Below are 243,793 nucleotides of genomic sequence, written 5' to 3'. Positions count from 1 at the left end.
CATTAATGATGTTTTCTGTACAGTCAGTCCACCCTGGAAAAGAAACACGTCAAAGAAATCATTAAAACCCAGAAATCATTACCATGACATTCATCCCCAAGATGAGTGGACATAAACTTTTGACAGCTGTATATTACTCCGCATATGGCACCACCTTGTGGACAATTCCAACATTGCACCATCCTGCCGACAATAAAAAAAGGTCTAAGTTTGTCAACAGAAAACAAAAACTTGTTTTTCTGATAACTTTATTATTCAATGATTTTACACACGAGATAAAAAGGAGCAGCTGAAAACGTGCTAACAGGCATTTTTAGCAAACAGATTTTCACAGAGCATCAAAAAAGTGACAGGGTGAAATGAACAGATTCACATGGATACATCTTCAAACAGTAAAAATAACTTTACAGTAGGTGTGTTCACGTAGCCACGGGCCTTCTGGAGTTGAAAACCTTCATCCCATTTTGCATTGAAGACCGAGCGTATTTGGTCAGGAGGGCTCCGGTGGTCTGTTTCTCTCCACACAGATCTCTGGATGAGGAAATGGAGCGTTACACATTGTAATAAGCAAAAAAATGGGACTCGGGTTACTCACAAGCTCTTTGTGTTTCTTTAATTAAAGCCCTTAATAATTTGTATGGATAACACTAACTGTATGTATGGTGTTATATCCTCCTCTGTCCATTTCTCTCGGAGTGTAAAAAGGTGGTTAAAGCGTTCCACCGTGTCCTCTGGGAGGTCCTCCACACGCAGCAGGCAGATGGTCTCCGGGCGGGAGGTGCGGTCCAACAGGGCAATGCCCTGGAAGATATACAATACAGACAACACCAGTCAGGAAACTAAGCTAAACTCTGGAAAGTAGCTTCTCAAACACAACGGGATACACACTGGCTTAAGAGAGAAACAGAGAAAAACTCAATAAAAACTAAAGATATGTCTGGGGAATCATATGGATAAGTGAATGCCAAGCCTGTGAGGATTTCCTTAATTAAAAACAATGAAAATGCCCAAATACACAGCTTATATTCTAACTCCCAACACTTTTCTCAATCTGAATACATCATAAAGGATAAAAGGTGTACAGGTTCACCTTTAGCTGGTCCAGTCTTGTACTCATGCCCTCTGGGACGCTCTGCTGCCAAACCTCCTGAAACTCCTTCAGGTTGAACTTGACAGCATTGTGCAGCAGCATCAGTGCTATACCCCAACAGACTTTGTCCTCACTTAGTGCATAAAACACTTCATCTGTATAGATAAAGGACACAAAACACATTTCATTACCAAACAGCTGAGAATTGTGTGCAATCCTTCTAGTTTTGTGGTGCGAAGGTCAAATTTTCACCATTTTCAGTATAGCGTTTCCCATAGCAGTTCAAACAGTGCTCGATCATCTCTCTGTGAACAGAAAAGGAAACATCACTATGTAGCCATAAAGTACAAGCTCAGAAAGTCATTATAGCCTCTTAAACTGTGTCACTTGGGTATGTTAAAAACAATCACTGCAACTTTACTCCATCTGCATCTTTATGTTACTATTTGTTGATCTCTGGAGGTGAAGATAAGGATCACAGACCTGGGCTCTAGTGGGGCCAGCTCATCTAAACTGGTTTGAAGGGGAACCCTGTTGAAGGCCCAAGACTCAGAGTCCACCAGCTGAGTCACATGACCAAGCAGCTTCATCTCATAGTCAAAGTCCAGAACGCGCCAGTAGCCTGGAAGGAAAAAGGATGCTCTTGATGAAGAGCTGGTAGCTATCTGTTTTGTCATGATGTTAAATAAAAACGACGTCACTGTTTACCATCTATCTGACAGGCGTGGATGGTCTCTAAGTGTGTCCTCATCTCCTCTTCACTGGCCTGAATCCTCTCCAGTAGATCCTGCATTGTGTACTGGGAACAGGGCAAACTGGTTACTAACAGCTACAGCAACATCAGCATCGACATGAAAAGATCTAACGTGGTGTATTCACCCTGTTCTCTGTATTCTCCTGCTGCCCTCCTAACGCAGGTCCTTCGTAAGGATTTTCCATTAAAAGCCTCTTCAGCTTCTTCAGTCTTGGTCGCTGTTTCCTCAGTTCCCAGTAGCTGTTACAAAACCCCCATATCTGCAACAGGAATCTATTGTTATGCACCGACTATAAGTTTGTCCTTGTCAGTCAAAGAAAGACACCCGTGTAGGTCCTACCTGGGCGTGCACAACATGAGAGCTGTCCTCGGTGTCGGTCAGCTGGTCTGGTGTTCTGCATCCAGGAAGAAACAGCAGCAGGTTGGATGTGTCAGCTATTTTTAGACTGTAGGTCTTGTCGTCGCTACAAACCACTGCATGTTCGTCTTTATCGCCCCGAATCACTAGACTGGCAAAGAGGAAATATAAGTTAGTTATTAGTTATCACTAGGTAAACTTAACTTTTAAGTTTGCCTAGCTGGACCCTTTTGCCTTTATTTCTTTGAGATTTTAGTCCATGTTGGCATCATACAGCTGCTGCAGATTCGTCAGCTGCACATCCATAATAACAACCCCCCTGTTTCACCACATCTCAAAGGTGCTCTACTGGGTGGAGATGTGGTGACTGTGGATATAAGGAACCAGTTTGAGATGATTTGAGTTTTTGTATGTTATCCTGTTGGAAGCAGCCATCACGAGATGTGTACACTGATCACGAAAGGATCGATAGCCACAATATTCAGGTAGGCTGTGGCATTTAAACGATGGTCCTTTAGCACTAACATGTGTCCCTGTCTTACAAAATCCCCACAAGTCTGAACTGTTTTCATGACAAATACTGACCCTACCATCTGAATGTGACAGCAGAAATTGAGAGTATTCAGACCAGGCAATGTTTTTCAACTCTGTTGTCCAATTTTGACCAGTCTGTGCAAAGTGTAGCCTCAGTTTCCTGTTCTTAGCTGACAGGGGTGACACCTGGTGTGGTGTTCTGCTGCTGTACTCCATCTGCTTCGGTGTTTGACCTGTTGTGCATTCAGAGATGCTCTTTTTCAGACCGTGGCTGTAACAAGTGGATATTTGAGTTACTGTTGCCTTCCTCCTAGCTTTAAGTAGTCATTTTCCTTTGTTCCATGACATTAACCAGGGATTTTCTCCCAGAAAAACAGCCACTCATTGGATATTATCTCTCTTCAGGCCACTCTATTTAAATTCCAGTAGATCAGCAGTTTCTGAAATACTCAGACCAACCTGTCTGGCACCAACAACCAATGTTCAAAGTCACTTAAACCACACTTCTTCCCCATTCTAAAACTCAATTTGAACTTCAGGAGGTTATCTTGACCATGTCTACATCCCTAAATGCACTGAGCTACTGCTATGTGATTGGCTGAATAGATATTTGCATTATATGTGCAGTTGAACAGGTATACCTAAAAAAGTGGTCAATTAGTTTATATTTACATATAGCTACATGCACGTCCTCCCTGCACTTCAGCTCAGATTTTCTGAAACAGAAAATTGTAGTTCCTACACTTTCACTAATCAATCATTAAAACCTAAATCCACACTAACTTTGAAAGGTTGTTGACTTGTTCCCCAAACTAGCAGAGGAACATTTTCTTTGCTGTCAGTCTCTTCACGGGAATTTTCACTGCAATCAGCTTTACCTTTGGCCAGCCTCGATGTGTTTGCAGAGTGTGTCGTCGAGCTCCATCAGGCAGTAGTCCGCAGATGAAACGTTTGGCCCAAAGGACAGACAGTGGATAGTTTTCTGTAAGTCCTCCTCTTTGAGTTTGGCGATCTGCAGAGTGGCCCGCACCTCCTCTAAAGTCCTCATTGTCAGTCAGACGGCAGGTTATATCAACAATAAATGACCAACAATAACCAAAAGTTTTACAGAGGGAAACAAACCAAAGCAAATACTCCTTTTCTAATAACAAACAAGTCAAAGCAATTTGATCACTCTGCCAAAGAAGGGCCGTCAAATTTCCCCGCTCTCTTTCGCGAGAAGGAAGTGAGGTAACCACGTTAAGATGTCACGTAAAAATACCACCGGGTAGAAACTAAATACTACAGAATTATAATTGAAGCTAATTTTTAGCTAAATATTGAGATATACTGTCAGTTAAAATATGTATAATCGTGAATATACAATAGTGCCGGACACTACAAGTGCTCACGATAAATATAGATTAATTTGGAAACTAGGAACCCTTAAAAACATCTTATTTCAACCGAACATAATTTCGTAGCGGACCGAAGCTCACGTTGGGGTCAACTATTTAGAGGATGCGCTAGTAGTTTAATCTAAAATGTCCAGTTTCTCCAGATCTGCACAGGTAATCTGAGGCGCTGTACGCTGCATTAGTTCCACCTTATGTTTGTATTTTTTGTTATTTAATGGTTGCGGTTGCTGTTAGCTAGCGTCGCTAAACGGCACTGACACTGTTATATGAGGAAATTTTAACAGCTAGCTGTGAACGAGTGCACTGCCTCCAGTAGTTAGAGGCTTTCTAAAAAAAAATCGAAGGTCTTATGGTCCATTTATTATAACGCTAACCTTCAGTTAGTGAAATGTACCACTTAAAACGTCTAGTCTTTGACATAACGTCGTTTCTCATATGGAGAGTTGCTATACTGCTATTTTGATGCTAGCTGTTTGAAACAGTTCTTCTGCAGACTCTTAAGTTTTGGCTTAATATGAGATTTAATCCTCGCCACCATTTCTATCTTACTTCTTACTTGGCTCTGTAGTAAGAAGTAAGAAATACTTTAAATAATTTAAACACATGATCTAGTGATTAAAAAATGATCATGATCATGTGCCACCTGTATTTAGCAGAAAATGCATTTCACCTGTTCTAAATGATTTATTGATCTATATTTTATCTCATGAAAGATGTCTTGTCATTTTGAACCAGAAAGAGTATTTCTGTAACCAGGTAGAAGCTGCTCAGTGACAAATGTTACAGATGTCTTGTTGGGACACCAGTTCTATAAATATATTTTAACTGGGAGAAAGGATTGGGTTGATTATAATGTAGACATTAAAAAATATATACAAACACTGGCAATCACTTTTTACCCTGAGGTTTACAAGATGGTAGCAAGACTTGTTATGATGTATGGTTTTGATGCTCAAAGTTTGGTTTGGAGTGACCAGGATAGCTAAGATTAGAAATGAGGGACAGGTCAGGTTAAGTGTTTTGGAGAAAAAGATCAGAAGAAACCAGAAGACGTCCAGTACCTTTGTTTTCTCTCTTACCAGCTGACTAATTGGTTAGGATATTAAAATTGTCTACAAGGAAGAGTAAACATTTTGCCAACTATAGTTTGAAGGGACAGTTTGGCATGTCCATTATTTTAAGCTGCCCATCTTTACAATTTTGGAGCTTGGAAAATTAACAGGCCTTCTTTGGTTTCTGATGCTGTGATGGCTCGGCTTATTAGCATATGTAATTTAACTTTTTCTCCTTGACTTTGTTCAGCAATGGGCGACCTTTGCCCGTTCCTGGTTCCTGATTGATGCCAGGATGCAGCCGCCTGGGAAGATTGCAACTATGTGTTCTATTAGATTACAGGGGAAACACAAACCTATCTACCATGCTCTGAGTGAGTAGGAACTCCATCTCACACTCACCAGACAGTCATGAACAAATTCTCACTGTAACTCACTTTAACTGTTTCATTGTGTATATATGAAGTATTGTTTTTAAACCACAACAAACCCTTAGTTTAAGCATGTTGTGGTACAGCACTGCAGAGGTAAAAGCTGAAGCAGCACTTGAAGTAAAAAGGAGAACTTTATTTCTTACTGGCCTTCATCCCACCCATTGTTCTTCAGTGGTGTTAATTGCAGTCGTTGTGCAAATGTACCCTTTATAAGGTTGGGGAAACCTGCAGTCAGCTGAGACTGAAGAAGTCACCTGGATGAGTGATGAAACATTTCTACCACTGAAAACACTCCATCCAGTTAAACAGAATCAGGTTTTGGGATTTCCTCGTCTGGATTATGACATTATGACAGAAACATCTACTTTTATATAGAACCGCCACATGGTGGCAGCAGAGGACAAGCTTTAAAAATGTTTTTCCCTTACTTCTCAGTTATACTCTTTGGAATAACAATATGTTTTAGTAAAGCTAAGCCTTAGTCTCACAAGGTAGCTGCTGCTCTTAGTAGTGGCGCCATTGGTCGAGCAGCTATATGTGCTAGTCTTCCTCTCTTTAAAACAGAATAATGTGGCTTTTTAATCATGCATTGGGCCTGAAAACAAACCTTTTGAACATCTTCACAGGTGACTGTGGTGACCATGTGGTGGTAATAAACAGCAAACACATAGCTTTCTCTGGGAACAAATGGGAACAGAAAGTCTACTCATCACACACGGGGTAAGTGTATAGTGCCATCTGTCATGACCTTTTAATTTCATGTTTCCAGGACAAAGTGAGTCCTACATAAAGCTTTTTTTAGTCTGCTGCCAACAGTGATGTAAATGAGTTTTTTTTTGGGTCACTGAACAGCAGAAATACTCGTTTATGTCTGATTTGACTTTGTTGCTGTGTAAGCTCAGTCTGAAAAGTTAAATCAGAATTTTCGAGTTTCTTCCTGCAACATTTTTCTGGCAGTTGTATGAAAAGAAGCCATGAAATCCTCCGATTTAGAATAAAGTGTGTTTCATTGTTTCACGTCACAGTCCCTCCTCTTCTGACTTCGTCTGCATCCACACACGCCTCCTAATGAGAGCAGCAGCCACTGCTTCACAAACGTTATAATTAAAAATTACCTCTGGATTTTCAGTGAGCCTGCTGGCTTTCACATGAACATATAAATACTGCAGTAAATGTTGCCTTCAGCATGTGTATTTCTGTAAAATGGACAGCATGATGTTGGGCTAATTTGAAAAAATAATCCGAACTGGTAACTAAAAAAGCATCATCAGAGCAATAAATACCAATTTTAGTTCATGAAATGAAAATTGGACTGGCAGAGATTTGTCGTAATTTATTCATTTTCTTTTAAAGGTACCCTGGTGGATTCAAACAAGTCACAGCTGCTCAGCTCCATCATAAGGACCCAAAAGCTGTAAGTGCTGCTGGCTTCTGTTCTCCTCTTTGTGTTGTTTAGAGTGAATTTTAAACCTTAGCTCACACCAAGAATTTGATTATATTGTTGGTATGATTAATTAAACCACACAGAGATAAGTGTGCCACATGCTCTGCAGTGGAGGTGCTTCCTGGTTTGACACTCATCCCTTTCCTTGTATGTGCTGCTCATGCATATTAATATAAAATGCTGAGGAGTGGGATTAAGCAGCAGTGGATTTGTGCTGGTTGATGGAGGTGTTTTGATATTTTCTGAAAGTCAGACCAAGAATGTCAGTTTAAGGATAATTCTTGGGATTTTGGTTGTGATGCATATTTATGATTTCAAGGCAATGAACTCTTCTGTGTAGAAGGATCAGTAGAGCCCAGTTTGGCAGCTTTTTTACATAATATTTTACATGCATCCATGATTATTCCAGGCAAACTTACTGTGACCTGCATTCTGTATTTAACAAATGATGCAAACTCCTGTGTTACTTAGCAGCGAGTCAAAAAACAGGAAAAACAACAGAACAGGAGCTGAAGGATAACTCTAGTGAGGGTCATCACTTCTTTTTATTGAATCAGTCCTGACACAAATGTGTACTCTGGTGTCACGTCATTATAATCAAAATGGGCACTGTAGTTGGTTGGTGCTGCAGGCTCCGGCTCCTCCAGTCTGCAAGATACTGAACCCCAAGTTACCCCCAATGCATTCGCTGGAGAGTCCATGTGTGACAGATAAAAGCTCTAAAGTATAAAAAGTGCGTGTGTGTGAGGCTCGTAGGAGAAAGAGCTACGAGTGCACAAATAAAATAGAAAAGTGATATACAAGAATCAGCCCGTTTACCATTTACACACTGAAAATAAAAGATACATTCAGCTGCTCCCTTATTCATCTGGGACACTTACTAGAAAACCAGATGTGTATTATTCTGCACCTCTGCACAGTCCCTGAACACCTCAATACTTCTGGTTAGAGGTGATTAGAAAATAACAGCATCCAGCTGTTTTAGGTAGTTTTTTTAACCCTTGAAAAAAAGTTTGTGAGCTGTTTTTGAAAAGAAATGATGAGAAAATGATGAATGAACTCGAGGCACACAGATGGGGTGAAGATATAAATGAATAAATATGAAGATAAGGGAAAGAAAATCTCCACAGGTCCTCATTCAAATGTTACAAAAATGACAGAGACATCAGTGGGTGAAAAATAGTGCACATAATCGTAATTCAAGTACTTGCCTCACTATAGTTAGTCCCATATTTACAGCATTTTCTGTTTCGTTAAATATTAAATCCTATAATTTTATATATATATATAAAAGTGAGTTTTGCACGTTAAGGCCTTGCCTGAAGCTGTGTGAAGGATCCCCATGCCTCTGCAGTGGTGCACTCAGTAAGTCTGTTTTTTGCAGAAGTTGTGGGTTTGTAGACTTTTTTCCCATATGCAGCTAGTGTGCTAAAAGTACACCGTAAAATTGCTCCTGACATGCCGGAATGACTCGATGTACGTGCATGACCTGCACTGGTCTCCAGTCTGAAGTGCACTAAACCAGAAGAGACATGCACTAAGCTGCTGGTTTCAGGCCAGTCAGCGACCACAGACGTGCATCCTGAAGGTGATTTAGTTGATGTGACATTTGAAGGGTTGGCGTGCGAAGAGGAAGAAATAGATTTGGACACATAAATGATTTGTCAGCACAGCGTCTGTCCAACATCTCTCTCAATCCAGTAACTTCATCCAAGTTGTGTAACCTGCTTCGCATTGAGGAACATTTTAGAAGAAAATATAAGAAAAACAGAACATTTGTTGCTATAAACACAGACTTTTGAAAAATATTTTTATTTGTATGTCAATATTTTCATTGTCCTTCTTCTCTCCAGATCGTAAGGTTAGCAGTTTACGGCATGCTGCCTCGGAACCTGCACCGGCGCACCATGATGCAGCGATTACACATCTTTCCTGAAGATGTAAGCCCTGTTTCACATCATCTCACTAATGAAAGACAGTCAGGGTACATTAAGAGAATGAGTGCATGGCTGTGAGGTTAAGGTTTTTTTACTTGTCCTCTCAGAAGCGCCAGTCTTTCTCCCTTTTGTCTAAAGCTTTACTTATCAGCAGTTCTGGTCGGCAAGGTGGTGCAGTGGTTAGCACTCACAGCAAGAAGGTTCTAAGTTTGGCTCCACCATCTGGCTGGGGTCTTTCTGTGTGGCGTTTGCATGTTCTCCCCATGTCTACATGGGTTCTCTCCGGGTACTCCAGCTTCCTCCCACAGTCCAAACACATGCAGTTAGTGGGATTAGGCTAATTAGTGATTCGAAATTGCCCATAGATGTGGATGTGAGTGTGAATGGTTGTCTGTCTCAATTTGTTAGCCCTGTGACAGACTAGCAGCCTGTTCAGGGTGTACCCCGTCTCTTGCCCTATGACAAGGATAAGCGGTAGAGGATGGATGGATTATCAACAGCTCTATATTTACAATGGGTCACCAAGAATATTGAGGAAACAGAGTTGTCTCGTGACTCAGTTCATCTCATGGATCTTTAAGGCCATTGTTTCACTTTCTGCTGATGCCCTAAGAAGAACAAATCACAGAAAAGGATGAGGACTCATGAAGATGAGCTCTTTTTAGACATGACATTTGTAACATCACCGACTTCATCACTGTGTTAAAGTCATTCAGACTTATTTTAGTTTGACTTAAATAATCATCAACTCTGGGGAAGTGTTTATGCTTTTGTAACTGCAGTTTTGTGTGTCACTTGGTGCTAAACTGCCTCCACTCATGGGAGAGCTCTTTTGGCTTTATTTAGATTAGTTTGCTTTAATTTTATTATTTTATTATTCAATTTAACCACCTCAAGGTGCTTTATATCGTAAGAGAGACAATACGAGAGCAAATATCCCAACAATCTCCTACAAGCATGCGCTTGGTGACAGTGGGAAGGAAAAACTCCCTTCTAACAAGAAGAAACCTCTGGCAGAGCCAGGCTCAGGGAGGGGGCCGCGACTACATTAGTCTAAATTCTTGCGCCATGTTAAAGCTGATAGGTACATTTATTTGGGTCTGATGTGGTAACTTTACTGTTGCAGCTGTTACATAAAAGTAACTAGGGTACTTAAATGCCGTCAGATTAACCCAAAGTGTGTACCAGCATATGTAACTGGCCATTTGTTCAAGAGTGGTAGTGTACGCCAAAAACAGTATAAAATGAGGAAATATTAAAGTTTACAGGGCGGCCAGTAAACACACCTCCAATGAATGCTAATATTGGGATTATGTAAATAGGGACGTGTAAATAAACGAGTGACTGTCGATGTCAGTGAAGTATTGTTTTCTACCCACTGTGGAAAATGACATCTTATTGGCTGCCAAAAGTCATTAAATGCAGCTGAGGCTGAATTTAAATAATGCGTCCAATCGGTTATCAGAGTTGACAAACTGTCCCGTCTCAGTCGTTGATTTAAAGCGGAGCAGATGCATCGTATCATCACCGCAGTGAATTATGCCTCGCGTGCATTTTTGGCACTTGAGAGCATATTGATTGGTTTCAAATTACACTGGCTGGAGCCAGCGTCACACATCACAGCCTCTGAAATGAATTTAACATAAAAAGTGCTTGATGGGCTGTTAACTGACATGAAGGGTCCATCTAAATATCAGCAGATTGTAATTACTATCATGGTGGGAGTCCCATCACCAGGTATTTTGATTTGTAATCCTGTGAATGAATGTGTCCATATACAGAGGAACGACTGATTACCTGACTTTGGTCCTAACAGCAGAATCTAAGTAGTACTTAGAGATAGTGTTTCTAAGCCCGAGGCATTTCACAACAGTTTAGGCAGTGTTTCTTTTGAACATTTGGTGTTTTTTGATTAATTATTATTTTTTCCCCTGTGTTATTCCCAGCTTAAAACCTCCTCCAGGCCTTTGAATAAGGCGCCGTTTATAACGCACAGTCTCCTTATTTGTGTCACTCGCTTTAAATTCTTTCCTCTCTCCCATTTCCTCCCTTTTCTCTTTGAATTTTTGTGTCTTGGATCAAATGCCTTTAACGTTTCCTTCATCCACCTCTCTCCAGGAGCTGCCATATGACATTCAAGCCAACCTGACAGAGGAGCTGCCTCAGCCCAGAGAAATACCGAAGAAGCTCAGCGAGTACACTCAGGAGGAAATAGATGCCTACCCCAGGCTGTGGACACCGTATGTAGAAGCGTAACTCTCAATTAATATCCGAAAAGAAGCCCAAAAATCAACAAAATCAAATCAGTGTTGATTTTGACAGCAAATTCTGATTTAGTTTTAGTCATAATTTAGGTATTTAAATGCTTTTAGTCAACTAAATAACATAAGATTACATCAGAGTAAATCTAAAGTTAATTCAGACGATTAAAAGAAAGTGTTCGTCGTATTTTTACCGGTGAGAGTTTCTCAGTGTCTTCTTTTCCTTTTCTACTCTGATCTTTCTGCCAAGTGTTGAAATTTTCTCTCGTTTTCATGAGAAACAGGGAGGACGGGCGCTGGTTTTACCAGATCAAATGTGCCTGTCTAACCTTACCGCACAAGATTACTTCTGATTGGATCACCTCCAAACTCGTCCCGCCTTTCTACACAACTTTAATCAGTTCTTATCATGCCATCTCTCCAAAATATTTTCATCTCGTCTTTATTCGGGATTAAAGTATCAGTACATTCATCACATTTCATCATAGTGTTTGTTATCGTCACATTTTAGTTAGGGGGGGAAAAAAAGGTTGTTGATGAAAATTATTGACCAATGAAATGATCACCGTTTCCCATTTTGCTGCATTTATACTGAAGAAGTTGAAACATTCATGGTGACGCGTCACACTCAATCAGTCTTGTGTTGATGAGGATGGGCCAGAAGGGGGTGATGTTGAACTGTGTACCATCTCACAGTCCCTCTCTCTATGCCAGCCTACTCTGTAGTGCAAAGTTTTAAATTAAGCATTTAAAATGAGAAACAGACGACTTGTGAACTCGTGTGTGTGCCGGCACAATCTTCAGATATTTATAAGACGGGAAGGTTTCGACCCAGGTTTGCCTTCTTCTGCTTTGACGCAGTCCTGTAATGTTTTCATGGTCTTACTAAGCAACACGCACACAAATGGATCGAATTCAAATGTATGACAGCTCCTTTTTTTGTGGCCATTGTGACATGACAGTTTCTCCTCAAGCAGGAAAAAAAAAGTGCAACATTTTTCATCGTAACTACAAACACATGTCGCTGCGGTGCGAATGATTGTCAGCCAACTTAGAGCTGTCATTATGTGACGCGACGCACAAAGAACTGAAGTGCTGAACCACTAAGGAGCTGGCTCCTGTGTGCACTACTACATGAAAATAGGAGTAGTTGTCCCCAAGCTGACTTTCAATTGACTTCATTGCGAGCTCAATCAAAAAGCTGTAAAAAAGTAGGACACTGTACATCGTAACGAGGAGCCAAACCTCAAAAACAGAGCAGGACGGTTCTCTCAGATGCACACTGGGAAAATCAGCTGTATTCCCTCACTTCCTGAGCGCTTGGATACACAAGTTTTCTCTGAAGGATGTGTGAGAGAGCATCTGTTACTCGGCCTAATCATATTCATAGCTTTTCTGAGTCAAGTATTTTCTGGTTGGAGATTAGACTGGCATTGTGACCCGCGGTTTGCCAGCATGATAATATCGTGCCGTTCTCCCTGGCCTCAGCCGCAGTAAACATCGTTCTGACAGGTTAACGAAGAGCGTTCTCGCTTCACCTGCTCAGCAGTAGCCTTTGCATCCGTTCATCCATCAATCCATCCGTTCACCCACGGCCCAGCTGCTTCTGAGTCAGGGTCACTGCTCTTCATCCACCGGACATGCTCAGCACCCAGGACCTCTGATGGTCTTTCTTGTACCCACTCTTGAGATGCTTAATTCGAAAGCTTGGATTTTGTTTCTCCAGGTTGTTGTAAACATTTTAGACAGCAGCTAAATCAGGATTTAATAAATGCGTCGTTGTTATTGGCAAATCCAAACCCTGCTTTCCTGCCATCGTACTTTCTCTATGTAAAACCTCCATAAACACATGAATCTATTTCTGCAGCTACGTTTCCTTTGTGGTTTTCAGATGCTGGATGCCTCTGTGATGTCCCACTTCAATAAATGTTAATGGGATTTTGTTAACAGGATTCGGTGCATGTTAACAATTACACTGAACAAAATGGCAAAATTCGTCATGTTCTTCATATTGCTTTTTATGTGGTGTGAGCTTTTGGAGCAAAACTGTCATTGTTTTGTTGGAAATAATGCTGATGTTTTTTGTTTGCGGTGCTGCACACACCACTGATCTCCTCTGTGTCGACACAGAAATCTCAAACTCTCAGAATCAAAACCAAATCTGCTTCACAAGAGTCAAATGAACAATTTAGCTCGTATGATCCTAATGTTTTGCACATTGAACTAAACTAATATCAGTTTTTAGAATCAGTGTTTTCACCCCTCTGTGATATACAATTCACCCTTTTTCCTACTTGAGTAGGAAAATATTAGTAAAGGTGTTACATGCAGGTTAAAGATGATCGTTTGAGTGTGTTGGAGCAGGGAACCCCTGAAAAACCTCAAATGAGCATTCGAGTGATCAGAGTTTAGAAGCACTGCTTTAGTGTTATGTGGTTTAACTGTACTTTTCTGAGGCAGCAAACCAAAAATGCTAGTAAGTAAAAGAAACCAAGTAGATGTATTCAAACAATACAGTTATTTAGGGGTACATGAGAATAGTGTCAGCATTTGCTGGGACTGTCTCATGCAGATTTGGTTCCTAAAAGGATAGCTCCACCCCCAGGTCGAAGGTCAGGCCCTCTTCTGCTCCTCGTCCTATTGAACAGTGATGGACGTGTTGTTAAATAGAAAAATGCATACATGAAATTTTTAAGGGACAGTGGTGCCACACAGGGCCAATAGTTTTATTTGTGTTCTCTGACATTAGTTTTCACTCTGTGTATATGCCTTGTGCAGATATGTACAGCATATCGGTGCTGCGTTCACCACTGCTGTCAGAGTGTGTGCCTGTGCGAGGTGATAAATGAGCTACTTCTTATTGTTTACTGCTTCAATCTCCTCAGCCAATCAGTCTGTGTGCTGAGGCTGGTCGCTGTGTGGCCATCAAGGTCAAACTAATCCTGGTTTATTTAAGAGATAGGCCTCAGTCTAGTTAATATTCGCTGACACGCTGCCTCACTCATTTTACTGATCGTGTGTGTGTGTGTGTGTGTGTGTCAGGGGAGATGGGGTTAAGGTCATCCAGGGCGATTCGATCGTTACCCTTTATTAAACACACTGTTAATATTCTCTCAGAAAAACCTTGGAGCCCAGGCGAGAGATTATTATTGAATGTAAGCTCCCTGTCCACCCCTGTACAACACACACGCACACAGTCAACACACAAACAAGTGCTCAGACACAGAAAACCGACAGCATACGGGCGTAGCTGATAGCAGAGCTATTACATTTGATAACAACATTTTTTCTACTTTGTATCAAAACCAATACAGCACGCTCTGATAATATCTGTCTGCTGCAAACTCTGCTTGAAATTAAAGCGGAAAAACCGAAAACAACGACGCCGTCTCTGTAGTCATTTTGAAAAAAGGGGCGGGGGGAAAAAAGAGATACAATCTGCCCACTCTCTCATATGTCCCATTCTATCCCTGTTTTTCCTTGTAATCGGTCCTTTCCCACCCTTCATACTAATGCGTTGTGTTGTATTTTTTCCACAGACCTGAAGACTACAAGATGAAATGAAGGCTGCCCAATGAGACCGAGAAAGGGAGGGGGGGGAAAAAAAGTCTTATATCAACACAACACTGAAAGCAGCACCATCCTCTGCTATTGATTTGTGTAAATTTAGCCTGCAGTTTATGCCTGCAGAACTGCATCAAAGCTCGACAGCACTTAACATAACATAGATGCCAAGAACATCAACATTATCCTACCAGGGGAACCTCTCTGTCGCTCCTGTCGGCTCCAGCGCGACCGCGGTGGGCCTGAATTATCCAATGACAGCTTGAGATTTCACCATGTGGCTCAGCTGTGAGAAAAATCAGATTCTGTGGGGTTTTCCTCTGATTACACACCATGAAACGATCCGATCTGCTCCATTAAAAGTGGCATCTGTTAGAGCTGATCCTGTCTTTAAAGGCTTGTGGATGCACAGTGAAACCAGTTAATGTGTTACTATATGAGAATCCCAAAATGTTAACTTGATCACGGCTGCAAGTTTCCATCGATAAATCTGTTCCCCTTTTAAGTGAATTGTAAAAAGGCTAATAAACAGTTTAACGAACCTCTTCTTGTCGAATGTTGTTTTTACAAAAGTGTTGTAAACTCTGAGTTTTTGACCCTTTTGCGCTGTTAAACAAATGACCTAAGCCCATTCTTGTAGTCTCATTACAGATTTATTGGTTATAAAAGCAAACAAAATAGAAAATAAATAAGTCCATATTGTACCAAAGGGTGCGGTAGCGAGACACATTCCTTATTAAAGCTATTCACGGTCGACAGTTAAAATCCAGACCGGGACCAGCTCGTAGCAACACGTCTGCTGCTTGTTTTTCTGACTGCAGTGCAAGAGGGGTTCTTATTGATTTCACAGAGAGGCGAGAGGATTTTCTTTTTCTTCTTCTTCTTTTTTTTTTGTAATAATAACTGACTTCAGGTCTTATTCCAGAAAGAGGTCAGAGTTCAGCCAGTGAGCAAACAGCTTCCACAGTGAGCAGGCCGAAATTTGCATAAGAAAAAAAAAGGGAACATAATGAACATAACAATGTTCTTTAAATTCACAAAAGCCCCCCGAAATAAAATAAAATCCAGAACAGTAACGAGCGCCAATGTTCAAATTAAAAAGAAATTATCTTTTTTTTAAAAGTGTGCTTCTAAGTGTTCAGGGAAAGGAGTTTGATTGGTCTGGGTTTCATGTCCACTAAGAACACCACTTTTCAACAGTTGGTACAAAAACAAAGACAACCAGAGGAAACGTGTCTCATCATTATAAAAAAGCAGCCTGCGCAAATGTTACCAGCTGAACTAAAACAACCCAGTTAGTTACAACCAAAACAAGAGGCGCGGGTTCCACTTCCATGCAGCTCCACACAAAAGTTGCTAAATCGGCTGTGAGATGGGAAGGAACAAGTCTTACCTTGACATTATCAAATGGGCGTTGCTAAACATAGATCAGGCACTTTTCGGACCTCCCTTTTACAGAGATATGGTACAAGAGTCCACAGAGCTATTTACAATGTTTCACCTGATGGGGGTGGGGCTGGGGGATCCCACCGGGGACACGGGAGGGAAGGGACGGAAGTTCTCGCCACAGTTTCAGGTGTTGTATATGCATGTCTCAGCTCTTTGCGTTTTGTGGGAACATCTGTGTTGTGTCCTTATCTTGAGGACTTTAATTCGTCTTTCATCTAAAGTCCTCCATCCTCGCTCTCCTCCATTACGTCGACATCCCGCAAAAACCTCCCGGCGACGCCCGGTGACCTCAGCTCCACGTCTTCGGAGTAGGTGGGGCTTAAGTGGTAACCGTAGTTGATGTGTTCCAGCTGAGAAGGCTGTTGAGGGTAGTACTGAGGGGGATAACCACGATAATAGGGGTCCTGCTCCTCCTCCTCCTCACCCCCTCCTCGGTTGTCGTAAGCCTCTGCAGCAGGATGGTGTGGCTGATTGTAGGGAGGACTGTAGGGCTGGTAGGCGCCATGAGGCAAAGCTTGAACTGGGGTGGTGGGAATATTTAGGATCAGTTGGAGTGTTTCTGCATCAGCACAGCAGACACAAAGCCAGTACTACAGGAGAGCGTGGAGCGAGGTTAAGGCCAACACAAGAGTACGGTATAAAAGAAGCAGAGCGGGAAAGCGAGGCATGCACAGATTCAGAGATGGCTTCACAGCAGGTTAAAGTCATTTCAACCAGTTAACAATTCCTACTTCTTTGATGGTGAAATGACTTCTCTGCAGAAGCAGATTCAGGACCCGGGACAGAGTCCAAAAGATTGGGTTAATAAGGAAGCAGTTTAATGGAACTGAAAACGGATCTAATCTCTGCCCCAGTATTGCCCAGATGTGATTATTTTTCCAGGAATGAAAATGATCACATTATATCAGGCGTAAAAACTGAGATTTTCTGTCCATCTTGCAGAAACTGAGATGCACTAATAGCTGGGATGTTCAGTAATGAAAGCAGCCAGTCAGCATCAAAGCAATCCATCACTATTTAGCTGATTAGTCTGGCTTTTGAAAGATGAGATTAGCTTTTATGAGATCTGAGTTTAAAGCAGGGCGAAGCAAAGGCTGCGGCAGCAAAGCTTTGCATACACGAGTATCTGTCGACAGGTGGTCCTGTTGACGACGAGCGGTGGCTGTTTTTTGTGGAAAAGTGAGTCAAATTGCTCGTATTTTTCCTTCGACACGGGAAAATAACTAGTTTAATGAAGCAGTTCTTATCAAAATACTTTACTCACGGGTGCATGAAGTCTGAAAATCTGGTGTGTTTGTCTAAAAACTTGCACCGAACGACGGCGTAACGATTTCTAAAATGAGAAAACCACCTTGCTTTTAAATGGATGTGCCTTAAAAAAAACCCTAAAGAACAAAAATCTTAGAAATAGCTAAAAAAACAAAACAAAACAAAAGGTCTCCAGAGAAGAAAAATGTGATAATCGCTGCTGCAGGGACTACAGTTTCAAAAGTGTCAGGACTTATCCATCCCAGGAAATATGGCAGCCTTTAGGGAATAACAGGTGTTTCTTCAGTATCTAGTCTTTTCTTTTTAAAAGAGGACGCAGGAGGAGGTGAGCACAGGTGGAGGAGAGGAGCATGGTTCAAGAATGCTCCTCAGTAGTCATTCCTATAGTCCTGTTGAACTTCAGAACGAGAGAAGAGGGAGGAGAGGGAAGGGAAAAAAAGAACCAGAGAGAAGATGTTACTTCATATCAGAAAGAAAACCCAGTGAACCAAAAGAGTTAAACCTCATAAACGACACCGACTGTGCTTCCTCAGCCGCTTCGATGTGGCTTTTGAGGTGGAAAAAAATCTCAGTGTTGTAATCTATGTTTCTTCTTAGGAGAAACAAAAAGTACAAACTGAGAAATTAGTTCAAATAAACACTGTGACATTTTTATAAAGTGTTTGGAGAATGTTTAGAAAATGTGTCAGATCTTTATTTTACCTTTCTGGATGTTAGAAAGTGCAAATAAAGATTTCTAACACGGAAAGCAGACGACAAGGAAAACACGCCTTATGAGTCACCCTGACTGAGATCTTAGGAAGACATCTGTTGAAGTTAAATACAACAGCTGCAGTCACATTCAAAAATGTACATTCAGGCAAATTCAGAAAAAATAGCTCTAAAAGAAGGAGACCTATGAAGCTTGTGCCAGTTTTTCTGATGCATCACCATTTATATCTACATAAAACATATATTATTTTTCTTACAAGATCAATATAAACAAACAGTTTAAATTGATCTTGAGCATAACATATAGTGTGAAACACTTAACACTGCTCTGTCTAAAAGTAACAACATCCTGTCTTTCACCATCTCACAGGGCCCATAAACCAATGTGTATTTTCTAAAGGCCAGATTATTTTGGCAAACAGCAGCTCAGTGAAGTGTGTATGTTTGAAGACAGCTGGACTGCCTTTTATACCATCTAAATGTTTAGCTAAGCAGCTTTTGGTTTAGTTGTAGGCAAAAGAGTATTGGGCCACACCTCTTAATGACTTGCCAAGGGTGTAGGAAATCAAGCACCTAACCATGCAATCTTCCTTTACAAACATTTGTGAAAGCATGGGTCATTCTGAAGAGCTCACTGGATTTGAGCGTGGAACTGTGCTGCAGTAAGTTTCTTCCCATCAGCTTTAAGTGCGATTATTGCAAATTGCAAGGGTTTATCAATCATAGCAACTCAGCCACACAGCTCACACAGTGAGGTCATCAAATGCCAGTGTGTAAAAGTCTCAGACGCTCTGCTGACTCAATAACTTTGAAAAACCTCCCTTTGAATTAACATCAGCACAGAAAGTGTGCACTGTGAGTTTACATGGCCGTGCAGCTCCTGTAGGCGTAACGTGAAGGTGGCCCGGTACATTTATCCATATAGTGTATTTTACAAGATTTTAACAACTTAGGAATGTGGGAAAAGGACTTTAATCATCCTTGTTTGGGATAAGATCAATTAGGCCAAACTAAAGTTAATAATTTACATATATCCTTTGATGTAATATTTTATACTTTTTCCATATATTTAGATTGGTAATGGCTGACATTTGATGGTTAAAAACCTCATATATCATCTTGAAGCCGTGACACTGATCCTTGTGTAATGCAGTAACTGAGCCATGATATGTTAACTACACTATTCAGGTTGACAAATACAAATGTAGGAATAAATTCTACTTGTCACAAAGACATAGTTTGAGGCCGCATTTTATTTGCTTTAAAATTAAAAAAAACTTTTTTTAAGTGGTCAGGGAAGCTGTGTTTAATCTGTGCACATTTGGGACTAGCACTGAGGATTCATAAAGTCATAAAGTACAAAAAGACACCATTCAGACTGGAATCCATCACTATATAATAAATCTGGTTTGATGGATGAAGTAATGTCTCATCTATCAGCTACTTTTAGACGATGATACATCATCAGGGCAACTTGTCAGAGTCTGTTAGACGTGTAACGTCCAAGCTCAGATGGCCCAAGACCATGTAAAGCCCTGCAATGGCCTCATCGGTATGAATATTCAAAGACGTGTGTGCAACTGCATATTTTATTAGATCTAAATACAGATGAATAGCTTTGGCCTTCTAATGTCTTAATCCATCGGTGTGGACATGAATGTATAAACTTCACAGTGGAACAGCCATAAAAGTCGGGTAGCTCTCAAATTCTCCGAACACTTTTACAAGAACAATCACTGTGCCAGAAACAGCTGTCACTGTGAAAACAATATTTGAGTGTTTTACACATATAAAAGATGCTTTATAAGGGCGTATAAAGACCAAACAGGCCTGGCTTTGTTTAAGCTGCTTCGAGCAGCAAGTTAGAAAACATAAAAATAAACCAAATTGCTCAGAATAAAAGTAATATTGGTCGAATACAGAAGGACAAATCAGGGCAAGTCTGAATAAACAGCAGTGAAGAATGTTTTGGTAAGGTCTGGATATTTCATGTTTTGACTCTGGTCACAAAAATATTCCAGTCGAGATGTTATTTCGATTCCTGGTGGCAGCTCCTCACCTACTGTGCACACTTTTTATGAATGTGCTTTTGTATTCATTTGTCTGCAGCACACGTTCTGCTTGGTTATGCCCCCCATATGAAGCTATTAAAAACACATAACTAAACCTAAAGAGAAATCAGTTGATCCTTTTGTGTGGATAAGACAACATTGTAGTTGGATTCTTGCTGATAATTTGAACCTAAAATCTAATGTGGAATATTAGCTTTTCCATACTGGAGGAAAATTAGGGCAACTGCACCGATGCTTTTGTTTCCAGGCACCTCTCTTTCTTTTTCATTGCCTTGATTTGATAAAGAGTTATTACAGAAAAGCAAAGCACGCACAAATATGTGGATCACCTCGTTCTCTGTTTTTGCAATGCAGCTTTGTTCCAACCAGTCATTAAATATCTGAGAGTGCCATCTCAATGATGGGGATTGAATTTGCTGCTTTAAAGCAGCTGACAGGTTACGACAGCTAATGATTGCACTGAAAACAGGAATACTGAATGTAAATTGAGGTTCATCAAAGTGACATTTTTCATTTGTGCAATAACAATTATTTTGGGAATTATGAATTACTTTTTTACACCTCTTTAAATTAGCATTAAAAACAAGTACAGCATAGTAACACTCCCTGTAGAAACCTGTAAGTACTACTACTTCCATGTGGGAACCAGTATTGCCAATGTAACTGCGATCGTGAGTCATAATTTTAAGTTATACTTAGTTAATTGCATTCATCATATTTTCAAAGAAAATCAGTCTAACTGATAATTAATAAATATATCAGTTAAGCATTTTTGTATTTACGATTTTCACCAGAATTTAGCTGAAAAACAAATCACGAGTAACAAGATGTTGGATATTGGGATTACTTCCGCTCCTTTTGAAGTCTGCAGAAAAACATCTTTCTGACATGACTTCTGTAAACACTTTCCTGATGATTTTATAGGTTCAGTCAATCATCTTTGCTGATGTTGTAAATCTTGGTAATACTATGATTCAATATTGAGGATTATCTGTCAATCACAAGTCAGTAGCCAGTGAGTGTGCAGTCAGATCCATCCCTCCTCATCACGTCTGCTTTTTTGTAACTATGAAATAAATGTGTGACATCACGGTAGCAACATGCATCTTTCATTCTGTTTATAACTGTGATACAACTGCAATCTCATGTTACCTTAGTAAGAACTCAACTACTTATGTTTTGTGTGTCTGAAAAAACCAAAACATTTGGCCGATATATTGGCTTTTTAAATTGACAAATATTGGTATCAGTCCTAAAAATCCAATATCGGTCAGGTTTTATGTACCTCTGCCAAATCCTACACCCTTTATTTAAAATGGTACCAATGCATGAAGGTGAATGATATTTACCTCCCACGTTGTATCCCAAACAGGAGTTTGCATCACAGTATCCAGGCTGGCCAGCTGGTCCTGTGGTACCTGGATTCCCGGGCCTCCCCGGTGTCCCTGGGTTACCAGGTCGACCAGGTGGGCCCTGGCTACCTGTCCGTCCTTCACCTGGCAAACCTTAAGATTAAGGAAAGTTTTCTGGTTAAAAAAACAAACAAAAACTCCCAAAATCCAAGTGTATTTGTTTGACATTTAGTAAAACGATTCTCAGCAGGTGATGCTGGGTGTGAAGGAATAACGGGAAAACCACACAATTAACAATGGCAGCCTTTGTACAACCTGTCACTGTACCATCGCCTCTTCAATGGCTTTTAAATCCTGTTTTAAATCCTCTATTAGCTGGAAAAACATGATCTGAGGGCAGCAAGTATTTGTTTGTCACTTGTGGATAAGAAAGGTGATGGTGAATGTCACAAGGGCAGGAGCAGGAATAACACAGTTCGTCGCTCACGCTGAGCCAGAGGCATCTGTTTTCTGTTTTCACAGGAGAAACTGCCCCACCAGGACTCACTTCAGCAGTCACAGAAATATGAAATCAATATTTGGATGGATTCTTTTGCCAGGGGCTAAAATTATCACCCCACAAACATTTCAGAAAAGTACAATGGATGAGGACAGATCCCCCCCCCCCCCCCCCCCCCCCATCCCAACACCTCCCCTCGGCAGCCTCATCATAGAAGAGACTTCCTTTTTCAAAATCTGAAGTTTGGGCTTCCTTTTTTTTTTAAGTTATCTGATCACAGCAAAGTTTTGTCAGCTTGTTCTAGAAGTATTGATCGCAGTAAACAGAAAATCCCAGCACTGACATATTTTCATAACACGAGCCTCAAATTCCACAAAGCGTACCGGGAAATCAATACTGAGAATTATATTCATGGTCCAAAATGCCTGCTTGCTTTCCTCAGACAGCAATTCAACAGAGAGTAAAGTAAATCCAAAGCAGATTAAGTCTCTGTGCCATTTAATTCCATTGTTTCAATATGTGAAGCCGCTGTGGTTTATTCAGTGGAAACACAATGAATATCTCCCATACGGTAGCTCCAGCTGAAAACACCAATAAGAAATGTTCAGGAGCAGAAAGATGCCAAATAATCAGATTTAGAAGCAGCTACAGCGCCTTGATGTGTAGCTTGGAGAACACTGGAGAGAGAGTGTTGAGTATTCCCGGGCTCGTCTCTTACCAAGAGGTCCGGGTGGTCCTCGAGGCCCCTGAGTCCCAACCCCTGGAGTCCCCCTTTCTCCCTTCTCTCCTGGCAGACCTGAAAACCAACAAAGAGATGCACATTTAAACATAAATTCACATCTTACATCTGTCCTCTTGGGTGCCTGCACAGATTAAGGGTTTATAAGCTTTATATGCAGTAGGGAAGGCACAGGTGGAGTAAATGGTGAACCTGATGGTGAACCAACATGTTTCTCAAAGGGCAGGGAAACATCCTAATACCTTTTTACCGGTTTGCTGTAACATATTACAATTACAATTATATAATGGACGGGGACATAACCCATATGGAAAAGAAATAGTAAAAACATATATGATTTACTCATGAAAGTGGCCACTTTCTCATTACTTTCATATATTTTTTTAGTAAGTATACAAAACATACAAGTTTCATTATATAATTTTTCAAGGGATCTTATATTTGTTTTCACTCTTGTATGCTTTTCATACAAGTTTCATACAAGACAGATAACAACTTTATAAGATTTATATATATCTTTTCCATATGGGAATGTTTGGACTCTCAGCTTTTATTTGAGGGTATCCACGTTCAAATTGGATTAAGGGTTTAGGAATTTCAGCTCCTTAACAAGTTCCAACCTCTTTGTAAAGGGACTAAAAGTAATTGACTCAAAGTCTCTTTCATGGGCAGGTGTGGGCAATTCCTTTGTTATGTCATCAATTAAGCAGATGAAAGGCCTGGAGTTGATTGGAGGTGTGGTGCTTGCATTTGGAAGATTTAGCTGTGAACAGACAACATGTAGTCAAAGGAGCTCTCCATGCAGCTAAAAAATGAGCTGCGAAAATAGAAAAAAAAACATCTGAGAAATTGCCACAATGCAAAATTTACAGTTTGGTATATCCTGAGAAGGAAAGAAAGTTCTGGTGAACTGAGCAAACAAAGAGACCTAGACGTCCATGGAAGACAACAATGGTGGATGTTCGCAGAATCTTTTTCATGTTTAAGAGAAACCCCTTCACAACAGCCAACCAAGTGAACAACACTCTACAGGAGGTAGGAGTATCGATATCCAAGTCTACCATAAAGAGAAGACTGCATGAAAGTAAATACAGAGGGTTCACTGCAAGGTGCAAGTCACTCATAAATCTCAGCAAAATAAAAAAAGGGTAGATTGGACTTAAAAAGCTGGCAGAGTTGTGGAAAAACATTCTTGTACAGATGAAACCAAGATCAGCCTCCAACAGAATGATGGAAAGAAAAAAGTATGTTGAAGGTGTGGAACAGCTCATGATCCAAAGCATACCACATCATCTGTACAACATGGCAGAGGCAGCGTGATGGCTTGAACGTGCACGGCTGCCAGTGGTACTTGGAAGCCCGTGTTTACTGATAATGTGTCACAGGTGTTCAGATACATACTGTCTGCTCAAATCCAGCTAAATGCAGTCAAACTGATTGGACAGCGTTTCATAATACAGATGAACAACGACCCAAAACATACTGTCAAGTCAACGCAGGAGTTTATTAAAGCTAAAGTGGGATATTCTCGAATGGCCAAGTCAGTCACCTGATCTTAAGCCAGTTCAGTTTGCATTTCACTTGCTGAAGACTAAACTTCGGACAGAAAGGCCCACAAACAAACAGCAACTGAAAGCCACTGTAGTAAAGGCCTGGCAGAGCATCAAGGAGGAAAACCGGCATCTGGTGACGTCTCTGAGTTCAAGACTTCAGGCTGTTATTGCCAGCAAAGGGTTTTCACCCAAGTATTAGAAACGAACATTTTATTTACAGTTATTTAATTTGTCCAATTACTTCTGAGCCGCTGAAACGAAGGGATTGTGTTTAAAAAATGATTTAGCTCATCTCATTTTTATGCAATATTTTTGTTCAGCCTGCTGAATCAAAGCTGAAAATCTGAAAGACGTTATTTAATTTATTACTATTATTATTATTTATTTGTCTGTTATATTTAAGATCCATATTTTTATTTTTTCCTGATTAAAAATGCCAAATAAAAACATTTTTATGAGTTTTTAATGCACTTTATCTGCATTTTAATTGTCTTCGTGCCTTTTGGCAAATGAACCAGATTATTGAAGTTCTGACAGGTTCATTTGTTTTTTAAGTCTAACGATGGCCTATCTCTTTGAGCCTTACTTACAATATCAAATACAAATTCAACAGTGAATTAATGTCATATATGTCTGCTCAATTTTTCATGAAATAATAATTCCCATCTTGGTTGTTTGGCTTAAAATCCACCACGTTGGAGCCAAAAATACAAAAATGCTGTCTTTCTCCAACAAATTATTAGCCTAACTGTAGTTTCAAGCATTCATTTGTTGTAGTCGTCCTTCCAAAATGTCCCAAACCTAAAGGTGTCTACAGACTGTAACATGAGCTCATTGCACCTTCACAAGTGTTAAGTTTGAACACTATTACCAAACAATGTATAATATGGCCCAACCTCTTACTTTTGTTTGTTTGTTCGGATGAGTAGGTCTTACATTTACTGTCTCTATCAGTAGTTAAGCTTCTGAGTAATTGTCCAATACTTGCTCTTCCAACGTTGTATTGTATGAATATTTTCATAGAAAATTTGCTAAATGAATTATGCCTCTGTGATCAGCCCAATAAAATGTATGATAAACCCAACGTCTGCACTGCGCAGCTGTTCGAATGACCTAATGGAATATTTTTTGTACACTCTAATATTAAAGAACCACATAAAACTAATGTGCAGATTTTCTGCCGGGCTGCTTTTACGGCCGCCTTAATCAATCGCATCAATAAAAAGGAAGTAAGCACCATGAGGCTGGAAAACATTTTACATTACCTCAAATAAAAATGCGTTTTCTACTACGGTGGCTTCATTATGACTGTAACTTGATGATTGCAACTCCATTGTCTCACTGTCTGTCAATTTTACTGAAAAATATTCTAATGTCGAGCCCGATTCTGGTAGCCCTGCGCTCACCATCTGTTCATATGAAAGCCATACATCTTAGAATGGATGCTTACTCTGGTTTCAGTTCAGTCTAAAAACAGTAAATTAGTGTGTTTGTAGTGGACCGGTGGCTACAGATCATAAATGTCATTAGGGAGACTCAAAGACCTGAACCTTGACACTTCCTGACACAAGTTCACGTGCTCTGAGCTTTCCAAAGCCTTCTCCGGGTGAGTGTGTGGGGGTGTGTGTGTGTGCGCAGGCTCATTCAGCATGTGGTTCTTCAGTGTGGGTTGCGTGTTTTCGTGATGAGGGTGGAGCCTCATAAAGGCTGTTTCTCCTCTGAGTTCTCGTGGCAGGGGAATGACCTCATGGATATTAAAGTTACTGTCTTCTGGCCTGGACTGAACCTCACAGGAGCGCTGATGCTGACTGTGAGTTTGTCTGGAACCTACACAGACCACAAAATACAGCAAACAAGCAGGCGGGTTTGAGCATTTCTTGCTTTTTTTCCTCTCCCCGAATCCTTCCTTTTTCTCACTGATAATTAGTGACATGGAAACTCGACATGGAGCTTTTGGGGGGTTTACAGAAACTTTTCAAAATTCAGCATTTGTAATGTATAATTCACAGAGATGACGGGTTTCTGTCTGGACACTGACAATGTACAGCTGAAATAATGAGCACAGCAGAACCAGACAGGTTCATCTGATGACTCATAGTCAGAAAATTGGTACTTATTTTACCCAGAGTGAAACTCACACTAGGGGCTCTACTTTCTCACTCCATATATGCAATTTTTATTTCATGTGTATCTCCCAGCTAATATTCCTATTATTTGTCTTAAAGATGTTAAATTACTCCAAAGGCTTGTGACTGTATTTTTCTTTATGTCTTGCTACATATTACACACAAACACATGCCTAATAAATACTCAAGTTTCTGTCTTTTTGATGCTGTTAAATGTGGGATGTTGGCAAAACGGTTAGTGAAAGAGTGACAATGGACTCCTCAGTCATAGCAGTGATAAGGGAAAAAACATGACCGATGTGTGCCTATTGACATGAGTTGTCTAATGTCAACAAACTCGGATTTTAGCCATGAGCACAGCTTGTCTCACCCCTCTCGCCTGGTTGCCCGTTCTGGCCGTTAGTACCGGGAAAGCCTGGCCTCCCGGGTGGACCTTGCTCTCCCTGAGGACCAGGGGGGCCTCTCCTACCCGGCTCTCCCGGTGGTCCAGGCACTGTTCGGACTGACATCGCTGGCTGCATGGGGATCTGGTTCAGGAAGGAGTTGTAACGCGACAAGTGGCCTGAAATAGATGGTGGAGATTGAATGATTTGAAAATACCCAGATTTAACTTTTGACATTTATGAATCACTGAATCAGTAATTTCTGGTTGAGATAAAGTTTGAAACTCAAAGTTTAATAAAACGCCAGGAAGGGAAATGTTTTTCCATTCATTTAATAGATGCATGTTTGTACATTCATAAAGTGTTTGCTCCCCCCCCCCTTCTTCAGTGTCTCGTAGAATCGCCAGATGTGATCTCTCACTGTTTTTGGGTATATGTTAAGGAGAGAGGAAGTTTTGACATTTATGTATTTTTTCTAATTTAAAAAAAAAATCAGAAGTAATGAAGCATGCTCGTGTTAATCTGTAAAAAATCAAGATCACTCACTCTGGATGAGCTGTTCACACACTTGACGTGCAATAGCTCGCACAGCCGCCTGGGACTGCACATCACCCTGGAAGAACAAACACAGAGCTTGTAGGATCTGACTTTATACAACCACACGGACATAAACTTCCAGACCAGACGTTGATAAAGTGGTAGGCGGGTGTTTTTTATGGGTGTTTAATGAGTGTACTCCACCTTTACTCCACACTGACACAAAGCAGAAAGCCAGAACCATAGCAAGTACGTGAAAACTGGACGATTAAATATAAATCAAGATTTAATTACACTAATTATTTGGGCTAACTTTGTTGAGTGTGCTTCTATAGTTTATATTTTAAAAATTATTATTATTTTTTTTTTTTTTACCACAGCAGTTAACTTGTCATGAGGAGTACTACACAGGAGGTGTGAAAAACAACCCAGACTACATCTCAAAAAAGACGAAATTACAAAGCCAATAATAATAATATAATATATCATAAATATGATTTGTGGCGCTCATAACCCATATATTATTCCCAATAAAAAATAGAAAAAATATCAAATGTTAAAAAGTATTCACTATTTTATGAAAAATATTAGCAAGTTGATAGCAGCAACAGCATGTTTAGCACCGTGTAGCATCCCCATTTCTTTTAACAACAGCCTAAAAACATCTGGGAACTTAAAACTTGGTCTTTTGGGAGAGAAATGTTGTCCCATTGTTGATTGACACGGGACTTTACCTGCTCAGAAAGATTTTGGGTCTTCTTTGTCATAATTCTTTTTCATATTGTCATTTTGTTTAAAAAGTAGTTACTTCAGAGGCACTGTGTCAGTTTTGCCAAACAAAAATTTAGAGAGGAAAACATTTAAAAGGTCTGTAGCTTGTAATTTACCACAAATGTCATCAAATTTCACAGAGAATAGAAGCATGTCTCATTTATATGGACAAGCAGGATTCATGTGTAATTGCCACTGGTAGATGGCTCAGGGCTATGAGCATGGTCCCATATTTCTAGTCCTCAAAAAACAAGTATTTTAATGAAACAGATCAGAACTCAGGAAGGGAAATCTCATTACAAACACACACAGAGCGTAACTTTAACTGTTAAGCTAATATCAGAGCTTTTATGTACCAAATGCAGCATTCAACAGGGCTCATAAAGATCTGAAATGTGTAGATTGTCTTTATCTTAGAGTATGTAATATTACTTTAATTAATACCTGCATCAATCGCAGTACTTGCGAATGATGGAAATCTGTCACTACGATATTTCTTTGTCTTTTTTCACATATCGTGCTGGTCAGCTGTTATTCTGATGCTCCACCTGTGCTGTCGGATTTACCCAGAGAACAGCTGTGCAAACATACACCGCCGATGAGCAGGTCTGCTTGTTTTTGTACTGCTGAAGTGTGTGCTGCTTTCGATAAAATACGGATCATTATTGAAGTGGACTGGCTACCTTGCACTCGACTGAGTGCATCTTTGCTAATTTGTCCTGCTTACTAAATTTGCCCCCTAATGTCAGATGATCTGAACCTCTGTCTCTCTGACTATGAGCATCAGGTGTTTGTTTATATAAGAGCAAGAATACACATTAAAAATAACATTGCATTAAAAATGTATTGTTTAAGAGTTACACAATTCACTAGAGCTTTCCTACCATCACAACTGGGCCACCTCACCCAAGAAAAATAATCCTCTCGCACGTTTTCTCCCAGCCTTTCATGTCACGTTGTACTGAAATTAACTGCAGCAGGGTACAAATGTCCCCAACAGTTGCTTAAAATGAAGCAGAAACAGGAATTACAGGTTCGATTCAAGCTGGCAAGTTGCGTGTCTCTCAAGCCCTCGGCGGCGACGGCCTCTTTCCCGTGTCAGCAGAAATACAGACCCTGCACTGCTGCAAATTTGGACCATGAACACTGATTTGATTTGGTGCGCCTTAAACGAGGCTGAGGGAGAGCAAGAGGAATAGAGTGAATGTTTGTGCAAAAAGACGAACAGGAAATGGTAACTGCGTGCTGCGGCACGCTGCGGTTTCTCCACAACATGGGCGGGAGGTATTAGTGAGTAATTGTTAGAAGTTTTACTTCAGCAAAAATAACTGTATTTCCACAGCAAAATAAAACCAGTAAAACAGGATTTGCTCTAAAGAGCTGCAAAACAGTGGAAAGACTTACTCTTTCTCCTTTATCGCCTTTGGTACCAGCAGGACCCTGGAACATAAAAGCACATGAGGAGAATAAACAGTCAACAGGGCTGAATGCTCACACACAGCCATCACTTTTTCTATCCCCATCTTATCAAGCCCCATCTCTTCATCTCTTTTCATCTCTGACATAACAGCTAGTACAACTAAATACATCTAAAATATGACAAAATGAGCCCAGAGTCTTTGTTTTCTTTCCATAACACTCATGAGCTCCAAAGTTAGTGTGCTCACAAACAGAGGGCATCATCTGTGTCTTGGATGGGCTTGCTTTCCTCCAATGTCAACACTGTAAAGCACAGAGATGCATATCTGAACACAGTACGTGCATAATCTGAAATACCTGCCAAGCTTGCATATCAGAGGCAAATAAAAGACAAAGATTTCCTGGCCGCGTGAACCGTGAGCTGATACAATAAATATAAGTTTGATGCTGCTGCAGCTTTTGAATAGAGTTTTGTTTATCTTGGGAAAACGTGTCCTTGACCACCAACTGACAGGCTGCGTTTGTGTGTGTGAGGGAGGCTGAGCTGAGAGGGATAGAGAAAATGCGTGCATGCTGGCCCGGGATATTATATGCATATTATACCACAGATGATAAAAAGGCTTTGCCAACATTTGACACAGTGGCTGAATTGGAGTGCAGGTCTGAACAATAAAAGTCTCTTCCTGGACCTCCGCTGCGTGCCTGTTTGGAGGTTCTGAATCTTCCTGGGCACATAAATGTCGACTATCTCATCAGGTGCCAAAGAGCACAAGAAAGACAGAAGAACAGCTCTGGTATAAATCAAATTTCTTTTATGACTCAATCAAAAGTGTCTTTCCGTCATGTCTTGTATACAAAGAGTCTTTCCAAAGTGCAGAGTTGGTGTTTTTTCACTCAAAATATCTGAGAAGGAAAGTCCACTTACGAAGACTTCAAATGTGGACTCATAAAACAGCCACTAGGTTTGTTCCTTTTTTTCCTTTTCATAACTGGCAAACGCCAGCTAGTCAACCCCTCAGGTGGAAACCACATCCAGAAACTGTATCTGGACTCAGTCCCACAAACTCAGGACGTTGGCGAGAGCTACGACGCGTTTCAACATCTACTAACAACCAGAATGAGATTTGGCAAATATGCAAGTCAATCAAGAAGTAAAGCATATTTAGATTCTCACTCAGTCTTCTCCCTTCCAAAGACCTCCATGCATATGTTTTATTCTGGGTCTCTATTAAAAAGCTTAATAAATCCCTATATTTACAGATGGCGCATAGCATTTCCAGATGCACCATGTCTTCCCTAACAGAACAGTTTGGGTTTCACATTAGATGCTCGACGCAAGAAGTTGTAGAAAGTGCAGAATGACCTTCTTCTCTGCATTTTTAAGCTCTATGCTCACTCTGTGCTCAAGAAACTGTCTCTTATCTAATTTGTCAGAGTAGTGGGATAGATGTACCAGGTTCTACCTCAGACAAACAGGTAGAGTACTCTAGGACTCACTTCTGAAGCAAAGTGGTAAATTTCCCTCCAGAAGAACTTGTTTAAGAAGAAAAATATTCTCCTGCAGCACTGGTGAAAGGTTGCAGGGGGCAGAACAGACACTGAATCAGTAATTTCTGGTTGAGATAAAGTTTGAAACTCAAAGTTTAATAAAACGCCAGGAAGGGAAATGTTTTTCCATTCATTTAATAGATGCATGTTTGTACATTCATAAAGTGTTTGCTCCCCCCCCCTTCTTCAGTGTCTCGTAGAATCGCCAGATGTGATCTCTCACTGTTTTTGGGTATATGTTAAGGAGAGAGGAAGTGATTTATAGCCCTACTGTCTGAGCCAAACTTGCTGCTGGCCTGCAAAGCTGACCCAAGACTAGATTAACTGTCACAGGAATCCACAGTATCATCTGTTCCTGTTAGCATTACACAAAGCATGGATCCCCACACCATCTCCTCAGCATCCTCATCTAAAATTAAGTTTCCTGCACAAATTATTTTCTGTACTTCGGATATTAAAGCTAAAATGAAAGTTTTAAGGCTTTTTCTCAATTTGCAACCAGTAAATCATTAAGTTGACCTTAAGCACCTCGGTGGATGTAAGATGAATTCTTGTTAACATGTTAATATGACCCATATGCACACACTACCAAAAACATGACCTCCTTGGCAGAGGTTGTGATGTTAGCTGATTACTGCTCAAGGAGGAAAAGGGAAATATAAAGTGGAAGAGAACAAGACTTCCTCAAGGACTAATTACATCTGAATATGAGGAAAAAACAAAGTGTATTTACACTTCCTAAACTTTGTGTAGGGAGGTTTATGTGAGGGTTGGTTAATATGGTTCTGGTCAGACAATAAGGTGTTTTCTCAGCATACACAGCGCATCATGTCATAATATTTCATTGCAAAGTCCTCAGATAAATGCAGTATCGTACTAATCTTAACAACAACAAAAAAACAAAACCGAAAAACAAACAAACAAAAAAACATTTTCACTCACAGGAACTCCTTGATCCCCTTGTGGCCCTTTTGGCCCACCTGGTCCTGGAGCTCCTGGTGCTCCTGGTGCTCCCTGAGAAAGGTGCAGATGGAGAACAAAGATGGCTGAAAGCTGAGGGATCAAGTGGATTTTTCACACAAAATCACAGTGGAACTAATAAGAAAACAGACTTACAACTGGTCCTGGGGGTCCTTGTTGTCCCTGTGGTCCAGTATTACCTGGCAGACCCTGCATGAGTGAAATACAGTACATTTATTAAAGTCGGCTGCACTCTTTTAATTCCTGTGGGCTTCTCCGGGAACCCAAACACTGTTGCATCTGCAGCTTCTGCTGGTGTAACTGCACACACCAAATCAAATCTACTTTCATTTTATACAAAACACAGTTTTATTATTTTTCACTCTCTTTTACTTTTACACACTGCTCTGCATTTAATCATAAGTTATTATTCATCCCTGACTCACTTCAACACTGCGTCTTTTGTCTATCCTCACCCCTTACCGCCAACCGGTCCTGACAGATGGCCCCGCCCCTCCCTGAGCCTAGTTCTGCTGGTGGTTTCTTCCTATGAAAAGGGAGTTTTTTCTTCCCACTGTTACCAAGTGCTTGCTTATAGCTGCAGGATCTTTACCTTACAATATAAACCTTTAGGTGATTGTTATTGTGATTTTAAATGCACCTCTACCACTTCATGCATGATACATTTATGTACTATGCGGTGATTCTTTTTCAAAAGCACAGTTTTTACATCAGAAGCACACTGAAATTGTGTAGGCCAATTTTCTGAATGCCCGCATATAATAACATGATTTTAAATGACATGATGGTGGACTTGTTTTATGTCAAAATATAGTTGTAATTCGAATTGAACAAATTCCCTGTTATTAATACACAGTTTGGACACTGAACACGGCATCGGAGTGGTCTGGAAAACAGCTTAACCTGAGGTTAAGCTAATCCTTTCATTCCAGTTTGGATGTACTTTGTGGTTAAACACTGAGTCCCCTTCAGTCTTAACAGACTCAGATTAACCTTTGTGAGGGGAAGCCATCCATTAATAACAACAAAGCGACATAAACATGGAGAGTATGACACAAATGAAGACTCCCCAGTGGGGCTACATCCTACTGTCACCAAAGTTAAACTGTCATCCTTTCAAATAAATCTAAGCAGTTTGTGACAGCACAACAAAATCTGCACTTCTTGCACAAGATATGCCGGAGTTTCTCTGAAATAGCTGAGCTGGGATGAGACATCTGAAAACTCTTCAGCGAGAGTTACTCTGGTGTCACACAGTAAACACTCGTCAACCCACTAATGGGACTCTGGAGAGGGCCTCAGATCCTCCCAGTAGTCATGCCTGAAAATGTCGAATACATTTTACTTTGAAATCCTTTCAGTCTGAGCAGAAGCGAATGAGGAGCAACAAGAATTCAAATCTTTGTGAAGTAAATCTGCTGAGGTCCTGGGCAGTCCGCCAGCAGTCGCACTAAATACTCACCATTTAATCACACAAAATGTTTCATTAATGCAAGTATAGTAAGGATGTGTCCATCCAGCACTAATATAATGTCTAATGTACACACAAACATCATCAGTTACAGCTATAGTGCAATCCTGATTTTTCCTTTTCTGTCTCTGAATTTCTTATAAGAAATTCAGTCTCCGGCCTTTTCTCACAGAGGTCAGGCTCATGAAAATGTATCACTGCTGTTGCATTTCAGAATTAGAGCAGCTGCAGGTTTAAGGGTTATAGTCTGAGAAACTGTGGGGAGCCTAATCTAACTGCAGCATAATATCCATAAACAGTGCACAGGCTCTGTTTTTGTAACCTCTATTAAAAAGTCTTTGTATTAATTTTAAACTTTCTATGCAAAGTCCTGCGAGGACACAGACGGGTGTGCAGTGTTGGATAATTTATAAGTCACCGGTAGAGCCCAAATAATAAATGTGCGAGCCAAAGTGATGGCCCTCAAAAGAATTTCATCAGGTTTTCATGAGCCTGGATCTTGGGGAAAACTTGGATCAACTTAGTTTTCTCCTGAGTTTTCTTGGGAAACTTTGACAAAATAAAGATTTATAGCTTTGCTTGATCCATTTCTCTGCAATATTACGAACAAATAAAGTACCTCGGAGACAGTTGCTGTTGTTTCATCTGTTCTAACTGGCAGCAGTCCACTTTTAGGCAGACTTGTGTTTGTTTTTTCTCCAAGCCAGGCTATCTTTGGCTTATATACACCTCTTACAGACTTCTGTACTGTGTGTATGCCCATAGGAGGAGAGTGATACTGATACAGTTTTACTGTATCAGGAAAGGATCATCTGCTTTCCCTAGCTTGCATTGTACCCACTGGATGATACAGGCTGATGGCTGGTGTAAATCCCCATTTATTGCTAATCCCAAAAGTACCACACGCATTGTGAATGGCTATTAAGTTTTTCTAATTACTGCTCAATTGGTAAAAGCTTCCTTTCTACATTGCAGTTAAATGACTGTTGATATCAGAAATTGCTGTTGCATCGATAACATCTGATGAACTGATATTTATCGCTATTCCCTCCTTCTTTGGATGCATTCAGCCTGAGAGCACTGCTGGATTTAATTCCACAGCAATTAAAGCACTGATTAGAGATATTTTCTCTATTTGCACGGAAACTGAATTCTCATTAACAATTTGCGAGTTTACACACCAGTGCACCGTGGGTTATTTTTAAAAACATAAAATTCACGGCAGATCTGTAGCATGTTGATGAAATGTTAATGTGGGAGGTCAGTCATGCACAGTGGCGCAGAGGGGACGCCTCTCCAATCGAGAGCAACTAAAATTGCTTCCTGAAAAGTAATTGAACACGATTACACTCAATAATTAGGTTGGTAAACACGGTATTCCTTGAGTGTATGATACAGTGCAGGCTGGTGATTGCGATGTCCCACCAGGGCTCCAAAATTATGTTTTTAACTGTTGATTATATTTGTAATTTCCTGTTAGATTTCGTAGCTCCCCGAGTCTGTTGTTTCAGATACCTCCTGCTCTGGTGCATTTCCTACCTTTGTGATTGTGCGCTCCACCCTAATGAGCTGCACCTGTGTTTAATTGTCCCCCCTTAGTGTATTCAAGCTGTTTCCATCTTCCTCTGCCAGATAGCGTTAGAGCAATGTGTCAAGCGGCCTGTGTGTGTCTGGCCTTGTTTCTGACACTCATTCTCATTTTCTCTGTATCTATGAAGCGCCTTGAGGCGACATTTGTTGTGATTTGGCGCTATATAAATAAAATTGAATTGAATTGAATTTTGTTAGCTGTGTTGGACCAGTCGCTCGCAGACTAAACCCCTCAAGTAAAAGCTGCCCTTTTGAACTTACATCTAGCATCTGTAGGTAGTTGTAGAGGAAAAAAGCTGTAGATTATTCAATATATTGCTTCAGCTATAATCCTGAACTGTTTCATAATTTTTTTTAAGTGCAAATACGCTTAGTTAAGAAGCTACAGAAAACTTTATATACAGTATTATGTTATTTTAGAAACCTGTCAAAAACCTTTTAAAACAAAAAAGATCCTGAATTCATGTTGTTATAGCCAAATTTGAGCTGGCATACTGGAGTTCTCTGAGAAGTCAGAAATTAATCAAGCATAATATTCAGATGCAAGTAAAGATCTTCATTTGAAATCTTAATAAAAATAATAATAATGTGCTTTATTATTTAATCTATCTGCCATTTTGTAAAGCAGTCAATTTGAAAATCATGGATGACAACAATAATTATATTATAGCATTAAAATTATTATTTTGATTAAAGAGCTTGCACATATTGATCATTACAGAAACAGAAAAAAAACATTCTGGTAATTAATGATGCTGTTAATTTAGGGCAACTATGACATTAATTAGTTGAATACTGTACTTTACTAATTAGCAGGTTGAGGTGATGATGTAAAGACATTTTGAGTAAACATACGTTGGAAGCACAGCTGCTTTAGTTTCTGTTACTTTCTTTGCGTTGCTCTTGCTCGCTTGCTTACTCTTATGATTTATGTTAATAGTAATTTTTCAGTTTTTTCTTTTACTATGAGCCAAAATGTCAGCTGTGAAAAACCAAGCATATTCTGACTCAGTGTTTTGGATTGTAAATCTTTCCATTACAGTCAGAGTGTTGTTGGAATCAGTCTGTAGTGTAGCGTTTGAACACACAAGCCAACTCTCGATCCACATTTATAGCAGCTCTGCAGAGCCTTTAACGTTTAAAAATATTACAATATGGTGCACACTCTAATATAAATGATGTACATTAGTCTGTCAAGTGGTATCAAACTGAGCATTAATATTTTAAAAGTGTTAAAGAACTGAGTCCAGAAAAAAGAAATAGGAAAAAAAAGAACAAATCCCTGTCAGCATTAAGTTCACTGGCTTAAATGTACTAAGACAGCTGAGAAGTGCTGCTACTGATCATGCAACAGTTTCCTGGACTCTTTTACTAAATGACCGCATCATTATACTGTATTCGCTGCACAGTCTGACAGATACACTTGCTGTGTTTCTCAAATCACGTTCTTCCTTACACACAAGTTAAGTGCTTAAGAGCCTTCACACAATCCAGTACTGCTACTACCAGAAATCTCGAAGCACAGGTCGAGGGGGCGGTGTGGCAGCAATTTTTCACACCAGTCTATTAATTAATGAAAGACCAAGACAGACTTTTAATTCATTTGAAAGCCTGATGCTTAACATTGTCCACCCCAGCTGTGAAACTCAGAAACCAGTCTTACTTGTTATCATCTATCGTCCACCTGGGCCTTACACAGAGTTTCTGTCTGATTTCTCAGACTTTATATCTAATTTAGTTCTGAGCTCAGATAAAATAATTATTGTGGGTGATTTTAACATCCATGTAGATGCTAAAAATGACAGCCTCAACATGGCATTTAATCTGTTGTTAGACTCAATTGGTTTCTCTCAAAATGTAAAAGAACCCACCCACCACTTTAATCACACTCTAGATCTTGTTTTAACATATGGCATAGAAACTGAACATTTAACAGTGTTTCCTGAAAACCCTCTCCTGTCTGATCATTTCTTGATAACATTTACATTTACAATAATTGATTACGCAGCAGTGGAGAGTGGACTTTATCAAAGTAGATGTCTTTCTGAAAGCGCTGTAACTAAGTTTAAGAATATAATCCAGCCACTGTTATCATCGTCAATGCCCTGTACCAACACAGAGCAGAGCAGCTATCTGAACGCTACCCCAACAGAGGTCGATTATCTTGTTAATAATTTCACCTCCTCACTACGTACGACTCTGGATACTGTAGCTCCTGTGAAAACTAAGGTCTCTAATCAGAAGTACCTGACCCCGTGGTATAATTCTCAAACACGTACCCTAAAGCAGATGACTCGTAATCTGGAGAGGAAATGGCGTGTCACAAATTTAGAGGATCATCATTTAGCCTGGAGAAATAGTTTGTTGCTTTATAAGAAAGCCCTCCGCAAAGCCAGAACAGCTTACTACTCATAACTGATTGAAGAAAATAAGAACAACCCCAGGTTTCTCTTCAGCACTGTAGCCAGGCTGACAAAAAGTCAGAGCTCTTTTGAGCCAACCATCCCTTTAACGTTAACTAGTGATGACTTCATGAACTTCTTCACAAATAAAATTTTTATCATTAGAGAAAAAATTACCAATAATCATCCCACAGATGTAATATTATCTACAGCTACTCTTAGTTCCATTGATGTTAAGTTAGACTCTTTTTTTCCAATCGATCTTTCTGAGTTAACTTCAATAATTACTTCCTCCAAACCATCAACGTGTCTTTTAGACCCCATTCCTACAAAACTGCTCAAAGAAGTCCTGCCATTGATTAACTCTTCGATCTTATATATGATCAACCTATCTCTAATAATCGGCTATGTACCACAGGCCTTCAAGGTGGCTGCAGTTAAACCTTTACTCAAAAAGCCATCTCTAGACCCAGCAGTCTTAGCTAATTATAGGCCAATCTCCAACCTTCCTTTCATATCAAAAATCCTTGAAAGAGTAGTTGTCAAACAGCTAACAGATCATCTGCAGAGGAATGGTTTATTTGAAGAGTTTCAGTCAGGTTTCAGAGTTCATCACAGCACAGAAACAGCTTTATTGAAGGTTACAAATGATCTTCTTATGGCCTCTGACAGTGGACTCATCTCTGTGCTTGTCCTTCTTGACCTTAGTGCAGCATTCGATACTGTTGACCATAATATTCTATTAGAGCGATTAGAACATGCTGTAGGTATTACAGGTATTGCACTGCAGTGGTTTGTATCATATCTATCTAATAGACTCCAATTTGTGCATGTAAATGGAGAGTCCTCTTCACACACTGAGGTTAATTATGGAGTTCCACAGGGTTCGGTGCTAGGACCAATTCTGTTTACATTATACATGCTTCCCCTAGGCAGCATCATTAGAAGACATAGCATACATTTTCACTGCTATGCAGATGACACCCAGCTCTATCTGTCCATGAAGCCAGATAACACACAGCAATTAGTTAAACTGCAGGAATGTCTTAAAGACATAAAGACTTGGATGGCCACTAACTTTCTGCTTCTTAACTCAGATAAAACTGAGGTCATTGTACTCGGCGCTGAAAAGCTTAGAAATATGGTATCTAACCAGATTCTTACTCTGGATGGCATTACCTTGGCCTCCAGTAACACTGTGAGGAACCTTGGAGTCATTTTTGACCAGGATATGTCCTTCAACGCACATATTAAACAAATATGTAAGACTGCGTTCTTCCATTTGCGCAACATCTCTAAAATTAGAAATATCCTGTCTCAGAGTGACGCTGAAAAACTAGTTCATGCATTTATTACTTCCAGGCTAGACTACTGCAATTCATTATTATCAGGATGTCCAAAAAACTCACTGAAAAGCCTTCAGTTAATCCAAAATGCTGCAGCAAGAGTACTGACAGGGACTAGAAAGAGAGAGCATATTTCTCCTGTTTTGGCTTCCCTTCATTGGCTTCCTGTTAAATCCAGAATTGAATTCAAAATCCTGCTCCTCACATACAAGGTCTTAAATAATCAGGCCCCATCTTATCTTAATGACCTTGTAGTACCATATCACCCTATTAGAGCACTTCGCTCTCGCTCTGCAGGCCTACTTGTTGTTCCTAGAGTATTTAAAAGTAGAATGGGAGGGAGAGCCTTCAGTTTTCAGGCCCCTCTTCTGTGGAACCAGCTTCCAGTTTGGATTCAGGAGACAGACACTATCTCTACTTTTAAGATTAGGCTTAAAACCTTCCTTTTTGCTAAAGCATATAGTTAGGGCTGGACCAGGTGACCCTGAATCCTCCCTTAGTTATGCTGCAATAGATGTAGGCTGCCGGGGGATTCCCATGATGCATTGAGTTTTTCCTTTCCAGTCACCTTTCTCACTCACTATGTATTAACAGACCTCTCTGTATTGAATCGTATCTGTTATTAATCTCTGTCTCTCTTCCACAGCATGTCTTTATCCTGTCTTCCTTCTCTCACCCCAACCGGTCGCAGCAGATGGCCGCCCCTCCCTGAGCCTGGTTCTGCCGGAGGTTTCTTCCTGTTAAAAGGGAGTTTTTCCTTCCCACTGTCGCCAAAGTGCTTGCTCATAGGGGGTCATATGATTGTTGGGCTTTTCTCTGTATCTATGAAGCGCCTTGAGGCGACATTTGTTGTGATTTGGCGCTATATAAATAAAATGAATTGAATTGAATTGAATTGCTACGTGAGGTGCTCTACAAGTACCCATATGGTGCACTCATAGTGAACAAATACCACCAGAGTGGCTACGCAGTGGGAAGAGGAAAAGGGAACGGGCACATCATCAGCTGATGATGCAGATGCTAGGTGCTTTTACACTGTTTAGCTGCTTACAGTACTGTGCAAAAGTCTTGAGCTAGCCCTCTTTCTTTACAATTTTCTTCCAGAGAGCCAAACTTTCTTTTAATTTGAGCAAAAGTTCTTTAGGCTTTCTGAAAGTCTTTAACATTTTTTCGTCACACATCCTGCCATCCTGCAGCAGCCTGTGTCAAAACAGGCTTATTTTCAAATTTCTTTAGTGGAATCTACAAAAAACACAAATGAACAAGATGACACAATTCAGTGACCAATTTTATACCAAAGAGATAATTCCCATAGACCTATTACCTAAAAACTGACATATAATCAGGATGGTGTGCGGTGTGTCCTAAAAAAATTTGAGGGAGCTGGAGACGTGGTGGACAGAAGAACTGGCAAGCCTAAAAAACTATCTACAGCAGATGAACAGTATCTCAAAGTCCTTAAAAAAAATCTGAGGTCTGCATCTGGCCTTCAATTCATCCATCTACTGTTCATCAAATCCTCATCAAAATGGTCTTGATGGAAGGATGGCTGTCAAGCAGGAGAGGAAACAGGAAAAGGCCAAGGTATGCCAAATTACACAAGTATTGGACTGAAAATCGGTGGAAACAAGTTTTATGGACTGATGAATCTAAATTTACAATTTCTGTCTCAAGTAGTCATCATTACAGTGGGGAAATGAACAGGCTTCATGGCTTTATGGTAGTTTCATTGTTTAATGGGCAGAATATCAAACAAAAATCCAGAAAAAGCACAATAAAATTATGAACTGATTTGCATATCAGGTAATAAAACAAGTATTTGATACCAAAGTAGAAACCTTTGTTGGCAAACACAGTGGTAAGAGATTTCTTTTAGTTGGTTACCAGGTTTACACAGATCTCAGGAAGGATTTGGGCCTACTACTCCTCACAGAAACCCTCAAAGTCTTTTAAGTTTCTTGGCTGCTGCTTGGTAACTCAAAGCTTCAGCTCCCTCCACAGATTTTGTTTAATAGGATGTAAGTCTGGGGACTGGCTAGGCCAGTTGTTGCCTTGGTGGTATGTTTTGAGTTACTGTTATGGTGTAAGACCAATCCATGACTCATCTTCACTGTTCTAGCAAACAGAAAGAGGTTCCCATCTAAGATTTTTACAGTACATGGCCCCGTCCTTTGGCCCTTCAGTGCTGTGAGGTTGTCCTGTTCCCTTAACAGAAAAACAGCTTCAAAGCACAATCGCTTCTACAATTGTTTCCATGACAGCTCTTTGGTCTTGTCCATTCCACACGTGTGCTTTATATACAAAGAGTTGAGATCAGAAGTGTCTGTAATTGGCTGTGGCCACATTACAATCAATCTTGGAGAGCCATAATTAGGGCTGGATTGTAGGGGATCAAATACTTATTTCACTAAATGACATGTAGAAAGATAGCTTGCCTAAGAGAGTTCAGGCTTTATTGAAGAATAATAGTGATCATGCCAAATACTGACTATCAAGCTTGTTAGACTTATACAAACTCTTTTTTTGCCTTATATACTGTATATCCATGTACATTTGCACATTTCAATACATTTCTCATTTTCCTAGCAAAAAATAAAGAATGAGGGACGGCTCGAGATTTTTTCCACAGTATTTATTGTATTCATGTGAAAGTGTAGCAAAAACATAAGGCCAAAAGCACAAATGCTTGCAGATCTTAATAAAATGTTTTTTATTGAAAGTGGCATTTCTAGTAGTACACAGTGTGATGTTGCTTTGAGACAACATTACAAATCTTAAAAGTCATGTGCTACATAAGTAAGTACTGAGTGTAACACAACTTTAAGTCAGCATGAGTTGTACAATTTGTGGAAACTTCACTGTGAATTCAGTTTGACTCTGTAGAAAATTTCTGATAATCAAATCTGAACTTTCTCAATACTGTATTTAAATTCAGGTGGCAAAAAGATCAAGTAAAAAAAAAGTTTTAAGTTTACAAAGATGTCACTGACTGATTTAATTAAACCAAATTATAATGTAAGTTGGTTGTTTTCCTTCTAAAAGTTCATGAACTCCAAACCTCTCTGGCACTGTGAGAAGAAACTCTGGCCAACATGCAAGCATCCTCAAGAAAACCACATGACAAGCCTGAAAACTATGCAAGACATCTTCTGACAACTACCACTGAGGGGATGAGTGCTTGGACAAGTGTCGGCCAAAAAAGAGACAGCAGATGGATGAAGTGCAAGACTGTCACCCTTCCAGGAGCCAGACCAGGACAACAGGCTTCTATGACTCTGTTACATATTTGGAATAAACCCCCTTTTTTCTGCTTGCTGATACATTACCCTCTGGCTATGTTTCTGTTTTGGTATTTACAGTCCAGTTGAGCATTGTAAGGCCTGATCCTGCTGTCAACATTAACTACAGACCAGCTGGTATCACAGAGCCCTAAAAGTGCTGGATCTCATATACTGTGACTGCTCTACATGAAACCAGGGTGATGTAGCTCTGAACAACTGGGAGAAGACATGCATGGTTTTATGAAGACACATAAAACTAAACAGAGAAATGCAGCTGGACATTAAGGCGCTGTGCAAAGCTGGAAATGGACCATAAAAAATGTTCTCTTTCTTTTGTATGGTATTATTTATCTAACTCATTTAACTGAATGCAAACTTTGATTTTCATATTAAAGAAACTACAAAGAAATGCCATGAATATTAATGAATCTATGTATATTTCCTCAAAACTTATTTAGTGCATGTATTAGAGCATATTCTCGTGATGACAGCGGAGTGATTATGCAGCTGTTTTACTGTTTTATCTTTGCAGATCTCATCCATTGTGCCTTTTTTATTTAGATGATCACTTTCAGAATTGTATTTTACACCCCATTAAATTAAAACTTCCACCCCTATGCTATGTATTTCAGACTGTAGTTAACCAAATGCATGCATTAGACAGTACACTACACTCTACATTTCCAACAACCAACAAATCAGGCAGCGTAACACGAACCAGCAAAGCTGAACATCAGGTCAGTATCTTACCCTTGATCCTGGGGGACCATCTCTGCCAGGTGAGCCAGGACCTCCGGGAACTCCCTGAGAAAAACACAAACACAGGGGTTTGAATTACTGTGGCAATACAGACTGACTGAGGATTTATGCTTCGGTGGGAAATCTACGCCATAGCTACTTAGTAACCACTAACAAATGTGAAATCCTACGGTCCAAACTGATGCTAACCTGTCTAAAACTGTAACCACACGGCATGTCGCGCAGCTTTTCAGCACTGTCAATGTCCAGCTACTTTTTTACACCAGGTTTTGAATTTACCAGTGACAACTTATTTCAATATAAGAAATAATAACAGCATTAATGTAAGGACTCACGAATGTTGGCATAGTTATGGAGTGATTTTGTTAAAACTGTGGGAATGGATGTGAAGGAATGGACAAATAAATGGAAGAACATGAGGAACACGGATGTCTGTCACTGAAAAAAGCTAATCACAACAAAGAGCAAGGCTGAGGAGGGAAAGACGTTTCTATCGGCTGGATTAAAATTATTTAAGCTGTTTTTTATATGCACATTGTGATGGGATTATTAAAGAGTTGGAGCTTCATGTTTTGAAGGTCGGAAGCTTCATTCAGTGCTATGACTGAATTGAAATATTGTGATTGACGTAGAGTCCAGAGGGTTTTTTTGCAGCATCATAACTAGCTAACACTCAGTAAGAGATTTATAATCAAGGCTACGCAGGGAGGAGTTTTCTTTTTCTGTCTCTGTTATTCCAGGAAGGAGCAGATACGAGGTCGGAGAGAAAACTCGTAGGGAAACAGCCGGACCACCACATCGCTTCTGGAAGAATACTTGTTTTTGTTGGGGTATAAAACTGCACGGCTCCATCCGGGGTCATCCTTTCTGTGAAGACAGATGGCTGATTTCACAGAGGTCCAGTGCTGTAACTTTTAATTTCAACTGCCGAGGCATATTAAATCTTTTTAAACAATAGTCATTCTCCAGTACTTCCTGGAGACTGAACACGACACTTGCTCCATGCATAAATCAGCGGGACATGACCGAACGGTAATTAACACATAATGCACAACGCAGATTCAGAAATGCCAGTGACATCATTGGCAGCTTGTGTAGGGTGCATCGTTGTCCATCAGCAGGAATCTCATCATAATTAGGAAAATGTATTTTTAATATTTCCATGCAGTCATCTTGGTTGTTGCTGACCTGACATGAGCAGGAAACCAAAGGACTTAAATCAGCCTTCAAAAGCAGATTTTCTTAAAAACTGTGAATTCATTTAATTTCTTTCTTCTTCTTCTTTTTGCGCTATAATCCATCGCAGCCCAGTGAATTTTTAAAAAGTGTTTTAGCTGCCGAATCACGTACAGTATAGCAAGGAAAGTCTTTATCCATAAATGTCTCATAATAATTAAAATACGTACAGACGTGCTACTAAAGGTCAGAACAGCTGAGGATTTGCTATCTTGCTCAACAATGCTTTGATGGCAGTGGACATAAATCTGATTTATAAAAAGGACCAGCTTTTAACCCTCTGGACACAGACAGTCTTCATATCTGCAGTCGACCCCGCCGCTCCATCTCCTGCCCCATTTCCCCTTCATCCGCCTCTCCGCAGGTCAATGCACACACAGCCAATTCCAAAATGCAGCCACGGACTGCGTGCTGAGGTGATTTATCTCTGCACTTCAGTATTAGTGGAGGGCTCATAAAACAGGACAGTTAACACTGTTAAAGGTTCTACAAATTACAGGACAGGGTCGCGGAGGACAGGCCTCATATGATTAACGATGTGCCGCCGTTCAGATGTTGCCTGATGTGCACTCTCCCATGACATCTGCAATAATACCTGCCCTGCAACTTTCACTCAGATATCGACAAACTTCAAGAAACACGTGGAGCGGAGAGGCAAACCTCCACGTCTGCACAAAACACAAAGACTGATGAAACCATTGTTGACAACTGAGGCCTAAAGATGAAGTTCTTAAAGCAAACTGCAAAAGAAAAAATAATTATAGCAAAAAAATGTTACGAAAGCATCGTGACTCTATGTAAAATGTAAATAAAAACAATAATTCAATAATTTAAACACTACATCCACAAACACTACATATTAAATGTTAAATAAAAAGTGCACTGCATTAACTTTTCTTTCAAAAAAGCGATAAGACTAATTTCTCACAGCTTTATAGTAAAATGATTTCAGCTGCTCGCCACTTCTGAGTTTCTTTTATGGTAAATATGCCAAAATATGTGCGTGACACGTCCAGTTTAGCAGCTGTACTGTTTTACTATCAAGCCCGGCTGTCATAAGCTGTACATGTGTTCTGCGATCTCCTGCTTTCATAAGCCAAACCTTTCCTCAAAACTATATTATCTGGGTGGCAGCACAAGTTTAGCCTTTACAAAAGATAACTACACACATGTTACATGCATTGATGTAACCCACCACACACCATCAGAGAAATTTTCAGTCTAGATGGTCCACATCCTCTTTAGCTCGGAGGATGAGACATTTCCTTTAAAATTTTTAAACTTGAAACCACAGGACAGTTTTCCACTTTACATCAGTCTCTGAAATTAGCTCAGGCTAATGTTATTTCAATACATTTTTTGCTCTGCATGAGTTTCAGCTTGCATTTGTGGATGTTGATTAACTCTGTTCTCGGACAGGCTTTAGGATGTCCTCCTGACCACATGCAGTGATTTCCAGGACAGAACTGTGCTGTGTTTATAATACAACACTGTCCGAGGCCCTGAAGATCACAGCGATTTATTACTGGCTTTAATTTAATCTTTTAAAGATATCATATACTGTGCAAGATAAAATACTCGAACTGCAAATTTAGATTGCTCTGTTTTACTGATGGGGCACCGCCCTCCTCCACCCTTATAATAATGCCACTATTTAACCCAATTAGCTCTGAGATAACACACCATGTGGGTTTTTTTGTAGAGAACTAGAGAGGTTTTCAAGTCTTTATTTTTATTATTATTATTATTTTGCTTTTGTCTTGACTTTCCTTTGAAGGAGTTCCCTGTATAACATTCAAATTGAGCGTATGTGTTGAAAACACATAAAATGTCAGTTTCAACATTAAATAGGCTGTTTTTGTATCATTACATTTAATAGAGAGTTTAATTAATTTGGATATAATGGTATTGCATACTTATTCATATTTTCCATTGTCCCATTTAGTTTTTTTGGTTTCTTTGTTTTGGAGAGCAGTTGAAGAAATTTTTCAGTCAAGTCAAACTTTATTGGAACAGTTTTCTGAACTTCTCTACCTGTACCGATTTTTTTTAACCACTTTTAAGAAGAAAAGCTTTAAGTTTCAGTTATAGTCTAACTATAAAATATTCAGTGTTTAATCATAAAATATTAAAAGATTCTTTTGTTTCTTGATAAATGCTGCATAATTCACAACACCCTGAGAATAAAATGAACAGGCAGGCCAAAGAAATTAATAATTGGAGTGTGCGAGTGATTCTGATTCAATACATTAGCCTCGGGATTTACACACACACACGGGAATGCACAGTTGTAAATTTCCTTGGTGTCCGGCAGATAAAGGACTGCGATGAGGGGGTCATGTGGGGCAACCGTATATATCCGCACAAGATCAAGAATGAGACCAATTTGAAATGATTGCCTATACCAAAACAACCCGCATCCCTCTCTCAGACAAAACCAAAATTATTAGTCGATAACAAAACCTCACATGCGCGCCGATAAACAAAATGAAAGCGAGAGATGAGAGAGACGGCTACGCACACAAACACACAGTCGCCGCTCTTCAATGCAGCTGCATTTTTCATTGTCAAATTGAAACAGAGGTGGAGGGGACGCTGACGACAAGGTTACATTGTATTTACTGCAGGAAGAAACAGAGCGAGAGGGGGAGAGAGAGAGACTGAGGTAATTGATGCTTTAGAGTTGTGATACTCTCTGTGGTCCCTCGTATATTACAACAGGGCCCTGGAAGCTACATTATTCCCCCACTGAGCCACACACACACACCCATTCATATTCCTTGCTGTGACAAAACACATTATTACTCAGTAACATAGTGCAGCACAGGGCAGCACTGCCAGCTTTTATTAATAGGGCTATGCAGGCACAGAGAGCGCTAGATAGTGCCGCATCGAGGACTGCTGAAGCTCTCTGTGAGCTCATTGGGTGGCTAGTTGTTCTCGCCCCCTGAGAGTGGCTAACGTTTCGCTACGCTTCTGAAAATGAAACTAATAGAAACTAACATTTTTTGGGGGGGACAAATAGAAAACATTTTCAAATTCTTTCAGAAAATGAAAATTTGCAATTTGTTGAAATGCAGGTGAATTAAAATTGTCACAATCAGCAGGGCTGACTGCGTGTAGAGTGAAACGTGGACCCAAATGCAGACGAAACAAAACGTGCTTGAATAACCAAAAATGAGCCGTTTATTGAGCTGGCAAAATAATTGCAAGCAAAAGGCAAAAGGCAAGACAAGACATGAGCCTAATGACAGGACAGGGGAGGTGAAACTAAATGCAGTGAACCAAGAACACTCAACTCCTTCAAAATAAAACCAGAAACTCTGAAACTAGACATGACAACACAAGCTTAACAGGCCTAACACGTGATGAACGATATAAGAACCCAAACACAGAAACCACGGAAACAATAAATAATGACTGCCTTTAACCTCAACTAAAGGCTAAATAGGAATGACACATGAACTAATCACAAATCTAAAATGAGACAAATATAAAATGTACTCAGAGCGCTGGGTCGGAGACAATCCAGCACCCCCATCCAATCAAGCTTTAGTATAAGTGCAAAATTAAAAAGAGTTCTTATGTTAAATATCCTGTTGTGTGCAAAGATGTCGAGTGCCATTAGCTTGACTACCCAGGCTTTACTTGACCACTGAGAATTATTAATTATTATTGAAGGAAACCATTAGAAAACGACCATCCAAACATGGAGCCTGTGTGCTCTGCAGATCGATGTACGAGTGTGACACGATCAGGGGGAAGATGGCAACAGTGACTGTAACAAATTGCGCTCAGCGATGTAAAAAAAATAAAATAAAAATAAATAAAATATAAGACAGACTCCGAAATGTTCTTATCCCCGTAAACGTCTGGAGATATGGTTTGCAAAGACACAAGACAGAAGGCCTCTAGATGTTAGTTCATGTGCTAATAAATGACACTCATATATTATATCAATACTCCATCTCAAATGCATTGAAACACATTTTCTTTTCTTCACCAAAGCTGATGCATCCAGATAAATACTACACGCCTGAAAGGGTCCTTGGCCACTTCAAATGTCAATAGATTTTCTCAGTTTCTCAGTCAGAAGCCTAAAAGCGTTATCTGTGTTCTTGTTCCAGTTCATAAGTTTAATAACTAACCATTTCTACAACAGGCGGGCCTGCACAGAGCGGAGCGGATAGTGCTGCGTCAGGAGCTGCTTTAGCTCAGTACGAACAAGTGTGAGGAAGTGAGACAGAACTTTTACACCATCCGTTTTCTTCGCTTTCAAACAAAGAAAATTCAGCAAACCTTCGTTCACTGAAATGCATGCACATCACCAGGTATTATTTTTTTATTTATTAGCTAAAAACAGAAAAACTAACTTGAAAAAATTAGAAAAACGGTCTGTCAAGAAGCACTTCTACAATAGTGAAACTCTCTGCAGACTCCTACAGGTAAGTGATTCGTTTAATATTTAACCAGTCTAGCTGCAAAACAGCAGAGATTCAGACTCCAGCTCAGCTTACACACCCATTACTCACCCTCACAGTTGTTTTCACTTAATTAGACTGATTAGCTCTGTTTTCAGGAGTGGTGAGTGTATATTACCTTTGCTGGGGACATAGATCTGTTTACATAAGACTTATTTCCCTTTGGAGGCTAAATACCAAGTCTTTATACCATAGCATTAAATTTTATGGTGCAAACTTGATCCAGGGTTGTAGTAGTAGGTTTTTGGGGTGGGGGTGGGTAGGGGGGGGGGGGCAGTAAAAGTAATGTCCTCTGAAGTGATGGAGACATTGTATATTAGTGGTTTGGGCCTACGACCTTCCACAGTGACCTAACCTGAATCTGATTAAATACAGATTTATTATAATACAGATACATTAAAAGAAGCACAAAAGTGACATATTCTTCCTTGAAAAATAAGCGTCTCCTGGTACACAGCTACTGAAACAATGACTGTGTCTTTGCTGATGTCCAGAGCTCCCAGTAGAACACCATTAAATTAATTCAGTATTACTTTGGATTGGTTCAGTGCAGAATAATGGAGACGCCTGTGATGATTATTCACATCTCACTGATTCCATTAGACTGCATCATGACCATGTGCATGTGTAGACTGCTAAAACACACCCCCACACACTAAAACCCACCAACCACTAGCATTAAGACCAGATCCTTCCAGTCCTGCAATTTGGATCTGACATGTTATTCCAGCCCATCCCACAGATGCTCAGCCTGACTGAGATCAGGGAAATAAGGTGGCCAAGTCGACACCCTACAGCTGTCAGGGTGTACCTCTGTAATGAAACTGGGGGTTATGTGTTTAGGTACAAGCAAAGGTAACATCCAGATAAAGTTTCCCAGCAGAATATTGCCCAGAGCCTCAAGCCATGATGTCATCAGACCAGGCTAACCTTTTTTCCTTTGGACCACATTTGGCAGGTATTAAACCGGAAACACCCACAAGAGCAGCAAGTTCAGCCCTTGCTGTTACCCCGGACCATGCACTGACCTCCTTGAGTTGCTGCTGTTCCCTGCCACACACTGTCCCATATAGTAATTTATAAGATCTGTTATTTATATTTTAGTTATTTCAGTACTTAGGTTTACATTTATTTGAGTATTTATTCTATTTATTTCAGCTGTTTTACCTATTGTTCAGTAGAATGCTGCATATACTGAGGCTTACTGTAAAGCACTGTTTCATTTGTATCATGTCACATATTTCAATGACAATTAAAGCTGAGTCTGAGTAAACGTTGCTGAGATCTTCACACTTGGACATTTATCTTGGTTTCAAAACATCACCTTCAAGAGCTGCTATAATGTGTCCACCTCCCTGAAGAGGGCCACTGTAACAAGTTAATCAGAGTTAATCACACTTCTCCCCCCCCCCCCCCCCCCTTCTCTCCCGCTCATTTACATAGTGTAATTATGAAATGATCAGGAGCAACACAACAACTGTGTCTACAACTGATCAAATGAAGCCACAGTAGTTCTAAACAAACCAATAATTTGCCCTGTCAGCACTGGCCTGGCAAACATGTCACCAATATTGGCTACACAGGCAGTCATTTTTGATTTTTTTCAGTCCAGTGCATTTTATCTATCACATTAGATATGTACTGGTGATCTAATAATTTTAGTAAAACATTTTATTTATCCCTAACTAAGTTATCTGCTAAAGTTCATCAGAAATAACACACTGAGTCCATGTCAGCCTTAGTAAGAGTTAGGGGTGGGGGGGGAAATCAATACTGTGTAGTATCGTGATATTTTGTTTGCTAATAATGTATCGATACAGGGACAGCAGAAATCGATATTTTGTTACAAAAAAAGTTTTTGTGGACTGGAACATGCTCTGACTTCAGAGCATGTTGATCCTTTTTAAACATGACAGTTTACTTAATTAAAATAAAACATGTCTTAAATTAAAATAAGTTTAAAACTTTCTTTATTTAATGTAAAATTATATTTTGTTTTAATTTAGTTTCAAATTCTTCAGTTGCTGAAGGGGCTGCATAGTTTTCATAAATTGCATAGTTCAGAATAGCTATAATTGTACCAGATGGTTGCATTCGGTTAAGTTGGACTAGACTGTAATACAAACCGTTCAGTTTGTCAACAATACAACTGACTGAAATGAGAGAAAGACTGAGTGTGAGACTTTGATATTAGATAAAATGAATATTGATAAAGTTTACCTTTATGTACAGAATCTGAATATCGCAAAATATTTTAAAAAATTGCAATAATATCGTATCGTGGGATGTATGGTGATTCCCACCTCTAGTAAGAATGGCCAAAAGTATCGAGGAAACAAGAAAAATAATTTTAAAAAATCTAATGAAAACACAGAAATATGCTTTTATAGAGTAACACGTCTCATTTCTGTGAGCGTACAGGTCCAGGGCACCTTTTATTAGATGTAGGATTCATTTCAATTCTGCACACACACACACACACACACACACACACACACACACACACACACACACACACACACACACAGCTGGGTATACTTAATAGTACTTAGCTCCTATAAGTAAGACAGAAACACAGGAGGAGAACATTGTGTTTCAGGCAGGGTGGAAGGTAATTCCCTCTCCGTGTTGTACTTTGTAACGTAGGGAATCAGATCAGCGTGCCACAAAACACACTTTACTGCTATGTTTTACAACAGTGACCATTTTTGGGAAATGTTCTTACCATTGGTCCGGAAGGTCCGATCTCTCCTCTCTCTCCTTTCTCCCCAAGAGCTCCCTGTAAAACAAACAATGTCACTGCGGCTGGGCTGGACTCGTGGGCCTCGTGATAGCCACGGACTGGAAAAGCCGACATCAGTTATCTTAATAAGATGCCGGGCCATTTCTTTGGACAAGATCCAAGAAATGTCTGGAAGTCTATTTGAGGCATATGTCAACATTTGTCCGTTCACAACGGCAGGTGGTAGACAGCTTAATATCAAGTGCAGTCATAATTGCACACATTTCTGAACTTGCTGAAGAAAGATGGGAACAAACTGCAAAAAGCACACGTCCAGTGACCGGTTATCATAATTCAGTGAAAGTGCTGCTTGGGAATGACAAAACTTGATATGTTACTTGATCCCAAAGTTTTATTTTTGTTATTACAGGAAGTTGTGTGAGTTTCAACATTAAAGCAATTGTGGAAAAATCCACCTTTACGCCAGTAAAGTCTTACCGGAGGCCCCTGAATGGAGAGTCCGTTGGGTCCTTGAGGACCAGGTTGCCCTGGGGGTCCAGAAGGGCCAACTTCTCCTACGGGCCCTTGAGGTCCCTGTGAAAAACAACACCACGTGGAACCAAAGTAGCAACTTTAAGTTACATATAGTAACACAGATTGGTGAGAAAGATAAACCCTGTGGTTCTTTAGTCTGACCCCCTGAGGATAAAAATGTTTTTGTGACCTCCTCACTCGTCAGAATCTGGAATGGCAAAAGTTAAGAGTGCAGAACACGACTGCAAAGTCAGCAATAAAAAATGTCATTTAAAGGCATGACAGCCTTTTACATCAATTTAACCGTCTGTAGCATCTCCTGATGTGAGACTCTCTGTTGGAGAGATAAAGGAACTGGCGTGAGTCGGGCTCAGAGGCTCACTTTCATAAACAAGGCTAAAAAGAGCGTGAGAGCTTTATAGCTTTACTAAATATAAAAGCGGACACGATCGCTGCTTCTGTTCAGATCGTTCTACACGTTTTTGATCAATTTAATCTCCAAAGAATGTTCAGCATGATGTCCATCCAGTTTAGATGGTTGCCATCCATCTGAAGTCAAGTCTTTGCAGGTCATTTCATTGGTGTGTATGGATTACAAACCGAGTTCACAAACAGGAGACAGAAAAGAGAAATTCCTACAAACCACGACTGAGTCACAGTATCTGTGGCTTGTTGGCTGAGCGGCAGCAGTAGCCAAAGTAATCGTTGCTCCAGCTGTATTTATTATTTTAAAGTTCAGCCTTAGAGGTTGTTGGGTCATGGCTGCCTTATCCATGCACATGATCAAAATAAAGCATGGATCAGATATACATGAGTGGAAAGGAAATAAAAACAAACAGAGAGAAATGTTATTTTTTTATCTCATATTTAACTTAATATTATTCTCATAAAAATATTGCACCAGACTAAATCACTTTAAGGTTTATTTTGCAAAAAGAATTATTTATTTTGCGTTTTTTCCACCGTTATCCTGTAATATGTAATTTACTAAAATGAATTAGTAGCATTGAATAAAGATGAGTTCAGGGAGGAGCATACTGATGACACAGATGTACGAATGCTGTTAGACTGATCGGGCAGGAGTGAAAGTCTTGATCCACCAATCATTTCTTTATATTTTGCCAGAAAAACGGGGAAAAAGTGCAATAAGTTATTGAAACACATGCAAACATACATGTAAATACAGTATAGAAGGAAAAACTAGAGTTTGTAAAACTTCCTCTGAAAAAATAGCCCGCTCTCACTCCCGAGGCCTAATATAATTCTGATTTGTCAAGTCCCACGGCGTTCCAAAGGAACGCGAAAGCTGACCATCTGCGTATGCTACGTGCCGGGTTATGGATGAAATCCAGTAGAATGATGCTCCTGTTGTAATACATGTTCCAGCCATGTATTCCAGCCCTAACCTTATCCCTAACCTTAACCAGCACTTAACAGCTCTCTAAGTCTCTAAGTCTAAACTGTAATAGTGTTTTCCAAAGTGATTTAAGTAAAATGAATGTACATGTGTGGATTCATTCCAAATGGTTCTCATGTTTCCTCATTTTTTCCGATCTCGTAATCTAGGGATGTGTTGGGTTGGAAGTGTAACATATTGGCGATTTGTCACCTAGCGTAAAATGTTATGCTTTGGGAGTGAGAATGTGTTGTGAAAAAAGTAGCACTGCAGTCTGGCTGCTTGGAAACAAAATCTGTAGAATCTGAAGAAATAAGGGGTAAATCGAGACCTTTGCACAGCACTGTATATTAATATCCTCTACTGTGTGTGTGTGTCTGTGCCTGCAGTACAGAAAGCCACATCTCTCTTCATAGCTAACACAATGGACTACTTGCACTAGGTAGTCCATTGCACCCATGAAACACATCACATACAGTCATTACTGACTATATGTTGTTTGGGGTTTTTTTTGTGGGACACTTCATGTGTCGCACTTGACGTGCTGTCGCTGATGTAAAAAAGTGGGACATATGGTTGTGATATACAACCTTATTTCCCTGACTGACAGTAGTGTGGTTTTCAGCACAAGCTGCAACACCAATGTCGCCTCCTTCGAAGAAGAAAAAGCTTCAGAACTTGTTTTTCTAAGATTAAATTTGACTCATTGGAACTGAGTTTTGGTTCAGAGAAATTTCCACCGGGATCAGGATCTGTAGCGACTGCTGCAGCTGGATGTTTAGTAACAGTCTGGATCAGATCATACCAAAACCGGAGCAGATGCAAACATTACAGTCAGTCAGGATGGCTGCGAGTGGAGTTAAACTAGACAAGTGAGATATACCCTTGCAAATATCAGCTTCCTTTAAACTACAGGTATGTAACCTGAATGCTGTTGAAACTCTTTCAAAGTCAGATATTTTACACTTTCATCACTGAATGTGTCATTAAACAGAAGGCGATGGTTGCTTTGTTCTTGGACCCACTGGTGTGGACCACCACGTGCAGAATACCACACAAAAATAAACAAATGATCCGGGCATCCATTTAAATTTATTACACAGTGAGAGACAAACTCACTGGTTTTTGCAAACTGATCCACCTTCATTTCGTTCATGCAGACTTCAGTCTGGCTGAACTGTGACAGGTGAAATCATGAGGCTCTACTAAAGGGGTCAGATGCCATCCAAGAAACATATTTCGCAGTTCAAGGCTCAATTTATCCCACACATCAAAATTTTGTCTGGCAAAATCCAGTCTCAACATTATTTTTTAACTCATGTGGCAATTCTGCTTTGCCACTGTGGAACATTTTTCATGCCTTAACTGTGTGAAATACAGTAAATGTTCAAGACTGTAGCAGGACAATAGTGTCCCAGAATTTAAGAGCATTTTACAAACCGTCACTCCTGGCTCGCCTCTGTCTCCTCTGGCTCCTCGTATGCCTGGACCACCCTGAAACAAACACCAGAAACACACGGTAATAACAGAAATAAGAAAAAAACATGGGTTGTACGGATGTAAATGTATCAAGACTTCCACTAAAACATGGAAACTGGGGTTTATGTTTAAAAATATGCTAAACGCAGAACGCCACGTGTCTTTCATATGAATGGATTGTGAGGCTCATGGACAGAAGCCAGCGCTGATCATAATGCTGTAAACTGCTCCTGTGAGCTCTACACTTTATTACGCTGCATCTGTGACTAACAGCGAGAATCTAAAGCCATAAACCTCGGGCTGACCCTTCTCGAGGTTTATCCAGGGACAGGCAACACACATCTGCTAATCATTGGCCCATTTGGGATATATCCTCTTCCTGTGTTTGCTTAACTAGGTCTGCCTTGGGAAGCTGGGGGCAACTAGGTAGTTCCTGAAGTATTTAACCAGAGGAGACAAGGGTGGGAGGAATATGAGAAGAGACATGCAGATGTGGTAAAAGCAAGAGGTCATTTTCTTTTTGATAATTTCTATCAGTTGGAAGTCAACACCAATCAGTTTGCTTTAATTGGTAGATGTAGGATTGTCTCTTTTAGATGTAGTCAGTGCTCTCCGCAGGGATTCCTTATGTGTGTGCTGGTCTTGGATTATGTACTTAAACGTAAAGTGACAGAATTTACAGGCTTGATTAGTTAACAAAACCATAATCAAAGTTTAATAAAGGCGAATGTAACAGCAGACCAAGTTAACTAAATCAAAAGGGTTTTTTTCAGCGTGTTTTTAGTTTTCGATGTGGAGGAATACTCGTTGTTAGACAGCCAAAGGTTTCCTGGGCCACAACTCTATTAACAAACAAACCTACAGATGACAGCCAATATCCCAACATGAAGCTTTGAATTGGCATATTCATTTTGTCAGGTAGGACAGGAATGATGACAATGACCAATGACCCCTAGAATTATTTTGAAATACTTTGAATCAGTGGTGAAATGGGCCTATGACGACTGTCTCTTTGTAAAATTACATCAGGGGAAAAGTAATACTTAAAATGACTGGGCCTGTTCATCAGTTCAAAAATGTATTTCTGTTGTTTTAATGGATTCTTCTAAACAATCAGAGCACTTGCTGGAGGCACGGAAAAACCTGCAGAGAAACTGAAATGAGCTTCCAACAGTAACAGCACATGTAATTACATTTGGATTTTTCCACGAGACTTTAATGAAAGTGGAAAAAACGGAGCAATTATTGTTTAACTTAGCAATTTTATGCCGAAGGGAAATTTACATTTTTTAAATAACGCTTGGAGCTCAAACAGCATGGGCACTATTCATTTTGAACAAACAGACATGGCAGGTTGAGCATGTCTTGCTTTCCTTATTTTAGATTGATTGTTGACTGACGTTCAGCGTTGAGTTGAGTCTGTGCCAAATCAGACGGCACAGATTGCAGTTCAGCTCAGCCAATCAATAGTATTTGAAATGCTGAATTGTGAAGAGGTCTGCTGCTGCGTGAGGCAGGAAAAGACGTACATCTGGCAGTGAATGCAAACATAAAAATTACTCTGAGGAAGAAAGGCTCAGCATTGTTGTGAGTGATTACGTCCGTAGTCTGCACCCTGGAAAAATACAGCAGACAAAAGTGCATTTTCTGCTTATTACAAAAACTTTCTTTCTGCTATTACAGTTTCTTATTTGGCTCCTTGTTTTTGTTTTCATGACATTACTGAAATTACCCATTTAATGTTTTTCTACAATTATGCCAGTGTGCAAAATATTCAACTTCTAGGTGACCACTTTTACTCGCTAGCTGATTGCAATGGTTACTTGATGGGAGGCAACCTGTTTCTAACGACTGTGGTCCAACTTGGACTTATTACAGTCACTCTCAGACAGATTAGCAAAGTCTTGCAAATAATTAGCATCTAATTTATAAACACAGACTGATACAATCTACAGACTCACTTGAAATCAATCTAAGTAAGTCTGCCAGGATATGCAACATCTCTGCAAGATGTCTAATTGCAAGAGAAGATTCGACTGGACTGGTGACCGACTGCCTGTATTCTGGTTTATAGCCCCAGTGCAGTTGTGGTCAGAAGTTTACATTCACTCATCGTTGAGGATGAATGTCCCAGTAATTTTAGTTTTTTAAGGAACTGTTCTTTTTACAGGGTGGAATGCACAGCATACATCTTTGAAATGCAATGATATTTCCATCCTGCAGCAACTACGTCACTATTTGTTGAGGAATTTCAGAACTTCTATTTCAATTTCAAGTCTAAGAGGCTGTGGCTGGACTCTGAATGTAAGTAGTTACAGTGTTAATAATATGTTTAATGTAAATGTATGTAGATGGCAACAGATTTACGATGTTCACCAATTTAGACTAAATGTAACTGCCTACTTGATCCCATTTAATCGCAAACTGATGGCTGACAAACGCCGTCTCACCACCTTTTTATTGCCATCTTTGTACCAAAGTCGATTGGTGCTCGCTTGCTTTAGTAAGAAGCAACCGAGTGCGAGTGATTGCAGACCAATTCCCCATCTTTGAAGCAACCATTTCAAATGCAACTAGATTGCAAGTTCATTTCACACAGTTGCATTAATTAAGCCAACAAGCCACCTCCCGTGCCTGTCCCAGCACCCAGGCTGAGGGCAGCCTCAACCCAGCCTGACCTCCCTAGAGGCTTGGAAGAGCTAACCAGTCCACCTGCTACTTCACCACTTCCTCCACCTCCTGACCCAGCTGTATCAGGCATCCATCTACCTGATACACGTTTATTTTACAGCTTTATTTGATTGAGCTTAACCCCCCCCCCTTTTTTTTTTTGAGAGAACAAAGTGTTAGCAGTGCAACAACAGAAGAGTAAATCTGTTTTCACAGCACACGTGAACCGACCGTTATATCGTTTTTAACAAAGGGAGTTGTGATAAATTTTCATCCTTTCTCTAAATCCCAGTGACTACAGTGTGCAGTTTTAGCACAAAAGCAGCTATGATTTCGCCATCACACCATTCATCTATTCCCATATCCTGCAGTTAAAAGGTGATTTAAGAAGCCCATTCAATGTGGGCGAGAGTAACAGACACAGACAGAGCAACAGAAACAGTTACAGAGAGGCATAAAACGACAATAAAACGAGAGAAAGAGCCCCAAGCTGGAGGAGGAGGTAAAATAAATAAAACATAGAGAAACAATGAAAATGAGAAGCTAAGGTATTTTCTATGCTATATTAATCTCTGGAAAACAGAAGAAGCAACAGAGACTTTATATAGAAAACATGAAAGAAACACAGAACAATATGTAATCCTAAATATTACATGAGAAATTTCAATTCTTTGGTAGTTTCCCCATAAAATGTGAATATTTTATACAACATAGAGCTTTCCTCTGTTATAGAACTGGCGGTTTAACAAATCCAGAGGGAGAGAGCTGTGACCTGTGGATATAACCCTACCAATGAGAAAGCAGAACTGGCTCGTTGGACAAGGAAAAAAAACATAGGGGGGAATTTTACTTGGCTGTGATAAATGGAGTCGCCCAATAATTACTTTCTCAAACTATACCAGTGTGGATCTACACCCCTCTCCTCCTCCGCTACCCAAAGGTGCCGACAAAGACAAAGAGAGAGAACCTAGGGAGCGATAGCGCAAATGAAAGTGGTGAAGAGAGAAAAGAAGAATTTAGACAAAAAGTCTCGGGCTGCAAATGAGCTCATTTAGTTGCTCTCATCTCCCGACCTCTTTCTGGTACAACCTGCGATTGCGTGAGAGGAATACAACTGTTCGGCATGTACACCCCAACTCTTTCTAACATTCAGCCACCCCAGAGAAAATGCCTCTAAGAAATGGAAAAGTGTCTTCAGGCATTAATTGATGAAAAGAAAAAAGACTTGTTATTGTGTATATGTCACAAAACACAGGGTAGACTCTAAAAGCACTTTTATCTACCCTTTGATATTTTGTCCTTTTGTGTTGCTGGATATATTCACCCTGTTCCATCTAGAGTTTATTCACACTGTGATATATTACATACTTAGATGTCTTTTGCTCTGGTCTTTGTGATTTTGTCATAAACTATAGTTAGACTAAGCTACTGTATCTGAACTGTGAAGCAGGAGGTAACAAATTTGATTGGAAAAGTATGATTATGCAGAAATCAATTAACCTTTCCCTGGTAAATTTAAGGTCTCAGTCCCAAAATTAACATCTTGCTGAATAGAAGTCCTATGTGGAGTAAAATCGACATTAACTTTAAGACTTGAGAAAAGCACTGACCGTAACTTAAATTAATTCAGTCGAAGTATGTTCACATTGAAAATGTTGGATTGACTTTGACATTACGAGCAGTGTCCACTAATGACCATCCAAACACTTTTTCTTTACTTCTGTAGACTTTTCTAGTTGATGAGAGTCTTGGGAGACTAGATGAAGCGAATGAGTAACTGATCTAAAGAAAGAGTTCAATTGAGTTTCTAACAACACAAAGAAGGATAAAAAGCAGAGAGCAGAGGAAACATTTAAAGGATTTCCACATCAGAGTGATTTGTTCATAAAAGGCAGAGTATGAGTGTTTAAGTAACTACATTAAAGAATAAATGTGTATAAATATTTTCTTACAGGTGGCCCAGATGGTCCTGGAGGTCCTTTACTGTCCTGAGAGCAGGTACAGGCATGAGGCATGGGAGGGCACTGCTCTTCAACTCTCTGAAAAGACAGTTCACAGAATGTGTGTGCAGTCTCTTTGGTCAATATTCAGGTCAGGCTTGAGCTGCACTAAAAACACACATAAACAGGCTTAGACTTTGCCAGAAAAAAAAACAGATAACACTTGTAAAACATGCTATCGTTGGCCAGTTTGACTTAGGTGTTTGGATCAGTGTTAAATTTACAGCCCAGTAAAACTAATATTTATCATATTCAACAAATAATTTAATAACTCATATCATACTTTGGAGTTCTTTGGACAAACCAGCTAAAATTACATCTTTTTCTAACAGAAAAACATATCTTTCCTTTTAAGAAAGTCAAAAACAATGTATTTTCAGTTTAAATGCAGCATAAACTCTTTTCTTTATTATTGCTACACAACTGCATAATTATTTACAAACTGTAAATGCAAACAATGTCCTTACAAAGTGCATTTAAATAAAGTTATTTTCAAAAATATACTTCAATGCGACGGAGTAATCAGTACTTTTTGCATGCCTACTTTTTCATTGAGTAATCTGTACTTTTGAATGTAACAGAGTATGGAGCATATTTGAAAATGCAAACACTCAAAAAAATCAGTAAAAAAAAAAAATCATGAATTTAGTAGTCTTGGGATTTTCATTTCATTCTTCTTGTGTATAGAGGAGCCCGATTACATAAGGACATTAAGTTCACTAAACCATACCTGTCTTAACCATCTGTTAAAAATACAAAATAAGCTCAAAACGCTGGGTCCCAGCCCCAGCACACATTCTAATTGCCAGCTAACCACTAGCACTGAAGGCTACATGACCCACGTGAAGACCCGAATTCTGAACCCCTGCCGACAGACTCCGACTTACTCAAGGGCTCTGCTAAAAACAGCCCATTGTTGCAAGGTAGTTACTAGGCAACACGGTGATATCATAATTTCTACTTACCTGCATGCCAAGTTTGGCTGCTCAACTCCTCATCATGTAGGAGGAATTGGCAGCCAAAGAAACACATAGTTACACAGACAGTAACTGCCATGCATTTTATTACCCAGTGATGTGTTGATAACACTCAGGCCTCAGAGAAATTGGTTAGTACGTTGAGACATTGCATTTTGAACCCTATTGTACAGGTGTGCAATTAATTAGTATCTTAGTGTTTGCTCGATGGATTGCATTTTATGCCTGGGGCGTTAATTGATTGGTGCTACCATAAAGGCAGACAGACACTTTTTGTATATGCATAATACGCAACTGGTCTCATTAAGAGAATTTCTTTTACATTAAACTAAATTAATTGAATGAGCATTTTGGCTTTGATTGGAACCATGCTTATCACTTTAATTATATGGAGTTTTAATATTCTGTGAATAATGCACAGAACCAAATACCAATACCAAATTATCTCATAGAGTAGGTTTAAGTAGAGGGAGAAATGTTACTTACCAATGCTGGCAGCTCACAACACTTATCTCTGCTGGCCCAGGAAGTACTGCAGATAATGTCAAACATCTGGAGCTGGAACTGTAAACACATGTGCATGTATGAGTACATATGGATACACACATAACCTCTGCATTAATACTGCAGTTGCGATGTACATTAGGTAAATAAAATGCTGAATTAAAAGAAAAGTTGCATTAGAAACTGATTTTTTGTAATGCTGTGTTTCTGCGTTGATAAGAAGACAGACAGCTTGGCTGCTTATGAACTTTAATAACAAGCTGAAATGTGCTGGAGGACAGATATATGGAGTCTAGCTGATTGCTTTAATAAACAAACTGGATGTTCTCAATGCTCCGCTAGTCTTGGCCTGGCTATAAATTATGTCACTGGCTTATGTCTGATTCATTTCGAAATTTTAGCATCAAAACTTAAGAGGGGCTCTGCTCCCGTACACTGTTTATTTTATTAGAAAAGCAGTGTTGACATTCCCAATACCTCTAACTTCGTCAACATTGTTTCCAGTGTAATGCATATACAATCAGAGACAACCTATTTTCGGAAACCCCCTCTCAATATTAAAAATAAATAAATAAAGCAGTTTCATCTAGGAAACCGAGTTCATGCTGAATATAGTAGAAAACTGTATTTCTTTACACTGTTGCATTATTCCTATAATCATCAGGTTTACTTTGTCAATTATAATGATGGGATGCACATTTGTTTTCAGATCCGCTGATTAAAGTCTCAAGGTCATTAAACAAAAATCTGTTAAATTACATTTAATTTAAAAGATACCCTTTTAATTTAAAAGATACCCAACACCCTTATTTACATAATATCATCAGATGATAAATAATACCATATGCAGTTCAATTTATTGGGAAAATGTATGACAGTAAGTAAAAACTTGGCTCAGAGGTTTTTCATTCCTAAAGACTGGAGCGCTCCCCTGCTGCTGATGTGGCACAGCTTGTAATTATATATGTAGTGCTTCTATTGCAGCACCGCAGGGGGTCTTGGAATTTAAGAGCCTGTGTTCTTACAGTAAAGCTGGAACTAATGTTAAGACCAAAAGATACGGACTTGCTGTGAATCGTTTGGGGGTTTGACCCATTTTCATTTCAGAATTTGAGCTCACTGACAAATGTTATACGTCTCATTATACCCTCACCAGAGCCTTTATTAGGTCCACCTGTTCAAGTGCTCGTTAAAGCAAATATCTAATCAAATGCATGGCAGTAACTCCATGCATTTAGGGATGTAGATATGGTTAAGATGACCTGCTGAAGTTCAAGTGGTGCATTTGAATGGGGGAAAAAAAGGTGATTTAAGTGACTTTGAATGTGGCATGTGTCAGGTTTTGTATTGTTGATTGTCATTTATGCTTAGAAATATCTACTTATATATGCTTAGAGTTTTATAATTAGTTTTAGATTGGTAGAGGTTTGATCCTTAATAGTCTGCAAACTTTGTGTGCATTCCAGAGCACTCTGGGAGCATGGGAGAGGTCGTACCTTGTCTTATTGTTTTATGGTAGGATAAACGTATCTATATCTGTTTTAGTCTAAGTGCCTTTTGTTTAGATGAACTGCTGGACTTCCAGACCAGCAGGTTTAGGGAAGGCCTTATGGGGTCACACTCTGACCCCAACACACACACACACACACACATGCTTACACAACGCACAGGCAAGGTATTCTTTGTTTGTATGTATACGTCAAATGTTAATGAACCTATGTATATTCATGTAACCTCAATAAAAGAGCAGTGTTACGGGGGAGCGGACGAGAGCAACTGGGGTCAAGCGAAGGAGCGGCGCTTGTCCGGTTCTCTCCCGTGCACGAGAAACATGAAGAACTTTGCCTACTCGTGTCTTGCTTTGCTGTGTAATTACATTGTCTTCAACGTTCCAGCGAATAGGTTCAAGCTACAAACCTATCAGCATGGTTGTTGGTGCCAGACAGGCTGGTCTGATGTATTTTGCAAGCTCATGATTTAGTATGTTCCAGCATAACCATCCCTAAGGTTTACACAGAATGGTCCAAAATAGAAAAAACATCCAGTGAGTGTGTATCTGAGTAAAAAGTACCTCGTTGATGCCAGAGGTTAGAGGAGAACAGCTGGACTACTTTAAGCTGATGGGAAGGCAACAATAACTCGAATAACCCCTTGTTACAACCAGTTTAAGGAAGAGCTTAAATTGGTAAAGCTCTGAAGGTAAAGCGAGTCAAATCTGCATGTCAGATGGGGGACAGCAGCAGAAGACCGCACCACACGGCACTCTTGTCAGCTAAGAACAGGAAACTGAGGCTACAGTTATCACTAGTTCACTAAAATGGGAATATTGGAAAAACATTAGCTGGTCAGATGAGTCTCAATTTCTAAGGGATATTTTTTGACACACTTTGGGCCCTTTAGTACAAACAGGGCATCATTTACATGACCACAGTAATACTCGGCTGGCCTCCACAGTCACTACATCATTCACATCACGGATGTGCGGCTGACATATCTGAAATCACTTTGTGAAGCTGTCATGTAAACATGGACCAGTATTTGAGAGGAATATTTCCAGCGCCTTGTTGAATCTGTACCAAAAAGAATTAAGGCAACTCTGATGACAAATCGGGGTTGAAACGGTTGCTAACAAGGTGTAACTAATGAAGCACCCAGTGAGTGTACGATTTTATTCTGTTACACTTGTACTCCTTTAAATCAACTAAACACAAAGTTAATTACGAACACGAACATGTTTACGATTGTTTCCAGTTCAATTTGTTGCCACTTGGAAAACATAGAATTGTTTTTTGCAAATACTGTTGGCAACCCAGTAGACATTTTTTAAATAAATAGCCATTTTCTTCACTGGCAGTGGAAAACAATCTGTTAGGTAGAGAAAATATAATTAAAGAGCATTTATCAGCTAATATTTTTCTTTGGAAAAGCTCAGGAGTATACATTTACTACTGGTTATCTTACCTTCATCCCTCACTGTGTCTGCCAAAAGCTCTTTTTTTTTTGAGTGCCTGTGCTATTTAATGGGTAGAGAACAGCTAACGCAGAATATATAAAGCACTTTGTGCATTTCCACTTGCTATAAATAAAATGAACTCCTACTGAGTGACTTAATGAAATGGTTGTGAATATTTATGGCTGCCACTTAACAGGCCATAATTATGCACACACGCACACACACTCACTCAGGTGCCTGGTCATTTCTGGTAATTTGAAACAGATTGTAAAATAACTCTAGCAAGAAGCAACTCTACCTTTGCCTGTTCATTTTTCAAGTCATCCTATCGGCTGCTGTCTTGAAACAAAACCTACATCTGCATTTGTTAATACACGCTGTAGTCAATGCTTCCTTTTTACATTGATCCAAACAAGTATTCATACTAACCGGAGCAGAGCTGTCTTGTCTACCTCTGGATCGAACCGTCCTTCCGAGGACCTCCATTCCATCGGTGGTGATGTTACCAGCTGCATTAATGTATTTCTCCCCAACCACTGAGCAATCCAGCACCACCTTCACAGACGTCTTGCTGATGGTTACATGGAGCTGAATGGGCAAAAAGATAATTGGTTGCATTAGAAATGCTTAGGCGGTGTGTGCCTGAAATCACTCACACCACACTATATGGAGCACTACATAGAGTTTACCATTTTGCAGGGCTGCCCAAACACACAAATAGCTACACAGACGTCAAATGGAGCTGCTGATTTTAAGTGAAGTACTGTCACAGGTAGTGATCAGCCAGAGTATAAAACATCTGACTCCCCTGAGTGTGAATGTTCCAGAAGAGCGCGTCTTTTTACTTACTCATCAGTCACAATGAGTTCTTTTGTGTATGTATTTTCTAATAAAACAGGTCTAAAAGCATCCATGCACTTAAATTACCCTGTCTGAGCTGAGGGCCGGATGCCTGTGAGCTAAAACTGCCTCTTTAGAGGAAACCACTGCCAGAGCCATGAACCGTGAAATTCAACTGGTCACACAGTTAATGAGCAAAGAGGGCAGCATCATGCTGAAGGACAGGAATAAACTAGACTATTAGTGTCCGCATTATTCACAATTACGTGAACTACTTTGCTCTTTCACATCACTTAAGCCAGTTTTAAGCCACGGGATTACAAATGCATGTGTCCATGTGTCTAAATGCATGCACAAAGCCACACAAACAAGCTACAGCTAATGTGGAGTTTGACAAAGTTCATATTCAAGTGTCAGAGACCATTCATCAGCTGACGCGTACGCGCCCGCTTTACTGTAGAACGACTTTCTGTTCTCATCCCCTGTTCTGCACACTTCACTGGGCATGAAGGGTGTGTGAGTGTGTGAGTACTACACTTTTATGATATAAAAGATGATGAAATCCTCTAAGGTGCAGACATTTTGCCGACATTCTGTGGCATTTAGTGGTTTCAGTTCAAGTTAACATTGGTGTTTAGGGAATGAATGAAGGCCAGTGTGTGTTTGTGTGTGCAGAAAAGATGTCAGTCACTCACCTTCTGGGTGGCTGGATTTCCTAAAGCAATGACTGATTTTCAGGCTAAAGACCGATACACTCTTCCCTTCTTAACAGTGGATTCCGTGAAATCGGAATAATCGGGTTGACAGTTGCAGGAAGCAGATATTCGCTGTTTACTTGTCATTCACTGTATTTTGCACTCATGATAAACAGACAAATGTGTTTTTAACTATTTAAGAGTTTATTTTTATAGTTTGCTTGCAGCCTGAGCACTTTTGACCAAGCACATTTAAAAAGCCTTTGGTTAGGGATCACATTTGTGGAATAACAATCTTGAAACAATCAGCTACCTTGTAGTGCTGATTTAGCATTTTTAATATCTTTTTTGATTATATACGTTTTTGTACCCATGAATGGTGGATGCAACAAAAAGTCTTGCCCCTGCTATCCTCTGTCTATCCAGTATCCCCTGAGGCTTAAATCAGCAGACTAGCTGACAGGTTTTTAGATTGATATTAAATTTATTTTATTGCTTTCCTCATTGTTTGATGACTCATTAAAAAACAATCTCTGAACTAAAATAAAGCCCCTCTCCACGTATAATGCACCCATCACCAATTACTTAGCTGCTCTTGTCCTGTGACAGCTGGGATAGGCTCGAGCCCCCACAACCCTGAAATGGATAAGCAATTAAGCAAATGGATGAATCAGTGTCTAAAGCCACTGAATTCACTAACATTTCATCGTCCCAGGTTGCCAAATTGCTGCCAGTATCTTCCAGTATCTATACCCTAAGACTTGGACCGGACTTGTGAAACTCTATTTTCTGTCAGTGTAAAAATGTTTAACTACACATTTAACATATCTTATTGTAAGAAAAAGAAGTGCAATTTAAATAATACATCTCTGCTGTGGTAAATGAAAGAAATCTGTCAGTGCAGCTCTTTGGACTTAAATTTAAAGAAATAAAAGTGTAAAATTACAGAAAGTAGCTCAATGGTCAGACTGTCCTGTAATTATAATTGACAGAAAATATCATTTTATTAGAACATGCAGGAACTTTTCTGTCATGTCTTAGTTGATTACTTTGGTGCAGTATGAAGGGCCAATGCTGGAGGTCTTTATTTATTTTAAAGCCATAAAATGAAATCTTTATAATACTTTCTAATATGTTTTATATTGCTATAAAACGTAAAAATACAGTTAATATTTTCCAAAGCCATCCTATGGGGCCGATTGGTGAATTTGCAAGACCAATTCAGGACCCCAAAACTTATGCTTGACACCATTGTCCTACGACGTGCATATGAAAGTATCATGACTGGCTAGAAGTTAAACATGCACAGTTATTTGTGAACAATCAGCACATGCAGCGTTGCAAGCGTTGCCTTGCTTGTATTGTTTCCTCACTTGAACTAGAACGTACACAGAATTTCAATAACGCATAAAGCCTTATTAATAATTAATTTATTCTTTATATCTTTTTAAAAAGACCTTCAATAATGTATATAGCTTTAAGAATCGTTGTACCCTTCATACTCTTATCCGTAGCTCATTCTTATAGCTTATATCTTACTTTTACACTGAAGCTTACCAGTTGTTTTAATAGTTTTGTTCTCACCCTGTTGATTATGTGATGATTTTCCACAGAGATTCATCTCGAAGGGCTGCACTTGATCTCACATCATAGTTAGGTAAAATCAACTACATCCTCTAATACAGCGGTCTCCAACCTTTTTTGCGCCACGGACCAGTTTATGCCCGACAATATTTTTCACGGACCGGCCTTTAAGGTGTCGCGGATAAATACAACAAAATAAAACTAGTACCGAAAAAAAGAAGATTTATTCATAACACACGTGAAAAGACCCAGGAAAACCGAGTTAACGATAAAAACAATAACAAAATAACACTGAAAACCGATAAAAACCCTGAAAACCATACATTTCACACCTGAGCCTCAACTCTCGCGGCCCGGTACCAAACGACTCACGGACCGCTACCGGTCCGAGGCCCGGGGGTTGGGGACCGCTGCTCTAATATACCAGCAAAGACCACCCATTGTCACTGGCCATGTGGCATCCCATAGAGAAGGACCCAGTAAAGACTACACATAGAATTAAAAAGATGAGAAATGAGTGACTTTAAAACTACCTTCAACATTACGAGAGTCCTTTGTGTTTGTATTTGTCCACTCGAGACACACGCATACACCTAACAAGAGACCTAACAACAATTATAACTTATCAGTGCGGAATAAGAAAATAAAGTAAAACAAAAGCCATGGCAACAATAACCAAGTATGGAATTTAAGACATATAACTAGCATAATGCTTTTTGCATTGAGCTGTACCTTGCGGGTCAGATGGCTGGCTGGAGCCGTTCACAGCCAATACTGCTGCCATAACATGATAAATTACTCTGTTGGTGTCTCCCTCTCGTTCTCCTTCACACACACGCTGCTATTTTCTGCTGTCTTAAACATCAGCTGCATGTGTAATATAAAGTACCTCATTTGTTTGTATCTCCTGTCAACAGACAGTTTATTTCACTTTAACTTGTTTTGCTTTATTTTTCAGGTTAAATAAATAAATACATTTGTGACGGTGTGTCTGACAGTGCTACGCTATGACTTGGTTGATAAGGAGTCTCACAAATTGAACTCAAAAGTACTTTGATATCAAAAAACAAAAACAAAAACATAACACAGAGCTATCACTATTATAATGGCTCTATATGAATGTCAAAATAAAGTAAAATATGTAGACATTATTATCTTTGGGATTCAATTATTATTATAGGCTTGGGTACCTGCCCCTTTTATGTGTGTGTGCGTGTGGAGTCCTGCCTGCACCCCGCAACAGTAACATTTAACTACAAATCACAATATTGCTAAATAAAAGGATCTGGCTTGCACATGACTACCATTAACCAATGCTCGCCCTTGACGGCAGAGCGTGCAGGTTATGAGCTGGGAACGAGCTCGCAAAGAGCACCCGGATTTTTTGCCACCTGGGCGGTGCAGAGCTGTGGGGGAAACACAAATTCATTGGGAAACCAGTAAATAGGGTGTACAGCTCACACCATAGTCTATAGCACACAGGAGTATTAGGTTTTTACATACACGTTGTTAAGTTGTCTTGTGGCAACTGACGAATTGAAACAAATGAGCGTGCTGTGTGTGCAACAGCGCGATAAAACATTACCTGTCCTTTTATTAACTGCACAAGTAGTGGTGTCATTAGCTGCTAACTAACTGGGTAAGGGTGTCATGGTTCTGTAGCTCTGTCCACCTTTTTAGGGAACATATTTAGTTTTAAAGTAAGTTACCGGGCTTTTCTCCGCCTTTCTGGAGGGCTTATATTTCATTAAAACTATCTAATATGCATGTCCACATAATTATGGATGATTATAATTATGATATTTAAAAAACACACTGTTTTAAAGAAGTTACATTAAGAAACAGATATATTAGATTAATATTTCAAATATGACAAAATACTAATTTTACAGCAGCAGAATTATTGTATCTCTACAATTTAAACATTTAATAAGCTTTCTGCCTGCACAGAGTGGATAGTGAAACAAAATCCTCACAAATACATTATTTTATATTTATTCCTTTATTTTTTTTATTCTTATTATTTTATTATTATAGTACTAGGAATAAATAATAAGGGAAGGATTCTGGCTCAGCAACATGATGAAAACTTGTGGCCATAGTATACACAGTATTCTGGAGAAAGTCTAAAATGTCACTGTATGTGCGTGTGCGTGTGTGTTTTATGTGTATAGATTTTTTTTTAGATTATTCCTCATGATATAAGATTGTCCAGACATGCCCTGTAAGGACAGGAGCAGGAAACAGTGACAGAATGAGCTGTGTGAGGCTGATAAAGGCAGTGGATCCTTCAGCAGCTGGATTACAAAAAGCACCAGTAACATTGACACATGTACCAGTTGTTGCATTGCAGAGATCCTCAAGTATAAAGACAATAATAAACACAATTGTTTTGGTTCTATAACATTTTTCTATCATTACTTTATTATGGATTAGGTGTTGTTAAGTGTGGAAAATTAAATAATAGATTAATGTAACAGCAAATTGTGCCTTGTTCTCTGATGGACAGGAAGTGGAGAGATAGATGAGATGAGGAGATGGAAGGAGGAAGAGAGGCAAAGAGTGACTCACAGGCAGAGCATTTCCCACAGTTTTTTTTTAAAATTTGTTGCTTTATGTTTCCATGTGCTGTCACCAATCTTTGGATTTTATTATTGTCTCATAACACTTGTTTAATCAGAGACCATCTCTCCTGTGGACTTTAAATGTCTACTGTCTCAGATCAACACAGCCCTGCCCTCCAGCACTATCAGCAGCAGGAGCAGCAGTAACCCCTCAACAGCAACACTGTACCCATCAAGAAAAACATGCTACAGCTACGTTTGCGTTGCATTGTCAACACCTAATGACAGTGATATAGTATGATACGATTCCATATTCGATTCTTCATGAATGTGGGTTGTTGTTATTCAGCCTGGTTCTACGTGCCCCTTTTTAACTTCAAACATCTCTGCATGGCTCTGAGCTTTCACCTGGACTCATTTCATGCATTATTGATTTATTACAGACTGGACATAGAGGGTGTTGGCTAACTTATGTCTTATCGCCTTTATTGTTTAACCTCTGCACTGATGACTACAGCTCTACACAGCCTGGCTATGATCCGGATAAATTTGCGATTGGTCATTTTAGATAGCATTGACGTTTTTGCGTTGTTGATTTTCTGATGTTTTGTCTATGTCTCATCTGGTGCTCTCTGTGCCTGATAAATAAAGTCTTTTGTTTATTAAATTTGAATTATCGCTTTAACATGAATAAAGTTGGATTCTTAAGTTCAATTTGTATCTGGTTTTGTGGTTTTAACACAGAGATCTTCACACCCTAGAAGCAGATTTATTTTTGAAGAAGGGGGAGGGGAGGATGCCTGATTACACATGAAGAAACTGTTGCTCTTGCATGTGTTTTTTATGTAGTTGCAAGAGAAAAAAAAGTTGTCTAGCTTATACTGTATGCTGTAAGCTGACCATACACTGATTATCAAGCTAGACACAAGTAGAATTGACTAGAAGCCCAATCCTATAGTACAGTATTAAATGCTCAACTTGTTTTGTCGATGTAAACAATTATTTGGCCTGTAACTGGGTCTGGTTTGACAATTAGAGTCGCTGAAAAACAAACAAGTCTTATTATTCCTGTCTTTATGAAAAAGATCAGTGTACATAATGAGAGGCTAGAGCAGATTTGAGCATTTTTACTCTAGCTCTGGTAAAATAAACATTTTAAAAAACAAATTTAAAATGATGCCTTTATTTGAACAGTCACTGCAGAGAACAACAGGAAATGTAAGAGAACAGTATGACATGCATCAAAAGATTTACCAGCAGGAAGTGAAACCATGGATGTACATTATGAACCTTGTGTATTTTCTATAGTCTTCTATAGCAAGACTAACATCACTAGTATTGGATTGGGTTTATCTGTCAGATAAATATAGAAAAATCTAGGAAAGCAGAAACAAAATAAATATAAACAAACAAAACTGTCCCCTAAACCTCTCCCACAAGACAAGAATGGTCCCTGGATGTTGGACGTTACTTGTAAAGGGTTACTGCCCATCTCTGGTCATTACCCACATGTTGAGTCCATGCATGTATATGGGCTCCACAGATCATTTTCTCTTCCTGTTTTATTTTGATAATATTTTTGCGTCTGGTGTTTGTTTTTTTATTTGATTTTGTCCTCCTCGTCTCTTCGTCCTTGATTAGTTTCAGCTGTGTTCCCCACCTGTATGTATCCATTTCCTGAGTCTCCCCCTGTCCTGTGTTTTATTTTCCACATTGTTGTTCGTTTCCTTGCTCTGTTTCCCTGACTTTTCTGAGTATGTTTGTAGTCTTTGGAATGGTACCCTGTCACCATTCGGATTTTGGGCTTTCTTTTTGGTTTTCTGGAACCAGAAGTGTTAAAGCTTGTTTAAGGTTTATTCCTATCTCAAGAATCCTGCACTTCTGTCCATAAATGTGTCCTCCACACAACAGTTCATTAAACACTGATGCACTTATGGTTCAAACTCTCTCCAAGGTGAAAATCCTTTGCTTTTTACACTGGACAATAAAAACGTCTTACTTCCTACAGGGACTCTTTTTACTTCCTAGACCAAATAGTTTATGTTCTAAAGTGTTTTGTCAAAGGTGGGGACCTACCAACATTCATGAATATGGATTTAAAATAATAATAATAACAATCAATAAACAAATTAAAAGTGCTTCTTTAAACTTAGTGAGATACGGTGGATAGCTGTAGAAAGTAACAAACGTACAGGTGGAAATTTCCTTAGTGTCGTTTTTTTTACAGCGCACACAACCACAGCTTTATGTGCTGCTTGTAACTTTTTAATGCGGGGCATTCAATCATTTGGGTCACAGAAATAGCGTCCGCACAGTTTTGGAGCAAAATGAGTTGTGTATCGCGGATAACTTTCACCTCTACTTCTGTGTGTCTAAGTGTTAAAACTCCTGATCATATCCATTTCTTCCTCTGCTCTCCTTTCTCTTCCTCTACCTGTTTTTGTTCCCTCTGTGTACAGAGAGCGAACACACACACATGCTGAGTGTATGTTTGTGTGTGTGCTTCCATCAGTGCCAGATCCCGCTGAGTATTCCTGCTTTCACATGAGGCGTCTTCATATGGTAATCCCTTTATAAAGGACCCACAAACATGCACACACAGACACACACTCCTCTTATTCACTTGTCATCCTGTCTAAATGGAGAGGGAGACTTCCTCTGGTCAGGCAGTCCTCTGCATCTGTTCCCTCTCTGAAAATTGTCATGTTCTCTGGGAGGAAGGCGAGAAACAACAGAGAAGACAAAAGGCAGAGAGAATGATGGACAGCTACTCCATGACATTTGAGAACTGAGATAGAGACAGTTAGTGGGCTGCTGTTGGCTTGTTTTCAGCAGAAATCCACAGAAATTCCAGGCAAAATAATGTTTATAGAAACTTTTCTTGGAGTTCTATTCATTTGTCAAACAAACATCTAATAGTCTTTAAAAAATAAATAAATAAAGCAAAATCTAAATCCGACTGGTTGAATTAAAAGAGCTCCTGAAATGATCGGCACTCAAAGAAAAACGTGCATGTAACGACAAAAGGACTGATTATCATTATTTCGTTTATCTCGGCTAATGTTGTTTTGCAATGTGAATTAGTCATTTCCTGGGCCTGCTGAGGCTAAATCAATGTCATTATTTATTCAGCGGGGGCATTTGCATCAGTATTTTTTTTTTTTTTCAAAATGCTCTTTCCTCTCAAGTGAGCACAAAATTGTCTTCTGTTGGAGGAAAGCGATCAGAATCTGCTATTTTCACTCAGTCAGAGTAATTAGATACAACATAATTTACATAAAAATGCTCAGACGTAATCCCAGTCATCGAGGTAAATATGAAATGCCTTTGGAAGAAAATCATTTGGGTGGGATAAATAATACGGTTTCTCCAGGGAATAGGTATGACTGCATAAACAACTACATACCTTGTTCTAATGGTGTACTCATAAAATCTACTTTTTTAAAGGGATTACACTCTAAAAAAAAGTCACTTGTGTTGCACTGATTAAAGAGACTGTTTAAAATAAGATTATCCTTGTTTTTTTAAAATCACATCAAAAATATTGACAAAAGTCCACAATAACCTTATCACAGGAGACCATAGAAATTACTTAAAGGTTGTTAAAATCTGCAGTTTTACTCCCACTTTGCACTCTCCACTGTTTTTTTAAAAAAAACAATCGGTGCAAGAAAAGCAGTGGAGAGTGGGAGGGAGATAGGGAATAGGAAAGGGGGCTATCATCACATTTTTAAACACTCTCCGCAGCAGTGCTGACAGATTGAGAGAAAAATTTCAGCCCAGGAGCCTCTGGAAAACCACCCAACAGGAGCCACAGCTTCAAAAACACCAAAAATACAATACAGCTTTCATATGTTTTTGGCTCTCTACGGCAGCTTACCGCCACATTTCCTTCTCTCTCTGTCCCAATCTGCTCTCCAGAGTTTCAAGGCAGCAAACCTCAACATTTATGTGAAAAACTACCACCTAAAAGTTCTGAACAGAGTTTATGTATGGGTACAGCAAATATGTTAAGCCAAATATTGCGTTAGCATGGCATTAGCAGCTGCAATCCCAGCAGATCAGTTAATCTTATAGTCCGACCACATCGTTTGATGACTCAATTAATATTTTTCTGTTATACTGAAGCTGCTTTAGCATGCACACAGATGATATACGTGTGAAAGCCACTTTGCAACCCACACTCACCCTGAAGCAGATACTTACTGCTAAGTTTGTTATAAATGGGATCATAATTTAGAAAATGGGTAATGTTAAAATAAGACAAAGTCATTTATTTGGAAAAATAAACTCAACAGGAAATGGTTTACTGAGGTCATAAATCAAGCAGGAAGTAATCCTACTTTGACAGAATGTGATTAAGTATAGTAATTAGGACATTTTTATAGATAACCTTCAATGGTCACTCGCTGCTCTATTGTATGATTTACATTTTAGTCTTTTTTAATGTAATCATCAGGCAACATAATATCATCATGCTATAATCACATATCATAACACAGTGCTCCCTTGGTTCACCTTTCACGGCCTCGCTGTTTCGCGGATTTTTTAATGCAATTTTGCTCGTTTTATTTTTTACAGCGCACTGTGTTCTGCGTGCTGATTGGCTGTAAACCATTGTCAATCAATCTCGTGCCGCGTCTCCTGTACAGTCAGAATGTGTTCAGCTTGTCAAATCTACATAAATCTCCAATCACTAGCAGTGTGACTCTGAAGTGCTGCATGTTTGTAAGTTTTCTCCCCAACAAACACAACAATGTCGACGAAACTTTTGCACCGTCACAGGCAACCCGGGTGCCTTTGGTTTCATTCTATAATACTGGACTTATTTTTCTACAAAGGTTAGAACTTTCAGAGTGTTTAAACAAGATAGAAAAGTGTGAAAATGTTCATGCCTGTCTGAGAAAAGTGTATAAAGTGTGTAGTTAGCAGTTTTACAGCATTAAAACATCTATAATAATTGTAAATAATAAAGTTGGCTATTTCGCAGATTTCTCTTATCGCAGGTTATTTTTAGAATGTAATTACCGCAATAAATGTGGGACCACTGTATTGAATTTTTGTGGTGATAAATTAGTTATGTAGCAACACAATGCTAAGTGTTGGTCATTATATCTCATCGTTAGGCTATAATATGTTATCTAGATTAGAACCTTCAAGGCCCTAATGCTGGGCATACACTGTGCGATTTTTGGCCCATTTTGAGCCGATTCTTCAGTCGTGCGACTGTTTTGGAATGAAGTTTCACCTTCATCGTGTGTCGTGCATCGTGTAGTATACATGGGGTAACGAGAAGCGATTAACACCTCACGACCAGCTCCCGATCATCAATCGTTTGGTCGTAAGAAAATCAAACCTGTTTGAAATCTTGTTGGCCGTCGTGATGGTGTCACACCACGCACGCGCAAACACTTGACATCAGCATGTTAGCCACAATGCAAAAATACTTTGTCTGTTTTGACGCCTACGTTGTGAATCCAGCTACGTAAAGTTATTTTCAGCGTAGAGTTGCAAAAAACACTAACCTTGTGGAAGCTGCCATGGAAAATCTTTTTGATTGCTGCCTCTTCAAAGGTAGCGGTCTGGAAGTCTCCTTTGTAGTCATGGTTAAAAAACGTCAGTGTCTTTCCAGAGTCTGTGGGAGGAAAGTGGTGGTAGTGAGGTTGGGAGGATAGATAATTGTCCCATTCAGTGCAAATGTGAATTGAGCACATGACTAAGTATTACAAACATGCATTCCCTAAAAAAAGAAATTCAATCAGAAACAAACAAAATCAAACTGCATATTTCAAGTGTCTGGACTAACAGAAACAGCCTTTTGAATAACACATACACTGTTGCATTCACACTAAAGACTCAAGATGTAAGCAAATATATGTCACTCACTCAAAAGTAACTCAAGCCCAAACTAAAATGCAATTTTGTTGCCTTCTTGCTGTATCGGGCTCAATTGGGAAAGCAGAGGAAACTAAATGATTTTTTAACATCCTCCAGCTACACCTTGGATCTCACATGGGATCTCATACACTGATATGGAAATGGCAGCAGATCAAGTCTTATCCAAGTCAGTGATGTCCAAAACACTTCTAAAAGTTCACCCTAGGGGTGAGCTTACCGAGTGTGCACTGTTTTCTGTGATATGGCCTATCACAGTATGACACAAACACTTACTATACAGCCACTGCACCATGGTAAGTCTTCAGCCACCATTATCATCATCATCCCATCTGTTTTAACTAAAACTGACTTTATATCATACTCACGCTGTGGCTGATCCACAGCTGTAAATTTAAGGCCATGACCCCTTTTCATACATATAATCAGTACCATTCAGAAAGACTTAAATAATACAGGTATTTACCAAAAAAAGCAGGAACAGTCACTGTAAAAAGAAAGTATACAGTCTGTCAGGTTTTATGTATCAGGACAAAATGACAAATCTGGTCCTTATCAGCTCTTTAAATCGGATGACTGCAACCTCAGATAAACAGAAATATGACATTCTTGTATATGTCATTATTTATTTAGCAAAAAATAAGGCAAAAAAGCAGGAAGAGTGTGTGACAGACTAAGTACATCCAATGATTCAATAGCTTGTAGAGCAGTGGTTCTTAACCTGGGTTCGATCGAACCCTAGGTGCTCAGTGGGTCGGTCTCAGGGGTTTGGGCAGAGCCTCCGCCGTGACATGCACGGCTCATTTTGTGCACCAGTAAAAAACATATCTACGTCTTGAATTTGAAAAAAATATATTTTATTTTTCACTAAAGAGGGGTTTAGTGAATTCGCATATGAAACTGGTGGGGTTCGGTACCTCCAACAAGGTTAAGAACCACTGTTGTAAAGCCACTTTTAGCAGCAATAACTTGAATTAATAATTTTCTGTATGACTTTATTATCCCTCAAATCATTGTAGAAGAATTTGTCACACACTTCTTTATAACATTGGTTCAGTTCACTGGTTTTTGTGAGTAATTATTTATGCACAGCTCCCTTCAGGTTCAGGTTCTGCCGCAGCATTTCAATCTGGACTTGTGACCAGGCCATTGCAACACTTTGATTCTGTTCTTTTTCAGACATTCTGATGGAGATTTGCTGCTGTGCTTGAGATCAATGTCCTGTTGCATAACCCAGTTTTGGCCAACCTTTAGCTGGTAGGTGGTTTTTCCCAAATGTGGCATTGTGTATTAGGACCAAATATCTTCATTTTGGTCTCATCTGTCCGAAGGACATTGCTCCGGAAGCTTTGTGGTTTGTTCAGATGCAACTTTGCAAACCTAAGCCCTGTTGGCATGTTCCTTTTAGAGAGAACAGGCTTTGTCCTGGCAGCCATTTAACATTTACCATGCTGACTGAGGCTTATAGAGTCTAAGATGAAGCTCTTGGGTATTTTTACAGTTTGGGATCAATGCTAAACCTGACATTATGGTGAATTTGCAGGGCCACTGTCAGAAGGTCTTCCACACAATGATGGAAATTGACTCATAACCTTTCCCACATTGATCGGGAGCAATAATTGCTTCTCTGAGATCATTGCTGGCGTCTTTCCTCTTTGTCATTGTGTAAACACACACCTGAATGCTCCAAACCAAAACCTCTGCTTTTATAGAAGTGCTCACACTGGTTAATCAGGTGTACTTAGTTTTGCACACCTATACTCTTTGACCTAATTTTTGTTAAATAAATAGTCTTGTAGTTCACCTAAAGTTGTATTTACATAATTTTAAGACCTGCTAAGGAAAAGATCATTTTTATGTCCTGACACATAAAGCCTTAGATTTGAAAAAGGCCATGCTTTATTTTAACCATGTCTGTATCTTTGATTTTTATTAATCCTCGAGGTTAAATAGAAAATACTTTTTATTGTTTTTGTTGTTTCCACAAAGCAAAACAAGCTAAAATATGACATTTTGAAAGTGGAAAACTGCATTTTGTTCCTGAAATCATTGAGACCTTCCCAGAAACATGGATGTGTATGTTTCAGGGCATATATAGGCTTGTATACAGTGTGCAGCATCAATGGTGATGTGAAAGCTAACCTTGACAGAGGTGCACCAGTAGCCTTTCATTAATTTAAAATCAAATGTGGACTGGTCGGACCACAGAACAGACTTCCATCTCTAAAAAGTCTTTAATAAGTTTGGTTCATGGTGGTGTTTCTTGTTTAGATGATTGTTTCTTTACACGACAGATTTTTCTCCAGTTCTCCAGATTTCAGACGTATTAATATATTGTAATAACTACTGCAGTAGATAATACTCCAATCTCTGAATTCTAATGTTTACTTTTACAAGACATTCTTCAATTTGAGAAGTAATAAGCCAAATTATTCAAAACAGTAATGAATCCCCATCTTCACTTGTAAACCATCATTTTCTTTTTCTGTCAGTGACTTCTGAAATGCACCATTTTTCCCCACGTACACATCCTTTCCAGTCTTTTGATGCCTCTGACTCAAATATTTTGAAACACATTAATAGCATCCATTTGAAAATAGGCACATATAGCATGCATACAATTAACCATGGGTTTAAATGATCATTGCATTCCTCTTCTTTTCTTTTCTCTTTTTCTTCTCACAACGCGTCCCAACTTCTTAAAGCTGCATAAACCATAGTGGATTAAAACTGTAGTTAATGTAGCCTCCCAGCTGGAATCATTAATATCTTTGCAGCCCGACTTCTAAGTTTGGCTTCATTATGCACTTTCTCTGTTTACTTGGAGGTGCTGGGAAAGCTGTAGCAAACATCTGCTATTTAAGTCTATACTTGTCAAACTGTGATGTGCGAAAATCCAGCTGAGACAAAAAAGGTAAAGAAGAAAGAAAATAGGTGATTCAAACTCACTGTCAAGAATCAGTCCAACTAACGGGTCGTTGTCCTTGTTGAGGATTTCCCACAATGCAAAAGGTTCCTGTGGGGTCTCGGGAAGTAGGCGGAGCATCATAGAAATAGTATAGTCAGATGGTAAACCCTCAGGGTGAAGATACCTGTCACGCACATGAAAGGACAGGCAAACACACACATAGCGAGCTTAGCGGTGCCTGAAAGGCTTGTATGAACTAGGTGTCTTTAAAAAGTGTGCTGTCTGTTTTTAGCTGTTGTGATTGCTTTTAGAGTGTTTTCAGCTGCCTGAGACTCACTATGAGCACCAGCCTCTTTTTAATCACAGAGCCTAGTCTTTTTATAGGTAGCTGCCTCCGAGCACTTCAGGCTTAAATCTCCTAAGCTTCAGTTTTTCAAAGTGGTTGTCAGTTTTCAGAAAATGAGCAATCAAAGAACAGGAAGCTGAAATGGAAGTCTGTTGACAGCATCAAGTGGAAATAAGCTCCGAAAACATCAGAAAAGACCTTGGGGATCAAAACTGGAGCCACTGAATGCTGTGAGAGCTACTGAGTGTAAGCAAACATGTATGTTGTATTTAAACGTGTACCTGAAGTATAGTGCTACTGTAGATACATACCAAATCTTTTAACCTATATGAACAATCTCTTCGAATGCTTTCAAGTTCTTCCCAGCACCTTGCATGTGGGCCAGTGGCGCAATGTCTGACTATGGATCAGAAGATTGTAGGTTTGACTCCTGGCTGGCTCGTTGCAGTTTTAGCTTTAAAACAACATGTTTCACTGTAAGTTCTGTACCTGACTTTCTAGAGATGTGCAATTCCAAGAAATAATGAATGTATTGGTTAGCCGGGGATAGTGATAGCTCAGTAGGTAGAGTGTTTGCCCCATGATAGCAAGGTTGAGGGGTTTAAATCCACCAAACGGCTACCCTGAGATACCCATGAGCAAGGTGCTGCCTTTATACACTGCTTCACTGAGTGAATGGGTTAAATGCCGAGGACTAATTTCCTATGGGATTAATAAAGTGTACACAATGTCAAATTATCAAAACATTGATTAAATGTTATTTATTTAATTGTGTGTTTGTTTATTCAAAACCTTGTACATGTTTAAAACTGTAGATATAAAAACACAGACCAAACAAAATAGTTAATTTTGTTTAAGGTACGATGGACAATGACACAGTTCTGTACATCACCACAGTTTAAATCAAACAATCAATGTGTGATTGAAGTACAGACTTTCAGCTTTAATTTAAGGGTTGTAACAAAGGTGCTGTACTGCATTGTAACTGTTTCAGAATTAGAGCCATTTGTATAAACAGTCCTCCATTTCTAGAGGCTCAACAATAATTGGACAACTGGCTGACAGGCAGTTTAATAGCCAGGTGAAGCAGTTTCCCTCATTATACTATGACAAATAGGAGATAAACAACCTGCAGGTGATTCAAAGTGTTTAACTTGCATTTGGGAGCTTTTCGTGGAAACCATCAAAAATAGATCAAAAGAGATGCCGAACGAAGTAAAAAAGGTGATCATTAACCAAGAAAACCAAAATAAATCTATCAGAGAGAAAAGAAAAACTTTAGAAGTGACCATCTCAACAATCTAGTTCATTCTTAAAAAGAAAGAATACAGTGGCCAACAAGATCGAAAACCCAGAAAGACCACAAAAGACAACTAAAGTGCGTGATGACAGAATTATTTCCATGGATAAGAAAAACACCTTTACAACATCTAAGTCAAGAACACATTCAACGAAGTAGGTGCATCATTGCCAAGAACTAAAAAGACTCATTCATGAATGTAAATACAGAGGCATTTACTTTAACCATAAATCAGAAAAAAAGTCAAACATATTAAAAACACAAATGTAGCTTCCTGATTTGGCACACAGCTATCAGAAGTGTGTGAACCCAGACCTTAGGAAGGAGAAAGTAGTGCATTACAGATGTTTCTGATTCATTTATCATCGTGTCCCTGTGTCATGATCATTCTTATGGCCAAAATCATCTTTGCTTATTTGCTCTAAGATCTAATCTCATTCTTAATGACACTTGAATAAAGCTATGCCCAGCTGCCAACTCCAGATGTGCCAATTGTTCATCAAGCATTTGTGCTGTCAGGCGAGTTAGCAGTCATAAAGAAGAAATATGATCAGTTGTTTCTTGGCTTGGGTAGCGTGGTGCTGCAGTTGGTTAGGACAATAACCTCACAGTTAGAAGGTTACTGGCATGCTTTTGTGTTCTCCTTGTGCCTGTGTGGTTTCCTCCCACAGTCCAAAGTCATGCATGCTGGATGTTAGATGAGGGGCTATCTGTCTGTATGTGTTAATTCTGCAAAGAAAGTGCAGCCTGTCCAGGGTGTACCCAGCTTTTCACCATGTGGCAGCTGGGATGGGTTCCAATCCCATTTTAAAGTTGGATAAGTGGTTAAGAAAATGGATGGATGTTTTTTGGCCGTTTAAAAGTTACTGTTATATTAGATGCAGACTCCAGTTAAGAGTTTTCTGACAAGAGAATTAATTAGAAAAGCTAAACTGTGTGTTCAGCTAAAATGGGGCAAATCATTAATGAAAATAAAGAGAACAGTAATCTGAGCAAATCCACTTCCTTATCAGACGACATAATGATGCACAACTGAAATACAACTTCAGTGGCACAGTAACTCTTGTGATCCATCACAGTTCACAGGTTCTTGTAAAGTGTAATTTGTAGAAACTGATAAGTTATCTTGCCATTGGTTGGCTGTATTGCACAAACTAATGAGAATTAAAATCCAATGAGAAGTCAAAGAGTCTCTCAAGCAGTCATACTTAGGACAAATTTATTCAGTTCACTACCAAAAGAAAATGTTTGAGTTCAGGAGTATTTACAACCATAACTAAAAAGTATGGTAAAAATATGTAAACACATCAGCATGTTATACTTGGCAGTGGCCATAATACTGATTTTAGCATAATGGTGATAGAAAGTCCCAAACCACACCTTCCTTATGTGGGATTCACCCATTAGGACCACTCCATCCTTCACCATGACCAATAAGATCACTGTTATAGTTAGTTTTCTTTGTATCCTTGGGCAAGACACTTCACCTACCGCCTACTGGTGATGGCCAGAGGGGCCGATCGCTTCTGTCACTCTGCCCCAGGGCAGCTGTGGTTACAACTGTAGCTTGCCTCCACCAGTGTATGAATGTGAGAGTGAATGAATAGTGGAATTGTAAAGTGCTTTGAGGGCCCGGAAAAGCGCTATATAAATGCAATTCATTATTATTATTTTATTATCTAACCATCTAACAGGATACAAGTGGTATACAAAGCAATGTTTCAAGCTATCATATCAAATGGTATTCAGTGAACTTCTGTCTTTATCATTTTATTCATGCAAAATGTAGCAACATGCAACCTTAAAGAATTTGGAGCTGTGTTTGGAGTTTATAAAGCTCATTAACGTTGAGCACAGTTTGAGTGAAAGCCCATTAGGTGATCACTGTTTGTAAGTTTCAGTAAAATCTGACCAATACTCAAGGAGGACACAATTCTTGTGATGTGAACATCAATGTTCATTTACTCACTTGGTGGGCTGAGACACCAGGGCATCACGGTGTAACCTGTAGCAAGGGAAGCTGTTGAATGAACCCGGCTCCAGAGAAACTCCAGGTATGGTGCTATACTCCTTCTCTACCAGGCCAAACTTCTCCATCATACGGAAACCTGCAGCAGAATCATCACCATTAACACTTTGGTGTAATAATCAATAATCATTGCTAGCACCACTATGTGGGCCATCATGATGTAATTGCAGTCATTATTATTTACTTCCTCTCCAGGGATTTCAGCACAGTGCATGGCCCTGTGTGATTGGTATTTGAAACTCTTACCTGCCAACGTGTTACCGCTCATCAAAACAGACGGACAAGCTGAAAGAACAAAACTGAGTCTGTTAGTTCATTCAACATTAGAACAAGTTCTCCTCTCCTCCATTGTTTTCCCTCAGGATACATATCTCCTTTTCTCCCCGCTGAGTTTTATTCTGTCCCTCTTCCCTTCTGTCTACCTGTATCCCCATCTGACTTGAACTCATTTTCCTCCCGGCCTCTCTCTCTCTCTGTTTTAAACATGAGCTGGTGTTACTCACTGGCAGTGGCAGCCTCACAGACAAAGGTAATGAGCTGCTCTTCAATTTTCTTCACAGCGTCCAAATCGTCCACAAAAAAGACGTGTCTGTCACTGGGTTTGCTGGCGATATTCACCAGCTCGCCGTAGTCTGCGTCCGCAAAGCCAATTGCGAAGATGATGTAGCCTGAGAATGAAATTAAATAAGAAGACTCATTACAAGCTGGAATTAATTAAGTCCTTTAATCTAACACACTGTTAGTTTTCTTGCCGCAGCAGCGTGAGAGATACGGGACTAAAACAGAGAGGTCGAATGAGGATTTTCTCTGATCTTCTTCCTGGACTCTAACCACACACACTCATTATAACAACATTACATATCTCACCGACTGTCACAGACTCATAGTTTAGGGCCAGAGTAAGTCATCGTTCATTGCATTTCAGGATTAATGACGTAAATACCCACCCTCCACCTGCATCTCCTTGGACACTTTGTTGACATCGTCTTGTGAACGTCCATCGGTCAGAACGACCAGGACTTTGGGAACGCCCCTTCTGGCTCCCGCCTCTGAGGTGAAAATAGACTCCTTCACATGTTTGATGGCTCTACCTAACAAGAGACCAACCAGAAGCAGCATAAAGCAGAAAACTCACACACATGTTTTCGTTTTGTTACATTACACAAATGAAGAACGGCTCAGGCAAAGCAGTGAAGTCACACTTGTTCCCGGCCAGATGGCACCAGTAGCCTTCAGTAAACTTCCCAGTCATCAACTTAATCAAAATGTTTAAATGTTTTTTGAACATTTGTGTGTATAAGTTACAATTAAATACAAGTTTGAAATCATTTTCAAATCATTTCACTTTTTCGCCAAAATGTTTTCTTCCCCTCGGTTCCTGTAGATAGTGTTTAATACCTTTGCTGACCACTTTTAACACCTCTCTTTAGATTTGTAGCTTCATATTTTCACATTTTGGAGCAGTCATTTTATCATCAATCATGTTTCCCAAGCGATGCTCGATGCTGATAAATGTTTTGGCAAATGAAAGCTATTGGAACCACGGATGTCATCTCTAATCATCTCAAATTCTCTTCCCCACATCAATCAAAGAGGTGAAACCATGTGACCTTTGATGCAATTTTAATGGACCTCCTAATTTATTATTCCACTGACATTAATAAAATACATTACTGACTCCATAATTATCAGACAAGTGACCCAAAAGCCCCCGAAATTAGATTTAGGCTGACCGATTAGCATTTAGAAAAAAAAGAAAAGCCAGAAAACAACTTGTGACTTGTGTATCTCAATGACACCCAAAGACAGAAAGATAGACAATGTCACAATCTGGTTTACAGCATGCTATCAAAAAAATTAAAAGTCACTTGCTAATGGATGTAATCAGTCAATAAAATCTGTCTAGACAGTTTTAAAAGGTTTCAGGACCCACCCACAGCAAAGCAACTGAGGGGATTTCTGTGCACACCTGTCAGTGAATTTAATGATGATTTATGTGCATCACTGAGCTTTAAGCACCTCGAAAAGTTATGCAAAATAAAATTCAGAACAGCAGAAAAACTTTGTAGCACCTACAGCACTTTTTTCTTTATAATTTTTCCTTCGGGAAGCTCCTTCTGCTGCCATCAGGTAAAAGCATCGAAAAATTAACCGAGTAAGTGACGAATGGTCATCTAAATAAAAGAGAAACTTTTTTTTTCATTTATCACAAATGAATGCATACAGAGCACCAACAATAAGTCTAATCAGTCATACATTGGTAGGTAATTTCTATTTAATTCCATCATTTGCATTTTGTCCATTATAATTTGCTGGAAATGATTAGTTGAGCTTTGCTAAATGTTGCTCATATCCAGATGACCTTTTCATAATAAAAAAACCCATCAGTCCTTCTCTGTCCTCTTACACTCTCATCTCTCACTTCTCATGTGTTTCCAGGAGTTATAACAAGAGGTGCAGACTCAGGAAACTTTGCACTAAAACCAGCGCATACATGGCCCCCCCATTAACTGATACCGCTAAACACTGGTATTAATTCTTCTATGTGCGCATGATGTCTTTCAATTTTTAACCACACTCCACATCATATCTTCACTTTCTCCTCTTTGTTTTTTTGTTTTTTTTTTGAGAGTGAGCTGTCACTGATGAAAAATGATAGAGTGCTTGGCCTGTAAAGTGTTTTGATGTCAGATATCTGCCAGTGCTACATCTGTTTCTACACTGTCTTCTCTTCAAGATGGGTGAGACAGCAGCTAGCCAGGCATGAAGTGACACACTGGACAGAGTGGGAAAGAAAGAAAATGAGACAGGGGAGGGGCTAAGTGGATTGTTGAGGATAGGAAAGAAGACAGAAGAGTGGATCCAGATGGGCAGAGCAAGTTAAAAAAAAAGTGATAAAAAAAATTATTGCAAAACCAAATCATGTCAGGACAGCTTGAGCTCAGAAGCCCATCATCAATCAGCGATTCATTATTTTGAGTGTGTTTGTGTAATCTGTGTCATTTTACATTTGTTCTGGTGTCTGGCAGTTTACCAGCTTTGTTGCTGTCACTCAGGAGGAGAAACAATATGGGAAAACAAAAGATGCTTAAATGTTTTAAAATTCAAAGGCTTCATGCAAAAAAAAGAAGATAAAAACAGAAAAAAGTTATATTGCAGTAGGAAACGCTCCCTCCCTGTTCTTTTGTGGCTGTAGGTGGAGGCTGTAATGTTCCCTCTGGAGTATCATAAATGGACAGAGCCATTAAATCTTCTAATCTTTAAAAAGTTACAGTAAGCTCATGAGAGTACTTAAAATTTTAATCAGAGTCATGAAAAGCATTATTGAACATATACAAAGGCTTTAGAAAGGGTTTTATTGGTTTCACTGGTTTCACTAATGTACTGGTGGAATGAGTTTTATAGTCACCGAAACTCATTCATACACTAATTCTGAATTCATAAAGGAGTCATAAACCTAGATGAATTGAGCGAGGGTCCCAGAAGACTGCATTAATACAGATGAAGAAGGGTGCTTAGTAAGTCACACCCTTACTAATATAATGTATGACTGGCCATTTTATTAGGTATGCCTGATCAATTTAATAAAAATGTTTAATCAACCAATCACACTGCAGCAACCCAATGCATTTAGCCTTTTGTCAACAGATCTTAGAGAAGAGGTTCGCAAAGTGAGTGAAGCCATTGCAGGGGGGGACACTGTATGAATTTAAAAAAAAGAAAGAAAAGAAAAGAAATGCTTGGACACTGCTAGCATAATGGACAGGTTTTTTTAAGGGGCTCCCATGCAAACACAAAGCTTAAAGAGAAGCATTGCTAAATATGCTTCCAAACCAATTTCCTTCCAAGCCAGAGACTAGAACATATGATGAAGCATATCTTGCCTTGGGCTTCACCTCCACAACAGCTGTCGTTCCAAGGTAGGTTTCCCCTGTGTCGGGGGCACACACTGGGCTCTCCAAATCAAATTCTTGATTTTTAGTTCACAAACACTTCTTATAAGACTAACTACTCCTGCAATTGAAGATTTTCTTATAAAGGAAAGGGGGACCTAGCAAAACAAGTTTGGGAACCACTGGCTTAGACGACTTGCTAAAGTTTAAACTGAGCATCTGAATGGCAAACAAAAGTGATTTAAGTGACTATGAACATGGCATTGTTGTTGATGTCAGTACTTCAGTATGCAGTATGTTGCTGCATAACCAACCCCAAAGCTTACAGAGAACGGTCCAAAACAGCAAAAATATCCAGGGAGCAGTGCTCTGGGTGAAAATGCCATGTTGATGACAGAGGTCAGAGAAAAATGACTTCTTCTAGAGCAGCGGTCCCCAACCCCCGGGCCTCGGACCGGTACCAGTCCGTGAGTCATTTGGTACCGGGCCGCGAGAGTTGAGGCTCAGGTGTGAAATGTATGGTTTTCAGGGTTTTTATCGGTTTTCAGAGTTATTTTGTTATCGTTTTTATCGTTCACTCGGTTTTCCTTGGTCTTTTCATGTATGTTATGAATAAATTTTATTTTTTTCGGTACCGGTACTAGTTTTATTTTGTTGTATTTATCCGCGACACCTTAAAGGCCAGTCCATGAAAATATTGTCGGGCATAAACTGGTCCGTGGCGCAAAAAAGGTTGGTGAACGCTGTTCTAGATGATGACAGAGGTCCAAAGTAACTCAAACAACCAATCATTAGAATGCAAAGGTGCATCTCTGAATTAACAATACATTGAACCTTGAAACAGAAAATTGGAAAAAAACATTGCTAGGTCTGATAAGTCTCAATTTCCACTATGACATTAGGATGGTAGAGTCAGAATCTGGCATGAAAGGATGAATGCATCCTGCCTTGTATCAACAGTTCAGGCTGCTGGTGTAATGGTGTTAGAAAAAGTTTCTCGGCATATTTGTGGCCCCTTAGTACCAACTGAGCATCATTTAAACACCACACCTGTCTAGGACTGCTGCTGACTTTCTGACTACAGTGTACCTTCTTCTGATGTCCGCTTACAACACAATAATGCAACATGTCAGAAAGCTCAATCATCTGAAACTGGTTTCTTGAACATGATAATGAGTTCACTGTACTTAAATGGCCTGTACAGTCATCAGATCTCAATCCAATAGAGCACTTTTGTGTTGTGGTGCAATAGGAGATTCACATCACAGGTGTGCAGCTGACAAACCTGTAGTAACTGTATAATGTTATCATGTAAATATGAAGCAAAATCTCTTAGCAATGTTTCTAGCACCTTGTTGTATCTGTGCCATGAAGAATTAAGGCACTTCTGTAGTAAAGGGGTCCAACCTGGTACCATCAAGGTGTCCCTAATAAAGTGACCAGTGCGTGTATCGCTAAATAGCTGAAAATCAAAAGTAACACATGCCGTGTCTCCTTAATACATGCACATTCTCGTCCTTTTAGATCTGAGTTCAGCCTTCGACACCATTTCTCATTCTGTACTTCTAAGCAGACTTTCCTCTCTCGGCATCTCTGACACACCCCTCGCCTGGTTTCAATCATATCTCCTCGACCGTTCCCAGCTTATTCAACTAAGATCATTCCGCTCTCGTCTATTCCCCGTCACCTCTGGTGTACGTCAAGGCTCAGTTTTAGGCCCTCTTCTCTTCATAATATACATCCTCCCTCTAGGTACAATTTTCCGCAAATTTGATCTTCAGTTTCACTGTTTTGCTGATGACACCCAGTTATCTCTCTCTTGCAAACCTGATTCCTCCCTCCCACCTTCCTCCCTTTCAGAATGTCTATCCGAGTTAAAATCCTGGTTTACCTCTAATTTTCTAAAGCTCAGTGAGGATAAAACTGAGATCCTCCTTATTGGCACCAAATCCAACCTTTTGAAGGCGAACCATTTCTCACTCACCATCGATAACTCCACAGTTTTCCCTTCTCCTCAGGTTAAGAGCCTTGGTGTCATCCTAGACAGTTCACTTCCCTATAAATCTCACATCAATAATCTCACCCGTTCTGCCTACTTCCATCTACGTAACATTAACAGATTGCTTCCTTCTCTTTCCACCCAGTCTACGTCCATTCTTGTCCACAGTCTTGTTACCTCCCGTATTGACTACTGCAGTTCTCTTCTGCATGGTCTCCCCCAAAAATCCCTCCATAAGCTTCAACTGGTTCAGAACTCTGCTGCATTATCACCAGAACCCCCTCCTACCAGCACATCACCCCTGTTCTTCAAGAACTTCACTGGCTGCCTGTGAAATTCCCGATAATATTCAAACTTCTTCTGCTCACCTTCAAGGCCATTCATAACCTCGCTCCTCCTTACCTTTCTGACCTGTTAACCACTACCTGTTCTGCCCGTTCACTTCGATCTTCTTCTGATATCCAGCTTGCTGTACGTCTGTGAAGGTTCTCAGTCATCCAGGTCATCGTAGTCAAAGGAGCTTGCAAAGAAAAGCGTCTGGACTTCTTTAAGTTACTTGAAAGTAACTCTGGCTGATTGGGACCCGCACCCAGTTTAACACCTTGGCTCAGGCGATTAGAGGATCATCAGGGGGTCCTTTTGTCCCTCTGTGGGGGGACACTCCCACTAGGTTTAAATCTGGGACTCCCCACCATTTGACCTTAGAACTGAAGAAGCTTCTCGGATGAGAGGTGAAACGTCTTCAAGTAACTTAAAGAAGTCCAGATGCTTTTCTTTGCAAGCTCCTTTGACAGCTTGCTGTACCTTCCTTCCGCCTCACCACCATGGAGAGCAGAGCTTTCAGCTGCTCTGCTCGCAGGCTGTGGAACTCTCTGCCCCCAGAAATAAGACACACTGGTTTTCTCTCCCCCAGTTTAAATCCCAACTCAAAACTCATCTGTTCAAATCTGCATATTCACTGTGAATCCACTGTTTGTTAATTTTATCTTGTGCTTTTGTTTTATTGTTCTTATTCTGCCATTGTTTTACTAAGTGTTTTATCCTATTGTAAAGTGTCCTTGGGTGACTTGAAAGGCGCTCATAAATAAAATCTATTATTATTATTATTATTATTATTATTATAACTACGCACTTTTACATTTGCTCACAAGAAGATACCGAAACAAAATTCGCATGTGTATACTGTACTGCCAATCAGCTCCAGGGATTAACACAATTACTTGTATAGAGCAAAAAAAAAAAAAAATCTCAACACACACACAGTGTACTCATGTACACTGTGTATACAGGGATAAGGACTAATGCAGCTATATCTATGTTACATCAATCATTGACTAAGCCAGCCAGAGGCTCAACAACTTGTTAATGAAATGCGTAGTGACAAAGAAAATCCCAGAATATAAGCCTCAGCGTGCTCTCTCTCTAACTTGTATCAGAGCGTACTGATGCTGGAACAGAAACTGACTATACAGTCTAAAAGGATGCAGCATCATTTACATATTGTTTATGAAATGGGTATATAGAAAAGGCTTTACACTACAGGTTTGATCAGAATATGAATAAGTAGCTGTCGGATCTTCTTAAGCAAAAACCTTTGCAGGCCTTCAAACAAGAAACTCAATCCATGTTGCTACAGAAACAGCTCTGCACTCTCAACCAACTGTATGAGGTAAGGAGGCAGAACTATTTCTCAGAATTAATCAAGATGACGGACTGAACTTATACCTAAAAAAGAATCCATCTTTGGAAATCATAAATCGTAAACAAGTACACTTCAGAGCACATTTCTTCTACTCCAAAGGTCATAGGACGGCGATATAAAGTGAGCAAACCACTTACAGTAAACATAAAAGGCCATTAACACTGCAGGGGTTCTTGCTGGCTAGCTGCTGTATTCACACAGATAGCCAGAGGCTAAAGGTTTAAAAGGAATAAAAGTACATATTTTGGGGGGCTTTGGACACAACGAGGGTCCCTAATGGGGCCTTTGAGGAAAATCTGAGGTTTGGAAAAAAAATGAAAAGGGAATAGTTTGGGTTTGGAGAGTAAAAAGAAATTATGGGTTGTATTGCAAGCATCGGTTTTGAAAGCCAGAGGAACTGCTGACCCTTCCCTCAATGAACCAGAGGAGCAAAATGTACTGTAAGGAAGGGGAATTGGGTTTTGCACTTTGGGCAATTTAGGCCTTTTCATTGTGTAACATTCTCTGTCCAAAATTCATTCAGCAGCACATCAACCCTCAGAAACACAGTCAGTCCTAAAAGACTATCATCAGTGACAAGAGGAATAAGGATTTCTGTCATTTCTGCTGCAGACTGTCAGGCCCCCGCATAGTTCTGATCCCAACACACTGTAGCAATTCTAGGATTATATATGAAGTGAAAGAAGACACTGAGAAAGTGTAAATCTACAGATGATCTATGGCAAGGGTACCTAATGCACCAAATAAACAACCAAATAAAAAAAACTAAGAATAAGGGAAAAACACAGAGGGGAGTAAATAAACACTAAGACCAGAAAAAGTACAAAACTAAGCACATAAGAAATCCAGTGAACAAATACCAAATGATAACCAATGCTACAAAACTCAAGCAACAGACAAAACTTCATAAAAGAGCAACCGGGGAGAATAAAAAAACACAAGTACAAGTATTAGATATACTATGCATATTCTATTATTCTTTTTCTATATGAAATATGTAAAAAGTATAAAAATCAAGTTAAAAATTGGGTCTAAAATACATGCTGTGTTGGTGTCTTAGGCTACGTTCACACTGCAGGCGAAAGCGCATCAAATCCGATTTTTTTGACTCTATGCGACCCATATCCGATCATGGTATGACAGTGTGAACGGCACAAATCCAATATTTTCAAATCCGATCTGGGTCACTTTCGTATGTGGTACTGAATCCGATACATATCCGATGTTTCAGAAAGCGACTGCTGTTTGAATGGTCATGTCGCATTAAATCCGTCTTTTACGTCACTGACACAAGACAGACGCCAATTTTCAGCGCCCGAGAAGACATCGCGAACGCTTCCTGGCCATCCAGTGTAGATGTCAGTGAAACTGTTGGGAAGACAACGTTGGAGAAACGTGAACATTTTATTTGCACTGCATAATCTGCAGATTCTGACAGAAATCTGCAACTATCCTTTGAAGCGCCGCTCCTCTCTAAAACAGCAATAAGGATCATTATTAGGTTATCTACATTATTATGTAAATAACAAAATAACTTAAAGCAAAAACTGGGAAACGTAAAGTCAGAAGTCTTTATATTAACGGCCATCAGTCAAACAATATTGTTTGCTGTGGGTCTAAACAGAGCGCGTTGTGTGTGACGTCTTCTTTTGCGCATGCGGGCCGCTTTGAGTGTTCACACTAGAGAGCGTTTGCTGTCGCATTTTATTTGTAGTGTGAACAAGCAGACAAAAAAATCGGATTTGATCAAAAAATCGGAATTGAGCATTAAGACCTGCAGTGTGAACGTAGCCTTAGACAAGGTAAAAACAGCCTGAGTAACTTACAGTGTAGGTGAGCTGCTGACGAATAGTTTTACTGTGCTGGCTCCAGTTTATGTGTGCGTTTGTGTGTTTGTGTGTGAGACAAAGAGATCAGGGTTGGAGATAGACTAGTGAGTCTGTGAGCATAAGCTTAACCTCGTGTGAACCAACTGACTCCTACTTTTTATTGTGTGGTGAAGATTAAATTTCATGGTTTATTTTCCGCTCCGCAGTAGACCACATGCACTCATATACACATTGCCCTGTCAGCTAAAACACCACCTGTTTTCACCTGTTAAACTATAATTGGGAAGCTGGACCAAAGAGAACAAGAGAAGAGAACAATTAGGAAGAGGAGACAAATGAAAGAGGGATGGGATGAAACAAAGCGGCCAAAAAACAAGGAATGCCGAGAAGAACGCTTGAAAGGAAGAAGAAGAGAAAAGGAACAAAGATCAGCAACAAAGAAAGAGAGTAGAGGAAAACACATGTAGGAAGACTAGTGGAATCGGCTCTGTATCACACAGGTATAGCTCAAGGACACAATTACTGTGTGCAGACACTGAGCCCTGACCCAAACTTTAGCAGAGGGAAAGCGCTCTGAACGACCAGCATTACCTGCACAGTCACATAGCACATCGAGTTAATGGCTTTCACCTTGTGTAGACTAACGCAGCGGGACATTTCAACATGAGTTTTACAATAGATTCATCATCCGTAGTGTTTGTTATGCATACTGACAATGAAGCAGGAGTGGTACAATATACCAACATGGACAGAATACTGATTTGATGTTAATGACGCACATTTGATGCAAATGAAAATAGTCAAGTTATTTGTACACGCGTGTATTATAGTTATACGCACTGCTCAAAAAAAAAAATAAAGGACAACTTTATTTAAAAACACATCAGATATCAAGCGGTAAAAAAATCTTGCTGGATATCTGTTCTGATATCGACTGAGTAATGTGTTTGAAACAAAAGGAAGCTACATTATATGATGGGGATAATAATTAGCTACCTGCAGAGCGCTGAATTAGAAGGAAGCCAGAAAATCAAAGTGAAAAAAGAAGGAAACATAGACCCAAACATAGATTCACAGAGGTCTTCTGTTAGATTTAGGTCAGGTGAGCATGCAGGCCAGTGAGTGAGAAACCGCCTGCATACTCGCCACATAAGGCCGGGCATTACACCTGGGGGGAAACCAGTACCCACTGCACCACCATAGGGTGTGATAATCCAAGAATTTAAGCCCGATACCTAATAGCAGTCAGGGTGCTGTTGCCTAGCCTGTAGAGGTCTGTTGTATTCCTCCATGGATACACCTCCGCAAACCATCACCTACCCACCACCCAAACAGTCAGGCTGAAAGATGTTACAGAGCCTGTCACTTTTGGTATTCTATTGCAAATGCCACGAAGGGCTGGGCAGTGAGGTCAGGCAGTTCCTGGAGGATGAAGAAATTGATACCATTCACTTGCCCCCATGCTTGCCTGACCTAAATCCAATAGAACACCTCTGGGACATCATTTTTCAATCCATCCAAACCCCAAGGTTGCACCTAACAGTCCAGGAGTTCAGTGATGCCCTGGTCCAGACCTGGGAGAAGATACTCCGAGACACCATCCATCTTATTAGGAGCATGCCCAGACGTTGCCAGTCATGCTTAGAAGCACATACACACTACTGAGTACCATTTTGAGTTGCTGCAAGGAAATTCCCTCAGAATAGACTAGCATCACTTTTTCACTTTGATTTTCAGGTTGCCTTTGAATTAGGCCCTCTGTAGGTTCATCATTTAAATTTTTTATCAAAACAATTTGGCATCCTTTTATTCCTAAAACATTATCCAGGCCATAAAGCATGATTTTTCCCTTTTTATCTGTGTTAAATTTTTGAGCAGTGTACTAACATATATTATAATGAAATTGTCCTAAATTGCTAATAAATGGAGCTAAACAAAGGGAATTGCAGTAACTATCACCACTATTATCCTGCCATTGTGCTGTTCTAACCTGTCTTAGTGTTTCCTCCTTTATAGCTGATTCTCTGAATAGCCTCCAGCAGTGCTTCTTTGTTGCTATGAGAACTCAGCTGGAATTCGGTCCGAGCATCGTCGCTGAACTGAGCAACGGCCACCTGGAGAGAGACAGAGACACATGTCAAATAAAATTATGCAAATTTAAAGTGCCGTTTGCCTGAGCCAGTTTGGGTTTAAACTCCGTATAAAGGGAGAATTTAGAAAATAGTAAAATTCTGTCATCATCTGTTCACAGTCATGTCAGTCGCGATACTGCCACAAAGGGTTTTCAGGGTAGTTTCAGCCTCTCCCCATAGTACAAAAAACCTAAATTACACGTAAAAAAGCTTATCTGGCATTATTCAAGTGTTATGAAGCCAAATGATTGCGATCTTGGTCAAACAACCTAATATCCACGTCATTATCACCAACACTTTCTGAATTTTTTCTGGACATTAACAACAGTATCAAACAGATATTGCTATTGTTCACTGACGGTAATTGTGTAATTATATAAATTGGGGTGTGACTAAATAGCCCCACAAAGCCAATGTAGTGCAGATGGGTTTGTCTGTACATGATGCACAAGAGGCCTGAATATATAATTCACTGTTTAAGGTTATAACTTTATAGACGGGGCACAGTTATCACCTTTTTTTCATCTGGTCCTTCCTGGTGTATTTAATATTTTTCACGCTAAGAAATACTCATGATGCAAAAAGGAAATAATGCAACTTTTTCTACAAGCATAGGCCAGTGAGTGGGATAGGAAAACATACATCCACATTCCCAAACTGGTACTGTAATCAGTCTAATATCCATACTCTAAGAGTGTCGGACAACTGTCATTACCTCCAGACTGCTAATGGTGCTGTTGTTGGCTTTGGTCAGCCTACATTACCCAGCCAACTCCCTCTTTATCGTGCAGCCAACTTTCTCACATTACAGCCAGCGCTCTGATGCTGGTAGCCTACTGCCAGAAGGTTATGGGGCACAGCGAGGCTAGCGAACTCCTTAACAGCAGACATTACACAAATGAAACAAAAGGGTTTAGCAAGCACCTCTACAGCGTGATAAATGAACCAGCTGAGGTTTGCTGACATAGTGGGGGCCATGCAGGACAGAAGCGCAAATAAATGAGTTCACAGTGACAACAGGGAGCAACAGCCCAGAGTTAGAGCTTAGCATTACTATTGATGGACCTGATAAATGGGAGATAGTCTGAGGGAGTGAAGGTGGTAATATCCCCCGTGGTAACGTGAGTCAAACTTTTGCTCTGTTAGAATCACGTTGACAGAGAACCACTCACTGTTTATACCAGCTTTAATGCATCTGCACTCAACTTATTAAAATCACCATTTCTGCAGGAAAAGTATTGTTTTCTGGAACGGTGGCTGCAAATGAGTGGAGTTAACTCAATACCGCTCAGCAACAAGAGGTCATTCCAGAAAGTAAAGGTTGACTCATGGGGAGTTTAAAGTTTCTTCTCACTTTCCCAAACTTTTCAACAGATGTAAAGCTTTGGTCCTGCTGATTTATCAGGGGGCTCCAGAGCGTCCTTCTAATATCAATGAATGCCAGTGTCAGCACCTTTCTTTCCTAAACAATAAATTATCCGAAGGATGTGGACTAAACTGAAATGATCTAAGATACATTATATGGGTAAAATCTCTGTTCTAATCAAATTTCAGTGGCTAACTTTGAAACAAAGAAAACAGTAGGTTACAGAAACTAAGTGGCTTTTTGATAAGTCCCCTCCATCCTCTCATTATCAGCATCCAAGCTCCTTTATTTTACTCTCTGCTGACTGTTAGTCTAGCTTCAGCAGATCCTAAAGCAAAAATTAAAAAGAGCTTTTCTTTCTCTTTTTGGTGACTGGCTACTGGTGAAATTGGCTGCAGTTCATAACGGCTGGAGCAAAGAGGATGAGGTAATTTGCTAGAGCGGCAGGGAGTTGTAATCTATCTTTTTGCAGGGATTAACACCCGCATACACATAATTCTCTCGTCTGTGAACGAGTTCCTAACCCTCAGATTATACTCAGATATGCAATTAAGTTATTCCCTCATTATTATGGTTTTGAGTGCGGCTGCATTTGGCTGGAGCCCCACTGTCTGCTATACATCATATTTCCCATGAGGAAAAATTCTTAAACAAAGAAAATAAATTGCAAAGAGACTGAAAGGAAATGAAAAGCCTTAGGGACAATTAGGATTTCTGTTGGTTAAACTGTGTAAACTGGCCAAACAGTAATTTTCACTAGACACAGGAATTTAGACTAGACACAACAACCACTAACAGTCCTAAATGTGAATCCAAGCCCTGCAAAGAGTCTCACGTCACTGTTAGTCAGAGCGAGGCGGTCAAGACAGCACGACGTTTTAATCCATAAATCTTCCTTTCCCATGTGATGACAGATTTTTGGGGAAAACAAGTATGAATGAGTAAAATGAGAGAAGTTCACTAAGAATGCTGTCATGTGACTGACCTGGGTGCCATCTTGTCCAATCAGATCCAGCGATCCCATGGTGCTGTAGAGGAAACGTGTAATCTTCATGAAGTTGTCGTCTCCGATGGACCAGGAGCCGTCGACCAGGAACGCCAGGTCAGCCTTGGCCTCCTTACATACTTCAGACAGATAAGGGAGGGGTTTCGATTTAGTCAGCACAACGCTTTGTGTCTACACAAAAAAATAATTTCCCACAGAGTGAATGTCAGCAGAGGACAAAGCGTAAGTGGAATATTAACTGGCTGCCTAATATATTCAGACTCAGAGTAAATATGCAAAGTATGAAGCTCTGCAAATATACATCTGCTGGAAAAGGGTAAATATGCAAAGACTAGGTCTTTGGAGCAATCTGCCAACTGTGGAGTTCATGAGATTAAAGGTATGGTGCTCACACATTTTTAAACTTTTCTGAACACAAAATCATCTCTATCCTGTCTGGTTGTGCCGCTCTTATATATCCACGGCCCTGCAGCGACGTTTCGCTCTTTTATTTGTCTCAGGTTTCTTGATGACTCCCAGCAGCCTTTTCATCACTGCTGTAAAGTTGTTTTGTGTCTTTGCTAAATTTCTAACCTTGTTTATGACCATGTCAGTATCCATAAATTCAAATGCAACAAAGGAGAGGAGAAAACTTCAATGTTAGAGAGGATTGTTTGTGTTTCCTGTCTTTGACCATTTTCAGTAAATTTTCTTTCCATCTCTTCATGCTGCATAACTTTGTTTCTTTGTCTTCTCCTTCCTACGTAGAACAAAAACACAGTCCTTGTGTTCTGTTTCTCCCATCTTTGCAGTTCTGTCCCGAATAAAGGTTGCCTGTCATTACAGATGGAGGCACTGGTCTGACAAAGGTCAGAAACTTAGACAGAAGCGCTTCCAGGCGGGCTCAGCAGGTGTGTCTTTCACTTTTGTGGACCTCGTGTTGCGGTGCGACCTTTTACCTGAGCTCATCAGACAGGAACAGAGGAGGACGAAGCCTGTCTGGGTAGTAGGTGAAAGGGTGGTGGACTCAAACCCCTTCGTTACTTGAGCTTTCGATTTAAAAAAAACATTTGAAAAACATTTTTGCTTGTCCTAACTCATGAGTCATTCACAACCCTGTTTGGAAAAGAAAGAAATAAGCGGTGTGCTAATAAAGACTGAATTGCAAATCATGTTTATTAACTTGAAAACATCAAAAAGAGAAAACAAAAGTTGAACTTGATTAATTTCTTCAGATTAACACTGAAATTATAGTGACAACAGCATGGCTGTTTAATAAAACAGCCCAAAGCTAAATTGGCCAGCTGTAAAGACCTGTCACCTAATAAAAGAGCGTACAAAATCCTATATTAAGTATGGCTTTATAAGCATTTTGCATAAAAACAGAGAAATTAGACTCCTTGCTCTCCAAAGGCTCGAGTGTTATTAAAAAGTTAGTGACGTCATATTCATTATTGGCTCTTTTAAAATTGTTCAAATGCCTTAATTTGACATGCTCTCTTTTTTAATGTATTAAAATAGATACAGTGCTTGGATTGGATGTGTTTTATTACGTAGATTGTTGTTTGAATTTATCAAAAACAGCTGAGGCTCATTTTCTAAATTTTACTTGATCCAGTGAAGAAAAACTTCACAGGTATCATAACTTGCTGGTCAGCGGAGAGTCAGGTGTACCCTGCATGATTTGAGGAGAAATAAAGCTGAGTAAGAGTGATCAGATTAGCCTAGCTGAGCCTGTGGTAATATGATAAGAGGTTACTTTTCTTCACTTTGGTGTTAGCTGCAGCAGAATCAGTATATTTCACATAATTAAGTCACTGTGGAATAAAAATGTCTGAGATTTTCCTTTAGCACACCCTAAATTTACAAGCCGACTCTCCAATTTTCCTTATGATTTACTGTGTATGTTCAGTTTCAGTACCACAGCAAAGCGGTATAGCACGTTGGGGACTGTGCCGCCTTCTTTCGTGCCTCCGTCTCCCTAGCATCCTCCTCTGTCACACCATCTGCACGCCCTCAATCACTACTTTTTCTTTGGTATTTCCCTTTTCCTCTCCTCTGGCAGCTCAATCTTTGGCATCATTTCCCCAATATATCCACTAAACACACTCTTCTGTCTCACATTCATTTTCCCAAGTTGCTTCAGTCGCATTTTTCCTGCACACACAGGGAAAATAAGTTCAGATAAGAAGTTTGGCAATTACGTGCGTCAGTTTTACTGAATGCACATGTTTTTGTATGTAAACAAACTATTGAGAAGGAATGTATTGGCATTTTTTGTTTTTCAAAGTACACAATGAATACGCCAGGTGGGAATAAGGAACAGAAATAAGATGGATGTCATATTTCCTCTAAAAAGACATTAAAAAAATAATATGTCAACTGCAAGGATTATCCACCACATTGAACATAAGAGTATTAAAAGCTTCAGCTCACCCTCTTTGGCTGGTGGGATTGTGGGTGGGGGCTCCGTAGTGGGTGGTTCAGTCGGCGCCTGAGTGGGTGCTGGAACTGGAAGCACGCACAAACACACACAGAGACACGGAGACAGAAGGCAAGGTCATCAATCATGACGACAGTGACAAGTGGCACCATCAATGGGGTCTACATGCAGACCGCAAACACACACTTGTGCATGAGCACACAAACACAGCTGGCACACTGAGACATAGCAGTGGTCTGTTTCTATTAACCTTTCCTCCAGCGATTGAGCTCTGGACCTTTACAGAAAAAAGATTTCTAATGCAATCTGTAGATACTGTACATAAGCAATACAGCTTCTGTGTTTTATTGAGTTTGTCTTTTGCTTCATTTTGGAATTATTTCAGATTTGAACTTCCTAAATTGCTTCTATACATCCTAAATTGGGGACAGCACAAGTGATTTTTTTTTATCAGTCTAGCATCTATTGTCTGTAAGACTCAAAAACAGCCCCAAGTTAAAGTCTGTGTCTCGGTGTCAGATTAATTATATTGGAGAAAGTTCTTTCAAACCAGAGAGCAGTAAAGTGAATCATCTCGGAGAGATTTGCTACTGCGCATAGAAGCAATACACACTTTGTAAAACCGGATGAATCATTTGTTGATTATCTCAACAAATGTTTCTTCGGCTTCCACACCACACCGCTGCGGTGACAAAACAAAGATATGTAGCCTGCTTGAGAATATCTGCTTGATTGACGCAGCTGTCACTGAATGATAAACAGTGAGGAGTTCAGGTGAAATCGGTGCCTTCGTTACCTGACGCCGTTTCCTGCTTTTATTGTGTCTTTTCACCCTTTGAGCTTTATCGGTGGTTTACAGACTTACACAGATGATATGGAAAAGTGGCTGTTGGCTGTGTGTAAAAGCAACAAGTACAATTTCAAGTACTGAACTTAATATAATTATGACAATTTGTAGTCGATGCTTCTCTTTGCTGTGGCTGACAGCTAAAAGTTTTGATACACAGACACACTCGTATTAATTACATTTACAGTGAATACATCAGTGAAATTTCACTTGCCTATAGACCTTCAACTATTTCCAAAACCAAACAGATTAAGTGCTACATAGCAATGTGAATATGAGAACATATCTATCTATTCATTTTTTGGTATTCCTGGTTTTTACATGAGTCTTGTTGATCCCAGGAGCTGAACTGCACAAACACGATATCTTTTCCGAGAGTGCAACCGAGCAAATTAAAGAAAACCTAAGCTACGAGATGTGCAACGAGATGGCTATGGGGTGCAAAGACGGAAAAATATACATAAGATGGAGACGTAAAGGATTAACTGATTACATTAAATGAGAAATGAGTAAAAAAGAAATGAGAATAAAACTTGCAACCCCTTTAAAAATGTTCACGATAAATAGAAATGAATGAAATGATCGACAGCTTTGACATAAAACAAACATAAACCCAGCATACGTGTCATGTCAGTGATGGAGACAGAGGGTCCCTCCGTTTCTTGTGTTTGCGCGTGAACGCTGATCTGGTATTGGCTACTAGGAGTGAGGTCGTAAAAGCAGTGTCGGGAAGCTCCACCTCCCAGCCTCACTTCCTGTCTCTGACCATCTGCAAGGCAACAAGAAATAAAAGAGCTGATTTAGAGTGATTAAAATTCACAATAAAAGTCCTGAGATCCTTTTTAGATGAACTTTTACAAAAGACACACCTTCATTTTCCTCTGTGTTCTTAATGAAAATCAAAGATAATATTAATAATGCATTTTCTAGCAGATTAGGTTAAATATAATCAGGTTTGAGTCCGGGTTAAGGCTCTGATGAAGCTCAATGTTTTGTTGACTTTACAGAATTAACTGTGATGCATCAAAATGATTCATTCTCAGGCATCTTTTTCATGATGAAAGCACAACACACACACACACACACAGGTTGAGAATCCGCCACACGTGCCGCTTTCACTTCACCAAAAAGGTAAGCGAGAAAGTTTTCAAAAAGTGTGGGAAAACATCTTAAATCAACTGAAAATCAAAATAAATCACATTATTGAGCTCTTTTGCCTTCTCTTGACAATTTCCCCTGGATTGCAGACTGCAAACACGTACTTTGTAGTGTCTGTTTTGACGAGCTGCAGAGCGAGAGGATCACAGAGAAGAAAACACATGAGAATTTATGTTGGCCGCCTAAAAGGTACAAACTGGAAACTCGCGTATACAGTACACACTCTAATGGCTGCCATTTGTCAGTTTCATTTAGTCTAATTTTATTTCCTAATGTGTCTCTCATCTTGGAGGTTGACAAATTAGCTCCTCCTCCACGCAGGAAGCAGCCATAGATAATAAAGTTTAGGGAAACAGCTGTCACCGAGGCTCCACGCGTTTCCATCCGAGAAGGTGTCTAAGCAGCTGGCTGGCTCTGCGTGGATTAAAGCAAATCTCTAAACTTTCGACTTCCACATCCCACCGCTGCTCAGGCAGGAGAGGGAGAGAGGGACAAAGACAAATCGAAAAGTTCGCGAGGAAGACGGGAGAGAAATCTCCCTCCTTCCTACTGTCTTCTTCGCTCGAAAGGCAATTAAATGCGTGCACAAATCACACGGCGAATTTGTTCGTGTCTCTAATACATTTATCAGCCGACGCTAGCTTCCAATTTAGTTTAATCAACAGCAACCACGAACCTGAACGCTGTCGGAAAAATCTATTTTAAAGCAGAGCCGAGATCTGATATACATACACAGTGCATTCCTGTTATTCAGTTTCATTTTAATAAAGCTGCATTCAATTTTGTTGCTTTGATGTTGTGCACACTGCCTCGCTTGCACAGCAAAGCAAATCAGGATCATTGGTAATGGTATTAGTCACACCTGCAGTTTCTTTCCCATGGCAAATCAAATGGGTGGAACCCAGAGCTCATTTACCAACTACGAATCTCACTGAACGGCAATCAAGGAATAAATGACAGGATATTTTCAGGCTTAATGTAAATCCATGAAGCACATACTGTAGTCCAACCTCCCTGCTACAATATGTTTTGATTTTTATGCTCACTTTCACACTATTGCACTGCACTGATATTTCAAAAATAACTCAATAATTCAGGCATTACTTGCGTACACTAACAAATTATTTTGAGGATGACCACAAATCTATACAGCAATTTCTACATGATAGCCATCTCTGAAAAATATCAGGAGGGCTTTAGATTTGTGTTGTGCTGCCCAGCTGATAGCCCCCTGAGGACAAATAAAAATAAAGCTCCGACTTGAAATTGTTCACTGTGATAGGATGAGTTCCAAACCTCTCGGTCAACACAACGTGGGATTTATATTTTTGTCATCTGATTCAGTGGGAAAGAGCAAACTATCACAAAGCTGGGGTTAAACACAGCTTTTTTCCTTGGCTGATTCTATTAAACTAAAACATATTTTTCCACTTTCTCCTTTTTGTGCACCCTCCTCCCTTTGCTTCAACCCCTTTTCTTCCTCCAGCTCCCTTTTTCCATTGATTAATAAGGTTATCTGTGTATTAAACAGCGTCTAAAGGTCACATTCGGTGTCTTTCCTGGTCTCATTTCTGCTGCGATGACACGCGCGATTCTCAAAGCAGTTTCCTCCCATGTCATTTATCGAGCATATCATATCTCCCCTTCCCTTCTGCAAGATTTATGATGATCCCTCACAGCAGAAACCAGTGCCATGTGAGAATGAAACAAATATATATAACACTTATTTCCCCAGTTGCTCATAACAATATAAATCAACATGAATGTGAAAGGTACCCGTAACCAGTACACGTGTCCTGAGCTGACTGGTCTTTGTGTTAATAATAAACAGAGGAGACATTTTCACGAGGATACTGCAAACCTTTGAGGACACACATTCAAAAGGTCGGAGCCTGAATCCAGCTGCATCACCGCATAGCACAACTCTAGTAAAGAGTTTGATTTACTGACTGAACTGTATTCCAGATACTTAACTGGCAAAAATATTGTTTCTCACATGTTGGGACAACTGGGGGGTGCACAGTAAAAATGTACGTATTGACTGTGTGTCTCTGCAGAGAACTCCTGCTTGTTTCTGGAATGAAGTTTTACTACAGCAAAGGTGAGGTGGGGTTCAGACCATATTTCAGCAAGGTGGTGAATTTATAAGTTCACAGCTGGCAGGACAGAGTGAGCAGCTTGTAACAGGTCAAATTACCAATGGACTAAATTTTAAAAATTACACTTTTCACAGATACAAATATATGCCAGTATACAATATAATTAAGGTCTCAGTCACACAGGTCTGGAGACGAGTCGGCAACCATCCGATTGCACGATGTTGCTGGCTGCTGCTCTTAAGTCATCTGATTCCAACACGTTCTCATCCCAAAACGTAACGTACGACGCTATGTGACAAATCCTCGGTATGTTACGCTCTCGGAAACGTGAGAACAGTTTGGAATTAATCTACACATGTATATTTATTTTACTTCCTCATCATTAATCACTTTGGAAAACACTATCTAAGCCGATTAAGATTGTGGTTAAGGTTAGGATTAAGGGCTAACCTTAACCACAGGTTAGCCCTGTGGTTAAGGGCTGGAATACACGGCTGGAATGTGTGTTACTGCCGGGAGCGTCATTCTATTGGACTCCATCCGCAATTTGGCGCGTACCATAGGGATGCAGAAGGTTACCTTTCTCGTTCCTGCGGGACGCCTCAGGACGTAACTAATTGTCGGTATGTTACGTGTTGGGAATTAGAACAGTCTCCCCATTCATGTAATCTTAGAGCCTGGTTACCGACTTGTCAGCAAAGACTTGCAAACCACTTGCCAAGTGGTACTGAACTGGTCACCTTGAAATAAAAGTTGCACCTTTTGAAATCTGTTGATTGAAGCAGGAAGGCACCTTCCTAATTCAATCAACTTTAACATCGAAGGCAACCATTCTCTGTCTCCAGTTTGCAAGGCATTCAGAGAGTAAATGGCGAGTGTTTGTAGACATGTGCAAACACTTGGAAACCACACAGCAATCTGCTAACAAGCAAAGCAAACACAGGGAACGTTTTTGGTGCAGCACCCTCAGCTAGCAACCACTCGCTAACTGGGTGGAGAATACACATTCTTCCCTAGTGAATGGAGGTTGCCAGAGGGTTGTTGACAGGTCTTAAGAGTAAAAGTACTTACTGAGTGTGGACTGTATAGAGATTCTGTATATTGTAGCATGTAGAAGAGGCTGCCACTGAACACACATGCTGTTGGGTCGCACCTGGTAGGCTGACAAGCCAGACACACCAAGGAATACTAGAGAGAAACAAAGAGTTGTAGAGATGACAGAAAGGTCAGATTAACCTCTAGTTTTCAATTTCCAGTACACTCACTAATATGCATTTTGTAATGTCTCTTTCTCTCTCTCTCTCCAACACGCACGCACGCATGCACGCACGCACGCACACACACACACACACACACACACACACACTATTACTTCCTGCTGTCCCCAGCCCTTCCACGCACCAGACAATCAAGAGTTTAAGTAGGAGAAATTTTGAAATCCCCAAACAGAAAGCTCTTTTGCAAAGCACTTTAAGGGAAATGTAAACAGTTATTAGTGTTTCGGACAAAATGAATTGTCTGGATTATGTATGAAACAGAAAAGTGGTTAGAACATTAACAGTGCACCAAGTGTAAATAGTCTAAAACTTTCAGCTGGGTAGATGTTAAAATAAATCATTAAGTAACAAAATTAGTCAGCGTCGATGTGTCTTGTGGGGGAACAAGAGCCATTATGCAGTGAAATGCAAAACAGCTGAGCAGTTTTAATAGCTGAAACTTGTTTGGTAGTGATATTTGAGTGTACCACAGGCAAGCAAACCTCCCTGGAGTCACTCTCTCTTTTGTTTTCCTCTCTCTCCCTCTCCCGCTCACTCTTGTTCTTTCCTCCTTGTTAACAGAATTTGCTGATGATATAAAATAAACTCAGCTCTTGTGCCAGTAAATGGATATTTTATGCCGGGACCATATGGCAGGTGCCTTATTTTAAATACTTTTGAATAATGCATAGGGCAACCCATCATTTCTATTAATAATATGCAAAGATGCACATAAACTTACTCTCATACATACAAACATGCAACATTCACGGGCACTGGAAGACGGACACCTACAAGCTGGTGCTGGTGCACATGTGGGTGCAGCAGCATGCAGATAAACACTGTGTTAAAATAATGCCTGATTTTGGCTTCCTTTGCTACAACTGGATGAAAAATAGTCTTTGCACCCAAAGGAAAAGTATATATTTAGTTGATTCAGGATGTTTCCTATCATGCCTTTCTTTTCACACTGGAAAGTTTGAGTCAAACCTCTCTTTTTCTTCTGCAAAACATCACAAGACTCTTCTGCAGTCTTGTGCTAACCTATACGATAAAACCTCCAGCACCCAATTTCAAAATATATTAAGCTTTGTCTGAGGGAAACAAGTTAATTTCATTCACTGGTCCTACGGGTACTAAATTTGTTTTTTATGCTACATGTTAGTATGTGCAAATTACTTATGCAAACATGCCATATAACCTTCTGTTGATGAGGCTGCCATGAATGCAGTGTGCCCGGGGAAATATGACACTATAGCCACCTTATTAAAATGACAAATGATTCAATGCACTTCCCTTTATAAATCAGGGTTCCCCCAGAGAAGACCAAACTACTGGCAATGAATTTAACTAAGCACTGTGTAACATGGGGGAATGCGATACATCTGAAAATGTATCGGCACATTGAGAATTGATTGCATCTAATAGAGAATATGTGTTCTGTTTAATCTTTAGTGATGAGATATTTTCTTGATCCCTGGCCAGCAGTGTAGAAAAACTAATTACAGCATGAAAAACAGTACTAGAAGCATAATGCGGTAGATAGCATGGATCCCAAAAGAGTAACATGTGGATAAAGCTGAAAAACCAAATACATGCATTCTGTTAGTCCTGAAGTCACTGCTGAAAATTTGTCGCCACTGTATAAAGTTTATATATGGAAGGTGGTATAATTTACATCTCAGTGCCTCGTGTTTTATCTTTCTCTCTTTCATTATGAGTGCTTTATATAGACAGGAAGGCGTGAGGGAGTTGTAAGTCATCCTACTGGGGCACAGAGAAAAACAGATGAAGGATGGCACATCACTGCAGCACAAATTAATAAAAAGAAATCAAAAGCAGCCCATTTATTTGCAGGTGATGTGCAACTTGATTAATCACTCGGCTTTACGTGTCTCAGCACTTTGCTTCAGAGGGAAATAGTGTGGTGATGAGTTATTAAAACTACAGTATAAACTTATTTGTATTTATCCCACCACCAGAAATTAGACCTTAAACCTAGAAAACCGCAATAGATTTTGAGAGAGGGATGATAGGGCAGTTTTCTGAAAACTCACATGACTACACAGAAACATAAAGAAAAAAACCCTAAAAAGACAATATAAATGAAAGCATGCATGCAGTGCTTTTTAACTTTTCTCTCTGTCTCAGCCTCCCACTCTCTTCATCTATTTGTTTTAGATGAGAGAAGCACTAAAGCCTGCATTAGTTCTTACTGCACCTACTGATACCAAATCTATATGCAAAAGAGATTGTTCTCACCGCCTGCAAGGAAAATATTAATATCCATCTGTCTGTTTGCTAAAGTCTCAATGGAAATTAGAGAGTATGATATCAGCAGGTGTTTAATATGCATGTTGTACCTTCCCCACTTTCCTTAAACTACTTTGCTTTTCTGCTGCCGTCTAATTGCCACACAACGTTTTGTGGCAAATTTATAATTAAAAAATTTCCAGCTGGTGGTGACATCCCAATAAAGCTCCTTTATTCACAGGGGGTTGCTGTGGCAACCCCTTGTGCATGTTTGATTTGGTAGATTTTTACACCAGATGCCCTTTCTGACACAATCCCAAAGGGATTTGTGTTTCCTCCCGGGATCAAAACAGACATCTTTCACTTGGTAGGCGAATGAGTAAATCCCCGAAAAACTTCCCGAAAGTAAGTCAATGTTTTTTCAATGAAAGCGCAATTTAAAATTATGCTTGCATGTGTTCACAATCTTATGGTAATGAACTGTAACAGCCAAGATACTGTGAGGGATAACGAGTTCCTCAGCATTTACATTTCTGTGCTGCTACTTGCAGGTTTATGAGAAGGACACTTACATGTCTTGGCATTTATTAGCTGTGGCTCACTTTCTCCTGCAGGGTAGGAAGCCTTGACTCGGACACTGTACTCTGTCCCACTTTGTAGATTGACAATAAGCATGGAGTTCACATCTTCATCCACTGTTGTCTCCGATACTGGACCGTGAACTGAGAAGAAGACACAAACACACTGGTGTAAAAAGGAAACAAACAATGATAAATGTTTTTGATTTTTTTTAAGGCACACGCTACAAACAAGATAAACACAAAGATATGACTCAGCCGACTCAGGAGGGGAAAGCGGTACTCTACTTGGACTGTGTATAGTGTAAGCAGTGTCTGGAGACAAGGGGGACAACTGATATATCTCCGGGGGTGAGGTCACTGAGGCAGTTAAACAATTTCTTAGTGGCATGCACTCCTGGGGTGGACGAGGTTCGCCCTGAGTTCCTGAAGGCTCTGGATGTTGTAGGGCTGTCTTGGTTGACGTGCCTCTGCAATGTTGCTTGGAGATCAGAGGAAGTACTTTTGGATTGGCAGACTGGGCTGGTGGTTCTCATCTTCATGAAAGGCAACCGGAGGGTGTGTCCGACTAAAGGGGAATCACACTCCTCAGCCTGCCCGGGAAAGTCATGATGCTGAAAACGAGAGTCCGTCCGTCAGTCGAACCTCAGATACCGGAGGAACAAAGCGGTTTTCAGTCGCGAAACACTGGACCGGGTCTTTTAAAGGTTTGCCCAACCAGTCTACGTGCGTTTTGTGGAATTGGAGAAAGCATTCGACTGTGTCCCTCAGGGAGGTGCTTTGGGTGTATGGGGTGTCTGACTCATTGCTACTGGCAATTCAATCCTTAAACAACCGTTGCAGGAGCTTGGTCCTCCATTCCTTTTGGAGCCAGTTCGAGCGTTTGACTAGAATGCCTCCTTGGCATCTACTGGGTGAGGTATTCCACTGGGAGGAGGCCCTGGGGGCAGATCTAGGACACGCTGGACAGATTATATGTCTCAGCTGGCCTGGGAACACCTTAATATTCCCCCTGAAAAGCTGGCGGAGCTGGGCAGGGAGAGGGAGGTCTGGGCTTCTCTGCTTAGGCTGCTGCCCCTGCCTGGCCCCAGATAAGTGGAAAAAAAGTGATGGATGGAGGGATGGAAGTCAAAACCAACTATTCGAGTATCTTCGAGTAAACTAAGCCTCTAACAGTATAATATTAGAATGACAATAATTCCTTTCTACATTTTAATATAAAATAATGTTTCCCTATATTTCATGTGTCATGAAATATATAAAATGCTTTCAGCATGGATTGCATCAAGTCATATAAAACACATTTAAGCCCCTGAATGTTGTAGCTCTATATAAATAAACCTGAATTTAATTATATACACAAACACACGAAGAGATGCCCTCAACTTGACTACTAAAATAAAAACAAAGACATAATAGTAACATTCTGTATTAATGCAGCTTTCCCAGATAACTGCTGCAAAGTGTTTTACAAAATAATAACAACCTTGAACACAGAGATTAAATATTTAAATTAAAAATGAAACAAATATAATAGAATAAATATATAAAAACAGATAAATACAGACAGAGTAGCAATTATCTTTACAGCACACAGCCCACTGGAACAATGTGAAGGGAAATAAGCTGTGTGTTTGCATGTGTGCTGTGCATTTTAATCATTTGCTAAACTTAGTGTGTTTATACCTATATTAAGTATATGGTAGCTGTATAGCTGCGTGTGTGTAGGAAGGCACACACAGACACTTTTCTTCCCTCCGTGGCTCTTACCGTAAAAACAACAGCCTGCTGAAAATTATTTCTCTTCAATACAATTTCCTAAAATCAGCAGTCTCTCCTGCTTAAAGCTGGATCCTCAGAGACACAGTAATTGTGTTTAGATGACTAAAAACAGACATGGAAAAGAAAAATGAAAAAAAACCTGTGTTTTGTTTTGGAAAGATGAAACAATTAGAACCAGAGAAGCAGTATGACAGTGAAATGGGCTTTTGATGATGCCTCAAGACAATAAATAAATAAATGAGTTAGGGTAACGTCTTAATTTAGTGCCAAATGGTGACATTTTCTTTGAACTTCATTTTAAAAGAAAAACTAAGAAGCCACTATCAGGAAAACCAAAACACCTTGAGAGCCTTTTGTTTTGTCAGACATTATTATGTGTCTGTCACAGATTTTTCAGTGTTGGGTCCTTAACAATCAGCTATACACGATATAAACACACACACACACACACACAGGATACTTTCTTAGGTTCCCCTTGCTAGTACTATGTTTTACTCCCACTTGCCTGTAGAACTGTCTTAATTTCAACAAGATGCTGGAAACGTTCCTCATAGATTTTGGGCTATATTGACATATTGACATGATCAAAATGTTCTCCCACATTTGGTCTGTTTAATTGAGATGGCCATATTCAAGAAACCAGTGTGAGATAATTTGAGCTTTGTGACAGGGGGCGTTAACCTACTGGAAGCAGGAGTGGTCTTCTGCTGCTGTAGCCCATCCGCCTCAAGGTTTCATGTCTTATGTGTGTGCAGATCAGCAGTTCTGAAAGGCTTAGACCAGCCCATCGGGCACCAAGATTCATACCATGCCCAAAGTCACTTAAATCATGTTTCTTATGCATTCTGATGCTCAGCTCGAACTTCAGCAGGTCATCTTGATTTTGTCTACATGCCTAAATGCATTGAGTTGTTGCCATGTGATTAGCCATACCTAGCAGAGCCCTGAATAACTGTATATTCCTTTGCTAGACAAAGGAAGGTGAAAAAGAAGGAATATTTAGATAGAATAATAATAATAAACAGAATGTATGTATGTGTGTGCGTGTGTGTGTGTGTATGTGTGTGTGTACCATAGAGGGGCTGGTAGACGATCTTGTAACCCTCAACAGGAGACCGAGGAGGATCCCACGAGACCCTGAGGCGATTGAACCACTCCTCTGACACACGCAGATTTTCAGGAGGCAAGAGCGGCACTGCCAAAAACAAAGCAAAACCAGAACATAGAAGAGCTTCTAAGAACTGCAGCTGATATTACTAACACATGCTAAAACTTTAACATAAGAACTAATTCACCTAAGTCATCAGTTATAAAGACAATGAACCCAAGGACATAAAGCTGAATATCATTTCATGTTTATGATACTAGAGCAAAAAAACTGACTTCCTAAGAAGACAGAGATGTTCAACAGTCATGTGAAAAACTTATCTAAATAAAAATGATCAAATTAATGTTTAATTATATAAATCTGAAGCTCAGCGCTTGTATTCAGCTTGATAGAACACTTGCTGTCCACTGGGACAGTTTTTCATGCTTTCAGCACTTGAGAGTTTTTGACTTTACAAGAGACGCTTTTAGGTGTTACAGGTCTAATATCCAGCCTTGACAGGGCTGAGTGTGAGTTGTGCGCTTCCACAATTAGAGAAATAACACATTACTTCAGGAACTGATTTAGGGAATTATATTCATCACTGAAAAAAACCACAAAATCATCTCGTACTGTACACCAGGCTCTGATGCATAATTCTTCAAGCTAAGTAGATTTTTATTTGCATTACAATGACTTCTAGTGCTCTCATCTAAAAAGAAGACATGTTTTGTCTGACATTTCAATTCTCTGCGCGATGAGGAGACAGCCACTGATGGCTCATAAGAGGTAATCTAGAGAATAGTTGAGAAAATCAATTAGACCTGAGCAAAATAATTTAATCGTCTCATTAATGAAAGGCGCTGCAGCAATTATGAGTGGCCTTCATTAAGACAATTAGGAATGCATCAGTATTTGTCGTGGCTTTGATTTATAATCTCCTTCAAGAACGTAAATGAACATGAAATTAATGCAATGCAAATGAACGCTCTGCTCACAGCGATGAAATTCATTGTCATTAACTCGCAGTATTCTCCTAAACCGGGAGCTGCATCTTTGTGTCGTGAAAAGGGAGAAACATAGCATTGACCCCTGTGGTCAATAAGCCAGGGATGTGTGTGTGTGTGTGTGTGCTTTGCATTTTGTGTGTTTGTTAGCCTTACATGTGGAACCCATGGCAGATGCACCAAGGCCATCTTGTCCATCGCTGTACACCGGAGTGACTGTCACTTTGTAGCTGGTGTCTGATTGTAAAGGCTCGAGCACTGCTCTCCTCTCACCTCCAGAAACTGACATCTACGATTGCAAACACACACGTGAATGCACACATTCTGGGAACATTTGAATGGGCCAAAGGCATACATATATATATATATATATATATATATATATATATATATATATATATATATATATATATATAGAATAGAATACTATATATGTATAGAAACAGCCTCTTTGCTCTGCTGGGTTAAAGGGACATTTGGAGGAAGTTTAAGAAGTCTTTTCAATTCAGCTCAGTCAGTAAAGTCCATTGATGGCAAAAGTGGGGCAGGGAATAGCTGAGAAAAACCCCATTACTGCCCCGTCTTCATTTATAACTGTTGAAATATTTCCCTGGATGTTTGTTTGTGTCCTAAAAGTACCACTTGTTTTAAATGAGCTCCTTTTTTATCCAACAGCCCGCACCCCGACCCCCTGTACTCTGAGTATTTCTTCTGCAGCAACGAGCTAATCATGATGAGACTGATAATTTACAGTATACTTAAAACCTGATAGAGATACACTAAGAATGAGATTCACTGGCTGGCAAAACAATCTCGATAAGTTACACCAAGTGGATTTTATTAAAGGTGCTTTCAGCTATACTGTAGCACACATATTGTTCATCCGCAGCTGCCCTGAAACTGTAGGAGGTCAAAGTTTTCATTACGCAGAGCACTCGTGCTCTCAGTCACGTTGGCTTGAGCACTAAAAGTTGAGCATTACGAATTGCTCCTCTAAAAGTGCTTAGAATGATGGAAATTACAGTCATTTGCAGCTCCATAACAACCGTGACTACTGAGATTATGCAACGCCGTTTAAAAGCACACTTTGACTGCTCTGGCATCTAACTGAGGATATCTGTAACTAAACTGTAAGTCATTTGAGCTTGAAAAACTACGTGGCACTGACTCAACCAAGTTATTTCAATATTTCAATAATGAAACTTATGTGCGAGTTCAGTAAGGAAGATTATTCAGTATTCACTCTTCTGGCTGCATTCCTGGGTGTTTCGGCTGCTAGTCTAGTCTTCATATTACTTCATTATCGGGTCTCCACTGCTTCATCTCTGCCACCACCAGGATTTAGGCCCTGGGTAGGTCCTGCCCTACTTTGTATCACTTTTGGACTATGCTCTGCTAATGTAGTCTAATTGCTGAATAGTTTATTACTATGAATTAAGTTCAGTTTTCTCTCCTCATTAAAAACTGTCAGGAATAAAAACTGACTTACTCCTGTTAACTGATATTATAAATAGCAATAGGTGTGAATTGCATCATCCATGTACAGTTGTGAATGTCTTGTATTACCTGGTCTTCATCTTTTCTGGACCCTATTGGATTACAGTTATTCTTTATAATTTAGTGTTTGTGTTTATCTCATTTTTGCACGTCCTGCCTTCTTGGTCGTCAACTTCCACACCAAGACGTGACATGAGTGGTGAGACAAGGCTATTCAGAGCCAAAGGATGGGGAGGAGCTGTCCACTGTGACTTGGGTGCTGAAACACTGTGTCCAAGTGGAAGTGCAGACACACGCGTGCATTTTCAGGTACATAAACAAACAAACAGAGTTTTCTCTCTTTCTCCTTTCATCTGTCTTTCATACACGTCCACACCAAAACATGTCAGAACTTTGGAAAAGACGTGTGACCTGGAACGGCCCTCGGCCATCAGCCGGCAGACAGGTTTAAACTTCCTCGCATTTTGTGCAGCTTTTGTTTCTCTTCCCACCTCCCTTTGTTTCTTTTGCTCTTTTCTCTGCTGCCCTCCATCCCCACTCGCAGTGAGGTAAATGGCTGCTGAAAAGATAATGGAATGTCTGCCGGCCTGGCCTGGACTCTCCATCTTCTACGGCTCTGACAACACATTGGGAAATTAAAAGAGGGGAGGGGGAGTGAAGGGAGGCTGGAGGATAGAGAAGGGAAACAGAGAGATAGAGGGACAGAAGAAGAAGAAGGGAAAGGCTGACTACTCATGTGTGTGTGTGTGTGTGTGTGTGTGGGTGCATCAGCGATCAGGGTCAGTACATGGCACTGAGCTCAAGGGCTCTTAGAAGAGATAGAGGGATCAAGAACGAGGGGCTAAGTGGCCCAGGACTAAAAGTGTAATCAGTTTTCTGACTGTAGCAGACGACCCAATGCTGACCGCTGTAGGGCCATCCAGTTGGATAGCGGTGGGAAACAACAATAATCTTCCTCCAAAAACAACTTCAGTGTTGTCTATTCCACATAATCAGCATTCACAATTCACCAGGGAGGCAGTTTGTGATGGAGGGCAGCTTTAGAAGCTGCAAACATGTAACCCGGATCTAAAACACCTCTTGAGAGGGAAAAGAAATAATTAAAATCTGGGAACTAACATGAACCCTTAAACCTCCAACTCACAGAGTCCTTGTGATCTCCGCTGAGGCTTGTGTAGGCGACACTGTAGCTCTCCACGTTGGGGTCTTCCAGCTCCCACGAAGCCTCTAAGCTCTGGGTGGTCTCGTCACTCAGCTGAAGGTTTCTCACAGCCTGACGTGCCGCTGAGACACCACATCACAGATTCGCTGTTACTGTACCAAATTACTCTAGATATTATTTCTCAAAAAATGAGGCTTGGCTCAAACTTTATTTTCTTCGCGCTGTAAAAATATCAGCGTGAAAGTTTCAGTTTCAGCTCGGCACACTGTGATTTGGGGTGCTAAAGAAAAGTATCCTCACAAGCACTCACAAAATGCTTTTGTTTAGCTTTTATGATGCATCCTTAAAGCACTAACTGATTTTTTTTCTTCTTTCTTAAACAAAGGCAACCTGCTGGTGTTTAGTCGGCTGCTTTGAACTGTGCTTTTTAAACAAAGCAGATGTGCTGTGTGAAACTTTCTAGGACAGTGGGCAAAAACTTAAGTAAAGGAGACATGTTGCTTTTGTAAGCTTTTGAAGCCACAAGACTCAATTAGCTGCAGTCTGCTTCTAAAACAACAAAAACCCATTCCAGATGGCCTTTGGTCACCTTTGAGAAGCCAGAATCTGAACTCCAGTCTCTGGATGAAGCCAACTTGGTAAACACACTTATATAAATTCAAACTTCTAGGAGAGACTCTTATCAGCATTTCAACTTTCTCTTTAAAATAAAGTTTCAACATTTCTTTTTCTAATTACTCGGTAATTTTGCTTTTGCTTCTTGAAAGTAAAAAAGCAACAATGGCCAAAAATCTGCTACAAGGACTAAGAAGAACTACGTTTTCACTTTGGCAACATAGGCCTGCACTGGCAGCTAGTGGAGCCTTTCGCATTAAAATGGAAATTGCCTTCCTTGACAGATGCCTTGGCTTGAGCCATGATTAAAATTTGGCCAGTCTCTTTGCAGGGATAGTTTTTCAGAAAAAGTACCAAGTGAAATTAGCCTTCTGTCCACTGGACACATGCTAGCAAAGAAATTAAAGCAACTGCTTTTAAGGTTCAAAAACTAAGTTTCATGGCACAGTTTTACCTAAGACTAGCTGTCCTGGTTTTTGCTGACATTTTGAAGCTTTACAGAAAGCCAGCTCGGACGCTTCTTACCTGTGGTTTTGGTAGAAGTTGTTGTTGTCTGTGTGGGCACTGGGGAAATACAAAGAGGACAAATCAGATAATTGGATTCAAACTCTGCTCAACAACTCTTTGTGTCGATAAGTAAGCCAATTAGACAGGAATACGTAACAAATCACTGATGGTAAAATAGATTTTCTTCTCCTGAGATAAGCTGAGACAAACAAATCAATGCAAATGTGTTCATGCAGTGCTTTGCTTTGACTCAGAAATGCTCATTTTCTCATCCTAAATGCACATGTGATTGCACTGATCTGTTATAATAAGCAGACAGCAGTGCTCTATCAGGAGGAATTACATCTCAAGGAAAGCTGAGCCTCACTATTGTCAAGTTTAATATTGATTAGATAAAGCAAAAACTCACAGCTCTGTGAGTTAAACAACCTCGTCACACTTACATGTGGTTTGAGTGACAAAGACTGTGTCGCTCTCAGATTTGTCTTTGAATATGGCCGTCAGCATAACTTCATACTCAGTGGAGGGACTGAGGCCGGTCAGCGTGTATCTGTTATCACTTCCACTCAAGACTACCTACAGGAAAGAAACAAACCTCATATTAGATCTGATTTCCAACAGTGCGGTCTCTCCAAACTTTAGAGACGTGATGGCCGATAGTTTCCAAAAATGTCAGATTTGTTGTTATATAAGCTGTTTGTTCAGACAAAACAAAAAATATATACAGTACTTTCAGCAGTATTGTTACTGAAGCAATTACAGTTAAGTGATAAACTCACTTAAAAACTTAGCATCTTCTGATTTGTGCTTTTATTTGCTGCCATATTTGCCAGAACAAGTTGAATCTGAAGAATTTTGTAAGTTCAAATATTGCAAAACAGCAAGAATGTTATCAAACAGTCTGATGATGTTATTAATACTCTAATGAAAAACTCCAGGCTGTCAAATTCCAAGGTTGTGACTGAGTTTTAAGAGAGAGAAAGCTGCTGAAAACCTAAAATAATAAATCATCTCATAATTTCTGCAGGTAGAGGGAGAAACAGCAGGAAATGGTAGTGAAGCAGGTATGCATGGAGATTACATGTAGTATTTTCATTGTTATATTGAACAAAACAAAAATAATATGACCAGCATAAGTGTTACTGGATTAAGACGTTTCCTATGATATAACTATCACAGGCGTGTGTGGTTTCCTATGAACACAAAATGCTTCCAGTTGGACTCGCTGCATCCGCACTAGTCCAAAGAACCACTACAAATTGTTTTACGCAGAAATAATCAGGCCCCAAGGTACACACAAAGAGGTCAACAAGAGTACAGCACACTTCTACCGAGAGAAACCCTGAAATTAGTATTTGCTCCAGATGGCTCAATAACCAGATTATGTGGAGGTATTTGTTTCTTTGCGAAACCCTCCGAGGTACAGTTGCATGCAGATTTTACCAACGGGGGCAATTTGTGCTTTCCCTGAAGCAAGTGTATTGTTTATGAGTCATTGTCTCTCTTTCCTTTTTACATCTTCTTGCATTTAATGTAAAATTTTCTATTTTATTTTATTGTTTCCCGAGACTCATGCAGATACGTTTTTGAAAAAAGAAAAGACGACTTAAAAAGAAAGATATCAAATTATCATAAAGTTTTTGTATGGATAACATTTCGCTCTGTGCTGTATGCATTATGTCTAATCCCCTCTCAGATGTAACAATACCGAGAAAATCGATGAAGGATGCAAATGTGTGTGTGTGTGTGTGTGTGTGTGTGTGTGTGTGTGTGTGTGTGTGTGTGTGTGTGTGTGTGTGTGTGTGTGTGTGTGCCAGCACACGGAGCATGTGGGTGAGAAACAGAGAAAAGCTGCATGTATCCCTTTCTCTAGTCTGGCGGTATTACCAGCCCACCTCTCCAGCTCCCCAGAGTGTTATTTTCAGCTTCGATGACTCTCAGCAAAACACACAAACACACACACACACACAGACACAGACACACTCTCTAAGGGCTCTATCGCTGCCTTGCAGCTGTCTCTAAACCCCAGATCATAGTAATAAAACACCCTAGCCATTAATTTCTAGATTTATTCAGCCTTTATTTATACTCAACCAAGCCAGAGGTTTTACCAGCTACCGGTAGTGTAGTTAAGCTTCTGTGTAAGTCTATAGGAGACAGACTGCTCTTTATCTGTGCGCATGGAGTGGAGCTACTGCTTCCTCTTAAAAAAGAGATAATGACTGGACTCCAGACTAAATGAAATCCATGCAGATTATTTTCTTCAGATGCTTAATAATATGTTTTGTTTGCATAATAACACTGCAAGCTTAACCTTGTGATTCTATGCTGTTGGATGCTTGACTCTTACTGATCTAAAACACATGCAGTACTGTGCAAAAGTCTGAAGCCAGCCTTTATTTCTTTATATTTTGCTACCAAGAAGCCAAACTTTCTTATACATTTTTAAAGATTCCCAAAGAGCTATTAGTACAAAACCTGGGATAAAATATCTTGGGATGGCGTGCAGTCCCAAGATATTTAGGAAACTGAAAAAGTGGCAAAAGAAGAAGTGGTAGGCTGATGAAGAGTATCTGAAAGTCCTGCATTTAACAAATAGGAGAAAATTCATCTGACACAGGACCTGAGAGATGCCTCTGCCACTTCAGCTGACCTGAAGGGCCAGAACTGGGACAAAGAACTGGGATGAAAATGAGAAGCAACAGGTCTGAAATTTTTTGTTCATATTGTCATCAACATGTCAAGGACAGGAGAGAAGTACGTGTATCTGCAACTACAAACGAGTGGAGACTGTGTAATGCTTTGGGAGCTGAATTTTAGCCAGTGATGCAATTATGAGCGCAGAAAAGTACAGTCAGATTTTGATTCACCAGCCAAAGCCCTCTGGAAACACTGATTGGCAAAGGCTTCATTTTTCCACATGACAATGATCCCAAACGCACTTCCAGAGCAGTAAAAATATACTTGATAGCTCTTCATAATAATGTCATACTTTTAAGCATAGTAAGGTATTAGTAAAGTTTTAGCAAGTGTTTAATTCATATTTTATTTATCATCATTCCTCCTTAGTATACTGCTGTGCATGGTGTAGCATGCACCGCTAGTAACGCATAATAATCATAGTATTAATAATATATCTGTATTTAGAAATGGCAATGCGGCATAAATAATGAATTAAGCGCTTACTAATACCTTAATATTTCTTAATAGTGTGACATTATTGTAAAATGCTACTGTATACTTATACAGAAAAGCCGACAGTGGAGTACTATCTGTCATGGATTGGTCTCCCCAGAGCCTGGACGTCAACATTACTGAAGCAGTGTGGGATCATGTTGACAGAGAATGGCGCAAAAGGCAGCCAACATTCAAAGAAGAGCTCTGAATGAAATACCAGCGCACTAGAACTGTACAAGCAGTCTTTTTATACTGTAATTTTATGTATGTTTGCACTCTTCAATAAATTGCTGAACCTACTGATCATTTTTCTAGCAAAATATAGAAAAAGGAGGATGACTCAAGACTTTTGCACAGTGCTGTACCTTCTGTATTTTAGTGGAACTAACCTCTTTTGTGTTGCCACCATCGAATGGTGTCCAGGAGAGTCTGTAGAGATTAATGTCACTGGCTGAGTGATCCCAGCTGACCTTAAAGCTGTCCGTGCTGACCTCACTGGAGTGTAGATTCAGAGGACCAGGAACTGGAGCTGAAAGACAGAAAAGCTGAGACTTTTTTCCCCCTCCTTTTTTCTCATGTGTTAATATTCACATAAATTCAATAACATTTTCAATTCTGCCCCGATTATACTGTAAGTTTATGAAACTTTTTTTGCTGGGCCAATTTATAACATAACTGTCAGTTCAGCAAAATGTTCTCGGAAAAGCACCGTCGCACCGTTTTGGTGTGAACCTACCGCTTCCCACTCAAAGAGCTGAAAAGTGCCGTTGCATTTTCGTTAGTTCATAAAGCCCCCTTTCTGAAAACTGGTCCATTAAACAAACTTTGCCAGGAGATAAATAAAAAATGCAAACAGTCCTTTTAAAGTGGATAGTTTAATAGTTGCTTGCCAGACGCATTTCTGTGAGCTGACTCAGCGCTGGAGCCCAACTGCTTGTTGCAAAGGGATATTCCAACAAATCAATATCTGTTAGCGTGACGGAATAGTCTGGGACAGTGAAATGACCTTTTAATGTGACTGGGCTATTATGCTGAGGTGTAAATGTGATGGGCAGGCCGCCAAAATAGCAAAAGGACCACTGAGGGTAATAAAATTCACCACTGTTTGGCACTATAAGAGAAATGGTTTGCCTTTTAATGATATTGATAGAACTATTTTCTGGAGATTGAGGCTAAATTGTCCTCAACAGAGATGTTGGGAAACAAGAATACAGAAAACAAAAATTTGTTCTCCGCTGGTGACGGCGACTCGCAAAAGTCAAATGCCAGTTTCTTACTGGTGGTGAACGCATCGGTGAGCGGTTCTGATTCGCCCTCGTTGTACAGGGCAAAAATTGCCACTGAGTACTCTGTCAAAGACGTCAGCTCACCGAGGTCATAAGAACTCACTGAACCAACCTCCACCTGCAGGAAACACAGAGAAACATCATGTAGCCACAGACAAACCCACTGCTATGCCTCTTAAACAGAGAACAAGATAAACACTACTAAGACTCAGTGTAGGGATATTTTTCAAGTCTTCATCTATGATATTCATAACACAGTTTCCAGAAGACTAAGCTTTATCAGTATCGTAAACTGCAATATCTGTAAATTTTCCATTCATATGATTATTGTTAGGCTTTTAGCCCTTTATTATTCGACTGTTCATCCCTTTCTCATTTCTTTTTTTCTCATTTCTTATTTCATCTTGGCACTCAGAAACAAAATTCCCAGAAATAAAACGGTCACACGTCACCTCGTCTGTGACTAGTCCGTCTGTCTTGTCCCACATGATGCGATAACCATTAACTCCACTAGGCGCGGGGTCCCAGCTGATGTGGGCCGAGTTGTGGGTAATGTCAGAAAACTGGAGGTTGCTGGGAGGACTCAGTGGTACTGGAGGGGGAGAGACAGAGAAAGCTCAGGCTGATCAGGCGTTAAACTCTGGCTGTGAAAAAAGGAAGCCCATGCCAAAGACTGAGTCTAACTTTGGAGCAAAAATGAGCAATGAGTTTTCAGCCTTGTATAAAAGTAGTTTTGGTATCTTTTGGACATATGAACTGCTTGCGGTGTGATTTCTTTTTACCTCACCCATTTAAATTAATATTAAGTATAAAGCTGTTGGTGATGGGTGGGTGTTGCTAGCTGCTTGTTAGGCTTCATGTGAACTAATCAGGTTCCACCTTTAAGCAACCGGCATGAGTAACGGGCAGAACAATTACAGTCTCTTCCACTAGAGGACAATACAACGACCCTCTAGTAGTTGTACTGCCACTAGCAGTTGGGTTGCCAACTGCCAGTAAAAACAGAAGAAGGCAAAGACGAAATTACGTAATAGTCATGCCGTGAGTGAGACGACACAACCTGATAGCAGTAGATAAATATTTGAAAAGCAAAAGTAGTCAATCTGACCTGGGTCATGGAGAAGGTCCTAGCATGAGTAGTGGTCAGAAGAAAGTAAAAATGGTATACTGGGGACAAACCGAGCCAATACCTGGTGCGTGAGGAAAAATTATAAATATGCTTTTTGTGATTATTCTAATGTGAAATATGTGCCGTTGCTCCAAATGGTTGGAAAACAATGAAGTAGTCTGCGTACATGGAGTGGACATAGTATGGACGTCTGTTCACAATGATTAAGTGACTAAATTAGTCATCAGTCAAAGACACTTGGATTTAATTTCTTTATTACAATAAATAGGCTAATTTTTCTTATTTTGTAAGAGACAATCAGAGCAGACTATTATCATATATGGAAACAAGGTCAGCTGTCTACAGTTATTGCTGCATAACAACTATGAGTTTTGACCTTGGAGAAAACATCGCTGTTTCAGCCATTTTTGCCAGCTTCATGAGAACCAGTCTGAGTTTTTGAGATTAAGGACACTTTTTATGAAGAAGACATATGATCCAGTTTTCTCTTTTACAATGTTTGAATGTCTGACTATTGGGTTATTTGGATTTTTATTAATTTTAATTAAAAAAGGCTAAGAATTAAAAACTGTTTGGGTGTGCAGTACTCACATGTGGTTTCCTGGTTTGTAACAGGTTCACTGGCCTCCTCGCCGAACATGGCATAAACAGTGACGGTGTATTCGGTGTGAGGGATCAACCCATCCAGCTCCAGCTCCGTCACTGCATCTGACACCCTTATCTAGGGACAAAAAGAAACTTCGGATTTAAAACAAAACTTTGGATGGCATGTTAGCAAATTCCAGTTTTACAACTTTGAACTAAATAAACAATTCATCCTCCTCTTATTTTGTTATTTTTGTTGCTACCTCTTTCTCATCCAAGTCATCTGTCAGAGGTGCATAAAGCAGCATGTAGCCAGAGACTCCATCCACACTGTTCCATTTTATTTTCATGGTGTTGTGACTCACATCAAACAGCTGGAGGCCGGTGACTGTGGGAAGAGCCACTACATGCATACACACACAGCATACACACACATCACGACCGCATACAGCAAAAAACAAAATAACATGGCAATAAAGGAGGAATCACATGAATGGATTTTTGTAATAACTATAAACATCAGGGTATACTGCTTAAGGTGGATTTGACCTTTAAGCATAACATTCTTTATTGCTGTATTAGTTACTGCTGTGCAAAGTATTGAGCCAACCATATATTTTTAATATATATAAATATATTTATCCAAGCTTTCAAGCTTTCTTCTTTAAGACATCTTCAAGTTCTCTCCAGGCGTCTCGAAGGACATTCAAAGCTCTTCTTTCCATCTGTCAGAGGTATTTAAATGATGTTGTATGTCCCTCTGACAGATTATTATTATCTGACGAGATGTTCAAATACTGCTTCAACGATTTGACGTCTGGGCTCTGGGGAGGCCAATCCATGACAGATAGTACTCCACTGTGGAGTATATATAAGTATACAGTAGCATTTTACAATAATGTCACACTATTAAGCATTATTAATATTATTAGTAAGATATTAGCAAGTACTTAATTCATCATTCATATGGAATGATGACATGATATATAAATGATGAATTAAGAATTTGCTAAAGCTTTACTAATACCTTAATCATGTGATATTATTATGAAGTCCTTACAAGCATATTGTTTTACTGCGTTGGCAGTGTGTTTGGGATCATTGTCATGTGGGAAAATGTAGCCTTTGCCAATCAGTCTGTCCAGATTTCATGGTGAACAAAAATCTGACTGTGGATTTCTGCATTAATAATTGTATCAGTTTTGACAAGATCTCCAACATCGCTGTGAAAAAACAACCAATGGGCGAAATGCATCTCTAAGGTCCTGTGTCGGGTCTTTGCTGGACATTTTGCTTTTTCGTACTCACATGAACTTCAGATACTTTTCATCTGCTTTACTTTCTTTCTATAGTTTTAGATAGAAAAATAGAAAAACTTTGAAAGACCTACAGAGAGCCTGGAGAATTATTCTTCAAGACTGAACCCTTTTTAAAAAATGATAGGAAAACTCCTTGGAAGCAGAATATAAAGAAATAGCTCAAGACTTTTGCACAGCACTTTCAATAGGTCTGGCTTCTGCAGCTGTAACTTTCTAAGCCATTGCTATTAAATTGTGTTCTGAGTGTGGAGCCTTATAAGCACACTTATACATGTGTGTTTGCAAGAATAAACTTACGCGTTGTTTCTGATCCTCTCAGAGCTGCACTCGCCTTGTTTGCATACACAGCAAACACAGCCAGTTGGTACTCAGTGAGGGAGCTAAGATGCTGTAACACCACAGAAGACTCACTCCCGACCACTACAGCCTGCAGGGGTGCAGGAGGGTCAGTCGGGGAAGTAAGAGAATATGAAAGATGGAAAAGAAGGTGTGAAGAGTTGGAGGGGATAGAATGGCATGAAAAATGGTAATTGGGGCAATAAATAGGGAGACATAAAAATGAAAAACAGAAGTGAGGAAAGCGAGAGAAAACCAGGAAAGAAAGGAGAGATTGGAAGAGAATGGGAAAGGAAGAAGGAAACAATCGATTTATTGAATGGAATAAAGCACAAACATTTAAGACTTGAAGAATATTTTTCTTTTTCATTCTGAACTAAAAGGATGACAGTTGTGATAAAGATTAGGCCCACAGTGAGCCAGCTGGAAAGGTCTCTTTACATGAGGCTCCAGAACATCTGGTCTCTGTAAACCCAGCTAAGTGAAAGATTTAATGGCTTCTGTGGTCAAATGTTCTGGAAAAATCAAGCAGGTGCCTGGTTCAAGCAACAGTATCATTTCTAGTGAGCCGTCATAACCTGCAAAGATATTCTGGGGAGAAGTGAATAGAGAGATGAAAGTGAGAGGTATGGATGGGCGATAGCACTGACGTCTCGAGGAAAAACTGATCTCAAACTATAAACCTGCCCGATCCTTGATAACTCCCCCTGGTGTCATAAATATTATGGAAAAGTACATTTTGCACACCTCACACTCCTCCTACTGACTGTAGGATTTTTTAGCTGCTGCTTATCCTTTAGCACATCTGTATGCAAAGCTGAACAGAGTGAGAGAGTCATGTCCATGGAATAAAATGGATATTTCTTGATTTTATGTTGTGTTAAATATATCACGACATAAAATACGTTGACTTCCTCAGCTCTGGCTGGTTTGATGTGTTGTTTTCAGCAAATAATACACTATTTACCTCCTGTGGATCTCCTGGGTCTCTTCCCTGAGTGGGATAATAAACAACTCTGTATTTCTCTACATTTCCGGGGGCATGGCTCCATGAAACCCGAAAGCTTTGGGCCGTGATGTCTGATGTTACTAGGTCAAGCGGCATTCCCGTTGTCTCTGGTATATGTTCTGAAAGACAAAAATGTAAGGACAGGCCAACAGGCTGCCTCAGATTGGATATAACTTTCAAGTGCAAATCCCATTAAGTCAGATCAAATGAACATTCGATCTGACCTAATGGTGTCCTGTTAAACAGTTCCTATAGGCCATCTAACTTTTTTTTTTCACATACACAAGGTTTGATTCATAGTAAAGAAATTGACTTTGTAACTACCGCTAGACTTTAACTCTGACTTTTTATCATTTGGTCATTTATTGACACACAACTAGTCAAAGTGATCACTCAGGATACTATTTGTTTAACAACTCTTTTCCTTTATGCTTTACTCCTCATGACACAGAGTTCCTACTAGTATTCTTGTTTGCATCTTAGTAAGGTTTCTTCAGTTTTCCAATTTGCTCTTACTCTGCTTGATGTCTTTGTTCTGCTGCTCCACCTGTTTGCACACTGTTTTTGTTAGCCCCCCTACAATAGAGCTCATGATGTTAAAGTCAGCCACATTGTAGACGTGATTGCTCTCCGGTTGTGAGGCGATGGAGCGCAGCTCATTCTCGTCAGCATTCTTTACACCTGGAAAAATACATAGGAATGACTGGCACATACATGAAAGTTAACATCTAGGACACAACGTGATATATCGTTATTTATTATTACTCACATGAGTACTGTATCCACATGAATACACAAAAAAGAATGGCAAGTCCTGTCAAAGGCACGACAAACCAACTGATGCCAATTCAACGCTCAATCTATAAAAACTTTGCCCAATAATTAGAAGCCTTGATGGAAAATGTGCAAAAATATGAAAAAGTGAGTCTTGCATTCGGACAGATAATGAGGCTGAAGTATGCCTCAATGTTGCATTGGATTATAAAATTACAAAAAAACAAGGAAACATTTAACTGGGAGATTTGTCAGGGGAAACGCTCGAGTCTCTCTTGTCCTTTCTCTATAGTGATGATGAAATGAACCAAAAATTTCAGATTCAGCAACTTTTAGTTCAAATCTTGAGTAATTTGTCATAACTGTGCCTTTTCACCCTGTTTCCCTTCCTTAGTAATGACTTCTTGACAGCCACCCTTTCAAAGTGACCATTAATGATGAGGTTTCAGTGAACACTAGATGGATCTGGTTTTAGCCCTGCCACTTCTTTTTAAAATGCAAGTACAAGAACAGGATTGCAACTGAATGAAAAAGCACCCAATGTCCAAAGAAAAAAACTTTAATGGACCACAAAGCCTGGAGACCTACTGCTCATAAACACACACAAAAAAAAGCAAACCTGGCAACTTGGAATCAAAATATAACGATATATGGGGTGAATCAATACTTTTACTGCTCTAAGTACCAATTCTTTTGTTGCGTTTTTGAGTAGCCGCAGCATGCATTTTAATATTATGCTTTAATATAACAAATGCACCTTAGTAACCAAGCTAGCTAGCTAACTAGCTAGCTAACTAGCCTTAGCTAACAACGCCTTTCTGCCACATATTTTCATGTAAATCATGTCCAGAATGAAAAATAAAAATAAAGAACTAAAGAAATAAAAAAGATGACACTAGCTAGAATGTTAAGCTCCAGCCTTAAAAACAGTAGTCCAAAAACTAAGGTCTGCCACTGTGGAGATTAAGTTAAAAATATGATCTGTAGTTTATCTCACCGATAGCAAACAGTTCAACACCAGCATTTCTCAGTTCCTCTGCTGGTGGTATAACATCATCTTGGGACTTTCCATCGGTGATCAGGATCCCAATCTTGGGTATTCCAGGCCTTGCACCAGATTCAGGCTTGAAACAGTTCTCCAAGATAAAAGTCAGTGCAAGACCTGTGAAAAAAAGAGTAGAGAGTAAAAAGGATAGTAAGTGAAGAAGGATTAATCAGGTAGCTGTAAGGTGGCATAGTTGATGACACAGTAATATAAATTCATATATATATATATATATATATATATATATATATATATATATATATACATATATATGTGTGTGTGTGTGTATTCAAAAATATTCAGCAAAGATAAGTAAAAATAACAATAGAATAATAGTAGCGTGTGAAAGTAGCGACCATAACAGGACTTTTAAAAAGACAATTGGGAAGAGAATGGCAACCTTTTAATCTACTATTGTAAAACAAAAGGCAAAATCACAGAGGGTCAGTACCTGTGAGGGTGTTTCCTCCTTTGTAGGGCAGGTTCCTGACAGCATCAACAACTACATCTTTAGTTGAGAAAGCATTTAAATGCCACTCAATCCTGGGATCGCCACTGTACTGTGCGAGACCTGATAAATGAACAACATGACACAATTACACACAGCTTGTCATTTCCTAGTAATATTCACTCAAACTTGAACTAATTCGATAGATGAAAACAACTTAATTCATGGCTAAAACAGCCATATTGGTCCCATGGTGAACCCATCTGTTCAAGAAGGAAAGAAGCCAGAACTCACCTATCCTTGTTTTATCAATGCCAACATCAAAGGCATTGACCAGGTTTTCCAAGAACATACGGACCAGCCTGAAGTTTAGTCGGCCAATACTCCAGGAGCCGTCCACCAGGATCACAATATCCGCAATAGCCTCAGTGTGACACACAAACTGGTCAACTGAAAAAAAGGAGGAAGGGAGAAAGACTAGTAATTAAAGAAAAAGATAATACCACTAAATCCACATTATTTTTATTTTCAATGTGCAATGTGTGTCCAATGTTTTTTTTATGTTTTTTTATGTTGTATTCTGACCCTATCTGCATGTCACTTGAGGCTCATCAGACCAGGGAACATTTTTCAGTCTTCAATTGTCCAGATTTGGTTAACTTGTGTTAATCTTGGCCTCAGTTTCTTGTTCTTAGCTGACAGAACTGCTACGCAGAGTCTGAATGCCACTCTGCGTACCAGCCCATTTTCTTCAAGGTTCAACATGTTGTGCAGTTAGAGATGCTCTTCTGCATCTCTAAATGCACATCATGTTTGTTGTAATGAGAGGTTATTTGCTGTTGGCTTCCTATCAGCTCAAAGGAGTCTGTCCATCCTCATCTGACCTCTGACATCAGCAAGGCATTTTTGTTGAGAGAACTCCCACTCAGTGGATATTTTCTCTTATCAGACCATTCTCTGTAAAACCTAGAGGGGGTTTTGTGGGAAAATCCCAGCAGATCAGCAGTTTCTGAAATACTCAGACCAACATGTCTGCCACCAACAACCACGCAATGTTCAAAAGTCATTCATATCACCTTCATCCCCATTCTGATGCTCAATTTGAACATCAGACGATCATCTATACCATCTCAAACATACAGTTAAACAGGTGTACCTAACAAAGTATAAACTGAATGTAAATTGCTCCCTCGCACATCCATCAGTGTGGTAGGAAAAGCATTTAAGTGCAAATGAAGACTTGCAGAGTAAAAGCGCTTCCAGTGGTTTAAAAGACTGAAAAAGCAGCATTATAAAACTAGCAGCCCATTTCCATCACTTCAGACTTACATAAACTTATTGGAGACCTACCACAAGTGTTTCTTTCCAAACAAATCCTTACAATACAGGGACAGTATGACTGCAATATAAGCACAGCACATAAATCAGTTCATTCATTGTAATTTATAACTGCTCATCCACCTTTCTTTGGTATCCTGAAAAGAAATATATCTACTTAAATTTGTAACATAAACCACTTTCCTATCTACAGGAAAGTAATCGCTATTAATCTATGACATGCTCATAATGTCGGACCTTTATGTCTCATTGAAGAAAAAGCCATAAAGCAAAGAGCTGACAGTAGGAAATGTGGATTTATTTGTGTTTTGACTAAAAATTCAGCTCCTGCCAACTTTAACAAAGCCATTTGGAACTAAGCACAACAGGGTCTTTGTTTTAACATGCTAATTAGCACAGGCGTGTGCTAAATTGCTTGAAAATAAAGAACAAATATAAAACATGCTGGGACGTATTTATTCAAACAGTGGCAGTGATGCATAAATGCTATAAACACAGCAAAACATGCTTCGTAACATTTACACTTACCTCACCATCTGTGCTTTCCGTGTTATCGATTCAAGCCAACACTTTCTCAAGATAAAAATTAATAAATAAGCTACATCGTCTAATGATAAACCACACAGGTATTTATTTCAAGAAGCAATTTTCCAGACGGAGCCTTCTGTCTGCTGTCTGTGTGTGTCTGACTGTTTGAACCATCCATCTGCTACAGGCGGCCGACAAACGAGAGAAGGGAAAACAACAAGGTCGGGAGATAGCTGATGACAATCTGTGGCTTGCAAATGCATAACATAGAAAAAGGTGCCCGTGAAATGCACAAAGGTCATTGTTTTGACATGGGAAAAAGAGTGTGATTTTATATCAGAGTTGAATAATGCCCCTTGTTTTAAGGAGAGGAAAAGAAGAAGGCTTTGTTCGGGACTTTCGGCAAAATGGCAAAAGGTTGTAAGGCCAAAGGTCATATCGATGTCTTTGTGGAGGTTACTCTATTACAAAACAAGCAAACGTGGCCTTTAAAGAGATTCTAGCGTTAAAGATTTTATAGGAACAACCATAAAAAAGCACCAAAACAGGACATATAGATCAAATCAATCGAGCAGCTACTCTTTGACATAAAATTATAGATATTCATTTTTTATTATCTATAGTAACTAAATAGAATGGCAAGGAAAAGGTTAATGGTTAAGAAAGAAAGAAACCAAGGGTGGGGGGGTTGTTAAATCTGAAAAGGCAGCAGGAGGTGGTAAACAGAGGGTCAGTAATTACAGCTAAGTACAGCTCGCTGGTCATTCCTGAGTCTATTGTCAGGGTGGTGAGAGCGTTAATTAGGCATAATACTGGTGTTTTACATCGGACCCAGCAATCAAGGGTGCTGCTGTCCTTCACATTACTGTCAGCAGTCTGTTAAGTTGACCATAATGTTTATTTAATTGTTAGGGCAGGTTATTTTGTCACCATTTATGTTACTTAATATCATACATTTATTTAAAATTTCACTTAACCAATTTTTTATTTCGATTTTATTTGAACCACAGTCGGCCTACACTGAACTATAAGCTAGATGCCAAAGCTGCCTTTCGCTTCCTAGCGCAAGCAACAGTAATCAAATACTGACAGACACTAAGGGAAATTATGCATCTCACTTATTCACTGGTTAGGACTGCTACTAATTTCACATTAACCATGTAGGGTGGCACAGTGGTGTTAGCACTCACAGCAAGAAGGTCCTGAGTTCAATTCCACCATCAGGCCCAGGCTCTCACCGTGTTCGTGTGGGTTCTCTCTGGGTACTCCGGCTTACCCCCACATTTTAAAGACATGCAGTTAGTGGGGTTAGGTAACTGGTGACTCTAAATTGTGCATAGGTGCTCAAATGGCTTTTAATTGTTGTTTTTTTGGCAGAAATAGCCCTGTAGATAAATTTGATCCCATGTGTAGTCTTTCCCCACAAGCTGCAAAACTGTGACATCACAAAAATGTGACAGTCTCTGTGGCAACATTGATTATGATGTTGGAGGAATATCACCAACACAGCATTATCAGATTGAGAGGCTCATGGACATGATAACGTAGTTCTTCTAGCAAAAAAAGCACTCCTAGTATGTTTCTGCTGTAGCTGTATTATAATCCCAATATGCTCTCTGATAGTCACCAGTAGGCTAGTCAAAGGTTCTCCTCCTTATAAGCCCCATCTGTCTTTTGCCCTACGTCTTTCTTCCCTTTTTTCTTCCCATCTAACGCCTCTGCTGTGGGTCAAAGTGTATACAGGGGGAACAGAGTGAAAGCAAAGAAGAGAACCAAAGTTGGAATGAAGGTAAAAAGCCAAAGTGCTGTATTTGAGGGCAACGAAAGGTCACAGATGTATTGACACTTTCTGTGGTGCCAAGTCTTTCTTTTGTCCTATGTTTACTCACTTCACTGCCTCTCTCCACTTCACTGCTAAGCTCATTCCACCTGCCTGACTAATGGGCGACACTCCTGCCATGACATCCAAAGTGTTATGACAGAGTATAATTTTCATATACATAAGCATTTCTGTCTACATAAGTACTGCATTGTTACTGTGTTTTATAAAAGATAATTGATTTTCGATTTTTTTATTTCATGTGTACAGTACTGTGTAAGAACTATACAGCCTCCGCTGTTGCCTTACCTATTGTATTTCCATGTGTTTGGTCATTTTTCTGTAATTCACTCCGCCTATTTCCCATTTTCTCAACTAGAAATTAGTCCTGGATCGAGACTTTTACACAGCACTGTAAAGTAAAAATAATTTTCTCATAGGCTAAAAATAATGCAATTCTATCATGGGAACAAGCCACCCGATGTTCAAGGCTCAAATTTACATTTTAACATTTTAACGGTAAAATGCTTACCTTTTAGTGGTGGTACAATAGAGCTCAGAAAAAAAGAATAGTGTGATGGTGAACCAACATACATATAACTGGAACCCTGAAAATAAAGCAGCTGTTATGTTCAGTCATCATGTTTTATTAGACACCTACTGCTAATTTCAATTCTTCTGTGCTGTGGCCATTTTTTCTACATAAACACTGCTTTGAAGCTGGTGGTGATGATTTTAAATTTTTATAGGTTAGACTGAAAAAAAAAACCCCACAAGACCATTTTCCCCGTGTCACACCACTACTATGACACAAAAGTACTGCTCAAGCCAAATTTACAGTCTAAACCTTGTTTGCTTGGAAGCACATGGTTAGTAAAGGTGCTGAATGAAACTATTTACATACAGACTCACACGTGGACCTAATCCCAAGCATAACTGGCACGCATGAGCGTGATTAGACTGCCCACCTGTGTCTATGGGAAAGACGGAGGCTGACCACGTTTTACAATTCAAAGCCCACAGAGTCTGCAGAGCTGTGGGGAAAAGTATGTGGCTCCCAGACAATTGGATTAACTTGTGTGGGAGTAGAGTAATGGGTATTAGAAATGTGCACTGTAACAATGGAAGCCACTGTTGGCTATAAAGCCAGGGAGCAGCATCAGAGACTAAACAGGACTGAGGGTTGTGAGACAGGCAGTTAGTGGGAGCACTTGTTACACTACATAGCCACTCAAAAATGCTCATGGAGGCTTAAAAACACAGTCACTGTTGGATACATACTTTCTTCATAGAGAGATAAACTAAAGCAAAGCAGCTTTAGTTTACACTCAAACGTATGCATACAGATAGTAATAAATGTGCAGCAGAGTAACAGATAAATTGAGAGACTCCTATCAACACATCTAAATTCAATTCAATTCAATTCAATTTTATTTATATAGCGCCAAATCACAACAAATGTCGCCTCAAGGCGCATCTAAACACACACACACATGTAGTTTAGAAAACTTTTCCACCCTCGTCGTCTCTGTTCTCTTTGTCTGTCTCTGTTCTCATTAACAGTCATTCTTCCCAGCCGGCCTTGATTTATTGCTGACCTCTATTTAGCCAGGGATCAGACAGAGTGTGCTGTCATTTCAATCTCTCTCTAGTTAAGTTTTATTTCCCCCGTCACTGTGATTGTGTTTCAGTGTCTGGAATTAACATTGAGGACAGTGACAGGCATGCAGATGGATGGAGAGTAGCAGCAGAGAGAGTCCCCACATCAGTGAGAACCCTTCCTTTATTCTCCTAGACTGATTCCTTAGTGAACAGACTCTTACAAGTGCACTTCACCTCTAAGATGAGGCTAATTCACTGCACAAATAATTTGACACTTACTCCCGAACAGCTTAACTCAAGTTGATTTTTAATTTTTTTTGCTATAATACTCAAAGTATTAGCTTCACTGAAACAATCTTATCCATGGGGTGAATTACTTATTTTGTGTAAGGTGTTTTCTCAATATATAGTTTCAGGATGAATAGTAATAAGATCAATTTCTCCACCCAGCAGATTACCATAAAGAACCAAAATGTTTCATATAGGCAATTTCCTCTAAGTTGTAGCATAAAAGGCAACTTAATTTCACCATCATCTGGTCCTTTCCACCCCCTCAGATCATGTGTAGGTGTGTTTGTTGAGTGCTCTACCAAACGGGAGAGAAAGTGTGGCTCGCATTTAAAGAGACAACCACAGTGAAGCACCAGTTAGGTGAACTGGCCTTGCTAGCCAGTTTTATATATCATAATTTAGCACAGACCTCTTTAGCATATGTGCTACAAAGAGACATAGACAAATTTATTAAAGTGACTGAATGCTTACTTTCTAGAAAATAATAACTGGCTAAATTTAGAGGAAGTGTCCAACTAGCCATTGTTACGTGACTTTGTGGTGGTGTTTTTCCATTAAATTACAGTAAGAACAGTAACAGGCAAATTCCAAGATACATTACAATGTCGAAAGTATTCACTCACCCTTTCAAATCTTTGAATTCAGGAGTTCCAATCATTGTCACAGGTGCGTAAAATAAAGTACCTCGGCATGAAGACTACTACAAATATTTATGGAAAAATGGGTCACCCTCAGGAGCTCAGTTAAAACCAGCGTGGGGCCATGATAGGATGCCACCTGTTCAGATGCAACATGTCCAACTGTGAAATTTCCTCACTACTAAATATTTCCACAGTCAGCTGTTAGTGGTATTATAACAAATGGGAAGTAATTGGGAATGAGAGCAACACGGCCACAAAGTGGTAGGTTACGCAAAATCACAGAGGTCAGCAGATACTGAGGCGCATAGTGCACAGAGGTCGCCAGTTTTCTCTGGAGTCAGTCACTATACACCTCCAAACATCATGTGGCCCCAAGTACAGTGAGGAGAGAGCTTCATGGCATGGGTTTCCATGGCAGAGCAGCTGCATCCAAAACTAACCTTACCAAGTGCAATGCAAAGCGTCAGATGCAGAGGTGTAAAGTTCGCCACCACTGCTCTGGAGCCGTGCTCTCTGGAGTGATGAATCATGCTCCTGTGTCTGGAAATCTGACAGACAAGTCTGAGTTTGGCGGCTACCAGGACAACAGTATTTGTCTGACTGCGCTGTGCCAAGTGTAAAGTTTGGTGGAAGGGGAATTGTGGTGTGGGGTTGTTTTTCATGATTTGGACTCGGTCCCTTAGTTAAGCAACTCTTAATGTTTCAACTAGTGCTGTCAGCGTTAATCTCGTTAAAGTGATGTTAAAATGATAAACCGAATTAACGCGGCAAATCTCAGTTTGGGAGTTAATGTGGGGGTGGGGCTGCATGGCGTCAACGTGTTAGCACGGTTAGCTTGTTAACACGTTAGCGCTGTGTAGCCCCACGCACGGGGCGATCCGCATTAACTCGTTAACGGAGATTTGCTGCGTTAATGCGGTCATGGCGTTAACGTCATTTTAACGAGATTAACGCTGACAGCACTAGTTTCAACATACCAAGACATTTTAGAGAATTTCAGCTCCTAACTTTGTGGGAACAATTTCGGGATGAACAAAGCAAGGTCCATAAAGGTAAGGATGAGCAAGTCTGGTGTGGGAGAACTAGACTGGCTTACACAGAGTCCTCCTGACCTCAACCTGACAGAACAGCTTTGAGATGAATTAGAGCGGAGATGTGTGAGCTAGAATCTAAACCCAGATTTTAATTCAACTTATAATAATGAGTTCTTATCACTTAAATGTGTCTAATTTGTGAACATTACTTGTTACTTTTGATTAAACTGAGCTTTTTCATGTCCTTTTTTATTGTAATTGTGTTTTTAAGTCCAATCAATAATAGCTTCTACTGAAACAAGTGCATATTACTTAAATATCTGTAATTTCTTTATATTAATTATAAATTCTAAGTAAGTTCTACTTTTTATTAGCCTATTTTATTGTAATTATGTGTTTGAGCTCAAACAACTTAATATAATCAAAAATCTAGTTCATACCAGTTTTGACAGAGTGGCTTTGAGGAGCTCTGGACCACACATAAACAATTAGCTGCACTGAAGCGAGCAAGTTGTCCAGCCCACGTTTGAAGCCTTCGGTGAATGACCAGAGTTTAGTCACAAAACAAAAACAAACACAAAACCTACACTGGTTGCTTCTCCACTGATAGGTGAAGTAACAAACCTAATTACTGATAAGTTAGTGTATTTTATCGATAAGTTATAAGGTAGTTAACCAGCTAACATCGCCCAACACTTCCTTAGCTAATGTTAGCTTTAAATTCACTGAGAATGTTAGCTAGCTAATTTATAGCCACTTCTTTGTTTTTAAATTGATTTCACCAAAGGGGCTCTGTTGTACTCATCAAAATTATATTAAAGAGAAATATTGCAGTCTGGGTTGATGCATAAAAAGATAACACTATGGTTAACTCATCTGAACATGAACATGTTTTGTTTTTACATGTTTTAGGTGTTTCTGGAGTTCAGCACAGTGGTTGTTAAGAGCCTGAGACTGGAGTTCTACGAGGCCCTTGACCATCACAGTCCCAGACTAATGGAGATCTTTAAGTCAAAGAGGGGTCTCACAGACAGGTGTTACCTGAGCTGATGCAACAAACAAATGTTAGTTGATTTTCAAATCTATATTTACGTAATAGAAATCAGTTGGCTACTTGATTGAACTTGAACGATCACATCCTGTGTTATCCTGTCTTCCTTCTCTCACCCTAACTGGTCGCAGCAGATGGCAGAACCCCTCACTGAGCCTGGTTCTGCCAGAGGTTTCTTTTTGTTAAAAGGGAGTTTTTCCTTCCCACTGTTGCCAAAGTGCTTTTTCATAGGGAGTCATATGATTGTTGGGTTTTTCTCTGTATGTATTATTGTAGGGTCTAACTTTCAATATAAAGCGCCTTGAGGTGACTGTTGTTGTGACACTGGGTGTGTTAACAGGTTAACAGGGGTTCCAGTACTTAAATGGTTGTGCTTTTTATTATGTTTGCGACCGTGGCTCAGGGGGTTGAGCGCATCTGTAACCGGAAGAGCTCTCTGTCTTGGTCGTTGTGTCCTTGGGCAAGACACTTTACCCTACCGCCTACTGGTGTTGGCCAGAGGGGCCGATGGCGCGATATGGCAGCCTCGCTTCTGTCAGTCTGCCCCAGGGCAGCTGTGGCTACAACTGTAGCTGCCTCCACCATTGTGTGAATGTGAGAGTGAATGAATAGTGGCATTGTAAAGCGCTTTGGGTGCCTTGAAAAGCGCTACATAAATCCAATCCATTATTATTATATTGTTCATATTGACTCTATTCAAAATGTGTGATCTTCATTCCACCAGACTTCGGATGTGACGGAGGTCAGATGCCTTGTCCTCAAGGGGCTTCCTGTCATTTTTGGCAATGATCCATCTGCCTTCTTCAAGTTCTTGTAAGGAACTGATTTTTCTTTACTTCCTCTTATCCCCCATTCCCTAGTTCCACCTGTTTACTACCTCTCCACTTTTCCCTTGACCTCCCTTCCCCTCTCTCCACCTCCCCTCCTCTCTCTCTACCATACATATTATTTAAAGGTTTGCATATGTTAATAGTTACTTTTTTATTGTTATTATTGTCACTGACTATCCCAAGTGATTTTCTGTGGCAGTGGGTGGACACTGGACAGGGCAGGCACATCAGCTTTGTACATACAGAGCCTGTTTATAGCACTGTGTTGTCATGTTGACGTGATGATCCTGTGTTCCTTTTTTCATGACACTGATGATGAGGAACATTTGTACAATGATGTGCCAGTGGAGATCCTCTTCCATGAACAAGAAAACATTTCTCCACACATGCAGTCCCTTCATCGCAATGCATCCTCAGTGGGAATCGTCTTAGGGGGCAAGGTTGTGATGGATGTTGAGAACCTGCCCCAGGCCATGCACATTGTCTTCGGCCTTACCTATGCATTGCATCTCAACTACCCAAAGTACAGGAAGAAGACTTTTGATTTATTTATTTATTTATTTATTTATTTATTTATTACAACAAGTACTTCTGAACTTCTGAACTCAAACTTCAAACACTCAAGGATCAACAGAAAGGTGGAGGGGAAGTATGGGCTCTCCATGTAGTATTTTGTTTGGTTTTTTGTTCACCCTCCAGTTCTCTCCCTGTATTCTTTATTTTTTGCCGTTCCACAGACAAATTTGTTATTTGTAGATGTTAAGATACCAGTGTCCTGCAGGGCTGAGTTTCTCATGTTAGTTTATTCACCATATTTCAACAGACACAGTTCAGTATTGTAAAGAATACATTTTCTATTACTTTTGTTGCTGAAACAAAGACATCACCAATAGTAAATTGTTGTATGTATTTCTTTTACTGGCTCTATTGATTGAAAGATATATTTTGATTTTCAAGAACTGTAAAAGTTAAGTTTGATCAGTGAGAATATACAATTTAGTTCAGTTGGTAATGGAGTAATGTTTACTGAGTTAAACGTGGTAACTAAGTATCTTCAGTTACTGTATTAGTACATTCAAATCTTCCATTCCTTTAGGGGCTCAAGTACATTGAACGTAGTCCAGTGCATTTGTTCAACTAATGCTTCATTACTTAAAAAACATAAGGCAACAAGTTACCTTGATTTTTTAAAAGTAGATTCAACTTATCCAGGTTTACAGTGAATGTGCTTCTGGAAGAAGAAGAATCCCATAAACACTCCTAAACCTTGTGGAAAACCTTCCCAGAAGAGCTGAAGCTGTTATAACTGCAAAGGGTGGGCCGACATCGTATTAAACCCAATGGATTAAGAACAGGATGTCACTCAAATTCATATGTGTGTGAAGGCAGACGAGCAAATATTTCTGGCAATATAAAATAGTAACTTTGCATTTGTAGATATTTGTATTTTTGACCATCCTAACTTTGTAAATAATGTTTGAAATAACCGTGAACCCCAGTCACAACTCGCACTATTCAGCGTGTTTGTGATGTTTTTTTATTTGCAATAAGTTTCATTGAACAATAAGTTTCATTGAACAATAAGTTTCATTTTGGCACAGTTGTTTCGTCCACAACCAGAAAGCCTCCCAGGTGACTCCACTAAAAACAGGATGACAGGATGAGAAGCTGCTGCTCTGCCAGCCTCCCTGGCACTGCCCCTCGAGCCTGCTGCACCACCCCTCCCCTGCAGAGAAACTAGGCCACACCTCCACCACAATAACCTTGACAACAGGTGTTCGTAATAGACAGGAATTGTCTGACTTGTCTATACACATCCACAGTGAACACACAAAGAGTTAATATTAAGCTTTCTAAGTAACCGGTGGCAAGATGGCAAATACGCATTTTCCCCAATATGCCAGAGTCATCCTTAAAGCAAGCATTACCTCATGTGGTCAAGCTTGCATCAGTATAATGAGGGTGTTAGTCATCCTTGCTGATACAGGTCATGTGATATGACTAAAACGCCACATCAGCAACATAGTGATTCTTAGAGCTGTGGAAAAAGTACTAAAACAATTTAAACACTGAGCACAAAAACCATTTGAACATTTAAATGGAAATTTAATTGGTCTGAAAGTGAGTTTTATTTGTGAGTAACTTTGTGGTTGTTTACCATGCCTAATGCCAAAAATCCTGACACCAAAGAGCTACAACACCAGCTCGTAAAGCAACGATCTGACGACTGTATACAGCTTCAAAGCGACCATTGTCTACGGCTGAAAACAAAGTAGCTGGATTGAGTCAAACAAATAGCAAACACCTCCGTGGCACAACTTTATATTCAACACTTGGAAAGGCTTGAGCGCTGCACCATAGAGTGGTTTCCTGCCCAGAACAGGCTTTCTCTTTTTCTCTCTCACAAAAAAACGATGGTACCCAAGAGCTCAGAAAAAGATTATCTTTATTTGCCTGTTTATTCAGACGAGAGACACGCAACAGACTGATACACCTGTCGTTTGCTCAGTGGCCTTCAGTGTCACTCGGGAAGGCACACGCATTCACATTCATCTGTGAGACCCATGGGCCTGTGTGAGTGTAAGCACTGAGCTCCACTGGGTTTTAAGGTGTAAATCCAACAGCTGTTTTCAGAAAGGCTTGTGTCGTTCCACCAGAGACGCTGCTTGGCCTCTTGATCTTTAATCCACCTCTTCACTGAATACACAGACGCAATGACAGAACAGACACTGGATGTATGCGGAAAGCAGCACATGGCCTACAAACTTTCTCTCTATACCTTTCTCACTCATTCCTCTGCTTGTGTTCGTTTGTCTATCCTTGGTCTTTTCTTTCTACTTTATGTCTATATAAACATTTATTGAACTACATATGTGTGTCTCTGCATTGGGAGCACTCTCTTATCATATCTGGTTATATTTTAACTCCATGCACATTAAGATCTCTAGACATGGGTGTTGCACTGAAAGAAGGCATTTTTGTTGCCATTCAATAAAACACCAGCTTAAATATTAATCTGGTCAGAGGCATAACCTGCCATCCCACCCAGTCCCCACTCCTCTTATTCTATCTTTTAGTTCGTCTTAGTCAGGCATAAATTACAGTGTGATAAATGTATACATTCATCAACTTAAGGGAAGGGAAATGGGCCAGTAAACTCTGGAAGGACGCCTTACTGCAGCTTACCCATTTATGAGGCACTGGAAAATCGTGGAAATGTATTCAAAACATAGCTATAGCTCTGCCTGTATACCACAATAAAACAGTTTTCTAACTCTGTACTTGAATCAACAGGTCTCATGTGCTTTATCAGCTGCAAAGGACAAAGAGCGATATATTATAAGGAAAGGAGGGCATGTGAGAATAGCGGAAAGAGGGCAGGAGGTCTCAAAGTACAACAGTTGTAAAAGTAATGGCACTTGGAAGTAACTAAACACGGAGCATAAAAGTAAATACATAAAAGTGCAGATTTAACAGGAATATGAAAAAGAACCAATGTTAACTGTAACTGAAACCGAGGGTACAAAACAGTAAAAACATGTAAAAACAATACCAAGCATGCAATCCGAACTTGAAACAAGCCACCAAGGGCTGAACAGAAATGTAGTAATAATGACTCAAAACCATTTGCTCTAACACCAAGGACAATGACAATGACGGTACCATAAGTAGGTAATAACCTTGCCCCATTTCACTTATTGAATGCCATATAAAACTTAAGGTTTATGTAAAAATATGTGATGTTGCATCATTTTCACCCTAGTTAAAAACACTGTTAGCTCAGTTCTGCTTTAATTGCGCAGAAGTGAGCTAAGGAGGACGGAGTATTTCAGCAGAAACAGGCAAAGACAAAATGTCATAGCTCACCCCACATCCACAGAACACAATGAAGACAGAGTGAAGAGAAGTTCTAGCAGTGGAATCTGTGAGGAAGTGGGCTCTAATTATTCTAATTGACCTCTGCACTTAAGAAGTCCTTGCTACTAATGACTAAAGTGCCATTAGCACACACACACACACACACACACACACACACACACACACACACACACACACACACACACACACACACACACACACACACTTGTTAACCAAGTATCATACAAATAGCTCAATTCACCCATGAACGTCTGCTGTTAATGGAGGACAAAAATCTGTCTATGTCACAAGACCACACACACACACACACACACACACTGTGTGCAGGCCTGCTCACGCATCTCCGAGCACATCCAGCATATTTGAAGATGACATTTCTTTAGTCCTCTTTCAGCAGGAATAATCTAGTAGTTGGAAAACATCCAAAGTAAAGAGTAAAGCAGCTCCTGTAATGATGGAAGAAGTGAGAGCAGAAAGAGATGAAACATGGAGGACGTTTACCTGAGCTCCCTGTGTGGTTTACTCGTATATATTTTCCCCTAAATACTTCTCTTCAGTCCCATCCTTTCTTAGCCCTTCATGTGCCACACCAGTTTGCAATAAAACTGTTTCACATTCGACACATCATTACTTTCACATCACGTCTACAACATCCATTTTAAATTTCTTGGAGCCTTTCACGCTCTCAGCCATGACATACATATTTGGTTCATTTTGCTCTCAAATGGAAAGAAGTGATGTAATGTTAAGAGGCCTTCAAAGGAAATGATAGGATTCCCTATTAGTTATTTTGTGGCCTGCATGTGCTTGAACGGGCTGCATGCCTTCTGTGTATTTGCCTCCTTTAATCTGCGGTGTTGGTTTGGGCCTTATCCCTTAATCTCTCTGGGCGTGTGCCATTAGGGTGACACATCTCTCTGGCCACAAACAGTTGACATCTTGTGTGTCCAGTGAGCATTGCACAGACTGACTAAATGAAAGAAGAAGGCTAGGAATTTTTTTTTTTAAAAGAGAGAGAAATACAAACAGTCTGTGGAAGTCTATAAGTAGTAATTCAGGAAGCTAATAGGGCAATAAAAAAGCAGCGGACACAGACGCAGAGGCTAAATGAATCCTAAAGCTAGAAATTAGCAGAGCAAAAGATATAGGGATGTGCACACATGGAGCTAAATGTGGTGTCAGAGTTGAAATACATATTAATGTGACAAATTAAGGTTGGCTGCAAATATAGAAACCTCACTCCTCAGGTGTGTGTTTGTTACCCTCTGTAGAGATGATGGATACCAGAGGACTCTCTCTCTGTCTCACACTAGCAGTGTGGTGAATGTCAACAGAATCTCATTGGCCTCGAGTTCAACTTTAACTGCATCTGTCCCTTGGGTTGTGTGTGTGTGTGTGAGCACTGGATCCAGGCCTCAGTCAGGGAGGGAGGAAGGCAACACTCCACTCACATCCTGTCAGCTAATATCTATTGAAGAAGGCGCCGTTAGCGTGGAGGAACGAAGAGGCTTTTACCCATTACTGCTCAATGATTTTCACTCCGATTGCTTCATGTACGAAATCCAGTCAAGCGTTTAACGAGCAGACCGGTAATAATATGAGATCAGTTGAAAAGGTCTGAAAGGCATCAGTACCGTTAGTAACACTGACAACTCAGAACAGGAACAGTTACATCGATATGAAAACAGAAAGTGATCGCTATAATATGTAGAAATGAGTTAAACTGACTCTCACTCTGAGCAATCGTTGGTTGGATGATCCATAAAAACTCTGGTGGGTGGGATTAGAAATAAAGAGGGGAGAGCTGCAGGAGGGCTGTCTGTCTGTCTGCTGCAACATTATTGCCAAAAGAGATAAATTTGCTTTTCTCTACAAACTGTTTTTTCTCCTATTTATTTTTAAATCACTGTGGTTAATTTGACATTACAGCATTAAGATTTCAATAAAGATTAAAAGACACTCGTACTTACTCATAGTTACACTGTCTTCTGAATCTTTATGTTAAGTAGCAAACATCTGTTTTTACATCTTCTAACAGGCTACTGAGCTAAATCAGTAAAAAATATAGTCATGGACATACCTAGACACATGCACACACTCATACACAGACACACAGATGTCTATGGTCTAATATTCTCCAGCTGTCCAAAATATAGTTATTATTTTTAAAGAAACATTGTTTAGGGCAAATTTCCAAAGAAAATAAATTACTGTCTTGTAGGTAGTAGTTGTCAGGGGACAACTAATGGATTTGTTTGAGCTTTTTTTAAGCTAAAAAAAAAACACTCAAATATTTATTGTTGCTGGCTGCTGAATTCCATACGACTTTATTTTGGATGAAACCATCATCCACAGCAATCAGTTCATGTAAAAAATAACGGAGGCAGAATCTGTATAGCTTTTAACTCGTCCTCTCATTTGTGTTAGGAGCTCAAGTCTTCAGCCTCATTTCATAGGTGTTTGTATTACTGGTCCCTGTAGGGGTGGCCACAGAGGATCATGTACCTCCATCCTATGTGTAGCATCTGTATCCTTCTCTCATCTCCACATTGCTGCCTTTTCTTCTCTTTCACTGCCTCCTAACATGCCTTCCTCCTCTCCTCTTCCTTTGTCTTTGGCTAACAGTAGCACAGTTTCCAGCTCAGGTGCTGACCAACAGCAGGTTGTTGAGGTTGTTGTTAACCCAGGCACTGGATGGCCTTCCTGACACAACCCTCCACTATTTGTAGGAGAGTGTGCGGCCCCACAGTGACACTCTACATAATTAACACTCACCGGATGGCCTAAAAACACTAATTAGAGAAGAAATATTGCAAAGGATTTCCAAGTTAAATTGTCTGTATCATTTAGAGGGAAGAATGATAAAAGCTGTGCTTCTTCTGGGAGAGAAGCTGCTGAAATGAACTCTGAAACTTTTTTTCAGTGGCGGCATCGAATCAAGCACACAAATATGGCAACCTTTTGAACTGATGTCATTCGGTCTCCATGGATAATAGCATTACACACTATTTGCTCTGCCTCTTAGTCCAAGTTAAAAATGGAAAAAAAAGTATATGTTGGTGTTTTGACACTTTGTACTGTGGGAATAAAATATGAACAATCAAGTATGCAGACTTTTTTTCAGTGGTTTTTTCCTTTTTTTTTTGTTTTTGCTGGCAAAGATAAAACTGTCCGATACAAGTGGAAACTAAATGTCTGACAAACTCCGTTTGCAGCTCCTGCTGACAAGGAGCTGAATATGTTTTTTTCATTCAGTGTCATTAGCTTTGGAATAATTTATAGACTTTATGAGCTGCTGTTGTACCTCATCTGTCGTTTTTTCCCTCATCTCGTTTCAGGCGAATCCATCCTTATGTTAACACAAGGAGATTCACAACAAAGATTTCTTAGAGAACTGTATTCCAGAGACAAATGTGAATATAAAGTATTTTTCATTTTTAGCTGGTGGGAAGAGCAATCAGACCGCTACCTCATTTAAAGTAGTTTTGTCCTGAAAACAAACTTTTTTTTTCCCCAGACATACAGTAATTCACGAGAAGAGCAGAGTACTGTGACATCACTGCACCCATGCGTGTCTTTCACACAGTTAAGCACTTTTTCTGTCACTTAACCAAATGTCTGATTGACTTGTATCTATGTATATTTTCTGTTTCACTCATTTACTGCCTCTCTTCTTGCCTTCATAGTTATAGATAAAAAACAAACACTTTCTTTGGAGCAGTGTAATGATCAAAGCGTCACACGTGCTATAATTATCGCTTGTAAAAAGAAATGATCAAATGTCAGGTGCATCAAAAGTAATTATAGGAGTTTGGGAATGAGATTAATGCAGTTAGGCTTCACAGTTACAACCTCGCTGACATTACTCAACAGCTCCACTGATTTTTACCAAATAATATAACACCTGACTCAGCTGCCCTTGCTCCATCACAGTATTATGAAAATTAGGTTTTATTTTTGCTGCTTTTCTCTACAGATGATGCCACTGAAGAAAAAAACAGAAGGACTAAAAAGCAAAAGAGTCTTCAACTTAGAAACGGATATTCAAGGAGAAAACAAAATCTCTTCACATCTTCCAGCAGCGAGTAGCAGAATCCAGTGGGTTGATTTAGAGGCTGTAGGGGAAAAAAAGGCTTTAAGTCCCTGACCAATGATCTGAGTCATCAGCTTTTAAGGGGTGCAGGCCTACAAATGACTGACATGGACAGACTCCAAACTACAAACCGAGGTACAAACCAAGGTAAAATCTCCTTTAAAAGCCTCTGCTGTTGCTCAGAGCCAGAGACAGTCAATGACACCCCAAGAGCAGACAGAAAAATTGTTTCATTCAAAGCTCCTGGAAAGAACAAAGTCTGTATTTAGAGGAGCCTGTGCTTACAGTCTGCAAGATATGGTTAAGTCGTTTGTACATTTTTTGGTTGGCCGAAGTAGCTCTGCTGCCCAACTTCAATGCAACGTTGTAATAATGTTCACAAAAAGAGTTGTTGTGGCACTTGTCATACTGTCCAACTTGGTTTTCCAAGTAGAGATGCTTAACAGTGTCTGACGTATTTACTAAACATCAAGCTCAAATGCAACATACACTCATAAATTGTACACACAGCTGGCTCGAGTGCAAAGAAATAACCAACCTGTCTGATGTCTGGAACACATACATTCGGGATGTAGAGATGGGATTATGTGCGAGCTCTTAATAAAGGTTTTTGTAAACAACCCACCCTAACAGGAAGCAAACTGATTACTACTCTGGAACAAAGTGCTGCACACACACAGACACACACTTTCTAATGCGTCGTGCAGCGCCATCTCTTTGGAGCTTGATATTTCATTGTTATTATCACGATAGAGGACAGTAGAAGACGCACACACACTGAGCCTGATAGAGAGGAAAAGAAAGACACACCGTTACGTGTTACGGTACATGAAAGGGCCTCCTTTATTGATCCACAGTTACCCATTATCATCACTACAGTACACAAAGATGCAAACACCGACACACACTTTCACAAATACGACTGAAGCACAGCAGGATATTATTATAATCCCCAACAGGTAGGAGGCAGAACACCAATCAAGGTCACCTCTAGTGGAGCGAATGGCGAGTGGTTCTGATAACAGCAAACTGAAGTAAGATTTCTAATTTGCCTACCGATAGGAAGGAGAAGAGGAGCGGAGGGGGAGGACAGCACGAGAGAAACAAAGAGGAATAACATCAAAGATCTAAACCTGTGTGCGTGCATGTGTGGTTTGGGTTGACTGCAGGCAAATTCACCAAGCAAGCTCACATAGAGTATTTTTGGGAAACTCAGCCTGATACTAGTTACATATTGCTAGTATCAGTTACATATTGCTAGTATCAGTTACATATTGCTAGTATCAGTTGCGTATTGCTAGCATCAGTTACGTATTGCTAGTATCAGTTACGTGTTGCTAGTATCAGTTACGTATTGCTAGCATCAGTTACGTATTGCTAGTATCAGTTACGTATTGCTAGTATCAGTTGCGTATTGCTAGCATCAGTTACGTATTGCTAGCATCAGTTACGTATTGCTAGTATCAGTTACGTATTGCTAGCATCAGTTGCGTATTGCTAGCATCAGTTGCGTATTGCTAGTATCAGTTACATATTGCTAGTATCAGTTACATATTGCTAGTATCAGTTACGTGTTGCTAGTATCAGTTACGTATTGCTAGCATCAGTTATGTATTGCTAGTATCAGTTATGTATTGCTAGTATCAGTTACGTATTGCTAGTATCAGTTGCATATTGCTAGCATCAGTTGCGTATTGCTAGTATCAGTTACATATTGCTAGTATCAGTTGCATATTGCTAGCATCAGTTGCGTATTGCTAGTATCAGTTACATATTGCTAGTATCAGTTACATATTGCTAGTATCAGTTACATATTGCTAGTATCAGTTGCGTATTGCTAGCATCAGTCACGTATTGCTAGCATCAGTCACGTATTGCTAGTATCAGTTACGTATTGCTAGTATCAGTTACATATTGCTAGTATCAGGCTGTACTTATTTTCAGAAATTCACTAATTCTTCATGTTACAGATATAACAAGGTGCTGTAGATTAGTCAGCTGTTTGTGAATCTCCTATTCCAACACATTTTAGAGGTGCTATATTGGATAGAGATGGTGACCGTGGGGGCAATTTGAGTACACTGAAGTCAAAAAACTTTGAGATGATTCGAACTTTCTGACATTGTCCGCTATCTTGCCAGAAACAGCCACCAGAAGATGGGTACACTGTGGACAGGTAGGCTTTCTTATTCAAACGATTCTCAGCTAGTCTTCCACTAAGATATTCTCCACACCTGAACATTGATTATTCACTGGGAGAAACATTTCATCACTCATCCAAGTGACTTCTTTAGCTGCAGAGACTGACTGACTGAAGAAGTCACTTGATTGAACATGCGTCGAGATGTCCCACACTACTACAAGCCACAGGCAGCCTGTACCATCGACACAAAGCAGGATGGATCCATGCTTTCGTGTTATTCATGCCAAATTCTGACCATACGATCTGAATGTTGCAGCAGAAATCCAGACTCAACATTTTTCCAACCTTCTCTTGTACAATTTTGGTGAACCAGTGTGAACTGTAGCCTCGCTTTCTGTTCTTAGCTGACAGGAGTGGCCCCTAGTGTGGTCTTCTGCTGCTTTAACCCATCTCCTTCGTGTATTTGTGCTCTTCTGTACACCTTGGTTCTAATGAGTGGTTATATTTGAGTTACTGTTGCCTTCCTATTATCTCAAAGCAGCCTGACCTTTCTCTTCTGACCTCTGGCATCAACAACATATTTTCATCCAGAGAACTGCCGTTGCCTTCTCCCGTTTTGATCCTAGAGAAGGTTGTGTGGGCAAATCCCAGAAGATCAGCATTTTCTGAAGTATTCAGACCAGAAAACCGACAACAATGCCATTTTCAAAATCGCTTAAATCACCTCTCTTCCCCATTCTGATGCTCAGTTTCGATTAGATTTGTTTTCTATGGCAATCTCTGCTGCCATATACCTTTGCTGTCATTTTAGTTGTTTAAATTCTATTTGCCAGGTATAGCAGACAGCAAAGCAATTTCCCAAAAATGAAAATGTAACATGAGAAAAATGTAAATACATCTCATTTTCATATTACTATAGAAATATATAGATGTGACAATCAAACATTATTTATGGTGAATTCATCACTCTTCCACTGCTCGCTGTACAGGTTAATATACTATAATAAGACACTTTAAGTGCCACTAGAGATTGCATTCAATATGAAACCTGTGATTTACTATCAGTGTGTTTTCCACCCAAGAGCCAATTTATTAAGTATTCATGGATATGAATTGCTCAGTGTTTCTCTCCTGGAGAGTGCGTGTCGGTCTCTTGCTCCAACAGCAACGATGAAATGCACATACACAGTTACACATAATATATATGTACTATAGTCAATAAATATGATGACACACTGTACAGTTTAATGGAAACTGGATGCCTAAACTATACTATATAACCACACTTATATTTCTAAACAACCTCAATCTTTTAGGGCCCTGTGATTAATGATCACCAGCACAAAAACCGAATAATAAGCCAGCCTGAAGCAAGTATGCTTAAATAATAAGTACGGCTCCACTAAATAATGACTGTCTGTCTTTGTGTACACTTCAGGCTACAAAACTGTGATGAAAACATTAGAGAAAGTCAAAAAACTATTGCACCAGCAGCAGTTACAGTGTTTCATATCTGACACCGTTCATGTCTTCACATTACCGGGCTTGTCTTTCTTACACGAGCACACACGGAAAACTGAATTGCAACAATCAATTATTCTATAGCCAGAGATTTCCAGCTGAATTCACTCTTATGGGAAAGAAATCAGCAGACAGGGGACAGTTGCTATGCAAGTATACGCTCAATAAAGAAAACAAATGCATCCCTGTCTTCTTTTGCATTGCATAGGAAGAAGGTTGAACCATTACGCATTTTAATATGAGGACATCCATGCTGCCAGCTGAAAGAACATCTCGGTTTTAAGAATAAACACGCATGAATCCAGACATCTTGCATGGGAGCGGGAACTCAAGTTAGCAGGCAGCCACACAGACACAAGCGAACATTGTTGGTCACTTGCCTAACTTTAGGAGTTATGCTAAAATAATAATAATAAATAAATAAATTCCCCAAAAAAAATCACAGCCACAAATGATTTGCCAGTCAGGCAAAGATGATTTTGGCATCTCATCTCAAAAACTTTCACTGTTAACCTGTTGGATGAAAACTCTTCATGCAGGGAAACATGGACAGACACGCTGACTCATACTTTTTTGGCCTTCTGATCTATGTAACTGCCCCGGTGGCTGTTTATCCTTCATCCAAACATCGCTATGGAAACTGACTGGGAGACTCTTAAAGCAGAGTCCATTTCATCAGCGTGAGTCGTTTTATTTATATGTTTCATGTGAGGACAACTTTGCATATCGTCTCATCTCCTGGAAACAGTGCATTTGTCCTACCTCCAGAGATCTCGTTGGCGTTCCTCGGAGGAGCAGCTGAATCGGGGAACCTCTGGGACTCAGTCTTGTCACTCTCATTTCTTTCACCTGCAGAATATAACGAATTCATAGTTTTAAATTATTTTAAAAATAGTTATTTCAGAAAGTTTCTTTCTATCTGGGTCTCCTTCACTATAGTGTAATAAAATATCCCAAACCAAGTAGTACATTACTCGAGAATAGACACAGGCGAGGACACAGCAGAGGAAAAAACAGAGTGTAACGCAACAGATCAAAGCTGAGTAACAATAAGAGAAAGGGTTTACATGAGGAGGAGGAAGAGGATGAGGAAAGACGATGAGAGGTAATACGCAGAAAAGAGGAAATGAGAGGAGGGGAAAGAGAAGAAGTCGAGACAGGATAAAAGTAGAGAAAACTGAAATGATGGATAAGATGAAATAGGAGTGAGTTGCATAACAGAGTAAGGTTTAGCAGAGGGTAGGAAAAACACTAAGAGGAGACTAGTCATCAGGAGAAAGGCAGAAAAGATTTGGGAGAATATAAAGCAGGAGTACAAGATGAACCAACCTTTAAATCTGCCCTGAAGTGGTCTGCTCTGCTTGTTGCCGCTGACTGCGATAACACTGAAAGCGTAGACTTTAGAAGGACTGTAGTCTGTTATCAACACGCTGGTGTCTGATTTAGATACTATGATCTCCCTCTGCTGACCCCCTGACAGAGAAAGGGAAGAAGACAAAGAAGAAGAGTGGTGAGTGTTCGACTCAGGGACTTTAATTCATGTATTTGAGTCTCTGGTAGACAAACATCAGTACTCTAAGTGCCAGATTGGTAAATTTGGCGATCCCTGAATCCCACTCATGGGTGTGGTTATTTTTATGAGTGATTTGCAAGTTTTAAGTTGTATAGTTTTCTAAGCACAGATGTTGTTGGTTCATTTGAATATCAAGCGAAAAAAATAAAGAACATGTTTTTGATGCATTAAATATCAGGACAATAAGCAGTAAGTTGTGTATCACAAACATTAGTAAATTGGTTTGTGTGCTATTCTCCTCCCTCCACAATATTTTGCACCTTTAGAAAGGAACTCGCAGAAATCCATATGAAACCGAGTCAAGTCCCAGACATTTCCGAGTTCCCACCTCTTACACACATTCTTGTCGCTTTGCTCTCTTTGTAAATAGCAGCAGCAGTTTGTTTGCACTGGTGCAACACATTAGTGCATTTAGCCATAAGACACCAGCAGATGAAGCACAGTTACTGACTAATACTCCGCTCTAACACCGAAGGCAGGCTAAAATTATTTTTAAGCACTAAATCTTTATTGCCCAGTAAAAATAGAACAGCAACCTCTTTGTGACTAGTTGCCCAATTTTTGCATTTCCCGCCCCAATTTTTTCACATTCTGCTTTTAATTAGTTGGTCGTTGGTGAAGTTTTGCAGGTAACTGGCATTAAATTTATAAATCCACACTGATTGCCAGCATGCTGCAAAGTCTGGAGTAAGTCTGAACCTTGTGAATTTCTGTTTAATGTTTATTTCTGTGTATATAGACTGCAGATTTCCAACAGAAGAAAAATCCACTCCAATTTTCACCAGCTTGTCGCAGTTGAATTAACTTTATATCAAAATGATTACATGTAACTTCCAGCGTGAGCCCATTCGATCACAGACTGATAGCAGGGCGGCTCCACCTTCTTGCTATTTTATCACCATCTTGAATCATGTTGCTTTTAAGATGGCACCTGACTGCGAGTGGTCACAGACCTGGCCCCCATCTTCAGAGTAACCATTTAAAAAAAACAACAAGATCACATATTCATTGCACAAAGCTGTGCTGCGGTCTCCGACCACTGTTCTTCCCAGTGTGACTGTGGCATAAGTTCTGTTTTGTTTTTAATTTCGTCGCTACGGTTAGTGTTCTCGACACAGAATCAAGGTCTGAGTTAGTTTCAGATGCCCCAGAAATAAAGAGTTGATCCTCACAGTCCTCTGTGTGTGTGTGTGTGTGTGTGTGTGTGTGTGTGTGTGTGTGTGTGTGTGTGTGTGTGTGTGTGTGTGTGTGCATGTCCTCTCCTTAGCCGTTAATCCTCATCAGGCCAACAGGTCGTATTATCTCCCCACATTAATTTTGACCCAGCAATCAATCAGCCATCAGTAAGGTGTGTGTGTGTGTGTGTGTGTGTGTGTGTGTGTGTGTGTGTGTGTGTGTGTGTGTGTGTGTGAGAGAGAGAGAGAGAGGGAGTACGTGTCTGTGCATGCACTTCCTCAGCTCTTCTGTCGCCCATCCCTGTGGGGTGCTAACTAATGACACTTCTGGGGAAAAGGAGATAAATCCTTCGGAAGGCAACTGAAGATCAGGTGAGGCAACTGCATTGATCAACTCCACAAACTGGAGGCTCGGCCCGTGCAGGTGGAACTACTATTAATCAACCAAACAACAGGGCTCAAGTCTAAGGCTTTGACTTGGTCTATATATGAAAACTGACTGTTCATGTCTTATTTTTCTCAGAGCCTCCTCCTAAAGTTTCTTTTTAGTCCTTCGCCTTCACAGATCACATCAATTACTGACTTATTAGATGGGAACAGCGATGGATCAAAGATCCTCTTTAGTTTAGCATCTCAGTAACCCCAGCAAACAAAACATCTTCATTTTTATTTTTACAAAAAGACAAAAACCCTACTAACTGTCATCTTATTAGTTATTACAAGTTGCAGCTATTTCTGTCATTGATCCTGGGCTTCATACACATGCAGAATCTCTGTGGATTAGTTACAGCACAAACCCCCTCCATAAAACCATACATTCTCATTTTTAGATTTCTTGTTGTAACCCAGTGAGACAGATCATTCCACGTAGTGAGTTTTAGAGAAGAATGTTAGACTGAGCCAGGCTAACAGTTTGGACCTGCTTTCAGTTTTTATGTTCAGGCCTTGGATCAATTCTCAGTGCCCGAGTGATATTGATCCTTTAATTTAATGCTCTGATGCAAAGTAAAAAGGTGATTTTCTCCAAAAATGTTGAATTAATCTTTTAAAGTCATTGCAAGTCTCACAAATTCTCACAGCACAAAGTGATTTGCTTGAGCGAAGTACATCAGCCGTGGAAAACTCATTAAAATCATCATCTATCATTATCAAGTGTAATTAAGCAGATTTTTGAAGATTATGGCAAATAAATTGTGCTTTATGTTACTTTCTAAACATTCAGTCCCAACTACAATAAACGTTAGAAAGTTGGCTAGGAGCTCATGGTAATCTACTTCACATAAGTACTGGTACAACCATCAGGAAGCACACACACTGCTGCAGTCTTTCTTGGCCAACAAAATCCCTTTAAAGTGACACAAATGTGCAGAAAGAGTACATGCCAAATGAGACCATACTCTAAAACACAAAGTAAAACACAGTCGGATTAAATTAAAAAATCATAAACAAAGAGGTAATAAAATGGTTTCGATAGTTTAGGTTGCGCTCTTCTGTCCCTGCCTGTTATCTCCTTCTAAGTTAAACTGCACTTGAATGTTATTTAAGCTTTACTTGCATATACCTTTCTAGTTCATTCTGTGAAATTTATTTTTAGATAGATGTTTGCAGTGGCGGTCCTAGCCTGTTTGGTGCCCTGGGCGAACACTCCCTCTGCCCCCCCATCCCCCATAAAACTGTTGTCGGAACCATACTGAATTTCACCAGAGAAACACACACACACATATGAAGAGAGAGTATGCATTGTATGCAAACAGTTACCGGACAGCCATCATAATTCATCATACAATGAGGACAGGACAAATCAACAATTGACAATGACTAATTAATATTACAATCTGTAACATAAGGTATTGTTTGGAGTTTAGTCTGTTACTGTTGCTATTTTTACCATTTCTTCTTGGAGCAACTGTAACCCACATAATTTCCTTAGGGATTAATAAAGTATTCTGATTCTGATTGTTTCAGGATGACCTGCCATTATCCAATGACACATCTGCTTACCTGCATCTTTTGCTCATTTCTCCTCTTCTTTTCTCTTTTTTCTAAACTGAGGACCTGATGGCTTTGAACTTTTCTTGTCCATCTTGGTTTTAATTTTGCACTCCAGTATGAACACCCATCCCCCAACCCGAGAATCATAACCTAATAGACCTACACCTTATTTCACAGATTCGCTTTGTCTAGGGTTTATTTCTGGGATTTCGCACAACCCAGGATTCAAATCCTGAATACATAATGGGCTTGGATTTACAACATTATAAATGAAATGTGCTCTATTTGGCAGCAGCCGGCCCCCCTCCCCTTTCCACAGGCTGTGTGTGAGACTTTAAATGAGCAAACTGTAAATTATAAAATTTAAATTGTTATTGATCCCTTTACCCCTGGTCCTAAAGTGTAGATTTATTTTCTTACTCTTCTTGTATTTATTGTTTGTTTACTTGCACTGTTGTAACTGGAGCCTCGTTCTCTCGTCTCTCTATATACTGGACTGTATGTAGCGGAGATGACAATAAAGTTTACTTTGACTTCAGCAGCGAGCAGGCACACCAAGGGCTCTCGCGCTCACTTTTCACGTAAAGAATTTCAAAAAAACATTGGTGCAAATTATAAGTCTGTATCATAATGTCTGGTGTTTACGTGTTTGTTGTTTTGTTTTTATTTTATTTTATTTTGCGAGTTGGTTATTAGATGCCGCTCCAGCCGGCCAGTGAATCCCCCGCCGCCCCGCCCTCTCCTCCCTGTGCCGCAAGCAGCAGGCAAACGGAGGGCGCCCTTACTCCCAGCAAATGGGCGATAGAAAACCGATTGGTGCCTACGACATTCCCAAAATGCGCTGGCATGATGTCGGGGCAGCATGAGTACGAGCAATTTGGGGTTTTTTTTGCCGATGCCCGTGATGCCGCCCCCCACCACGATGCCACCCCGGGCAAGTGCCCATGTCGCCCGTATCAAAAACCACTACTGGATTTTTGTCTGGATATGATAAGCGAAGCCGACACTTAAACCTGCATTATTTTGGATGACCACCAGGGGGCGATACTGGTAGTTGTAAAGAAGGTCCTAATGCATGTGAAAAAAAACGCACTTTACTGAGGAGTTTATGGGCTCAGTTGTTCATTTTGGATCATGTTGAATAAAACATTAAGTCTATTTTATTAGCTTTGGTCGTTAGTGTGCTGCATTTTTGTTTTTGACCTGATACCAAGTAATCAATTACCAAATAATCAGTATTGAAATTGGTCGTCCCACCTCTACTAAACATCAGAAAGGGGGGATGTGAGAGTATGCTCACAGGCTAATAATTTCTGATTGATAGGTAATAGGTAACCACTAGGGGTGCAACAATACTCGTATTGATATTGAACCGTTCGATACAGTGCTTTCGGTTTGGTACGCATATGTATCGAACAATACAAAATTTTTAATTTATTTTATCAACTTTCCTTCTGACGGTGCTGTCTGTGTTGAGCGCTCAGTGGCTCTGCGCTCGACAGTGCAGCCTAGGCGGAGTAGTCGAACGCAGATTCACTGAGAGCAGGGCAAGCTAGCAAGACAGAAGTTAAGCTCTCCTTGCAACATGGCAAATTGAACCTCCCCCACCCTCATTCAGATCTGGCGTTTGGAGCTATTTTGGTTTTCATGTGACGTATGACCCTGAAGGTAAGCGCATCATGGACAAAAGTAAAACAGTATGTTGGATGTGCCATGCAATGCTATGGGTGGAAATGGGTGGACATGGGTGGAAACTAGTGTGTTAGCGCAGTTAGCTCGTTAACGTGTTTGCCATCCAGCCCCACGCACGGGGCGATCCGCGGTAGCTCGTTAACGGAGATTTGCCGTGTTGTGGCATTAACCTCATTTCAACAAGATTAACATTGACAGCACTAGTGGGAACACAATAGCTGTGTCCCATTTCAGGGTCTGCACGCTTGAAGTACGCGCACTACGCGTACTACGTACGGTGCGTACTATAAGTACGAGAAGTGCGGAAGTGAGAGGCTTGTGAAATGGGACGGTCTAGCCCTTCGTTGCGCTGTTCAGGTTGCCTAGCAACCATGATACTAACCGCGAGAAACGTTACATACAGCTTTGTTTGACAGAAATGAAGGAGAAAAATGTTTTGTTGTTGACATCACTTTGATTAGTTGAGTATCTGAGGCTGAAACCACAGGACTGTAAAACATGATTGTTGGGCTTCATTTCTGTACTGAACAGTCATTTAAGATTAGTTAGTAAATAACAATTAGCTCTTGTTGTTCATGAGACTAAAGTCATCTCACTGTGGTAATGTAAATATATTATGGCCAATATTATATTATTGTCAGATTATTATGATATATATATATATATATATATATATATATATATATGCTTTAAAATCAAGTTAACGCTGTAAGTACAAACATCACTAATGTCACACAACTTTGCCGACATGTGGCCAATAGTAATGTTTTAATGTTCTTCGTTATTAAACATTCGCACATAATTAAGTGACGTCATGTTCAGTACTTACTTTTGACAGTTCACTCTTCGGCCGCTCCCTTCTGCCGTATTTTGCGGCAAAATTATCCACACCCACCGTCGCGCTATGAATTGTGGGATATATGGGACCACGAAGCGTGCACCGGACCACGCTTGATATTTGGGGAAATTGACGGCGCATTTGGAGTATGCATTTGAAGTACACTTCGAATTGGGACAGTCGTCGTCGCGTGGCGGTGACGTAACCGCACTTAAAATGCGTACTTCAAGCGTGCATACCCTGAAATGGGACACAGCAAATGAATATGACTGCACATTTACTCCGACATCATCCTAGTGCAGGGGTCGGCAACCTGCGGCTCCAGAGCCACATTTGGCTCTTTAGTCCTTATACTGCGGCTCCGCGTGGTTTGGGAAAATAAATTAGTATTTAGCTGAAGTGTATTTTATTTGTGTTTAGTTCTTTTTTTTAACTTGTAGTTCTAAATTGGAAGATTATTGTGATATTGAAATATAAAAATAAAATTATATTCTATTATTTTTTCATCGCTCAAAATAAGAGTCACACTCGCGGAAGCCGGTGTACCCGCCTAAACGCCGTGCATTTATCGAGACTTTCAACCCCAGGTAGGCCAATTATGGATCTTCGGATCCACATTATGTCAGCAGCTATTCTCCACCGTGAACTATGTTAAAGACAAACACCGCTCACGCCTGACAGATGACAGCTTACAGTCCTGCGTAAACTGACTTCGTACAGCCCCGATTAGCAGACGCTGTGCGCAGAGGTTCGGGACCATAAGTCTTATTGTAAACATATCACGGCAGACCCGACGATGTTTGCATGAACACACTTTTCAGCATCTCTTTATTGACCACTTTTCACACACAGTTGCTGTACGCATACAGCCGGCTATAGCTTTTCACCTCACAGCCCGACATACACCACCAACAACACAACAGCACAGATAGCGCAGACGTAAAGGCAGCGAGGCATGATTGCGGATGTGGCTCAGGTGCGTCCGCCTCCCCTGCAGCGGCGCTGCAGACCACGCCCCGCCGCACGCATTAACCTGGTAAAATACATATTTAGGCAGAATTTTGCAAATATCTATTTTTAATTTTTCAGCAGCATAGTGCTTTTTTACCAATTATTTTTTTAAAGTCAGGTCAAGGCTCCAACAGCCCAAAGGGTGGTGGCTGACAACAGTTTTTGTTTGCTACATGGATCATTTTAGTTCAGGTTGGTGTCTTTCCTTTTGTTATATTTCTTTAAGAGTTCAAAATGTGTTGATTACATAAATAAAATGTAATTTTCTCTGTAGCACTTCATGGATTTCATAAGCAACACACCTTAGTTGTTCACACAAAGCATAAAGGTAAAAAAAACAATATATACAGTGTTATCTTCATTTTAGATGTCAAAAAGTATTTGCGGCTCCCAGTGTTTTCTTTTGCGTGGAAACCGAGTCCAAATGGCTCTTTGGGTGTAAAAGGTTGCAGACCCCTGTCCTAGTGCAAAGACACGTGGAAGCCATTGACTGTAGAAAACATGGACGACGCGACCCCGCCTCCTACCATTGTGCAAAAATGAAGCCAAAATACCCTGCTTGTGGAGGCTGCCATCTTGCAAATTTGGAGCCAGAGTCTGCGCAGTAGTGACCTGAGGTGGAGCGACTGTGTAACACTCCCGCCCACACGCCCGCTGGACGTGACCGCCCCCCTACACTTTTTACGTAGCCCGGTGGCTGGAGTTTTTTTTGCTGGTTTACCGCGACTGACGACTCGTTTAATTAAGGTAACTACAACCATGTCACTGTTATAAAAAAGACACACAGCTTATCATCTTATAGTTCTAAAATCATTCTGTTGTTAATTCGTTAGTTAGATTAGCCGCTAGCATACGCACTGTGTTGGAGGCTTGTTGCTAGCTAGTTAGCGATGCTACACACCTGCTACTCTTAATAGTCTTCAACACTTATGTTTTTTTTTTTTATTATCTATTTTTAGACAGCGATGAGATCAGCTGCAAATCTTCAGAGCCCTCTACAGCCTGGTAACATGGAGACTTTAAAAACAACAGCATGAGGTTTCAGTGGTGTAGTCTAATTTGTTCTTTTAATTTAATAATAGAGTCCATATTATATCAACAGCTACATTCATCCTGGAGAGAAACTAGTGAGGGAGACCATCAGGACCAAGCTGGGTTTCCTGGGTCCAGAGGTTTGGAGAAACTTCTTCCCTTTCTTTCATCACAGCTGTCCTGTGCCATAAGTTCTGTTGACCCGCTGTAAGAGGCATCATTTAAGAAACACCAGGAAGACTGAAGCTCATGGCATTGATCAAGCAGGACTCATGATCTTCACCAGCAGCTCCCTCACAGGGAAATCTTCAGCACTCCTCCGTAGGCCCGCCCCAGGAGATGGATAAACCCAGCATTTCATCAACACTGTGATGAGACCTTTGGTTTGTGTAATGTTATAAATTAAAATATTTAAGTGTAGAGTATCTGAGGGAGTATCTGGGGAGTATCTGAGTTTTTATTATAAATAAAAACTCAGATACTCCCCAGAGGCTCCGGACTTTTACATAAAGATATTATATTCAGTCCTGTAGAAAGTTATATATTTAAAAATATGTGATCCTGTCTGGTTACTCTGCAGGGCTCGCAAAATTTCAAAATCCCTGGTAGCCCTTCGGGCAGGGACTCTTCAGTTTTTGGTAGCCCAAAATAAATTTAAGTAGCCCGAATAAAAAAAGAGCAATTTTTTTATTGATGTTTTGTTTCCCGTTTTGTTTCCTTTACAATATTATACAGTATAATATTGTAAGTATAATATTGTAACGGAAACAAAACATTAATCAAAAAATTGTTGAAACACAAATTTCAACATTGAATAAAAATTACAATCATCAACTCAAATACTTGGTTCTAATTGAACAGAAATTTCTATGAACTTGTAAGAACTGTGTAGAACATGAATCAGTCTGTGTCAGATCCTGAATTTGAAATTTCCACTGAAGTCACGGGTAAGAGGCAAGTGGAACCAAGATCTAGGCCATTTGCTTTTTAAAGTTTGCAAAGACTGCTAAATTTTGCCAGTGGTAGTTCACTCTTTGCAACATAGTCTGTTCTAAACAGATTTTTCAGGTTTATTTTTAGTATGTTATTTGCAATTGGTGTTTGTTCTGGGAAAGATATTACAGACTGAGCAATAATGCATTTCTTGCATTTCTCATGGGTTCTAATGGGGGCCTTTCATAAAATTACTGGTCCCAGTAACAAAGGCGCTTGTCGACTCAGAAATCGAGGGAAAACCAACAACACACCCGGCAGAACATTATGTTATTTACATAATTTAAGTGGTCCGCAGGTGCGCATTCGCTGTCAAAATAAAAGACGCGCACCAGATAAGAAGTTGCAGCGCGCGTTTGCGTCCATATAAAAAGCACTGTTTTTGTCCGCTAGAGTGGGATTTTCACAGCGCATTCTGCACCACATCTCTGTGCGTTCATCATTTGTTTGAAGCCAGCTCACCTCCTGCAACCACTTTTCTGAGAATACGCGCTTCTTTTGTGGTTCGGACTCCTTCTGACATTTCTTTGGAGGTGGAGGAACACCAAAGTAATTGCTTAAAGGAGCTTGTTTCTTCGACATTTTTAAGAGTTCTAAACAAATGTCTGTCCTCCTCCAGAAAATCTTATGTACGCAAACACGCGTTGCAACTTCTTACCTGGTGCGTGTCTTTTATTTTGACAGCGAATGCGCACCTGCGGACCACTTATGTGCACCTCTGGTTATTTAGCTCGTCATATTGCAGCCACAGAAATTCTTTTGTCCATGAAACCAAAAAGCTGCTCTTTCTTTTTGCCTTATAGTCTGATTTGTCATAACTTTTCCGTTTTGTGGTAAGCTTTTCTTGGGCTGTCACTTCTTCACCCTGACCTGTCTTATTTGGCTCAGCAGAACTAAAATATATATCCTGCTGCTTTTACACACGCACTCACATAACGGTCAGCGATTCTCTGCGCGATCAACCTCTCACATGTTTAAGCTTGCTGCGGGAGATTTCACTTGTCATGTTTGCATAGTAAGCTAACGATTGATAAGACGATGTCAGAGGAATTGGTGCTCAAATTATCGTCACTCACCAATCAGTACTGTCGCTCTCTATACACAGTTCGCGCGATTGCAAAGTGAAAGCAAAAAACAAGCGCAAATTCTGGCTCACCGATGCTAATGACATAATTACCCAGCTACATTTCCGAAAGAATGCAAAAGCATTGACATATATTTTTCCTTCCTATGATAGCCCGACGGGCAGGGCAGAGATAGATTTTGGTAGCCCGACTGGAAAAATCGCTAGCCCCGGGACGTCGGGCTAGCGATTTTGCGAGCCCTGCTCTGGTATGAATAACTGAATCACTTTATGATAAATAACACACTATGTGTAAAAAAAACTGAAAAAATTCCAGATGACAAGTTTGTAGTTCAACATACAAGTGACAACCTTTGACCTTCATCAGGTTTTATTTAATTGTGTTAGAGGAAAATCTCATATGCTCTTCATGCAGCTGAGTACATCAAGTGTTTAAAACGGAAGCTGTGCAGGTCTGAGATCAGCAGCTTTGTGAAACACCAAACTGAGGTCCTGTTAATGCTGATATACAGTAACACAGTTACATGAGTGATTAATCCTTTTGTTTTTTTGTCTTTAACTTTATCAATAAAACAGCTTCAGCTTTCACTACAGCACGTACTGTTTTCATCAGTTCATTTTACAGTTAACATGTGAACATGTTGGATGATCTGTCTGCTGTCACTCGATGGTGCTGAGGTCTGAATCTGAGGGCAGCTCCTGTAATCACAAAGACAACAGAACCATCAAACTCAGATATAAATTTTATCCCTCAATATTGAAATAAAGCTGATTCTTCTGTCCTCACACACTCAGGATCTGAAGTTCTTCTCTTACGTTTTTTTCAGTATTACATTACACTACAGTACTTTAATCCATAGTTCCTGATTAATGAGGAGTTATTGAAGTACAAGCTTTTAAAAAAAATTGTTACTGTCTTTACAGATGTGGCAAGAGACTGAAAACATCCTGTTGTTTGCACACATTTAATATTGAGCTCTGCACAGGAGCTGAAGCAGGGTGCAGCCTGTTGCTTTTACAGTATAATACCTGTAATAAAAGTACAGTAACAGTAATTAGTGACTGAGCAGCCCGGGGCGTTTCTCTTGATTTCTTTAGTAAATTCATTCACCTGCACAGCTAAACGAACCCTGACAGCCAAGTGCTCATTTTAGCTAGCTAGGTCTCAGGAGCTAGCTAAGGACGGTAGTTACGGATTAGCTTACAAACAAGTTTAACTTACCGAAAAAGTGCAGCGGGGCCTCGGGTCCTTCTGTCGGGTAGTCCAGTTTACTGAAGAACACCTCAGGCTGTCAGGTTAAAACACTCGGTCGTGTTTTCGTAGCGTAAACGCTGGGCGTCCTCTCAGAGCCTACGCTCTATCTGCTATTCGCGAACAGAGATACGCAAGTTTCTCCGTGACTGCAGCTGTCAGTCCAAAGCCCTTATGATGACGTTTCACCCCAATTTAACATCACCGCGGTAGGAATTAGAATCAAACTTATGGGAAAGGAGACCCCTTGAACATCAATCAGCGTGATGAGAACTATTGAAATCAAAAGAAAGAATCTTTGGAAAAAAATTATCTAAGGAGAATTAATTTATTTTAGTCTGACCCCAGTCCCATCCGCTAACATGGAGGAGGCGGGGTTTATGACCTATACTGCAGCCAGACACCAGGGGGCGATAGAGACGTTTTGGCTTCATTTTTGGGGAGCTGTCGCGTCGTCCATGTTTTCTACAGTCAGTGGTGGAAGCAGACAAAAACAACAAGCACGCATGCTGCAAACTTTACCCGAGTCATTTAGACAGCCGTTAGCACATGATTCTCCTTATGGGGACCTGATATGTTTAATATGCTGCTGAGAATATAGCCCAGAAGAAGCGTACAGTATAGCTTTTATTTTGGAAAGAGCCATTTCTCTGTAATAAACTCTCTTTTCCAAAGATGAGTGATTTCTTGATCAGATAGATTTATTATTTTATCACTTTGTTGTTTCAGCAACATTACATTTAAAAACTGTACTTTTGAGTTAAAATATATATTTATAATTTTAATAAATGACAAATTAAAAAGGCATGAACATTTTTTTTGTATCGAAAAAATATCGAACCGTGACACCAAATTATCGAACCGACCCGTGAATTTTGTGTATCGTTACACCCCTAGTAATCACATGGTCAGAGAACATGTGCTTTCACCAACGGCTTGGGCTTTTGCTCATCACATCTGGTTTCAGAACAGTAAGGTGTTTGTTTCATGATGTGAAAATGCTCATACAGAGGTTTCAAAACGGGAGCTCACAATCCACTGTTTGACCAATGGGGTCATCAGCTTTTATACAGACCCAAACTTTTGTTTGGGTCTGTATAAAAGACCCAAACTTTTGTTTCTTGTTGCATGTTCCAACCATGTAAAATATGATTTCTTTTTGCCATTTTTCAAGTGGCCTTAAACTTTTGATCGGGACTGTACTATGACTACACTCCAGGACTACCTGCTTATCTACAGAAACTGCAAGCTGCCTCTTTTAGTTAATTCTTTCTGTCCTGAGCTGAGTCCTGCAGCTTATTATGACAATATCAAATGTCTAAACTCAGAAAAGGACTTTGTAAAATTTTAAAAAGCATAATTAGCTCATTTTGAATTTGGTGGCAGAAATACACCCCATGGCCCAATCCTAACACTAGAAAAGTTGGTACAGGGCCATGTTTACAACTGTATCGTATCCTGTCTTCCTTTAAGAAAAATCAGTGAAAACTTGGGAAGTGAAGAGCGCAGCTGCTACACTTTTGGGGGAGTAAAAATGCCCCATTCTTGTCTGATATAAGATTCCAGCTGCTCATCAGTCCTGGGTCTTCCTTGTTGTTGTTGCTTTTTCTTTTGGTTTCATGATGCACCAAATGTTTTTATTTAAAGGTCTTGACTACAGGTAGGCCAGTTCAGCACCCTGACTCTTCTACCATGAAGCCATGTTGTTGTAATAGATGTAGTTGGTGGTTTAGCATTGTCTTGCAGAAATATGCAAGGTGTTTCCTGAAAAAAGACATCAGCTGGACAGGAGTATATGCTGTTGTTTTACATTGAGGGACATTACTCTGAAATTGTTTAAGAATTTATAGAAGCACCTTTTGCAGCTAGGTAGGCTACCTGTATTTTTTTGTACCACTTCAAAGGGCTAATTTAAACTCGTTTACTCAAATAAGAATGTGATTAAAATATTAATGTGTACACATGTGAAGATGATTACACTTTTTTACCATTATGAGATCTGTAAGTGAATACCAGTGATTTCCACCACTACTTGTATTATTCGGTGCTCAAAAAGCAAACAAGCAAACCTTCCAGTAATCACATTATGTACCGATGCATGAATATTACAAAAACTCAGCTTTTTTTCATCTGGGTCTGGCTTCATGTCCGCTGAGATTTAAAAGATTAAATATGGACATCTGGGTCTAATAACTATCACACAAGTATGTGTATGAACAAATAGAAAAAAGCAGGCTATTCAACTATACCAGCTGACTGACAAAGAAGCACAGGGTAAAGGTAAAAGTAGAACATTTTAAACAATTTGTAGTGCCATAAAAATGGTTTAAATTACAGGAGAACATATGCATTAAGGAAAAAATAATAATTTTGTAGGTAAAAGTAAATCATCTGGTTTTATTCTTCACACAAACTGAGTTCAGCTCATTTGATTCAGAGAACAAAGAGCGTGGACATCAGGAACATGGCAGCTGCTGTGGATTTCATGGCTATTTTTCAACTGACAAAGGCTTTATCCATCATATAAATTTTTTTAAATTTCCTACTGAATTTGTTAAATGCCACTGAGCTACTATTGCACTCCTCCCTTCAAGAAAAGTGGCCATAAATTTGAGATTTTGTTCTATTGTTGGAAGCGGCAAAAAAAATTTCAGACGAGGCATTTTTCAAAAAGTATTGTTTGCAAGAAATAGGTTTAATGCTATAGAGTGCTTATTCAGTCCTTCTTATTCACTTTTACATCAGCTGCAGAAGAATTGCCTGCTGTATTCAGCACAATATCAATAAAGAGGGAAGTGATGTGAAGGAGGATTTATGGCTGTAAACGTAGGTGCACATCAGCGGTAATTCGGGGGATTTCTATTAGACTTCTGTTACACTGTGCATACTCAAAAAGAGACAAAATTAGAGCCGCTGTCTGTGACAGGCACCTCATGACAAGCATCAAATAAAAGTGAAAATTCCACGTGTCCATTATGGCTGTAACTGCTTTCAGTGAGTTTCAGTTTAACACTGAAAAATGACTCCTGTGCTGACATTTGGCTGTCCTGGGCTAAACCTCTCCATCATGTCCTGTGTACCTATCAGCCCCATTTTCAAAATGTGCTGACAGGCTGCACATACGCAGCAGAAACTCTCCCTTGTCTCAAACTTGGCCAAGGTACAAGACAAACTCTGAGTCCTCTATATCTCTCAAGAGTGTAATCCCTTCAAAGGAGCTTTGATAAGAAGTAAATTACATAATCCTTCCTGACAGACAGAAAATCCAAGTCATAATGGGATCCTTCCTCCAAAATTTCAAAGTTAAGCTCCGCTTCTTTTTGGCATAGAGGTGCGCGTGCATGTGCTTTTGTGCATGAGTGTAGTAAAAAAAAATAAAATAAAAAAATCCTACCTGGGGTACTTTTGTAGAAAAACAGATAGCTGTCAAAGTCTCCTTTGGGCTCCTTCCATGAAACCAGGAGTTTGCTTGAGCTCAGCACTTTGAAACGCAGCTTCCTCGGAGCTGGAACTGAAAAACAATTTTACAGTTAAATTGGCTCCAAAGAAGTTTGGGAATCATTAAAAAGAAAACAAACAAAAAAACATGTTAAATTCATCAAAAATGTCCTAAATATCAGTCAACATAAATAGAAAAAAATATGTGAGCAGTTAAATCCAGAATGGCCAACAAAAAGCTGCAAATCGATGCAACTTTGACAGGAAATAAATGAAGGAATGGTTGCATGGAAGGACACAGAGAGGGCTGAAGGTCCTGCATCCCACGAGAGCCACATAAGGCAGAGTATAAAGGAGGAAAAAATGGAGGAAAGTCTTCTTATGATCAATTTATGTTAAACACCACTCCAGAGACAAGAAAAAGGAAACAGCGCAAAAAAAAATTTTTTTCGCAAATATGTGTAGATGCATATGTGTCACTTTTCTAATCTATAGTGTACACATAAAGGAGAAGTGATTGGTGTACAGTGGCATTTTCATCGTATCCCTTGCAGCCCTCTGTCAATGAAAACAGATGCGCTGTGGCCTGTTAAAAATGGTGACAGCAGCCTTTCTGTCACGTGGAGTGTGAAGAGTGGACCCAGGTGCAGACATCTAAAACTCAAACTTAACTGATGATGAGCCGTTTATTAAGACAAACAGAACAGTACAAAATAAAAGGGCAAAAACAATGCAAACTAAGCAATAACCTAAACTGGGTAAACTAGAAAGGAAACACGAACTATGAAAAACCCTGGCAAACAGAAAAACAAACAAAACTCTAAACATGGCAATGACGATGAGGACATGAAAACCTGAACGCAGGACTTGGCATGGGAACAACGCAGACGATCCGACAAAGACTGAATGAGAAGGCACAGACTAAATACACACAGGAGGCTAATGAGAGAAGTGGGAACACAGTGGAAGAGTAAAACTAAACACGATGAACACACGAACACAAGACCTCTTCAAAATAAAACAGGAAACATAAGACGCAGACATGAAACACATGAAGGGCAAAGGAGACTTAACAGGGGTGGAAGACACAAGGGGAATCTAATAACAGAGAACTATAACAACCTAGGCATGATAAAAAATCAACTTAGAAAACCTGAAGGGCTTAAACATAAACCATAAACTAAAACTCAAAACGCTGGGTCAAAAACCCAGGATCGTGACACTTTCTCTGCAGGAGTCTGAGTTTGTGCAGACTGTGGTTTCTAACAAACAAAGAGAGCACATTTTTTTCAAATAAAAGTAGAAAGGCAGAGGACTTTTTCACATCTCCAGACAGAGCAATGTAATGTAGGAATGAGTAGGAATCCGACTAATTCACTTTAGTTGAAAATGGATGTCATTTTTATGCCTTTATGCCTCGTTTCACCCTTTTGGTATATTATTCTTTGCTAGTGTTAATACAAAAGGTGTAAGCCCAGCACACGCATTTTGGTCACACTTCCTTGAGAAGTGGATCCATTTTTCAGTCAATAAATTGTCTCTTTTAAGAAAGACAGTTTGTTGGGAAAAGGAAACAACTGAAACTTTAACAATGACAAATATATGAACAAAAAGGTGCTGAATAAAAACAGTATGAAATCATAAAGTTCCACCCATTAAAGTCAAATTGCGCTTGGCTGTGTCCCGTTATAGGTAGTCTTTAGATCACTCCGTGGAAGCTCTGATCTGCACTTGTGCAGTTCATTCTGGAGTCAAGAAGTGAGTAATGTTGCAGGGGGCCAGATCTACAATTTAGCAGAACTATGCATCAACAGTTTGACCCCAGGAAGGACAAATTTGTAATGCAAATCACAGGGAATGTCAAAAACATGACTATCATCCTCTTGGTCATACTCCCAACCTAATGCACGGCTTTTGGGCTTTGGAAACTCCTCGTCTAAAAACAGCTCTTTGGCAGAACCCGAGCTCCCATCCTCACTGAGAATTGGGCCTATTTAAAACATAAGTATTGTGTGAAGAGCAAACAATATCCAGGGGCATACATGGAAGACGAACTTAAACGGCAACACGTTGGAGTGGTCCAGAGGTGCAAAAGGGGGCATCCTATTTGCCTGAATTAAAAAACTGTTGAGAAAGCCTGAAAGTTTTTTACCACTGGAAGAAAAAGAGCTTTACATAAAATGTTACATGTCAAAGTATCCCTTCAAGCAGTAATAACGCTTGAATGGCTTCATATTTTAACTGCACACCCAAATAATCTTTCAGTCTACAGGGACTGTAGCCTATAATAAGTCACAATAGTGAGTGTGAACATGTGAAGAGCTTGCATTAGGCATGAAGGAGAAAGTCAAAAGCAGGGGATAATGCACTGACAAATCTGAGACATGCTGTTCAGGATTTCCACTCAGAGGTGAAGACAGACTTCCAACCCTCTAAATGGAAAATCCCATTAACGCCATAACAAAAAAGGCACTGTATCATATAAATTGATGTTATAATAAAGGTGACAACATCAGACCCGCGGTGCGCAGCTTGGTTAATGGCCTCATGTTGAAATGTCTTGACGTTCTGTGTAATCTTCAGTCGCGCACCGTGAAATTTCTATACACCCGTGCATCTTCTTGAAGTAAACACTTTCCTCTTAAAGCACAACTCATCAAAAGCAACATCAGCCTTCCCTTCCAAACAACTTTAAAATGTTAGTCATGGCATTACCTCACAAATGTAAAATCAAGCCTCGACTTTTAGAGAAGCAGAGAAACAGTCTCAAACAAGGACGACTTCTCGAACTTCTTCTGATGCAGCGCGATTGTTCTGCAACGCATCACAGTCTCACCTTTTTTGTGCTGCTTTTCTTACATCTCACCACCTATCCTCAGAATGCATGGGATGGAAGTGTATAATTACACAACACAATGAGAATCTATGAATAATTTAAGCGAGTGATAGAGCCGAGTAGGTTATGACTTTGGTATCGTTTAGTGCGCCTGATAGTAGGTGAAATGAGTTGGCAGACAGGGGTACTAATAATGTGGTGACAATTGCGTTGAATGTCTGGATTTTTGCTTGGCATGTCAATGAAAACGCATACACACAGTGAATAGTAAAAAATAAGACAATGTAAAATCTAAATGATCCAACTGTAACCCTTCAGAATGATTGTCAAGATCTTTAAGTAGGAGCCAATACCAGAGACAGCAACCATGATTAATGAATATGGACACAAATGCTGTGGATGCTGACAGGATACAGAGTTCTCTGATATAAATTACCCTTCAAAAAACCGACACGCCTGTTCTTGTTTATCCCCATACGGCCGTAAATATCATCCAAGAGCTCCACATTCTGCACTGCCTCTCTAAATCTAAGATGCTTTCGTGGAACACATTACACATCCACGCTCTGTATCTCACAATAAAATACTCTGCGGAAATACTAGACCTGCCCTGGACTTGCACAGTGCATACCCATCTATAACACACTGGTGTATTACGCAGCCCAGAGTAATTTATCTGAAAGAGTTACACCACTGGAATTAGTGAGCCCCCAACAGCTACTCGCAGGAGATTTTTGGCAGGTAGTAAATGCTCCTCCAAACCTTTGGCAAAAGCTTCACGACTTCTGCATAGCAACAAAATTTTTCTTCAGTAAATAGTCTGAATCACTGAGGCCTCAATGAAAAACCCCCCAGTGTGAAAATGATACGCGCTTTGAAAAAACAATATTTAACATGTTCTCCTCGTGCCGCTGAACCTTAATTCACAGGTTCCAATTTCAAGGTTGAACTTGAGTAATCTCCCGACTCGGTGGGGAGCCTGGACTAGAAAAATCTTTTAACTGGAGGCCCAGTATGAACTGGCATTATCTGGGTTCCAGCCAGTAGCGGTTTTAGATACGGGCGACACGGGCAGTTGCCCGGGGCGGCATCGTGGTGGGGGGCGGCATCACGGGCAAAATGCTCGTACTCATGCTTCCCCGACGTCAGCCAGCGCATATTGGGAATGGCATAGGCACCGATCGGTTTTCTATCGCCCATTTGCTGGGAGTAAGGGCGCCCTCCGTTTGCGAGGTGCGCCTGCTGCTTGCGACACAGGGAGGAGAGGGCGGGGCGGCGGGGGAGTCTCTGGCTGGCTGGAGCGGCATCTAATAACCAACTCGCAAAATAAAACAAAATTAAAACAAACCAACAAACATGAAAACACCAGACATCATGATACAGACTTATAATTTGCACCGATGTTTTTTCGTAATTCTGTACACGAAAAGTGAGCGCGAGAGCCCTCGGTGCGCCTGCTCGCTGCTGAAGTCAAAGTAAACTTTATTGTCATCTGCGCTACATACAGTCCAGTGTATAGAGAGACGAGACGACGAGGCTCCAGTTACAGCAGTGCAAGTAAACAGACAATAAATATAAGAAGAGTAAGAAAATAAATATACACTTTAGGACTCGGGTAAAGGGATCAATAACAATTTAAAATTTATAATTTACAGTTTGATTATTTAAAGTCTCACACACAACCCGTCGAAAGGGGAGGGGGCTGGCTGCTTCCAAATAGAGCACATTTCATTCATAATGTTGTAAATCCAAGCCCATCATGTATTCATGATTTGAGTCCTGGGTTGTGTGAAATCTCAGAAATAAACCAGAAATAAACAAAGTGAATCTGTGAACTAAGGTGTAGGTCTGTTAGGTTATGTTGTGGTGATCCAAGAGTTGGGGGATTTGTGTTCATACTGGAGTGCAAAATTAAAACCAATGGAAGATGGACAAGAAAAGTTCTAAGCCATCAGGTGCTCAGTTTAGAAAAAAGAGAAAAGAAGAGGAGGAGAAACGAGCAAAAGATGCAGGTAAGCAGATGTGTGATTGGATAATGGCAGGTCATCCTGAAACAATCAGAATCAGAATACTTTATTAATCCCTAAGGAAATGATGTGCGTTACAGTTGCTCCAAGAAGAAATGATAAAAATAGCAACAGTAACAGACTAAACTCCAAACAATACATTATGTTACAGATTTTAATATTAATTAGTCATTGTCAGTTGTTGATTTGTCCTGTTCTCATTGTATGATGAATTATGATGGCAGTTTGGTAGCCGTTTGCATACTATGCATACTCTCTCTCTTCATATGTGTGTGTGTGTACAACAGTTTTATGTTAATGTACAATCCTTAATATGTTTTGTGTGTGTGTGTGTGTGGTTGGGGGGGGGGGCGCCAGAGGGAGTGTTCGCCCAGGGCGCCAAACAGGCTAGGACCGCCACTGGTTCCAGCAATACAAGCACAGCTTGATGCCTCAGTTTCAGAAGAGATGACTCTTCCCAGGATTAGGAGCGCTGAAAGCTAGCAGGGATTCCTGGTAGATGAGTAAAAGCTTGCTGTCCAATCCTCTGCTTCACTTCATCTTCTCACTCAGCTCTTGTCTCCATTTCAAACTTCCTCTGCTTTTCTTCCCATCTTCTGATTTGGCTCACTGTCCACTCTGTGTTGGCTTAATTTCATCCAGCTTCTCTCCTGTGCTCTCTCTTCCCTTCTTTCTTACGTGCTCAACAATCTCTCTATCCGACTTCCACTCATCTCTCTTTTCTTTATGCTCTGTTTCATCTCATGTCTTTCCTTTGTCTTCTCTGAGATTTCTGCTTTTTGTCAATCTCTATTTTCATTGCCAACCATCCCCTTCCCCACCATCTCTGTCTCCTCTTTACCCCCTCTTAGCCTCTCATTTCTTTAATTTTCTCATTATTTTTGTCCCTATCCATTTCTTTCCCTTTCTTTGTCCCCTACTTTCCACTTTCACCCTCTTCTTAAGTTGACAGTACTTTGTTACTTCCTCTCTCTTTCTTTATTTCCCTTTTATCTTCATTCCTGGACTCTCTTTAATTTTAGTCTTCCTTCTTTTAAGTTGCTGCTAACCTACAGGCTCCACTTTGAGTGTTCAGGCCTTCACTAATACTCAGGATTTATGTACGACAACTGTTGGCTTGCGATGTCACCATAAGACAGCTACTGTGCTGTACATGAGAGAGATCAGGGGAAGTGTAGGAGTGTGTGTGTGCATTTAGTGTCTATTCAGCACCGCAGCATGCATCCTTCAATGTGGTCGGCGTCTCGTTTTGCACGTAAACTACTCTGTTCACTGATGTAACACTTAACCCAAATTCACTCTGGCTCCTTTTTTTAAAAAAAGAAGTTCTCTGCTGCTTTTCTCTTTCATCACACCTTCTCTTCTTATCCTCCAGTTTAACATCCTTGTGCCTCTCCTCTTCACTTATATTCTGCTCTTTTATCAAGTTATATAAGTATGTTTGCTCGTTTCCCCCTCCTTTATGAGCGGTTTAGCCACTCACGCCCCTTCTTTCTCTCTTTGCTTACCTGTGTAAGTGATGCCTTTTTACTTCATGCCTCATCTCTCTACTGCATTGCGTGTGTGTGTGTGTACATGAGAGAGAGACAGAGTGTAAAATCTCTCTTTAAGTCGGCTGAATATTAAGAGTCTGTTGAAAAATCTGTCCCCATGTGCAGTCTGGTGAAAGAAGCCATAATATTCCACATACTTGCCAACCATCTGTGAAAAAAATATCACCATGAAATACTCAGTTGGGTAAATTGTGCAGCAGATGACTGACATTAAACAGGAAGGAAATATTAAATTCTGGAGTTTATTACACTGACGCCGACATGTTCAAAACCCAGAGAAGTGTTAAGTGCAACGCAACATAAAATAAAATGTATTTTGCAGGAATAATTTGGTCTAATTCACCCACGAATCTATTACTAATATTGTATTTGTCACGTTAAACAAAGGAAATTAGGGATCAGTATATCTGCCTAACATCAGGAACAGTCAATATTATGATTGCAAAATGCTTTATTGAGTGGAATGAAGTGTAAGGTGCAGAAAAGCCAAAATGTAATGTTCACACGAGGACTTCAGGTCCTGAGGAGATTAAGGCAGGGGCAGCTTGTAATAAAAAATGCTTTGTCACATGAGTACAGATGGGCCAATAAATAACAATAAATGAATAAAGATGCAAACAAAACATTTTCATATCACTATCACTAAACCACACTGGTCAAGGATTTTTTTTTGTTGGTGTTTCTTCTTCTAGAGATCAAATGTGCTTTATGATGGACTGTGATGTGCGTAGGCCAGATATAAAAAGAGCTTGTCACTGTTACAAAGGTGCACGTGCTTTACATGTAATGTAATTACATTAAAATGACCACTCAAAGCACTTTAGACTGTGAGCCAGATATATTCATATATACGTGTGTGTGTGTACAAAAACAGTGGGATGCAAAAGTTTGGGCAACCTTGTTAATAGTCATTACTTTCCTGTATAAATCGTTGGTTGTTACAATAAAAAATGTCAGTTAAATATATCATACTGGAGACACACACAGTGGTATTTGAGAAGTGAAATGAAGTTTATTGGATTTACAGAAAGTGTGCAATAATTGTTTAAACAAAATCAGGCAGGTGCATAAATTTGGGAACCACAAAAAAAGAAATGAAATCAATATTTAGAAGATCTGCCTTTTGCGGACATTACAGCCTCTAAACACTTCCTGTAGGTTCCAATGAGAGTCTGGATTGTGGTTGAAGGTATTTTGGACCATTACTCTTTACAAAACATCTCTAGTTCAGAGATGTTTCTTCTTGACTCCAGAATGAACTCTAGTAGCCTTAACTTGAACTGAGCCTGTGGTCTTCCATTTTCTCAATATGTTCCTAACTGTGGAAGCAGAGAGCTTAAATCTCAGCTTTCTGTATCCTTCCCCTAAACCATGATGGCGGACAGTCTTTGTCTTCAGGTCATTTGAGAGTTGTTTTGAGACCCCCGCGTTGCTACTTTTCAGAGAAAATTAAAAGAGGAGGGAAACTTACAATTGACCCCCTTAAATACTCGTTCTTATTATTGGATTCACCTGAGTATGTAGGTCAGGGGTCACTGAGCTTACCAAGCCAATTTCAGTTCCAATAATTAGTTTTAAAGGTTTTGGAATCAATAAAATGACAACAGTGCCCAAATTTATGCACCTGCCTGATTTGTTTTAAACAATTATTGCACACTTTCTGTAAATCCAATGAACTTAATTTCACTTCTCAAATATCACTGTGTGTGTCTCCTCTATGATATATTTAACTGACATTTGTTTGTAACAACCAACGATTTATACAGGGAAATAATGACTATTAACAAGGTTGCCCAAACTTTTGCATCCCACTGTATGTTGCTTTGCAGTAATTTAAATCCAAGCTCAGAATTAGGGTCAAAAGGCCAAAAAAAGACAAGATACAAGATTTGACATTTGACAATTGCATTCATATGAGCCCAGTTTCAGCAATGTTGGTGAAAAGAGTGGCAGTCCAACAAATTAGCACCTGCCCTTGAAATCTGATGATTGTTCTAATCATGTCTGGTTTTAATTAAGAACTAGAACTAGTGTCAACCAGCAACAAGGAGAGGTGAGATGTGAATATGGAAGCATTTTTTTGTGTGCAAAATATCAGGTTATTATCTCAAAATCTCAACATTTGGGATTATCTAAAAATTTAGAGTTAGGTACCAACTGGAAGGTTGGCGGTTCGATCCCCAGCTCCTGCTGTTGAAGAATCCTTGCAAAGGAAACTGAACCCTGAGTTGCCTGCAATGCATCCAATGGTGAGTGTCAAATAAAAGTGCTTTGTGTGTGACTGGGTGAACCTGTGTTGTACATGAAAGAGTGTTCAAAACTGAACAGAAGGGTGCTGTGTAAGAACCAGTCCATTTAACTTCTGACAAAACAACTTTCAGGTTTGAGTTAAGTCAAAATTTTGAGGTAAAAACCTGGAATTGTTATTTTTGAATTATTCAGTGGTGTAAACGAGCTTCCAAGGTTAAAAACCGTAAACAAGTGTAAATGCATGAGACAGAAAGAGGCAAAGACAAGGAAAGAACGAATGCACCAGGACAGAAACCCCATGAATATATAACAAAAATCCAGGACCGTGGTGTCATTTCACACAGTCCCTAAATAAAACATGACTCTAGAGTTCAGCAGTAGCTTTGACTTGAATAAAAAAAAAACAAGCTTTGCACAGAAGATGTTCTTTTTTTTTTTTTTTTGGTAAATGAAGTTGAAATTATTACAATTACTCAAACTACTGCAATTATCTGCTGCAGTCCACAATAACTTGTGAAGGCAGTGGTTTTTAAACGCTACAACAAAAAAATGCTTACGCCCCACATAAATTTGATCAGCCATTAAAAATAAAAAAAAGTGAAATAACAGTAAATAATTTTCCCTCAGCTGAGTTCCTCCATTGTTTTTCTGCTTGTGTCCCGCTAACGGAGCCCAACTCACAGTATGAGCACACTGCAGTGTGCTTTATTAGAACTGTAAAATATAGCGTTTGTATTCACAAGATTTTGATTGAGTGGAGAAATAGAGGCGATTCAATGAAACTAAGTTGTTTGCTTGCTTTTTATCAAACTAGTGGTGTTTTTTAAACATTATAACAACATCATATTATTTCTGTCAAAGCAGGACCTCATTTACAGACCGCAGTATGTGAGTATCTTATCTTATGTAAGTAATTTAGCAGATGCAGGAAGTCACCTGAATTTTTTTATACACACAGACAACCAAAAGAAGAAAAATCCTCATTAACTCAAATTAAGATGCAATTACAATTTATTTATGTACAATCACGGAAAATGATCTACGTGCTCTGTCGGTAACGAGGGGGTAAAATTAGAAAAACTCCAGTGAGTCACATCTCCTACAATCCAATGCTCCATTTACTCTAAAGTGGCTGATGATTACGACAAGCTGGATTACCATCAGCAGCAGCCGCAGCCGCAGCAGAGTGACAGGGTGACAGCGGCCTTGGTTCAGATAATTTAACAGTTTTTTAAATTCAAAACAGGTTGTTCCATCTCATCTTCATTTTTTGTTTATGAATAAATGATTTCTCATCATTGGCTTCTCTCCCTGTTCATTATAACTGAAATTATTGGCCCGCACTTTCACTCATACTAATTCACCAGGCTGCCCTCTAACACACACACATGCAGAGAACCCCTACACACATTTAGCATCTTTACAATGACTGGCTCACCCATCCACGACTGAATATAATGAATAAATACTCGACTGGCAATTATTCCTATTTGTTCTAAAATGAGGTCAGAGTTCAGATTTAATCATGGCAGACATCCACCATCACCACCATCTTTCCTCCATCTGTTCTGCTATTGCTGTACTCGAAGCATCTTCCCAGTGTCAGGTCATGGCTGGCATTGTCTTAGTTGGAGCAGAAAATAAAATTTACATTTCCCTTTTTGTCACATCTCAAGGTCAAAGAGAAAAAAGAAGGCCAGAAAAATAAAACAACAACAACAACAACCGTAATGTGCTTTGTTGCACACTTCTGCCTTTCTTCATTAGAAACAGTATCAGATGCTTTTTGCAAGTCCGACAGATGAGCATAAATCTACTATGTGCAGTAAAGACTGCATGTCGTGTCCTAAAAACATACATTAACCACTAGGAAACAGTATGCCATCAAGAGGACATCTTTCAGCTCAACACCGGATGACAATGTCTGTGAGAGAGATTTATCTTGTCCTGAAGGATTAGTTCAGGTTAAATTTCTCTCCGATTTTCAGACTTACTTAGCATCACCAGCAGGGCCGGTGGTCATTTAGAGAAATGAAGTGGTCACCAAAACTGTTGGACAGGCTGCCACAAAACAGTGAGAACAATATTTATGGTCCTGTGAGGAGAAACTCAGATGTTTTGGATGATCTTGTTTGTTTTCCTTTAGTGCTACCACATAGTTAATATCTTGAGCTTATAATGAAACATCTTGACTATGACACAGTACTTTGTGAAACTCTTGAGCAACCTGTCCTGGGTATATCCCGCCTCTCACCCTGTGATAGCTGGGAGAGACCCCAGCCCCTCGTGACCCTGAACTGGTTAAGCAGAAGGGGATGGATGAATGGATGGATGTGTGAGATCGATGAACCAATGTTGTGTATTTTAAATTGTGTCTTTGGGTACTTTGTTACAAGCACTCTGTTACAAGAACACAATTTGTTTCCCATATTTTTACAAAAGATAACACAGTTTGACCGAATAAATGAGTGTTTTAGCACCAACAAGGTGATTTAAAGAGCTGAAAACTTGGCATATTGTGGCACAGTGTGCATTTCTCCTCGAAAAACCTGAGTACTTTGGACAAGAGGAGGACAAAAGAAAAAGCAGCTGGCCTAAAAAACTATTTACAGCAGATAAAAAGTATCTGAAAGTTCTGTCTTTCAAGAAATATCTGAAAGAGATGCACCTGGCCCTTGAGTAGATCCATCTACTGTTCACGAAAGCCGCATCAAAAATGGTCTCAGTGGATGAATGGCTGTCAAGAAGCCATTCATAATGAAGGCAGACGGGAAGAACAGGATGAGGTATGCCAAATTACACAACAACTGGACTGAAAATCAGTGGCAATGGGTCTGATGGAGTGATGAATCCAAATCTGAATTGTTTTATTCAAATTATCATAAATATGTTCGTCGGAGGTCAGGAGAGAGGTGCAACGCTGAGTGTCTACAGCCATCTGTGAACAATACTGTACTTAAAGAATCTACTAGAAAGTTTGCCTGAGAGAGGCTGTGTTGAGGACTAAAGGTGATCATAGCAAATGTTGATTTTCAAGCTGATTAGATTGCACATCTCTGTTTTATATACCTTATATAGTGTATTTCCTGGCTCAAGCACAGTGCCATACAAATTCTCTAACTGTCCTTCTAGTGCAAACAGTAGCACAAAGTTTCTATTTATCAAATCAACTGGTTAATTTACAAATACTTGCAAAACTAAAGACATCTCCCAGAACTTCAGCTGAAAATTAACTAAAAAAACAATATTGCTTTACAGACATCATCAATTTAATGTTAATGTTACCAGTAAGTACAGAGTGAGCCTACATCTGGACAACACATGTGACTCTTATTGGGTATTCACTGGATACAAATCTTACAATAAGCATATTTTTGGAGCAGACTTGTAGCAGACTAAAAAATCATGAGTACATCATTTACATCATATCAGTTTCGGCGGTAAGCTGTCATTTCATTGGTCTCAGAAACAGTCACTTCTGATGTAACTGACACTAACTTTTTAAAAATACAAAAACAAGCTATACAATCACTGATATTAGTTTTATTTTATTCCAAAAGAAGAAACTAATATTAAGCAACAATGAGATTAGAGTATTATTTTCTGATAATACTGTTGAATATTCAATAATTTTCTATAATTCTTGCAGAAAAAGAAAAAAAAAACTTGGTGGACCGGTGCCCTCGTTAAAGGGACTTCCTGACAATATCCAGACAGTTGCTCTGTACATACAGACATCCTGCATGGTAAGGGCACATGCTAATCCTCAAGCTTAAATCCCCTCTGACCAGATGTTGCAGCTTACAGGGACAGACTGGGCACAAAATTAATGGCTATCACATGCTCCCTAATGAAGGGATTGAACAGGGCACAGTCCTGTAGTGTCGGGGAGGTCGTCCATGTTCTGCTGTGGTTCACTGGCATCAAATTAATTGTGTCCCACGTCTGTCTCACCTCTTATTTCTGTCCGTCTGCAGTGAAAAATATGACCTATGGAACTATCGACAGTGCAGAGAAAGATCTTTGATAAAAAAGAGGCAGCGGTGGGGAATGGGTGAGGCTGACATAACCATAAACATATAGAGAAGGGTGACGGAGAAGGTGTGGGAGAAAGAGAGCATAAGAGAAACGAGTGACAACTTATCGGCAAAATTCCTGTTTTCATTTTAAAGTAGTTGCTATTTATTAGGGATTCCCAATGGTCAGACACAAATAGCAACGTGCTAATCAGATCCAGTTTTAAAAGATTAGCTTTAAGCAAAAGCTATGTAACCTCTGGAACACCACCCGGTGATTGACGCATGTTTAAGGTGGAATTCTTTTAACGTAGCTGTAAAAAACAGATCGATAAATGGATTTTGACAGATGTGACTAATGAATTTTGAACGTCACAACCTGGAAGGAATATGAGCGGCTCACCCATACACACACACACACGCGAGCACACACACAAACAAAGAACATCCAACTAAATATTTCATCTTCCCTCAGGGTCATTTGAATATGATCACTATCTTGATCATGAAAGGTCTGACCATCTGTACAAGCTTGCTAAAAACACATAAACAGAGCCAACTTATGCACAAAATCCACTTAAACACACACACAGACACACACACACACAGACACTCATTCACTGCATCCATAAGACTGAGTATAGAGCCTCTGGATCCATTAGTTATAATAAGCTGAAATTTACCAGTAATGCATCCTACAGCCGTAGGGGAGATATCAGATGGTTATATTTACCATCTGAATACCAATGAAGTACCACAACGAGAATAACCTAATTGAAAAGGACTGGTTTTCTTATACACATGAGAAAATGATTTCACAGGACCACACAGAGTCGTGTGAAAAACAAAGTACACCCAGTGATTCAGCAGATGTAGAACCACCGTTAGCAGCAAACTATTTTTTTCACTCATTCTGCTGCTTTGCTCGAGATCGTTGTCTTTTTCCATGACCCCTTTTTTATGCTTAAGCTGTCGGACAGACGGCCTCACATTTGACTCTAGAATACTTTGGTATACAGCTCAGTGACTGCAGGCTGCCCAGCTCCTAAAACAAACCAAAATCATCACCCCTCCACCACCGTGCTTCAGAGGTGGTATGAGGTGGTGTGCTGGTAAGGACGTTGTTACAGAAGTGTTGTGGTTCGTTCAGATGCAACTAAAACTGAAACTTTTTTGTTGTTGTTGTTCTGTTTGTTTTGTTTTTTGTTTTTTGTTTTTTGCAGTTTCTTTGAGAATTGCACAGTTGGACTTTGGGGTGAATTTACTTGGAAGATTGTGAGACTGATTGCTCCAGACCAGCCAACTGACAAAGCTTCTGCTTTTATAAAGGTGCTCAGACTTCCTGATAGTCACTTAATGAAATATATTTGGTTAGCAGGACCTTGACGATATTTACCATCTTAATTCCTGTTGTGTACTTAGTTTTCACATGACAGTGAAGAGTCCTGTGGAAACTTTCTTTCTGTGTGTTTCCCTGAAGCCAATAAAGTAAACGTATCAACAAATATTGGGGAGGACCAACAGGAAGAGTCTCAGTATCATTCCAAAACACACACTGTTTCATTTTAACACAAATATGCTGATATATCCTCATAATGATGATAATAACCCATGTTCAAGTGGATGCCATCCAGATACTTAATGTGATCAAAAATATGGCACAAATCAGACAACAATGCACATTTTGATGAAACTCAGGTTTGCTGAGGTGAAGATAATTGCAAAGCACACTGGAGTGTTATATACTGTGCAGCACATTGTGCAGCAAATCATCCCAGCGTGAAGCGCACTATTACGCTTTTATTAAAGCCTCTCTGAAGCGCGGCAGCATCAGCAACGGGGTGGCAAGTGTTGCCATGCTGCCAGGGTGAGTTGGCATGATGATATGAAGGTGATATGAACTAGAGCATGATGTGATTGGACTGAGCCCGCACGCCAAACAGCGAGATGATGAAGGGGGTGATGAGGGAAGAAAGGCGGAGGATGAGAAAGCAGAGGGGGGGGGGGAGGTGATGTGGATATAGTGGAGGTCAAACAGGTAAGAGTAAGGGGATTGGATGGGGTGACCTGATCGGGGGGATAAGAGAAATGAGACAGCAAGGGGAATTGGAGAAGAGAAAAACCACTTACCTTGACCCTGTGCCTTACTGGGGTAATAGGAAACAAGGGCCAGTAACACCAGTGGAGCCCACAAACACCAACTGATCTGCCCCATTGACAACATCCTCAAAACCAGCAGTCTAGACCTGCAAGGACAGAAAACAGGTCAGCAAGAAAGAAAGAAACAAGAGCGGAGATTTAACTCCGTGAATGTCACTCGGCCGCGGGGCGACTCAATGCTTCAGTTCACTGATCTAGAATCAGTTATTTTGTTTAATATCAACTTTTTTAACAGTTACAGAGCAGAAGCTTCACAGTCTACACTGACCACAGAGCTGCAGCTGAGCCTCCCGCCTACACAAAACGAGCCAGAAGCCAAACAGTGGAGCACTTTGTTGAAGAGAAGAGAAGAGAAGAGAAGAGAAGAGAAGAGAAGAGAAGAGAAGAGAAGAGAAGAGAAGAGGTCAGACAGAGTGACAGTCAGTTTGATTGACAGTCCAGAGAGGGAACATTTCACAAAGCCATTGTTCAACCAAAAGAGCAAACACTTCTTCCGTATCTCATCTCCTCCTTTCACCCCTCACTTTTTTGTTCTCTCTCCTCCACATTACCCCTAACCCCTCGCCTCCTCTCCCACCTCTCTGCCACTCTTTAGTATGAGCACTGATGGACACACACAGATACCTTCTGATTTTCTCTTTTAGACCCACCTCACTACAGTCACACGTGTGGCCGCATGGATTAAAGGACATGTGAAAGAAGAAAAAAGTCCTTTGATGATGATCGGATCGTTCTGTGGTGTTGAATGAGCAGCAGGTCTTTCATTCAGACGTTGTCAAAAAAGCAGAATTAATAAGAATACACAAGAATGGAGGATTATTTGTGCTAGTTTTTCATACTTATGGAGAGGGATGGAAAAGTGAAACTACTTCATTTGTATTAAATCTTTCACACACACTGACAATGCAACATTTTACACACACAAAAACTTCATCGGGGCTGCTAAAGTAAGATGATTAGACTCAGAGGGAGCGTAAACGGTCCTCCCGTGGTCCTAACAGCAAACCTTTAAATAGGGACCAAAGTTTCCCTTGTCTCCGGATTGCATCGATGATGACGATAATCCGTCTTTTAATTCGAGGGGAAAATTTGCAACCGGTTTACTGCTTTAATTGCTTAATGAAGACCAGAGAAAAGGCGTCAACTTCAATAAAATCTAGCCATTTGTTGCTTGATTTTTTTTATTTATTTATTTATTTTTAGAAAAATACTAAATATAATAAGAAAGACTGAGAAAGACACGCGGATCAGTTAAGAGTAAATAATTTTAACACATCAGGAGTAAAATACAAACTGATTGTTTCGCAGGTGAAATTTTCCTTAGCTTAAGAGATTTTCTTTAAACATACGCTAAATTACTCGTCTATTTTCCACCTGCTCTCATGCCTGCAAGTTTGATTTCATGACCGCAGCATGAATGCGTCCCCGGTGATCATGTTCAAGTGCTCCAGAGTGATTTAATTTAAGTTTCTCAGGCAGATTTCTCTCAAACTATCAGACCTATTCAAATTAACCGATTTGGCCGAAATACTCCAGCGCCAGCAGCACACCTGAGACCGACTCAGTTGCCCGCACAATGAATGAAATCGCCTTTCATACCTCTCCAGTCATCAATTCAAAGCGTCCTTTTATCCCCGAAAGGAAATCCCGTGAATACCAAAGACCGCTCCTGCTTCTGCCTCCCAAAGGGTTCCTCTTTCTTCTCACTCTTTCTTCCCCTCTTCCTTTCTCTCACTCCTTCTCTCCGGATACAGTTCGTTCAGTCCGGAGTGGGTGTTTCTCTCCTCGTTATTCAGCCATCCCTCCCTCCGGCTATTCCTCCCTGTCCCAACCCTTTCCTTCACCCGGATTCATCTCACAGAGAGAAAGAGAGAGAGAGGAGCGAACCAGTGGCGCTGCGCAAAATCCTCCGCTACCAACCTGCAGGTTTTAAATTGGCTTCAGCCCCTCAGGGTCCCTTATGTGCGCCTCCGCGATCACGACGGGACTTGTCGTGGAGGACGTATCTGTAATCTGCGGCTTTAAAGGACCCACACGGTTATTGTATGTGCGCGGTCTTTTTTTCTTCTTCTTTCTGGAAAAGGCTCTGTGCGCTCAGAGCAGGTGTCTGGCCATGCCCTGCTGCGCTGCCAGCTTTGATGTTGAAGGCGCAATGACACAGGTTTTCACCTCAGCTCAAAACTGGAGTTTAAAAGAAAGAATCTGACAGGAACCATATGGAACATTTTAGCTTCACAGTTTCACTTTATTGCATCCATAAGCCTAAATGTTCAGCTCTGGGTTCATGAACAAAGCTTGGAAATCACTTGAAATCTTTCATGACTGTTTTTCTGTTCCCCAGTAGAACAATCCTGTCTCCACAATTCAATTAAACTTCTGCCTGAAATAAAACTAAATATTTTGAAATTCTCAAATTCAAATATGAGCTCAAGTTCTTCTGTGTCAGAAATTTGTATCTACTACAAAACATTTTCAAACAAATAAGTGCACAATGTTGGCTTAATCTAATTATAAGATTCTTAATTGTTCCTAACCTAAGACAGCGTCTCTCAAACCTCTGGGTGTTGACTTAATTTCAAGTTTGTAATGTATTATTATTCAGTCAGCTAGCTATTGGGATTAGTTGTCCAAAATTGGATCCAACTTTAAAATGTCAAATCTTGTAGTTCCTCTGATGGCCACTTGAGGCCGACTACAAAAGTCATTCTCTATAGCAAGCCTATTCAAATGGCGGCCCGCGGGCCAAATGCGGCCCAGAAGCAACCTGCAAGTGGCCCTGCCTGTGGTCCTGGCAGAAACAGAGAAAACGCAAAAAATTAATTAATTTTAAAAAAAAATTAAAAAATTACCTCAGTGTTGCATTCACAGTCTACAGCGTAGTGTAGACTGTGAATGCAACACTCCTAGTAGCCTAGCAATATTTAACCCACAATGCACCGTGATGTAAACATATTAAACAATCATCGTAATATATGATGCGACAACAGCATGTCTTTCTCACTCCAGAAGCGCAAAATTGACAATGAAAACTGTCGGTTTAACCCTGCCTGGACTGACAAATACTTATTCATTTTACCGAGTTTAATAAGCTTACAACCGGAGTTGTACTGCCATGGTGAGGGTCCTGTACAGCCCAAGAGACAGCTGCAGCAGCTTCCCTTCGTGTTTGCTTCTTGGCGAAGAAGAAAAGGCCTTTCACAGATTCTGAAACAGTGAAATACTGCATGCTGGCCGTGGTGGATGTGGTGAAAAGTGATGAAAAAATTTAAGTAAGTGTGACATCTGCTATTAAAAACGTACCCCTGTAGGACAGTTCAAATATTCGTGGAGTTGAAGTTCCGGCGTCAGACGAGTTTGAAATGCTGTTAGATGACCTGAAGAAAACTGATTTAATGTCTATAGCAGGAGATCACAGACAGAACTGATAATGCACAGTTGTGCGTATATGTCCGTTTTTTGGATGGGAAATTGCTCGCTTACTACCGTTAGAGGGACACACAGCTGGCGAAATAATGTTTGAGAAGATTTCAGCTCTTTTTGAGGAAAATGGTCTGGATATGAAGCATGTCTGTATACTTGTGACAGATGGGGCTCCATTCATGGCAGGAAAAGTGAGTGGTCAGCAAAAGATTTATTTTAATTTGAAAGGGAATTATCAAAATGTTTTTTTGTTATTATTATTTCAAATGTGCAAAAAATAGTTTAGTTATAGCTCCCTTTTTTTAAAATGGACCTTTTGGTGTGCATTTGTGAGGTCACCAGATTTACAGGGGAAAAGGACTAAAAAAATTACTTGTTTTTCAATACAGTTGTGTGGGTTTGAAATTGATCATGATCTGCTGCTTACTGGCTTCAAAAAAAAAAATCTGGCCCAGATAAATTCCTCGGTTTGAAAATCTGGCCCAACTAACTTCGTAGTTGAATAGCCATGCTCTATAGACTTCCATGTTAAACCCCCTAGTTTTATCGAATTTCAAGCAAGTTTACAAGCATGATACAAAAATAGTTTTGGCCTCTATAAATTCAATTCAGTTCAATTTTATTTTATTTTATAGCACCGAGGTAAAGACCCTACAATCATACAAATAATCATACAGAGAAAGGTTCCAACAGTCAGATATCCCCCTTTGAGCAAGCTCTTGGTGACAACTGGAGGGAAAAACTCCCTTTTTACAAGAAGAAACCTCTGGCAGGACCAGGAGGGGCGGTGAGGGGAGGAAGACAGGACAATAGACAAGCTGTGGAAGAGAGTCAATGTCTAAACTCTCAACTGTTGGTGCCATTTGAAGCATTAGTTAAGCCATTATATGACTAATATTATGGCTTACTGTAAGGTACTGACCTTCCAAGAAGTTTGTGCTTCAGTTTTGTTGAGTGCAATTCAAGTATTTTAGCCTGTTACTTGGAACTAATTACTAATCACTAATTTGGAGTGATTCTGTGAATTCCAACTGCATGGTTTATGACTGGCCTTTCAGCTTAGCAGATAGCACAGCACTACACCCTCTTGTGTCATACGGTTGTTGTTGTTTTTTAAGTTTATTTAACAGCAGGGAAAGAGTGTGAAGCGGGGAAATCACTGGTGAGTAACAGTTCACTGAACGGGAGTAAAAAATTCTTGTTCCAGTGTTCAGGACAGAGTTGCAGGCTGGGGTTTTAGAAGGTAAGGCAGTGGAAGGCGGACAGGTGAGCTTTAACTAGATTAATCCTTTCACAGAAACTAACCAGCTGGGGATAGCAGACGATTTCTGGTGAGAGAGCTCCTTCAGCCGACTGAGAGAGTCATTAGGAAGCAGAAGGGAATGAGGCGTTTGTGAGGAGAATTCACAGGGAACTTCAACAAACATCAGAGAGCCTGATTACCAGAGTGGGCTCGAGCTGATCCTTAAGTATAGGAAGGTAATGAGCTGACAGCACACAGGTGCAGAGTGGAAAGGCAGCAGGCTTCACTTGCAGGGTGGGTCTTCCCAACTCCACCTGAGGGCTGGGGAAAGGAGAAGAGTGGATAGTTAAGAGAGAGAAAGAAAAGACGAGGGAAAAAGCCCTAACCAGCCCTGGACATGTAGTCCATCTATGGCAACATCTATGGTCCAGTGAACCAGCATCGCTGTGGTCAAAAACAGAGGCTTCAGAGTGCAGCATCTAAATCCAGTGGGTGATATCTTCACGCCTACATATACCTTTTATATACACCTATGGTGCTTGATGCAGACTCTCAGGCACTTGAAAAACCTGGTTTCAGATAGATGACTGCAAATGTTTTGCCAGTTTACACAATGCTGTCCAAAATGGGACACAGTTAGGTGACATTTTTAAATGAATCCTTTAGTTTTGACTTACTTGCTGAGAAATGTGAATATTGATGCACGACTAATGTTGCTGACTAATGTTGTTTTGTCAAAGTCTTTGTCACATTTATCCACATTTATGCATTCAAGGTGTCCTTTGAGCATGATGCACAGGATTATGGCAAAGGTAAGACGGAGTAGTCATCCCCACCTGTCATTTCGCAGGGTTCAGGATGTTTCCTGAAACCATGACCTTTACCAAAACCTAACCAAACAGTTTTCAGGGCCTAGACCTAATCAGTGAGTGAAAGTAATGGCACTCAGCTCAAAAGTGAGAATTAGCAGCACCTGGCAAAACAGCATTATATGATGAGAACATTTTGTGTTCTTCAACAAACTATTCTTTCAAACTAAATGAGCATTATAATGGATTAGCCAGCACCGCGGGTTCCTCCATCGGGCTGTGAAAAAGACTTGAGCGCACTTTGAAATCCTGTTTATGCACTCAGCTCTGCTGCTCTTGAAGAAACCGAGGAAATTTGCCCTGAGGGCGGAAGAATGGGAGTCATGGGAAACTGAGACAGGTGAAATGTGCCAGTGGCTGAGTTGAAACGCTGAACAGCTACACTCCAGGTGTGTCCCTGGGGCACATAAATACTCTTAGCACAGACATGCACGTTTTAGCGCCAAAGTACTGTCCAGATGTCATAAACACTATAATCAGGTGGATAAGGATTCTGCGTCCACGTCCCTCTCTCCCGTCCTCCCTTCCTGTCCTTCTGTTGCCCCCTCTCCCTTCATGTTTTCTGTTTGTAGAAGACCACACAGCAGATAAATGCAGCGCGTGTAGACACTGCGCCACAGTGTCTGCTATCATGTTCAGGGATTGAGGTTAAGACATAAGCATAATAAATCAGTGGTACTTCTATAACTAAAAAATCCACAATATATTCATATATTTATGCTTAAGGGGGAAAAGTGCTTGCATGAACCTGTATGAATGAGGATGAATGAGGAGTGTAGTATAAACCACTGTGGTTACTCAAGCTGAGTTAAAAAGCACTATACACCAACCAGTCCATTCACCATGTCTCTGTTACTCTTGTGAATAATTTAGTATGGAAAAGGAATTTGACAAACTGGTTTCTTTACCAGATAAAGAGGCACTAAAACCAGATAAATCCAGCTTGGCTGTGATGTGTAATCCTTATTGATGTCACTTTATATTCTGAGTCCTTAGTGGGATCTGACTGACAGCTCTGCTCTACTGACTTACACGCCAACGGACCTGAAGACCTGCCCGATGTATGAACCACAGCACTGTCCTCACCGCAGGTCCCTTTCCTCCTATTCATTCCTCTTGATGTCCTCTCTTTATTCACCTTTTTATCATCTCCTTTTTTTTTGCCTCCCTCATTGTCCTTTCCATTTTTTTCCTCCCTTTTCACCTCCCTTACTGATCTTTTCATCCTCCTTCTGTCTCCTCCGCCATCACTATCCATCCCGACTGGGGCTTTGTTGAATAAATAAATCACTCATGTGGTGAAGTTGATCTGCAGGTCATTTAGCTCAGTGCCATATGGTCCAACTGTGATGCTTCATAAAGTTTTTAAAGTCACAAAACAGCTACTGATATCTGTAAAAACTGCATGCACTCTACCTTGTGATAAGGACAGAGCCCGGGAGACTGCAGCACTGCAAGAAATGTTTCATTATATAAATATAATGAAACATTTTATACATGAAACATTATACACAAATAATAAGTGCATTCAGATGGTTTGTGACAGATGTCATATATGTCATAGTGTTATTCACACTTAAAACAGTTTCTTTTATCAAATAAAAGTGTTCATAAGGCACACTTAACCTCCAAGGTTTGTAATCCCCATAACAGCTGTTTTCTTTTGGTGATTCCTTTGGTCACTCGGCTGGTGTTTAAGACCTCCTGTTTACACCTGGTCAACATATTGTAATAAAAACTGATCAAAGTACACCACGGTCTTTCGCGGTTCCTTTATCTTACTGTAATTGTTAGGGGCACGCTGCCATTGTTGTTTAGACAAACAGAGAAAGCCTCACTTCCAGTGCTGTGGAGGATTTTCCCCAGGAAACACGAACCCCCTCATTTGCGTGAATCAGTACATGTTTAAAGCTCGACGTGTGTGAAAGACGAATGTTCATTGTGTGGCATCAATCAGCAGTGAGTATGAGAGCCACGAATTTACTCACGCCCTTCTTTCTGAAAAAAAAGAGAGAAAGAAAGATGAAAAAGCTGGTTTCTTGAAAACATCCCTAAATAAAAGCACAACCTTTTTGCTCACACAATGCATAATTTCAACAACGTTCATTCTCAAATTTAAACAACCACTTCCTCCACTTAGTGCTCTCTTTCCATTTCACACAAACACACACCTGAAGCCCGCTGGTTGACATGTTTAAGATGCAGAGATAACCTGAGGCATTGGGTCTTTGTTCTCTACCCCAGTGAGACAAAACAACTCATTGCATCTCACACACACACACACGCACACACACACACACACACACACACACATACACACAAAGCTGCATTTAAACCAGCAGAAGAGCCTAATTTGTTAGTCTTATAGGCTTAAACCAAACACCAGGACAAGTTCAAATAGAGCTGACACATTCAAGGCCAAGCTTGCGCACACGCAGACGTGTGAATGCCGGACACACACACACTGCTCTTGAGCGCTGTGTTAATGACAAGCAGCAGGTTAATATGAGGGCAGCAGGAGACAGAAGTGACCACAGCCTACTGATTAGTCCACTAGCCACAGTTGTTAGCAATCTTGTCATCTGCTACCAAGCCTGCCATTCTCAGTGCCGCTAACCCGACAGCTCTTAAGGTCACAAAGCAGCACTTCATGGTGCAGCTCAGAGATAGAGGTCATTAACTCGTAAAGTTATTTATTTGAAAACTCTGGGCAAAGGTGGCTGTTTGAGTGCTTATGAGCTGAGCTATCTCATGCATGCATATTCACCAGAGCTCCTCAGTTCAAAGCTTTAGCCATGGTAGCAATTAGCATAAAGTCAAGTCCTAGCGCATGCTAAGTGCTAGTTAATAATGATGATATTCACTATCCTCACTGTGCATCATCAAACAGCCCAAAATAATTTCTAGTGTGGCTGCAGATGCTTAGGCTCTTTGAATGTCCAATTCCAGACATGGAAAAACAACACAGACTGATATTAAAACACTGCATGTTGCAATTTCACAAAAAAAAATCTGCATTTATAGTCAATCGTAGCAATTAAAAACAGTGTCACATATATTGATCTCACTTCTCCACCATTAAGTTATTAAAATACGTTTGAAATAGGAAATTCTGTGTGAGCCAAAGGTGACTTCTTGCCAGAGTAGCTAGCCAAATTCACAGAGCTTGCAGCCACAGCCCAAGAAGCATTTGGCAGGCAGCTAACAGTTCTGCTTGCTGTGACTTGTCCTGAGCTCATCCTGTGAGAAGAGAAGTGGAGGACAGGAGACAATTCACTTGAAAACACTGCAGTCATGCCTGAAAGCCATTCTGCTCATTAACCGGAGCAACCACTGAAGCATTGGGGTTTTTTCTTCTCCTCTTTTCTTTCCTTTCTAAGTAATATTCAAAGGCTCCTTATTTCTTACACGATAACACAGATAACCTTTATTTAATTAAGGCAGTAGTCACACTCTTTGGCGCTCTGTGTCAAAAAGCTAATTAAACTGTTCCAATGAATTTTTCTGCTTCATTACTTCCACTCTCAGAAAGCAAAAAGCATACAGTAAAATACTAGAAAAACACGACACAGCAAATACTTATGGTTAATTTTGAGGAAATAAATTATTTACTAGATGTTTTTATATTCTTGGATATATTTTTAATTTCAAGGTATTTTGTCTGCATTAATGGATTGAAATCAGGGGTGATAAATGTGCAATGAATAACTTGATACACATAGGTACAATTAGTACAGTCATGGTAAAAGAAAAATTAGTACAACCTCTTTAAATTCTAACCTTATATGAATCAGGACACAATACAAATAATCTTAAAAGGAGTTTTTTAACCTGAAATTAACAACAACATGTTACGATATGCCATTAGTTAAGTCAAAATACAGACACAGTGTGTGAAAAACATCGTGAAGTACACCCGTACGGCTTCCATAGGAATTAGGAGGGTTAATAGCAGCCAATCCAGTGAACTTCATTAACTGTTTATCGAGTAGTTTGAACATCTCTAAGAAAAACAGAACAAAACAAAACCTGAAGTTTTGGCAGTTAGCTGTTGTGGAGCATTCATGTGTGCTAACACAGTGCCAAAGTGGAAATACATCAGCACTGAACTTAAGCCCTGAGAAACAGCAAAATACCCCAAAGCCACATCTCAGCCTCTACAGGCCACTTAACATGTAAAATATTAAAGTTCATGCCGGTACATTTTGACAATTTGAAAGAGATTGAACAAGCACGGCTTATTCGGAAGAGCTTCCAGGAAAAAGCCTCTTCACTCTGAAAACAACATGTCAGCAAAGCTTCGGTTTCCAAAGTTGCATCTAAACAAACTCCAAGACATCCGCAGCCATGTCCTGTGGAGGGATGACACCAAAGTGGAGATGTTTGGAATCACTGCACAGGGACATCTTTGGCAAAAACCAAACACCTCATACTAACAGTGGTGGAGGGGTGATGATTTGGGCTTTATTTTTTAAATCACAGGACCTGGGCACTTTGCACTCACCGAGTCAATCAAAACCTCCCCTATATACCAAAATATTCTAGGGCAGGGGTAGGCAACTCCAGGCCTCGAGTGCCGGTGTCCTGCAGGTTTTAGATCGCACCCTGGGTTAACACACCTGAATCAAATGATTAGTTCATTACCAGCCTCTGGAGAACTTCAAGAAATGCTGAGGAGTCAGTTATCCCTTTAAATTAGCTGTGATGGATCATGGACACATCTAAAACCTCCAGGACACCGGCACTCGAGGCCTGGAGTTGCCTACCCCTGTTCTAGGGTGAAATATGAGGTCATCTGTTCAACAATTAAAGCTTGGCTGAAACTGGTTAATGCAACAGGCCAAATGCATTGCCATCATCGTCAATGTCATTAAGCAAATCTACAACAGAATAGCTAAAAAAAGGAAATAATCAAGGTTTTGAAATGGCCTAAAGTCCTAAACCTGATTGAAATTCTGTGACCTTAAGAGGGCTGTGAATAAATGAAAGCCTACAAACCTCAAAGAACTGAGGCAATGTTGTAAAAAAGAGTGGGCCAATATTTCTCTACAGCTGCTTCACAGGCTGATAAAGTCAAACAGAAAACGATTACTTCACATTATTGGTGCTAACAGTGGTTCTATAAACTACCAGATTATGGTGCATACTTGGTGTTTCACACCCAACTTTTGGTTCAGTTTTTGCTAAATAAATATTGACAGGGTGTAACATATAATATGTTGTGTTCGTCTGAGGCTGTTTATACACAACTTTAAATCCTGATAACTAGACATATGTTTATGTCCTAATATGTAAAAAACCAAAAGAGTACATTTCTGACCATTTAAATCCTAGAACAAAGTGAGAAAACGCTTCTGGTGCAACAAATAATCTCAACACTTCATTCAATTCATTTTTTCATAAACCCAGTTTTGGCCCTTGCAGGATTTTCATCACTTTTACTCATAATCAAGGACACAGTGTTATAAAAAATACAGTCTGAAAAGAAATATCTTTAAAACCAGCCCTGCAGCTTCCAATGTGCTTCTTATTTCTACTTAACTTTCCTATTTTGGATGCTGTCACTGTCACAAGAGAGTTTTTTTTATATGTATTAACGATTCAATTTTTGGCTCTTCTGGTCTACCGGTGTTACTTTAATTGGACCAACTGGGCTTTTCAAGCCTGAATGTGATCTTATAAAGTAATTTATACCACAGAGTGAATACGTTAATCTCAGGATCTCAGAGGACATACATTTTTTTGTGTGTTGGCCCCAGCTGGACTCCCAACTTTGGCAGTACGACTGCGATCCTGCATCCACAATCGACGTCACGTTGTGTCAACACATTATTCTCCAAGGGCTCATGAACAGAACATAATCTGCCAATAAAAATGTTCACCTCCCCTCCAAAAACATCACTCCTGTTTGCCACACATTTCTCCCAAAATAGAAACTTATACAATCACTGCGGTTTGTAAAAGTCGACTGCAGATCGACTCTAAATGTTCTTACTCTGATCTCATTCTTTTTGTCTCATCCCCGGAGTGAAAATAAGTCCAGTGGGTTCTTAGGTTTCTGTGCCATGGCTTTTAATTTCCTGTGTATGTATCACTCTGTTTACTGACCAGATACACAGACAAACAGACACACAGGAGATTAGATGCAAAGATGAGTGGATGGTGGAAGTGTGGAGGCTGGATGCCGAGCGAATCAATGGACGTGTATAAAAGGGGCAGATGAATAAATGGGTGGGTAAGTGAAAGAAGCCGTAGTTGTTAGCCAGATTAGAAATGAGGGTGTTATGTGATGACAAAACTGTGGTGTAAGCAACATTTTTTTAATAACTCGCCAACATTTTTGCTTTATCAGATGAGGCGGAACTTGCAAAGAGAGAGAGATGGGAAATTTCAGTCTGGAGAAAAACTGCAGACTGTTCTGAGGATTGATTGTTGATGGGATAACATGAGTCTGACTTAGGATCCAGAAAAAAACCCTTTCAGATAAATTTATATACTTATAATAAAATAAAAGCAGAGGTTTGGGGGTTGTTTTTTTTTTTTTGTTTGTTTGTTTTTTATTTGCATGTTGTTGTTTTTTTTTTAATTGAGCGAGATGAATAAGAAATGTGAAAGAGGAATGAGTAGAAATCATCCAAATACTCTTTGTCTCCTGCATTCATATATTTGACAAAGTTGTAAAAATTGCTCTGCAAATAATAAAGTTATTTCCTTCTTTTCGAAATCCATGAACATCCCCAAAAATGAATAAACACAATCAGGAGCATGACGGCGTATATGCTGAATAGTGTGGTATAATATTACCCCCTGCTGGTAGCCTCTGTTAGTGCAGCTAAAATAGGTTTAGTTGGATTAAAGAATAGATTTGCTTGTTTCAGATTCGTTTTTGTAGTCTAAAATGTTTACTCTTAGTTTAATCTAGTTTTAATCTTTAGAATATGGATGGTACACTCTTAGAAAGGATGTATTAAAAATGGCAAAACAAAAATGTGTTGTTACACTATTAACACATTTTGTGTGAATTGTACATAACACGTGTAAAAAATGTGTAAACTTTGAAAAGATGTGTAAAAAGCTTAAGACACTTGATGTGTTGCACAGTTTAACACATTTTGTGTGTTATTTTCAGAATCTAACAACAGGACCTAAAACTAATTTTATTTTATGATGTAATGTGGACCAAGGTGTGTATGGTGTACTTCTGAAAGAAGATTCCTCTTTTATTTCTCAATATGTATGGCATACCAATTACTGGCCTTGGCTATACTATAACCTTAAGTATACACACAGAAAACAGGCTTAATTTTGACCTTTCACATGTGACCTAAGGCAATAAAACTGAAGTGAAAGCAGAAAATTAAATAAGAAAGAATGCACATGCTGAAAATTGAATTAAATTCTGCCCAGCAACAGGACATACCTATCTTTTCGCGCCACTGAAACAAAAGAAACAAAGATGGAGGGTGCATCGCCTGGTGTGTTGTCAGACCTAAAAGTAAGTATCATTTATCAGTTTATCTTAATGCATTGCAAATATGTCAGCTTTCTGGAAGAATGTGAAGCTTTGAATTTTTATAAAATATAGGAGTTATTTAGGGTTAAAAGTTATTTAAGAGTTAAAGCGCTGTTAATTACTGCTTAACTATACCTAGCTAACCTTAAGGTAACAGTCATTGCTAACATATCCTTCCCTTAATTTTAGTATTAGTTCTTGGCTTTAGTGCCATACTTCGGTAGAGTTAAACTGTTTTGGCAGCATTTTTATGTATTACCTAAAATTCAGTTTTCAGTATTCAGAAATGGCTCTTAGTACCAGTGTTGTAGTTGAGCTAGCGGCTCCGACAGTCATTGTGGCGCCTATGAGCAAGTCAGTACTAACCATAGCGGAGTTGTGTAAAATGACAGCGTTGTTGTTAGCTCTGAATATAGCAAATGTAGTTATCACCACGACCATGTGTTTACTAGCACAGAATAGGAATAAAGACTAAGTAACTTTAGTTTGCTGTCGCCCATCTGTCGTCTGTTGTCACACTTAATAGACTACAGTTAGCAGTGTTGTGATAAGTATCTCTTAGAATTACTTATCATTGTTTAACATGAAATATATCTCCTGTTATATATACCTCATATCTAGGGATGGGTATTGATAAGATTTTCACGATTCCGATTCCATTTTTGATTCTGTTTAACGATTCGATTCTTTATCGATTCTTATTTTTTAAAAAGGAGAACACTAAGGTCGATTAGCTTAGAACTTTCTTTTATATCTTCTCTTTGAACAAGATAGAAATTTAGGAGTAACATGGCCTTACAAACCCAACAGTGAGACCTTAAGAGATCCAGCCTACGGCTCTTCAATGGGGTGTCACAGGGTCCCCAGGAAAAAAAATTGTAAATGTAAAATAATAAAATAAATATTCTTCTGTAGCAATAACAAAGTATAACATAAATTATTCTGTAGCAATTACACAAGACTATCCAGTAATGTCCCTGCCTACAATTAAACACATTCACTTACCGAAAATCGGGGGCATCTGCTGTGGCAAATGGGTGCAAGCTTTTTACCACAAACTTAGTCACTGCTCGGTGACATTCGTCTATCCTGGCCTGAAAGGAGACGCGACCGGTAGACTGCAGCGAGAAATGCCAGCATCTGAGCCAGACTCTGTCTGTCTCTCTCATAATGGTCACCTAAATGCACAGTAATGGCAGGTTTTGTAATAAGGCAGATCGCGCTAACATAATATGCACTGTTAGTTGATTATTTACCTGCCGCATTAACGGCAGAGGACGTGCAAACGTTGCCGCTGCTGCTGGGTTGAGATTCACGAGTCCGGAGCGGAATTAAAAACACGACATTCATTTAAGGTCATCGTGTGTTTTGTGAGCAAATGCTTGTGCATATTCGTAGTGTTTCCTCCCTTAAATTAAATATCTACTTTGCAAATATTGCAAGTTGTCCTGTTGTCATCCGTTCTCGTAAAGTATAACCAAACTTTTGAGCGTTTGAGCTACTTAGGCGCCGTGTTTCCTGCCAGGTAAATGACGCTCCGCAACGTGGTGACGTCATTCGGGGCGACTGGAATCGATAAGGGAATCGTTTGCAAAAATGGCAAACAATTCCAAGGAATTGAAATAGTGGGAACCGGTTCTCAACAAGAACCAGGTTTCGATACCCATCCCTACTCATATCACAGAAATAATGATTTTATAAGGCTTATTGCTGGAAACATGCTCTGATATTGTTTCTTTTTTATGCAAAATGGCTGAGCAAGTAATAGTCAGTGTTATTAAAAAAAACAACAGCTTTGCAGCAGGATTGTATGTCATGACCATTCAAGTTATCTCACTTATTTAGCCATGTGTTTCTTTTTTTTCAGCACACAAATGACAACTTAGAATCTGTCAAAGTCCTTGTAACCACTTTTAAAGATGAGAAAGAAATTTGTAAAAACAATTCTTCATGTCAGCAGTGACAAAGATATCATTGGTCAAAGCCAAGCTCAGCACGTGGGCTGTATGCTTGATAGGTTGCTGAAGTATAACACTGATTTCATGGAATTTATTGACGTTGACAGTGAGGTAGACATTAAGGACTTTGATAGATTCCATATCTTCCTGTCAGCCAGAGGACCACAGATAGAAACCTCTCTTGGGGAGACTAGTCAAAATCAGGTAAACTTCGCGTTTCCTAAGTCATAAAATGTGTTTAAAATAAAATTTACATGTTTTACTAACAAAAACACATTTTAACACATCTTTGTGTTGACTTACTTTAACAGAAGATGTGTTAAAGGAGCAGACACATTAACACATTTTGTGTTAAAATTGACACATCATGTGTTGTCCCTGAGCTGATACAACACATGTGTTAAAATCTAACACATGATGTGTCAATTTTAACACATCACTTCTAAGCGTGTATTTGCCAGTGACAGTCAAGAGATAACTTCAGGTATTGTATTGTAAACATTGCACCTTTTGAAGGTAGCAAACAAACATTGATGTTGATCTACCATGTAGACGTCCCAGTCTCAGAAAACATTTGTACTAAACCTTCATCAGATGGGTGGTATTGACAAATTTGACCAAACTGATAAGATAAGATAAGATAAGACTTTATTGATCCCACAACGGGGAAATTTTTGCGTCACCTCAGCTCAGGTACAGATATCAGAAGGAAATATAAAAATACAAATAAGTACAATCAATGAAAAAAAAAGTAAGATGATACACTATATACAATGGTAGCATACACAGTATGTGATTATGGATATAGTTGGAAATATGGAAGACATAAACTATATAGCTTGGAAGGTCATGGAAGGTCCATTATGCATGAGGTGGTGACCGTGGATGTTCACAGTGTCCAGTGACTTATGACATCGTGATTGAGGAGTTATAGAGTGTAACTGCTGTTGGGATGAAACAGCAGTTGAGGCGACATTTGTTGTGATTTGGCGCTATATAAATAAAATTGAATTGAATTGAATTGAATTGAATGAATGATCTGCGAAAGCGCTCCTTCCTGCAGCGAGGGTGTTTCATTCTCTGACTAAAGGAGCTGCTCAGCCCACTCACATACTCATGCAGTGGGTGATGTGGGTTGTTCATGATGGATGTCAGCTTTACTAACATCCTCCCCTCACCAACCACCTCCACAGACTCCAGGGGACATCCCAGCACGGAGCTAGACCTCCGCACCAGTTTGTCAATCCTGCTCCTGTCCCTGTCCGTGCATCCACTCCCCCAGCAGGCCACTGCATAGGAAACGGCAGATGCTACCACAGTGTCATAGAATGTCCTTAACAGAGTCCTGCAGACTCCGAAGGACCTCAGTCTCCTCAGCAGGTGGAGTCGACTCTGGCCCTTCTTATACAGGACGTCTGTATTTGTAGTCCAGTCCAGTTTAAGAGTCCACTATTTCAATGTCTTTCCCTTGGATGTTCACCGGTGTTGTAGGGGGTGATTTCCTCCTGAAGTCTAGGATCATCTCCTTTGTCTTGCCGGCGTTGATTTGGAGTACGTTGGTCTCACACCAGCCAACAAAGTCACTGATGACCCTCCTGTATTCCTGATCATTCCCGTCTGATACGCATCCAATGATGGCTGTATCATCTGAGAACTTCTGTATATGGCAATCGTCCGAATTATAACAGAAGTCTGAAGTGTAAAGGCTGAACAGGAAAGGTGAGAGAACCGTGCCCTGTGGTGCCCCCGTGCTGCAGATTACCACCTTGGACACACAGTCATGGAGCCTCACATACTGTGGTCTGTTGGTAAGGTAGTCAATGGTCCATGCAGTCAGCTGTTTGCCTACTCCGGCTCCCTCCAGCTTCCCTCTCAGTAGTGCCAAAAAACATGATCCTCACAGTGCTCCCCGCCTGCTCTAAGTGAGAGAGTGATCGGTGTACCAGGTAGATGACAGCGTCTTCCACCCCAATTCCAGAACGGTAGGCAAACTGCAGGAGGTCCAACACTGAGCCCACCAGTGGCCAAAGGTGGTGCAGGATGAGCCTTTCCATGGTCTTCATCAGATGAGAAGTCAAGGCAACAGGCCTGAAGTGGTTGGGCTCCCTGGGGTGTGCGATTTTTGGCACCGGAACCACACAGGAAGTCTTCCACAGTTCAGGAACCCTCTCCAGGCTCAGGCTCAGGTTGAAGATGTACAGGGCCACCTGACAGAGCTGGTCTGCACAGTCCCTGAGCAGTCTGGAGCAGATTCCATCCGGACCTGCTGCCTTCCTTGCCTTCGTCAAAGAAGACCGAACCTAAAGGCTTTTTTGTATTTATTATTTTAGCCAAAACAAACACTTTTAGTATTTCTCTCTTTAACTGTTTACACAGAAAGGTTGGGAACCATGTACTGCAATAGGGCATTGTGTGTGCTGACTCCAGGGAAAAAAAATTGGTGATCATTGTACGACTGATACATCTGAGGTATGAAGGAAAACCAGGCGAAGTGTGACAAAGAAATACAGAATGTGACTTTTTTTTGCCTTCTAAATTAAAGCTGGTATTTCTACGCAACCGCAACACATTCCACACTAGAAATTAGGCTATTATTAATAATGCAATTAAAACAGCTTTTAAAGAAAGATACGAGGTCAGGTAGTGTTACAGCCACTTTGTTGGGTTTACGGTTTCACCTGCTTTTAAATTCAGATAACTAGTCAGCCAATCACAAGGCAGCCACTCAGTGCATTTAGTCACATAGACATGGTCAAGATGAGCTGCTGAAATTCAACCCGATCATCAGAATGGAGAAGAAAGGTGATTTTAAAATTGGCGTGGTTGTTGGACTTGACAGATTGGTCTGAGTATTTCAGAATCTGCTGGGATTTCTCACATATCTCTAGGATTTACAGAGAAGAGAAGTTCTCTGAGTGAAAATGCCTTGTAGATTCCTGAGGTCAGACTAGAATGGTCAGATTATTTTAAGCTGATATGAAGGGGAAAGTAAGTTAAATTAGCAATTTATTACAACAAAGGTATGCAGCAGAGCACCTCTGAATGCATAACATGTCAGACACTGATGCAGATGGGCAGCAGAAGACCGTACTGGGCACTCTTCTCAGATTAAAACACAAAACCTGGCAAAACTTTTACCTGGTTTGATGAGTCTCAACTTCTGCTGCGACACGTGGATTGTAGGATTGGCATTGATGCATTTTCCTTGGATTAATGGCTCAGGCCCCTTAGTACCAAAGAGCGTCATTTAAATACTACAGTCTACCTGAGTGCTACTGACCATGTACATCCCTTTATCCTATCAGTATGGACCAATATGTTTCCAGCACAAAATTTTTATGGCTTTTCTGAAAGCAAAAGCAAATCCAACCCAGCACTAGAAAGTTGTGCCTAAGTGATCAGTGAGAGTGTTTTTCAACACGTGTAGCCAAACTAGCCAAAATGTAAGTGTAACTCTTAACAATGACCAGTAAACTACTCTACCTCCTTAAGAGCTATGAGGTTTCTTTTTCCTACATTGCAGCGAAACCTTTTTCAGCCTTATTTGTGTCGTGTAAAAAACTCCTCAATGTTCGATCAGGAATTTTTGTTTCTTCCAACAAAGGAAACAAGAAAAACTGTGCATATATAGCTTTATCTTTATCAAAAAGGTGAAATTTAGTCGTAGTGAGACTAAGTGCATGAAGAGGTTCAGACAGTCCTGAGGATGAAACCACAAGCACAATGAATTTGTGAAATCAGTTTATTTATTTGACACTTGATCAGCTCTTTAATACATTCAAACTTACAATAAGATTTAGCTTTTTTGTGAAAAACAGACTGCTACTGTCAGCTTTTGTTGTTCTGATAACAAACATTCAATCTCGGATAGCAGAAAAAAAGAACAAACAGCTGTGCTGAAAATGTGTAACTTCTCATAGCCAAGAATCCCCATTGATCTTATTACACATTAAAGTTGAAGTATAGAACCAGCAACGGCACAAAAACGAAGACAGCGGTGATGTACGTTCTGTCAGTTCAAATGGCTGTGCATTTGTTATCTATACAACACTGATTGTCACTAAAACTGAAGCTGTGGTGACTTGGAGCAACCACCTAGCAAAGTTGCAAATGACTGAACAGAGAAGAGAATGAGAGGGGGAAAAGAGGAGGAACAAAGTGACCACCATCTGTTATTGGCAGCAAACTCAGGCCTTAAGGCAAACGCTTTCGGTTAACAATCAGCAAATTCATATAAGCCAACCTGGCACAACCCCTTCAAGATTTAACACTCTTGAAACTTTCTGTCATCTGCTTCTGTCCAATGAAACTGCATCAAACATTATCTACAGAAGAAAATCACAGATCACTTTCCAGATGCACAAAAGAAGAATTACTAAGCTACAAACTGCATATAGATGAATTTTAATGAGAGAAAACAGAGAAAAATTGAATCCATACCAAGTGTAGATATTAACATTAAAGATGAATGAAATCGCTACATCAGACTAATGAAAACCCAGAGAAGAAATTATTTTGTGCTTTGAGATTTTTTCTTTCTAATAAACATATTGTACGGTTGCAAGGTAAAAGCAAACTGCAACTACTTGAAAACGTTTTGGAGAACATTAATACGATACATTAACAGTACAATATATGGCATTATCCATGTAACAACACGAGCGGATTACAGATTTTGAGGCAAAATTCTGTAAATCTGAGGAGGACATATTCGGCAACAACATATCCCAGCTGTTTAGATCATTGAATGAGTTAGGCCTAAAATCTGCTGTTGTACCTGAAATGATTTGCCAGATAAATCAGATGAAGGAGTGGGCTTTAGGTTAGGAGATAAAGCTAAACAAGCACATATTTACAGCATTTGACTGCCTACTACATACAAGCACATTAAGATAAATCAATGAATAGTCGACTGAATTAATTACATAGGACATATTTGGAGGTAGTTCACCAGCACATATTAACTCTACAGTTTGGCTGCAACAACTGAATATACTGTGGTTGAACACAAAGTTTACATTTCTGCGTCTGTGTTTTTTTGCAGTAATAATTTCCTCCTCCAGACATGGAATATAGTTTAGTCTAAGACAAAACAAGGAACAAGTGCTGCTCAGGACTATAGACACATAGTGTATGAACGATATGAATATCACTTATCCATGCTCTGTTTTTTCTAAATTCATGCTAGTATGTATAAACACAAGATGGCACAGTAGTAACATACGCATGATCCTCATATTATTTAGAGGCTATAATTAGCTTCGAGCTACATCAAGCTGATTCAAAGATTTAAAGATTCATTAGAAACAATTCTCTTATTTACCTTTTTCCCATTGAAGCAGTGAAGCGATAAACCTGAAATCTAAAGAAAGAATTCCAAAGCAACGTTATTAAAAAAGAGAACGATAGCATCATAAACAGTGGATACTTTACTCACGTTTCACATGTTTACTGGTTTACATCACAGTAGGAATACGACCAAAGTGTTTTGGCACAGAGCCTTCATTAGAGCCCAACTCTTATTTCTCTCAGTTTAAAAACTAATTTTGAAAAATGAAGCTATTTTCCGCTCTGAGTAAAACCTGTAGGGTCAAAAGCTTGTTTCCACTACTACAAGAGAATTAAAAAGTGTCATCTGTAAGTCAAAAATCTGTCTCATTATCTCAAAATTCAAGTTAGGTATCTCAAAATTTTAACTTACTGACTCAAACTTATGAAAAAGTTAAACTGAAATCTTCAGAAAAAGCTGGAAAAAAGCCCCCAAAATGAACAAAATGTTCTTTGATTCTGAGGAAAACTGCTCCCTTTATTTAAAATGATTGAATATTCAGGCGTGTTGCTCATTTATCTGCTACTGGAGACAAAAATCAGACAAGGCCATCATACATTAGATTTCTGTACATATACATCTTTTCTTATCTGTCTGAAAACTCTTTAGCGCATACACGATATGGTGCTTGATGTGTAACTGCGCCGCATGTACAGATAATAAAGGAGAAAAGGATGTGGGGGAGGGGTGGAGGAAGTCATTCTTCCACATTAGTTTCAAATTAGGGAAGTCTGATTGAATCAAATTCCCCCCTAAAAAGGACGCTTTAGTCAACCAAGTGCTTGGTTGTTTTCTTTTTTATCTTTATTATACATCAAACATCAAATGATATATAAAGTTAAAAGGTCAATCAAATCTTCTCTAAGTTTACATTAAGGCTGGTTGCTATGACTCCAATTAGAGTCATTTTTATTTTTAGTATTCCCTCTTTTGGCAATTCTTAATGGTATGTAACACATCTTGTGTCCACATCTCAAAGGCAAGTATAACAGAAACCTCCGAATTCTTTAAAAAAAACTACAGACAGTGATATTGTCGGTCGCTGTCTATTTTCTAGGCTGCATATAAGGTTAAAGTGCCTAACAGAGAGCTGTCACGGGTAATCAAAATAGGTTACAAGGTTTTATGGGAAACATCTTTTCTAAAGCCGGACTTCTACACTTTGTGTCTGTAAGTCTTTAATTGCTTTTCTATATACAATGTGCTTATTAATGTAGCATGTAAGTTTATCGCCTTTATAACATTCTTAGCAGCTAGGAAAAAATCTACCTCAACATCGATTAAGTTGGTATTTTACATTTTCCACATGGCGACGGCAGGTGTTTGTCTTTTCCCGTTGAACATAATGGTTCCATTATGGCACCCCTGAAAACCCTGAAATTACATGTAGTAGCAGTGTGAAGTGTATCTTCCTGTCTTTCTCAGCAGAGGGCAGTGTTGAGCCACCAGGAACAGCTCACTGGAGTAGAGGTTGCTTTCATTGCTTTTACAGCTTTCTACTCTCTGATCCACGAGTTATAATGGCAAAACTTAATTTCACATCTTCTCACATCCTTTGAACACACTCTCCAGGGTGAGTTTTCTTACTCCAAGCTCTTCCGTGGTCTCTGTTTTGGTTCTGTGTGTCAGAGTGTGAGTGCGCACACCACGAAACCAAAGGAAAAAAATCCAAAACAACCTAGTTTCTCCAAATATTGACTCGTTTGCTTGACTACAATAGCCTCATTTTTAAGCACACACACAGTTTCTTGGTTATCCACCTTGTTCAAACAATGCTGGAACAGAGCTAGTGAGACGTGGTTTCAAGTCTTCAGCGTTTCGCTCTCGATGGGGTTTTGAGGTTAAGTACTACTTCAGTCCCCACATTTTTTCTTCTGAGAAGTTTCCACTTGGAGCTCTCTTTAATGCTTACACCTCCTCCATCACTTCCATGACAATCGTCCGCGGACCGGTCAGGATCAGGTTGCTGACGGTTCGGTAGTCGTGACAGAGGACGTTCAATCCGTTGACCGCCACCACGAACTGACACACCTGGAGAAAGTCGACAGAAACAGGAGACATGCTTGATCACCTTTAATGCCACTCATAGAGAAAAAAGAAAAGAGGCAGATAGCGATATATTTAATTATAGCTGCAAAAAACTCCCCAGATATTTACAATACAGCCTGCAAATAAGGGCACAATTATTTGATTTGAAATTACGAATTAATTATATTTACCTACAAATACATAATGGTAGACACACATAAATAAGGAGTTAACAAGTCAGGTTTTTACAGGAAACAATTATACCATACGTAAGTAATGTGTGAGTAATTTTGATGAACAATTTTGAGTATTGATGTGCTATTATTCAACTGTATATTTATTTTATCAACATAAATGTGATGAGGACTGTTCTCCCTTACCAACTTACAAGAATAAATAGATCCCATCAAAATTTGCAGCCCTATGTGATCTGATAATGGAGAAATTAATTGACCTATTTCATAATACAACCCACAAGCTGAAAAGTACAGAGTACTTACAGTGAAAGTTGCTCATAGTAAGTTCCTAAAATTACTCACAGTATAGTTATTTCTTTGTTTCCTATAAAAACCTGACTTGTTATATAATACAGGTGTATCTATCTTTAAGGGCTTGTAGGCAAATATAATTATATTGTAATTTCAAATAAAGTACATTGAAATCCCTTTTAATTACAGGGAAATTATACCCTTAGTCGTGGCCCACATTGCAAAGTTTTACAAAAAGCCATGAGGCCTACAGAAGAATTCGAATTTCATTCTACAAAGCCAAAATCTACATTTGCTGCAATGAAAGACAGCCTGCTATACTTTATCCAAACTGTGCTTCTCTCTGTATCAAGTTTTCATCTGTAAAGCTCTGCGGTCAAAGCTTATAAGTACAATCTATAGCTGCCTTACTCCTGCCTTACAGTTCTTTGGGCTTTAAGTTGGGAAAGCACATCACTGAGGGGATAGTGTGTAGCCCTTTTGTCTTGTTAAATGTTCACTTATATTAATAGACAAAAAAGTGTCTACGTCTAGTAAGTCTGTTCTTTCGTCAAAATTATAACAGTAAATTAAAGACACATGTTATTAATAACCTGCCCCAGCAAAAGCTAATAAATCCCCTACACTCTCATCTGAATAAGTTTAAGGCTCATTTTAAAACACAAAAACAACCTAGAAAAAAAAACTTGGAAGCTTTAAGCATTCAAAGCAATAGGTGGCCATCTTTTATATACAGTCTATGAACAATTATACATGCAAGAGTGTAAATGCTTCTGGGTTGCACAAGTTTCAGTGTCAACAAATGCAACCTAACACAGGTGTCAGTGAGCACAGAGCACAGTAAGAGCTCAAAACTGTGAGCTCACTGATGTAAGAAATATAACTGAGTTTGAATAACAAGAGGTACAACATGATTGCCTCACTCCAAACCACTCCTGTCACGCCTGAATGCCCCCTATGTTATCGTTTAACCACTTCTGCAGCTGCAGATAAAAATAAGGAGTCTTTTCAAAACTGCCTTCTAGCTGCCGTTCTTGCAACTTGATCCTGCTGCTGTGTTTTTTGCAAACTTTTAAACCACATACTCACTCACAGAAGCACTCCCTGCTTTACTGGCCCCTAAAAGTTGTTTTTTTTTCTCTTCACGATGCCAAAACAGATCGATTAAGAACAAAAGCACCTCATTATTCTGATATTTTAATAGCCCATAAATCAACCAAGTGCAGACAGCCGAGGAAAGATTGAAGAAAAAAAAAACCTCTAACTCTACAGTTTATTGACTGTGCATACAGGAAACATTATGCATGTAGAACATTTCTTGGAGTGAACAGCTACCTAAACTTGCCTGTTACACAGAAAAGTGAACACATGCAGAGAGAGGCCACTAGGAATATTCTCACAGCAATCATTGCTCAGTGTTTTTCCAGCACTCCTAAATGTTTCCGTACTAGAAAGCTCAAAATAGGCAAAGGAAATAAGAGGAAAGAGAGATTAAGTGTGATGAAGAAGAGGGGGGGAAAAACGCCAGGCTGCTAATCCTATGTAGCAGAGGAATTTAAGACCCTGACTGTAATCACACCCAGATCTCTACGGGCTATACTGCACTATTTTCAGAGGCAAAGCAATCTTCTTCATTCTTCTTCATTTGACAATCTCATCTTTATCTTTGGTTCCCTTAATTCATCTCTCTAGTCTACCTTTCCTTCCAGTATCTTTAACTATCTTCAAACTACTCCCCATCTTATCCCTCCTCTTTCTCCCCTATCCAAACATTCCTTCTCTCGGGCTGCAGGGTTGTTAATCTTGGCTGGACCCTAGCTGTTTCCCTGTGCTGAGATGGTTAAAACCCCTCTCACAAAGTGAAATGACAGAAACAGGAACAGATGCAACAGGTTAGAAGGTGTGTGAAACGACTCGGCTGTAATCTGAGGACTTGTCGCTTTTTTAGCCTTCTGCCTGTAGTTTCAACACCTGACAACATGACGGCCCCTCTCAGGACTGCGGTCTTCTTTCATCAAACAGTAATAAAAACACTCAGGTGAGGTGGAACCTCCGAGGAAACGCGAGGAGTGCGATTAACTCCACACAAATAAACTGATGACGATGCTGCACACACCGCTGCACACGAGGAACTTAATGTACAAACCTGACACGATGGAAATCAGATAAAGCTAATGTAATAATCTGGTTTTTGGCGTGGTATTTATTGGCTTAATGGGTATAAAAGTTGCTCAACACAAACAGACCATGTTAAATGTTTAATAAAAATGGTGCACAATTAAAACAGCTTCCACATGAGGTCTTCATATTACGTCCCAGTTAAGTCCAAAATAAGTTTAACACACATGAAACGCTCTCTGAGCAACGACACCTTTATGACTGACTTGAACCCGGTGCACGTTTCTATGGTAATAATCAGTCACCAGAGCAGAAGTGATATTATTTCCAGAGGCTGTTTCCTCTTTTAGTGCTAATACTCAAACTCATCTCCTCTACCTACTTCCTCCTCTTCCAGTTTTCATCTTCGCTATGGCAACCATCCTTTCTTTCAGTCAGTTGCACACATTTTCTCCTTTAATTAAAAGAAAACATCCCTGTAACAGAACAGATCCCTGTGTACTAAAGGATATGGAAAGTGATATGTACACAAGAAAGCCCTTTTGCTTCCATCGCTGAGCACCCTACATGAGTAACACGCTATCAATAATTAATTTCTCATTTTTCAGGCTCCTTCTACAATTTTTTCAGTCATTGCACTCTGTCCCCGCTCTCCATGTTGTGGTAAAGTTGCTGTGCTCTGCATTCCCAGGATTCCTTGCTGCCATTCTGTTGACATGCCTTCATGGCAGCTGTAGCAGCACAGCTACCATTATCTTTTCATACTCCTTAATTTTTTTCCCCACCCCTACTACAGCACATTTGTGCCACTCTTTCCTCCCATCCTAGCATCCTCCTCCTGTGGGCTGAAGCTACAAAAAGAATCCTTAAACTCTTGTTTAACATTTAAATGCTTCTCCGACAGTCTACAGACTTAAAGGAGCTGCCCTCAAGAAATCAAAATCCACAGCAAAAAGCATCCGCAGAGGTGCAAAAAGCAAGTTTGTGTCTTAGATTTCACTAAGAAGTGCGTGTAGTACATCTAACTTGTTTTCTATTGTTCTTCTCTTCATTTCATCTAATGACAGAAGCCTGCAGGGGTTCATCATTCTTTCAGGAGTTCACACATTTCTACCAGTCTTACCTTCATGCCAGCAGCGGCAGCAGGTCCACCTGGATCCACAGCCTGGATGTGACAGGGTTTGCTTCCTCGCACCACAAACCCCCAGCCCACAGCATCGCCTATAATCTGAGGACAACAGCAGCAGATGAGACGCAGAATATCTCACTTCTTTTCAATCCCGTGCTCAGTTTAGACTTTAGATTTAAAGTACTGTTTGCACATTATACTTTATAGGGAGGGATGTATGTGTGCTGTCTGCATACGCCCATGAATCATGGGACCTTTCACATATATTCGCATGTGTCTGTGTGAGGACATGTGTGATTGCTCAAATAGTCTCCGTTAGACCTCAGCTCTCTGTGTGCGAGTGTGTGTCTGTGTGCGTCCTACAGTGAATGTCTTCTTTATAAAAGGTCCTCCTGGTCTCTGCAGCTCCTCTGGACTCACTTGTCTCTTCAGGACTGTTGAGAAAGACACATCAACACAACACACAATGTTACAGCAATAAGACGACACACTGGCACGGGCATGCACACATGAAACAGAGGTCTATTTTTGGTTAAAAATGTACGTGTGTGTGTAGAAACTATGAGTGTTGGTCACATGCTAATAATGCCTTTGAGGCACCCTGCTTCCTGAAACAGTATAGCTTTCCTTCCTGTAGTCCAACTTCCCCTTACCAGTACTCACATCGATACGACTCTCCACAAGGATCCAAAAGACTTTTGTGTCTTATTAATTAATTAGATTAAATTAATTGGAAATGTCCTCATTTTAAGGAGGAAAAATGAAAAGAAATTGGAGAGCTAAAGGTGACATAAAAAAAGAACGATTAAGCACAAGTTAAAATAAATAAGATCTTTCAATGCTCTTTATTTAACAACTTTTCTTAGGCTTGGTGATCGCATTATTACTGACTGCTATGATTTATGAGCATTTATGATGAGTCTGTGAATGAAGCTATAGCTGCTTTATGCTATGTAATGGCCACAAGTATGAAGCGTCTGACCATAGTTTTCCAACTAAAGCCTCTCCAGGACATTAAACTAATTGATTTCCCGCTAGCTGTTCCCACTCATCTATTGGACATTTCCTTCACTTTGTTGTTTTCCTTCCTTTAGGTCAGGTCCATTGACCTTTTCCATATCATCTTCCTTAAATATTTTATCAATATGGTGTCTCAGTCATCAGTCAAAGAAGCCCTGACTGGCCAAACCAAAGTTGTTTGTTCCAGTTTTGAAAGCTTTTGAAAGATTAAGTCCAGACAGGTATTCATGTCTCACTCCTTTAGCTTTTTTCTAGTTTATATCCATGTGAATGTGAGTGCGAATGGTTTTCTGTCTCTATGGTTTAAGTTTTCTTATGCAGGGTGGTGTTTCAGTTCCTCATCTCCTATAATAGGACCTATCATAGGGCTGCATATGTTTAGCTGATAGGCTTTTAAGAATAGCCAGAGCTCCTTTACCACTGGAGAATTGGAGGGTCTAACAAACTCTTATGTCTATAACTTCTGTAAAGTAGAAAAATACAAATAAGTAAGCATCTTTCAGCCTTTGTGTCCACATTGAGTTCAGATTTCAACAGGTGCTTAGTATTTAATAACAAACTATAAATCAACTGGATATGTGCAGCAAAAATCACTGAATAACTCTCAAAAATCTAAAAGCAAAAAATGCAAATGTAGCAGGACATTTCTTTGAAAGCCAGTTGCCTGTGCTTGACAAATCACTTATGGTCTACATCGCAACACTTAACTGTAATCTGATAAAGAAGAGGAAGTGAAGTGCAAAGGACCGCTAATCCTCTAGAGCTGGAAATTTTCATAATCTCTCTGTGGAATCCCAATCTGATCAGATATACAGGACAATTTCTCTTAACATTCTGTTATCTGCCACCTTTGTGTCACGATGACATAACCTTTCTTTAATGGTGTGACTTTATAGAAACAAAACACTGGTCAAAGCTCACCCCATTCATCTTATATGGACTTTCTTCCTCCTCATACCCTTACTCTGTGTGTGTGTGTGTGTGTGTGTGTGTGCCTTCCTCTTCCTGCTCATTGTGCACCATGAGCAAGTGCTAATGTAAAAGGGGGGGCTGCTGGCACAAAGAGACTCTTGTCGAGGACTCTGCTTGAATCAAACACATCAAAGGACACCTCAAAGTAGCCAAAATAAAACACTCAGAAACACACACACAGCTCACGGGCGTCACTGCCAAGTTTTCAAATCTGCACAGATAATTCAAAGCCGTTCATTTCCAAATGACAGGTATGACTGTCACTTTCCTTTAAGCAGTGCATATCTGTTTTCCACTGAAGTAAACGTGCGCTCATTAGGATTTTTCTTCAGCATGTCTTCCCACAGAAAAACAAGCTAATTCACAGTTTGCGATAGAATAAATGTGGGTTAAGCAGTCTGTTATATGACCTGTTGTGAGTCTTCTATGTGTTTGTCACTTTAAATTATATAGGATTTCAACTAGTCCACCTGACGCCTGTCTCACTGACGGCAGCTGATTCTCACGCTTCGTTTCCTTCTTTCCAACTGAGCCAGTCTGTTGCCTAATTTAGTAACTTTAATTTCAAAAAACACAAAGTAAAATATCTAGTGAGAAACCTGCTGTGCAGTGGCGGTCTTGTATTCCTAATACACAAACAGCTCTCTTTCTGTTTTTTTCTTTTTTACCACAGGGGTGTCAAACATACAGCTGGCCCGGCCCCCTGAGCGGCTTCGAAAAATGTGAAAACTGCAAAGAAACTTTTTTTATTTTACCATCTTCTTACTGATAAAGACATCACCCATGACCTGGCTTATTGCAGCAAACTAACTAAGCACCAGATAGCAGTGTTTTGTTTTAAGTGTTACATTAAAGAACAGAAAAGTTGCCATTTTTCAGCATTTACAATAGAAATGTTTCTCTTTTTTGTTACATTGAGTCACTGGTTAAAAAAACAGCACAACAACCCTTTCTGTCATTTTAAGCATTTAGTCATTAAAGTTTACGTCAGGGGACCTGTGCTGATTTTTTATTTATTTATTTAATATTTCTTTATAGAATGTGGAAAAACTCTTTTCAAATTTTATTTATTTTTCTTAAGAAATCTTATGGAATAACGTGTGCTTGGATTTCTTTACACTAAAAGGACAGGGAACCGTTTGTAGATCCACACACAAGCTCAAACTGGGCTTTGTGTGCACCACTACAAAAAAAGGGGTTTTGACACCTCTGGTTTACCACGTGACAGAGCTGCATGCAGCAGCACACAGACTGAAGCTGTCCACTGTCTAAGAGAAAAACTCAGAAGTTCTTTGCTTCTCTAAATGGCTGCTTTAAAAATCCAAAGTAGAGCCACTATATTAAAAAATAACTTTACAATTAGTAAATAATATGAATCTGTCAGTAAGAACACACAACAACTAAAATCATTTGGACTTATTCCCAGTTAGTAATGAGGTTAGTTTAAACTATTATAACTGCCACTGTCTACTGAAGACTTCATTTAACTCTATATGCAGCAACTTTAAACCACAGCTTTAGAAAACCTGACAGTTAAATGAAGATATAGTTCCTGCTCCACAGTTTTTTATGTTCAGTGGCCCATTACAAAATACACTCGATATCTATGTTGTCATACCAGATTTAGGGTTGCAAAGGACAGGCGGACTGCTGCTGAGCGTAGGACTGCTGCTGTAATAACCACTGCTGCAATAACCGATGCTGCCACAGCTGCTGCTCATGCTGCTCCGACGAACTCCGACAGACACCTTTATCTCTTTTGTGGGACTCACTGAGACAGAGAAACACAAATGGAGTTGTTAGTCTGAAAGACAGCCAGAAAAAAGAGAAAGAAGGCAAAGCAGAATAAAGGCTGATTTACAGTTCACCAGTGTGGCCTCTGGAGCTGCAGACCAATCTAAAGATAGGAAAAACCAGCACTACATAGAGCCCCTTACTTCATTCATATAAAATATTGAGCCTTTTCTCATTGGAATATATTGTGTAACCTCCTAAGTAGGTTAGACTTTTAATAACCATTCAGTATAGTTTTAAATGTGCATGCTTAACTTTCTCTTTGTTTTGCCATATTTCTTGTGCCACTTTGGTGAGACAGAGACTTTGTGCTCTGCTCTTATGCCTAGTAACACAAACAGGGCTGCTCTGTTATCTTTATAAGGCAGACACCACCAAGGACACAGGTTAGAGTGGATTTGGGTATGTGTGTCAACAGAAGATAAGGCAAACTGGATAAATATGCCACTGAATCAAATAACCAGGGGCAATATTTAAACTCTAATAAGAGTAATGTTTCATGAACACATGGACACAGTGAAGGTTTCCTATGAAAGGTGACAAACTTCCCAAGGTCTCTACCAAACGTCTGTGAATACTCTCACGGAGGAGCTGGGGTTCAGCAAAAGTTTAGATTAAAAAAAAAAAGTTTTACTTTTAAAATGACTGAAAGGAGGACACAGATTATTTAGCTGATCTGTCAGTTTGGAATTAAAGGAAATAATGAAGCAAAGCTTTTACACAGTTACTGAGAGTCAGATGGAGTGTGCACCTGAGAGAAAGCTGGTGTTGCCTCCGTCAGAGCTTTGTTTCCGGAGACAGAAGGGACTGTCGTGGCTCTCTGGGATGCTGCGCCCTCGCTCGTGAAGAAGTTCCATCAGTCGCCGACGTCGCCGGAAGTTCATCCTGAACTGGTAGAGGAGCGGCCCATCAACAAAGTGATTCTTGTTGGTGACTAATAACAGGGAAAATGGACATGAAGATCATAAATACGTTTTGTTATGTATCTGAAATGTATAATCTTACTCCTATTGAGCCATGATCTAGAACCTCAAACGCAAGTAACAATTTCCCTGGAGCTGAGCTAGAACACGATGACCACTGAGAGCACTGACCTCACTTATTTTCGCTGTGCTGATAAGATGAGATATGAGTACAACTTTATCAAAATTAACAAGCATGCCAAGGTGAAACTAATCACGTAAACCGGTCAAACTGCTGTCAATGTCACTGCTCTTACTGTGGTTTCAAAAGAGGTGAGATGCACAGTTTGAGAAGAGAAGAGAAGCTGATATTGTCAGAGTCACATAATGCCCGCGTGATGTCTTTGTTAACCCCCTCATAGTATTTTGGGGTGTTTAATCTTTTCAACCAACCAGTATGTCATGTGTTTCATGTTGTCATGTCTATGTCCCATTGTGTTTCCGGTTTTATTTTGAAGAGTCTTGTGTTCCATGTTCATTGTGTTTTGCTTCCCCTGTGGCATTCAGGTTCATTTATGCCAGCTGTGTTTCCCCACATTAGCCTTTTGTGTATCTAAGTCCTCTGTCTTCCTCTGTTCTTCTTTTGATTGTCTGCTGTCTCAACATCAAGTCACGGCTGGTTACAGAGTTATTTATATTGCTTAGGTTCATGTTTCATGTTATAGTTATAATAGTAATTTAACTGCTCCCAGTTTAGTTTTGCACCAGCCTTGCCTTGTTTTCCGTTTTTGACATCAGCACAAAATAACCGGCTCGCTTTTTGTTAAAGATTCAGTTCCGTCTCTCCCTTGTCTGCTTTTGGGTCTGCTCCACAAACACACCGGCCATTCTGGCTGTGACAAATACAACATTACTCCACACTGAGATAGCCAGACTATTAAGGTTTTAGTGAACCTAAAGTATATTTAAATAACTGATGTTTCTCAATGTCCTTTTACGGAGAAAAAAAAGAGAGCTGTAGAAATCATTACTTCCTTCTTAGTAATGGCTGCTTCTTATTGGATATTGGATATATATATATATATATATATATATATATATATATATATATATATATATATATATATATATATATAAATGTTATGTTCAGATTTGTGTTTAATGCATTACTGTAATCAAATTACATTTTTCAGTAGTGCCGTGACTCATTACTGTAGTAAATCAAGCATTCACGTCACAGTTACAATTATGTCATTCCTCGCGCTACAAACGTTTTTCAGTTCAGCACGCGGGCAGACAGGATGTAAAACTGTAAGAATGACTTTCTGTTCAAAGATGAAGCTTACTTTATATACTTCTAATCACAAATAGCTGGAAGAAAATAAAAATCCATCCCAAACTTACGAGCTTAAAGGTCTCGGAAGGTTAAAATATAAAGTAAGTTGTAAGAAGAAAGTCTAAATGCACAGGTGTCCACTAGTGCATGTTATGTTATTACGATAATCATTACATAATGAGCCTTCTCATAGTCATTTCTCATTTATAGGTATCATGCATTTTTATGAGCAACACACATTTGGCTTGTGGCTATGTCATGCATCATTGTGTGGTTTCTGTCAGCTCAACAAAGTCCCTTTATTGTGTTTTTTAAAGGTAAAAAGCCTGTACTGTGCTTTACACTCCTCTTCACAGACTGAAGTGAAATGCTGGTTTTTCTTCTGTAATCTGATTTATCATGTAAAGCCTCACCCCTGGTGATGACAGCTGGCTCCTGGCTCATTGCCTGTTGCACAGTGATATATCAGCCCTGCTCTGTTTAATTTAAGCATTACCTGGAACTCTGTCATCTGCTTATTCTGCCTGTCTGTACCTCATTCAGAAGCACAGTGTAGGAAAACATTTCCCCCAGCGTGCCACACTAAGCACACTGACCAAACACAGGCTTTGGGCCAAACACAAAGTAGATCCATCCAGACCAACCATACATCGCACAGATGAATGTGACTACGGACCACAACAGAAAAGAACAGAAATCTGGCCGGCTTACTCTCCACCCCTTTTATAATGTGTTTTTCATGGGAACTTGGGGTGTGTACGAGTAAGCTATTTATAACTTTACTGCAACACAGTGTTGTTAACAACAAACACAGTCCACATATTATTTCTGTAATACTAGAGCACTCATTTTTACAAGGGGGATGGCAGTGCCGTGTCTCTGTGACGGAGCAAATGAAGTTTTCTATCACCTTAAATAAGTGACGTAACAAGGCTGCTGTTTGTGTTTTTGTGTGTGTGTGTGTGTGCATGCGTATGTGTGGAGTAGCACCACTTTCCAAGTCCCTCGAGATGCTTAGTTTTGCAGCAGTCCTTGAGAGATGGAAACTAGGAAGTGAACAAGAGAAAGAAAGAGGGGCCAGATGGACCTACTCTGTGACGACAGGCATTCAGGCTGAAGAGAAGCAGTAGCAAAAGGGAAGAGTTGGTAGGAATAACTTGATAACATATGATAAACCACCATCTGTAGGTTATCATTGCCTCTCTGTTTAAATCTGTCTGGACTGCAGAACATGGCAACCATGATGTACAGCAGTGGCATTTCAAAAACGTTTTGTTCCTTTTAGCTATCTACAGTCTGGAATCCAGAAACGACGACCCCCAACACTGTTGAAGACATATTTTCCTTAATGAAAATACAAAGGTCATGTGATCTCTCTGCAGGAAGCCAAATTAAACTAGAAAAATTTGCATTTCCTGCGAAAATGCAGTGTGGATGCTTTAAAGCTGAAGCTTTCTGCAAAAACTAGCTGAAAAAGCTGAAAAGTTGCAGAAATTGTAAAAACTTTGCAGAAGCAAAGGAACTTTGCTAAAAAGTAATAACTTAGCAGAACTGCAATATCTTAGAGGAAACATAATACTTGGCAGAAATACAATAGCATAGCAGAACTTGGCAGAAATATTGTAACTTACCAGAAACATGATAACTTCTCAAATATACAAGAATTTAGGAGAAATAGTATAAGATAACAGAAAGAATATATTTAGCCAAAAATACCTAAACATTACAGAAACACTATGATTTAGAAAAATAATACAACATAGCAGAAATACTGTGATTTACCAGAGACACTGTGATGAACTATGAATATTGTAATTTTAAATGAATACTATGTTTTAGCACAAATACTATAATTTGACAGAAATACTATCATTTGGCAGAAATACTATGTTTCAGCACAAATACTCTGGTTTAGCACAAATATTATAACATAGCAGAAATACAATTATATAGCAGAAATGCTATATTTAGAAAGAAAAATATAATATAGTAGAAATAATATGATTTAGCAGAAATACTGTAATCAGCACATATACTGTAACATGACAGAAATTCCTCCACTTAGTAGTAATACTATAACATAAAACAAATGTTATGATTTGGCACAAAAGCCATGATTTTGCAAAAATACTATGATTTAGCAGAAATACTATGATTGAGCAGAAGTACTAAGATGTAGTAAAAGTACTTTGATTTAACAGAAATACAATTATGGAGGAGTAATACTTTAAAATGGGAGAAATATTGATACACACACGCATACACAGAGCCTAAAGGGAACAGTATTTGTGCCATGGAGTGTTAACAAGAATGTGAGGTCCATATTAGAAAAGCTGGTAAAATGATAAAAGTTTGCAGAATTGTAATAAATGATGAACATGAATTACTGGTCTGTGATAGTGTATTAATTTGTAGGGCAAAAAACATGTTGACGAAGGTTGAATCGAACCAACGACCTTTGGGTTGCAGACCCGTGTCATTACCAACTGCGCCACTGGGAAAGAGAGCTGGCGCCTGGAAAACAGGGTGATGCGCAGTCAGAATTAGATCGCGGTGAGAGGCGAAAAACGACGTTTTTTGGAGTTACAAAACGTCGTGTAACTCAAAAACTAGGTGGACTAGAAACATAATTCTTGTACTGGGTAAATCAGCGGACTTTGGTGTACTTTGACTGCGATTTTCATTGCTCTTTGTACATCCATCGCTGAGATATGACGAGAGGTGAAACGGCAGACCTAAGATATGATTGGCTGGCTTACAAGCCGTGAAGGCCCCAATATGCAAATTTGAATGCCTGAGCCCTCAGATATGATTGGCTGGCTTACAAGCCGTGAAGGCCCCAATATGCAAATTTGAATGCCTGAGCCCTCAGATATGATTGGCTGGCTGGGAAGCCGTGAAGGCTCTGATTTGTAAATTTGAATGTCTGTCCTCAGAGAGGATTTGCTGCCTTGGTACCTGGCAGTAATATATAGAAATAGTATGATTAAGCATAAATACTACATTTAGTAGAAATACTATGTTTTAGCACAAATACTATAAAAAGCAGAAATACTATAATTTAGCAGAAATACTATATTAAGCAGAAATACTATAATTTAGCAGAAATACTATAAAAAGCAGAAATACTATAATTAAGCAGAAATACTATATTAAACACAAATACTATATTAAGCATAAATACTATAAAAAGCAGAAATACTGTACTATGATTTGGTAGAAAAACTATAATTAATCAGAAATAGTATATTTTGCAGAAATACTATATTAAGCACAAATCTTATAAAAAGCAGAAAGCTCAAATATTATAAAAAGCAGAAATACTATAAAAAGCAGAAATGCTAGAATTGAGCACAAATCCTATAAAAAAGCAGAAATCCTATAAAAAGCAGAAATACTATATTAAGCACAAATCCTATAAAAAGCAGAAATACTATAATTTAGCAGAAATACTATAAAAAGCAGAAATACTATAATTTAGAAATACTATAACACAACACAGAAAGAGAGAGAAGCAAGTTTTTAGGTCAGTCAAGCAGCCTGGGTGCTGCTAAATTTGAATCCACCAATCAGAGAGGCTGTCTACTTTTTCCCGCCAAAACAGGTGCAGCCGTTTTTACACATGCAGCAGAGAGACAGGATTTTTGCAGGCCCCAATATGCAAATTTGAATGCCTGAGCCCTCAGATATGATTGGCTGGCTGGGAAGCCGTGAAGGCTCTGATTTGTAAATTTGAATGTCTGTCCTCAGAGAGGATTTGCTGCCTTGGTACCTGGCAGTAATATATAGAAATAGTATGATTAAGCATAAATACTACATTTAGTAGAAATACTATGTTTTAGCACAAATACTATAAAAAGCAGAAATACTATAATTTAGCAGAAATACTATATTAAGCAGAAATACTATAATTTAGCAGAAATACTATAATTTAGCAGAAATACTATAAAAAGCAGAAATACTATATTAAGCATAAATACTATAAAAAGCAGAAATACTGTACTATGATTTGGTAGAAAAACTATAATTAATCAGAAATAGTATATTTTGCAGAAATACTATATTAAGCACAAATCTTATAAAAAGCAGAAAGCTCAAATATTATAAAAAGCAGAAATACTATAAAAAGCAGAAATGCTAGAATTGAGCACAAATCCTATAAAAAGCAGAAATACTATAAAAAGCAGAAATACTATATTAAGCACAAATCCTATAAAAAGCAGAAATACTATAATTTAGCAGAAATACTATAATTTAGCAGAAATACTATAAAAAGCAGAAATACTATAATTTAGAAATACTATAACACAACACAGAAAGAGAGAGAAGCAAGTTTTTAGGTCAGTCAAGCAGCCTGGGAGCTGCTAAATTTGAATCCACCAATCAGAGAGGCTGTGTACTTTTCCCCGCCAAAACAGGTGCAGCCGTTTTTACACATGCAGCAGAGAGACAGGATTTTTGCAGGCCCCAATATGCAAATTTGAATGCCTGAGCCCTCAGATATGATTGGCTGGCTGGGAAGCCATGCAGGCTCTGATTTGTGAATTTGAATGTCTCAGTCCTCACAGAGGATTGGCTGCCTGGGGACCTGGCAGTAATATATAGAAATAGTATGATTAAGCATAAATACTACATTTAGTAGAAATACTATGTTTTAGCACAAATACTATAAAAAGCAGAAATACTATATTTTAGCAGAAATACTATATTAAGCACAAATCCTATAAAAAGCAGAAATATTATAATTTAGCAGAAATATTATAAAAAGCAGAAATACTATAATTTAGAAATACTATAACACACACAGAAAGAGAGAGAAGCAAGTTTTTAGGTCAGTCAAGCAGCCTGGGAGCTGCTAAATTTGAATCCACCAATCAGAGAGGCTGTGTACTTTTTTCCCGCCAAAACAGGTGCAGCCGTTTTTACACACGCAGCAGAGAGGCAGGATTTTTGCAGTCTATTTCTCATAGTGAGGACTAAACTCAAACAAATGGCCATAATTTCCTAACCGTAGGGGCTAGAACGATCATTCTTACACCGTTTTGTTCAGCAGAGATGGGGGAATCTTCAAGTGTTGACAATTTATCATTAAAATATGAATTATTAAAGATATTTGACTTCTAATGCACCATAACTGAGTAGAGGCGAAGCAAAAACTGCCTTGACTTGCCCTCAAACAACGCTTTGTAACTCTAAATCTATTTGGAGTATCGATATCATTCTTTCACCGTAAGAGACAGCGGACTTTAGTGAACAGTCATGGAAATTTTTAGGTCTCTATGGAAATCCATCAAAAAGATATGACAAGAGAAAAAAGTGGTTCATTTCCAGAGTTTGAAATCTGAAGAAATCTGAGCGAAGATCGAATTTCCTACCCTCAAACAAACGTAATTCATGGCCAAATGGTAATAGGTGAGAAAAAACTTTTTAAATTGTGAGCGTCAGGAGTGTCTGAAGATATATTGGCACAAGCCTCATGTCTTGACTTCGCTTCGTTAAGGAGATATGGCGATTCGAATATGACTCTCATTACAGAAATCAAGCGGTGATTTTGAACAAACTCTCTATTGACTTTCTATGGAGAGTTTTCAGAGTTTGTGTTGGTCTGAGGAGATTTGCCAAAATTCTATAAATCCCACAACAATGATAGTGACAATTTCTGAAAGCCAGCAAAAATACCTACGTTTTGATGTATAATTTGTGGAAGTTGAGTAAAAATTGAGCAAGTAGCAAGAAGTTGTTCGGACATGAAGAGAAGACTGCGAAACTTACAGTACCACACTGAAAGCCAAGTGCATAGCAACCATAACAACGCATGTATTTTGTGAAAAATCACAATTTTGCAACTCTAAACTTAAAGAGGGATAAGATGAAAACGGTAACAGATATGAAAAAGTTGAAATATACATGAATAGCCCAATGATTTGTGAACATTTTAAAATTTGAATGGTTGTTCTACGTGAAAGTATGAGGAAGTAGTTAAGTTTCAAAAACAAGCAAAATTTAGCAGAATTTTGGAAGTTTTACATTAATTTCAATGGGACAAAAAATTGCATAAAAAGCTTAATATTTTAAAAAGTATAATAGCAAAAAATACCAAAAGATATTGCGCAAATTAGCAGAAATAGCAGAATAGTTTAAAATTTGAATGGTGAAAATAGCATAAAAATTGTGGAAGTAGTTCTACGGCGAAAAACGTACGGAAGCAACTTGAAGAATAATAATAATAATAAAGAATAAAGAGAAACAGGAACTCAATAGTGTGGATGCCTTAAAGCATCCACACAATCAGACATGGACTGGAACCAGAGAAATTTCATGATGCAGTTATCACCCAGCAGAAACTCATTCAGGGTCCAAATAACCATCATTCAGCAAAATGCCAACCTGTCATGGAAGCCCTGAACAACAAACGCAGAACCAAACCCCCTGGAAAAATACTGACATCCACAGTGTGAGTCAAGCATGTTCAGGAAAATGTCAGTGACACTTTAGCAGGTATTAAACGCACAGTTACAACTGGACACGATATGAATGTATATGTCATCGATTACCCTCCACACAAAATTGTGTCTGCACAAACACAAGTGTTTAAAACATCAAATTTGTTCACATGCAAAAGCACTTTTAAATCAGTTGAAACCGACCTTTCGGAAAAACTCACCTCATCTCTGTTTATGTGCATGTGTTTGTTCCTCATGTCTGGGTTTTCCCCATTTAGCTCCCACGTTCACCTCCTCGCATTTATTCCGTGCCTCCCCAGCCTGTCTTGTCCACATCTCATCTCCCATTGTCACTTCCCTGTTCCCTTGTTAAGTCAGAGTGTCTTAGTCCGCCTTTCTTCCTGTTTTATTTTGACAGTCACGTGGTCTATGTTAAGCGTGTTTAGTGTTGCTTCCCCTGTGGCATCATGTTCGGTTGTATCAGCTGTGTTTCCCATTTGTTTCCAATTCCCCTGATCACGTCCTGTCTGTATATATTGTGTGAGTTTTCCCCCGACCTTTGTCATCACATCTGCTTTACCCGTGGCTCTCCTGTGTCCCTCCCGTGTTTTCAGGGTTTCTCTAATGCTCAGATTTCTCTAATGTCTTTCCCCCAGTTCAGGCGTTCCTGTGTTTAGTTTGTTTTTTGTGTTTCTCCCCGTTGGGTATATCTGCCTTAATAAAAGGCACGCTTTCAGTTAATTCCTGTTTTCATTTTTTGTGGTCTGCATTTGGGTCCTCACAAAAAAACACACGCCTCACATGTCAACTGCATTGTTACTTCTTTTAGTTAAGTTCTTCAGTTATCTGTATGATTTATTAAACATTTATTTGCATTGGCTTATACTCATCTCATTGAGGCTACTGAGGAAGAGAAGAGTGATCTCAAACTGCAAACTGCAAAGTGTGCAAAGGCCAGAAACAACAATCTGCTGCTTGGAATATGGCAATAAATCTCTCCAAGAACTTTGCAAAGGTTCCATCGGAGAAAGTGATCCTCAAGCTGAGTGTATTTCAGCACCATGCAAGAAACAAAAGCTTGATTTCCAGCAGGTGACAAAAGCAGAGGTAACAGGGTTTCTATGGAAGCAACGCTGTTGCCACAGTATTATGTAGTATGTATTAAGTATTATGTGTTTTTTTCCAACTAACAGTACATGAAGTGAAAGAGCTTGTGTTCTCATTAGGAAGAGGACTTGTACTGCTATGTAGGCACATATATAGTTTAATAATATACATTTAACTGGCAATCACATGGGTGAAACTGCATCTCAGACCGTGCAAAATAGCACAAAAGTAATGGAGCAATGCCCCAGTGCAAGTAATTACTTTCTATAAGTAATGTATTGAGCGAAGGACACTGTCTCAGCTGAACTCTGGACACGCCCACACATACATATACACTGATATGCACACACTCATCCTCCCTCCCTTTCCAAACGCCTTCGACGCTTATTCCCTTCCGATGCTGACGGTGGATCAAGGAGACCAGCGCACGCAGGCCCGGATGTACTGTCTAATTCGGCTCTCTCTCACCCTTTACCCACCCCTGTTGCTTGTCATGTGTTTCTTTGGTGTATTAAGAGTTTTTTCATGTGCTATGTGCAGAGGTGTTTTTTCTCCCTATTGGTGCTCAGTCTGGGGGGAGTTATTTTTTTCTCCTTATCTTTCCTCATGTGGTGCATTTTCCATTGTTATACCTCTCTGACCTGTCTTCCCCATGTGATGTTTTGTGTAATGTATGTATGGTCGGATTGTAAGATGGCGCCGCCATTGCGTGCAATAGGTCGGCAGCCTTATGAAATTTCCCCTTGTGGGACTAATAAAGGTATATCAATTCAATCAATTCAATTCAATCAATTCAATTATAATAAAAATATTTTCAAATACTGTAATGTAAAACATTACTTTTTGGGGGATAAATGCCACCAGTGCTACTCATAAGCAGTGAAATGCATTGCCAGTCAGTGTGACACTATAATGTGGGTCAATTCAAAATGTCTAGAAGCCCAAAATGGGCAGTGATGAGTTTTAAGGAGCAAAACTAATAAAGATTTCATATTTTAGGCACCCTTTAGAAACCATATTAACCTAGTTTTTGTTGTTAGGTTTGAGGCCTACTTATGGGTATTGCCTAGAAAGAAACTGTAATTTAGGTTGGCTCTATCTAGACATATCTATGACACTAAAATGGTAAACTGGTAAACCCTTTGCTGACTACCAATTCAACAGGGAGATAAATGATTGTACTGATTAACCAAATGACAGGAGGAAACAAGGCCATTCCCTTGACTCCATCCTCACCATGCTGGATGATCCCATGTTCAAGAAGCCTCCGCCCCAGCTGTTCAGCCTCCTCCCTGGTTGGCATCTCCCCCTCCTGCAGCAGCCAATCGATGAACTCTGAGGCTACCAGCGTCCGCTCAAACGACTTGCCTTCCTCCTCTCTGGTTTGCAGTAGGTTGTTCTCTGTGTTCATTAATCTATGGAGAAAATTAGAGCGAACAGAGTAAAGAAGTGGAAACGGAGGGAAAGACGTGATAGTGGGGTGTTGCACTAGGGAGGAAATTGAGCCTTTTCATTACACTCGAGATGAAATGGCACATTTGGTGCACGTGGTGCACCTGGCACAGACAAATTTATTTAAAGTTACAGTGATTTTACATAAAAGTCTCACCTAGCTGTTGGAAAATAAAGTAAGGTTTTATGGGAGCTACGAGCCTTTGGTTGAGTGAAAAGTAAACTTTCTTCAGAGGTAGTTCCCTGTGGAGAAAACCTTATAAACCAGCAACTCTGGTCATTCCTTCACTCTCTAATCTTCACTTTCAAAATGCACAAAGCCTGTGCTGTAGCTGTCTCCAGATTAGCACATGAGCAGTGTGCATAAATTCAAGCCATTCCTTAAACCTCATATATCAAACCTACACGATTACAAAGTAAGTACCCTGAGGCAAACCTTCTGGATAAGCTTCACTGATAAATGGAGGGTTGTTTTTTGGAATCAGCCGAGTTGGATGTAAAGGCACAAGATTTAATATAGTTTCCACAAAAACACAAAAAACAAAACATGGATTGCATTAAACAGGTTCTGAGTGGCACCCGGTGACAGTCTCAAACAAAAACGGGCATGTGCACGCCTGTAAGGAGCAGAACTGTCGACTCGTTCGCTTTCCCACTTTCTCAAAACCACATTCACACCTGTCACTCACACGCAAGCACTCACCAGCCTATACACTTAAGCAATGCCATCAAAGAGCTGTGCAAGTTACAGAGGGCTTTCTGTCATCTGCATGTCAAAACACATGCCTAAAATGAAATACAGCCTCAAAGATGTTTTTTCTACACTGTTGGTCCTGTTCTGCTTGCACAAAACGTATTCCCACATTCAGTTTTAGTGGCTTATCAATCATTCACTGAGCGGTTAATAACACAGCCTGGACTGTGTATTACACACAGATATCATGCATGAATGAATCAGCAGTTTGGAGATTTGTATAAATAATCATAATATTCAAAGAACTTATTCAAAGAAGTAATAATTTCAACATCGGATACATCCAAAAGCTTTGGGGGGATTTGGCTCCAGACTAAGAATCAGCCACTAACTTAACATTTGATCCAAGCAGGACAGAAGAACTAGTGATGGGATCATCTTTAAAGCTATATTAATTTAACTATGGAGGAGACAGTTTCCGTAAGTCCCTACCGGATCAGCGATTCAGTGATGAGATTAAACCCGAATCTGGAGATGACAGACATATCAACGAGAGCTACTCTGGGCTTTTTTTTTCTTTTTTCTTTTTTTTTTTTTGTAGAGTTAGAAGAGAAGATGTCACTCCCATGTCTGTGTAGTAACTATTAACTATTTCCAAAGAAACCATCTGATTAGTTTGGCTTAACCAAAGCCAAAAAGCTGTTCAAACCTCTACAGACAAGTGTGCAACTATACTCAGCCAGGAAATTGGCAACATAACCCAAATGCAAAAAGGCACTGGTATAATATGTAAGTTAATGAGATTTAAACATACTGACAGGTTAACTGTGTCTCTGTTTCATGCCTTTATTCTAAGCTAGGCTATGGACTCTATTGCTATCACTGGAGAGTGGCCCTCTCATCTAATTCTCAGAAAAGAGCAACTATGCCAATACATTTCCTGCCATGCATTTATTTATTCGCTTTTTGTATAGGCAATCCACAGTATATCATTAATCAGTATATGTAGTAGGCAAGTTTTACCTGGCACAGACAAACCTCCTACTCTTTCTCGATGGAGACAAATTAATATTTGATTGGAAAGCTTTAGCGACAAAACCATTAGTCTCTTGACAGAACAGGTTCTGTGCTAAGTAACACAAATAGAGAGGCTAATGAAAGAAATGAAAGTAAATGGAAAACTAAATTAAATCCAACTCAGGTACAGGATGTGAAAAGCCGCCTCTATAAAAAAAAAAGCACATTCATGCTCTCACTGTGGTTCATTAAACTTTGACTGACATCCACAGAAAACCGAAACTAGTCAAGAGAAGAACTATGACGTCACTGAGTTGCCCACAGGGACATAGTGTTATCCTCAAATTTCAACCTTTGGGTTGAGTGAAATATAGAACAAGTGCAAGCCCAGTGTTGCTCACGTCTTTAGTCATTTAAAGTCACTGGCTGGTTTAGATGCAAAATTTTGAAGGATTGGTGGTTTTACTGGAATAAACTGCTATGGCTCACATTAGCAGCAAACATCACAACATGCTGTTAAAAGAAATGGACACAATGTGCCACAAGATCTGTTTACACAATGCAATTTAATCCATTTTAACAGGTAAAGTCAACAGATCGTGTTATGCTAGCTCCAAGGGACAGGCTCAGTGAAGTGAACTCTGAACTTTGAATAGTAACCATTTAAGTAATAGAAAGGACTGTGACGCTTTGCATACACATATAAATGGATCATGGCAGCATTAAGTGGAACAAGAGGAGTTGCCACGACCCTGATATGAACTCAGAGTGTCTGTTCAGTCAGTTTACCTAACTCCGAGTGACAAACACTGAGACTTGGCATTTCCCTGCTTTTAAATTTAGTCTTTCATATGGGTGGGGTAGTGATGACTCTATGGCCAAAGAATAGCTTTTAAAGGATGCAACACTAATGGTTATGTAAGATGGGCATGGTGAAGTGGTTTGCACTTCTGTCTCCCACAAGAACCTAACTGGTTTGAATGTATCTTTGTGTGACGGGCATCCTCCTAAAGTCCAAAGGCGTGCTGATTACTGGCCTTCTAAACTGGCTGTAGGTGCAAACAAGAGAGTGAGTGGTGGTCTGCACCTATGATGGGCCGATGACCTGTCCAAGGTTTAGCTCTTCTTAGGGTTTCTAAGAGAAATATAAAGAGAGAATATCTTGTTCTTGTACTTTTGGATTTAACACCAGCATTTGACATAACTGATCACAGTATTTTGATTGGCAGGTTAAGGTCTTAAGTGAGCATCTCTGGATCATCTCTAGAACGGTTTTCTTCTTACCTCAGATAGATTTTTTTCGGTTGCTGCTGACATGTTTATGTTCTCATCTGCCACTTTGTCATGTAGTGTAAACCCAAGGTGCAGCTCTGTTTGCACAACAACCACTTAAGACGCATCTTGCGTCTCAAATAATTGTTATGCAGATGATATCCAGTTGTATACTTCTTTCTCTCTAACAAATGTTGCAAAAATATCTGTCATTCAAGACTGTATTGATGCTATAAATAACTGGATGACAGCTAAGTGTCTTTCACCTACACTGGGAAGACTGGTTCTCTTTTGTGTTCCTGACAGCTTTGTTCCCACTGTGATCAACAACCTTGTGTATTTATGAATAAAATGACTGAACCTATGGTGAACATTTGATGATGTACATTTGACTAGGCTCTTCATTTTGATAAACATTAATAGCCTTGTGTGTGACTGCCTCAGTCGAATGGTGTCTAAATCAGAATTAGAAATGATTATTCATGGCTGCTTCCTCACAATTGGACTATTTTAGTACACTGGCCTCAGTAAGTCATCTTTGAATCACCTACAGATGGTCCAAAATGTGGCTGTGAGGGTACTTAGTAGGTCCTCTAAGTTGTCTCATTTGAAACCAGTTTAAGATCTAGGTGATCACGTTCAGAGCTTTGGATGGTCAAATGCCTGCTTACATTACCAAACTCTTTCTCCCAAATATAAGGTCCCTGAGGTCTTCTGACCAAAACCTGTTGGTGGTTCCTTGTTATAGACTGAAAACTAAAAGAGACTGTGCATTCGAGGTTGCAACTTCTAAACTATGAATGCTCTTCCACTGAGATCTGTGGACTCAACTTTCAAAGAGCAGCTCAAGACTTAATTTGTATAGACTTGCTTTTAACTAGTGGATATTGCTGTAGTTTATTATTAGTTTTGGGGTTTTTTCATTTCCTCTTTTTGTGAAGCACTTTGTGATCCTTATCTTGAAAGGTGCTATGAATTATTTTACTTACTTTACCCACCTGCCATCTTATCATGAGTCACACTATCACAGAATATAAATGGGATTGCAGCAGTGAGGTGTGGTTTTTGGCTGAGCTGCAGGATACCAGGTGGGGCAGATTAATTCAGGGACCAGTGCCAGGTGGAATGATTGGCTCACCTGCTATAAGTTGCTGATCAACTTCTCTCTTTTATGTAGTAGCGTGCAAGGGCTGAATGGGGCGGATGCACTTTTCTCCACTGGGCATGCTCCAGTGGACCTTGTGGAGTTCTGAGTTTATGCAGTTGTGGCTACTTACAGCTTAATAAACTAAATGCATGCACTTCCTTTACACAGACTGTGTAGCAAACACATTATGTGAACAACACCCTGCAGTGCCAAAAAAAAAAAAAACTTGTCATATCAAATAACCTTTACTTCTACAGTCCTAATCTCAGGCTCTTAAATGAAGGATTAGTTTAACACCTTTACTATGACATAAGTTCACTTTTGCAATGCTGTTCTCCAATCTAAAAAGTTTGATTCCTTTTTTGATGAATCTTCCTCTTTTAATCACTTATTATTACGACTTCCTACTGAAACAAAACAAGATTTTCCACCACTGGAAATGTCACATCTCCTCGCAAACATAAAGCAGTGACCACACTCACAGCTATAACTTAGGTCTGGTATGTTAAGGAATTAAAGTTTGTGTGTATCTGACAGGGAAAAAAACAAAATATAGGTTAAGCATGATGGATGTCTGGAATGCGGAAAAATGGTCACCAATAACAGAAAGTATATACAATTTGCAGCTGAAGTAGAAAACATGTAAAACCGCCAGTACACTGAGTGAGCGCTGTGGTTCCTTGAGGCTGACCAGGCTCAGACTGAAGGGCGGCCTTGGGAATGAAAAGCAGTCTCTGCTTTTGAAACTGGTGTGTTTTATAGACTTGACAAGTCCTGTGAAATCAACAAACATCGCTGCCTGCCCTTATCGCATTGTCTTTACGCACTGATGTGGCAAACGGTGATGAAAAAACATGAAAAAAAAACACCTGCATGAACATGGGGAATGACAACAGCAGCGCACAGACAAGAGATTGTATCTTACATCTTGTAATGTACCTAGATTAAATCTCAAATGCTGGCTAAGGTGATCTGTATCAAAGCTGTGCAAATGAAATCATTTTGTCAAATTTTCATGTTGGCACAGCGTCCTTCCACAGTTCAAAGACATGCATTAGGTTAGGGTTTCCACATTCAAAACAGCGTCTCTCTGCGTTAGCTCGACAGACCTTTATCCTGCCCAGAGTGTACCCTTGAATAGGCTCCAGTCCCCTATGACACTAAACATCATAAGCAGAAGAAAACCAAGTAACTGAACACTGTTGTGTGTGCACCAATGGGTAGAAAACCCACCATCCGTCACCAAAGAACATAACTCACAGGTGCTCCAGTGAGGCTACCAGAAGCTACTGCAGGTGTGAATGTATGTGAGGATAGAGCAGTGTTAGGCTAGTCTCAAAAAGGCTCACATTAAGCATGTAGGTGCATTCTATATATATTTGACCTGTTGCCAAAGGCAGCTCGAGATTAAACCACCAACCCTGAAAACAGTGGGCAGCCTGCTCTACCACCTTTGCCACTTGAATTCAGCTACTCAAAGTTAATTTATTATATCAGAGATATACATGAGCATGATTATCCTCTGAAACTCTGGGCTCCAAAACTGTGCGGTTTGGGTGCTTCAGATGAGACACTCATCATAAAATATTTTACTGTAATTAATCAAAATTGCACGTGACCGAATAAACAGTTTTTGTCAAACAACGAGTCACTAACACTGATGTTTTTGAACCTGAACATTTTCAGCTGCAACTCTGGATGGTACTTTGACCCTGAACAGGGGTCTATAAGGAGGAAGAGGTTAAATTCTGTAGAAATTCGGGCAAAATCAACAAGAGTGCAAATGCACACACACACACGCACAAACAGCTACATGATAAACAACATTTTAAAGTGTCCCCTCTGTCGCTTAGGAACTTCTGTCAAAATAACTTCTTCTTGTGGTTTGTTTGCAGTATGTTGTTTATGTTGTTTTGACAGTTGATGGTATCACAGATCAATTAACGTGTGACAAGAACTGTTTATTTTCCAGTAGAAGAAAAAATAGATGTGAAACTGGCTGAAGGAAAAAACACATAAAGAATATTTTTAAAAACTTGTTATGTAACACCTAATGGTCATGTAGTTTGTACAGTGGTGTGGGCAGTGTTGGGAAGGTTACTTTTAAAATGTACTCCATTACAGAATACAGAATACATGCCCCAAAATGTATTCTGTAACGTATTCCGTTACGTTACTCAATGAGAGTAACATATTCTGAATATTTTGGATTACTTAATATATTATCATGCTGTTTACAACTACGTGAATGTACTATTGCTGTGATTTATTACTATTACTGAAGGTCCGCGGCTCCGAACCGTAGTAAAGGGACCTCTGGCTAATATGGTGGGTTCTGTGTCGGGCTCGTAGCCGAAAACTAGCTTTACTTTGTTGTCTGGGTCAACTTTGCTAGCGAGAGACAGAGAGAGGCGTTTAAAGGCTGCTCCAACCGAACTTATTGTTTTTGGAGGAAAACACGAACAGTCGAGTCTTAATAGCTTACTTACAACTGGGCTCGTCAGGCACTCTTCTTGGCTGCAGTGGTTATTATTATATTTACATGCTTCCAGCTCCCGTTTTTGCTCGATGACAGCTCGTACTTTTCCTTTTTCTCCCTCCCTCGCTCACAGACACATAACGTGTATGGCAGTCCATTCTCCCTGCAGCACGGACTACACTGCCTATGATGCTACATTCTGTAGAGCTATACCGGTAGCATTTTGCCTATTAGCTCAGCACAACAACAACAGGCGCTCTCTCACCCAGGAAACACGCAGAGAGAGAGCGTCACCCTGTAACCATGGCAACCGTAACGCTGCCACCGAGAACAACAGAACGTAGCTGTCAAACAAAACCCAAACAAGCCTGACCCGCCACAATATGAAACAGGGAAGTACCGCGGTGTAATCCATTTATTTCAACAAAGTAACTGTATTCTAAATACCACCTTTTTAAACGGTAACTGTAACGGAATACAGTTACTCATATTTTGTATTTTAAATACGTAACGGCGGTACATGTATTCCGTTACTCCCCAACACTGGGTGTGGGACAGTCTAGTGTAAAAATAAAGTTATTAATGGCTGAATTCCACTGAGCTGCATCAGATTTATAAGAAAGCTGTTCTTCATGCTCACTCTCACACTGTCGTGGTTTTACTGGGCAGATAAACAGATCAAAGCTATTTTAATGTACAGAACTGTGCAAAAGTCTTGAGCCAAACCATTTTTATATATGTTGCTGGAAAAATTAGAAATAGGTGCAGTGATTTCTAGATGTTGGCTGCCTTTTGTTCTGTTCTCTATTAAGATGATCCCACACTGCTTCAATAATGTTGAGGTCTGGGCTCTGAGGAGGCCTATGGATGTCTCATGGTGTTTCATTGTCTTTTTATCTATCCAGGTATGCTTTTACTGTATTGGCATTGGTGTTTGGGATCATTGTCATGCTGAAATATGACGCTTTTGCAAATTTAGACACTTTCCAGTTTGTATTGCATGGTGGAACACAATCTGACGGCACCTTTCTGAGTTTATCATTTGCCAAGATTTTCAACATCACTGGCTGAAATGCAGCCCAAACCATGACAGAGCAAATTGTTGGAATAAAAACACTATTTTTTATCTGCCAAACTGCGTTCTCGTTGGCATTTTTATAGAAATAGGAGGGAAACTGGCAGATAATAACAAAGTGCCTAAAGATACCATGTAAAATTAGCCCTTTGTTAAGTTTTCGGGTATGTGTAGACACAACACTGGCTCATCCCTTGAGTTAGGTGGTAGTTTTATGCTTGCATGATTCATAGCTCAGTGCTTTGTGGCTTAACAGACTATAACCATTACTAAGAAAATAGTCAGAGACAAGGACTGCACTGAAAATGAGTGAACAAAAGCAGCCAAAATGAAAAAAAAATTAAAGCAGCATGTAAGGGAATAAAGTGTGGCTCAAGACTTTTGTGTAGTATTCTGTTAGTAAAGCCTTCTTTTTCTTCTGTGATGAAATGTTGTCATGATCCTGGAGTTTTGACCCAAAACTTTGGGTTTTGCACTAAATTCTTTATTACTTGATGCTCCTTTGGGCTCTTAGTTTGTTTATTCTGGAACTTTCTCTTTAGTCTGGGGTTTGGGTTTCAGTTAGTGTTTTGCTTTGTGATTACTTTGTGTAGGGGTTTGTTATTTTTTCTTGTCTCTTCTCTAGTCTCTTGTGTATTGTGTTTAGTTTTGCTTCCTCTTGTCTCATTGGTTAGATTCTCTTCACCTGCACTTGTATTTCCTACAGTAATATGGACTTACTGTCCCAACTAAAATAAATACCAAATTGAGTTCATTCTTCTCTGAGTCTGAATTCGGGTCCTCTTCTAGCTCCATCCCATAACAGGTGTCTTCACTGAAAAAAAAGATTTATGCTAGAATGTCTTCCATCTTATTTTACTGTGCTAGCCTGGCAAACTATAACTGAAATTAATGAACAGATAATTCTTCTACTAAAAATGCCTCATGCATCCTCTGGCAACCACGAATGTCTATAGAAAATATTGTTCATCTAGAAATAAGGATGTTTCAACCATCTATTTTTATATCCACTTATCAAAATTGTGGGAGCCTAACCCCGAGGCCATAAGGATGAAACATCCTGGGCACTTTAGAGATGAGTCAAGATTTTTTTAATAAACGAATCAAAGTATTCTATGGTACGATGTGCTGTATAGAAGCCTTATAATAAAACCACATTCCTGACAGCTTGATAACTTGATAACTGATTGGTTCTTGTGTGTCTTAAGTCTCATTCATTCCAGTTGTGTAGTGTTTACAAGTGAAGTGATTACCAGGAACTAAATCATAGATTGCTATGAAAACAGGAAGCGTAGGGACAACAACCTTCCCTCAGTGGGATATGAGTGCACTTTGCACTCGAGCACAAGAGACACAGAGATTGTTTTTGTCATAAGTGCAGCAGCGAAGCAATTCAACCACTAGGATAAGTGTGTGTGCGTGCGTGCATGTGTGTGTCCTGGACTGCACCGCGGTGATTACATAAACACATAGCTTTGAGGGCTGAAACGACAGATGTCTCCCCTTGGAATATTTCTTTCTCTTATGCAATAACTGTGTATGTGTGTGCTGTCTCAGGAACGCATAAGAAATAGGTCTCTGTTAATAACAGTGTGCCACTGTGTACAAATTAAAAGCGGCACAGGACGACTACAGTGCATGAGTCCAAAAAAATAATGCCACATATACACAAGCGAGAGGCAGAAAGGAAGAGTTTGGTGTTTTTTTTATATTTATAAATTGTTAGTCTCCTATTTACTGGAAAAACAACACGGTTACAGAGCTAATCATGCTATTTGTGGCATCGCCCCTTTAAACCCAAGCTCTCCTCTAAATAAAGCTATGACTCATCTCTATATCCTCTAATTTTCCTAACTTTGCAGGCTTTTATCACAAAAAACAGGCATGCTCAATGCAGTGTCCTCTAATCTAATTGAATCGAATTCAGCAGCAAGACATTTTCTAATTAATGGGGGTGGTATGTCAGATGCACTCAATCAGCATGCTGTGCAGAATGACATGGACTAACAAAGAGATACAGAGGACGACAGGAAATGTGTGGATGGAATGTGGCACAGCTTTCCAAGTAGCCATGAAGCTCCAAAAACTGAAACCACATATCAACATAAAGTCACAGTTCACCATTCATGCTATCAAATGCTTTCACAGCTACGGTCTTTAAAGATGACCTACTAGGTTCATTTCCAAGCCCAGACTAGAGGCTTTGCATGATGTAGAGCACAAAATATTCCTAAATTATCTTGTTCTGAGCCTCGGTGCAGTCCCACAGTTTCTGGGAGGAAAAAAACAAGTAATTTTGCTTCCCATGACCCTCCCTGTAAATCAGCTTTCTTCTGAACGGCTTCTCTTCACAAACAGGTTTGACAAGCAGCTAGTTTGAGCTGCTGTGCCTAAAATGAGCCACACAGATAATATAGATACTACATCATGTTGATCAGAGAATTCATTTGCAGTATACTTAACATTATGCACCAGAGGTTTAACATTCTGGGAAATTTTTCATCTACCTCGGAGTAAATTGGGAAATTGATGCTACTCTTGAGCTTGTTTTATAACTAAAGCTTGACCCAGAAGTCCATTTGCTTAATGTTAAGGGCCAGATTTACTAATGCATGCACCAAACAAAGTATTGTCTGTATTTACAAAAAGAGCACAGTGAAAAATGACGTGTAATCATTGGGAACGGTTTCTCAATGCCAAAATATAGGGAGGGCAATATTTAAATCACGTATGTAAAGTGATTTACTAACGTTTGGGGCATGCAATTTGCTGCTGATAGTGACAATATGTATTAATGTTTTTAAATATTGAATTAGTATATGAATTTAACTGCATCTGTGTTTAGCAAACAGTGCAACTTTGGTGACTTACCAGTTAAACCAACCACACCCATGAACACTGTTTAGGGATGGCACACATTAAATGCTATTTTGTCCTGTTTAGTAAATCTGACTCTAACACTGGGAAAGGGTAAATGGCAAAATTAGCTCAATCCAGAAGCTAGAAAATCATCCCTGAAGTTCACTGATCAGCTCACCCGGGTTCTGCTGGCTACAAAAAAAACTTCACAACTGGGAAGCTAATTACTGAGAGCATCAATTGTCACCTTTACACAGAGACTTCCTGGTCTTTATGCAGATATAAGAAGTGCTAGATTCTTCTAATCTAGCACTTGGTGTGAAAGCAAATATTTAAATGCAACACAGTATCCTTAATGCTACATTTTAAAAAAGGTAAAACAGAAAAGTTTATTTGTTCATACTTTTCATAGATCCTCTGGCCCCTCATAAACACCTTGGCTTCATTATCCAGCGGGAATGTGCCGTCATCCTTCCGGAAGCGGTAAAACAGCTTCATGTCTTTGAAGTCCCGGTGCTCGTCACACACTGAACACAAAAAGAGGCAAAGAAAGTTAGATTAAAGGGCTAATCTGCAAAAACACTGCCACATTTTTGTTTACTCTCCCAACCAGCCGAGATGGGGTTTACATATTTGTCTGTTCAAACTCAGTTACTAGCTTAAACTTCATTTTTGGCAGACAGAAATGACTATGTCAGAGGGATATCTCAGCAGTTTGGAGACAAACGGCCAAGATTCAGATGGAAGTGTACAAAGGAGGGATGGTGGATGGAGGAGTAGTAATAAAAATGAATGCTCTGCCTTCCAGTAATACTGTCTATGTCATGGCGGTGGGTCTGTGACCCAGCATTTTGAGTTTATTTTTTATGTCTGATTTCTTATGATGTATTAGAGTAATGGTAAGTTCTAGTGTTATTATTAGTATGCCTTAATTAGGTTTTGTTTAGTTAAAGTTTTATCCATGCTCTGTTTCCTGTGTAAGTCTCTCCTCCTCTATGTATGATTTTTAGTTATGTCTGTGCCTCGTTCCTCTTATCTGTTCCCATGTTCCTCTCCTTGCGTATAATAGTTAGTTTTGCTTCCCCTGTGGCGTCATGTTCATGTGTCAGCTATGTTCTCCATGTGTTTCCGCTTCCCTCATTACCCTTCTGTGTATTTGAGTCCTTTATCATCCTTTGTTCAGTGTCAGGTTGCCTGTTGAGTTCTTGTCATGTTTTCAGGTTTTTTCATGTTCGTGTTTTTATCATGTTCAAGGTTTTGTTGTCTGTCACCTGAACTTTTGCCTAAGTGTGCATCTACCTTTTGTTTAGTACCTTTTCCCAGCCACAAATAAACGGCTCGCTTTTTGTTTAATCATAGTTTCATTCCAAGTGTCTGCATTTGGGTCCTCTTCCTCCCTCCACACAGGCTGCCATTACAAACTGTGACATGTAAAATGCATACATGTAGCATGTATACATGTAGCATGTATACATGTAGCATGTATAATGTAAAATGAATTGGTCCTAGCACAAAACCCTGTGGAACTCCATTGTTATTATTAACCTTCATTATTAACCTTAGTGTGTGAAGCTCCATGTACATTAACAAATTGGAGTCTATTACATTGCTGTATGGTATGCTATTCTATTTTTATCTTACCCTATCCTATTGTGTTTTTCTTAACTTTTACTGCTCTTAAACTTGTACTTACTGCCGTGACCAAAAGATTTCCCACATGTGGCACTAATAACTCTTATCTTATCTTATCTTATCTTATCTTATCTTATGATTCAAACCACTGCAGCACAATACCTTGTAATACTTGTGGCATGCTCTAGTCACTGTAATAAATTATTGTGGTCATAAGTGTAGTACACTGCAATGAGGTTAAGCAGGACAACCACAGAGGTCATACAACTACTCTTTAAAGAACTTCTGAGACAAAATAAAGGTTGGTGATTGGCCTATAATTAGCTAAGACAGCTGGGTCAAGTTACTCAAGACTCTAAATAAATGTTGGTAGTATTTCAAGTAGCTTTACGTAATGATACAAGACAATGATACGTGTTGTCGATGAAACAGCTAGTCATGAAGAAAAGAGGAAGATCACAGAAGATCCATGTAGGTATTGAAGGAGGTCATGCAGAGAGATGATGTGACAGAAGAGGATGCTAGTAGGAATAGTGTGAAATGGAGGAAGATGATCCACAAAGGTGAACAACCGAAAGAAGACCAAAGGTTCTTGCTACCAGTTCAGCGGCCGACCATGTCTGAATGATGTCCGACATCATTTGGTGACTTATGATCAGCACTTATAACTTTCTAAGTTATACATTAACATATCATAATGGCTCTTACATTTTTTTAATTTTCAAGTTACGTTTTTCAAACATTTGTGTCCAATTTTTCCATAATAAGTATTTGGTTTATTTTATTTTTAGGCATGTTAACCTTCATTGGACAAGATAGTACAGAGAGTAGGAGAGTTTGAGGGGAAATGGTCTGGGTCAGACTTGAATCCAGGCATGGATTCTAGCCCCGAGTATATCACCTGCCAACACAGCTAGCTATAGCACCACCCAACCCATAAATTCCTGAGTTATGGCTTATGAGGCCACAGTGACTTGGCCCTTTGACTTTTGAATTCTAATCAGCTCATCACTGAGTCCAAGATAACAAACTTGGCAAATGTAATGGAATTCCTTCCCTTCCCTTTCTGTGATACTGCAGTAACACGGTGACACTAAGGAACCCTCTCATCAAAACCAGTTCCGATCATGAAGTCTGTAAATTTCTGCAGAATTTGCAGACATTTAAAAGAAACTCCTTTAATGAGAACCCCCAAACAATGCCTAAATAACAACATGGACAATTGTTGACAAAGAACCACTACAGGAAGCGGCTGTTAGAGAGTGACTGAGAGAACCCAAAGCCTATAATGCAGGCAAACGCTGTCTTCATGCAAAGAAACACAGATGCACACAGAGAAACAAAAGCTGTCCTGATGTTTTCTTTCAGACTGTATAGAAGCGTTATAGGATCCCAGACTAGGTTTTGACATTTATTCATTAATCCATAGCCTAGTTTCTATATGTTGGCTCTGTCTAAGTAATAACTTAAGAGGAAAAAGGCCTCTGTCAGTGGTCAAATGTGAAGCAGGTATGAGACGCTCCACTGGAGCCAAATTGGCCAGGAGACCCAGAGAATCATCCATTAAGAGGGACGGCTTGTTCCCAGAAAATGTCAGGAAGAAAACAGAGGGTGAGAGAGAGACCCTTGCTGTTATAGAAAATGGAAAATCCACTCTCACACGCATACACTTTCTCACAGACACACAGCTCTACCATGGTGAATGATGCTCTGGTCTAAAAGTTTCTGCACAATCTTGATGGCCGTGTCTCGATCTGAAGCTTCCTTGTGTTCGATCAGCCAATCAATGAGCTCCTTAGCGACAAAGCAGTTCGGGTAAGTCCGGAGGTGGTGCCTCCGGTCCTTGATCACCTTCGCCTCATGGAGCCGCAGCCTGTAAACAAGTAGCAGAGGGGAAGAAAATCTGACTTCAGCACAATTCCTTAGAAATTACACCAGAAATTGGGTTTTTTGTTGTTGTTGTTGTTGTTTGTTTTGCACCTGAAAGGATGCATTGATTTTGTAACATATAAAGAGACTGTAATAACAGTGAGGAGAGACCAGAGCAGCATGGTGTGTCATTTTACACTCATTTTGCTCATATTGTTCTAAAACAAACAGCTAAGCACTGTTGTTGACTACATGTCCTGATTTGGTTATCAATGTGAGGGTATCACAACTGAAATTTAAAGTAGAATGAAAACACAGCAAATGCATATTTTTGGTTTGAGATGAAACACAGTATTCAAACACTATCTGCAGGATTTATAAGGTTGACTGCATGATCACATGATGAACCTCTCAATCCAAACTTAATTTACATCATGGGCCAGATACCGCCCACTTTGATCTTGAGATCAAACCAGTGAAACTCCTCCTTATGTCAGTGTAAAAACATTTAAATAAACATTTAAACCCTGAGATCTCTCGATATAAGAAATCAAAGTGTTAGTTCAACAGTACATCTCAGTTTTCTGCATGATAAGCTTTGGTAACCCATTCCCACACTGTCCTGCATACATAAAATCTAAAGTTTCAAGTTTCTTGTTTTTAAAATGTGAGCGCACTATAAAAAAGCAAAAGTGGACATTTCTATAGTAAATAGTGAAAAATAAGAACTTCTCTGTCATTTAATTGTTTATTTAATAACTTTTCTGTAGCTGGGAAGACTTATTAGTAAAACTTGTGAAAATACAGTTAAAAAGTTAAAAATCAATGCACTTGTTCACATTTTTGAAAGCTATTGAGTGGGCTGGATTGAAGTCTTTGCTGGGCTCATTCTGGGCCCCGGGCTTTATGTTTGGCACCCCTGGTGTAGATCCTTCATGTGCTAGCTTCACAGTGACCTCTAGCTGAACCTAGGTATTGTGAAACAGCCCACCAGTCTTAGCCAAGCTTCTGCCAGCTAGCTAGTTCCACTTCATGCTGAGTCTGTATGCAGCTGGCTAGCATCACGCCGGATTAGCTATGACAGCATTAGTCCAAGCCGACCCAACTCTACTGCCAAGACTCACGATGGGCAAACAAGCTCCTCTGAAAAACTTGGAGACTTTGCATCCATGCAATGCTGACATCATCCTCTCTGTGTATTTAGCTCCGGTCTAATCCTCACATAAATTCAACTCGAGAGGAAGCAGAAAGCAAAGTCGTTTCATTTCTTTAACTTGTGCTGAATCACACAGTAACAGGGAGAAGCTTTTCTCAAAGAGTCTTTGCCTACTGGCATGCCGAGTCCCAGGCTGGAAGCATTCATGAACACTTAATAACCATCAGACTCAGCCACAGTGCAACACATTATCTATTCACAGCTATGAACTGGTCACAAGACTTACTACAACAGCTGCATGTGCCTGTTCTTCCATATAGCTGCTTCTCTGTCTGTTTTTAAGCCATCTGCCTGAAACTGATCTGTTCTGTGATACAAGGAGTCAACACGATAGAGCACAAACAAGTGATAACATATTTTAAAACAGTCTGCTGTTATCAGTAACGGAAACTGTGTCATTCATGTTCCATGAGCTTGACTCATGATAAAGTGAGCTAACAAAGGTGTGGGCTCTGCTTGCTCTCATCAGCAAAGTGTAATCTTATACTTATGAATGCTGCGGTTCTCAGACTGAAAGGGAATGTGACGTTTTTAAATCTCTCATTGCGTTTGGTATGAGCAAACACTCCAGGACAAAGCTAAAAAAAAAACAAAGGAATTGCAGCCAAACAGAGAAGGAGAATGTCAGACATTAAACTGTCCCGTGTGTAAGAGTGTTTCCAGGATTTTTTTTTTTTTAATAGGATGCAGCGAAGGGAAACCAAGAAGGACAATGGATCATGTTTAATCAGAAAACTCTGTCATTAATAATATGAAACAAAACAAATTACAAATATTCACAAGCTACAGTGCTGTCCAAAGGTTTTTGCATCCCTTATCTCCTTACATTTTGCTTCCAAGGAACCAGACCTAATTGTATTTTTTTAATTGGTCTTGAGCAATAGTTCTCCAGGCTTTCTGAAGGTCTTTCAAAAAATTTTCTTTGGACATTGGCTGCTTTGTTACCCTCATTTCCACTCTAGTCCTTGTATCGGAGGAATTTTTTTTTGTTTGTTTGTGAAGCTACTTAACACTGACCTTTGAGTCATTCGAGTATAAAACAAATACTGTACATAAGAGAAAACTTAGCCAAGGATGAATTGTAATTGTATTTTAGGCACTGTGCTATTACCAGCCAGTTTTGCTTGCATTTCTTTAGTTAAATATATGAAAAATGACAAAGATAAAATTGTGCTTGTGCACCAACAAGGTGTTATTAGCTGAAGATTTTGCAGCATGGTGTGGAAAACTGAGCAGGTGGTGATCCTAAAAAAACACCCCAAACTAACCAGAACAGATGAAAAGTCTCTTAATGTCATGTCCTTAAGAAATAAGAAAATAGAGAACATATAGAGAAATCGGGGGTGGCCCGAGACCTTTGCACAGTACTGATTCATGATTTTTGGCTGCCCTGTACTGTAACTATACGGTGGCCACAAGATTTAACAGTGATGTAATGAAACCGGGTTGAAACAGTAACCATGTTTTCATTTCGCTGAGTGTTAGAAATAAAGGACAGTGCCTGACACAATTTTTCCGACTTTCTATAGCCACACTAGCCACTGAAGGAGACTGCACTTACCCGCTGCACCGCATTAACCTAAATGTTAACGTCAGCATTCCTAAATGCTCACAAAGGCAATTTAACATGCTGATTGCAAGCATAAATAATGTTTACTATATTCACTGAAGGTCATTTATATGTATACATACATACAAAAAAGCAGCCAAGAACAGTTTTGGTTTCTATTCATGCACTATCCATAGTATGGGAAACGCTGTCCTGGCGATGGCAACAGATAAAATTCTATGTATTCCTCAGTGTTTGTCCATCCATAAAGCAGCCAACCAGCTTAATGTGGCACCAAAATCTATATGTGTACCAACTTCATTTTATTTTATTATATTCAATTTTTTTTGCAATCCATCGAATAGTTGAACTGTTCAAGCGTGAAGCAAAGTAGTGACAAAAAAGACATCTTTAAAACTGTCAGGAATTAAGATTTAGGCCAGAGAGCAAGTCTTACAAGCCACAACCTTGAGTCCTTTCGCCTAGAACAGCGGCATCTCAGGAGACCCTGGAACAGCCTCCACAACCAACCTTTCGTTCACTGACACTGACCACAATGCCAGCTGGCAATCTCAGTGTGCAGCAGTGCCAAGGACACTGACACACACACACATGGTGAGCATATAATGATAAACAGGGAAAACTGTTGCAAGCAAACTGTTAAATCTCTTTAGGAAGACTGAAGTGATACTGCTTGTGGTTCTTTAGAAAGCAACATACTTCAAAACACAACCACAAAAACATACTTTAGCCACATATTTCCATATAGTTCAGTTGGGGGCTGAAATTCCAGGCATTGATGCCATGCTTTACCAACTGGGCCTCTATTCATTGCTGGGGGTATGAAGTGGTGAATGAACTGCTGGTTATGTAGTCTTTTTTTCTTTTTTCTTTTTTCTTTTTTACAGTACAGTGGGTCAAAGGGTACAGCATGTCAACAACACTGCTTGCAGTGTTGGTACAAATCCCTGATAGGATGAATGGGCAGGGCTTGATAATGACACCGGGTTAGTAAGTTCATCATTCTCTGCGGGGCTCAAAGGGCACTGTATAGATGGAGCACCAGAAACGAATGCTGCAAAGCAGGATCCTGCAGATTCTGGACATTAAAGTGATATAGTAACGTGAAAATGTGTTACATAGTGGAGATGAGGAGCGGCAGCGTGCATGAGGAAGGTTATGCATGTGCTAATGTCTTTGTTTGGTTGTGCATGGTGCAGTGGGGCAAAAAAACCCAAACAAACAACAACAGCAAAAATACACAAACAGGCTGCTGTACCCGTTTGCATGGGGATGGAGCCACGTGATTGCATGGTTATTAACCTGCTGTCAAATATCCTCCCAAACCCGCTTCCCTTATTTACTGTCATGGCCTTGTACATGTACCCAAAACATGCTGACATGAGCATGCATAGTAACTTAAAAACTGCTAGGAATTCCTTGCGATTAAAGCTGTCAAATCACACGAAAGGTACCACAAACTTTGCCAAAAACAAGGTAGGACAATACACCCTGTGAATTCTACGAGAACTTGGAGCCGACATACCTGAGCTGTTCCCCGGTGACAAGCACCTCGGCCAGACGCTCCAGCTCGGCAGCCTTTTTCTGCATGGTGTTCCCGATGCCGTCCATCTCTCTGCTGAAACAAGAAGCAAAGGGCAGGGGGGTTGTGTTTCTATGCATCCAAATGTGCATCACTGCTTTTTAGGTGACAAACGCATAAAGAATCACCGGATTGGACAAAGGCGTGGAGAAGATCCGTGCGCTGATGACAAACAATGCACTGACACCTCGGTTTCTGCTTACCCTTCGAGCACCATGGAGAGCGGTGAGAGTAGGATCGCAGGTATTCCTTGGATGAAAGCGAAAAAGGGAATTATTCCATCCCGGGAAACACGAGCAACAATGCTGGGAGTGAGACGCAAAAACAATCCAGGCAGCGCCTCAGTGCGCCTGCAGCTTCATCAGCAGTTTTCCACTTTCAGTTCCCTGGATTGGAAAAAAAAACCCAAACAAGAAAATCTACTCTTACAGATCAGTGCGTGCATGCATGCCCCCCCCTCCTCGTAGTCTCCTTGAACCCCTGCGTTTAATCTTTGAATTCAGCGCTAGTGACAGCAGCTCTCTCTCTCTCTCTCCTTCCCTCTCTCTCTGTCTCCGTGCGGTGCTCGGTTTGTTTGTCCCCGCGTGTGACCAACCACACGAGCTGACTGCACGTTTTCTGCACGGAGCAGCCGGAGCCCATCCACAAAGCCCCCGCACTGGGAGGACTCTGCTGACGTCACTGGGGGAGTTCACCGAAGGGGCGGGATTACAGAGATGTATGCGTGTGTGAGCGTGTGCAGGTGTGCGTGCGCTCGCTTCTGGAAAGAATGAGGTAGGATAGGTGGGACATGACATGAGGGGGTAATTTTAGCTACAAATTTGGGTTGTACACCTTTCTCCTTTGCATGTGTTCATGTATTTTCTAGAGGGAAAAAAGGCATTCAGTCATTTACAACTGTAAAAGCAACTGTAACACCTGTGATTTACACAAACTAAATCAATAACAATTTGGAGCTTAATAATAAGATTTGTTTGCATTTATTCCACAAAATGGGACGTCTCCACCTCCTTTACCTGTTAAATATATATGCTATAGTGTACAAAATAGGGGGGGAAGACACAGAAGGAGATTATGTAACATCATATAAAGCAATTCAGTGCAGACAAAGAATGCCAACTGCAATTTCTATTCAAATAAAGTGTGTCAGTGTAGCCAACTTGTAGCTAAAAAGGCCTCAGGACAAACTCTCACAGGAAACAGGAATCCAATCATAAGCTACCAAAACATCCTCCTATGGCATGTGAGCAGGGTGTAGCTCAACCTATGCAGCAGCAGCACACAAATTCCTGTGGACATGCACACTGCCCTACATGTGTTGCTCAATGTATAAAATAACAACATAAGTCGAAACTTGTCGAGGAACTGGAAGATTCGTTCCAACTCAAAAACAAAGTATTCTGTGTTCCTGTACATTTATGTACAGCCACTCCTTCATTTCTCTATATTTTGTTTGGAAAATTGGAAACAAGTCCACTGATTTTCTGGATAGAGTATATAAACAAAAAAAAAACAAACCAAAAAACAGATTTAGTACCTGTTTAAGAAGTTACGCCGATATCTTCTTTGGATGTTGGCTACGTCCTGTTCTGTGTCACAAGCATCCCACACCGCTCCAGTGTGGAGGCCAATCTATAACTGATAGTCTTCCTCTGTGCATCTTTCTCTTTTACTACATTGGCTCTGTGTTTGGGGTCATTGTCATGCTGAAAAATGAAGCCGTGGCTAATTGGACATTTTAAAAGATGTTGTTGTGTGGTGGACCAAAATCTGATGGCCCTGCTTTCATAATTCCATCAATTCTGACAAGATCTCCACCACCACAAATGTAGCCCCAAAGCATGACAGAAGCCTCCACTGTGTTATACAGATGGCTGTAAACACTCACTGCTGTACAGCTCTCCTGGCTCCTCAGTAAACACCAATAATACAAACCAAAAATGTAAAATCTGGATTAATCACTCTGTCAGACCTGTTGCCACTGATTTTCAGTCCAGTCCTTGTGCAATTTGGCATACCTCAGCTATTTCTCCCTGTTCCTTCAGTCCAGCTTTCTGGGATTTCCTTACCTGGATGATTGAGCATGCACCAAACAAAAGAGAAACATGGCGAAATTGAACAATAGACAAGAACTTCTGGGTTATGGTGTAATATGGCATAACCCACAATGAACAGATCACTTCTATGGTCTATAATAAAATGAAATTACATTAAATATGCAGTGCACTAGAGTCAGGGTAGAGCATGGGTGGGTTGCTTTCAGAGGTAACAAGGAAATGGACCCACTTGGGAGCTTCATCTGTTTCAGTTGGGCCATCCCTGCAGAACAAAGGCAGAACAACCACACAACTGAAATACTTTTGTAATAGCCTCCTTCTCTCTTGATAAGGTAAATAATCTATCAAGTTCTCGACTGCTTGGAATCCCTCAGTCTTTCATTTAATTGTTTATCAATTACTTAACTATTTCTGTGTGGGTGTATGCAGCAGGTTGGGGGTTCTTATCACCAACAAAAGCTGTAAACTTTAAATACAGGGCTAAGTAAAAAATGTAGGCCTCCATATTCTTCTTCATATTTTCCAAAGCCATCCAGTGGGCCGATTGAGACCCCCAGGCCTTATGTTTGTCACCACTAATGATAATTTTGCACCCAATGCTTTATATGAGCTAGCAGCCCCCCACTCAGCCAGAGTCATGGCAGCTGTGGCTTGGCAGTGCCAAATGCCAAAGTACTGCTGGTGTGTGGTAGAGTCCCTCTTCTGCTGACACTGTTTACACATGATTTTATTAGTCTTCCTTACATAACTGTCACTATATTTCTCCTTCTGTCTTTTCCTCTTATAATAGTGCTGGGTGGTGTAAGGCACATCCACCAGCCAAGCAGCTGCAGGTGGGTGAGGAACCATAGGAACCCTTCATACTCAAGGCAAGGGGTTTTTTTTGTAGGGCCTTCCAGATATCTGGCATCCTTGCAGAGTGGATCAGAGGGACAACAAAAGTGTTGCGGCCCCTCTCTCCATCATATGCCTCAGTCAACTGCTTGAGCATGACTTCCTCACTGTCCTGGATGGTCCTTCTACAGCTTTGGTGATGTGGCGTGTCACATCTGCTTCCGTAGGGCACATGTGACTTGTTTTTTTGCTTCTGTGGGCTTAGCTGCCCTGAGTCATTGCAGGTCGCTGTCATCCCACAAAAAGATGTAGCTGGTGACTTGGGCCATGAAACCAGAATAGAGAACGTGGGAATCAGTTGGGCATCCAGTAGCAAATCTCCTAGTAACATTTGTTACCCAAGCAGCTGTATACCGGGGCTCACCTGCCAGCTTCCTCACAATCTTCTTGGCGAAGTCCATTTTGATAGCCTGTCCAAACAGGGATGTGATGGAGGCCTTCACTTTATCCAGCCTGCTGAGGACATCTTGGGCATATACCTGCATCAGTCAATGATATTTAGGTCCTGCAGGCAGTGAGAAATTGAATTTGCTTCTCAAGCCAGCTTTTAGCATGTTCTTCCTCCAGTTGCTTTTTTTTGGCTGCTTCTGTTTCCCAACCTACGCTGACGCATGAAGAACACAACCTGGATGTCACATCCCAGCTTGTATGTCAGAAGACATGGGAAGTGGAATTGCGATGGCCAACATCTAGCTGGGAAATGATGGTGTGGCTCCAGCTGATCATCTTTTGTTTGCAGCTCCTACAGGCAAGATATTCTGAAGCCAAGTAATAACAGTTGCTGATATCAACTGTGAGCTTGATCTACTAATGTAGTCCAGCAGATATAAGATCTGACTTGCAACACTCTGGATGTGGACAGTACAGCCTCACACGCCACAGCTTCCTATCCATCCAAAGGAACAGGGGGTGGCCAAAGTACTGCTCCAGTGCAGGCAGAGCACTTGAAGTCAGTGAATTGCACATTCTGTCTACCTTTGTGTGGTCCAGCTCTGATTGATTAAAGCACAACCACTTGTACAAGCATAATCCTAGCATAATCCAGTACATTTTCAGCCAACCACTGAAGCTTATGGCCCCTGAAGATTCCAAACTGCAGAAGATGGTGTTCATTATCAGGGTCTCCACCTTGACAGAACATCCATCCTTGCTGACTCTTTTATCTTCTCAGGTGAGAGAGCTCAGGCCCATGGGCTTTTCTCTGCTTTGACTGTCTTGGCCTCTTCTGTGTCAAAGAGACTGGCACAGCTGTCCCCTCTCCTTCTTCTAAATCTAGGATCCATTCTGTTTCAAAAAAGGACAAAAAAAACTCGGTCAGGCTCTGATGGGCAATTAATTGTGCTACTCTTACTTTATTTGCTCATGTGTCATGTGCAAACTAGTATGTTAAACCGTGTAGTATTTAACATTATCAGGGTTGCATATGATAGCTTGCTACATAATAGCTTGTCGCACAATGCTGTATATTAGCTAATAGAATATGAATTAGAATTTACTCACAACGCTCCTAACTTTAACTTACTTTATTAAAAATAGCTGGGTTAAGTATATATAAACTTTGATTAGCCTTCAGCATGATTATTATTATTATTATTATGTTATAAACTTAGACAGACTTACTGTCTTCATGACAGTCAGAATTTCACTGAAGTTAAGGGGCAGATCCTGGAGACAGTCTTGACAACAGTGATTACAAAAAGTTGATTCTGTTCATCTGGATGTGGTGTTTTCAGTGGGTGAAACAAATCAAAATCAAATCAAATCACTTTTATTGTCACATCACATGTGCAGGTACACTGGTACAGTACATGTGAGTGAAATTCTTGTGTGCGAGCTTCACAAGCAACAGAGTTGTGCAAAAATACAATAACGTAAAACAAGCAAAATATAAGAATGGCTAAATCTGAGACTAATAAATATATGTACAATATATAATAGTATATGCATTACTGGATGTGTATACTAACTATGTTTTTCTACGTGTGTGTGTGTGTGTGTGTGTGTGTGTATACATATTTTACAAATTAAATAGAGTAAACAATAAAATAAAATATATAAAAATATACAGAGTTGGTTGAGACATGTGCAAAACAGAGGCATTTATATACAGTGTGGAGTGCATAATGTTGAAGTTCCAGTAGTGAAGGTGAGGTGTCTATGACGTGTTCAGCAGTCTGATGGCCTGATGGAAAAAGCTGTCTCTCAGTCTGCTGGTTTGGGACCGGATGCTGCAGAACCTCCTTCCTGATGGAAGTAGCCTGAACAGTTTATGGCTGGGGTGACTGGAGTCCTTGATGATCCTCCCCGCTTTCCTCAGGCACCGCTTCCTGTAGATGTCTTGGAGGGAGGGAAGCTCACCTCCAATTATCCGTTCAGAGCACTACTCTCTGGAGAGCTTTGCAGTTGTAAGCGGTGCTGTTGCCGTACCAGGTGGTGATGCATCCAGTGAGGATGCTCTCAATGGCACAGTGATAGAAGGTCCTGAGGATGCGGGGGCTCATGCCAAATCTTTTCAGAAACGTTTCGTCACTCATTCAAGTGACTTCTTCAGTCTCAGCTGACTGCAGGTCTTATGAGCCCCTGAAACGAGACCCAGGAAGTGGTTATAGAAAGAGGGTGATAGACAATGCTATTGACCGAACCTCATACCACAGGTTATACCCAGAGGAATCTACACCAAGTCTGTATGATCAACTTCCTTACCTATAACATATTAAAGAAAAACCACCAAGTCATTGGTTAATAAATAAACAATATTTATTAACTTAATAAATAATAATAAATAATAATATTTAATATTATTAATAAATTTTTAAAAGCCTTTTGTAATAGTATGCTCAGTGATGGATATTTGTAGCTCGTAAAACAACATTGGAAGAGGATTTGGACCACTAGAAAGACAAAAAAGTAGCCACGTCTTTCTTTTTTGTTTCTTTTCCAGAATTCTGACTTTAATCTTAGAATTCTGACTTTTTTCCTCAAAATTCTAATCTCAGAATTTTGAGATCCATCTCAGAATTCTCAGAATTAATCTCAGAATTTGTATCTTTTTCTTAGAATTCTGAGATTAAAGTCAGAATTTTGGCTTTTTTCTTGGAATTGTTAATTTTTTCAGAATTCTAATCTCAGAATTAATCTCTTTTTATCCACATTTCACTTTTATTTCACCTTAATCGCCAAAGTGATGCATTAGTTTTAGCTGCCGATTTAGAAGGCGGGACTAGTCTGTGTGGTTAGACACAGATTGGTTAATTTAGGTGAGCTAGCGAAAGATGGTGAAAATAAACCATTAATATTAGTTTGCCTTTGGGAGTGTAGTTACCAGGTTTATTGCTGTGGTGGGCACTCTGTGACGAAATGTAACTAGTGTTTCTGTCTGATTAACCTGTTCTTATGGAAGAGGATTAGGACCACTAGAAAGACAGAAAAAGTAGCCACGTCTTTTTTTCTTTTTTTCTTTTCCAGAATTTTAAGACAAAAAGTCTGACTTTTTCTCAGAATTCAGACTTTTTTCTCTGAGATTAACCTTGGAATTCTCAGACTTAATCTCATAATTAGTGTCTTTTTCTCAGAATTCTGAGATGAAAGTCAGTATATTGAGAAAAAAGTAAAGTGTGTTCGACAATTAGCTTGAGACGTCCTGCCACCTTATTTGTGTAAAGCTCAACAGCGACATCTGCTGACCAACGGAGCCTTTTAAAGGAAGAGCGGAGGAGTGGCACGCTAACGAATTGCAATTGTGCACTCACAGTGTCACGTGGGCCAGTGGCGCAATGGATAACGCGTCTGACTACGGATCAGAAGATTCTAGGTTCGACTCCTGGCTGGCTCGTCGTATTTTTAGCCTTCATTCTCTTTTACTATAAGATGTATAAAGTTAAATGCTGGATGACTTGCTAGAGATGTATAATTCCAAGAAATAGTAGATGTATTGATTATATTGTTTGCTAGTGACCAGAAGAATAAAGAGGCAGGCCTGTTGCCTGAACTTGCTGGAATTTCTAGAAACATTTGACCAATTCAATGTGGTACTAAGAATCAAAATCGATCAGTCATCAATCAGTCAATTTACTTGGCAACAAGTACAGCTTCAGTTCAGTTTGGTTGTTTGGGGGA

General features: G+C 39.8%; 4 protein-coding genes, 2 long non-coding RNA genes and 1 other non-coding gene across 12 annotated transcripts; 3 read left to right on the top strand and 4 right to left on the bottom strand.

Annotated features, from left to right (window-relative positions):
• Positions 1-231: 231 nt before the first annotated feature.
• On the bottom strand, positions 232-3,974 carry dscc1 (DNA replication and sister chromatid cohesion 1). Its single transcript, XM_085176460.1, has 9 exons — positions 3,615-3,974; positions 2,185-2,353; positions 1,970-2,104; positions 1,799-1,889; positions 1,574-1,712; positions 1,343-1,395; positions 1,091-1,245; positions 653-801; positions 232-531 (listed from the first exon to the last, which is right to left on the bottom strand). Exons 1-9 carry the CDS (start codon positions 3,782-3,784, stop codon positions 420-422), a joined length of 1,173 nt encoding a protein of 390 aa, XP_085032586.1. The 5' UTR covers positions 3,785-3,974; the 3' UTR covers positions 232-419.
• A 195-nt stretch (positions 3,975-4,169) lies between these two features.
• Positions 4,170-17,709, top strand: mrpl13 (mitochondrial ribosomal protein L13). 2 transcript variants are annotated; one of them, XR_014876701.1, is made up of 8 exons: positions 4,170-4,286; positions 5,436-5,559; positions 6,246-6,339; positions 6,973-7,033; positions 8,917-9,003; positions 11,119-11,240; positions 14,801-14,904; positions 14,955-17,709. XR_014876701.1 is itself a non-coding variant. In XM_085176467.1 (7 exons), the coding sequence occupies exons 1-7, from the start codon at positions 4,260-4,262 to the stop codon at positions 14,823-14,825; spliced, it is 540 nt and encodes a 179-aa protein (XP_085032593.1). In that variant the 5' UTR covers positions 4,170-4,259; the 3' UTR covers positions 14,826-17,709. The 2 variants fall into 2 exon arrangements, 1 of the variants encoding a protein (XP_085032593.1); XM_085176467.1 differs by having other exon boundaries at positions 14,801-17,709.
• On the bottom strand, positions 12,428-179,299 carry LOC146507774 (collagen alpha-1(XIV) chain-like). Of its 4 annotated transcripts, none has more exons than XM_085176444.1 (48): positions 178,793-179,299; positions 177,164-177,279; positions 162,308-162,424; positions 147,601-147,744; positions 147,034-147,120; positions 125,796-125,951; positions 125,505-125,624; positions 125,006-125,170; positions 123,751-123,915; positions 123,193-123,353; positions 122,187-122,316; positions 120,834-120,973; positions 120,577-120,706; positions 119,309-119,448; positions 118,848-118,974; positions 117,960-118,099; positions 114,837-114,969; positions 114,412-114,450; positions 113,254-113,393; positions 110,769-110,901; positions 109,591-109,713; positions 106,731-106,880; positions 103,721-103,837; positions 100,015-100,161; positions 98,539-98,613; positions 96,103-96,242; positions 93,610-93,733; positions 83,144-83,287; positions 82,700-82,864; positions 82,443-82,481; positions 82,137-82,275; positions 78,563-78,705; positions 75,244-75,353; positions 64,465-64,623; positions 61,065-61,142; positions 59,554-59,640; positions 54,893-54,946; positions 52,021-52,116; positions 51,526-51,579; positions 43,075-43,128; positions 32,370-32,423; positions 32,196-32,267; positions 29,691-29,726; positions 27,525-27,591; positions 26,966-27,157; positions 22,896-22,973; positions 21,676-21,831; positions 12,428-16,794 (listed from the first exon to the last, which is right to left on the bottom strand). In XM_085176444.1, exons 2-48 carry the CDS (start codon positions 177,255-177,257, stop codon positions 16,490-16,492), a joined length of 5,619 nt encoding a protein of 1,872 aa, XP_085032570.1. In that variant the 5' UTR covers positions 177,258-177,279; positions 178,793-179,299; the 3' UTR covers positions 12,428-16,489. The 4 variants fall into 4 exon arrangements, with proteins under 4 accessions (XP_085032570.1, XP_085032567.1, XP_085032568.1 ...); XM_085176441.1 differs by lacking the exon at positions 12,428-16,794 and adding an exon at positions 17,297-17,940 and having other exon boundaries at positions 178,793-179,297; XM_085176442.1 differs by lacking the exons at positions 12,428-16,794; positions 178,793-179,299 and adding exons at positions 17,297-17,940; positions 177,844-178,782.
• A 9,440-nt stretch (positions 179,300-188,739) lies between these two features.
• Positions 188,740-205,989, top strand: LOC146507773 (uncharacterized). Its single transcript, XR_014876860.1, has 2 exons — positions 188,740-192,400; positions 203,227-205,989. It is a non-coding gene; the product is annotated as an uncharacterized LOC146507773 (long non-coding RNA).
• Positions 195,921-237,362, bottom strand: deptor (DEP domain containing MTOR-interacting protein). 2 transcript variants are annotated; one of them, XM_085177360.1, is made up of 10 exons: positions 236,930-237,362; positions 236,670-236,759; positions 232,184-232,362; positions 229,261-229,384; positions 218,099-218,277; positions 207,826-208,008; positions 206,899-207,051; positions 203,652-203,722; positions 203,283-203,387; positions 195,921-199,556 (listed from the first exon to the last, which is right to left on the bottom strand). In XM_085177360.1, exons 1-10 carry the CDS (start codon positions 236,941-236,943, stop codon positions 199,434-199,436), a joined length of 1,221 nt encoding a protein of 406 aa, XP_085033486.1. In that variant the 5' UTR covers positions 236,944-237,362; the 3' UTR covers positions 195,921-199,433. The 2 variants fall into 2 exon arrangements, with proteins under 2 accessions (XP_085033486.1, XP_085033485.1); XM_085177359.1 differs by having other exon boundaries at positions 236,670-236,762; positions 236,930-237,361.
• LOC146507772 (uncharacterized) lies at positions 218,805-229,254 on the bottom strand. Its single transcript, XR_014876861.1, has 2 exons — positions 222,536-229,254; positions 218,805-222,505 (listed from the first exon to the last, which is right to left on the bottom strand). It is a non-coding gene; the product is annotated as an uncharacterized LOC146507772 (long non-coding RNA).
• Positions 237,363-243,436: 6,074 nt separating the features above from the next.
• Positions 243,437-243,509, top strand: trnar-acg (transfer RNA arginine (anticodon ACG)). Its single transcript has one exon. It is a non-coding gene; the product is annotated as a tRNA-Arg (tRNA).
• The last annotated feature ends 284 nt before the right edge of the window (positions 243,510-243,793 follow it).

This window comes from Neolamprologus multifasciatus, chromosome 11 (assembly GCF_963576455.1).
Source record: "Neolamprologus multifasciatus chromosome 11, fNeoMul1.2, whole genome shotgun sequence".
Classification (NCBI taxonomy): domain Eukaryota; kingdom Metazoa; phylum Chordata; class Actinopteri; order Cichliformes; family Cichlidae; genus Neolamprologus; species Neolamprologus multifasciatus.
This window is presented reverse-complemented; position numbering and strand designations above follow the sequence as displayed.

Excerpts from the sequence above, each read along its gene's own strand:
- dscc1 (XM_085176460.1), bottom strand. The coding sequence starts at position 3,784 with ATGAGGACTTTAGAGGAGGTGCGGGCCACTCTGCAGATCGCCAAACTC. Across the intron at positions 1,246-1,342 it reads GAAACGCTATACTGAAAATG|ATGAAGTGTTTTATGCACTA; the intron begins GTGAAAATTTGA and ends TTATCTATACAG. Across the intron at positions 802-1,090 it reads CAAGACTGGACCAGCTAAAG|GGCATTGCCCTGTTGGACCG; the intron begins GTGAACCTGTAC and ends TATATCTTCCAG.
- deptor (XM_085177359.1), bottom strand. Across the intron at positions 229,385-232,183 it reads CCAGAGCATCATTCACCATG|TGTGTGACGAGCACCGGGAC; the intron begins GTAGAGCTGTGT and ends TTTTGTGTTCAG. Across the intron at positions 203,388-203,651 it reads TTATAAAGAAGACATTCACT|ATTATAGGCGATGCTGTGGG; the intron begins GTAGGACGCACA and ends TGTTGTCCTCAG.
- mrpl13 (XM_085176467.1), top strand. The coding sequence starts at position 4,260 with ATGTCCAGTTTCTCCAGATCTGCACAG. Across the intron at positions 4,287-5,435 it reads GTTTCTCCAGATCTGCACAG|CAATGGGCGACCTTTGCCCG; the intron begins GTAATCTGAGGC and ends GACTTTGTTCAG. Across the intron at positions 6,340-6,972 it reads GTCTACTCATCACACACGGG|GTACCCTGGTGGATTCAAAC; the intron begins GTAAGTGTATAG and ends TTTCTTTTAAAG.
- LOC146507774 (XM_085176444.1), bottom strand. The coding sequence starts at position 177,257 with ATGTTGTCAATGGGGCAGATCAGTTGGTGTTTGTGGGCTCCACTGGTG. Across the intron at positions 162,425-177,163 it reads CAGTAAGGCACAGGGTCAAG|TTCCAGCTCCGAGGAAGCTG; the intron begins GTAAGTGGTTTT and ends ATTGTTTTTCAG. Across the intron at positions 51,580-52,020 it reads TCTCCATTCAGGGGCCTCCG|GGAGCTCTTGGGGAGAAAGG; the intron begins GTAAGACTTTAC and ends TTTGTTTTACAG.